Source organism: Pseudocercospora fijiensis (genome assembly GCF_000340215.1).
Source record: "Pseudocercospora fijiensis CIRAD86 unplaced genomic scaffold MYCFIscaffold_3, whole genome shotgun sequence".
NCBI lineage: Eukaryota > Fungi > Ascomycota > Dothideomycetes > Mycosphaerellales > Mycosphaerellaceae > Pseudocercospora > Pseudocercospora fijiensis.
In genome coordinates, this window is record NW_006921534.1 from 955,171 (window position 1) to 1,194,007 (window position 238,837).

A 238,837-nucleotide genomic window follows, 5' to 3' on the forward strand; every position below is an offset into this window, starting at 1 on the left:
ATAAATAACTGGCCGGCGGTCAATAGAACTAGAACTAGTAAACAATCGAGGACGAATTACGCTAGGAAGAGACCTAATACGAAGAATCTCTAGCGATAGCGGAGGCCGCTTAGTATAAACACCTCGCGTCGGCTAAGTAACGACGTTCTACTAAGCCTACTATCGTCGACCTAGGAGGCTAGTATCGCGCTAATAATCGCTATTACTTAGGGGACCTCGAGAATACGATTACTTAGGGTCTATTATCGTTACTATCTCTACCGATCCGTATACCTACGCCCGAATTGCCGGAATAGCTTCTTAATATTACGACTAGCCCTCGCGCGATTAAGGCGTCTCGGGAGGCTATATAAGCCCGTAAGGACTTTCGACGCTCTTATCTAAAGCTAACCCCCCTCGGTATCGACTATATATTTAGCCCGTTTTCCTCCTTACCTATAAGGGATATAGAATTAGTATACTAATTATTAGTCGATGCGGCTATATATAAGGGTAAAGAATATAAGCGTAAATACTAGTCTATAAGTATCGTTAAAGGCGTAAAGAAGCGATAGAAAGAGTAGCCTAATTAGCTTATAAAGGCAGGTACTATCGAGGCGAACAAATTGCGCCTATAAGTTACGTAATAAGACAAAGACCTAGTTAACAACGACCGCCGGAAGATGCTATAAGAGGTATAGAATATTATCGACAAGGCACGATTATATCGGCTTAAGTATAGCGAGGCCTTCCGTATCGTATTTAATAATAATAGCAAGACTAAATAGATAGACGTCGACCTTTAGTCTATCGATAAGCCGCTACGGCGTGTCTTTTACCTACGGCTTCTTACTACTAATAGTAACAATAGTAGTAATAACAATATCCTAAAGAAGACCGGCGATCTATATACGACTATTCTTAGCGATTATAGGCGCCGCGCTATACCGATATATCTAATAGCGGTCCGGTTACCTATAGCGAGAGTCTGCTAAGAACACTACTATTACCGAGTCGTACCTACGACTATAACGAAGGCGATATTATAGTATAGACCGTTAAGCCGAAGCGACAGCTAAATAGCCTATTCGGATAAGAACTTAATACTCGATTAGACTAGCTATAATAAGACAAGGCGCTACTAGATAAAGATACCGTCTATACTGTAATTTAGCCTTATTTAGTATCTCCTCGCCGCCGCTACGAGTCTATACAAAGCAAGCGCTATTTCTATAACGTTCTAAAGAAATCTAGCCGTTATAAAGGCGCGGTCTCTAGTAGCAAGAACAATCCCATTAAGCTAGAAGAGATAGAAGTAGATAGTAGATATAGCAGTTAGCTATTTACTTAATAAGAAGAGGTAGTAGCTATATAATAAATATATAGGCCGATATATAAAGTAAATAATTATATAGTAGACTCGAGGTTTGCTAAGAGGCTGGATTAAGGTCCTACGGTCCTAATTTGTTTACTAATATACCGCAAATCTACTTAGACCCCGTAGTAGTTTAGTTTGCAGACTACGAAACCGTCGAAACGTATATAGTACAGTTTCTTAGCGGCAAACTAGCTCCCTAGTTCCGGTTTGGTTTTTTCAAACTATATAGATTCCTAGTTAGAACTAGAGACTATATTAGTTATACTAGAAGTATACTCTTATTCGACTACCGGCTACGATTGCCGGCTATACTAGAGAATATATTAGTTTTAACTATTCTATAGGCGAGTTTTAGTGTTAATGTCTAATAGAGTGTTTCCTAAGGCTATAAGAAGATATCGGTTATTCCTATCGATCTTACACATCTTAACGTCTTCGGATAGCAGGTAAATTTGGAATAGACTATTATAGCTAGTAGGAATATTAAGAGTCTTATATACGTATCTAACAAGAGTAAAGCAGCTTAGCTAGATTTAATAAGATAGGAGTCTCCTAGCCTAGGATTGCTATAGATAATTATTTCACTACCGGCTACCATTACCGGCTATAAAAGTAACTAGGTTATATTTACTACGCTCGCAATTGCCTTAATAATAGCTATTAACGTTGCTATGTCGTAGTTGCCGTTACTAGGTCGTAGTTGCTATTACTAGGTCGTAGTGCTATTAATAGGTTGTAGTTACCGTTACTGGAGCGTAGCTGCCGTTACTAGGGCGTAGTTGCCGTTACCTAGGCGTAGTTGCCGTAGTTATAAAAGCTTACCTATATAACGTTACGTAGGCGGTAATAATTAGGGCATCGCGATATTGTTATACCTTTTAACTTCTTCTTCCTAGATACCTATACCTATAATAACTACTATACGCTACGCCCCTACTCTCTAACTCTTCCTTAAAATAGTAAGAGAGAAGCGCGCCGCGCGCTAAATAGAAGATAGAACCGAAGACCGCGAGTTTGTTTTACCTAAGCATCTAAAAGAAAAGTGTAAGACTAAAGAGATACACTTTATAAAGAAGAATTCTATACGAGATCGCGAGAGAAAGGAGAAAATAGAGAAAGATAAAAAATCGAAGAATAAGAGATAAAAAGGCGCGTAATAAGGTATTCTATCGATAGCTAGCGCCTATAGAAAAAGGTAAAGGTTAGAATATAGGACAACCTAGTAGAAGGCTAAGAGGAGGAAGGAATTGCGTCTAGTTTTTAAGCGTAACTTTCTACTAGCGTAAGCTAATATAGCCGGTAGCTATAGCCGCTATTTTTTTCTTTAAGACGTTAACTAATAGCATTTAGACCTATTGTAGCTATCTCTATCGATACGATCGATAGTAACGGAGATATTTAGGTAGCCGAGAATAATAATACTAGAGTTTAGAATACCGCGAGAGAGCTTAATACTACGAATAAAGGGACTAAAGAAATAAGGAGATACTAGACGTCGATTTAGTATTAGGTAGAGTCTTAGGGCCTAATACTATAGACGATAAGCGCTAGGAGTAGATCGAGTATAGTTAAAGAGACGAGGTACTAGTAAAGGGCTAAGGTATAAGTCCTATTAATCTAGAAAATTATCGTTAAAGCTACTATAAAAAGCTAGCGAGGATTAGAATCGAGACTAGTCGTCTCTATATCCTCGATATAGAGTAGAAATTTCTTTATTAGTATTAGAGCGATGCCTTTGCGTCTATAAAGGCAAAGTAGGTTACAATTAATATAATAGGGGCTAAGTATCTAGGGACGGCGGAGGAGTTACTAAAGGAGAAAGGGATATAGGTAAGTATTCTATACTCGGTATATATAGCCGGCGTTCGTAGCCGGTAGATACTAATAGTTAAATAAGAAGCGTTTCTCGAGGGGAGAGTGCTACTACTCTATAAAATCTTTACTAAGATAAAGAGGGCTTATATCCGGAATCTAAGCTACTATTAGGATAGGGTAGCGTTAGAATTCTCTAAATCTCTATATAAGCCTCCGAAGGATTACCTATTTTAGCGATACGGCTTTATCTCGACTACTCTGTAGGTACCCGACGAAGCTCGGGCGCTCTTTAAGGTTTTTACTAAGAAGCGGAAGGAGTTCGAGGACTAGGATTAGATAATAGAGCTATTAGTTAGTATTAGGTTTCGTAGTTAGACTCGGCCTAAGTATTTACTTATCGAGTGTCTTATACTAAAAGAGGATAGATTAAGACTATAAACGAGCTTAGATTCGTTAGGTATAGTAGCTCGGTTCCGTTAGTAAGAGAGAGCCGCTATATAGAAGGCAGAATTCTAGTAGTTAGGATAGCTAGGGTAGCTAGGAAAAGAATTCTAGTAGTTAGGCCCGCTAGGGTAGCTAGGAAACAAAAAAAAGGTAGCTAGCTAGCTATTATCTAGCTATTCCTAACGATACGATACTATAAAAGAAAGGGTGTTTCCCTATAGCTGCTAGTGTGTGTCTACTACTCCTTACTTTACTATATAAAACTTGAAAATATGCCGACCGAGATTGTGTATATACTAGGCGCTATACTAGGAAGGGTAACGACGGGACGATAGTCGAAATAGTCTAGTATACGAACGAGATTATAATAACGTTAAGTGGAAGTGTGATAGCAACTGTGTATTCGATAGATACGTAGAGAGGTAGAAGTTCTAAGTACGGAAGAGGGCTCTCGTAGCATACTAAGTCCGCTTTGTCGATGCCTTAGGCTCTAACTCTCTAACCACTCCCCTAACTACAAGTCGCAGAGCCTGCGATATAGTGTCGCTATTGCCTTGTCCAATATCCTACCCGTTATAACGGTAGATTATATAAAAGAAGATTATTTATATGCTAATTAGTCCCTAGGGTGTTATACAAATTAGTCTCTTACGCTAGTAACATACTAGTTACTATGTCTAATCTGTATCTCTAACTATAACTCTAAGTCAATCTATATGTCTATGCTCTTATATTGATGCTTAGTAAGCGAGTGTAGGTAATGAGTTGCGGAGCGCGTAAAGTTATACGCTAGGAAGGTCGGTTGATATAGGTAATAGGTAACTATTACGGAGGTCTCGGAGGTATCGCTCGATCGTTAGTTACTAAGTGTTATTACGTAGGTTAAATCGGTAATATGCTTCTACCTTCTTCGTAACCTTCTTTAGATATAGCGTACGCGGCTACGGAAGCCCTTCTAGTATATCGATCTGCTGTTTTGCTAGATATCTACTTCTAGGCGTAAACTTTTGCAAATGCTCGCGATAGTATAGGCCCTATAGTAACTTAGTTCTATTAATAGTCTGTAGCTCGAAAGCATTGTCTATATTATCGCTTGATTGTTTAATACGGAAGAGGCTAGTCTATAATAGTTACTAACTCTTCTAACGGATTAACTAATTCTTAAGAAGGACGAGATTACTAGGTCCAATTATAGGGTGTGTGTTTATTAACCGATAAAGGCGCCTAATGCGCTTAGCTAATGCCGCCTTACTACGGCGGCGCACCTCCGAGTGCACGCGATGCCGGGTTGTAAGATATTCTAGTATATTAAACAAGCTAGTATATAAGACCTTTAGCTATTAACTCGTAGTAGTAGCATTAACGTCGATCTCCGGTTTAGTGTTAATTAGGTCGACTATTACTATATTCGCTTCTTCGACGCCCTCTAGGGCGTTAATTAATTCCTGCCTCCTTACCGATAGATATAGGTTAGCTTTGTCGCCGAGTTCTTCCGGTCGGAGGCCTAATTTAATCTCCGTAGGTAAATATCCGATGCTTTCGATGTGCCTATAGTTAGCGTGCCTTACTGCCTTAATAGTATTAGCAACCTACCCTCCTAGCTATTTAATCGGGTAGCTATTTGGGTCTATTAAGTAGCTACTGTTATTGCGCTTAAGTAATCGACGGATAACTCGATTCAATATCTCTATAGAGCTAGTTAGTCGCTTGCTTCTAGTTAGTCCTAGTATAGCGTAGATGCCTCGGTTCTATCGAAGGTGCTTAGTTACTATTGCAAACTTAGTACCGGGGTTATAAAATGCTGCTATAGGGTCCGTAGAGGCATTAAAGACCTTATCTAGTGCCGTATATACGGTCTCGGTCTCCTTGTCCTCTAATGGCTTTACCTTACTAAAGCGTAAGAAGACATTAGCGACTATAAGCAAATATCGATAGGGCTTCCTACTAACTCTAGTCCGCTTAGGTAGAAACGGGCCTATTAGGTCAATTTCGACAACTTTACTAGGGTGCAATGCGTAGAAGACCTTATATAGGTATGTCGGGTTTGCTAGTCTCTAGAGTGCGTAGTAAAAGCAGCCTTTAACGTATTTGATAATATCGCTATATATGCCTAGCTAAAATACTCGGTTAATAAGCTTCTAGTAAACGATGCGTTCGTTAAAGTGTCCTGCTTTATTATGTAGTTTCTATAGCAATAGCACAATCTCGTATAGTAACAAGTAGGGCACTAGGATCCGTCGCTTATTGATCCGATCCGTAATAATATATCTCTATAGGATGCTAGTTGCTATATTATACCGATAGCTAGCAGCAATAGTCTTAAAGCTCCTATATACAGCCTTAGTCTAGGTTTGAGGGATCTGCTAATACTTGTAGTATCTTACAATGTCGCCGTACTATCGCTTAGTAAGCGCCAAGTCCTTATCTAATAGCTTCCCTAGTATAATATTCGGTGCCTTATAACAAGGGTGTTCGTAGTAAGGGTTATAGTATATCTAGCTCGGATCGCCGCTCTTATAGATACAAAGAATCTTATATCCGATCTCTAGGCAATCTAGGATAGGTATCTTTATTGTTGCCTCTTTAGTCGGTTGCTTAGGTTTACTAAAGGGTATCTATAGCAACGGCTCTTCGACGGTAATATTATCGATCGGTAGTGCTCTTATTTCCTCCTCTTACTCCTTCCTTAATCTATCCCTTACCCGTATAAGTACCTTACCGAGTAGGTTTAGGCCCTAATATTCCCTTATCCTATTAGCTTTATAACCCTTAAAGCTAATACCCTATATCCGATTAGTTAGTAATGCCTTAACAAGTTTACGATCGCTAGTGCTAAGAAGAGATTCTAATAATATAGGGTTTGCTTTAAACTTTAGGTAGTTGCCTTACTTAGCAATGTCTTCCCTCTGCTCGTTCTATAGGTTCGGCTATTAACGGAGGCTACGCACTAAGCGGCTATGTAACTTCTGTTTAGTAGGGTTATTAGTGTCTATAATCTTAGCGGCAGTCTCGAAGTCCTAGTAAATCTCCGCTTTCCGCATTATTATAAACTGTTTAGCGGTGTTAAATGTAAGGTTCTCGTATTCGAGGCCGTAGTAAAGCTAGTGCTATTAAGAAAGGAAACTATATGGTTGTGATTGCCGCTAGAAGTATATAGGTCCTAGCTACTAGTCGATAGCGTTACCGTAGGTGTCGCACTTGCTACCTTTAATGCGGGTATTGCAGGTCCTACATATTACGACTACTCGTGTGTTATTAGTGTTAGTCTCTTCGTATGCGGTATTGTTCTTGCTTACTAATTCAATGCTGCTAAGCACATATCTCTCGTACCTCTCCCCGCCGCCGAAAAGTTTATTTAACGTCTCGTTAAAGCCTCCCTTACTATCCTTCTATATCTATAAGTTATTATTGTTGTATGCGTCTAATTCCTTCCTTAGCTCGGTAGTTTTAGCGTTAAGGTCCTACTTATTATTATCCTCGAAGATCGTACGAGATAAGGCGTCTACTGCTACGTTACGGGGGCCTTCGATATATTTAATACGAATATTATATTGCCGAAGGGTGTCTTGCTAGCGTGCGTAGATGCCGTCTGCCTAAGCGTTAATAAAGCTAGTAATGGGTTTATAGTCCGTATAGACGACGGAGGTAACGGGTCCCTAGAATATATACGTATATTTGCCTATAAAGTGTACGATTAACTTTAGCTCTCGCTTATAGGTACCGTAGTTTCGTTCTGTCTTGCTAAAGAGGTAGGCATTATAAAGGATAGGCACCTATTTGTTAGTCGTCTTGCTATTATAAGTTACCTCCTACCTCTATCGGATAAAGCAACCGGCTCCCTTAGCCGAAGCATCCGAATACATCTCGTATAGCAATATCGGGTCGTGTCTATACTATTCTACTATAGATGCTACCTGTTTCTTTACAAGGTTAAAGCTTAGCTAAGCGGCTTTATTCTATTGCTAATCTTCTAAGGTATCGCTTATTAGTCGCCGGATAGGTATTATTACCTCGCCTATATTCTTAATATACTCGCGTGCGGTATTAACGATGCCGTTAAATCTTCGTACGTTATAGGCGTTCTATAGTACCGGCTAGTCGAGGATCTTCTATACCCTCGCTAGCTTTAATGCTTTCCTTCTATCCGACTTGTATATATTACCGAGCATCTCTAGTTTATTAAAGCTAATATAGACCTTACGGAATAATAGCTTTATCTTCGCGAATACTAAGCGTAGGAAGAGGTAATCTCGAATAAAGGGCTACTAAGTGCTCTAGTCTCGGTGCGTAGGTAAGATATCGTCGATATAGACGGTTATATAAGGTAGTTGTTATTCCTAGTCTAACCCTACTATCGTATCGACGGCGATAAGCGAGGGTTCCGGTTCTAGTAGAGGTATTATTCTAAAGGCTACGTTACTATACTTATTTATAGTAAAGCTCGAAGACCTAGCGCCTATTAGTATACGGGTAGGTTGTAGTTGTCCGATCGTAGGCATATAGAATGCTAGTAGGTGCCTATTAGCGGGGTAAATCGATATCGTCTAGTATACGTCCTTTATATTAAACTTCGAGAAGTATCTATAAGTCGGGTTGCTAAGGAATTCTTAGCTCTTCTTTATTAACTGCATCTACTTACTGCTTTCTTGCTCCTATATATAATAGTAGTTAAACGTAAGGCGTAGGCGTAGTTTGCTAGGCTCTATAACGATAACGCAGTTAGTATTCTATTTGCTAATCTTACTATTAGCTATAACTATACTTTCGAAGAGGCCGTTCTCGAGACCTTCCGTAGCGTACTTAATTAGCTACTATTCCTTGTCTACGCTTATTCGCTTCGGCTTAGCGCGGAAGACTTATATACCCTCCTTTAAGATCGTACGATATTATATTAGGTCCGTAGTAGGTCCGAGATCTCTTTATCCGAGTACTTCTAGGTTACGATAGGTCTATAGAACCTAAAGAACTTCTAGTATATCTAAGTTAGGTATTAAGGGACCGAGCTTAATCTCCTTAGTAGCAATCTACTCCTTTAACTCGGCTAGGCCCTTATTTATATTAATCTCTCGGCGTTCGACTCGGCGAGTAACGGGATATTTCTAGGTAGAAGTCTCGGCGCCGATACTATTACTTTAGACTATATAGCTATCGATCGTTTCTACTAGTTAGTATTAGAAGTAGAAGTGCTCGGTACCGTAGCGGCAAGTTACCTCGGAGATGTTATAGTATCGCTTAGGGTAAGGGTTAGGGTTGTCGCTTACGTAATCGCCCTTTGCCTCCGAAACCTTATATACTCTAAATAGTCTAATTCTTCGAGAAGTGCCCTTATTCACCTTAGGGTAAAACCCTAACCCTAACCCTAACCCTAACTCTAATCCTAGTGTTTCTATAAAGCTCTCCTTCTATCGTAGTTCGGCGCTATTAATGTCGACGCTATAGTTAGTATTTATATTAGTACTAAGCCTTTTCTCGTTATACTAAGGACTTAGTAAAAAGCCTAGCCCTTCCTACTAGTTACCTTTATATTACTAAGATCTATCTCTTCTAAGTTACGGTTTAGCTCTTCTATATCTATATCGTTATCTTCTTCCTCCTTATTACTACTACGCTCTTCTATTTCCTTTACTTCCTCTAGACTTATTAAGTCCTAAATATCTATTATAAACTTTAGTAGATCGCTATACTTCGGTATTATTTCGATATAGACGACTTACTCCCTAATACTAGTATCTCTAACTTCTATAGCTCGGTCCTTAATACGTAATACGGCGTCGACCTAGTCTAAGAATGCTAATCTAAGAATAAGTAAGAGGTTGCTACGTTCCTTAGGGTAATAGATAGCCTATATATCTCTCCGGATGCCTCTAATATCGACGTAAAAGGTCGAGAAGTAGGTAATACTAACTAAGCTACTATTAGCGACCTTTATATTAAGTAATAGAAAGCTAAGGAGTTTAACCGAGTAGAGCCTTAGCTTTATACCTTTACGGAGATATAGGTAGATAACGTTCAAATCTAATCCTTAGTCTATAATATACTAGGTACGAGGGACCTATACCTCTCTCCCTCTCTCGGTATTATAGATCTTAATCGGCAATATATATGCTTTAGTCTTCAAATCTTGCTAACGCTAGCTGCTAATGCTTGCCTATACCTATACGGTAATACTATTGCTATTACCGCTAACTGTAGTACTTAAGCTAAGATAATACTCCTTTATTATTTCCTCGGTAGTAACTATAGGTATTCCTTTACCGAAGCCGGTAGCGGCTATAGTCGATAATTAGACGGCCTTTATTACCTCTATTATAACTGTTTCCAGTAGCACTATCTCGCATAGCTCTATTACTATAATGCTGTCGCTCTCGGCTAATTCTATCCTCTCTAGTATATCTTCCTCCTCTTCGGTTACTCTCTTCGCCTTACGCTTACCTGCCTTACGGAAGCGTAGTTACGAGAACAGGTGCTTATACCAGTTGCGGAAGAACGGAGACTATTATATAAGCTATAAGATTAGCAAGCGAATCTCGAGGTTGCTAAGTACCTTCTTTATATCGATCGGTAGCTTATTAAAGAGGCTATTAATAGGCTTTATAGGCTTAGCGCCTTTATCGACTTTTAAGGTACGTACCTTTATCGGCTTAATAACGCGTACTATTAGAATGTTTAGTATATCGGTGTCTCCGTTGCCCTCCTCGTTATAGTAGACCCGCTTGTTTATATAGCGTACTAGCTTAGTAGGCTTACTATTGCCCTAGCCCTTAGCTTTATTAGTGTCTATATCCTAGCTCTAGTCCTTCTTACTAATCGTAATAGCGGTAAGCAATTCTTTAGGTGTCTTCGTACTAGCCTAACTTATAGAAACCTTAATATAGTAGGTATCCGCTAATATAGGGTTGCTATTTCGTGCGTCGTTTAATAGTCGATCGCTAGGTAGTAGAGGCCTAGGAGGAGGTATTCTATTATATTCTCGATTGCCGCTATAGCCTCCGCGGCCTCCCCCGTATAACCTATAACCTCCTCGATTGTTACCGTAGCTACTACCGTATCTACCTCGATTGCCTTTACCTCGATTAGTACCTAGGTTCTTAGTAAAGAAGTCCTCTCGCTATTCCTATATAAGATATATAAGGAACCTGCTCTCCTATAGTATTAACCGCTAATCTTCCGCGTAGACATTGTTACGCTTAAGGTGTCCGCGCTAGCCGTACCCGTAGTAAAGTAGATTGTTAAACTTATATCGGTACTAGATTATACCGTTAATATAGCCGTTCTATAATCGGGTTAGGTCGATATCTCTATTACGCTTACGGCTGCGGCGGACTGCCGTATAATAGTACTCTAGTATTAGGTTGTTCTTACTATATCTAGGTCCGGCATTGTTGCGTAGTATACGCGGCTAAAAGCCTTAGCGCTACTAAGGGGGTCCTTGCTAATAACCTGCTTGCTAAGCTAGTAGCTGTATTACTAGCGGGCCTTAGTTTCTCGGTAGTGCGTATAGCGTACGTTACTACGGCGGTATCGGTAATAGCGAGGTATAATAATAGTAGCCGTTGCTATACTAGTATAAATAGCTCTGCTAGTCTTTAGAATCTAGTAGAGTTGACTATACTACGTTAGTGTCGGCATTATAAGACTCTATAGCATCTTAGTACTTCTTTAAACGTTAATTGAGCTTATATAGTAACTGCTTGCCGACCGACTAATACGTAGCAGCCTCCTTTAGCACTTCTATATACTTATACTCTCTCTACTCCTTCTTAGCCTTCTCCTTATCCTTAATAAGGCATTAAGCCGCCTCCGCCTCCGTTAATATTGCCTTTAGGGTAGACTGCTTCTTGCGCTATATCTCGGCACGGAGCTTCTTGTCCGCGAGGCTATTAACGAACCCCTTAATAGCAATAGTAAGAATAGTGCGCTTAGCACTAGTAGCGGTGTTATTATCTTTGCCGTTTGCCTAGCGGAGTAGGACTGTATAGCGATAATAATATTCTCTTGAATCCTTATCTTTCTTCTATACTACTTCCGTAAGTGCTTCGATAGTCTCGATAGAGTTATTAGCTAATAATGCTGTATTTGACCATTTCGTAAAGAACCTGTCTTTAATAGTCTATATAGTAATCGCTATAGCGTTGTTAACGTAAGGTCTCTATACTAAGTCTTTCAATTCCGTATTTACCTAGCGTACTACCTTACCCTTTATCTATATATTAAAGTCCTTATACTACCGAACTAGGTCGGCTCTACTATTGACTTAATCCTATTGCCGCTTAAAACGGTCCTACTAACGCTCGGCATTACCCTTAACTTCTTCGCTAACAAACATACTAACTAGCTCTAAGTTAGCTACGCCGGTCGCTATACTAGGTGCTAGTAGTAGGGGAACTAGTAGACTTCCTAGTAGTAGTGTTAGTAAGCGTAACGATAATGTTAATAATCCTAATAAAGGAGGAGGCCTGTTGCCTTGCTTCTAGGGGGAATTGGGTAGCGAATACGGCGGTGTATATGTCTTAGTATTAGCGTAAGACCTAGAAGAACGCCGAGAGCCGCTTCTAGAAGAGGGATAAGACCGTAGTAATTGCGGAGGACCCCTTTTACCCTATAGCTCTTTATACTAGTGTAATAGGGATTTTCTAGTACCTACGAGTTCCCCGAATGCTCCCTTTAGGTATCCTATATTGCTCTCCGAGAGGGACCTTTGCCTCGCTAGTCGCTGTCGTCTCTAGAACTCCTACTCCTACTTCTTCTTATCGCAACTGTATAGGTACTTGTAGTAATTTCGTACTGTTCTATAGACCTATCGAAACTTGATATGCCCTACACTACGAGATTAGCGATATAGATTAAGCCCTAGGAGAATTCTATTAATCTCCTCGTCGCTATAAATCTACTCCTTTCCGCCGGCTTGTTTCTATAGTAATAGGGAGCTTGCTAAGGTTCCGGATGAGGCCTTTAATGCTCTTAATACTAGGCTTTACCGATAGATAGTCCGCTTAATGTCCTCTTCGTCCTAGTCTCTCTTACTACTCGTTCGATAAGGTATTTCCGTAGGGTTGCCCTAACTATAAAATCCTTTGAAATTAGCAATCTTCTTAGCTAGTTCCGGGCTCTTAAGATCCTAACTAGTACGCTTCTTCCGTACGACCTTCTACATGCCTCTAATATAGTTCTACCTATTCCTACCTTCCTCGGGTATATGTAACCTGCTTAAGCCTCCTATCGGAGCGGGTAGCTCTCGATGTATCGGGCTCTTCGGTATACCGCTACTAAATACGGGTAGGCTCGGTAGGTGATTTCCGCTTACGTAAAGCCGCTATCTACGCTAATACAGGGCTTCCTATATGTCTCGTGCTTCCGGTAGGGGAAATTCTAACATATGCGTATGCTATTAATGCTGTATTCGTATCCTCTGTAAATAATACTATAGGGCGATGCGTACGCCCGGTCGATACTATTACTATAAGATGCTAATACTAGATAATATTCAATATGCTGTTACTATTAATGCTGTTACTAATGCTATAAATGCTGTATTCTAATGCCGTATTCTAATACTGTATCGTCTCGCTTTCTCGCTTAAACTGTATATACTAAACGCCTATCGCTATGCCTTAAAACTGCCTAGATATGTCGCTGTCGCTGCACCTGCTATTCTATGCCGATAACTATTGCACTTTTAGGCCCCTTGCTGCTCGCTAGTAGAAGTGTGATAGCAACTGTGTATTCGATAGATACGTAGAGAGGTAGAAGTTCTAAGTACGGAAGAGGGCTCTCGTAGTATGCTAAGTCCGCTTTGTCGATGCCTTAGGCTCTAACTCTCTAACCCGTTAAGAGGAGGCTATATACTCGCCTTCGAGCCTATTAAGCACTAGACGACGATTAGGGCTAGATTTATTCTCTCTAAATCCTAGTAGTAGGAATTCGTTATAGAGTACTACTATCTAGTCCTTACCTTTATAGAGTCTAAGTAGAAGGTTATTCGGAGATATAAGAATATCGACTATTAACCCGTATATCTTCGAAAAGGCTAGCTAGGCGTATCTTTATAAACCCGAGTATACCGAGCAGTTTAGTTAATAGGTCTATAAGATATAGTTTACTTTATACTTACGTTCGAAGGAGTATAAACTACGGAAGTACTCGATACGATAGGGTAGTAAAGAGCGAATAGACATGTTCTAGAAGTTTTTTATAAAGGGGGGCATTATACTATTATACGACTTCTCGACTTAATAATTAACTAGCAATTATCTATAACTTCTAAGGTTTAATCTTAAAATACCCGAAACTAGGGGATAGGAATTTATCGCCTACTAACTATCTCTATTCTAAACGGTATTAGGAATCTTAAGGGGAGATAAGGGTTAATATAGATATAGCGTTCTAGACAGAGGTACGTCTTCTAAAATACTAGCTATAGTCGCCGGCTATCGCTATAGGCTACTTTAATAAACCCTATAGATCTAGCTAATTATTATAGGCTACGCTAAAGGAAGCTTAAAGATTAAAGGCTACCGATTTCTCCCCCGAAGACTTTAAGTAACTAGCAAACGAAATACTAGCTATAAACGGACTTTCGGAAGACTTCTACGAAAGGGAGTCTATAGAGAAGATATACCTATATCTTATAAATTAATCCCCCCCCCCTGCCTATTTCTCGGCGCGACTACCTAGTATACTATATTCGAAAATAATAAAAAGGCTAAGTTAGACGATATTCGGGAGATCCTCCGTAATACTCGCCGAGTAGCTATAACTATCGATAGCTAGTTAAGCCGGGCTATAAAAGCCTCCTTCCTCTTAATTATACTATACTTTATTAATTCGGATTAGAAACTCTCGGAACTTATAATCGGATTCCCTAAAATTATAGGTTCCTATCCTAGTAAAGATATAGCGAAGCTTATCTATACGGTAATAGATAGGGTTAGCGTAACTACGAAACTAATCCCGATTACTATAGATAATACTAGAAATAATCGAATATTATATAAGGCGTTATATATACTATATACTTATATTGGTCTTTAAAATTACTAATACTATCGATAGGGTCGAGTACGTAGACGAGATTATAAGATCTATAATCTAGCTTAATCTTCTAAATATTAAGCTCGCTACGATTCCGAATATATACGATAATAAAGATAAAGAGGAGCCTAGTAATAGCCCTAGCCCTATTAAATCGAGGCCGACGTCGTTAGCGGTTATATCCCTATAGAAGTTTCCCTACTTCGCTTATATAGTTTAAATCGCGATCCGACCCCTCTTTAAGACGCTTAAAATTGCATTATTAAACGACGACTAATAGGAGATCCTAGATAAGGATAAAGTAAAGTCGAAAGTCGAGAAACTCGTTATAGTAATAAGACGAGATAAGGTAGAGAGCCTCGCTCTCGTTTTATATAAGGTATAACTTTTGTCTATAGCTAGTAACTATAGCCGGCACCTATAGCCGGTAATCTAGTATAGTTCTAGCCCTTCTTTTCTAGCTTCGTCGTCTAGTAATATATACGAACTCGAGCTTATAGAGATATAACCGATTCGAGGCTATTTAAAAGAACCTTATCGAGCGCCCTAAAACTAATACCTAGAATATCGTATAGAATAAGCGATAGTAAAAGCGGCCTCTATAGCGCCTACTCCGTTTTACCTAAGACGTAAAGACCTAGTTCGATTCGACTTTCTCTATAGTTACGAAAGGATATACTTTACGTACTACGCTCGAGATCTATTAGAATTCCGAGGGTATTACTTAGCTCGGGCTTACCGCCGCTAAATAGCGCTAAGTAGAGTATCTCGTAGTCTAAATTAGTGAGTCTTACGCGAAGATTACTACTACGATTAGAAGAACCCGAGGACCGACGATCTACCTTATCTTTACGTACTATAACTAGCTCTTTAACGAGCTTAACGAAACCGTACCTAAGCTAGCTAAGAAGAGCGTCCCCTAAAAAGTAGCTATAACAAAAGCTTTAGACACTTCCTATACTAAGTTATATAAATATTATAGTACTACCTTCTAGTCGTTTAGGAATATCTATAGCGTTACGTACTTGCTAAACCTAGTAGAAAAGGATATATACTAGTAGAAGCTAGAATAGAAGGGGGACGAGGAATAGCCTAGGTATTACTAGACTATTCTAGAAAAGATATTCTATAAGCGTCGGCAAGAAACTAGTCTAAATATAGGTCTAAGCAGATCAACCTAAGAAGTAAATTTCAGGTAGCTCTAGGGCACTTCGAAGGTTCCGTACGACCCTGCAAAGTGCCCTAGAACTACGTAAATTAGTATACAAATTGGGGTACTGCAAACCCCCCCTATACAACCTAATTACCTCGGATTTCTAACGTTCCGAACAGCCGTATTCGCTTAAAAACGACTAAGTCTACGCCTACACTTAGGCATACTACTGCACTCGCTTAGAAGCGATAGTGTCCTCTTAAATACGTTATTTTAGTAGCAATCTTAGTATAGGAGACGGCTTACGAGAGGATTAATCCGTACTAGGCGGTAAGTGAAGTGCAACTATATATAATCTTCTATAGGCGCGTTTCGAAGGCGATACTACGTTATTAAGTAAAGGCTTCTAACGACGATAAGGCTTATAAGAGCCACCTAATAGCTATAGTAGATCGAGTGAAGTGTCCTTATTAGCATATAATAGCAATAGCGATAAATATTGAGCTAAATGCCTTAATGCCTCGTCGTTATCGTATTAGACACTTTTGCTAGCGTCGTTTAATAAAGATAGCGGTAATCGACTTAACTTAGTTAGAGCCGGAGTTAAGTAAAGAAGCAGTGCTAAGTTAGATAGGCCTTCGAAGAAGTCCTTACTATTACTCTTGTACGGCGCGTCTTCGTTACTATCGATAGCAATAATGCCGTTACTATTAGGTAGACCGTAGACCGTTAAGGCATAGCCGTCGACAATAATGCGAGGCCTATATAGTAGGGCCCTTAATAGCTCTAAGTTAGTTATAGAGGCAGCTAATAAGGGTAGAGTTAGCAATAGAGCCGTACGGAAGATAGGTTATCGTAACGGCTTATCGTCGACCTGTCGCTACTTAGCTTTACGACGAGGTGTCAATTTGGCCTGCTTAGCGCTATTGTTAAGCTACTGTTGTATATCGGCCTTTATAGCGGTCTAGTTGCTAGTTATATAGTTAGTAACCTACTATAGAAGGGCCTTATATTGCTAAGCGTCGGTAAGGCCGGAATACTACGAGTCGTAGAAGCGGAAGAAGGACTATATAACTACCTCTTATATAGAATAGAAGTAGTCCTTTACCTAGCGCTTCCGAGACACTCCTAGAGCCTTATAAACGTTAACAACCTATACTAACTAATCATCTTTAATAATAAGCTTAGTGTTATACTATTTAGGGTAGACGAGGTTACTATTTAGTCCTTAGAAGCGACTAATATAGAGCCTGCAACGGTATAGAGTAAGGCGACTATTCCCTTGCTTATAAAAGCGCTAGATATGCTTGCAAGGTAGGTAATAGCTGTACTAGAAGTAGTAGAAGCACTTAGTGTATACATCGTCGTATAGAGCCGGCAGAGCTATCCTCTAGGTAGGCTTATAGTTGTTAATATCGTTATAGCACTATATAAGCTTATCTACTATCTTCTTCTATACTAAGAGAGGTAATTGTCGAAAAGCTAGAGTCTGTTCTTCTCGCTATATTAGAAGCTACCTATTCTTATTAACTACGCTATTTTAACGGACGCGCTCGCGGATATAGTTATTAAGCTAAACTAGGTATAGTACCGTACCTATAATAGTTAGTTGTTGTTATATAAAGAAGCTACACTTCATCGGCGACTCTATATAACCGAGCTCGATAAGCGCGTAGGCTATATAATACTAGAGAATAGTAGCGAACAATTAGAGACGAAGGGAAGACAGTTAAGAAGGAAGGGAGGACGAATAGAAAGCACTATATACTAGGGCAGAGGAGGTGCTAAAGGCGGAAGATAGAAGAACCCCTAAGAGGGCATATAGGATAATAATCTTAGAACTCCTTAGAGGACTAAAAGCAATCTATAACTAGGCAAGCTACGTAATTACAAAGGTAGCTAATACAGTCGTAGCAAAGATTACGAAGAAACAATAGGAGATAAGCCTAAACTACCGCACCTAGGTAGCAGTAGCTAGTTAGGAGGCGCTAAAACCCCCGAGGACAGTAGTTAGAGTCTATATTACGGACCTACAGGAGCAAAAGGAAATCTAAGGACTTATAGGGAAAGAGATTGTAGAAAGAATTATAGTTAAAGAAGTAATTAGGGCTAGGAACGAAGGTAAAGGGGTAATTAAGCTGTTTATAGTATAAGAGCAGGACAAAAAGAAGCTAGAAACACAAAAAGAATAGACAACTAAGATAGGGAAAACAGTAAAGGTCTCCTAACAGCAATTTATAATTATAGCCTATAGTATAACAAAAAGCTTTAAGGAAGAATAGGATGTTAAGAGCCTATAGAGACAAAACTAAGCTATATGCCTAGGCCTAAAGATTACAAAAATAGCATAGATCAAAAGGAAAATTAAAGAGACTAAGAAGCAGTCTTCCCTAATTATCTAGGTAGGGAGTGTAGAGCAAGCTAATATAGTGCTAGACTAGGGGTTGTTCTAGGACTTTAAAAGATTAGAAACAGAGATATATAGAAGCAACTATAGGATAATGCAGTACTTCAAATATTAATACTATAGACACTTAGCAGCTAAGTGCATAAAGACAACTAACACCTACTCCTATTATATAGGGGATTACTAGGTTAAAGAATGCAAAGCATATAAGGGAGAGGCAAGATATATATACTGCACTAAAAGACACCCCTCTTAGGCGAAGGAATACTTAGTAAGAATATAGGCAGCTAGGAAGGCAAAGGAAGCTAGAATCAATATACTAAAAAGATATATAACAAGCTAGGGCAGCTAGGTATAGAAGCAACCTAGCTAAGTGCTACAAAAGAGGTCTAGACAAGATAATAGGTTTATATTTAGGGCCTTACTAGCATAAGAGAGTTACTAGCAACTAGGGAGACTAAGATACCTTAACATTATAGGAAAGGAAGTAGGGCAGACAAAGCTTAGTCAAATATTGGTCTAAAGTAAGGGAAGACTAAAGGAAAACTTATAGGGGAATAATATAGATAAAACCTAATAAACATTGCAACATTACTAAACATTATATAGTACAATATTAATAAGAGCAAAGACAAGGTATAGAGGAGCTTCCTTTAAGTACTAAACCTAAAAGAACATTACATTATCGCAATCTAAGAGCCCTAGCTTAACCTATATACAAAGAGACTAGCAACAGTCAAAGACCTAAGATACTACCTAATTATCTATAACTAGGGAGCCCTAAGGACATACATCTACATTAGTAAGGAGATAGATATAGAAACCTAGCAGGCTATACTATAGGAGGATAGGGACCTAACATTAGTTTAAGTAGAGACATCCTAAGGTACACTCTAAGTCTACTATATATACAACCTACTACTAGACTTAAGAAGCAGTACCTAACTAAAAACCCTAGAAAGACTACCTAGAGTTATCTAGGGGAACACCTACTAAATCCTACTTAGGGATTTCAATCTCTACTACCCCCTCTAGGGCTTAGACTTTACCCTAGCTTACTACTTCCTAGTAGGAAGACTAATTAACATATTAGAGAGGGAAGGAATAGAAATTGTTACCCTAAAGGGACTAATTACTTAGGAGGCAAGAGGAAGCAGTAGTACACTAGACCTATACTTTATATTACATTAGATTAGGAATAGGATTATAAGATACAGGGTCAACTAGGAGCTAGAAGAATTATTAGACTACTTCCCGGTACAGATTGAGCTAAATATCTAAGCTAATTAGGAAAGGGAACTAGAGGAGAAGCTTAACTAGAAAGGTACCTAATAGGATAGGATTAGGGAGGAACTAGAAAGGGACCTAAAACTAGAGGAACTCTTTACAAAGCACCTACTAAGGCTAGAGGATATTGACAAGGCAGTAGAAGAACTAATAGGAATCCTAAAATAGGTAGCTAGAAAGCATACCCTAGCAAAGAAACATTTACTATACTAGCAACTATACTAGACTAGTAAGTATATAAGGAAGGTTAAAGTAGTAAGGAAGGCTAGGAGGCAGTAGATACAAACCTATACCTAGGAAGCATAGGACAACTATAACAAAGCCTACTAAGAAAAGAAGATCTAGATTAAGAAGGATAAGATATAAGAATAGAGATCTATAATAGGAATAATTATAAAGAAACTAGAGGAGATATAGAGGATAGCTAAATAGGTAAGGAGACCTAAACAGGATAAAGACATGCTACTACAATTCCCGGATATTATAGACTAACAAGGACAAATGCAGACTACAATAGAAGGGAAAGTAAGAGCCCTAGGCTAACACTTCTTCTATAGAAAAGTATAAGCAGACCTATTAGACATAAAGGAGAAAGAATAAGAGACTCTACTGCTAGGCATACTAAGAGATACCTAGGTTAAACCCGAAACTATTAAAAGGATCCTAAAGAAAATTCTAAGCAATAAGGCACTAGGAGAAGACAAGATCTATAACAAACTTCTAAAAGCATATAGGAAGGGGCTAGCCCTAGTACTAGCTAATATCTTTTTACAAAGCCTAGCACTAGGACACTACCTAAGGCTATTTAGGAAGTCCCTAACAGTAGTACTAAGGAAGCCCTAGAAGGAAGACTATATATAGCTTAAGGCCTACAGACTAATAGCCCTACTTAATACAATAGGTAAGGTGCTAGAAAAAATTATCGCTAAAAGGCTAATAACCTTTGCCGAGGAAAGGAACATCCTTCCTAAAGGCTAGATAGGAGGAAGAAAGAAGAGGTCAACACTAATAGCTATAGAACTAATTACAGAACAGATTAAGTATATCTAGCACTATAGTTAAAACTAGGTAGCAACCCTCCTTTCCCTTAACATCTTAGGAGCCTTTAATAATGTCTCCTATAAAAGGCTCCTATATATACTTAAATAGAAGGCTATACTAAACTAGATAGTCCAATTTATCTAGTCCTTCCTATAGGAAAGGTTAATACAGCTTATTCTAGGCAAATTCAAATTAGACCTAATGCTAACTAAAAAGGGAATCCCCTAAGGATTAATACTCTCCCTAATCCTCTTCCTTATCTTTATAGTAGACCTACTCCTACTCCTAGAATCAAGAAACACATTAGCATTAGGGTTTATAGATGATACAAACATCCTAGCCTAGTCTAAGACAATAGAAACCAACTGTAAGATCCTAGAAGAGAAGCACTAGGAGTATAAAAAATAGGTAAGGAGATATAGAGCAAAATTCGCCCTAGAGAAATACTAGCTTATCTATTTTAGCAAGGCTAAATCAACCTATAATATAAAGCAATCAATCACTATCTAAGGCTTTAAAACCTAACTATTAGTAGAGCTTAGGGTACTAGGGATCTAGCTAGACCTAAAACTAAATTAGGGACTACAAGTAAAGAAGGCAAAGTAGAGGGCAGATACTAATATACAATCTATTAATAGGCTTATAGCCTCTATATAGGGGGCTATATTCGAGAAAGCCAAAGTCATATACAAAGCAATTGTTAAGCTAGTAATGCTATATAGAGCATAGATATAGATAGCCTAGGAGAAAACACTAAAGAGGATTAAGCAACTAGTTAGCAGGTCCTAAACCTAAGGCCTAAAGAAAATCCTAGGAGCATACAAAACTATACCTACAAGGGTAGTAGAAATAGAATTAGGGATCCTACTAGTTAAACAATAATTCAAGGGACTAAGATACTAATATATAGCAAAGACAATAGAATACCTAGCCTAATAGACTATCTAAAAGGCACTAGACAAGATAAAAGCCTAGTATATTAGGACTAGGAGGCGAGACAGACTACAAATAACTCCCTAGAAAGTTAAAGACCTAGAGCAATATAGAGTCTTAATAAGAGAAATACTAGAAAAGGAGCTTTAGGGACTAAATATAAGGCTAAAGGAAGATAAGCTAAAGGGGGAGAAACAAAGCCTAGTAGAATTAATTGCTAGACACCTATAGGAGCAGGAATAGAATAAAACACAAGTCAGACTAGGAACCCTAAAGGCACTAATCAAATTTAGTTAATATAACTACTAGCTCTACAAGGACCTAAACAGGGCCGAAGCAAGCCTAGCTATCTAAATTAGATCTAAATACATTAGACTTAGATCTTACCTATTTAGAAGAAACGTCCTAGGAATTAAAAGTAGGGCTTACTAATATAGCTACCAATCTCAGAACCCTAAGTATATACTACTAGTCTACCCTTAATAGTTAGAAGGTAGAAGTAATTAGAGACTAAAAGCAATAGAAAGGGAATACGACAAGCTAATCTAGAGCAAAGAAGACCTAAAGAGGATAGTAAAGTAGATCCTTAAACAGGGATTTATATAACAATTCGTACTAGCAAGGGAAACTAAGGAATAGATAAGAAGGAGGGAAGAAGAGGGGGAAAGAAGGGTAGGGCAGCAGGCAAGGTAGTTAGAGGGTAATAACTATAACACTAGTACACCCTAGAGGAAGGAAAACAAGGAAACGAGGAAGATTAACACTTGTAAATAGGACAGGAAGGAGGTTTTTACTAACTAAGTTGGTTTCCTACCTAAAACAATACATAGAAACAGACCTATATAGGCTAAAAGGCACTACAACAGGCAAATGAAATATCTATCTATCTATCTATATAAAGAAGCTATAAAGTCGTAGAAGAGTAAGAAGATTACTAAGCGTAGCCGTAACCGAGAATTTCGGCCGTTCTAAGAACTATAGGGAGAACGGCTTTTATATAAAATTCCGCTAGCACTATAAGAAGGGGACGAATACGTACCTCGCAAGCTCTATTTACGTATCTAACGCTTATCTCGGCGCTTTAGGTGTATATAATATCCCTCTAGTAGGTTAGTTGTGCGAACCGCTATTAAAAGCGGGTCTCCGAGCCGTACCTAAGTCGCCTATCGATCGCTCTCGGAAGCCTTCTAGTTAGTCCGTAAATAGGCTAATTTCTCGCTCGAATAGACAGTATTATAGCTCTTTAGGTCGGCCTCTATAATAGTAACAAAGTGCTAGCATTCTTCTTAGTCTCTAGCAATAAATAGTGCTTTGTTTATTGCCTTAAAGGTAACTAGAAAGCGCTTAAAGTGCTTCTCGAGGGTCTTAACGAGGTATCGTTAGTAGAGGCGTTAAACGATACTATAGTTAGATAGGGCTTAAACAACCCCTAGTTACTTACTCGCTAAGTCGTTAGTAATTAACTATAGGGGTATCCATTCCGACTACTCGGTCTAGTTTAAACAATCTTAATCTTTAGCTTTAGAAGACATGCCGTTGTTGAAGTAATAGTGCTTCCTATAACCGTCGTATTCGCTAACTTTGTAATACTAGTCGAATTTAGCTATTTCTCGAAGCCTAGAGATAGCTATTTTAATTAGGTATACCTATTCGCAATCTATAAGGAAATAAGCCGCTAGCAACTACTCGAGATAATTATTGCGTACGTAGATTATCGACAATAGCTATTTAAGCTTGTTTATACAGTAGGTTAAGTCTAGTAAGAATAAAGAACTATAGTTGCGAAGGGCTCGGAGTTGCTAGTCCGCTACCTAAATAAGGCCTCTATATAGCTTTCTATCGCTTCTACGAGACTTAATTATCTCGATATAACCTCTTCTACTACTAAATTTAGCTTTTAAGTACTCGTACGCCTGCTTTAGTTGCTTACTAACTACTAATCTAGTACCCTCTCTTCGCTTGTTACTTAGTCGTTTAAGGGCATCTCGATTCTCGCTACTAATACGGTCTTGAGTAATATTAACGGCTCTAGCATTATACTAAATTTAGCGCTGTTTAGGCCTTCTCATTTCATTAACTAACTAAGCGATAGTTGCTAGAAATTAGTTAGTATTACTAAGCGTGTAAAGTGCTAAGAACTCACTTACCGGCTCGAGAATTAATTAGATCCTTCTATACGGCCTTTACGCTATTATTAACCTTTAAACTATCGACAAACTCGAGACTATACGAGTAACACTAACTAAGCGGCTTTAGAAGCACGTAAACCGGCCTTATAACCGTTATATTCGTAGGTAGAGCCTTCGGTACGCAATTGTCGAGATGCTCGCCTAATTCGATATTAGGTCGCTTCTCGTAGATCTTAACAATCGTTAATTTCGCTATATAGTCGTATTCTAGCAGTGTATGCGCGACACGCTTCCGCCGCGCCTTCCTACGTTGCTTACTAATAATGATGCCCTCCGAAATGCGATCTACGCGGTTATAGTCTATATAGCCCTTGTAGATGCGATATTCGAGGCCGAGTCGTCGATAATATCGCCCTTCCGAGTTAATAGATAGCTTCTTCGGTCGGTTCTTATAGTACTATACATTCGATACGAAATAGCGATATTCGTCGTATTCGAAGCCTTCTATTCGCATACCCTTACTACCGGCAGGGTAGAAGAATAGGCGCCTTCGATTATATATATTTAGTAGAAACGGGCTCTTAAACTATAACATTTAGTATTATATCGACCTTACGAGCGACATGTGTATATACCGGCCGCTCTACCTCGAGCTTAGTAAGCAACGCTTCTGCATCCTTAGAAGGGAGGTGTTTCTTATATATCGTAAAGAGCGTAGGATTTAGCGACAGTAAGGTCGAAATAAGCGTAATACGTAACTACGAGGAAGAGATAGAATAGGTCGATAAACAAGAGGTAGAAATAGCCTCTAGATAAGGTCTAGTTTAGCTTTATTCTAACTCCTTATTTACAGGCCTATACTATACGATTACAAGGCTTTGAATCGGCTCGAGATTGGACCTCTTAGCGGTCTATATATAGCCTGTAAACAACTATAGAAGTAGTTAAGCGGCCTTGCAAACCTAGCCGCTATAGCGGCGCGATCTATACCCTTATATAGGTTGATATACTTACACCTCTAAATATAGCTCGTATAAAGAAAAAGAAGGCTAAGAAGGCTCCGATATCCCACCTATTTTATAGGTAGGAAGTAGAGGTAGAAGAGGAAGTAACTACTAAAGTAAATAAAGAAGAGTTCGATCTCTATTAGCGTATAAGTAAGTACTAAACCCGTAGGCTCGGAAAGGGGGCTAATAATCTCTAGATCTTACCGGTCTTCTAGACGAATTCGGAGACGATATTCTCGCTATATAGTAGCAGTTAGAGCCTAAGTTTCTAACGATAGCGACGGTCGCTCGGGACGTCCTCGCTATCCCGAGCGTAGGTGTAGGCTATAAGAGGTCTTTTAGTATCGCTCGTTACTAGGGCCGCTTTAATCGAATATACTCGCCTACTATCTTCGAATCTATTATAGTATTCCGATACTATCTCCTCTACTAGAGTTACTAAGGTAGAATACTAAAGATTATACTAAAGGACTTAATCGAGGAATTATAAAACCTTAAGATTAAAGAAACCTAATAGCGTAAAGAGAATACGAAATTTAGTCTAAGCGAAACCCTTATTAGCGATAATAAAAAGGAGGAGGGCGGAGGTAGAAGGCGATACTAGATCGAGAAGCGGAAGTATATATAGGCTTAAAGTAGCTTTAAGGAGACGAAGCGTTTACGTAGAAGTTAATATAGCCGGTATATATCCCTAATATATTTCGAATTCCTAAATAGACTATTTGCTATAGTTACGAAGCGCTTACGTAGAAGGTAATATAGCCGGCGTATATAGCCGGTATATATCCCTAATATATTTTGAATCCCTAAATAGACTAGTTACTATAGCAACCTACCCCGTTTACCTACTAACTATTTCTATATCTCTATTCGCTCTTCCTCTCCTTCTTCCCTTTCCCTATATTCTAAAAGACAAATATACCTTAAGGATTCGGCTCTTCGGGCCTTACTAACTCGGCCGCCTCCCCTTCTTCTAGCGACTATCCTAATTACGAATCTAACGACGACCTACTAAGACGGTTTAATAGAAGACTATTTAATCTAGAAGGTAAGAACTATAAATATCTCTTTACGATTATAGGCTTAATAATTTTCTAGGACTTAGCGATATACCCTCGTCGCCCGAATACATATAAAGAGACCTTTAGAGCCTAGAATAGGGCAAAGGTAAAGCAAGCTAAATATAGAAAGACCGTAGCAAGAACGAGATATCGGAAGAGTAAGACTATCCGTAGTATATATAAAGGAAGGGGGTTCCTCGGAAAATAGTACTAAAGAGTAAGAAGGCTTTAAGCAGATAGGAGAAGGCTAAAGCGGCTAAAAAGAGTAGACAGACGAAGACTATCGCGAGGAAAAGTTATTCTTCTATAAAAAAAGGGTAAAAGATAGGTCTCGACGATAAAGAAGCGGCGCTTTAAACCGGGTACTATTACCCTTCGCTAGATCCGGCTATTCTAAGATAAAAGAGGGACCGAGCTTTTAATCTCTAAGACTCTCTTTTAGCGACTCGTCTAAGAAATTATATTAGATTTTTAGTCTATTATACGATTTACGGCTAAGGCGATTAGTACTCTTAAGAAAGCTACGGAGGCATTTCTCGTAACCGAGTTTAAGCTTTCTAACCTCTTTACTATCTATACGAAGCGGGTTACTCTTTAATATAAAGATATATAGCTTCTAGCTAAATTTTAGCGTCGGTTTATAGCGGATAAATTAGAATTCAAATTTAGTCGTTAGATTAACCTAGGAGGAGGCCTATTTTCGTATCCTTTTACCGGCTATAGGTACCGGCTATACTTCTAATTTTATCTCCGCGCTATATCTAAGTCTAAGGTACGAAGTAGAAACCTAGCGCCTTATATTTACTCGGTTCTTACGGAGACGAGCGATATTTAGACTAGTTTCTTTATATATCCCGACTTAGTATATAGTAAGCGAAAGGGCGATAGAGCGTTTATAATATATCTCTTTTTAAATCTAAAACACAAAGGTCCTAAGGAGCCTTAGTACCCTAACTATAAAGAGATTCTTTAGTATTAGTACTTTAATCCTCTATACTACGAGGTAGATAGTAAGCCTACGAGAGAGAAACTTTAACGAGAGATTCTCTATAGTACGTAGCGCTATTATATAGCTATAGATACGCACTAAGTCCGGTAACTCGAAGAAGAATTAAGATATCCTAGCTTTACTCGATAGCATTTATAGTTTAACTACGCTAAGAACTAGAAGTAGATATAACTAAAGAAGAGGAGATCGTCGTACGGTTATCGCTCGCCGCTACTCGTATAGCTAGGGCGACCGAGGAGGAGATCGATAGTATATTAGTAGAGTCGAGGTCTTATAAGCCAAGTACGATATAATATAGGGTCTTAGTCGTTTAGAGTAACGTACTATATAAATAACTAGGCGTACTACTATTATTTACTTACGACCTATATCCTAGGATACTCTTCTTATACTTTTTATATACTTTTCTAATACCTTACCTATAAGTGCTCCGTAATAACCGAGTAAATATAAGCTATAGGACTTCCGCTCGGTACCTCAGGTATCGAGATAGGGCGGAGTTAAATATAGAGTTATAGCCGGCACTTGTAGCCGGTATATAGAGACGGTAGTAGGCCCCTTCCTACTAAATAGCTAGCTTGTTTAGTATAGCCTACCGTAGTATAGATATTTATTATATTTCCTAGTAATAGGCCTAGGTTACTTATAAGATTACTATAGCTATTACCTCTAGCTAGGTCTTAACTCTTTATAGATAGTTAGATAGTATATAGTAGTATTATAGTAACTACGGTAGAAGGTATCTAGGTAGAATTTTATAAGTTCTTCTTATAAAGCGAGTCGCTGTTTTACTATCCGGCGGATAAGTATTTAGACTTCTAGACGAGGAAGATAGTTCGGAATCTAATCGAATTACTAAAGAATATCTATAATCTAGTAGGATACTTCTATTACGCCGACTATTTATTAAAAGGAGGCTTTCGCTATATTACTATACCGGCTATAAGTACTAGCTATATATTGAAGTTTGCCGTACCTGCCTTTTTAGCTATACCTACCCTTTTTGGCCGTACCTGCCTTCTTTACTTGCTCTAACGTTACTATAATATAGGCTTACGCGACGCTTACTCTATTACCTAGCGATACCGCGATACTTTCTCTCTCGCTATATATAACCTTTATATCGATACCTATACCTCTACGCTCTATATCTACTTACCCCGCTATACCCTCGCTCCGCGCGCGCCTTCGTATATCTTCGTAACGCACTCTTTTATTAATTCGACGACTTTTAGAATACCGAGTCTACTTAACTAAGTTACGACGTCTCGTAAGAAGGGACCTAGTACTTCTACGGGTCGTAATAAGACCGGACGTACTAGAAAGAGTATAGTATATCTATATAAGAAGGCTACTACTACTATCGCTAGCTCTAGTACTAGAAAGCGCGTCGCGGGCAAGGCTCTGCGTAAGACAACGACTAGCGCTTCTACGACTAGTAGCAATAAACGTACGAAGCGTCGATAGCGCCTAGGAAGTAAGTCTTATCTATAGCCGGCAGCGTAGCCGGCATTCTTACTTCTTTTTACTAATCCTTCTTTAGCCGTAGCCCTTCGTAAGATTCGGAGGTATTAGAGTATTAGTAAACTCCTAATCCGCAAAGCTCCTTTCTAACAACTATTCGCGAAATTGCCTAGTATAATATATTAGACTATCGCTTCTAAGTCTCTATAATAGAAGCCCTTTAGGAGGCTATAGAAGCCTACCTAGTTCGTATCTTCGAATATATGTTTCTCTTCTACCTCTTTTTAAACTATACTAATACTATTTTAGCTATTAACCTTATAGCTATCTACGCGAAGTGCGTTACGATTATAGATAAGGATTTTAAAGCCCTCTAATAGATTCTTAAATGCTAGAATACCTATATTCGAGATAGTAGTAGATAGGATAGATATTCTAGTAGAAAGGATGTTCTTAGTATTATCTATAAGCGTTTCTATATACGAAATACGCCGCTATTATACGGCGCTAGTATAGTCTATAATTATTTCAATTAATCTAGACCCCCCTAAATTAAATTAGATTGCTAGGACCCCTAGATTAGATTGAATTAGATTGCTTTAATAGGGGCTAGATTAGATTAGATTAAATTGCTAAATTAGTAGGGCAAGGCGAGATTAGATTAGATTGAATTGCTAAGCCTACCTTATTTAGCCCTTTAGCCCCTAGATTGAATTAGATTGCTTTAAAAAGGGCTAGATTGAATTAGATTATAAAGCTTTAGAAAGGGGCTAGATTGAATTAAATTAGATTGCTTAGTTAGTAGGAATAAGCCGGATTGAATTAGATTGAATTGCTAAGCCAATCTGGATTGCAATCCTGGATTGATTATAGACTATACTATACGGCGCTATATAGCGCGCTCTAAATGCTCTCTGAGTATATATATATAATATAGTATACTTTATTAGCCGTACGGAATAGAAGTCTTCCAAAATTCCGTTAGTACTAAGGAGTAAAAATGCCGGCTACGCTACTAGCTATATTACCGGGTCTTACGAAGAACTAAAAGAAGATAGACATTCTAGTTGTTTTGTATTAGTTTGGATTTTTATAAAAAGAAAATAGGGGAAAAGGAGGAAGGTTAAAGAACCTAATACTAGTATTTATAGGAATTATCCCTAATCTCTAGACTATATTATATACCTACCTTCGCAACTCTACCTAATACTCCCTCTAAATATCCTTATACTCTCCCTACTAGAAATTCAACTAGGTACCTAGACCTATAGTAGCCTCTATATCTTTTACTATCTTCTACAAGTTAAAGGACTCCTTAATAGTAGCCTCTACCTCCTTATATAATACGAAATTACTTCCTACCCTACCCTTTATATCTACTAAATAACCTAGAGTTCTAAGGAACGAACTAGTATTCGGCCTTAGTATAGCGAGTAACTAGTAGAAGGTAGTATAGAGCTACTTTATAGCTCTTTTATATACTATACCGATACTAAGGGAGGAGCTATCCTAGTACTTAATATTAGAGAATAGTTTAGTAGGAAAGTGTTAGAACTTCTTAAGGAGGGCTTCGAGGGAAATCGATAAGTTCTACCTAGATCTAGATAAAGACATTCTACTAAGCAGTTAGGGAATTAAATAGGGAGCGAAAAGATGAAATTTATACCTAACAAGTGCAGTTTCTAAATTATACTATAATAGCTTATATATATATATACTTTTAATTAGTTCGTACCCTTAGCTAATTGTCTATAGATTTAGGGTAATATAAGTACCTTCCTATAACTAAAAAATGCCGGCTACGCAGCCGGCTATACTTATTAAAATCGGAAGACCTAATTAAGCGACGGTATAGCGAGACGTATATACTATTAGAATTATACGCAAATTGCGCAATCGATTGCGTAATACTAATAAAGCCGCTATTACTCGAATAAGCAATAAACGTAGGTCTAGCGCTAAAGAGTCGATTTAACGATAGTAATAGAAGGCTCTAGAATATTTAACTGCTAAATTCGGCCTATATAGCCCTAATCTAACTAGATAAGCTTAGGCAGTCTATTTAGTAAGCGACAAGAAGGACAAAAAGGGTACCTTCGAATCTAGTTATCTATAGGCTTCCGACTAGCTATTATAGCTTCTTCGTAATTATAGTGGCTTGTTCTTACTAGACTCTATATTTAGCACTACTAAGCCTCTCTAGCTATTGTTTATAGTCTACGCCCGCAATTAGTACCTAGAGTAGCTTCTAGCTAAGCTAGCTGTATACTTCTATCTTATAAGTAGGCGTACCTTGTTAAGGCGGTAATAAGAGCCCTTCGTTTAATGGCTAGAACTCAGTTTAACTAACTTCTAGGTCAAAATCCGCTCTTATAGTAGCGACGGTAGAAGGCAATACTTCTACTAGCGAATATATATAAGCAAAGGACCTAACGACCTCTTTAGGTAGTCTAACTAGATACTACTTTAGTCTATTATAGACGACTCGGCTAGTAAGTGACGTGCTATTAACTAAGCACTTATCGATTGCTATGTTTAATAGCGGCTTTGCTAACGCTGCGTTATTAAGACCTTTAGGCGGCGGTTTAAGAAGCAACTATAGGTCCTTAAGGCTATATCTATCTAATACTATGTTTATTACAAGAGACTAAGGCGAGTGTTAGCAATTTATTAAGCGCCCGGCGAGTAATCTAGGGGCTTAGAAAGCAGTTAAGAAGCTAGAATACCTCTATAACAACTAGCCGGCTTTATAGAGCGATTAATAGGCGACTTAGGCAACCCTCGCAAATCCCCTTTTAATAGCTATTTAAATAACGTTACTACTAGAGGGCTATTACGTATACCTAAAGGGCCGAGATAAGCGTTAGATAGGCTAATAGAGCTTAAGAGGCATATATTCTTCCTATTCTTTTAGTATAGTCGGAACTCTATATAAAAATATATTTTTTAGTACGGCCGTATTCTTTAGAACGGCTTCGAGATTTATCGACTATCTTCCTTCTATATTCTTTCTACTAATAGCTATACTATTTACTAACTAATTCTAGGCTTAGTAATATACCTAGTCTACCTTAATAATTATACCTACGAGCGCGCGGTTTAAAATAGCTAAATCGACGGTTAGAGCTAGCGTCCGCTTTAGAAGCAAGAACACTATCTATTCCTTAGAATAGCCGATAAGCTTATATAGGCTTATAAGGACCGCGATAGTAGCAAGCCTATATAGCGGATATACCTACCTACTACAGACGACACTGCCGACACCAAACGCTTCTACCACTTCTAGCACAGCTATTACCTTTCTTATAAGTATATATAGCGCTTCTATATCGATAGAACAAGCCGTCTAGCTCCTTAGCGCTATAGGCTCTATATTAGTCCCTTCTAAGGACCTAATAGCAACCTTATCTAGCTAGACTAGTACAATAGCAAGCTAATTCTTAACTATAACGACGACAACTGTCGATCTACTACTAGATAGCTTCTTAACCTTAATAAAGGACCTAGTATCTATAGGCTCCGTATAGTAGGGGAATACTTATATTCTATATAGGAAGGGATTATATAAGCCTTCTTCCGCTTCTATAATAGCTAGGCTTCTAAGCTAAACGATAAACAGTAGCATAGAGCCTTGATTTAGCAGGTAACACACGACGGCAATATAGCTTAATTAGTAATATATATTTGTATATAGGAATATCTTAGTAAGGACGCTCCGTAGGCCTAGTTAATACCTCGTCGTAAAGCTAAGTAGCGCTTAGTAGTCGACGATAGGCTATTATAATAACTAGACTTTAAACAACCGCTAGTACTACCAACTCTAGTACCTTTAATTCTAGTACCTTTAGCCGTTAACGAGGCTCCGTAGCGGCTGTTTGCTATCGTTAGTAGTAGTACCCTACCTATCTACGGTCTATTTAACAAGTGTAATATTATTAATAACGTTGAATTTACTCTAGTTATTATAGATCGCAATAACGACGCCGATATAAACCTCTCCGACCTAACTAATAGTAATGCGCCTTATATAAGGGCCGAGGAGTTCTTCTAAAGCCTATCCGATATAGACCTTCTATAATCTATACTACTTAAAGCTAGTCGACTCGAGAGAAGTCGATTGCCGCTATCTTTACTAAAAGGCGCTAGCAAAAGCAATTAGTATAGTAACGACGAGGTATTAAGGCATTAATCCTTACTAGACGACTTGCTATTACTAAGTAAGCTATTTCTACTACGCTAACCTCTCCCTTCTATAGAGCTACTCCCTTCTTTAGCACTATCTATAGCTTAGCATTTATTACCTATATAGTTACCTAGTAAAGACACTTCAATTATTCTACTCTAGCTAGTAGGTAGCTCCTATAAACCTCCTATAATACCTTCGAAACGCGCTCGTAGAAGGTTATATTATACTACTTCTACCGTACTAGATAGATTTATCCTCTCGTAAGCTATCTCTAAATACTAATTAGACTACTAAAACGACGGTTCTAAGGAGAGGTTGTCGCTTCTAAGCGGTAGCAATAGTAGTAGGAAGGCATAGGCGTAGACTTAGTCGTTTTCGAGCGATTTCGGGTATGCGGAACGGTAGAAATCCGAGGTAATTAGGTTCTATAAGGGGTGTTTATAGTACCCTGGTTTGTATACTAGTTTACGTAGTTTTAGGGCACTTTATAGGAGCGTATAGAACCTCCGAGGTATACTAAAGCCTTTTTGAATTTAACTTCTTAGTTAGTATACGTAGAGTTATCTATAGGATCGCTAGGATAAGGAGGAGTACTAGGATCGATAGGATTAATAGGATCGCTTAGATTGTTCGGGATCGCTTATTAAAAGTTAGTATACTATTATATACTAAAAAAGAGTTTTTTTCTCTAATATTACTAAGCCGTAAAACTTCTAGATAAAAAGATATAAAAGAAAGAAAAGTAGCTCTTTTAGAACTTCTACTTATAGTCTATCTTTTTTTTCTAACAGGCCTATACAGCCCAGCAATACAGTAGAAAATCACTCTATTTTTAGTATATTATTAGAAAAAATATAAAATTTCTACGTCTCCTAAGAAACTAAATCTAGGAAAAACAAGTAGGCAATATAGTATTCTAGCTTTTCCTAAGGTATATATTACTGTTTTTAGAAATCGAGAAAATAAAATCTAAAGTTCTGCCTACTAGTAAAACTAGTGGAAATCTTTACGTCTATATACCTACTAGCTATTCTGTAATCTAGGAGAGAATCTCGAGCGTGCTTGTTTTATAAATATCCTAAAATACCCGTAGTATCCCAGTAGTAGTATAGTGTTCGAACTCTAGGTCGAGCGTCCTTTACATTCCTAGGAATTTTAGATAGCCCCGTACTTCCCCGAATTTTAGGACGAGCCGTCCGGTAATCTATCGGTCGCTATCGGTAAGATCGTCCTTTTCGTAACGTTATTTATTAGTATTAAGTAGGAAGTAGTAGATATGTAAGGTTGAAATAGATAGCTAGAGCTTAGTTTATAAGCTAGATCTCTATTAGGATATAGTTTAATAAGTCTCGCTAATAGTATCCCTAAAATAATTAAATTAATGTTTAAAAATTCTTAGTTATCGCTAATTAAGCAGAGCTAATACTAGCTCATACTAGCTTATACTAGCTAATATCTAGATTAGATATACTAGATTCGCGCTAGATTTATACTAGATCTATACTAGATTTCTAACTAGGAAGATACTAGGCCTAAATAGTAGCTATTCTTTCTATCTACTTACTAACTATTTACAAATCCGAGCTATATATAATTATTTTTCATTGTTAAACTCTTTATCCTTTAATGGAATAAATATATCGTTAGAGAATGGTTATTAAATCAGATCTATATTAGTATAGAAAATCTATGTCTACTAATATTATTATATATAAGCAATAGATAACCGACATTCCCCGTATCTCTAGATATTATCTGAGATAAGATAAACCTACCTATAGATAGATATAGAGATAGTAAACTCTTAAGGCGCCCTTTATATATTAGGAGTTTATATATCGGTCCGAATCGTTCGAGTAGGTTCGTAAACCGATCGGTAGAATCCTTCGTTATCGACGGTATATCGAATAGGTCGATAGAATCGCTTATTATTAGGATTTATAGAAGATATAGATAGCTAAAGATATTCATCTATAGGTATCTATTATCTCTAGTTTCTAAGTAGCTAGAAGTTCCGCGGACGTATAACTATTTCGAGTATATAATATATAGTAGAGGGGAAGGCGTAGGAAGTATTAGAAGTTTTAGTAGTCGTAGTAGAATAGATATTAGTTAAATCACTTATCTACCTAGACAGCGATATCCGCCGCTCTATTATATTTAGCTACTAACGTCTTAGAATATTCTACGTACGCGTAATAGCCTACGTATACTCGAACTTTAGCGGCTTTATTACAAGCGAAGCTTACCTTATAATAATAATAAGCTATATAGTAGCTAATCCTCTATCTAGCTATACGTAACCGTTAAGCTAATCCTAAGCATTAGAAATTCTATTCTCTAAGTAGGTAACTTCTAGAAGGTATTAATATCGAAGCCTAAGAGTAGACCTCGACGTTATATCTTTAAAGAAGGGAATACTAAGCTAGATATAAGACAATACGGCGATATAGTAATAGGGCGATACGACGATAGAAGCGCGATACGATAACAGAATTGCGATACTACGATACGACGGCGATAGGCGATACGACTATACGACGACGAAAGTGCGATACGACGACTTAATAATACGATAATACGACGACATAGCGATACGATATAACCTAAGACGCGTTTAAATACATTTAGGCTTAGTATAAGGCGAAAGCTTCGCTCGCACTCCTCTAGGTACGCGCTAGCCGCCTAGAAGTATATATTATTCCCCTATCTATCTCTCTCTATCGTAGCCTATACCTAATCGGTTTTAATCTCTCCGGGTCCTTTCTCCTGCTCCTTTTAATTCTTACTTAAATTGCCCTTAGTACTACCGCTATATATAATAGCTCCCGTCCTTAGATAACGCTAATATCCTTCTTATACTCGTTGCTCCGGTATATCTTCGCCGCTAATCTAGTAGCTCGTTCTTCGGCGCTAGACTTAGGTATTATCCCGACTACTTTATCGTTAAAGCAATATGCCTCTTCGCTACAGATCGGGTCGTTACCGACTAAGAGATCCTTCTCTAATATTCTTAAAGGTATACGATAGACGTACTTAATAAAGCAGTGCACTAGCGACGTCTATGCTAAGTTCTAGCCGATAACAAAAAGACTACTAACAATCTATAGCTATACTTGCCTACTATTGCTATCCTTCGCGCCGCCGGGATTAGCTAGACTAAAAGTAGCGTAACTATCTTTGTCCGCGAAGAGGCCGACTAGAAAGCTACTAAGAAAGCCTATAACTATATACGTATACGTAATACTAAGAGCATTGTTAATATAGTAGGTAAAGAGTTGCTATTTCTTTCCTATTAAGTTTATACTAAGCTACGGTATAGATCTTAAGCAAAGACTAAAGATAATAGCTCCCTATCCTATTATAACGCTAGCGCCTAGTATAATAGCTACTAATCTAGTAATTATTCTATTTACTATACTAATAATAGAGGGTTTGCGAGAAGAGATAGTATTATATAGTATCTAGGTTAATATAGATATAGCGGTATAAACGTTCGTATTAAGTACCGCCGTACCTAAATCGGGCGAAGTAGTATACGGGTCGCTACTACTAAAGCCGTTCTAGCCGATCTAGAGCATAGTAGCGCTAACTGTTATTAGTAGGATATTGTTCGGCTAAAAGTATCTTCGGTCGCTCTCTAAGCGAGGCCTAAGCCTAAGTAATCTACTACTACTACCTTCTATAGTAGAGATACCTTCTATAGAACTATCTATAGCTCTATATTCTTTACCTATATAGTCGCGTATATAACGATAGTATAATAGGAAGGCCTTAAGGCATTAGAGTATACTAGAGTCTATCTAGATAGACTCGCGAAGATCTAGGATACTACTAAGAGGTATAAAGGGGGTAGAAGTCCCTAGCTTCTATTACCTAGCTCCTCTAGCCTAAGAAAGCTCTAACCCGCCCTAAGAGGGAGCTAGGCTAGGGTAGGCATTTGATTAGAAAAAGAGAAATACTAGATATAAGAGAATACAAACTCTTTAATCTAAGAAATAAAGGCCGCTACCTCTTACCCTAAGGGCCTAGCTAATAAATAGGTAGCACTCCTCTCCTATCTCCTCTAGAGATATATAACTATAATCCTCTACTACTAATAGAACGCGACAATAGCATATCTAATTAAGGACCTTAGCGACTACCGATAAAAACAAAAACCTTCCTATAGGGGCTAGTAGCTAGTATCTTAGGTATAGATTGCCCTTTAGGGTAGCTGCCTCCCCTCCCCCCTAGCCTAGGATTGCTATAGATAGTTATTTAACTGCCGGCTACTATTACCGGCTACTATTGCTAGCTATTATAGTAATTAGGTTATATTTACCCCGCTTGCGGTTGCTTTAATAATAGCTATTTACGTTGCTAGGTCGCAGTTGCTGTTACTAGGGCGTAGTTGCTATTACCGGGCGTAGTTACTATTACTAGGGCGTAGTTGCTATTACTAGGGCGTAGTTACTATTACTAGGGCGTAGTTTATTAAAGCTTACCTATATAACGTTACGTAGGCGGCAACAATTAGGGCTTCGCGATATTCTTATACCTTTTAACTTCTTCTTCCTCTGTACCTATACCTATAATAACTACTATATACTAAGACCCTACCCCCGCCCCCCTCTTCCTTAAAGTAGTAAGAGAGAAGCGCGCCGCGCGCTAAATAGAAGATATAGCTAAAGACCGCGAGTTTGTTTTATCTAAGTATCTAAGAAAAAGGCGTAAGACTAAAGAGGAGTACTCTACGAAGATAAAATTCTATATAAGACCGCGAGAGAAAGGAGAAAATAGACGAGAATAAGGGATTAAAGAATAAGAGAAAGAAGGCGCGAAATAAGGCATTCTATCGATAGCTAGCCTCTATAGGAAAAGGCAAAGGTTAGAATAGGAAGATAACCTAAAAGAAGGCTTAGAAATTACGTCTAGTTTTCGAGCGTAACGTTCTACTAGCGTAAGTTAATATAGCCGGTAGCTATAGCCGGTAGCTATAGCTAGCATCTTTTTCTTTAAAACGTTAGCTAATAGTATTTAGACCTGTTACCGCTACCTCCGTATCGATAGTGACAAAGATATTTAGATAGCTAAGAACAATAATACTAGAGTTTAGAATACCGCGAAAGAGCTTAATACTCCGAATAAAGGGACTAAAAAATAAGGAGATACTGTACGTCGATCTAGTAATAGGTATAGTCTTAGGGCCTAACGCTATAGACGATAAGCGCTAGAAGTAGATCGAGTATAGTTAAAGAGACGAGGTACTAGTAAAGGTCTAAGATGTAAGTCCTATTAATCTAGAAAATTATTATTAAAGCTACTACTAAAAGCTAGCGAGAATTGGAATTAAGACTAGTAGTCGTTATATCCTCGATATAGAGTAGTAATTTCTTTATTAGTATTCGAGTAATACCTTTACGTCTATAAAGGCAAAGTAGGTTACGATTAATATAATAGAGGCAAGGTATCTAGGGGCGGCGGAGGAGTTACTAAAGGTAAAAGGGGTATAAGTAAGTATTCTATAGCCGGTAGATATAGCCGGTAGATACTAATAGTTAAATAGAAAGCGATTTCCGCGGATAGAGTACTACTACTATATAAAATCTTTACTTAGGTAGAGAGGGCTTATATCCGGAATCTAAGCTGCTAGTAGGATATTTTAGTATTAGAATTCTCTAAATCTCGATATAAGCCTCCGAATAATTACCTGTTTTAGCGATACGGCTTTATCTCGACTACTCCGTAGATACCCGACGAAGCTTAGGCGCTCTTTACGGTCTTTACTAAAAAGCGGAGGGAGTTCGAGGACTAGGATTAGTTAATAGAGCTATTAGTTAGTATTAGGTTTCGTAGTTAGATTCGGCGTAAGTATTTGCTTATCGAGTGTCTTATACCGGAAGAGGATAGATTAAGACTAGAAATAAGCTTAGATTCGTTAAGTATAGTAGCTCGGTGCCGTTAGTAGGAGAGAGCGGCCGTATAGAAGGCAAAATTCGGGTAGATAGGATAGCTAGGGTAGCTAGAAAAACACTTCTAGTAGTTAGGCTATCCGGGGTTGCGTTAGTTACTCTACCCCTCGCCCCTAGCTCCGGGATTTAAGCTATACGTAAAATCGCGATTTGTTAGTAGGCTATACGTAAAACTCGATACTACGGTATATTATAGAGTATATAAGCCGGGAAATTGATAGTAAGTGCGATTACGGTTAAGAAGAAGGCATATTGCGACCGTGTATATCAAATTAGACTATATAGACCTACTGTTGCTACGCTATTAACGACCTTCGCGTATACGCCGCGCTAACTATATAATCGACTACTTTACAAGTCGGTCTATATGTCCTTGTTTCTACCTCTTGTTAGCTGCTACAGCTACTGTATTAAGTGTCTTCTTCTAGCTTAATAGGGTTGTCCTTATAGCTAGCGACCTCGCCTCGATAACGGCTAGTTTTCTTCGGAGGCTCGTAGAAATAGCGCTTCCGCTATACCGACTCGTAACGACGGCGAGGATGTACTAAATAAGGCTAAAGTGTAGTGTATACGGTATCTTTATTAAGCAGCGCCTCCTTTTGTTATAACTAGTCGAGTCGAGTATTAGGCTCTTACGCGAATAGGCCGTTTAATCGTCGCTTAGTCTTAACGTTAGTCTACGTTAGAAGGTCGCCTTCGTCGTAATTGCAAGTACGGCTCGGTAGAGACAGTATTATTATCGGACTCTAGGTATAGGTAATGTCGCCGCCCTTACTCGTCTTAGAATAGCGCCTGTAATCGCTAATAATGTTAGCGTACGGATTACTAGTCTTCTTTAAGAAGGTGTTATCGGAAGTAAGAAGGCGCTTATCGAAGACACGTTATAGTAGCTTATCGATAGATTGCAATTTAACGTCTAACTACTTAGTCTTGCTATTGTTATTAAAGACAATACGGAAGGCCTTACTATACTTTAATCGATAGGTACGCGCCTTATTATAGGCCCCCTTAGCCTCGCGGAGCATCTTCTAGTATCTATTATTAGCTATATCCTTATCTTGCTAAGTAAGTTGTAAGCGCAATTTATTAGCCTCAATAGCACCTACTCGAATAAGCCGATTAGGCTGTTCCTTCTACCGCTTCTTTGCTCGTTTAACAACGCTCGTAGACTAGTATTTACGCTTATATTCTTCACCCTTATAGATAGCCGCGTTAACTAATATATTATACGCCTCTTCTACTTGTTTTGTAGGTAACGAGGAAAACGGGTTGAATAATAGTAATATACCCTACGGGGCTATCTTTAGATAAGAACGTCGGAAGGCCTTGCGAGCTTCTATAGCACTACGAGACGCCTTAATCGTACGAGGGCTAGTCGTAGTATTAAGGAGCTATTGCGGCAATTCGGGGGTCGGTGTTCGCTAAGGCGGCAGAGGCGGTAATAATAGCAGACCTTAAGCAATTACGTTCTCGAGATCCCTAATATAGTAGCGACGGTTAGCGAGACACTAGCCTTCCGGATCGATAATAGTAGGCTTAGTAGAACGTTCTTCCTCGACCGACGCGATATACTCCTACTAAGCCGCCTCCGCTATTGCCAGTAATTCCTTATACCGGGCTTCCTCCTGTACTAATTCGCCCTTAATTACTTGCTAGTTCTAGTTATAGCTAGCAGCTCTACACTAATCTCGAATACACTTATAAGGAACCTCCCTATCGAGTAGGAATATGCTAGTCTTCCGGAATGCCGACCTTATATTATAGGAGGCAAATGTTTTAGCCCGAACAGCTAAGAGGGCCTCGACAAACTCAGGTATGCCAAATTCACTAACTCTACGGTATGTAGCCTCTAATACCGCTTGCCTATACCTCAACTTATATACCTAGAATAGGATAACATCTAAAGGCTATATAAAGTATAAAGTATATAGTTGTAGGCCCTATAATTAGATCCTATATCGCTTTATAAAGGCCGCAAACTCCTTAAAGTAATAGGAGCTATAATTGTCGCATAGGAGCACCCTCTATTCTTCTAGATCTTTAGGCCTTATCTTCCGCTTAAACTAGCGGATATAGTGCATTACAGTGTCGTTAGTTATGTATCTAGACTCGTTAATAGTCATTAAGAAGTTGTCCTTGCCTAAGAATAAGGGTGTAGTATAGCTAGCGAGCGAGTAACGTTATTGCCTTAGGCAGTTGGCTTAACTTACCTTCCTTTAGTACCTACCGCTCTTAGACTATTACGCCCTTAATAATCAACTAGTAGTCTATTACCTCGCCGAATGCGTTAACGGTCTCGACGATAGTTACGTACGTACGGTTGCTATTATACTCGGTCTAGGCGCGCCGCTTCGTATCTATTGTAACGATATACTCGTTGCCGCTAATTCTAACTCGGAAGCTAGTCTCGTCGAAATTCTACAGGTTACGCGGCCTTATATTTAGTCGCCTTATTATAGCCTTAAAGCGGTTAAACTAGCTCCTTATCGTAGAAGGGTCGTAGGCCTCTTTGCGCTATACCTCGATAGGTTTAGACTTTACTTTGCTAAGTCTATAGCGCCTGAGAAAGCGGTCCGCCCAATCTACGCTAAATGGTAGTATTGTATCCCTTAATACCCCTTCCGGTAGCAGGCTTACTAGTATCTCTATCGCTACTATAGCGATTAACGCTACCGGCAAGAATATACCTATTACGTCCCTCTCTCGATAATAATCCGCTAGAGCTAGCTCTTAAGACTTATCTAGCTTAGTGTTCGTTATAGGACGATTAAACAGCGATCTACGGCCTCTTAACCGCTAGTAAATACGAGAATATAGGCCGCTTGCTTTCTCCTTCTTACAAAGCGCTCGAATGCTAACCTTATTGTCCGATTTAGCCTCTAACTCGCGGTACCTCGAAACGACTCGATCTACTACCTTCTCTGCCCTCTCTGCCTTAGTTAACCGCTTACCGCGCACCCTCTTCGTATTTTTCGCCTTCTTACGCCCTATACCGAGATTTCTATACGATCTGTATAGTAGAACAGAAGAATATAAGGAATACGCGCTTAGAATGAGGTAGACGCGCCTACTAAGGATTATATAAGGAAATAGCGACAGTAAGGTCTACAGCTACTACACACTCGGATAACGTTACTAATATAATATTTAGACTCGCGGTTTAATACTCTATACACCTAGATATTAGTATAGGACTAGAACATCGACCGTATCGAGTTTTACGTATAGCCTACTAAGAAAACGCGATTTTACGTATAGCTCGAAACCCCGCGGTAGCGGGTATAAAGTAACTAACGAAACCCCGGATAGTAGGGATAGCTAGGAAACAAATAGAAAGGTAGCTAGCTAGTTACTATCTAGCTATTCCTAACGATACGATACTATAAAGTAAAGAGTGTTTCTATAGCTACTAGTATATATCTACTACTTCTAACCTCTCTATACAAAACTTTAAAATATACCGACCGAGATTATATATTTACTAAGTATACTAGGCGCTATACTAGGAAGGGTAACGATAAGACGATAGCTAAAATAGTCTAGTATATAAACTAGATTACGACGACGTCGAGACGAGGCTATATACTCGCCTTCGAGCCTATCGAGTACTAGACGACAATTAGGGCTAGATTTATCCTCTCCGAATCCTAGTAGTAGCAATTCGTTATAGGGTATAACTACCTAGTTCTTACCTTTACGGAGTCTAAGTAGAAGGTTATTCGGAGATATAAGAATATCGAGTATTAACCTAGATATCTTCGAAAAGGCTAGCTAGGGGTATCTTTAGAAACCCGAGTATACCGAGTAGTTTAATTAATAGGTCTATAAGATATAGTTTACTTTATACTTTCGTTCGAAGGAGTATAAACTACGGAAGTACTCGATACGATAGGGTAGTAAGGAGCGAATAGACATATTATAGAAGTCTTTTACAAAGGGGGATATTATACTATTATACGACTTCTCGACTTAAAGGTTAACTAGCAATTGTCTATAACTTCTAAGGTTTACTCTTAAAATACCTAAAACTAGGGGATAGGAATTTATCGCCTACTAGCTATCTTTTTCTAAACGGTATCGGGGATATTAAGGGGAGATAAGGGTTAATAGAGATATAGCGTTCTAGATAGAGGTACGTTTTCTAAAATGCCGGCTATAGCTACCGGCTATAGCTGCCGGCTATAGCTATAGGCGACTTTAATTAACCCTATAGATATAGCTTTTTATTATAGGCTACGCTAAAGGAAGGTTAAGGATTAAAGGCTACCCGATTCTCTCCCGAAGACTTTAAGTAACTACTAAGCGAAATACTAGCTATAAACGGACTTTCGGAAGACTTCTACGAAAGGGAATCTATAGAGAAGAGATACCTATATCTTATAAATTAATCCCCCCCCCTGCCTATTTCTCGGCGCGACTACCTAGTATACTATATTCGAAAATAATAAAAAGGCTAAGTTAGACGATATTCGGGAGATCCTCCGTAATACTCGCCGAGTAGCTATAACTATCGATAGCTAGTTAAGCCGGGCTATAAAAGCCTCCTTCCTCTTAATTATACTATACTTTATTAATTCGGATTAGAAACTCTCGGAACTTATAATCGGATTCCCTAAAATTATAGGTTCCTATCCTAGTAAAGATATAGCGAAGCTTATCTATACGGTAATAGATAGGGTTAGCGTAACTACGAAACTAATCCCGATTACTATAGATAATACTAGAAATAATCGAATATTATATAAGGCGTTATATATACTATATACTTATATTGGTCTTTAAAATTACTAATACTATCGATAGGGTCGAGTACGTAGACGAGATTATAAGGTCTATAATCTAGCTTAATCTTCTAAATATTTAGCTCCCTACAATTCCGGATACATACGATAATAAAGATAAAAAGGAGCCTAGATTTAGTAATAGCCCTAGCCGTATTAAATAGGAATCGACGTTGCCGGTTATATCCCTAAAGAAGTTTCCCTACCTTGCTTATATAGTTTAAATCGCGATCCGAGCCTACTTTAAGACGCTTAGAATTATACTATCGAATAACGACTAATAGAAGATCCTAGATAAGAATAAAGTAAAGTCGAAAGTCGAGAGACTCGTTATAGTAATAAGACTAGATAAGGTAGAGAGCCTCGCTTTCCTTTTATATAAGGTATAGCTTTTATCTATATCCGGTACCTATAGCCGGCACCTATAGCCGGCATCTATAGCCGGCAACCTAGTATAGTTCTAACTCTTTTTCTCTAGCTTCGTCGTCTAGCAATATATACTAACTCTAGCTTATAGAAATATAACCGATTCGAGGCTATTTAAGAGAACCTTATCGAGCGCCCTAAAGCTAATGCCTAGAATATCGTATAGAATAAGGGATAGCAAAAGCGGCCTCCTTAGCACCTACTACGTTTTACCTAAGACGTAAAGATCTGTTTCGATTCGACTTTCTATATAATTACGAGGGGATATACTTTACGTACCGCTCTCGAGATCTATTAGAATTCCGAGGGTATTAAGTAGCTTAGGCTTACCGCCGCTAAATAGCGCTAAGTAGAGTATCTCGTAGTCTAAATTATTAATTATTACGCGAAGATTACTATTACGATTAGAAGAACCCGAGAACCGACGATATACCTTATCTTTACGTACTATAACTAGCTCTTTAACGAGCTTAACGAAACCGTAGCTACGCTAGCTAAGAAGAGCGTCTCCTAGAAAGTAGCTATAACGAAAGCTATAGATACCTCCTATACTAAGTTATATAAATATTATAGTACTACCTTCGAGTCGTTCGGGAATCTCTATAGCGTTACGTACTTACTAAACCTAGTAGAAAAGGATATATACTAGTAGAAGCAGGAGTATAAGGGGGACGAGGAATAGCCTAAGCATTACTAGACTATTCTAGAAAAGATATTCTATAAGCGTCGGAAAGAAACTAGTCTAAATATAGCTCGTATAAAGAAAAAGAAGGCTAAGAAGGCTCCGATATCCTACCTATTTTATAGATAGAAAGTAGAGACAAAGGAGGAAGTAACTACTAAAGTAAATAAAGAAGAGTTTAATCTCTATTAGCGCGTAAGTATATACTAAACTTATAGGCTCGGAAAGAGTGCTAATAATCTCTAGATCTTACTAGTCTTTTAAATAAATTCGGAGACGATATTCTCGCTATATAGTAGCGGTTAGAGCCTACGTTTCTAACGATAGCTTCGGTCGCCTAGGACGTCCTCGCTATTCTAAGCGTAGGTATTAGCTATAAGAGGTCTTTTAGTATCGCTCGTTACTAGAGCCGCTTTAATCGAATATACTCGCCTACTACCTTCGAATCTATTATAGTACTCCGATACTACCTCCTCTACTAGAGTCGCTAAAGTAAGATACTAGAGATTATATAAAAGGACTTAATCGAGGAATTAGAAAACCTTAAGATCGAAGAAGCCTAGTAGCGCGAAGAGAATACAAAATTTAGTCTAAGCGAAACCCTTATTAGCGATAAAAAAGAGAAGGAGGGGGGAGGTAGAGGGTAATACCGGGTTAAGAAGCGGAAGCGTATATAGGCTTAGAGTAGCTTTAAGGAGACGAAGCGTTTATATAGAAGGTACTATAGCCGGCGTATATAGCCGGTATATATTCCTAATATATTTCGAATTCCTAAATAGACTAGTTGCTATAGCAAACTAACCCGCTTACCTACTAACTATTTCTAAATCTCTATTCGCTCTTCTTCTCCTTCTTCTCCTTCTCTATATTCTAAAAGATAAATGTACCTTACGGATTTAGCTCTTTAGGCCTTACTAAGTCGGCTACCTCCCCTTCTTACAGCGACTATCCTAATTACGAATCTAATAAAGACCTACTAAGACAGTTTTATAGAAGACTATTTAATCTAGAAGGTAAGAAGTATAAATATCTCTTTACAATTATTGGCTAGTCTTACTAGTAATATGCCCTCGTCGCCCGAACGCGTATAAAGATATATTTAGACTTTAGAATAGGGTAAAGGTAAAGCAAGCTAAGTATAGGAAGACTATAGCGAGAACGAGATATCGGAAGAGGAGGACTATCCGTAGTATATATAAAGGAGTAGGGTTCCTCGGAGAATAGTACTAGGAAATAAGAAGACTTTAGATAGATAGGAGAAGGCTAAAGCGGCTAAGAAAATAGTCGGACGAGGACTATTACGAAGAAAAGCTATTCTTCTATAAAAAAAGGGTAAAAGCTAGGTCTCGATAATAAAGAAGCGGCGATTTTAACCGGATACTATTATCCTTTACGAGATCCGGCTATTCTAAGATAGAAGAGGGACCGAGCTTTTAATCCCTAAGACTCCCTTCTAGCGACTCGTTTAAGAAATTATATTAGATTTTAGGTCTAGTCTACGATTTACGGCTAAGGCGTTTAGTACTCTTTAGGAAGCTACGGAAGTATTTCTTGTAACCGAGTATAAGCTTTCTAACCTCCTTACTATATATATAAATCGGGTTACTCTTTAAAGTAAGCTTCTAGCTAAGATTCTACGTCGGTTTCTAGCGGATTAATTAGGATTTATATTTAGTCGTAAGATTAACCTAGAAGGCGGCCTACTTTCGTTTCCTTTTACTAGCTATAGATACCGGCTATACTTCTAATTTCATCTCCGCGCTATACCTAAATCTAATATACGAAGTAGAAACCTAGCGCCTTATATTTACTCGGTTCTTACGAAGACGAGCTATATTTAGACTACTTTCTTTATATATCCTAGCTTTACTCGATAGTATTCGTAGTTTTACTATACTAAGAAGTAGAAGTAGATATAACTAAAGAAGAAGAGAGATCGACGTACGACTTAGATATTATCGCTTACCGCTATTCGTATAGCTAGAGCGACCGAGGAGGAGATCGATAGTATATTACTAGAGTCGAGCGACGACTCTACCTACGAGTCTAACGAAGAAGGACGTATAGCGAGTATAAGAGCTATAAAGAATCCTCGCCCTAAGATACTATCTCTACTTCTTCGCTATACTTGCCCGATCGTATATAATATAGTCTTATAAGCGAAGTACGAGACGGTATAGGCTCTTAGCTATAGGGTTTCTACTCGGTACCTTATCTACTCGGTACCTTAGCCTTTAAGATAGGGCGGAGTTAGAATTTAGAGCCTAGAGGTATACCGTATAGCTAGCACTCGTAGCCGGTATATAGAGACGTTAGTAGGCCTCTTCCTACTAAACAGCTAGCCCGTTTAGTATAGGCTACCGTAGTATAGATGTTTATTCTATTTCCTAGTAATAGGCTTAGGTTACTTATAAGATTACTATAGCTAGTACCCCTAGCCGGGTCTTTATAGATAGTTAGATAGTATATAGTAGTATTAATACTATTATAGCAATAACGGCGGAAGCTATCTAGGTAGAATTTCCTAAATTCTTCTTATAAAGCGAGTTGCCCTTTTACTACCTAGCGGATAAGTATTTCGACTTCTAGACGAGGAAGATAGTTTAGAATCTAATCGAATTACTAAAGAATATCTATACTATAGTAGGATACTATTATTACGCTAACTATATACTAAAAGGAGGCTTTCGCTATATTACTATACTAGCTATAGGTGCCGGCAATATTTTAAAGTTTGTAGTACCTGCCTTCTTTAGCCGTACCTGCCTTCTTTAGCCGTACCTACCTTTTTTAGCCGTATCTATCTTCTTTGCTTACTCTAAAGTTACTATAATATAGGCTTACGCGACGCTTACTCTATTATCTAGTAATACTACGATACTATTCTTCTCGCTATATATAACCTTTATATCGATACCTATACCTCTACGTTCTATATCTACTACCTCTACTATATCTTCGCTCCGCGCGCGTCTTCTTATACCGTCGTAACGTACTCTTTTATTAATTCGACGACTTTTATAATAGCGAGTCTACTCTACTAAGTTACGATACCTCGTAAGAAGGGACCTACTACTACTACGGATTATAATAAGACCGGACCTACTAGAAAGATTATAGTATATCTACGTAAGAAGGCTACTACTACTATCGCTACCGCTAGTACTAGAAAGCCCGTTATAGGTAAGGCTCCGTATAAGACGACGACTAGCGCTTCTACTACTAGTAGCAATAATCGTAGCAAGCGTCGATAGCGCCTAGGAAGTAAGTTTTATCTATAGCCGGCAGCGTAGCTAGTAGCGTAGCCGGTAGCGTAGCCGGTAGCGTAGCCGGTAGCGTAGCCGGCATTTTTACTCCTTTTTACTAATCCTTCTTTAGCCGTAGCCGTTCGTAAGATTCGGAGGTATTAGAACTTAGAAGGATAGTAAACTCTTTATCGCTAAAGCTCCTTTTAATCGACTTATTCGCGAAATTGCCCTAGGTAGTATAATAGACTATCGCTTTCAAGCCTCCGTACTCGAAGCCCTTTAGGAGGCTATAGAAGCCTACCTAGTTCGTATCTTCGAATATATGTTTCTCTTCTACCTCTTTTTAAACTATACTAATACTATTTTAGCTATTAACCTTATAGCTATCTACGCGAAGCGCGTTACGATTATAGATAAGGATTTTAAAGCCCTTAATTAGATTCTTAAGGGCTAGAATATCTATATTCGAGATAGTAGTAGGTAGGATAGATATTCTTAGTATCCTCTATAAGCCTTTCTATATACAAAACATGCCGCTATTATATAGCGCTATATAGCGCGCTCTAAATACTCTCTAAGTATATATATATAGTATAGTATACTTTATTAGCCGTACGGAATTAAAGTCTTCGAAAATTCTATTATTACTAGTCTTATAAAGGCCTTGCTTTAAGTTACGTATATATTCCTCCTATACTTCTAAGAAAACGATAAATTCTATAGTTCGAACCTGCTACTCCTATAGTTACTTAGCAAACTAACCTAAAATAAACTAGAATCTCGGCTTAGCAAACTAAACTAAACTAACCTAGACTACTACGGAGTCTAGGAATTAGTACGTTTATAATTATATAATTAACTTAGTTAAGTAGGCCGTATAGAAGGCCTAATTTAGTAATTAGTACGGTTAAATTAGTAGTTTCTTAGCGTATAGGTTTTACCTTAGTAGGACCCTTGTTTTAGTACGAATTTTAAGCCGTATTACTAAATCAATTAACTATTGGCTATAGCCTATAAAGGGTAGACCGAATCCTATATAATAGGTAGTAGGTAAGTAGGTAGATAGTATAAATAAAAGCGTATAGTATTCGATAAGGTCTATAAAGTAGGAAGAGGAAGGTTAGGAAGTTACACTAACGCTAAGCGCTAAGCCCTGCCTAAGGCACTAAGACCCTAGCTTTACTTAGCCGGTTATATAACTATTATATACCCTCTAATACCTAGCGTCTTCTAGGTTTCTTATATAGGGATATATAACGCTATCTTAGATAGCCCACCGATAATTACAATAATACTACTATAAATAGAGTCCTTATATTTCGCTAGTAGTAGCTTAGTAATAAAATCTAAGCTAATCTCTAATTAGATCTTTAAGAGTATATATTGTGGTACCTACCTAGAGTATATCGACAAGTCCTATAAGCTAGCCGCTATACTATAAAGTAATATCGGATTTAAGTTACCTTAGCGGTAGAGGCCCCTAGCGAAGTAGGTTGCCTAGTTAGCCGCCTATTTAGCCGTATAACGTAATATCTTAGGAACTCCCGCGGAGGCCGTATATAGTAGAACAATACGTTATACCTTAATATACGAACGACGGGACTATACTAAACGACGCGTACGCGTATACGAACGATAGTAAGTAAGATATATAGAGTCGTAGGATAGATCTAAGTAGTAGGAAGGAGCCGGAAGACTAGGAAGAGATAGGAGAAATATGTTTGCTTAAGAGTAGTTAAACGAGTTCGCGCTCGCGCGCTTTATATAATAGCTAGGAAATAAGATTACTACGAGATAATAGATAATCGAGATATACGAGCTCGCGCTCGACGTATAAGGAAGGACCTAAAAGCAGAGGTTTACTAAGAAGTAAGCAAGTGGGATATATATACCTACGCTTACGCGACGGACGCGCTAGACGCCTATAGGGCGGAATACTTAGGAAGGGGCTCTCTCTCTAAGGTACCCTTCTTTCCTTTCTTCTTAGTTCGTCTTTTATAGATAGTAGCTATATTAATTTAGTATTCCCTTTAGTTCTATTTAAAGTTTGGTATATATTCTTACTACTTAGCCTCTAACCCTTATATTACGAACTGCTATAAAAAACGCCTCCGCTACGATAGATACTCCCGACGAGTAGATTTAAAATATAAGACCTAACGATATACCTAAATTTTTAAGCTTAGTATAGAAAGAGATCCCCGCTATACGCGAGTAACTAGATTACGCCTATACTACCGACCCGGAACTACTCGCTAACCTACTTAAAGCTTATAAAGACGCTACTCGCTTCCTCTCGGTCTCTCGTACTAGCCTTAGTACTACTCTTAACGACGCGAGTACCTCTATCGTAGAAAAAGAAGACGAGGTCGGCCGCCTTTAGTACTAGTAAGCTAGGATATCTCGCTCTAATCTCCCGCCTTCTCTCTACTAGCGAGTACTAAGATCTCCTTAGGCGTAGATTCCCTTAATCCGAGTCTACTAGTTACCACAGCCCGGGCGTAAGTAATATAAAGTGCCTATAGTATTGCTTCGCTATCTATAAGCGCTAATTTTCGCTAGAGAATTAGTAATAGTTAGTTTACTACTTTATTTTCGGTCTAGTAATCCTATCTTCTTAACGGACCGTCGGCGGGATTATTCTTCCTAGCCTAGTAGTAAATTTTGAACTTAAAACCTCTAAGGAATATAGCCTATCGTACTTAACGAGGGTTTAGCTATTAGACCGTTTAGATAGTTTTAAGGTTGTTATAGTTAGTATAGACCTAGACGGGCTTTACTAGGCTACTAAAGCAATAACGCTAAGTCCTAAAGTAATAGATAATTGCTAGGAGCTCTTAGTTATATATTTAGTAGTTCCGTTCCGCCTCGATTATCTTCCTCGAAGTAAACGCTACCGAATACTAAATACTATTATCTTAGAGCTAGGAAACAATACCTAATATCCTAAAATCCTAGGCGTCGGTCTCTCGGTAGAGATCCTTTAACAGGTCGAAGTGTTATAGTACTAGCGTAGTCGTAAATCGTTTCTTTAGTAACTCGAAAGCGTCCTACTATCGGTCTCCCTATACCTATAGTATATCCTTTTTAGGAGGTCGGTAATAGGAGCTACTACCTTCTAATACCTATCGATAAAGCGCTAAGAGAAGTTAGTAAATCCTAGAAAGGACTATATTTCCTAGATCGACTTAGGGACTAGCTATTCCGTAATAGTTGCGACCTTTTCTAGGATAGTAGCTATCTCCTATCGGTTTACTCGGAAGCCTAGGAACGTAACCTTAGTAGCGGCGAAAGTATACTTCTTAATACTATAGTATAAGTCGGCGTCCTATAGGCGGTTAAGGACTCTACGTACGGTAGCCTAATAATCTTCTAGGCTATCGCTATCGCTATAGATTAGAATATCGTCTAGGTATACTACGTATATATTATCTAGTAGGCTAGCTAAAGTACGATTTATATACGCTTAGAACGTAGCTAGTACGTTAGCTAGGCTAAAAAGTACTAGTATAATACGATATTTAAAGTGCCTATACCGCGTATAGAACGTAGTCTTCTATTCGTTACCTTCTCGAATATAGATATAGTAGTACGCATTCTTTAGGTCTAACGTAGTAAAGTACTTAGCTCTAACTAGTCGGTCTAAAGTCTCGTCGATTAGAGAAAGTAGGGTTCTATCTTTAATTATAATAGAGTTTAGCGCCCTATAGCTAGTATAGAGGCGTAGGCCCCTATCTTTCTTTAGTATAAATAGAAACGGAGCGCCGGCGGGGCTTATACTATATACGATACGCCTAGTTTTAAGCTACTTAGCTAGATACTCTCTAAGAACTTCTAGCTCTTAAAGAGAGAGGGTATATAGTAGTCCGTAGGGGGGTTCTTTCTCTTTAACTAACTTAATCGTATAATTAGTTTCTCTAAACGAAGGGAGGATACTTCTAGAGTCTTTATCGAATATATCTCGATACGATTCGAGTACGCTAGGTAGGGTTAGCTACGTACCTACTATAATATTAAGGATTCGGAACGCAGGTATACCGCTATTCGCTCCTAGTCCTAGCTAATCTATATAGCAGTTAACTACTCCTTTTTAAATTTTTTCTCTCCCTCTTTAGGCGCTTAAGCGATATACGCTTAATCTATTACGCTATAAAGCCCTATATCTAAGTCTCCGGCCTATTCTAAATATCGATACTAGTAGACTATAAGGTATACCTTCCGAGTAGGATTTCGATCCCGCTCTAGCTATACGAGGACCTTATAGGTTCTCGTTTAACCCTTACTATCGGTTATACTAAGTTCTAGCTTATATATATTGTAGTAGGATTTCTCCTAATCCTTTAATTATTAGAGGTATAGAAGGTCTATATTAGTACGAGGCAAGTCCTACTCTATTACTAGTCGCTACTATAGGAGAGTTACCTAGATCCTAATATTAAGAGTAATATCGATCTATTAGCGGTCTCCTTATAGAGTACGTATCTCGCTAACTATTTCGATTACTTTCTCTAATTATACTAGAATAGGCCCTACTACTTTTAAAGATACTATAATAAAGCCTATACTTTTCCCGAGCGACTAGGAGATTACCTATTAGGGTTGCCCTTCTTTTCTTTATCTTTCTTAGGATAGTCGGGTTAGATATATCCTACTTTATTATAGTAGTAGTATCGGAGCTCCTTATCCTTACCGTTAGCCGCTAGGGCTTAAGGCTTTCTATCTCTAGATCGATCCCTACTTCTATCTTTATCTTTTTCTTTATCTCTATCTTCTCTCCTTAGCTTAGATTTCTCTTTTAGCTTAGACCTTCCCCGATTAGGATTCGCCGGCACTAATACTATACGAGAACGCTAAGGCTTCCTATCCTTCGTAGTAAGGTTCTTTTTAAGCGTAATCGCTAGTTAGTATAGCTCCTTATAGTCCTTTAGAACTACGTTACAATCCGTAACTACGATATAGAGTTCGAGCCGTAAGTAGGAGAAATAATAGAAAAGGAGTTAGTTAGGGATATAGAGTTTAATCTATTTCCCTAGGATCTCTATATAGAGGAGGAAGTTCCTAGAACTCTAGTCCTCTCGCTATTTAGTCTTAGTATACTTCTTATATATATCGAGTATATAGGCGATTAGGTTATCTAATTCGTCTAGTTACTAGTTAGTAAACTATCGCTAGGTATAGTACTCCCGTAGGAGCTCCGGTAGCTTCTCGTTATAGAGCTACTACTTCTACTATAATTCCCTTAAAGTTTCTTTAAGGAACTATATAGCGTAGGTAATCTTAGACTAATCGGAATCGTAGGTATATAGTGCCTAGAGAAGAGCGATTTCGTACGCCACATACTCGCGATATTCCTTTAGGCTCTTACCTTTATATATCGGAGCGTACTTAATAGTTCTCTTAGGAGGTAGTCTATAATCGGTTAAGGAGGCTATTCGCTTACGGCTATCTATACAGTATCCGCCGGCGGTATTCTATAATAGTAGGAAACGCTACGAAGATAGAATAGCTTCGGATTCCTAGATTCTGAACCTCGAGGAATTGCTCTAGCGGCCTATTTCCTTAGTAAGCTTATCGCTATCTGTCTTAAAGCGAGTAAGCTTCTACCTTAGGAGTACGCGCTATTTTGCCTTTACTTCTATAAACTTAGTAGCTAGCTATTTGTCGTCGTCGTCGTCGCTTTCTTCTTTATCTAGTAAGATAGAAGTATCTCTAACAAAGTAGTCTTCTTCGAGTTCTTTAATTCTAGGTATCCCTTTAGAAAGGGCTCTACTTATAGTAATATCCTATAGTTCCCTATTACGAAGTTAGTCTATAGGCGTTTCTTCGCTATCGCTTAGTACTTCTAAGAGTAGAGTCGATATTTCCGAATCGATATTAGGGCTCGCGGATAGTATACTACTATTACTTAGCTATTAGATTATAGATACTTATATAAGCTAATCTCTTTAGAGATATATCGAACCGCTACCTTTTATAGAAAGATATAAAGATTACTATATTAGGATATCGTTAGAAGTAAGGGTATATAAGACGAGTATTAGGTTATATAGTAATATAATAGCCTTTATTTATATATAAGAATAATCTTAGAGAATTATAGAAAGGAGAGAGCGTAGGTACTATTTTATCCCTATTAATAGGGATAAGCGACGTAGCCTTTTTAGGTATATACGACGTAGTCCCTACCGATATAGCGACGTAGCCTACTAGCGGTCCGCTATCGGACCCCGGTCGGTCGGTAAAAGCCTAGCTTATCGTAATTCCTATCGTAGTAGGCCGACGCTATTAGTCTACTACCGAGATTCTTATACTTACGGATTTAAAGTATAATATAACTAGCGGAGGACAACTCTTTAGATTCGAATATATAGTACTATAGTATATCGTAGACTATATCCGCCTTTTAGAAAGAAAATAAAGGAGGTATATTAGAAGATATTTAGGTTATAAGATATATCTAGATTACGCCTAGGTCGAGCTAGCCCGACCTATAGCTAAAACTAGCTAGTACCTAGTAGCTAGCCCTCCTATATAGGAATAGTACTATACTACTATCGAATTAAATAGCTAATACTTAGAGCTTCTAGAGCCGCTAATTCTTAATAAGCTTATCTACTTTAGTACTCGAGTTAGAAGTATTATTATTACTAGATAGAAGCGATCCGGATACTATTTATATAAGGTTTTAAATAAAAGGGTAACTTATAGTTTTTAATCGTATATTATTAAAGATATAGTTATTACTATATAAAGAGTTGTCTCTATTAGAGCCTTACCTAGGTACGATTCTAATATAACTTTAGCGAAAAATGCGTTGTTATTATACTATAGATATATAACTAGTAGCGTATAAGGCTTAATCTATAGGATTTGTAATATTTGTCCTTAGGCCCTTTATAGAAGACTTCTTCTAGCCGCTAAGCTATAAAGAGAATAAAAGTAATAATAACCTATAGTATAAAAAGCGCGTATATAGCGGAAGAAGTTACTACAAAGAGCCTAAGAAGGAGGTAGAGTAATATATAGCCTTTATAGTACCAAAGTTCCAGGTCGAGCTAGAGACGCTCTAGGAGCTCTATTTATTCTAGCTTCGGGTCGAGAGTAATGTGCGCAGCCATTAGGGCCGCAGGGCAAGCGGAAGGGATCACTCTTCTCAATTCTGGGCAGTTTTATCTGGACTCTGATCAAGGAGATGAATATCCGATCCAGGTCTCGTGGGCACTGCATTAGGAGGATGTGCATACAACCGAGCGTAGCGCAGCGCCAATAATGCGAGTTTCCAGCCAGTTCTTGCCTCCCATGTGGCATGCTCATGTGGCTCTTGCAGATATATTGTGGATGGCAATGCTCTTTTTTGGACCGTCACCGAGGTTGCTTGGCGTCGCTCAGCGGCTTCACACTTCACCAGAGGAGGTGTGGTGGTCGCTGTCGGATATCGTTTGAAGCAAGGCAGACTGTACGATGCCCAGGGACGAAGTCTTGATCTGACGCCGCCAAGCGCAACACCAATCGAATGTTATGGTGGCGCAGATCTCTTTCTGGACTCTATGAAAGAGCGAGTCAAACCCACAGTGAGGTCGAGATCAGCGCTGGAGCGGACGTAGAGGCGAATGCAAGGCCTGGATTTTGCAAGCTCGTGACATCTGCTGCGAGAACGACCCAGCTGTAAGAAAGTCCGCCAAAGCCGACTGGGTGGAAGACCTGCGACCACGGCACGGTTGGTTCAGTTCATGCTCTCCAAACGTGCGATTGACCAGCGACGGAACCATCCGACCTGGAACAGCAACCAAGCTTGTGGTGATCGGAACGCATGCTGGTCGTTGTTGGGCTATACCGCAGGCTATGCGAAAAGTGAGCATTGCAGCGTCGCAAACGTGGCGTGCAGTGCGTCGTTAGCGTGCTCCTTATCAATTTAATCTAATCAGATCAGAGCCCTGCTCGTGTCTCCATCCGTGGCGGCTTGTGCCTGACCCTCGCCAATACATGTCTTGAGCACACTGCACACCGCACCACTCTCAATAAATGGGGAGTTCTCCGATACTCTCCGCGACCAAATGTCCCGCGCGATCGTGTCGGGGAAGCCTGTTGTATTCCACAACCTGATGGCATTCCACGATTCTAGCTGTGAGCCAGGGCAGGGCAGGGCTGGGCAGAACACATACCAAGGCTTCACGCCAAGAGACAGATCAATCAGAGCCGAGCGGCCATGCGTCCGGCAGCACCATACGCTGCTCGCCAAACGGGCGAGGATCACCAAAAGTTCACGTCCGCGATGGGTTCGAATTCTCAGTCTTGCCACTGCGCCCACAGTTATGATAGATGCTTCTGGTCTGGACGGCCCGGCTTACGTGGTTGCTGCGCGAGAGAGTAATTCAGCAGCGCATAGAGCCATATCACTTTTCTTGCCGAGGAGATGAAGTCCCTCGATACAGTAACGCAGCCGCTCTCTGGTCTTCGCAGAAGCCACCGCATCCATATCGGCGACTTCATAGACTTCAGAACGCAGTCGGTTGGCCAGGATGGCGCCAGCATACCCATACGCTCGTACGAGTACAACGGTCCATGGCTCGGTGAGTAGTGCGGCCTTGTTTACTGCAGAGTGGAAATCAGGTGACTGCGAGAAGGCCAAAGGCTCTTCGACGCTGCCACTACAGCAGCAACGGCCCAGTTCGGATATTGCGGCGACAGCTGTCTCTCGCAGCGGGCCAGTGAAGTGGATTTCTTGTCTCAAGTGACGATGCGTAGGCATTGTCATGTCAGCATTGTCGAGAGTATCGATGAGGTCCAGTAACATCAGCACAGCCAAATTCCAGTGACCACAGAGGAGAGTATACCATGACTGGATTCGTGCGGGTAAGTCCTCGTGGTTGCCTATGCAATCATCGATGAAAAGTGCATATGTACTATTCCAGTGATTGTACACCTCCATAGCTGCTTCAAGCGACTCTTCAATTTCCTGCGCTGGCGCACGCTGGTAAAACAAGCTTTGCAAATGGCCGAGGCGTCGATACAATAGCACTTTCACAGGCGCAGCATCGGCTAGACAGGAAGCAGCATCGACGTATTCGCAAGGCCAGCGAGCTGTCGTCTTGCGAACATCTCCTACGTACGATTGCTCTCGCAAGAAGTAATCGCCCCAAACGTCCGCATCATCAGAAGTGCTTGCAGAACTTTGCACGGGGTGAGTATCAACAGCTGCGAGCTTCCTCTCGGAACGGCTTACGCTCGTATCGGCATCGCTAATGGTGAAGGATCTGCGGTTCATAGCAGCACTGAGAGTGTCGAACATCACCGCAAGCCAATAAAGCAGGCCGAAAGTTTCCATGTGGTCTGCTGAGAGACCACGCGGCGCCTTTGCCCCATAGACGCCCGGATGTCGTGATCCTTGGAGCCGTCTTTGATGGTCATGGAGCTTGCGCAGAGCAATATCAAGAGTAACAGTGGGGCCATCGATGTCTAGGACGTTGAACAATGACGCAAGCTCATCTTGCTCAGCAGAATCGAGATCTAGCAGAACTTCGGTACTATCAATAGGCCGCTGCGTGAGGGAGAATATAATGCCTGCGAATATGGCTTGGAAGGAGTTGTTGTCGGAAGCAGCGCGCAGTGCTCGGTTGGCCTGGTGCCAAAGATCTTTCTGCGTGTCACGACCAAAACTTTCTTCTTCGAGGAAATGTATCGGGGACGTATGGGTTCCGTGGGCATTGCTAATGTCGCAAGGCGATGTACTGGAGGCGAATCGTTCGGGTTGGTCGTAACGCTGGCCCGTCTGTGCCCATTGCGCAGCAAACGCTAACACTACCATGTTCAGCACCTTGGAGCCTTCCTTGTGATCCAACTTTGACAGCAGGCCTGCCTTGCTGTACTCATTATCCAGAGAACAGACTCGCTTGACCATTCTACTTGCCCATCGGGAGCCCCATGCATCTTTGCTATCGAAGGTGGAGAAGCTGTAAGGACAGTTTCTCTCGGTCAGCCAACAGCTCAAGGCGCCCTCTAGAGAGTCATGGTAGATCTTGAGGAGACTCTGGTTGATGTGCAGCCGATTATAGTCGTCGGCTAAGAATTGTGCACTGAATGGCGAGGGCGGTCGAATGAATGTGTCTCGAATGGACCAGGATTTCCTTTCCAGTTGCTCTTTCTCCGATACAGAGCTTCGGGTGATTGTCGGGGTCAATGGCAGATTCGGGCTCGAGCTTGCACACAGGCCGAAATCAATGCCACTGACAGAGCATTCTGCATCCGCTTTCTGCTCGCTCGCCTGATTTAGGTTCCCGTCGAGGGTCGAACAGGCAAGTATCACGGACTCAGTTGGCGAAAAGAGGCTACGGTCGATCTCGGTTGATGGTCGGGCACATTCTTCAGGTATAGCAGAGTTGTTGGCGCTCGGGATGGAGAGCTCGCAAAGTCTCTCGCGGTCGATGGCTGTACGGCTATGTAAAACTTGCGGGCAATAGCCCTCTGGCGACGCTGACCACAGGGTGTCATTGCTCGAGCACAGGTGTGTGGTGGCGATATGGTCGCGTGGTCTAGCAGAAGACTTCCGCCGCTGGCGATTCGCAGAACGCGCGGGCGGGTTCTGCTCTCGCGCCTTTATCCACTCCACCGTACAGGATTTCTTCCACTTCTTGCAGTTCGAGCATGGCGGCGGAGGAGATGGGTCGCCCGGCTTGTACCGCACATCGCATCGACGTTTGCCCGAGCGGCAGTGATCGCAACTTCGGTTCTGGCGCCGCTTGGAGGGCGCATGGTCGTGGTCGTGGTCGTGGTCATTCTCCCTCGATTCATCCCCAGAGGGCATGCTGTGCTTCGCCTGGCGCGACTCGGGCGGCTGAGTAGGGCAGGCAGAGCAAGACTATGTTAGTCATTCATATGACACTGGCACTTTTGTCCGCGTTCCTTCGATGATGCTCGCGCATGACATGAGCCTTGCCGGTGGCGTGTGAGTCGCAATCGCAACATTCTGCCAGCAACGGACATTTTCAACATCAGCCCAGCGCAGCGCACACGGCAGAGTACGTAGATGTCAGATGCATTGCCTGCGCCGCCCTGGCCATTGCGGGGAAGTGGGGACGGCCTTGCCCACACAGCCGGTGGGACGTCCCGATTGGGATATCACGCACAGCGCAGTGGATTACTTACGTAATACGGCATTGCCGGCGGTTAAATTAGCTTTGTTGATTGCCTATATTCTGTCTATTCTCTCGTCTAAAATATAGTATAAAAAATTCTTTAAGATAAGAAGTTACGCGCCTATTATATAACTAAGCTAACGCGTTATATACCCCCTTAGCTTATATAAAAAGGGGTTTACGTTCTATTTTAGGCAAGGTAATTAATACGTTTTTATATAAAGATAAAAGAAAAATTAATCTTTTTAACTTCTTATATAGTACTTTATTAAACTAGCAAAAAATTAGTTTAAATCTATACTATATATAAGAGAGTCTTATTTTATACCCCGAGTATCCTAAAGGATATCGTTATATAATCTAGACTACGTATATACCTTTATATACGGTCCCTATTACTAGGAACTATTTTCTTCCTATATAGTTAAAGTATTATAAGGAAGTAGTATATAGGGAGTATTAATACGAGTAAATAGTAGTCTTAGTATTTAACAATATCGCCTAAGGAACGAGCGATTCTCGAGATAGGAATAGGCGCCTTATCCTATAGTACTAAGAGTTAGGTAACTCGGGGTTACTAGCGAGGCACCTCTAGGGTGCCTTATAGGTACCTAGTAAGGGTCTCGGCGGTATAGAAGGGTATTTTCTTATAGTATCCCCCCCCCTTAATAGCCTATCCTTAGGTTATATGTTTTTCCCGCGCCGCTACCTCCTCTACTACTTACGCTTTCCCGCGCTACTACTAGGTTAGTATAGCGATACGCGGTCTAGTAGTAGAAATATTGCTACGGAACGTCGATAGTAGGATAGAGGCATCTCTAAGGTGCCTCTATATAGGGCTTACGCCCTAAGAAGAGTAGGGCGCTAGGGAGTAGTCCTATATAGACCTTCGCCCTACTTCTAATAGAAACCTCTAGTATCGACGGCAAGCGCTAAACGACTAAAGAGCTATTCGCTAAGGCGTAGTCGTTACCGTATATATAGGTATCCACTCGGCGGTTATACTTATTAGGCTTAGCCTTAGAACGTACTATATGTTCCTATTACCTTTAAGGTAGAGTTATAGTACCTTTGCGGTACTTACTCCTTTACTTAGGGAACTTTTATATATAGGGTTTGTTTGCTACTAGGAATTAGATAATCGCGTATTTTTCTTCTACTTTCTCCTTCTCCTAATTTCGCCCTCGATATCTACTAAATACTATAGTTTCCCTAGGAAATATAAAGAGTACTTATACGCTAAAGCGTAGAAGTAGTCGAGGTCGGTACGCTTAGTTTTTACTAGGAATAACGATTAATAAGGGTATGTTTATTACGCCGACCCTTTACGTTACCTGCGTTATATACGCTTTACTCGCGACCTCTTAGAGTTACCGCCGAGGTGCCTATAAGGTACTAGAAGCGTCTATATACGAAGTAAGTATAGGTCGCTAGGGTTAAAAGCGCGCGTTTCGTTAAACAACCTTCTTCTTCTTTTTATTAATACTAACTAGTATTAGATCGCCCGCTCGATACTGCTCCGCTCCGATATACTTCTCCTAGTCCCTTAAATACTAAGGCTAATACCTTTTAAGCACTACTATTACCGCTATTATTATAAGAGCTAACTCTCGCCGACCCTTTTATTATAGCTTTAGGTTCCGGTAGTAGTAGCGGTTACAACTTTACTCCTATTAATTAAAGCGGTAGCGGTATGCCGCGTAGTGCTTCGGACAACTCGTTTACGTACGCTTAGAAGACCTTAGGTCGTAGCAGCCCCTTAGAGCACTATAACGATAGCCGCCTCTATATCGATAGCGAGGCTAATACCCCTTCTAAGGACGTCCTATTTAACTTCTATAGAGTAAGTCCGGTTCTCGAACCTCGCTTAGAGCTTTGTACTAGCTACGCTATCTGCCTCGAGTACGTCCGTAGGAGCTAGAATATCGGTACGAATAAGATAACTATCGGTAAGCAGCGCTCTGTACTAGATAGCTACGAATTTAAGGAAGATATAAAGTGCGGCCGATATAGACCTATATAGGGTTAGGGTTGCAAGCCTATAAGTATTACCTACGAGGCGCCTTAGAGGTACCCGCTAATCCGCTATATAGATCCCTCCTATAATATAGCGTATAGCTAATTTTCTCGAGTACCTCCGTCGCCGCGCTAAGGTAAGCATTAATAACTACGGCGCTCTTTATTAAGACACCCTTCGCCGTAAGGCGGATTAGCGCAACTACGCTAATAAGATATAGGCAGGCTATAACCGTATCCGCCTTCGCCTAAAGAACGACAATCTCCTTAACCGCGAACCCTCTAGCTAGGATTAGTCGAATTACGATAACTAGCTAAAGGCTAACTATTAGGCGGCTTAGAAGGCTTTCTCGAAGGGTCGCTTAGTCGATCTAACCGCCGAGGGTTAGAATATAACTATCGATAGGGAGATAGAGTAGTAGTACTTTAAGGCGATTAGTAAGGAGTATCTTAGTACGAAGTTTTAGCGTCTAATCTTCCTTAGCCGTAAAGTCCGCTAAGGGATTTTCGAGAGGCATCGGAGGTACCTATAAGGGGCCTAGGTTAAGCGGCTAGGGTATAGAGTATTGTTTTTATAAATTTTCGAGCGAGAATATACGCGACTCGAGAATACCTTAAGTATGCTTAGCGTATAGGTAGAGATAGGAAGGTTCTACGAACGGGTATACTTTTAATACTATTATCCTAAATAAGAAGAGGATACTTTAGATAGCTAGGAAATTAATAACAGTCGCCCGGTAATATTAATAACTTCTATAAAGTTTATCTACTAGTACTATCTTAATTTGCCCTTAGTCGGAGACTAGGCCGACGAGAAGAAGATACTTTAGTCGTCGGTAGGGTTTTACGAGCCCTCTTAGAGGGCCTCCGAGGTACCTCTATAGTGCTTTAGGTACCGGCGGCGTTTTTAATCTTCTCCTTATACTCTACGAGTGGATTTAGAGAATAAGCTAACTACTCTTCTGTTATCTAATCGTCCTATTTAGGTAAATACCCCTTCTATCTAACCCTAAACTTCTTATTCTTTCCTCTTCCTTTATAAGCGACGATCTCCTCGACCTTATATTCTTCCTCCGATCTATCCTCTTTAATATCGTCGATAGGGGGTAGCTAGTAGCCTTTACGAGCGTTATATCCTTCTAATAGCGATATATAGAATACCGGGTATAAGCGCTTTATCGACGGGGGTAGGTTAAGCTTATAAGCCTAGCTTCCGAAGCGCTCTATAATAGTAAAAGGTCTAAGATATTTATTATCGAGCTTGCGGTAAGGACGCTTCGCACGAATGTTCTTTGCCGATAATAGGACTTAATTACCGATAGCGAAGTACTTGTCCTTCGTTACTCTATCGTAGTAGCGTTATTATAGCTCCTAAGTATACTAGAGCGAGGAGCGAGCTTCTTCGAAGTCTTTTAGTCTATCGGATAGAAACGTATACGCTTCTTCCGCGAGCTTCTTAGTCCTTAGCGGTACTAGCGAGATACTATCGAGGTACTCTAGAGGTAGGTGCTCCCTACTCGATGCGATCTTAATACTATTAGGAAGGTTCGGTTTAATACCGAAGGCAACCTTAATTAGAGATTTGCTACTAAGTCTATTATACGGCTTACTATTATAAGCAAACGTAGCAGTATATAGTAACCGAGCCTAATCGTCTTAGTCCTAATTACAGTAGATACGAAGATAGTTCTTAAGCTGCTAGTTTATACGCTTAGTCTAACTATCGGTCTAAGGATAAAAAGCAGTACTAAGACAGCGTTTAATAGCGAGATAGTAATAGAAAGCACTCTAGTAAGCACTAGTAAAGATTAATCCCCGATTAGAAACTAACTTATTAGGAGCTCCGGTATTATAGACAACCTTATTAAAGAAAAGCTCTACTAGTATAACCGCGTTAATATCCTTTATAATAGGGAAGTAACATACTATTTTAGAAAATCGATCGATAATAACTAAGACGGAATTATATATACGACCTCTAAACCTAATAGAAGGCGGCAACCTAGTAATAAAGTCTATAGAGAGGTACCTCTAGGGTACCTTAGGGACCTCTAGTAGGCGTAGCCGACTATAAGGCTTATAGTATTTAGTTTTCGTTCTTTAATAGATATCGCATTAGGAGACGTATTCGGATACTTCTTTAGTAATCCTAGGCTAATAGTACTTAGTAGCGATAATGTATTAAGTTTATACGGTACTATAGTACCCGGCGATAGGATTATTGTAATTCCGTCGAAGGATCTCTTACTTAAGAGGTATAAAGCTAGGAATATATACTTTTCCGTCGTAACGAAGAAAGTTATTATTATCGAATTCCTAGTATCCTTCTAGCCGAGGGCGCTAAGGTGCCTTTAAGGTACCTAGGAGGGGCTCTATTAGTGCCTTATCCGTACCGCTTCCGGCCGCCTACGTAGCTCCGGTTCGGATGTCTTCTACAAAAGCGTCCTTTTACTAAGCTTCCCGAATAAGGTCTATAAGGGACGCCGGTAGCTCGATAGCGTACGCCGTTTTACTATCTGCTACCGTAGCAATAAGATAGCGAGATATTAAGAGGTTACGGTTCTTAGTACTAGCCGTCGGTCCTACCCTAGTAAGGTATAGTCCGACGACATTGTCGAAAGCGTAGTTATCTAAGTCCTCGTTCTCTTCTTAGAGGTAGAGGCTTGCTATCGTTAAATGATCTATTTAACTACCCTCGGGCGAGTCCGTAGGAGAGGACTATTCTACCGATACGGTCGCGAGGGGCCCGCAAAGTGCCTCTACGGTAGGCCGCGGGTCCTAGGTAACTTCTAACTAACGCTTAAGGCTAGGTAAGAGGTCCCTTAGCTCTCTACGTTTAGTATTATCCTTAAACCTATCGAAGTAGTTAGGACGGCGGGAGAGACCGTCCGATAGATTAGATATTCCCTTCTTATACTCGATCGTAAAGTTATAAGCAGTAAGGCGTTTAGCAATACGGGCTTAATAGCTATTAAGCTCCTAAGTCGTTATAAAGTACTTTAGGTTATAATAGTCCGTTATAACTCTAATCGGATACGCTACTCCTTTAAGGTAGTATCGCTAGACTTTAAAGTATTCGGAAATCGCTATTAATTCTTTATCTAGTATACTATAACGGATCTACGCGCCTATAAAACTCTTAGAGTAGTAGGCAACAGGGTGCTAGTAGTACTAATAAGGTGCCTCCGAGGTACCTAGTTAGAGGAGGATGCTAGTATAGGCCGTATCTAAGGCATTAGTAATAACTATAATCGGTAAAGTAGGGTCGAAGTATCGTAAGATAGGAGCTTCTTAGAAGGCCTACTTTAGAGTACGAAACGATTCTTCGGCATCTTCTATCTATTACTATAGCCTTCTAATAACCTTCTTCTTCCCCTTCCCTTTCTCTTCTAACTTCCCGCTAGCTAACAACTTATTTAATAGGCGGGCGATACGTAAATATCCCTATATAAAACGTCGATAGAAGTTAGCGAAACCTAAGAAGACTTAAACGTCTCTATAACTGCGAGGTATAGGCTAATCTTAGATAGCCTTTACCCGCTTTTTATCTATAACGATACCCTCCGGAGTAACAACAAACCCTAAGAATTCTATATACTTAGTATAGAATTCGCACTTAGAAGGCTTAGTATACAGCTTCTATTAACGTAGTCTTTTAAGGACTATCCGGACATGCTTATTATACTCTTTAGGGTTCTTAGAATAGATTAAGATATCGTCTAAGTAGACTACGCAGATACGATTAACTAGTCCTATAAGGGCTTAATTAATATATAATTAGAAAGTAGCAGGGGTATTAGCTAGGCTAAACGGTATAACGAGATACTCGAATAGTCTATAACGAGTCTTAAAAGCCGTCTTCTATTTATCTCCTTCGCGAATACGAAGACGATAATAGGTATCTTTAAGGTCCAATTTAGAGAAGATCTTAGCCTTGCTAAGCCGATCGAGAAGCTTACTAATAAGTAGCAACGGATAGCGGTCCTTAATAGTAATCTTATTAAGGCTACAATAGTCGATATATAGACGAACACTACTATCCTTCTTAGGGACAAAGAGGATAGGTATACCGTATAGGGACTTGCTAGGCCGGATCTAGCCTTTAGCTAGAGCCTAATCGATATATTCGCGGAGTGTCTTTAATTCGTCCTATAAGAGGTTATAAATAGGAAGTTATAGAGGAACTTTACCTACTTCTAGTTTAATAGTATAGTCGTACTAAGAATGCTAAGGAATAATGCTAGCAAGGTCGGTATTAAAGACATTAACGTAGTCTTTAAATACTTCGGGTACTTCTTAATAAACTTCGGTAGCAGCGATAATAGTATACTAATAGATAGAGCCGGGAAGCGAAGCTAATTTAGGGTAAGGGTCGCAAAGGGTTTTAAACCTAGAATAAGTAATAAGTGCCCCGATCTACTAACGATCTTATTAACTGTAATCGATAGTAGTAGGATCGCGGTTACCTCCTCCTTAGGTAGAGAGGGTTGTAAGAGCCTCTACTACCGGGGTATAGAGGTAGTCTAGAGGTACCTCCGAGGCACTAGCGACGTTAGGATTGTTACCTAGTAGTTCTTCGTTAGTAGTTTCGGGTCTAACAATATACCGGCTATCTTTAAGCTAGAAGGCAGCCGATCCGTTAACGATTGCTATAAGAATGCGACGGATAGGATTATTTGTAAGGACCTCGTAGGAGTCTCCGAGGGGCTTATTAGGCGCCTTAAAGTAGTCCTCTAGGTCTCCGGTAATCGGGTTCTAGATAAAGGTTCCCTTTTAGAAAGAGATAAGAGGATTAGTATCGGCGAGCTAGTCCTATCCTAAAACTATATCGTATCCGGTAAAGGTCCTAGCCTAAAAGGTTTAAGGGATAGTACGCTCGGTACCCGTCTTATCCTTTACTATCGGAGAGAGGGAGTAAGCCTTATAGATTATTATACGATTGTTATCGAGGAAAGTAACTTTCGGAGGGACTAGATCTAGCGGTACTAGGTCTAGGACTTTCGCTATATACTAAGAGATAAGGTTAATTTAGGCACTATAATCGATTAGTGCCTTAAGGGTACGCGTAAGGCCCTTATAAGGCACCTTAACGTCGACGATAATACGTCGTTCTCTTCCTCTAGTATTAGGCCCTAGTCGTAGTAAGGAAAGGGAAGCGACTAGGGCTTCGTGTTTTCCGAACCGGTAGAGGCTTAGCTATCTCCGGCGGAGGAATTAAAGGTTAGGTTTGCTAATCCGCCCTAGGCTTAGCCTCGGCTATAGTTTCTAAACTAACCCCGACCGCTACCTCTACCCCTAGGGCCCCTTAGAGGTGCCTATAAGGTACTAGGAGGGGTATCGGTTCTAGAACTAGATACTTGCTTAGAAGACCCGCCGGAATTGCGAGTATTCTTAGCGGTATCTTTCTTCTTTATAGACTCCGAGTCTTCGATACGGTATACCTCGTTAAAGAGATTATTAACGGTCTAAAACGAAATTAGCTTATTAATGCGGATAATCTCTGCTTAGATATCCTTTAGAAGCTTAGTATAATAGAAGTCGATACGTATAGTTTTATACGATCTATCTTTAGGAAAACTATACTCGATTTAGCTTTCGACCTTCTTTATATAGGCGTAGAACTTTATTACTAGTTGATTAGCGTAGTATATAGTACCCTAGTAGGATATAGCATTCTCGGCTCGCTATATAGCCGGAGGCCTAATAGTGTCTTTAATAAGTTCTTTGCACTCGGACTATTTAAACTTAGTATAGTTATCTATATACGATTAGATACGCCGTTTAACGGTAGCAGTAATCTCTACTAGTTTGACCTTGCTAGTCGCCTATAGAGTGCGTCTAGTACTGTCTCGATCGGTGTAATTTATATAGAAGAAGCGGGCCTCGCATACTTAGGCCTACTTAAGAAAAGCTTAGTTGTTTATAGTAAGAAGCTCGGGAGGATCTTTCTTAAAGAGCTTAATTAAGGGGTCTCTTAGAGGCCCTAGAGGTACCTACGAGGCGCCGGTAGGACTTGCGGTCTCGTCGACGGTCTCTACCCTCTTCCTTTTAATAGCAATCTTGCTCTTAAAGGAGGTAAGGAGATCTATAAGGGTTTTACGCTTCTAAACGTAAGCGTCGAAGGCTTAGCCTTCTAATTCCTCTAGTAGTAAGGCATCGAGGGTATTAATAAGTCGAGAAACTCGATTAATATTATTCTTTACCGTCTACTAGGTATTAGCCTAAGGGTTTAGGTCCTAATCCTCTTCTTTAGGACCGGATTCCGCACGGCTACTTATACGGGAGCTACGAGGTCCCTTTACGGTACTTGTAGTATCGTCCGGAGTAGTATCGTTATCTTCTTTGTTATCGTCCTAAAGTTAGTCTCTAGGTCCGGTAGGGAATGTTTGTTCTTCTACTAGAGGGTTAATATTAGGACCTTTTCCCTTAGATAACGATATACCGGTTCCGCCGGCGGCCCTACCGCTTCCTTTAAGAGGCATAGTACTAATAAGTAGGTAGTACTACGTTAGGAGTAGGTACGCTAGTTAGAGGTGCTTTCGGGTAGCTTAGAGGCACTTCGAAGGGGCCTAGTAGGTGCCGACGACGTAGGTACTACTACTTAGAGGTCGTACTTAGTACGGCTATACTCCTAAGGAGAATTCGGAGGCGATATTCTATAAGGAAGCAGTATATAGGGAGTATTAATACGAGTAAACAGTAGTCTTAGCATTTAACGATATCGCCTAAGGAACGAGCGATTCTCGAGGTAGGAATAGGCGCCTTATCCTATAGTGCTAAGAGTTAGGTAACTCGGGGTTACCGGCGAGGCACCTCTAGGGTGCCTTACAGGTGCCTAGCAAGGGTCTCGGCGGTATAGAAGGGTATTCCCTTACAAGTATAGACCGGCAACTAGAGCCTTATTTAAGAACTCGTACCGTTTAGTAAAGTTAGTTCAATTAAAGTGAACTAGGCCGTCTGTGTTACACTATCGGTTACTATATTAATCGTATAGATATCGTCTAATTAATTAGATAAAGGGTTAAGTAAATATATATTAGTTAAATAGATTTAACGAATTAGGATAGGTAACTTAACTAAGAACGCTACCCTTAGACAAGACTACTACACTATTATTATTAGCACTAGTACGAGCGCCGCAGGCTTATTAGTTAGTAGGAGTAACGCTCGAAGTAATAATATAGGCGATAATAACGTATTAGAAGGTAAGGTTAAATCCTTTATCCTAATTAGTCGTCGCTATTATATTAGACACTTTTGTTAGCGCTAATCGATAAAGTTATACCTAATCGACTTAGTTATAATTAGTAGAAGGGGGGCGGCTACTAAATATTATATAGAGTTGTCTTAATATTACTAAAGAGGAAGAGGTTATTAGAGGAAGAGTTGCTTCCTTATATACCCTTAGAACTATACACTTTAATTAGTTATTAGGTTAGGTATTAGTTTAGTTAGTCTTAGCTATTTAATAAACCGCTTCTAGTTCTGCGGGCTATAGAGCTTAGTTAGTCTATCTACTAGCATGTCCTATATAGCTAGGTATTTATATTAAATCCTTCTAGCCTTATATTCTTGCCTTAGCTAGCACTAGTAAATATCTATATAGCGGAGCTTCGTGTCTAGTTTGCTAGTATTAGCCTTAATAATGCGGATAGTCTATATATTATTATATTATAGTATAGGAAGGCTATCTAAGGTAAGGCTAATATTATTAAAGAAGCGCTTCTACTAGATTAATTCTAAGCCTATATATAAGGCGGCTAGCAGTTTAGCCTTAGTCGTGGATTTAGTAATAGTAGACTATTATACTAATTTCTAATCGATTAGCCTATTAAATAGTCTAAATATCTATCCTTCTAATAACTAGACCCCGTAGTGGTTCGGGTTGGTTTGGTTTGGTTTGCTAAGCCGAAACTCTAGTTTAGTTTGGGTTGGTTTGCTAAGCAACCATATAAGTAGCTAGTTCGAACTATATAATTTATCGGTTTTTAAGAAGTGTACGAATGTATACGTAGCTTCAAGCAAGCCCTTTATAAGACTCAGCAGTATAGCCGGCAGCGTGGCCGGCATTTTTAGTCCTTAGTACTTATAGAATTTTCGAATCCTACTTAGGCTACGTAGTTGTATAAAGGTACTTATATAACCTTAAATCCATAGATAATCAGCTAAGGGCACTAACCAATCAAAAGCATATATATATACATATAAGGCATTATAGTTTAGTTCGGAAACTGTACTCCTTAGGTATGAATTTTATCCTTTCGTTTACGGTTCAATTCCCTAACTGCTTAGCAGAATGTCTTTATCTAGATCTAGGCAGAACTTATCGATTTCCCTAGAAGTCCTCCTCCTTAAGAAGTTTATACACTTTCCTACCGAACTATTCGATAATATTAAGTACTAGGATAGCTCCTCCCTCGGTATCGGCATAGTATATAAAAGAGCTATAAGGCAGCTCTATAGAACGTTCCACTAGTCACTCGCTATACTAAGGCCGAATGCTAGTTCGTTCCTTAGAACTCTTAGTTATTTAGGAGATATAAAGGGTAGGGCAGGTAGTAACTTCGTATTATATAAGGAGGTAGAGGCTGCTATAGAAGAGGCCTTCAACCTATAGAAGATAGTAAAAGATATAGAGGCAGCTGCAGGTCTAGGTACCTAGTTGAATTTTCAGTAGGTAGAGTATAAGGATATTTAGAGGGAGTATTAGGTAGAGTTGCGAAGGCAGGTATATAATATGCTCTAGAAAACAGGGATAGTGCCTATAACTATAACTATTAGGCTCTTCAACCTTCCTTATTTTTCCCTGTTTTCTTTTTATAAAAATCTAAACTAATACAAATCAACCGGAATGTCTATCTTCTTTTAGTTCTTTAAAAAACCTAGCAGCGTAGCTAGTAGCGTAGCCGGCAGCGTAGCCGGCAGCGTAGCCGGCCTTTTTACTACTTAGTACTAACGGGATTTTGGGAGACTTCCATTCCGTACGGCCAATAAAGTATACTATACTATGTATATATACTTAGAGAGTATTTAGAGCGCGGTATATAGCGCCGTATAATAGCGGCTCATTTCGCATATAGAAAAGCTTGCAGATAACACTACGAACATCCTTTCTACTAGAACATCTATCCTACCTAGCACCGTCTCGAATATAGACATTCTAGCCTTTTAGAATCTAATCGAGTGCTTTGAAATCCTTATCTATAATCGTTATACGCTTCGCGTAGATAGCTATAAGGTTAACCGCTAAAATAGTATTAGTATAGTCCGAAAAGAGGTAGAAGAGAAACATACATTCGAAGATACGAACTAGGTAGGCTTCTATAGCCTCTTAAAGGGCGCCTATCGCGGAGGCTTAGAAGCGAAGGTCCGTTCTATAATCCTAGGCAATTTCGCGAATAAGTCGTTAGAAAGGAGCTTTGCGGATTAGGAGCTAAGAACTCTTCTAATACTGCCGAATCTTACGGAGGGCTACGGCTAAAGAAGGATTAGTAAAAAGATAGTAAGAATGCCGGCTACGCTGCCGGCTACGCTACCGGCTACGCTGCCGGCTACGCTGCCGGCTATAAATAGGACTTACTTCCTAGGCGCTATCGACGCTTCGCACGATTGCTACTAGTAGTAGAAGCGCTAGTTGTCGTCTTGCGTAGAGCCTTGCCCGCCGTTGTCTTACGCGGAGCCTTACTCGCGACGCCCTTTCTAGTACCGGAGCTAGCGGTAGTAGTAGTAGCCCTCTTACGTTAATATACTATACTCGTTCTACTATTTCCGGTCTTATTGCGACCCGTAGAAGTACTAGGTCCCTTCTTACGAGGCGTCGTAACTTAGTTAAGTAGACTCGCTATTATAAAAGTCGTCGAATTGAGGAAAAAAGTGCGTTACGAAGGTATACGAAGGCGCGCGCGGAGCGAGGGTGTTACGGAGGTAGTAGATATAGAGCGTAGAGGTATAGGTATCGATGCGAAGGTTGAATATAGCGGTAGTATCGCGGTATCGCTAGGTAATAGAGTAAGCTTCGCGCAAGCCTATATTATAGTAACGTTAGAGCAAGGAAAGAAGGCAGGTACGGCTAAAAAAGGTAGGCACGGCTAAAAAAGGCAGGTACGGGAGACTTTGAAATATAGCCGGCATATATAGCCGGTATAGTAATAGGCGAAAGCCTCCTTTTAATGAATAGCCGGCGTAATAATAGTATCTTACTATAGTATAGATATTCTTTAGTAATGCCTTTACTAGCTATAGTAATCTTATAAGTAACCTAGGCCTATTACTAGTAAATATAAGAAATATTAGGTAGGCTATACTAAACAAGCTAGTCATTTAGTAGGAAAAGGCCTACTACCGTCTCTATATACCGGCTACGAGTGCCGGCTATCGCTCTAAATTCAACTCCGCCCTATCTCGGAGGCTAAGGTACCGAGCGGAAACCCTATAGCTTATATTCACTCGGTTATCGCGGAGCGCTTATAGGTAAGGTATTAGAAAAGAGTATAAAAAGTACGAGAAGAGTATCCTAGGATATAGGTCGTAAGTGAATAAGAGTAGTACGCCTAGTTATTTATATAGTACGTTACTCTATACGACTAAGAGCCTATATTATCTTATGCTTCGCTTATAAGACCTCGACTCTACTAGTATACTATCGATCTCTTCCTCGGTCGCTAATACGCTATCTTAATTCTTCTTCGAGTTGCCGGACTTAGTACGTATCTATAGCTATACAATAGCGCTACGCATTATAGAGAATTTCTCGTTAAAGTTTCTCTCTCGTAGGCTTACTATCTGCCTCGTAGTATAGAGGATTAAAGTGCTAATGCTAAAGAATCTCCTTATAGTTAGGATGCTAGGGCTCCTTAGGACCTTTGTGTTTTAGGTCTAAATAGAGACGTATTATAAACGTTCTATCGCCCTTTCGATTACTACCCGCTAGGTCGCGATATACGAAGAAACTAATCTGAATATAGCTCGTCTCTATAATAGCCGGGTAAATATAGAGCGCTAGGTTTCTACTTCGTACCTTAGATTTAGGGACGGCGCGGAGATAAAATCAGAAATGTAGCCGGTACCTATAGCCGGCAAAAGGATACGAAAATAGGCCTCCTCCTAGGTTAATCTAACGACTAAATACAATTTCTAACTAATCCGCTATAAACCGACGCCGAATTTTAGCTAGAAGCTATATATCTTTATTTTAAAGAGTAACCCGCTTCGCATAGATAGTAAGGAGGTTTAAAAGCTTAAGCTCGGTTACGAGAAATGCCTCCGTAGCTTCCTAAAGAGCACTAATCGCCTTAGCCGTAAATCGTATACTAAACCGAAAATCTAATGTAATTTCTCGGACGAGTCGCTAGAAGGGAGTCTTAGGGATTAAAAGCTCGGTCCCTCTTTTATTTTAGAAAAGCCGGATCTAGCGAAGGGCAATAGTACCTAGTTTAAAGCGCCGCTTCTTTGTCGTCGAGTCCTGCCTTATTCCCTTTCTTTTAATAGAAAGATAACTTTTCTTCGCGATAGTCTTCGTCCGCCTACTCTTTTTAGCCTTCTCCTATCTACCTATAGCCTTCTTATTTTTCGGTACTGTTTTCCGAGGAACCCCCTTCCTTCGTATATACTACGGAGAGCCTTGCTCTTCCGATATCTCGTTCTCGCTACGGTCTCCCTATACTTAGCTTGCTTTACCCTTGCCCTTTAGCCTCTAAAGATATTTATCTACGCGTTTAGGCGACGAGGGCATATCGGTAGGACCTAGAAAATTAATAAGTATATAATCGTAAGGAGACATTAATGCTTCTTACCTTCTAGAACAAATAGTCTTCTATTAAACCGCCTTATTAGGTTATCGTTAGATTCGAATAAAGGATAGTAGCTTAAGGAAGGGGAGGTAGCCGGCTTAGGAAGGCCCGAAGAGCCGAATCCTTAAGGCATATTTGTCTTTAAGAATATAGGGAAAGGGAAGAAGGAGAGGAAGAGCGAATAGAGAATTAGAAATAGTCCGTAGGTAAGCGGGGTCGGTTGCTATAGCAACTAGTCTGTTTAGGTCCTAGGAATTCGAAACATATTTCGGACATATGCCGGCTATATACGCCGGCTATATTACCTTATACGTAAACGCTTCGTCTCCTTAAAGCTGCTCTAAGCCTATATACGTTTCCGCTTCTCGACCTAGTATCGCCTTCTGCCTCCGCCCTCCTCCTCTTCGTTATCGCTAATTAGGGTTTCGCTTAGACTAAATTTCGCATTCTCTTCGCGCTCCTAGGTTTCTTCGATCTTAAGGTTTTCTAATTCCTCGATTAACTCCTTTAGTATAATCTTTAGTAACCTGCCTTAGCGATTCTAGTAGAGGAGATAGTATCGGAATACTATAATAGATTCGAAGATAGTAGGCGAGTATATTCGATTAAAGCGGCCCTAGTAACGAGCGATACTAAAAGACCTCTTATAGCCTATGCCTACGCTCGGGATAGCGAGGACGTCCCGAGCGACCGACGCTATCGTTAGAAACTTAGGCTCTAACCGCTACTATATAGCGAGAATATCGTCTCCGAATTCGTCTAGAAGACCGGAAAGATCTAGAGATTATTAGCCCTCTTTCCGAGCCTACGGGTTTATACTTACTCGCGCGCCGATAGAGATCGAACTCTTCTTTATTTACTTTAGTAGTTACTTCCTCTTCTACCTCTACTTCCTACCTACGAAACAGGTATAATATCGGAGCCTTCTAAACCTTCTTTTTCTTTATAGGAGCTGCATTTAGACTAGTTTCTTTCCGACGCTTATAGAACATCTTTTCTAGAACAGTCTAGTAATGCTTCGGCTATACCTCGTCCGCCTTCTATTCCGGCCTCTACTAGTATATATCCTTTTCTACCGGGTTAAGCAAGTACGCAACGCTATAGATATCCCCGAACGAGGTAAAGGTAGCACTATAATATTTATACAACTTAGTATAGGAGGTGTCTATAGCTTTCGTTATAGCTACTTTCTAGGGAACGCTCTTCTTAGCTAGCTTAGCTACGGTTTCCTCGAGCTCGTTAAAGAGCTAGTTGTAGTACGTAAAGATAAGGTAGATCGTCGGTCCTCGGGTTCTTCTAATCGTAGTAGTAACCTTCGCGTAATGCTTACTAATATCGACGAGATACTCTACTTAGCGCTATTCGGCGGCGGTAAGGCCGAGCTACTTAATACCCTCGGAACTCTAATAGATCTCGAGAGCGGTACGTAAAGTACATCCCCTCGTAACTATATAGAAAGTCGAATCGAACCGGGTCTTAACGTCTTAGGTAAAACGGAGTAGGCGCTAAGGAGGCCGCTTTTACTATCGCTTATTCTATGCGATATTCTAGGCATCGGTTTTAGGGCGCTCGATTAGGTTCTTTTAAATAGCCTCGAATCGGTTATATCTCTATAAGCTCGAGTTCGTATATATTACTAGACGACGAAGCTAGAGAAAAAGAGTTAGAACTATACTAGGTTACCGGCTATAGGTGCCGGCTACGGACAAAAGTTATACCTTATATAAAACGAGAGCGAGGCTCTCTGCCTTATCCCGTCTTATTGCTATAATAAGTTTCTCGACTTTCGACTTTGCTTTATCCTTATCTAGGATCTTCTATTAGTCGTCGTTTAATAGTGCAATTTTAAGCGTCTTAAAGAGGGCTCGGATCGCGATTTGAACTATATAAGCGAGGTAGGGAAACTTCTATAGGGATGTAACTAGCAACGACGTCGGCTCCGATTCGTTAGGGCTAGGGCTATTAATAGGCTCCTCTTTATCGTTATTATCGTACGTATTATCGTACGTATCCGGAATCGTAGCGAGCTTAATATTCGGAAGATTAAGCTAGATTGTAGACCTTATAATCTCCTCTACGCACTCGACCCTATCGATATAATTAGTAATTTCAAAGATATATACGAGTGAATTGTATATACAACGCCTTATATAATGTTCGATTATTACTAGCGTTATCCGTAGTAATCGAGATCAGTTTCGTTATTACGCTAACCCTGTCTATTGCCGTATAGACAAGCTTCGCTATATCCTTACTAGTATAGGAACCTAGAATTTTAGGGAATCCGATTATAAGTTCCTAGAGTTTCTAATCCGAATTAATAAAGTATAGCATAATCGAGAGGAAGGAGGCTCTTATAGTCCGGCTTAACTAGCTATCGATAGTAATAGCTACTCGGCGAGTATTACGGAGGATCTCCCGAATGTCGTCTAACGCAGCCTCTTTGTTCTTTTCGAATATAATACGCTAGGTTGTCGCGCCGAGAAATAGGGGAGGGTAGTTTGTAAGACATAGGTATATCTTCTATATAGACTCCCTTTCGTAGAAGTCTTCCGGAAGACCGTTTATAGCTAGCATTTCGTTTGCTAGTTGCTTAAAGTCTTCGGGGGAGAAATCGGTAGCCTTTAATCCTAGAGCTTCCTTAAGCGTAGCCTATAATAATTAGCTAGACCTCTACGGTTGATTTAAGTAGCCGGAATCTATAGCCGGAATCTGTAGCCGGAATCTGTAGCCGGAATCTGTAGCCGGCAGCTATAGCCGGTAGCTGTAGCCGGTAGCTATAGCCGGCATTTTAGAAGACGTACCTCTTTCTAGAACGCTGTATCTATATTAACTCTCCTCTCTCCTTAAGATTCCCGATACCGTTTAGAATAGAGATAGTTCGTAGGCGATAAGTTCCTATCCCCTAGTTTCGGGTATTTTAAGATTAAACCGTAGAAGTTGCAGACAATTACTAGTTAACCTTTAAGTCGAGAAGTCGTATAACGGTACAATGCCCCCTCTATAAAGAACTTCTAGAATATATCCGTTCGCTCCTTACTCCCCTATCGCATCGAGTACTTCCGGAGTTTACACTCCTTCGAACGTAAGTATAAAGGGAACTATATCTTATAGACCTATTAATTGAACTGCTCTATATACTCGGGTTTCTAAAGATACGCCTAGCTAGCCTTTTCGAAGATTTCCGGGTTAATACTCGATATTCTTATATCTCCGAACAACCTTCTACTTAGACTCCGTAAAGGTAAGGACTAGGTAGTAGTACCCTATAATGAATTCCTACTACTAGGATTCGGAGAGGATAAATCTAGCCCTAATCGTCGTCTAGGACTCGATAGGCTCGAAGGTAAGTATGCGACCTCTTCTCGACGCTATCGCAATCTCGCTCGTATACTAGACTGTTTCGACTATCGTCTCGTTATTACCCTTCCTAGTATAGCGCCTAGTGTATATACAATGTCGGTCGGTATGTTTTAAGGTTTCGTACGGTAAGGTAAGGACTTAGGAGTAGTAGATATATACTAGTAGCTATAGGGAAACACCCTTTCTTTTATAGTATCGTATCGTTAGGAACAGCTAGGTAGTAAATAGCTAGCTACCTTTTTTTTTGTTTCCTAGCTACCTAACTACTAGATTTTTTTTCCTAGCTACCCTAGCTAGCCTAACTACTAGAATTTCTTTCCTAGCTACCCTAACTACCTAAATTTTGCCTTCTATACGGCGGCTCTCTCCTACTAACGGAACCGAGCTACTATACCTAACGAATCTAAGCTCGTTTTTAGTCTTAATCTATCCTCTTTCGGTATAAGACACTCGATAAGCAAATGCTTAGGCCGAGTCTAACTACGAAACCTAAGACTAACTAATAGCTCTATTAACTAATCCTAATCCTCGAACTCCTTCCGCTTCTTAGTAAAGACCTTAAAGAGCGCTCGAGCTTCTTCGGGTACCTACGGAGTAGTCGAGATAAAGCCGTATCGCTGAAATAGGTAATCCTTCGGAGGCTTATATAGAGATTTAGAGAATTCTAACGCTAACCTATCCTACTAGTAGCTTAGATTCCGGATATAAGCCCTCTCTGCCTTAGTAAAGATTTTATATAGTAGTAGCACTCTGCCTTCGAGAAACGCTTTCTATTTAACTGTTAGTATCTGCCGGCTACGAACGCCGGCTATATATACCGAGTATAGAATAATTACCTGTACCCCTTCCTCCTATAGTAACACTTCTGCCGTCCCTAGATACCTAGCCCTAATCGCATTAATCGCAAGCTACTTTGCCTTTATAGACGTAAAGGCTTCGCTCTAATACTAATAAAGAAACTTCTACTCTATATCGAGGATATAAAGACGACTAGTCTCGATTCCAATCCTTGCTAGCTTTTCGTAGTAGCTTTAACTATGATTTTCTAGATTGATAGGACTTATGCCTTAGCCCTTTACTAGTATCTCGTCTCTTTAACTATACTCGATCCACTCCTAGCGCTTATCGTCTATAGCGTTACGCCCTAAGACTGTACCTATTACTAGATCGACGTATAGTATCTCCTCGCTTTTTTTAGTTCCTTTATTCGTAGTATTAAGCTCTATCGCGGCATCCTAAACTCTAGTATTGTTATTCTCGGCTATCTAAACATCTCCGTTACTATCGGTCGTATCGATAGAGGTAGCGGCTACAGATCTAAATGCTATTAGTTAACGTATTAAAGAAAAATATGCCAGCTACAGCTGCCGGCTACGGCTGCCGGCTATAGCTACTAGCTACGGCCGCTAGCTAGATTAACTTACGCTACTAGAACTTTACGCTCGAAAACTAGCCGCAATTCTTTCCTCCTCTTAGCCTTCTCTTAGGTTGTCTTCTTATTCTAACCTTCACTTTTTTCTATAGGCGCTAGCTATCGATAGAATGCCTTATTCCGCGCCTTTCTTCTCTTATCCTTAGCTCTTTTATCCTTATCTATCTTGTCCTTTCTCTCGCGGTCTCGTACGGAATTCTTCTTCGTAGAGTACTCCTCTTTAGTCTTGCGCTTTTTAGTTAGACGCTTAGGTAAAACAAACTCGCGGTCTTTAGTTCTATCTTCTATTTAGCGCGCGGCGCGCTTCTCTCTTGCTATTATAAGGGAAAGGGGCGGGGGCGTAGCGTATAGTAGTTGTTGTCGGTATAGGTATAGAGGAAGAAGTTGAAAGTATAAGAATATCGCGAAGCCCTAATTGTTGCCGCCTACGTAACGTTATATAGGTAAGCTTTCGTAACTACGGCAACTACGCCCCGGTAATAGCAACTACGCCCTAGCAACGGCAACTACGCCCTAGCAACGGCAACTACGCCCTAGCAACGGTAATAAAGCGTAGTAAATACAACCTAGTAACTATTATAGCCGGCAATCGTAGCCGGCAGTCGAATAAGAGTGTCCTTGTAGTAAAACTACGCCCTAGCAACGGCAACTACGCCCTAGCAACGGCAAAAGAGCGTAGTAAATGTAATAGAGTTACTATTATAGCCGGCAATCGTAGCCGGCAGTCGAATAAGAGTGTCCTTATAGTAAAACCAATACAGTCTCTAGTTCAAACTAGGAATCTATATAGTTCGAAAAAACCAAACCGGAACTAGGGAGCTAGTTCGCCGCTAAGAAACCAAACTATATACGTTTAGTAGTTCGGAAACCGAACCACTACGGGGTCTACTAATAACTGTCTTATACCCTTATAGTTACTATAGGAGGCGTTAGAAGCTCCGTAGAATTCATAAAGCTATTAGCTTAAATAAGTAGTAATTGCTAGTCTATTAGCGTTGCTGCGTTATATTCTAAGCATAGGTGCCTTATCTAAAGCAGGTATTTAATATACTAATTAGCAGCGGCTATGTCTTCTTGTCGTAGATTCTAAAGGGCTTTTAATAGTATAGAAACTGCTTTAGCTATATCCGGCCGGGTTTAAACCGCTACAAAGTTAAGTAAACCTATACAGCTCTAGTAGGCTAGGATTGCTGCTAAATTCAGGTATAGTTTGCTAGCTTTATTAGGTATTAGCTTCTTATATAGCTTATATCTAGTTAGTAGTAGTAACTCTGCTCGCCTACTAGCTTCTAGATCGATTCTATAGCGCTAACCTATTAGCTTAGTATACGCCTTTTGTAATAACTATAGTTTCCTATTCTGCCTATTACGTATAACTTTAATACCGAGAAACTATAAGAGCTTGCCTAGGCTACTAATTTTATATTCCTTTATTAGTTTCTACTTAAGGTCTGTTGCTTTTTGCTTATACTAGCGGTAATATCATAATACTATATCGTCTACGTAGAAGAAGATAAATACTTGTTTGTCTAGGTCGGTATATAGGCAGTCTATATTATCTACTAGTTGTATATAGAGCTTGCTTTCGAGGGTGGTAGTAAGGTAATTGTACTATAGCCTTAGTAATTCCTAAAGCCTATATAGTGCCTATAATAGTCGTAGTACCTTTCCCCTACGTTTAAAGCCTTCTAGTAGCTTTAAATATAGCGTATAAGGCAGACTAGTATTAAGGAAGGCATTAATAGCGTCTATTTGTTCTACTTCTAGGTCGAAACCCGTAGTAATAGCTATTAGAATACGGAAAACCCTTGCTGCTAGTATAGAAGTATATATATCTAAGTATATATTCTTCTATAGATCCCCTCTTATATATAGTCTAGCTTTAAACTTTACTAAACGGCCCTATATATTATATTTGTACTTAAATACCTATATAAGCGGCAGTAGGTGTAGTTATTCTAGTATATATCTTATATTTTCCTATTTAAACGTGCTAGTTATTAATGCCTTGTTAAATTCTACTCTTGCGGCGTATATCTAATACTCTTTAAATTAGCTCTTTAGTACCTATCGCTAGTTACGTAGCTCTTTTAGCAAGTCTAATACTTTCGGTATAAGGGTTAGATCGTTTTTATTATAAGAAAGAGGTAGTAGATCGCTATCGACTTAATTACTATCGGCGCTATTACTATTGCTATATATTAATCTAGCTTCGTATTCTATAGCTATATATAGATTATTAAATTGTAGGAGGTTTCTTACTTAATCTCGGTTACTAACGTAGTAACGGCCGGCTCGGTAGATAGCCGCTACTCTCTATCGTTTATACAGGTTACTAACTCGATAGTTCGGACCTCCTATATTTAGTAAGTAACGATGAGATATATTAGCTACTTTAGTTAGTATTAGCAATTTAGCAAGCTCTATACGTAGTAAATTTATATCTATATTATCTATATAACCTAGTACGTCTATATTGTTAGTAGGGGTATAAGTACTAGCATCGTTCTTAGGTTGTTAAGGTTGCTAGTTAATAGTTAGTTCTACTAATCTATCTAGTATATTATTACGCGGCTCTAGCGCCTCGCGTAGATTAATTAGAAAGTCTTGTTTCTATAGCTATGTTAGGGCTAAAGAGGCTATAGGTAATTAGTATGTAACTAGACCGAGTAAAGCTAGGGTCTTAGTGCCTTAGGCAGGGCTTAGCGCTTAGCGTTAGGCTAACTAGCCTACCTTCCCCCTTCTCCTCCTAGATCTTTATCGAATACTACTTATACCTACTACTACCCTATCTACCTGCTAATATAACCCTTCTTATATAGTATTCGATCTACCCTTTAAGGGTAGTAGCTAGATAGTCCTTATTTTAAGCTTTTAGCGGTATAGCTACGAAAACTATCGATTTAACTATATTACGCCTAAAGAACGGGACCTATACGTACTATTCTACTAAAACAACCGTACTAATTATTAAGCAGGGCCTTCTATACGGCCTATTACACTAAGTTAATCGTACTAAGCCGATACCTACTAATTCCGCTATATCTGTACTATAAGGGGCTGTAATACATTATTAGTACTACCCCCTATTCGTTACGAAAACTTTTTTACCGATCGCGACGATCCTATCGATAGGATCGCTTAGGATCCTTAGGATCCTTAGGATCCTTAGGATCGCACGTCAAAGATCTTGTCTAACAGGATCGCCGCGATCTAGAAATTCCGACTACTCGCGATCCTATCCGACAGGATCCTCGCGATCGCGAATTTCGGGACGGCCCGTCCCGAAATTCGAGGGCAAGGAACGCAAAGGACGCGGGGCAAGTTAGAGCCCGACTGCTACTACTCCGTATACTACTACTACGAGGAGGTATTTCGGGGTATTGCGTACTAATATAGGTCAAATTTAGCGGTTTCGCAGGTTTTTTTTATAAATAAATTTTTTTCGTTGAGGTTTCGTTAAATGCAGCCGATATTTCGTTAAGGTTTCTTTCAAAAGCCGACGCTTAATAAGCAGAACTTTGAAAAAAAGTACACTCGAAACACTCGAGATTCTTTTCTAGATTCTAGGATAATTACTAGGTATTAAGACTTCAAAATTTATAATACTCTTATTAGTAGGTAGAACTTTAAGTTCTATTTTTTAAATTTCTAGAAATAGTAAAGTATAACTTAGAAAAGCCAAAATACTATATTGCTTATTTCTGTTCCCTAGCTTTAGTTTCGTAGAAAAACTATAAATTTTATATTTTTTTAAAATAATATACTAAAAATAGAGTACCTTTTTACTATATTACTAAGCTATAAACCTACTAGAAAAAAAGATAAATTAGAAGCAAAATGTCTAGAAAAGCGATTTTCTTTCCTTTATATCTTTTTATCTAGAAGGTTTACGGCTTAGTAATATATGACAAAAATGTTCTATTTTGAGTGTAGTATTAGGCAAAAGTCTAACTTTTATAAGTTACCTATTTATCGTTCTAGGATAGCTTAGGATCGCTCGGGATCGCTCGGGATCGCTCGGGATCGCTCGCGATCGCTAGGATCGATAGGATCGTCGCGATCGGAAAAGAAGTTTTCGTGACGTTATAATAGCCGGCTTATTACGAAGCAATAACAACCGCGGCGCCGCTAGCAGCGCTAGTAACGATAACGCTAGTAGCACAGTGCCTACTAAAGTGCCTACTAAAGTGCCTACTAAAGTACCTACTAAAGAACCTACTACTAGGCCTGCCGAAGAACCTATAGTCCTAGGTAATAATCTAGAATTGCCTGTTAACGACATTCTTAACAATATTATTAATCGACGATATAGCTAACTAGCCTTTAGCCCCTAGCTAGTAGCGAGACTCTAAGAAGCTACCTAGAATAGGCTCGCTACTCTACGCTAAGAACAATAGCTAAAGGATAATCTCCTCGAGATTCGCCGCCTATAGGAGTCCCTAGCAACTAATACTAAGCTAATAGCAGGGCCTTCCTTACTAACTATTTAAAAGAAGGATACTAAACTTAAGGATTGCACCGTGTTTAACGGCTCTAGCCGTAAGCAGTACAATAATTATATACGCGATTATAAGCTTAACTAGCGAAACGCACTAAGGGCTCTTCCGGACGATTACTCGCTAGTCGTCTATGCTATACAATACATTAATAGAGACCTAAAACGTACCTAGGATAATCATTTTAATTCCCTTAATAACTAGGCCGCTATTTAGTAGCAGACCTATAAAACTATTATACTAGACACCCTTAGAAACCCTATACTAAGGCAATAACACGCTTAGGACTAGTACCTTCGAGCTAAGTAAAAGACTAATTAATTAGCTCGCTTATTTAAGGCCTATTTAAAGACCCTCGAAGACGACCTTCCGGCTAAGACTAATTCTATATAGATCTCGGAAATACGCCTAAAACTAAGATAGGAATTAGTCCTTAAATTAGACCGCCGCCGTATATTCGAATAGGCTAATCTAACGCGTATTTAATTCATAGTCGAAGTAGAAACAGCCGAACGGGCTATTTAGCTCTAATAACGACTAGAATCGAGGATCCGACTAGCTAGTACTAACCGCGGCAACCGTAGTACCCGCGGAGGAAACTAAGGTTCCTACTAAAACAATAGTACTAATAATAGGAACAGTAACAATAACCGTAGAAGAGGCCGTAGCCGGCGACTATATAGAGGAGGCCGTAATAGAGGCCGTAGAAGGGGCTCGTATCCCTATAGTGCTAACCGCTCTACTAACAATAATAGTAGCTATAGCAATCTCCCTACTAGATTGAAATGCTTTAACTATAATAGTACTAGCTATCTACTAGGCTAATGCGACAAACCTAAGGATTAGGCCCGAATTGACCGTACTACCGCCGAGTACCGAAAGCACCTTTTAGTAGCTAACGCTACCCCTATAGGCTAACCTTCGAAAAAAGAATAAGCGCCGCACTAACTATTAGCCTTATACGGCGTAAAACTATCGACATTGTACTAGCTATTATACGTACCTACCTCGGATAGGATACGTATAGAGCTAACTATAAGACTAAGGTTATACTAGATCTAGGAAATTCAGTTAGTGCCCTTATTAGCTATCGCCTAGCTAAGCAATTAGACCTTCGACAATTAAATAGGGCTAACCTACTAACCCTTGCTTAGTTTAATAATGCTCGGCACTTAACCTATAGGGCCTACTATATTCCTATAGTCCTAAAAGACGACCTCGGCAATAAGCGCTTATTAGACTTTACTGCCTACGTAGTAGATATAGACAACCTATATAGAGGAGCTACTATTGTTATTAGTAACCCTGTTCTTAAGCACTACGCCGTAGCTATAGACCTAGGTAGCTAATAGTAGCGATTTAGAATCGCTAGGAAAGAGGATATTAAATACATTAATACTAGCGAGTGCCCTAACGATATTAGGGTCCTATTTATTAGCAACCTAATACTAGCCTCCGCCTTAGCCGATCCGACTACTAATCTTCTTAGTAGAGATAACGATAAACCTATGCCCCCTAATAGCATAGACCCTAATTAACTTACTCGCATACTACAGCCTATTTAAGAGACCTATACCAATATATTTAAACACTACCTAGTATCGACATTGCCTATATTTAAAGAGACGGACTATAAGATCGATATTATATAGGGTAAGGAGGTTCCTTTTAGGCCCCTCTATAACCTTAGTAAACGAGAGCTTACTATATTGCGTAAGTACCTAGACAAGAACCTAGCTAATAGTCGAATTTAGTATAGTAATAGCCCTACTAGCACGCCTATCCTCTTTGTACTAAAGAAGGATAGTAGCCTACGCCTATATATCGACTATCGTAGGCTTAATACTATTACTATTAAAGAACGCTATCTACTTCCGCTTATTAATAAGACCCTCGATCGCCTTTCTAGCGCCTATTTCTATACTATATCAGACATTAAGAAGGCGTACTATCGTATCTGTATTCGTAAGGGCGATAAATAGAAAACAGCCTTCTATACTCGCTATAGCTATTTCGAGTACTTAGTTATACCCTTTAGGCTAGCTAATACCCCTACTATATTCTAGTCCTATATCAATCGGGCCCTATTAGGCCTATTAGACTACCTCTATATAGTCTACCTAGACGATATCCTAGTCTATATATACTTACCTAACATTGCGGAATATTAGGCCGCTATACGTAAGGTGCTTAACCGCCTACGAGCCTATAGCTTATATTGCAAGCCTTCTAAATGCACCTTCGCTACTAAGGAGGTAGCCTTCCTCGGCTTTATTATATTAACTAATAGTATTAAGGCTAATCCTAATCGGATTAAAACTATTACTAAATAGCCTATTCCTACGTTAATTAAGGAGCTATAGTCGTTCCTCGGCTTCGCTAATTTCTATCGTCGCTTTATTAAGGGCTATTTACGGCACATAATGCCTCTAACTAAGCTTACTAAAACCAAGGCTAATCTATCTAGAGAGTTTAAATAGACTAACAAAGCACAAGCCGCTTTTAACGGTTTAAAGCAGCGCTTTACTAAAGTCCCCTTATTATACTATTTCGTACTAAGTAAGCAGATCCGTATTAAGACTAACGCTTTACAGTTCGCTATATTAGCTATTATATTACAACAGGCTAATAACAATTACTAGCACCTAATCGCCTTCTTTTTACAAAAGATAATCGATATAGAACGTCGGTACGAGACCTACGAGTAAGAGCTCTTAGCAATCGTAGAAGCCTTTAAGTACTAGCGCTATTATCTCGATAGTGCTTAGCACCCTATTTAGGTCTATACGGACTATAACAACCTCCGTAGAATTACGAAGGTTACTAGGGTTATAGGTCGATAGGCTAGATAGGCCGTCTACTTCGCTAGGTTCGATTTTAATATATTATATCGGCTAGGCGTAAGTAACCCTACTAATAGCCTATCGAGGCGACCTAATTAGAATAGCGAGACCTAGTATATTAATTCTTTGTTTCTAATCCTATAGTATAAGATTGCTATAGCCCGTATTATTAATAAGCAAGCGTAGGATAAGCGGCTTACCGGACTCCGCGACGGCTTAAAGTATATTAATACTCTTACTATATTAATAGTACGTATTAAGGATACAGATAGGAGAAGTTATAATAACTCCCTAGTCGATATCGCTATATATAGTAACAGCGATTAAAGTACTACTATAGTTAATCCGGCTACTAGTGCTATTAGATATATATAATGCGTACCTCGTTTAATAGCGAGGGTGCTATTAAATAACCTTGCAAATAGAGATAGTTAATCGTTTATAGATAAGCTATTACATATTTAGCAGAGGGACGCCTTTACTACTAAACGTATCGATAAGCTTATAAGTAGGCGAAAGACTCGATCTAGTAAGAGTAACAATTAGTCGATCGACAATAAGGGTTACTTAAAGTTTAAGGGTAGATACTATATCCCCGCTAAACAATCGATTAGACAAGAGCTTCTTAAGCGACACTATAATAGTAAGCTTGCCGGTTACTATAGTATAGAGAGGTCGTACGAGCTACTATCGCGTATATACTACTAGCTAAATAGTAAGCGGGATATAAAGGACTATATAGACACGTATGCCGTATATTAACGTATTAAGGTACTAAAGCATTAGCCTTTTAGCGAGTTGTCCTTATTACTAATCCCTTATAAGCTATTTATAGAGCTTATAATAGACTTTATTATAGGTCTTCCTCCTACTAAGCGAAGAGGAAGCAAAGATATCTTTAACGCTATCCTAGTCGTCGTAGACTAGTTTACTAAGGGCGCTCGATACATCCCGGCGCGAAAAGATTAGACTGCTATTAATATAGTAGAAGCGCTATAGAACAATATCTTCTATACCTATTAGGGGACCCCTAAAGGGATAGTCTCTAACCGAGGCTCGACATTTACATCCTATTATTAGAGTGAGATATGCCTATAGCTAAGACTTAAGTATCGGCTATCTATAGCCTTCTATCTATAAATAGATAGCTAAACCGAGAGGCAAAATGCTACCCTATAGTAGTACCTGCGTAGTTATATTAACGAGAACCCTAACGACTAGGTCAACCTCCTACAACTAGCTAAATTCGTACACAATAACAGTGTCTACCCACTAACTAAGATTTTACTATATATAGCTATAATAGGCTAGAACGCTGCCCTACTACAAGATCTATTTACCTCGCTCGAGGCCGAGCGTAAGAAAAGGGAAGCGCGTTAAGTACTAATACCTAAGACACTAGCGGCTATTAAGAGGGTTCAAAAGATACGGGAAATTTACGCTAAGTTAGCTAACAAACTAGCAAAGGCCTAGGCCTATTAGAAGGCCTATTACGACAAACACTATACGCTAATAACCTTTAAGCAAGGCGATATAGTTATACTTAGTACGAAGAACCTCCGTATTCGCAAACACCTATCCCCTAATAGCAAAACAAGGCCTAAGCTCGCACTAAGATATATTAGCCTATTCCGTATTCGAGAAGTTAAGGGCTCTTCTGTATAGGCCTATTAGTTGTAGCTTCTACCTTATTACACTATCTATAATACCTTCTATATATCCCTCCTTAAACTATACTATTAGCACGAAGACGATAAAGCGCCTACTAAGTTAGAAGAAGTCTTAGCCGATAGTAAAGAGCTATAGTCTATAGAGCGTATACTAAAGCATCGGACTAGGAAGGGCAAGAAGGAGTACCTATTAAGACAGTAGGGCTATTTACTAGAATAGGACTCGTAGGAAGCTAAAGACTCCTTCAAGGATATAGCTAAGTTGTTAGACGAATATTAGACTAGTATAAAGAATAAGAAGAAGGCTAAGGGCCTATAATATCGCCTAGGAATAATACTACCCCCGGGACACTATTAAGCTAACTAATTAGAGGCAAGCAATTGTTAGTAAAGGATAATAAGACTATACTACGATAACGAACGCGCAACGAGTACTAACGAGCGCACTATAACTATTAACTAATCGCCTGCTCTTTTAAGGATTCTACCTCTTTACTAATACGCCCTATAAGGCCCTCCCCTTAGTATTTAGGTCCCCCTCTTATTCCTTTATTCTACTAAGGCCTCGAGGCCTAGGCGATCGGTAGAGGCGGCGCGCGCGTAGGCGAATAGTATTAGCGCTAAAAGGCGGCGCAGCTATATTAGTAACGGTATTATAGAGTATATTATAGGTCGAAGAAGGAAATCGGAAGCAAGGTAAAGTTAGCGCTAAGATAACTAGCGCTACTATTATTAATATTACCTACTCGCTACTATTACTAACCTTACTTATTATCGCTACTATACCTACAAAAACAACCTTACCTATACTATAGCCTAAGGCTAAACGTACTACGCTAACTAGGTTAAAAGGTTGAACCGTTCGAAGGACTTAGAGACTAAAAAGGTTAAGCGACTAATAGACTAACTAAGGGCAAAACTATAGAGCTAAGCTAGCTAGGGTCGATCTTGCGGATAATAGGTTACTCCTCGATCTTTCCGACCCTTTAAGCGAGGCGAACCTTAACTATTGCACTTGTAATGGCCTTTACTTATAGAAACTAGACGAACTGTGTTTTTTAAAAAGATAAGATAAGATTAACAATTAAAGGCTGCTAAACCTAACTAATTAGGGCTAGCGAAACTACAAACAATAATAGTCCTCGTAATAATAAGAACAAACCCTCGGAAGCGGACAACCCTCGGAAGCGGACATTGCTAGGTCTTTTAAGAGTAGACGTAAAGAACTCGGTACGATATTACTTAGAGCGGAGGCAGTGCTGCAATACCCCGTACGTCTACCTATTATAGTAGGGAAGACGCGCTTATATTATAATTAGTCGAAGGCCCTTAATTCTTATAGCTATATATCCCTTTACTTTATTATATACAAGGATAGCGCAGTTAGAGTTAGACATTATATTAGAAGGTAAGGTTTAATATAGTTACATAATTAGGTAGTTAAGTATTTAATTTAGCGCGGGCTAAGCAGCTTATTAGACTTGCTAAGTTAGCGGCAATAGAGGTTAAGATTAGAATATAGACAGGCTACGAGGGCGCGGCCTTTAGAAGGGAAGCGTATGTTAGGGCTAAAGAGGCTATACGTAATTAGTATATAACTAGACCGAGTAAAGCTAGGGTCTTAGTGCCTTAGGCAGGGCTTAGCGCTTAGCGTTAGGCTAACTAGCCTGCCTTCCCCCTTCTCCTTCTAGATCTTTATTAAATACTACTTGTACCTACTACTACCCTATCTACCTACTAACATAACCCTTCTTACAAGCTAAGGCTCTAGAAGTAGCCTTTTCGGCACTCGTATAAGCTGTAGCTCGTTTAGTAGTAATTTTTAAGGTAGTTCTTGTCTAATAGGCTTATCTGCTAGCCTTATAGGGTTAGCTATTATAAGTCGACTAGGTCCTCTTAGTATATCTACCCCCTTAGCTCTAAACCTAATAAGGTCTAGAGGTATATCGTATACTTCTCGAAGCTCGTTAAATTAATGCTCCGAGGCGGGTAGTTATAGCTCTTTAAGATTACTATATTCTTCTATAAGCTCTTAGTTAGTTATAATAATACCTAGGTTATTATTATATCTATTATAGAACTTGGTTTCGTTAAATATAACGTCTCTTATACGTAGTGCGGTTATTCGTAAGGGCACCTACATCCTATAGATAGAGTATCCTTTATATCTATATAGGTATCTAATATAGGTACGTAAGGCTACTTTTATATTATTTAGTAGTATAGCCTTCCTTTTACTATTAGTTATCTCTATGCCGTAGATTACTAGATATGCCCTTGCTCTAGATTAGTAGATGTGAGCTGCATTCGGCTTGTGTCTAGTGCTAATCTTGTATAGTATACGTATTAGTAGGTCGATAGTGCGTAATCTTAGTAACCTATTAGCTAGGAAGGTTGCTATATAAACTGCTTCTAGCTATAGGTTATATAGAAATCTAGCATAGATTATTAAAGCTCGAGCTACCTTAATAATAGTACGGCCTACTCGCTTAGCTAGGTCCTATTCTAATATATATAGGGCTATTAGCCTCTATATAGTATAATTATTACGTAGGTAGGATCGAAACCGAAGGCCTAAGATGCCTCCTTTATTATTAGATAACAAACAGATAATATCTCTACTAATGCTACGTACGAAGGTAGCTAACTAGTTCTAGTACTAAAGGAGGATTAACTCCTAGCGATTACTAATTGTCTATATAAAGTAAAGTCTAGTATTTAGATTATATATATAAAAAATGTACTAATTACTATAATAGGCTAGATCTAGCTATATTAGGTCGGCTACAATGTATCTATATAGAGTTAGTATCGACATATTATAGTACCTAGGTCTCCTAGAGATAAGCCTCTTGCCCTTTGCTTATATATATATAGGTTAAAGTAGTGTTCTTAGTACCTTATTATTATATATATAATCTCTTTTTATTCTATTAACCCTATTAACTAGCTCTTCTGCTCTCTTAGCGCCTAGATATCTAAACACCTTATATATTTGCTTAAGTATAAGCTTTCTTAGTAGCAATAGGCGTACGGAGCGACGGGATATTACGTAGGCCGATAGTATTATTAATAACTAAGACAGTTAGAATAGGTATAGATATAGCCTACTATTATCTCCTATTAGCTATTCGAGAGGAGGTTTACTATCTACTTTATAGGTAATATCGAAATAGGGCATATAGTTATTAGGCCTAATAAGAGGGACTAGTAGTTTCCCTTATAGGTTATAAAGAACATTATTAAGCTTATTATACTTAAACCTATAGTAATAGAAAATTGCCGTACTAATAATATTAGTATAGAAGTTAGGGATATAGAGGCATTCCTTTAGTTTAATAGTTAGGGGTTTGTTAGTTACTAACTTAATAGTAAAGAATGCCCTTCCGATAGCGATAACTTTGTTATATCTAGTACCTATTGCAATAGTAGCTCGCGGTAGAATAAACATTGTCTAAAGATTAAAGCGACTAGAGTAGTTAATAATATTATAGTTAGATCTACTATTATATATTAGGCTAACAAAGGGGTTCTATTTCTTGCCCCTTATAGCTATTAGTAGATAGGTAGTTAGTATAAGGGTAACTAAGGCGAAGGCTAATAGGTCTAGAGTATCGGGTTTAAAGAAGCAGGCTAGTAAGACTTTGTCTAGTCTATTGCCTATTCTAGTATTATTTCTATTATTAGAAGATAACCTATAGTATTGCTATACAATCTTAATAGCTAGTAAGTCCTTAAAGAACTTAGCCTATCTTAAGTAGAACCCTTTATTCTTATATAGGTAGCCCTTAAAGTACTTTAGCTTTCCTTTCTACTTATTGTCCTTATTTTTCTCTTTAACCTATTCTCGTAGGCGATAGTTTACTACGGTACATTTGCCCCGGTTCTTATATGCCTTCTTCTTACCTACGCTAGTAAGCTTAGTATATGTCTTTAGTATACGGTTGCTACTATTACTACGGCCCTTATTTATATGTAAGAAGGGTACGTTAGCAGGTAGATAGGGTAGTAGTAAATTAGTGTAGTATTCGATAGAGAACTAGGAGGAGAAGGAGGAAGGCAGGCTAGTTAGCCTAACGCTAAGCGCTAAGCCCTGCCTAAGGCACTAAGACCCTAGCTTTACTCGGCCTAATTATATGCCAATTACGTGTAGCCTCTTTAGCCCTAATACACGCTTCCCTTCTAAAGGCCGCGCCCTCGTAGCCTATCTATATTCCAATCTCGACCTCTATTGCTACTAACTTAGCAAGTCTAATAAGCCGCTTAGCCGCGCTAAATTAAACACTTAACTACCTAATTATATAACTATATCAAATCTTACCTCTAACACAATACAATATACAACTCTAACTACGCTATCCCTATATATAATAAACTATAAAGTGATATATATCTATAAGAGTTAAGGACTATCGACTAATTATAATACGAGCGCGTCTTCCCTACTACAATAGGTAGACGTACGAGGTATTGCAGTACTGCCTCCGTTCTAAGTAATATCGTACGAGTTCTTTGCGTCTACTCTAACAGACCTAGAAATGTCCGCTTCGAGGGTTTGTCCGCTTCCGAGGGTTGTTCTTATTGTTACGAGGACTATTATTTACTATCGTAGTTTTACTAGCCTAAATTAGTTAGGTTTAGCAGCCTTTAAGTGTTAACTAATTATATCTTTTTAAAAAACTCAGTTCTTCTAGTTTCTATAGGTAAAGGCTATTATAAGTATAGTAGTAGAGGTTCGCCTCGCTTAAAGGATCGGAAAGATCGAGGAGTAACCTATTGTCCGCAAGATCGACCCTAGCTAGCTTAGCTCTATAGTTTTACCCTTAGTCGGTTAGTCTATTAAGCTACTTAATCTTTTAAGCCTTAATATTCTAACTTAGCCTTAAAGTTTTAATTGAAGTTTTGGTTAAACCTTTAATATAGCTATCCCTTTAACTTAACCGATATAGTACGCTCTAGCTTGTAGTATAGGTAAGGTTGTGTCTATAGGCGCAGTAGCAATAGCAAGTAGTGTTAACAATAGTGGCGAGTAGGTAATGTTAACAATAGCGGCGCTAGTCGTCTTAGCGCTAACTTTACCTTGCTTCTAATCTTCTTCTTTAACTAATAACACACTCCGTAATACCGTTACTAATATAGTCGCGCCGGCCGCGCCGTCGTTATTATTATTATTACCCTCTACGCGTACGCGCCGTCCTCGCCGATTACCTAGGCATCGAGGTCTCGATAGAATAAGGGGTTAAGAGGGGGACCTAAACACCGAGAGAAGGGCTAAGAGAAGGGCCTTATTACGTACGCTAGTAAAGGGGTAGATCCCTTAAAAGAGTAGGCGATTAGTTAACAGTTATAGCGCGCTTGTTAACACTCGGTGCGCGTTTACTATAGTAGTATAGTCTTATTGTCCTTTGTTGCTAATAATTGCTTGCTTCTAATTAGTTAGCTAATAGCACCCCGGGGGTAGTATTAATCCTAGGCCTTAATAGTAACATTATAAGCTTTTAGCCTTCTTCTTATTCTTTACGCTAGTCTAATACTTATCTAATAACTCGGTTATGTCTTTAAAGGAGTCTTCGGCTTCCTATAAGTCCTATTCTAGTAAATAGCCTTGCTATCTTAATAGGTACTCCTTCTTGCCTTTCCTAGTCCGGTACTATAGGATACGTTCTATAGACTATAGTTCTTTACTATTAGCTAAGACTTCTTCTAACTTAGTAGGCGCTTTATCGCCTTCGCGCTAGTAGTATAGTTTAAGGAGGGAGATATAGAAGGTGTTATAGATAGTATAATAAGGTAGAAGCTATAGCTAGTAGGCCTATGCGGAGGAGCCTTTAACTTCTCGAATGCGGAATAGGCTAATGTATCTTAGTACGAGCTTAGGCCTTGTTTTGCTATTAGGTAATAGATGTTTACGGATACGGAGGTTCTTAGTGCTCAGTATAACTATATCGCCTTACTTAAAGGTTATTAGCGTATAGTATTTGTTATAGTAGGCCTTCTAATAGGCCTAGGCCTTTGCTAGTTTGTTAGCTATCTTAGCGTAAATTTCTCGTATCTTTTGAACCCTCTTAATAGCCGCTAGTGTTTTAGGGGTTAGTACTTAATACGCTTCCCTTTCCTTACGCTCGGCCTCGAGCGATAGAGGGTCTTATAGCATAGCAGCGTTCTAGCCTATTATAGCTATATATAGTAACACCTTAGTTAATAAATAGACACTATTATTGTATACGAATTCAGCTAGTTATAGGAGGTTGACCTAGTCGTTAGGATTCTCGTTAATATAGCCGCGTAGGTACTGCTATAAGGTAGCATTCTGCCTCTCTGTTTGACCGTTAGTCTATAGATAGAAGGCTGTTAATAGCCGATGCTTTAGTCTCAGCTATAGGCATATTTCGCTCTAATAATAAGATATAAATATTAAGCCTCAGTTAGAGACTATCCCCTTAGGGGTCCCCTAATAGGTATAGAAGATGTTGTTCTATAGCGCTTCTGCTATATTAATAGTAGTCTAGTCTTTCCGAGCTAGAATGTAACGAGTACCTTTAGTAAACCGATCTACTATAACAAGGATAGCATCGAAGATATCCTTGCTGCCCCTACGTTTAGTAGGTAGAAGGCCTATAATAAAGTCTATTATAAGCTCTACAAATAGCTTGTAAGGGATTAGTAATAAGGACAACTCGCTAAAAGGCTAATGCTTTAGTGCCTTAATACGTTAATACACGGCATACGTATTTACGTAGTCCTTTATATCCCGCTTACTATTTAGCTAGTAGTATATGCGCGATAGTAGCTCGTGCGACCTCTCTATACTATAGTAACCGGCAAGCTTACTATTATAGTATCGCTTAAGAAGCTCTTATCTAATCGATTGTTTAGCGGGGACATAGTATCTGCCCTTAAACTTTAAGTGACCCTTGTTATCGATCGACTAGTTACTCTTACTAGATCGAGTCGTTCGCCTACTTACAAGCTTGTCGATACGTTTAGTAGCAAAGGCGTCCCTCTGCTAAGCACGTAATAGCTTATCTATAAACGATTAACTATCCCTATTTGTAAGGTTATTTAATAGCACCCTCGCTATTAAACGAGGTACGTATTATATGCATCTAATAGTACTAGCAGCCGGATTAACTATATTAGTGCTTTAATCGCTATTACTATATATAGCGATATCGACTAGGGAGTTATTATAACTTCTCCTATCTGTGTCCTTAGCCCTTGCCTTAATACGTACTATTAATATAGTAAGAGTATTAATATACTTTAAGCCGTCGCGGAGTCCGGTAAGCCGCTTATCCTACGCGTACTTATTAATAATACGGGCTATAGCAATCTTATACTGCAGGGTTAGAAACAAAGAATTGATATGTTAGGTTTCGCTATCGTAATTAGGTCGCCTCGATAGGCTATCGGTAGGGTTACTTACGCCTAGCCGGTATAATACATTAAAATCAAACCTAGCGAGGTAGACGGCCTATCTAGCCTATCGACCTATAACCCTAGTAACCTTAGTAATGCTACGGAGGTTGTTATAGTCTATATAGACCTATATCGTATATTAAGCCCTATTAAGGTAGTGCCTCTAATACTTAAAGGCTTCGATAATAGCTAGGAGCTCTTACTCGTAGGTCTCGTAGCGACGCTCTATATCGATTATTTTTCGTAAGAAGAAGGCAATTGGGTGCTAATAGTAGTCCTTGCCCGACTGCTAAGACATAATAGCTAAAACAGCAAACTGTAAAGCGTTAGTCTTAATGCGGATTAGTTTGCTTAGTACGAAATAGTGCAGTAGGGGGACTTTAGTAAAGCGTTGCTTTAAACCGTTAAAAGCGGCTTGTGCTCTATTAGTCTATTTGAACTCTCTAGTCGGGTTAGCCTTAGTTTTAGTAAGTTTAGTTAGTAGCATTACGTGCCTCGAATAGCTCTTAATAAAGCGACGATAGAAATTAGCGAAGCCGAGGAACGACTATAGCTCCTTAATTAACGTAGGAACAGGCCATTTAGTAATAGTTTTAATCCGATTAGGATTAGCCTTAATACCCTTAGTTAATATAAGGAAGCCGAGGAATAATACCTCTTTAGCAGCAAAGGTGTATTTAGAAGGCTTACAATACAAGCTATAGGCTCGTAGGCGATCGAGTACCTTACGGACTGTAGCCTAGTGCTCCGTAATGTTAGGGGAGTATATGTAAACTAGGATATTATCTAGGTAAACTATATAGAGGTAGTCTAATAGGCCTAAAAGGGCCCGATTAATATAGGACTAGAATATTATAGGGGCATTAGCTAAGCCGAATAGTATAACTAAGTACTCGAAATAGCTATAGCGAGTGCGGAAGGCTGTCTTCTATTTATCGCCCTTACGAATACAGATGCGGTAATAGGCGTCCTTAATATCTAATATAGTGTAGTAGTAGGTACTAGAAAGGCGATCGAGGGTCTTATTAATAAAAGGAAGTAGACAGCGGTCTTTAATAGTAATAGTATTAAGCCTACGATAATCGACATATAGGCGTAGGCTACTATCCTTCTTTAGTACGAATAGGATAGGGGCGCTAGCAGGGCTGTTACTATACCGTATCCAGCTATTAGCTAGGTTTTCCTCTAGATACTTACGTAATATAGCAAGCTCTCGTTCGCTAAGGTTGTAGAGGGGGCTAAAAGGAACCTCTTTGCCCTCTATAATATTAATCTTATAATCCGTCTCTTTAAATATAGGCAATGTCGATGCTAAGTAGTGTTTAAATATATTAATGTAGGTCTCTCGAACAGGCTCTAGTATACGCTCGAGCTAATTAGGGTCTATGCTATTAGGGGGCACAGGTTTATCGTTATTACTACCGAGTAGGTCGGCAGTTAGATTAGCTAAGGCGGGTGTTAAGTTGCTAATAAACAGGACCCTAATATCGTTAGGGCACTCGCTAATATTAATGTATTTAATGTCCTCTTTCTTAGCGATTCTAAATCGCTACTGTTAAAGGCCTAGGTCTATAACTATAGCGTAGTACTTAAGAACAGGGTTGCTAATAATAATATCGGAGGGGAGGCTGTCTATATCTACCGTATAGGTAGTAAAGTCTAGTAGGCGTTTATTTCCGAGGTCGTCCTTTAGAACTGTAGGAATGTAGTAGGCCCTATAGGTTAAGTGCCGAGCGTTATTAAACTAAGCAAGGGTTAGTAGGTTAGTCCTAGGCAATTGTCGAAGGTCTAATTACTTAGCTAGGCGATAGCTAATAAGGGCGCTAACTGAATTTCCTAGATCTAGTATAGCCTTAGTCTTATAGTTGGTTCTATGCGTGTCCGATACGAGATAGGTACGTATAATAGCTAGTACAATGTCGATAGTCTTACGCCGCACAAGGCTAATAGTTAGTGCGGCGCTTATTCCTTTTTCGAAGGTTAGCCTATAGGGGTAGCGTTAGCTACTAAGAGGTGCTTTCGGTACTTAGCGGTAGCACGGTCGACTCGGGCCTAGTCTCGAGGTCTATTATATTAGCCTAGTAAATGAGTAGTGCTATTATAATTGAAGCACTTGTATCTAGTTAGGGCACTACTAGGTCTGCTCGAATTAGTACTAGAATTAGATAAACGATTAGGGGTATATAGAAATAAGCCCCTTCCTTATCCTCTTCCTCGCTAGGGGTTTCTACCGCGGTATCGGCCCCTGCCCCTTCTACGTTAGTCGTTACTATTTCTATTGTTAGCAGTGTTAGTTTAGGGAGTACCTCCTTAGTTTCTACCGCGGCTACGGTTAGTAGATAGTCGTATCTTAGATTCTAACCGTTGCTATAGCTATACTATACGCTCCGCAGTTTCCACTTCGATTATAAATTAAATTCGTATAAGATTAGCCTATTCGAATATACGGCGGCAGTCTAATTTAAGGACAAGCTCCTACCTTAGTTTAGGGCGTATTTCGGAGATCTATATAGAGTCGGTTTTAGCCGGAAGGTTATCTTCGAGGGTCTTTAAATAGGCTTTAAATAAGCGAGCCGATTAATTAGTCTTCTGTTTAGCTCGAAGGTACTAGTCCTAAGTATATTGTTGCCTTAGTATAGGGTTTCTAAGGGTGTTTAGTATAACGGTCTTGTAGTCTTGCTATTAAATAGCGGTCTAGTCGTAAAGGGAATTAAAATAGTTATCCTATATACGCTTTAGGTCGCTATTAATGTACTATATAGCGTATACGACTAAGGAATAGTCGTCTAGTAGCGCTCTTAGTGCGTTACGCTAGTTAAGCTTATAGTTACGAATATAGTCGTTATACTGCTTTCGGCTAGAGCTATTAAATACGGTATAGTCCTTAAGCTTAGCATCCTTCTTTTAAATTAGGACTAATAGTAAGGAAGGCCCTATTGTCGGCTTAGTGTTAGTTATTAGGGCTTCCTATAGGCGGCGAATCTCGAGGAGATTATCCTTTAGCTATTATTCTTAACGTAGGGCAGTAAGCCTGTTTTAAGTAGCTTCTTAAAGTCTCGCTACTAGCTAGGGCCTAAAGGCTAGCTAGCTATATCGTCGATTGACAATATTATTAAGTATATCGTTAATAGGCAACTCTAGGTCGTTACCTAGAACTATAGGTTCTTCGGCAGGCCTAGTAGTAGGTTCTTTAGCAGGTAGCACTTTAGTAGGTGCTTTAGTAGGCACTTTAGTAGGTACTGTGCTACTAGCGTTATCGTTGCTAGCGCTGCTAGCGGTAGCACGGTTATTGTTTCGTAATAAACCGGCTATTATAGGGGGCGGCACTAATAATATATTATTAGCCCCTAAGATGCGGATATAGCGGAATTAGTAGATATCGGCCTAGTATGCTTAACTTAGTGTAATAGGCCGTATAGAAGGCCTTGCTTAATAATTAGTACGGTTGTTTCGATAGAATAGTACGTATAGGTCCCGTTCTTCGGGCGCAATATAGTTAGATTAGTCTTGTTCGTAGCTATACCGCTAAAAGCTTGAAATAAGGACTATCTAGCTACTACCCTTAAAGGGTAGATCGAATACTATATAAGAAGGGTACGTTAGCAGGTAGATAGGGTAGTAGTAAATTAGTATAGTATTCGATAGAGAACTAGGAGGAGAAGGAGGAAGGTAGGCTAGTTAGCCTAACGCTAAGCGCTAAGCCCTGCCTAAGGCACTAAGACCCTAGCTTTACTCGGCCTAATTACATACTAATTACGTGTAGCCTCTTTAGCCCTAACATTATATTAGGCTTATTATTATCGGTATCGCCTATAGCTTATAGAGCGGTATTAGCACTAGCTTTACCTATTTCTTCGTAGATAATACTAAAAGATAGACCCTTCTTTATAGAAGTACCTAGTATATTGCGGGCATAGTCGCGTACTATACTAATTAGTTAATAGAAGTTATTAACTATTAGCCCTACCTAGTATATTATATAGAGCCCTTTGCTATAGGTCTTATCTATATTTGTAACTATAGTATATAGGTAGGTTACTAGGTTATTAAATTCCGGGTATTATATACGCTTTATAGTCTTATACAGGTTAAGCTATTCCTCGTACTAGCACTCGGGGTCCTTTACCTACTTAGAATTTATAAGGCGGTATAGCTCCTTACTAAGAGCAGTTCTTTACTATTAAGTATTAGGTATAAGCTTATCTTTTAATCGAGTTAGGATAAGCCGTATAGTTAGTGCTATATTGTCTATATCAGAATTAGCAATCTCTAAGTAATAGCGGATATCTATAGTTATAGCTAGATATTCGATTGTCTTATTACGTACTATTCTAAAGCGTTTAAATTCCGTCTTCCTTATATTAAAGTGTTCCTTAGTAAGCTTTGTACCGGCCTAATATAGGGGGTTAGTTATAAGTTACTATATATCGAATTCCGGGAGAAGGGGTTATATAAGTTTAGTAGGCTCGGTCGAGTACGGATTAGTAAAGACCTAGGTCTTATATCTAGTTAGGTACGTCTTAGTTTACTTAAACTATCGATCCTATTCGTTAGGTCTACGAAGGATAATAAGCTTGCTACTACTAGGGCGACTAGCTAATAAGAGAGCTATTATTAAGGATATATTAACTTTAAAGCGATTATAGAGGCTTATAGAAGCTTAAATAGTTGTTTTCGTAGTACCGTTAAGACTATCGATTATTAAAGATCTCGTAGAATGAAAATTCTTTCCTACTATAGAAGTCTCTAATACCGCGGATTAAATCCGGGCTTATAACTATTATATATAGCGTAGTAGATTACTTATATAATACTATATTACTAGCGGTTAAATTAGCTTTGTTAATTGCCTATATTCTATCTATTCTCTCGTCTAAAATACAGTGTAAAAAATTCTTTAAGCCAAGAAGTTACGTACCTGTCATGTGACTGAGCTAACGCGTCACATAGGATTAGGACCTCTCTAGCTTTCGGCGCGTCGCTGCCAAGCGAAACTCTGCCTCACCCAACTTCCTCCTTCCTCCTTTCCTCCTTCCTCCTTCCTCCTTCCTCCTGGCTTCTACCCGCTGTGACATCACTTCAGATTGGCGCCCTACACAGCATTGATGGAAGAGACACACACTTCGCCGTCAGAGCTCTCGACAGTCACGGCCCTGGAGCCCCATTAGACCGGGTCATTCTGGCCACCTTCCCACCCTGCATATCGCGACCGGAGTTCTGAGCCCAATATTGACCTCAACATTGCAGGCCGTACAGCGCAGCATTACGCCTCAGGAGCCAGCTGGGCCTTGACGACATGATACGACGCACTCTGTGATGGCCATTGAGGCGCACACTGGAAGTTGCCTGCTAACATCTTGTATGCTGAGGGCTGAGTTCTTGACGACCTTGCAAATGCCAAATTCTCCACGACCTGAGCGCTGTCGATTCTCCTCTCGTCGACCAATCCCATGCCAAAATCGTGCTTGAATCGCTGTTTCGTCTCTGGGCCCTATTCGACTTCGGCGAAATTCGGCACGTACGGCGGGATGCTCTCTCGCCTTTGGAGCCTCAGTCTGTAGCAGCCGGAATGGAGACATCTGATCATGGTGCGAATTCCACGGCTCTTAGGCGTCTGCAGGAAGAGAATCGCCTGCCTGGGACACTGTGATGCAATGAGCTGATTTCTTGCAGATGTGGCAATGCTTCACGAATGCTCCGTTACGTCGTGCTCTTTTCTTCAATGTGTCTTCGAGTCCCTCTCAGCTACCCTCTCAGACACTCTCATCACTTCCATCCACCCGTCTGTATGTATTGTCGAAGATGGCGGAGACCAAGTCCCTTGGAGCCCCGTAGGGGACCAGCATCCTATGTGCTTGGTCCCAACTCCTGGCAAGCGGCTAGCACATGGGCTTTGTCTAGATACCGCCTCTGTTCCGCATGCCCATGACACGTGAGTCCAAAGTACTCCTGTTCGATCGTAGGTCCATAGATGCGGTTCCCAATTTGTGTGCGGTTTGCGTATGCATGCGGAGCCGATCAATGCCGAATCCCTGCCGCTTGTCATAAGCAACACATATTGTCGACCTACCATCAAGAGGGGTAAGCTAGCTACACCATTTGAGCGGTTAAAGAGGAGATCTCTGAGCCGAATCAGGCATTCGCTGATACCAGAAACGCTTTCACACCACTCACCAGGCATGCGACCTTTCACCCCTCCATGCACGCGGCACCGCACCGAACCCGCATTATGGACTTCGCAAGCCATTTTCCAGTGCATAAAGAACACGTCTTCTCGAGGAGCCAGATTAGCTGCCTGTACACAACCACATGAGCAGCTCTACTCCAGCAATTCGAGCAAAAGACAACGCAACAACCATGGGTACTCCGGGCAGCATCACCAACCCGAAGCTCAAGACTCAGCTTTGGGAATATGGCAAGCGTAGAAGAACAGATGGGCCGTATGCAGACAACCTGGAAGTCGATGCCCTTGTCGTCGGAGGTGGCTTTGGAGGTGTCTTCTGCTTTCACTCTTTACGCCAAGCAGGTCTGAACACGGTGTGTTCATGATGAGCGATATCATTGAGAACTTACTGACACCTGTAGGCAATCTACGAAGCTGGCACGGATCTTGGAGGAACATGGCGATGGAATTGCTATCGTCAGTGGATATCACCATGCTTATCACCCATATCAGACTGATAAGAATCCAGCTGGAGCCATGGTCGACTCTGAAGTTCCCGAGTACCAACTCTCAATTCCTGAAACATGGAAGACGTACGTGCTCGGGTTCCAGGCATGTAGAGAGAGCTCTTGCTAAGTTTCCCAGATACAACTGGCCAAATAATTATCCAACGTATCGAGAGCTCAGAGACTACTTCGACCATTGCGACAAAGTCCTGGATATCAAGAGTCACACTGCGTTCGACAGTGTGGTTGTTGGTGCTGAGTTCGACACCGAAGCAGGCAAATGGCATGTCAAGACTGCAGATGGCAGGACTGCGAAGACCAAGTACCTTGTCATTGCCGCCGGATTTGCGGCAAAGCGATACGTTCCCGATTGGCCAGGCCTCGAAAAGTTCAAGGGTTTCGTGTCTCATTCGTCGTTCTGGCCCGACGATGAAATCGATGTCAAAGGGAAGCGTTGTGCAATTATTGGGACAGGTATGGAGTGTCGGCCCACGTCTCTCTCACGTCACTGACTCACGTTCTTCCCACCAGGCGCCTCTGGCGTGCAAATTACTCAAGCATGGGGCCCGACCGCTGGCCAGTTGAAGGTGTTCCAGCGCACACCTAACCTGACTGTACCAATGCGTCTCCGAAACCTTACAGTCGACGAGCAAACTGAAGGCAAGAAATGGTACCCAGAACTGTTCGACCTACGTACGTCCCACTCTTCATCAAAATACTTCGTGAACTTCACTCACATGATCAGGCGAGCGATGCTTCGGCGGCTTCCTTTACGACTTCTCCGAGAAAATGACCTTCGAAGACAGCCCGGAAGAACGCGAAGCCTTCTTCGAGAAACTTTGGTCCGATGGCGGTTTCCGTTACTGGCTGGGCAACTACAAAGATTACCTCTTTAACGCCAAAGCCAATCGTGCAGTTTACGACTTCTGGCAGAAGAAGCAGGCCCTTCGACTGAAAGATGCACGCAAGCGCGACATTCTCGTACCAAAGGAGCCACCGCATCCATGGGGAGTCAAACGTCCATGCCTTGAATATGGATATTTGGAGCAATTCAACCGAGACAATGTCGATGTTGTTGACATCCGCCACAACCCCATCCAGGAGTTCAATGAGAACGGTATCAAGCTTTCCGATGGTACTCAGCATGACTTCGATGTCATATGCATTGCTACTGGCTTCGATGTTGTCACCGGTGGCATGACTGCTATGGGTCTCAAAGCTCTCAATGGCGAGCAATTGGAGAAACAATGGAAGAAGGCGGCTTACACCTACCTCGGCACCACTGTGGCTGGATATCCCAATATGTTCCATCTATATGGACCACGTAAGTCGGATCACTCTCCTACGGGGTTTGTGCATACTAACACCATCCGCAGAGGGTCCAACTCTCCTTTCCAATGGTCCAACTTCAGTCGAAATCCAAGGCCGCTGGATCACCGACGCAATCAAACTTTGCGAGCGTAATAACATCAAATACATCAACCCAACCGATGCTGCCAGCAAGGACTGGAAGCGCAAGATCAATGCTTTGAGTGACAGATCTCTGTTCCCAACGACGAAATCGACGTGAGTTCAGTCAAACGTGGCATCGATACAAAACATGACTGACACATATCACAGATACATGGGCGGCAGCTTGCCTGGCAAAGCCTTCGAACATACTTGCTATGCCGGCGGCATGTACAACTATGCTCAGGAGATCAGAAGTGTCTTGCCACATTTCGAAGGATTTGAAGTCGTCAAGAATTGAACACATGGGCAATCGCTCTCCAATTGAAACGTCGTCTAGCTCATTACGATAGCTCGTTTGATTTCGCCGTGCAGCCAAGGCTTACTTCTCCTTCTTCGCTTCTTTAGTCTCCTCCGCCTTACCATCATTCTCGGCTTTCTTGGCTTCGGCCTTGTCATCCTCCTTGCCTCTCAGTGGGATATCAGCCTTCTCCTCGGCCTTTGATCCCTCCGTTTCTTCTTTCTTCTCTGCATCTACATATTAGTCAGCTGTCACATGCCTCAACACTCTGCATCAGAAACACTCGCCAGGCTCCAGCCTATTCTCCATAGATGCGTCTACCCCGTCATCGCCCTTTTCAACAGTATCCTCCACCTTGCCACCCTCTTCGTTCTTGCCGCACGAACAGGCGCGATCTGTCGCGCCATCGAGCTTCTCGCCTTTCTTCGAAACGATGACAGTCTTATCTGCTTCGTCATCATCGGCCGCATATTCAGCATGCTTAGCTTTCTCCTCGTTCTTCACTATCATAGAGTTTGAATAATGATTATTCAGTATTCAGTGTATTCAGTATTCAATCTGAATATGAATTTGAATATGGATCTACTAAATACGACTGAATATCAAGTATTTACTAGGCAATACGTCGGCGCATATAGATCCTATATAGATATCCGAATTTGTAGTGTTTTAGGCTCTTTCTTTATACAATACACTTTCGAGGATAGGCGGCAAACGCGTAGAAGTAATCGAGGTAGAAGAAGGTTAATATTGTTGTAAGAATAGTAGTGCTAAGTCGTACGCAGTTATTAGACTCCGAGTCTAAAGGCTCGTTGTCGCTAATATTGCCGCCGCTACTAATAACACTACTGCCGCTAGTAGTCGAGCCTATTGTCAAGACTGAGCCTAAAATCAAGCGTAACTATACACTAGAAGAAGAGCCTATTGCTAAGAGGCTTCGGTAGAACCCTAGGAAGACGTTAAAGGCACTACAGTAGCTCGAAGACTAGTCCGCCAAGATAAGGGCTTCCGAGAAGGCTATTAAAGGCCTTAGCAAGGCTTATCGAGACCTTAGCAAAGAATACTAGGCTATTAAGCACCGACTGATCGTAAAGAACGCTAAGCTCGATATCTACGCGAAGAAGGCGAGCGCTTTCGAGGAGTATATTCGAAAGGAGGGTAACTATATACTAGTGTATCTAGTAGACTATCGGTACGAGGTATGTCGTAATCGGATTCGAATAGTAGAAGAGAGGGCGAGGCACTTTAGGCATACGGATCCGTATAGTTGTAACCTATATATACTGCGTAGCGGCGAGGATTGTAAGTTTAAGGAAGAGCTCGCTACGTAGCGCGCTCGTAATGCCTTAGCGGTAATAGCGGTGAAGAAGGAGTGTATTAGTAGTATTGTTGTAAAGGAAGAAGATAGATTATAGAAGGTGTTAGTTGCTTCCGTAGTGCCGTATATACTATTGCTACTTGTTTAGGGTCCTATTGCGTTATATAAGGCTTAACGTAGCCTAATTATCGTATCCGGAAAGTATAACCGAGAGCGGTCCGTTAACGGGCCTTTCCGGCCGTATAGCTTTAGTAAACTCAAATTCTTTAAATCTACACTAATAATTATACCTCGACGACAAACTCCGCTATAGTTAACCTCCGTACTATCTATAAATTGATATAGAAAGCGCAGGAAAATTTGCTAAATAGCTAAGCATCGCAACGGGAAAACAACGAGCCTCGAAAGCGGAAGTATAGTAATAGCGCTAGCGATAAAAGCGACAGCGACCTTAGCGAAGTGCTAAATCCGACCCTAATCGCTATATTATCTACTAACTCGCAATCGACTCAATCTACGCAACAATTAATAGTACCTATACTACGAGTTCTTATACCCCTACCGGCGCCTAGTATAAAGAGAAAGAAGCAGAAAGAGCCAGATCCGGAGGTAGTACAATACCTAAGAAGGCCGTACGAATAGGAAGACCTACAAATAGACGACTATAGATATATAATTTGGTACTGCAAGTTTGAGCTATACTATAAGGTTGTAGGCGAGCTAGATTTAGGACAATAGTACGGTGTTATAAGCAATTGCGACTATTACCTATAGCGTAGACACACTCTGCCTGTTAGCAAGTATAAGGATAAGGACAAGGACAAGAACCGCTATTAAGGCGATATTCGGGTAGTAATAGCTTCTTAGGCTTTACGGAAGGTATTAATAGAAGAGACGAGGGCTCGCAATATCCTATATAACGCTACTAGAACACAGCAATATCGTAACGCACTCGCCGCCTTCTCCTCTAAGTACTATATCGCCTTTAACGCCTTAGTTTCTACCGCCTTCTATAGGATAATACTAGCTGTTAACCCCGAGGCTTCTTACGTCCTTCTATACGCTAAGTCCGCTCTACGGTCTCGAGTCTTCCGTAACTTCTATAATATGCGCGATTAAGTAATAGAGATAATAGCTACTACTATTAGCTCGATTCACTTCTATATAGATACGTAGAAGTCGCAGTATAGCTATAAGTACTTCTAAGCTATTAACTGCTAGTTTGTCGATAAGAATAGCCGATTACAATAAGTACTTCTCGACCTGCCGGTTGTCGTTATACGCTATACTAGTGCTAAGCTCGCATAACTGCTTATTGACGTCTTTAAGTAGTACAATATTGTCAATAATATTAGCTAGATTACAAGCGACAACGTTACCTCTAACGATACCTTAATACGTAAGATTGAGCGCTTCCTTTACTCTTAAGGCGTTATCGGCTAGACTAAGAAGTCGCGGAGGCTTCGCTATATTAAATACATTATTAACCTCGCAATATAAGCCTTTATATTCTTAGAGTCTATAGAGTCCGCTAAGATGGCATTTAAGAAGGCGAAGAATAACGAGCGTGCCTTTATTGAATAGTAAACAGCCGCTTACAATGCCGCCGAAGGTACTGCCGATACGATATCTATCTCCGCTTAGCTAGATATTGACGTTGCCTCGTTTGCTAAACAAGAAGCCCTTTAGAAGCTATATAACCTGTTACTCCGTCTACGAGACGACGTTCTATAGGCTACATTTAAATTCCTCGCTAGGTCCGCCGTTACTGCCGCCGTGCTAAAGACGCCTAGTAAGACTCGCTAGAATGGTTAGCTATTGCTTATAGAAGAAGCTATTGCGGCAAAGCTAATACTGCAATTGCTATTCGAGCGAGAGCCTTTACTATAAAACATAGCGCTTTCCGACTCGGACTAGATAGTTATTAAATATACGCGTAACTTCCTTTATCCCTTTAAGGAGGTTACTATACGGTTATAGGGCTATCGCTATACACTAGACAGCTTCTAAGAAGCTATAAAATACTTTGTTAACTATTACGAGAAGTCGCTTTAGTACTATTAATATAGGCCGGCTATTACAAAGTTAATCCTTGTCTCTTAGCTCCTATTTAACAAATACTATCGACTTATTAACGAGTCTAGAGCCTACGTTGTAGCACTATTGCTATACCCTTCAAAGCGACTTACCTAGCTTAAGAAGCGCTGGACTAGTAACAAGAAGGCGGACTAGTTACAGCTAGCACTCGAACGAGCGAGGTCGCTATAGTAAGAATATAAGGACAAGTTCAACTACTCGTTAGCTTAGTAACAAGCGCTAACCGCAGTTATAGAGCTTACTAGCTTCGAGTCGTAGCAACAAGAAGCTAACGTTGTTAATGCTATAACTAACGAGTTTAATAGCTTTATATATGCCGCCGCTAGTCTACTGCCTATCGAGAACAATAGACGGTTAAGTCTACTAGACTAGTAGCTATTGCTAGCATAGCGGCAAGCCTAGCCTTTACTCTCTCGACTAGCAATTAACGTATTGTCCGCGTTTGCTATATCCGCTAAGAGTAAGCGTACCTTTAGCTTCGCAAGGCGTACGATTATATAGGACCGAAGCCAACTCGATAGTAAGACAGTGCGAGTACTTAAGCCTTCTAAGCAGTAGTAGAAGGCTAGCATTGTAGAGCTACTGTCTAGTTTAGTAGACGACGATAAGCCGGAAGACTTAACCGATACGCAGTACTATATAGTAGGCGCCTTACAGTAATACCGATAGTATTATTATTACAGTATCTATAGCAAAAGTATATATATAATAGATTGATAGACACTACCCTCGTAATAAGGTAGAAGGCGACAATCTTTAGCAATATAGTGTAGTAAACAGTACGTTAACTAGCTATAGTTAAAGACTAAGGTTCAATTCCTTATATTGCCCTTTTCTTTTGCTATTCTACTGCTATTTTTTTGCTATTCACCTTCCTTTTGCTAATTATATACAAATTGACCTCCGCGGAAGACTGAATATTGAATATTTACCTAAATATAGGCCGTTGCTATATTTAGAATATTAAATATAGGCGCTACTAACTGAATAATCATTATTCAAACTCTATATTCACTATAGAATCATACTCGAGAGCCTTCTTATCGAGCTTTAGATCCTTAGTCTTAAGCTTCGAGTACGAGGGTTCCTAGTTCTCTTACTTGCTACCGTAGTCCTCTTTTTTATATGTAGACTTATCTAAAGCAGGTTTATAACGGTTGATATTGAAAGCGTTAAGGTTCTTTTCCGTAAGAATAGGCATTTCTCTTCTTGCTTGCAGTAAGTTAGAAGGTGTTTGTAAGAATTGTTCAGTTCGATATTGTAGTAAGGATTGTGCTATCGTGCCAAGTACCCTAGAGAGCTGTTTCATTCTTCTTATACCGTTCCTTCTATCGGCATCATTTCCGGACATGTTCGCTACTGCCTTAATGTTCTTAGTCTTTGCTATACGATGTGTAGTAGACAGATTAAGAAGAAATGGTTTCGCAATAGGTTTACTTACATGCTAAAACTTGAAACGTTTTAGTACACAGGACCAATTCCTCTACGTTCGTTAGGGACTTTCTATGAAATCGAAGGGGAAGTGTATTCTAATCCTGCTAATTTGGTATGGTCGATGCGCAAGCTTAGGCGCTAAGATCTGTTAAGTTATATGTCTCGTTCGAGGACATCCTAGCCTGCTAGCGTTAATGCTCTACTAGAAAACTATCATTCGAGCAATAAGATTGTTTTTATTTCAGCAGCTAACTACATAGCAGCTAGCTACTACCTTGTCTGCTATTTATCAACTGCTATAGAGGAGTTACCCGGTACCGGCAGCTCGTTAAGGGAGTCGAACCCTTCTACTATCGCTCCCCTATATACTGTCTTCCGTCGATAGTAATTAGCACCGCACCTACTTAATTTAAGGGAAGAGCGTACGAGGACTGGAATACTACGCTACCTTAATCCTATATAATCCTTTCTAAATCTAACAACACTAAAGCCTAGAAGGGCCCTCTAGTAACATGCACCTACTAAAGGATCCGAGGCTCCCGTCGGATCCTAACCTGCTTCGGTTCCTACCCCTAGAGTTGCTTAAAGGTCTTCGCGTTATACTTCTTTCCTATATACTTGTTAGTTAAGTAGGCTATCCGATTAACGTAGACCTGTTTCCTAATCAATGTCCTAAAAAACTTAACTGCCGTATCGATGCGCTAATAGTTAACCGGCTTAGCAAAGGAGTGTAATAGGTAACACTTCTACAAACCCTATACTAGAGCCTAGCTTAGTACGAGCTAGCGCCTTTTATCCAATCTACGGAGGTTTAGTAAAAAGGCGGTTAAGACTACTAGCCCGTCTAACGTCCTTACCTCTAGAACTTAAACCGAGGAGACTCTGTACTATATTAAGTAGAACTCCTCCTAAACCGCCTTAGAGACCTTATAGTCTAGCTAAATATAGTTTAGGGAGAGATCCCTCCCGTCTACCGGGCACATCTGCTATGCCGGTTCGATCTAGGTAAGCTAAGAGCCTAATTAGACTTTTCTATATACGATCCGCTAGAGCAGGGTACCTGCCTTTAGCGTGCCGTATAGGAGGCGGAGTGATTTCTAGAGGTCCCCTAGGTCCATTTCACATCCCGTTATTGACTTATATACCTAGAGATACCTCTAGGTTAGCCTATTAAAGCTATATCCCTTTAGGCGCCTCGCAACGAAAGTCCTATACGCCGTAGCGAAGCCGACTTTGCTAAGCTTAGCCGGGTCGCTATAGGTTCTAAACTTGTATTCGTAACGAGGCCGAGATCTCTAAGGTCTATCCCTCTTATTAAGTAAGGCCCGCTAGTCCGTCGGCAGGGCTTCAATCAAGCCCCTAATAGCCTTACGGGCCCTATTAATATTACTTCTGCTAACAATTGTAGTAGGAATATTAGGGGCTCTTTTATTAGGGTCCTATACGTCCCCTAATAGTCGAGCCCCTATATTCTAGAGCAGCTTCTATCCCTTGCTATTCTACCGTCTTGCCCCCGCCCCTAGTCCCGGAGAGATTAGGGGGTAGTAGAACAATGCGGTAGATAGTATATTATTGCGAGTCTTCGGCGGGTCTATTACGATAATATAGTCCTCCTTAGTGAAGTTATAGAGTGAACTCTACCTTCTCTAGAGGTAACCTACCGAACCTAGAACCGCCTAAACTCGCGAAGAGAAGGCCTAGATCTAGGGGTTAGTAACTGCATTATTAATAGACTAGGTACTAGCGCATCCTACTAGTACCTCGTTCGCTAGAGAGGCCTATACTAGACTAGGTCTAGCAGTAGCTCGCATTATAGCAGCAGTGATACTACTATTAATAATAGAGTTAATATCTATATAGCCTAAGCCGCCTTCCTTTCTCGCGTAGTAGGCTTTTAGGTTAGTAATCGTATATCTCCGGCTATCCTATACTAGGCGATAGTACTCCTTTTCTAACGCCTTTCTCGTCGATATAGGGACTTTAAGGAACCTTATCGCGTATCGGGGCAAGGACATTATTAGGGCATTCGCTACTAACACTCTCCCTTTTAAAGATAGGTAATATTTCAACTATTAGGAGGCTACCGTTTCGAACTTGTCCTGGATTTTTACCTAGAAGTCCCTTAATTATATATCGATGTCTATCCCTACTAGGATCCCTAAGTATTTATAGGGGTGCTCCGGAGAGACTACCTAGACACTAGGTAAAGCCAATAGTTAGATATTGCCGACATAGAGGATGTATAATTTATCCTAGTTAACCTTTGCACCTAATGCTGCGGAGTATATATTAAGCGCTTTTATTAGGGCGTTTGCCTCCAATTGATTACGTAGAACTACCGCCGTATTATCTACATACATTATTAGCTTAATAACCTGTTCTTTCGTAAAGACCCTAGAAATCTCTAGGTCCCTTAGGATAAGTTAGGCTAATCCCTTAATAGCTGCGATATAGAGAGGACAACTTATAGGATTACCTTAGCGAACGCTATAGTGAACCTAAATCGAATCTCTAAGGAAGCCGTTTAAGTAAACCCGAGTACGTGCATTAGAGTACAATAGCTTAATCTACCTAATAAACTGGTCTAGGAAGCCGAGTTTGCTTAATACCGCCTAAAGGAAAGTATAGCTAACTCTGTCGTAGGCTTTCTCCTAATCTAGGAAGAGGATAGCGATAGGCTCTTTATTAATCGGGGGTCTGTTGCCTCGAGGTCGGTATCGGTCGATTAGGAACTAAACTGTCCTAATATTGTCGTTAATCAAGCGCCCTAGTAAAAAGGCACTTTAATAGGGGCCGATAACATCCTTTAATACGTATACTATCCTTTATATAAGAACCTTAGTAAAGATCTTATAATCAACGTTTATTATAGACAGCGGTCGGTAATTCTTTAGCTCCTTAGGAGAGCCCTTTTCCTTATAGAGAAGGGTGAGGATACCGTCTGTCTATCCCTCTAGGAGCTCGTTCCTAACTATTATTTGCTTACTAACCTTAGCGATCCGGTAGGCAATTAGTAGCGGTTCTTGTTCTACTTTCCTATTAGTCCTAATTCGTACGGTACTCGGTTCTACGCGGATAAGAGCTTTGTAATACTTAGTAGGTAAGCTATTAAACCCCGGCGACCTCCCTACGGCCGCTCTTTTAAGCGATAACTAAACCTTATCTACGTAGTTAAGGTCGATATAGTCCTCTGCCGATTTCGTACTAATCCTTTTGTCTAAACAGTTCAAGATCCTATCGCGGGCCTACCTAGCCGATAGCTTTTTAGTATACAACTCCTTATAAAACTGTCCGGCAATAGCTAAGAGTTCCTTAGGTTTAGTTCGAACTATACCTTTATTGTCTAATAGGCTAGAGATATAGGTGTACGTTATTGCCTTGTATAAAGAGAAGAACTACTTAGTAGGCCGCTCTCCTAACAGCAAGTGCTTAGCTAGGGCGCAGTAAGAGTAGTTCTTAAATTGCTACTTAGCGAGGTGACTTTCCTTTACCTCTATAGCCTCGATCCTAAGCTCTAGGTCTCGATCTACTACTTTAGACCTTCGCTTACTTATTAAAGTCGAGCGCTGCCTCGTCAAATTCCTAGAGAGCTTGCGTAATCGCTTATACCGCTCCTCTATTATTAGGCGAAGGCAGGCTTGAATGCCCGCTTTATACTTAGGCTATTCACTAATGAGGTCCTTATAGGGTAATAGGACAAGAGCTTAGTAATAGCTAGCTGCTACCTATCTTTTGTCTAGTATTGATAGGTATAACCGCTATCTTCCTAGTCTACGTTTATTAGATTCAGGCCGTCCAATTTCAATAGATACCGCCTTATAGTCGGAAATCCCGCTATTTGATAGTATTCGCTATTAAGCTATCCTACTAAACTAGTTAGCCCGTACGTAAATACGGTCAATCCTCGATATCCCGGAGGACAGAACAAAGTACGTAAATTTAATGCGGTTAGGATAGAGCTCTCTCTATCTATTAATAAAGTTAGTATTATTAGATCGTAGTTTACCTATGAATTGCTTTATAGCTAAGACTACCGAAACCCGACTAGGAGCCCCGCTCCTTCTGTTAATGCCTAGGGAGCACTAGTTCTAGTCCCCTCTAACTATGTTACAGTTAATAGGTTCTACTAACTTACTTAATCTTATCGACGCTTAGTTAAAGTACTCAAGCCTCGGTCCAATGTTCGCTAGGGCGTATATATAGGAGATAGTGAATACGACCTCTTTGTAGATCAACCTATAAACTAAAAGCCTCCTATCTAGGTCCGCGTAAAGGGGTGAGCCTTTAGCAAACGCAGTAGTAAAGCTATTGACTAGGATGCCTACGCCTCCTCTATCCGCAACCGACGGGTTGTTAAGGAAGAGGATGCCTAGGAATATTAACTTATAATACAAAGACATTTTATTACTTAGGCGCGTATCCTAAAGCAATATAACATCAAACTAGCGGCTTCTTATAAACTTATAGACCGTACGAAATCTAGCGGGATTGCGTACCGAGTTAATATTTAAAGAGCAAATACGTATATTAAGTCCCTTTATAACTTAGGTCTAAAAGGCAGCATCGACTCGACCCCCTGTTTATTCGTAAGAATAACTGTTTCCACCTCTAGATAGGCTAGGGTAGGGTAAGCCTTATTACAAATATTATAGGACTAGTCAAGCTTTGCCGCTACAAAGAGAGCTATAAATGGTTTAGTGTGTCCTAGGTTAGCCTTCCCTAGGGGGATCTCAACCTGTTAGATACTACAAACCCTATTAAAACAAAGAACGAATTGGCCTATATAGGCACTAAAGCCGACTTACTAACCTAACTAAAAGGAGATATCCTTTAGACGCTCTTTAAGGCTAGCAATTGCAGTAGCAATTAGGTAACCACTCGAGGGCGGGGCGTTCTTATAGTAGAATACCCTAGGTCCGCTAGTCCGAAATAGACTAACCTCTATCCGATAACTATTATAGTTAAAGTCTTTCCCTAACGCTCTCCGGGCGTCCTCAATTCGGTATAAACCGACAACAAAGCCCCCTGCCTAGTGTACCGCTTCCTCGATCCTACCGACTAGTACTATGCTAGATCGAAAAGCCGCCTTAATAAAAGGGTATAATCGTTTAGGCGGGTCGTCCGACAAAGTGGACGGCTACCTAATAAATAGGTGCCTTCTATTAGCGTACTAATAAGCCGTATTATCTAAAAGACTACTCGAAACGTTCTTCGCCCTAATAGACGTTTTAGTAAGAGTAGCCTTTAGCTTATAAATGGCCGGTGTTAGTCGGGCCGTAGTAGAGCTAGCGGCCCTAGAGGAGCTCGATCCTAAGACAGACGTCTCTAACAAGGACTGCGTAACGTCCTTAACATTTAAAGAGCGACCGCGGCTCTCGGATTAGGCCTTTTAGGGCCTATCCTTCGGTGCTTTGCTCTTCTTCCTCGGTACTTCTACTTAAGGGGAGCCTACTATTAAAGGCGTAGTTCCCCTCTTTCGTCTAATTAGTAACAGCTTAAAAGTAGAAGCGTTAGGGGTTGACGGGCGCGGTATCGGTTAGGTAGTAGCTTAATTATTAACCTCTATTTTACTAGAGATTAATTTACTACTAGGGCAATCGGCCGGGAGGTGCTCAAGGCTCGTATACCTATTGCGTCTATATAGCCGAGTTAGAGCCTTACTATTAGAGCCCTCGGCAGCAATAGTTTCAGCTCTCTTAGCCTTATTAGCCTCCCGCTTCTCCTTCTTCTTACTCTTCCGTTCCTTCTTTGCGGTACGTTAGTCCTCGACCTTTTTAGGCTTATCGGCCTAATCCCCTAGATCTTAGCGCGCTATCCTTAGAAAACTTGCTACGAAGGCATTAGTCTCTAACTGTTTACTCGGACTTAGAGTAGCGTCTAAGTCGTTTGCGGACTTACTATTACTAGTAGTATCTAGCTAATTCTCGCGTAAGCGTCTACTAGCTTCCTTAGACAGACTAGTAACTAATAAATTCGATAAAGATTGTTAAATACTCGAAGGCGGGCGTAAAGTGTAGCTAAGGCTAGGTCTTGCGTTACGAGAGTGTTCTATTATCTTTATTAATACAACTTTAGAGGCTTTTAGGCGATTCTACCGTCGCTAAGGGGCACTGCTAACCCCTATTTCGGTACCCCTTTCGGACGCCCTTAAAAATCTCTTTACTAGGCCCCTCCCGTTACAGCCGGTATAGCCGCTACCGCCGCTATACCCGCACCGCGGAGGAGGAGAGAAGGGAAGGAGAGTAGGCCTTAAAGGGCCTCTAGACGCTCCTAAGGGCTCTAGTCTAGTAGGCTTCCGTCGGGGGGTTTATATATAAAGAGCCATTTAGCTAGCGTATTATCCGACCCTCTTAGACAGGCCTAGAGGTTGTAAGAAGGTCCGCTATGTATCCCTTAGGTTCTCCGCGCAAAGGCGCTCTTCGTAAAACCGATTATAATAGCAGTATATAGCCTGCTATTGTCCTCTCGGCGCCACTAAATAGTGAAGAATTACTAAAGGTGCCTACCGAAGGGAGAAAACTATTATTCGCAATCTAGTATAGAGAATCGACAACATTTAGAGTTGTCGCACTGTGTTAATATAGATTGAGGCGCTGTTACTATTTCAACCTCTAAACTTACTTGTTTAATAAGATGCATTGTCTAAGTTATTTAAAGCTATCATTTTCCGCCGACTCCTAGTTTAGCGACAAGACTATTAAGCATCTGTCGCTCCTCTATAAGGTATTTCTAAAACTTCTAGGGAAAGCCTTAGATCGTCTCCTAGGCTTCGCTAATCTCCTCTTAGCTACATTCTTGCTAGCTTATCCTAAAGGCAGCCCGAATCAACAGCCTATGTATAGACATAGCCTAAGGAGAGTGTAACCCTATAATATAATCGTTTCCAAGCCGCCCTATAACTTCTAACGCTATAGCTTTAGCTTCTTGGAACTCTCCCTTTATAACGAGAACTTAGGCAAGACTATGTTCGGCTATAAGAAGCTTAGAACCATTTGGGCTATTATTGGTTATGAATCTTAGCAAACTCTCGTATTAAGCTTTATATTCTAGTCTATTACTGTACTAGGTTTTGCAGAATACGTAAGAATGCCAAGACTTTAGCGGAGCCGTATACCGCAATTTAGCTACCTCTTGTTATATCGTATTATCGCTACTTTAATAGTATAGCGCTATTGTAGGTGTTGTTTGTAATACCTAAGAAGTCGAAGAAAGTGCCGCTAAAGAAGCCTAAGAGGCGTAACGGCAATAGTACTAAAATGCCTATAGATACTGTCTCTAAAGCGACCTAGCTCTTTAGAGGCAATTTCACTATAAAAGATATCTACGACAAGACTAGAGTCGCTATTTCGACGTTATATCGGTAGCGCGTAAATATAGACCTGTTTAACGAGTATTATTATCCGATTCGAGGTAGGGCGGGTACGCCGAAGGCTCTAAAGCTTAAGATACGAGAGGTAAGGGATTTTGCTAGTTTTAAACTAAACTAAACTAACTGCTATAGTAGTTAGAAGAATACCTCGGAGACCGACCGGAAGCGTACCTAGAAGAAATGTATCTCGAGTTGTTTAACTAGTTTAGTGTCTAAGTCTACCCCTTAACGGTCTACTATACCCTTACCGGCGTTATAGGCTAGTCTCGAAAGCAGTCGCGCAAAGCAGCCGCTAAAAGGAATACGAGGAATAGGGCGGTATAGAGTAAGAAGATAAAGAGTTAGCCTATCGAGAAGTTAGTATTCTTAGATAAGACAGCCTTAAATAAGAAGATAGCGCACCGGAAATATAGATAGTCGCCGCTTAGTATAGATTGTTGCGATATATAGTATACGCAGCGATAGAAGCGCCTCTCGGTCCTACCGGCTCTTACTATTAATAGATACCTACCCTACACTCTTTGCGTAGAAGGCGGCGTTAATTAGGTCACCTTCGACAACTAGCTCGAGATACAGGTTTTACCGCTTCTTAAAGGCCTTAAGATAATCTTTGTTATAGATAACTGTTTAATCTACTATAGCGATAAAGTCGAGAGTATTATTACGTTAGCAGGCTACTAACTCGAATACTTGCCGCTATATTCGCTAGATTTGAACCCGATAGAACAGACCTTTAATATCCTTAAAATATAGATAAAAAAGAATAAGAGTCGCATAAGTAAGTACGCTAATTTTGCCGACTTCTTATACTAGGCCTTAGACTATGTCGTAGGCGTAGATATAAGGAAACTGTTCAAATATAGCGGATACGACGTTAATAGCTTATAGCTTAATAAGATGGTATACGGCTTTAATACTCTGCTAGTCTAGCACTACAATACGTATATTTTATACTACTAAAATTAGCAAGCTCCTTCTTAATATATATCTAAAGCTCCGTATAAAGTTTTATATATATCTATAGCGATATAGTTGTATAAGAATGTAGGAGAGGCTGCTAATAGTATAGCGGTAACTCCCGCTTTTTTATGTAAAGCGCGTAACGAGGATTCGAAGCAAACAACGACGATTATAGTATAGCTAGCGGAGAGATATTAAGGCTATTCAGTTATTAGTTTGCTAGTCAACTACTAGTTAATCTCGATAAACAAGCACGCCCGGTACTCCGTTATTAATATTATTATTAGCTACTCTTACTAGCTGCTCCTCTTAGCTAACTTCTGCTTCTGAAAGCGCTTTAGGCTATTTCTAATAGACCTATAGTCGCCTTTAAAGAAGCCTAACTCCTTCTAATTCTTTATCGATAGTATATAGATCTAATTATAATTATATCGCTCTTTTATAAAGTAATCTTCTATCTTTATAAGCTGCTTACGATCTTCCTCTTCTAGCTATTCTAGCTGCTTTTCTACCTACTTAAAGAACTATCTAAGAAGGCTTCTTAGCGGTGTTCCGAGTATTATAGTAACCCTTATAGGAGGTAGAGATTCTTACTAAGAACGAGGTACTTCTTCGACAATAGGAGAGGTTAACTTATTAGCTAAGCTAGTAGCTAGAGTCTAGGCTGTCTCGAGAAGCTTTAAGTAATTAATAGCGGCCTATTAGATAGAAGCTAGTATAGAGCGAGAACGATAAGGAGTCTAGTCCGGCGGCTAGAGTATTTAAGGCTCCTTCTTCTGTTTCTTTATATTGTCGTTATAGACCTTTATCTAATTAAGAGCGGCCTTTAATAGTGTCTTAGAGTTAACGCTAGGCTGTCCGCTATTCTAAGCAGAAGACTATAAGCTAAAGGAGGCATTCGAGAGCTATAAGTAATGCCGAGGGATATTTAGAAGATTAGGAGGAAGATAGTACTATTTCCCTTTATTATTATAGCCGCTAAGAGAGTATATATTATCCGCTTTAATCTCGTAGGCTCGATTACCGAAGTTGCGGCGCTTAGTAATAAAGGCTTTACTATCGATAAGTTATTAGTCGTTTAGCTTCAATTTACTAACCTTCGGAGCGGCGGTAGGTACGTCTTTCGCGGTAGTAAGAAACTCTATATTAATACGGACCTTGTCCTTACTTTTACGGTATAATTCTAATCCCTCCGAGAGCGCTTTTATATAGTCTTTACCTTCTTCGAAGTCTTACCTAAACTCGTCCTTTAAAGCGACCTTCGCTACTATAATAACGATAAAGTAACGACCGACGAATAGGCCTTGCTTTCTTATAGTATCGACGGCTTAGCGATAGGCCTTATCGCTATATTTACAACTCTAGCCGGTGCGGTCGAAATTCTTTACTAAGACGATATTCTTACTAGTAAGAAGCTTCTAGGTTTGTTTATACGAGAAGACGTCGCGTAAGTCGCTAGAATTAGTCTTAATATCGTCCTCGTCTATCTAGACTCTATTAATTAGTCGCTACGCTAACTCTTTTATAGGTGCGTTACCGAGTCGCGTTAACTCGCCTTCTTCGACTTATCTACCTATATTCTTACCTTCTATAGCCGTCGAGGCGTCCTTATTCTCCTTCTCCTACTACGTAAACCGACGGTACGCTTTAGTATTATTTGCTTAATAACTTATTAACTCTCGAAGCGCCTACGCCTTCGTCTTCTTCGTCTTCTTCGCATTTCTACCCTTTTTCGCGTTTCTACCGTTCTTCGCGTTTCTAGCCTTCTCCGCCGCGTTACTAGTACTACTAATATTACTACTATCCTTTTTCGGCGACTCGCGCCTTATAATAGCCTCCTTATACGCTAGTAGGTCCTTCGAAACTAGCTTCTACGACCGAGTCTTACGCGCCGGCGGTTAGTAGTCCGGTATAGCGAAATACTACTTTAAGAGGTAGCTAGTAGCGTAGAAGGCGATAACACTCGCTAATTCGGGTAGTAACTAGATAATAAGAGACATACTAGCTTATAGCGGTATAGGGATACTATTTAGATCCTATAAGAGCAAAAGAGGAGCAATCTACCTAGTAAACTATATAGACACGTGCTCCGGTTACGCTTTCCTTGGCATTCTCACGTATTCTGCAAAACCCAGTAAGGTGTTAGTGAATTGTCGAGATGCCGTGCATGCACCTTGCCCATAATTTGTATTCTGGTTCTGACAACGTTGTGGTAGAATTTGAGCGAGGTAGCTTGTCTTGTAGGATCTCAAGGAGAAGCAAGAGCTTTTCATCATGAGGTAAGCCTTGGAATGGCTCGAGTCTTGCTTCTTCGATCGTTGCACGCTCAGAGCCAGGGAAGGCTTGTGCAAATCCACGAGCTATCTTCTTCCATTCGACGTCTGTCCAGAAGGGCGTTGATAGGTGGTTAAAGTCCCACGGAAATTTCTGGTCTGCTAACGTGTTGATTCGATTAGTTGCTTAGGATTATATAGGCTTATTCTGATCCTTTTTTTTCAACGAGCGTGTGAGTTACGAGCGCAGCCCAAATTGTGAGGCAGAGATTTATAGATACTACTAGGCCGCAGATATTTCATTACTAGGCATATACAGGCAAGCTGTAAGCTTTTTATAAACTCTTCATCCTAGCCTTGTCGCCGCGCAATGGATTGGCACCTTCTCGTAGTGCGCGGTGTAATCAGTGACTCCTGAAGTCTGAGATTCGGCCTCGCATGCGCGATGTTGCTGCAATCAAACGTCACAGGCGGCGAATTCAGCTGTCACCATACTCCGAAGGGCTTGTCATCCAAACGTAGGACTGGGAAAACGTCGACTCGGATGCGCGAAAAGAAAATTCACCTCGAGGCCGCAGAGTGCGACATCGTCAGCTCATACAGTACCTAGTCAAAGCTACCCCAAAACGAAGACTGCGTTTTGATTGACATGTGTATAGTGGCCATTCCCAAGCCAGGACCACTTCCTCGAGTCCCTTGAGTGCAGTTGTATACATGTGGTCACGTCCTTCTGTTCTGCGCTAGAACGTGTTGGATTCTGCGGCTTTTCAACCTTATCTGCTTGATCTCTGTGCAGAGTTCTACTCTTCGTCTTCACCCTCATCCTCACCCTTGGAAGCGAGGAACTTCCTCCTGGCTTCCTCCTCATTCTCAGATTCAACTGCCTGCTGCTCACGCAGCTGACGAACCCGGTCGGCTGGGCCTGGAAGACGTCCAACACGGTCAGATACCTGACCACGACCAATCAAGGAAACCACGATAGAGGCGCCAACAATGAAGGTAAGGACGAAGCGGTAGACGCCGTACCAGCCCGGTGCCCAACCCTTCTTCGATGCGCGCGAGTCGGTGTAGTAGAGGAAATTGAAGATGAGGAACTGGGAGATCAGAGCGTACTCGACGGGCAGGAGGATAGTCGGCCAGGCAAGCGCTGTAGAGATGACACCTAGATACCGCTACGATTAGGGAGATAAATATATAGGGGAATATATAGTAGACTTACCAATGGCATAGCGCGGGTAGCCCTGTTCACCACCGTACTTGGCCCATTCGAGACCCCAGTGGATGGCGCCAAGGAAAGATATGATCTGAGAAAAGGGTTAGGAGAGAAGCATGATGGGTGTTGTGCGTATAGCTATGCTCACAGTAGCGCCGTAGCCGACCTGCAGAGGCTCGAGGATCTGGAGAACAAGCTCGGCAGTCTTTTCAGTCATCAAGTAGCCTCCATTGTGGATTTCCCATGCGCTGTAGACGGTAGCAGCCGATGTCGCGGCATATGGAAGTACACCAGCCAAGCCGATGTAGTATGCCTGGCGAGGTACTTCCTCCAGGTTGAAGGTATCACGGATGGTTTGCTGTGATCTCGTCAACGCCCGCTCTCACCATACGCGTCTGTGCTTGTCGTGTCTATGCATACCATATCAGATCTAACGCCGGCCATCATGTCTGCGTCCTTCTCAACTTCCTCGGCGCCAATCTCGCCACGAATCGGGTGCGTCGAAGAGGCGCTACTAACGAGCTCTGGATGCGGCGTGATCGTGTTTCCACGGATGGCAGCTTCATGTTTCCTATCAACTGCATCGTACTGGCCTGGTTTTCGCTCGTCGGCAAACCGCGCGACCAGCATTTGTGATGCCAATGGCTTGGCGAGAGCGGACAACTGCGGTCGACGAGCGACGGTGCATAGTTGTGACTTGCATTGTGCGTGGATGGGCGAATTCACGGCGCGGAAAGCGGGTTGAAAGGAGGCATTGAGGGAGCGCAAAGCGGTGCGCGACGCACCGGAGCGGAACATTGTGGCCAGTGGAGAGCTGGGATGGTGGTGGCGGTGAGATCAACGTGTTCAGTGGGCGGTCGAGACAGGATCAGGTGGGGTGGAGTGGAGAGTGTCAGTGGCAGTGGCAGTGGCAGTGGTGGTGTCTTCACTTTGCTTCGCAGCTCGGAACCATGAAGCAAAACGCCAAGCTTTGACGCCAGAGCTCGAGCTCCGAACCCAGGTCAGAACTCAATTCATTTGCACACAAGTTGACTGCACGACTCTGGTATCATTATCTGTGCATATCTGACTTACATGCTGTAGTAAGCTGGGAGTGCTGTAGACAACTATCCTGGAGTCGCGGACAATCGCTCCTCCGAAAGAAAATCCTTTTTCGAGCCTCGCTCCCATGTCTGGAAATCTCGTGCTGTGCTCCGATTCCACAACTCCATCTAATTCCGCTTGGCCCGTCCTATTACGCCTGATGATTTAGCAAAGCCTCAGTCCATAGCGCTCGTCATAGCAATAGTGCAGCAATACTTGCGCTTTCGTCTGTCGAAGTTACTGGAACGCTGGTCAGCACTCCTGGCTGATGCTGTTTCATGATGACATGCTCGACCGGCCACTCCACCCAATGCTTCCAAACCTCGTCCAGATCGCCAATCACGTCCGTCAACACCCTCGCCGCCCATCCTTGAATCCACCACCTGTCGTCCAGAACGTTGAGGAGAACGCAGTAGTAGGCAAGTATGATCAGTGCTTGAGGCACTTTTCTTTTGATCAGACCAGCAAAAGTGGTGGAGTCCTGCTTCGGAAAGCACAGAATGTTGGCAACACTGCATCCACCCTGCGTCTGAAGGACCGTCTGATAGATCTGCTTCAATTCGGCCAGCACTATGGCACAGCTTCGCCTTTCCTCGTAAATCATGGCCTCTACGCCTAGCATGAAGTCAAGGTGGCCAAGGCCGAAGTCCATGCCATCTGGCAATGGATCGTACCTTGAACGCCTTTTGTCAGCTTCACATTCATATGATTGAGCATTCACAAACTCACCCGCTCATGCTGGCAGTTACCGCCTCCTGGAATCCTCTGCTAAGAATGGGCGCCAACGGGCCTTGTGCAACCCAGTACCAGGTGTCACTGACGATCGCATCGATGCCCTTTACAAGCATGAAGAGCTCGACAATTGCATCCATGGGAGGTATGCTAGGTGGTACAGCATATGCAAATAGTGCGACAAGCCAAGTGAAGGCGAATTTTGCGTTTGCGTTTTCTGCTGTAGCTGGAGCTCCTCGATCCTGCCTGTACAGGACTAGAGCCTTGTCAAGATGATCCACTGCAGCAGCTTGTAAGTATCCTGCATTTGGGGGCTCCAAAGTCGCTTTGTGCAGTGCCGAGAAGCCAAGCAGGCCGTGCATCACATAGTCGTGAGAGAAGGCAACCTTTGGTATCTCGTGCCGCCATACTCGCATGATGTACTCTACGTCGTGGTCCTCGGTCATCACGTACTTAGCGTGCAACATATAGTGATGCATCAGCTGCAAATCCAGTTGCCAGATTGAGTCCTGGTTCATAGGTCGATCGATCTGACCCGTCAGAATTGCGAAGGGATTCGGGGACGCTGGGCTGTGAGCGACAGAGGCTGTCGAGCTTGATCCCGCGGCGTCTATGGTGGTTGCTGCCGGTATAGCATTTGGCGATCTCGATGTCGTCGAATTTCTGCGCGCTTTGGCATCTTCTCGCGGCACAAACGGCCCGCCTGCCAGTGAGCAAGCGACGCCATGTCGGACGCAATTTGAACAGGGAGCTTCTTCGTTGCACTGAGAAAGATGTCAGGACTCATGGTCTCTAATATTTGGAGAGGTGGCGCTGAACGAAGTATCTAGCAATGCAAAGCTCGTTATTTCACGCCTGTGGTTGCAATTCTTGCAAGCAACCGGGAGGATGCATTATATTGCCATGCCGTTCAACACCACGGCGCCTCTCCTTTGGTGGATAAAGCACAACACACGGAACTCTCGGGCCACGTACCTTCACGTGTCTTCGTTTACACTGCGCGCAACCTTTTCTGGACTTCTTATGGCCGACGCGTGGTGCTCTGCTCACAGATGCATCCATCAGTTTCCAAGATGACCAAGATGGAGGTGCCTGAGTTGACAACATCGATGTCCAAGTAACGATGCAGAACACGAGAGTCTCATACTTCCCGACGGCGGACCCATTCAATTCCGAATGTTCAGCAGTAATAACGGCAGGTGTAGGAGACTTGGTGACTGCTGCCTGGGACGCGTTGTTCACGTCGTGCGTAACGGGCATTCCAGGCGAAGCATTCGAGCCTATTGCCGTTGTGGGATGGTTGCTGAAATCATGTCATGAATGGTGGCTATGAGTCGACAGAGAGAAGAAATTAGAACAGGTTGCGTCACACCTGGGACCAGTGCCTGGATTCCCTATGGCCACTGCAGCACGAGGACATGTACAGCTGGAGGTATCGCAGCGCAGGGCAGTGTCAATCGGGCCGCTTGGCTTGTACCAGTGAGGCTCATCTTGAAGCTGAAGCGAAGGGCTGGAGGAGGACGCGAATGCGAGCACGATGCAGTCGGCTAGACTGATCTTTTCTTGGCACACATCCCTGCAGGTCGGACTTCAAATGCTTGAAACACCGATGGGCGGCTTCTTGCTGCCCTGGGTGCCATCGCAACACCGCGCACACTATTCTCTGCGATATAGACGAGTTCCGCTCCCCATCAAAATCGCCCCAGTGCTCGTGAACATCACCAGAACGCTCGTGCCGATCATACCCAGTCGCTGAATCCTTCATTTCGGCCCGGTGCAGCTTGTTCCAATCCTGCTCACACCTCCATCCGACCTGCAGTCCACGGCAATCATATTGCTCCTGAACTTCTTCATTTTTGGCCGCTTGGGGTGTCTATCACCGGGCACGATAGGAATGCGGCCAAAACATCATTGCCGGCGCACATACTGAAAACATCGACCACCCGGACGAATGGCTGTTCCGCCCGAATACGTACAGAACACCGGTGACCGTGGCGAAGCACAGCAATATCGCAAGCTCTTCTGATCATCATCATCTAGGCCACCTGCACCGTGTCTTCGACCTGACAGCTGAAGGGACGAAAAAGTCCTTGACTGAAATGGACACACAGTGAGTGTATCACGAGCAGCCACGTGGTCACAGTGGCTTGTCAGTACCAAAATCGTGCTTGTGACTGGCCTTAGTATGACTTACGGCGAGACCGAAACAACTCGTAGGTGCTGCATGGCTTCTCGACAACATGCCACACCCGAGCAGCATTCCTGCTGAATCGTCACATACTCCGGTTCTCGGCAGCTGCAAGCCACGAGCGCGCAAAGGTGCTGTAGCGAGGCCCTGCAGCGGCCAAGACTTGATTTTGTGACCATAGCTAACAGAACGAGCATCTCTGCTCTGCCTTGACCTAAGGTGGGGTGATGTCTTTGCACGGTAGCACATCTACACCTATTCGTGGACGCTATGCTCTTCTCAGTATGTGCGATGGGACACTTCTAAAACGCTACATCCAGAATTTGCGCACTTTGGCACATCGCAAAGGCTAGTGTTCACCGGAATCGGAATGGCGAACATCTCAAGATTTTTGCTTGGCATTTGTCGCCATTCACCAAGCTCTTCCACAAGCCAGGAGGGAATGAATTGAAACATCTTTCCCCACACTTCATAGGGCTTGATACACATGCCGCACACGGCAGGAGGCCGTTTGCCTTTCCAGGTCGCAGATCATTCAGCAGAGTCTCCGATGATGTCGTGTGATCCTCGAGAATATGCACCAGAAGGTCCCCACGTTGCATATGCTCGCGCCGCCGCAGATACTCAGTCATGGACAGCAGGCACATGGATCCTTTACACTGCGCCTCGTGTCACGAAACCATCCTTGCCGACCTGCCGGAGGCTTAGTACGCGACCAGTCAGCACGCCTTCAGGCAGCTATATGACAGCCAGGATCCGTTCGCATGGTCAGACAACATGCGAGCCCTTCAGCAGCTAGGATCTCACTTCATGCGGGTGACGGACGCTGTGACACTCTCGCCTCGACTGTAACCACCTTGTTCAGCCCTTGCTCTGACTTCGCCATGCGACCTCTCCAATGTACCAGTTTCAACACATATCGTCATACATGCAGCCACATCATTGATGAAGCTGAGCACTACTCCATTGCCTCGGTAGCTGTGAAAGATGCAGAATCGTATGATTTGGGATCTGGCTTAAGTCTCAGGACAGCAACTGCTCTACTGGACCTTCTTCACTCAGGCTCCAATACTTCTCATGTGAGCGCCTGGTGATTCGAATCCCCTGGCTGCGCATTGGCGGTCCGATTGACTCCCTGAATCTTTCAAGCCGGCTAGGGATGACACATGGCGGCGGCGCAGCAAGCCTTGGCTGCCCACGAGTAGCCTAGGACTGGATATCACGCAGTCAGACATTACAGCAGCCGATGTTTCCTTGCGGTTGGCGGGAGTCAATGGCAGGCGTAGCGCAAGAGTGGGCATCTTCAAAGCACCATTCCTCATCAGATAGCCGACACGGCCGATACGAGTAATCATCTACATGCCATCTCCAGTAGTGTGCTGGAGCCTCAACTCATGGTGTAGCGGATGAGGAAGCGTTTCATTTAGTGTTCAAAAGGTTTCAGGGCCGCGAGAGTACAATTCAGCGCTTCCGGGCCAGAATTGGAGAGTAACAGCTGCTGACGTTTCACAGTCGTGATTGAGCGAAGGCTCCTACTCGGAGAAAGAAGTTGTTGGACTTGTTCGTCAGCGAAACCAAACCCCATCTGAGCCCTGGTCAAGAATTGTTATTGAAAGAGGTAGCTTCGCCTATGAGCAAACGACTTACGGGCCTTGGGCCTTGTGCATCAATGTCCTCTCAGCCTTCGCCATTGCCGACAGTCATCCCTGATATATACGCTCCGGTTCGAAATAGGTGACGATGTGGGCACTGTACTAGTGCAGTCCTCTGCATCACTATCATCAATCCAGGCGACTATTCTCTAAACGATGAGTGACACCACGTCAAGGCAACAGCCGAATTACCCAAATACTTAGAACGGCTGTCCATGTTCATTCACGAGAATTGGTGAGATTTATTCGACAGCTCGCTGAATCAATAATTCCCAAGTTCTGCAAGTATCGCACAGAGCGCAAGGAGTCAGCTTCCCACTGGTCTTCCGAGCAATCTCGCGGGTGAAGATGCGCCAAGCAGCAATTATACTCCTCTTCGTCTATCTGACGCAAGTCATGTCACTTTTGATACAGGATAGCCGGCAATACAGCAAAGCTGCCAGAGATGTTGTCACTCTCGAATCACGAACCGAATGCGACTGTTGCAGAGCACGAGGTTATGGTGTTGTGGGTACTGCTGGCACCGTGATGCTGCAGGAAATGGATATGTGCGTCAATCGACGTCGTGCAGCCATCATGGCATCAACGATTGTATTTGATAGTGCTCGGCTTGTGTCGAGAACGGTGCCAAAAGTCGAAGGTGTGCGGCTGTTGGTCGGCAATGCTGGCGAAACAACACATCAACACAAAAGCCTTTTAGGCTAAAGCCAAGCATCGAGCGGTTGTTCGCGATTGAACTCATTGTAGTTCGGCGCGGCATTGCATATCATTCAGCCCAGGTGGTTGGAGATAGATCTGCTGTCATTAACAAATATCGGTATCGGTATGGGTGGCAGCATACAGGATGGAGAGTGAGTGAGCTGCATCCAATCGTGGTGACTGTGATGAGGCATCAGTCGTCGTCGGAAGCGGAAGCGGGATTAGGACTAGCCCCTCTCAGTATGTAGTGCCGACGAGCCTTAATTCTAGGCTTTCTCATTGCTGCCAAGTCAACTCTCAGCCCCTCCCTCTCAACAGTGCCGACGAGCCTTATTAGGCTTCGCTTCGCTTCCTCCCACTGTGTCCACACACCGACTCTCACCCGCCCAACGACACTGTCGCACAGTCTGGCCTGGGTTTTGACAGTCACGGGCTACGACGACGACGAAGACGACGACCATCGCCGCTTCCGCATCCGAAGGCACGCCGCTGGCCTCCTCTCACCGAATCCTCGCGCATCAAAGAACACCGACCAAGCGAGCGCCACGAGGCGACGACGAGACAAAGAAGGATCGTATCAAAGCGACAATCGGATTCCATATCACCACCACATCAAACCGAGCGTCGAATCTGCTCGGTGCCGCTGCCGCTGCCGCTGCCGCTGCCACACGAACGTCCGCCATCCGCCATGTCGAGTTACAACGCCCGTCGCGCGCCCAATGTGTCGCAGTATGTCGCAGGCCTGAACCAGCCTGCGCCTGCCCCGGAAATCCCACAATTCGACGACTTCGACCCTCCCTTTGACACTCTAGCCAACCTCGAATTCTTCGATTTGGACGCCGCTGCTGCCTTCCCCAATCCAGACCCTACTTTCCCACACGATGCACACCTTGATGCCAAGAATGGTATGTTCGCTAGCTTAATAATCGAAGCGTCATGGTCCTGTTCGGTGGAATTTGTGTACTGACAATGCCACTTCGACAGGCCCGCAGCAATTCAATGCCTTCAACGACTTCCAGGCCTTCGCCGCCACTACACAAGCCTCGCCTTCCTCGGCCTTGCCGTCGCCGCCTTCGCTGCAAGGAAACTACCCTCCGCAGCCCCAATACCAGCACAACTCGCCTGTGACCGGCGACAAGCGAAGAGCATCTGCCGCTGCCCTTCCCACCGCCGCTGACCTGGAGGAAGCATCTCGTATGGCTGCCGAAGAGGACAAGCGCCGGAGGAACACTGCCGCCTCTGCTCGATTCCGTGTCAAGAAGAAGCAGCGCGAGCAGGCCCTTGAGAAGCAGACCAAGGAGATGACCGACAAGGTCAACGCCCTCGAGTCCAAGGTTCAACAGCTCGAGATGGAGAACAAGTGGCTGAAGGAGCTAATCACTGAGAAGAGCGATATAAAGATCCTAGAAGCCAAGCTGGAGCAAAGACACACTGAGAACAAGGACGCTGCCTCCCGGAGTACTGAGAGCCACACTGACGGTGTAGGCACAAAGGACGCCAAGACGGAGGAAGCGTAGAGCTGACATCTCGAGCAAAAGTATTTTATGCTTCACGTGATTCTAGATTGGGCGTTTCATCATATGCTACCGCGCTAGTTTGTCTTTGGCACAACACCTTGGCACTTTCCTACATACAAAAATGTTGTGGACGCGGATTCACTCAGGCTGTTGAGGTCTAATTATACCCCAGCCTTCCGACATTAAATTCTGAATACAGATGAATGCAAGCAAGCTTCTGCCAAATGATCTTTCTTCTCATCCCTTGCTGGCTGTCTTGGCCTTGATCTGCCTGCTAACGTGTCACAGGATATGACCTTGACCTGTCATTGCCTAAAAATGCCTTCGTCGCTACCAGCATTATGGCGCATGAAAGCCTACTCGAGTTGTACGGACATACTTGGCCAGGCAGTAACACCAATGGCCTTGATCATTGATGGCGGTGTCATGGAGTTACTGGCCTGTACATTCACTGTGAAATGGAATTCGGCAGTCCTGACTTCTACGAGTGCACCAGTTGGCTCGCCTGCTTGACAACTGTACCTTCCAGCTATGGAAAGCCAGGACATCTTCCCTAACGCGGGATGGAACCTCAAGAGCCCATCCAAGGCGGTGCATGCGGTTGCCATGATTATGTGCCTCCTGGCCAACACAATCCTTTCGAGCATGGCGTCAGACCTCTTCAGGTGGAAGATTTTCAAGGACCTGCACCAGAGAGCTCAGCTGGACGTGCGAGGCGGCAGCATGAGATGGTCATTGCAAAAGAGGTCGAGGCCCGGAATGCTGCAGTCAAAAAAGAGCAGGCAGCTAGAAGTGCTGATGCGGCGAAGCAGACACGACTGTTGGAGGTAGAGGAGAAGGGTGGCAGAGGGCTTCGATTACTGGCAGAGGCACTGGAAGGTGAAAGTCGAAGGTCAATCATGTGCCACAGTCTAAGGAATTTGAATAGGGCTGATGTCTTGCTAATAGCGCTATCTTCACTTGCGGAGGACGGATCCCGATTGTGACAAGCCCGCATACGACTGAGACTGGCAACCTCACACCAAAGACTGATGCCAACGTACAAGCACAGAGAGTTATGACCAGGCCAGTCACCATACGATGGGGTGGCGACGGGCTCGAACGACTTCTCAGACTGCCAGTGCAGAACTTTTCCGACCAACACGCACTTGGAGCTCTACTTGCCGCATGCGCGCCTGTCACATTCGGCCGTGGCGGCGAGGATGCCTTTGACGAGTCCTACCGAAAGGCAGGAGCGCTGCCTACGAGCGATTTCATGGCCGACTTCTGTCCTTACGAGACGGGCATCGTGGACGCTGTCGTTCAGCTCCTTCTTCCAACCATCACCAACAGCTCTTCTCCAGGCAACAAGCACGCGCTGAAACGAGGTCTGCGGGCAGAACACTACCAACTCAATGTTTATAGTGGACCAAGTGGGCTATTCAAGGCGCAAGTCAGTCCATTCGAAAGCCATGAAGATGCCATGCTGGAGCTGACTTTAGCCGCAGGTCGACACGCCTCGAAGCGAAACACAGGTCGGGAGTCTGGTAGTCTGCCTGCCTGTAGCCTTCAGAGGTGGAGAGCTTGCTGTTCGTCATCAAGGGCATGAGATTTTGCACGATTGGTCCTCAAACGCTGCCGACACACAAAACTCAATCCAATGGGCAGCGTTCTACAGCGACTGCGAGCATGAAGTCTTGGAAGTCACGCACGGTCATCGCGTCACACTCACCTACAACCTCTTCCTTGCGTCGGGTACTGGACTTCTTGGCGAGAAACCACTCAATCTAGAGCCAAAGCGGCTGCCACTCTTCCGTCAGCTGCAGAACACCCTGCGAAGCCCAGACTTCATGCCTATTGGCGGCTACATCGGGATTCATCTCACACATAGCTACCCACACACGAACGAGAAGCTCTATGGACTAGTGCCCAAAATGCTCAACGGCGTCGACATGGCAGTATACCAATCATGGATCACCTCCAACCTGTCGTTTGTCCTAGTCCCCGTCTCTACCACACTTAATCAGCACGCCTGTACAGTTTTTCTCCCGATTTCTTACGATAACAAATTCCTCCCTACTGACATTCAATTTCGCCTTCACTCTCCACGCCATCCGGCAAATCTTCGTCCAAATATCTTCGGTTCCACTCTCATTGCCAATCGCAAACTCAGGATCTCGTAGCTGAGCCAACGCCAACTCCCTCGCAATCCCATCAGCATCCAGAACCCTGGTTCTCTCGGTCATTGCAATGGCTCGCAGCACCGAAGCATCACTCAACATGCCCAGAAATGACGACGTAGATGGCAGATCCGGCGAGAGAATACTATCAATCAGCCATTCCCAAACCGAGTCATGCGATGCAGGCGAGCATGAGAGATGAGGTGATGACGGGATATAAGTGTCATTACCCAGCAGCGTTGCGAGGATTGGAGATGAAGGGCTGTATAATTGTGGAGTTCCGAGGAAAGATGAGATTGCGGTAGTAATGGATTTGATATCTTCCAATATTTCCGCTTGAGAGACACAGCCTAATGGAGGTCGATGCGAAGTGATCGGTTGCGGAACTGGAGGTGGACTGAGCGATGGCGTTGGAAGACTACACGGGAATCGTGGATGATTTTGGACATTCTCCATCCTGGGCGATTTGGTTGGTAGTTCGTTGTCCTGGATTGCTTCAAGCGTGTTTCTCGTTTCGATCTGGAGAACAACAATTCTGGATGCTTCATGTTCCCTTTTGATGCGCTTTTCGGAATTTGCGTTCTCGTGATCGTGTAGTGGCCGTTTCTTTGACGCTCGTTCAGGACCTTCAGTTGGCTGAGAGAGATAAGGCCCGAAAGGTCGCGTCTGGACTGCACTGTCACGGGAAGCGATTTGATGCTCAGCCAGAGCCGCCGATGCCAATGTAGAACCGTGCCATGCCTCCTCCTTGCTTACATGGCCATCGGTAGGTTCCATTGCGGATACTGGTACCATCACATTTGCGGCACTGCTCTTACCCGCGGTGGTCGTGGTTGATCCAGATGCACCGTCAGCATTCTTCTGAACAATAGCCCGAAGTTTGACCAAATACGTCTCCTTCAACATATCACTACCGATGGTAAAGAAGTGATTCAAAGCATCCTGGCTCTCCTTCTTGTCACTTCCACCGGGACCGTATTGCGCCTTCTTGTTCCCGCGAAGAGTGTAGCGGACCACTTCCCGAAGCGACTTGAAAGTGTGCAGTCCTCCTTGCCCAGATTTTGATCGATTCTTCAATTGAGTGGCAGCGATGAGCTGTTGGCAGAAATCATCTTGTGCTGCTTGGTCCGGATAGCTTTTGCCCGCTTCCAGGTTTTGGTCGAGTTGTTCGAGAAGGGCGTGCATCGCCAGTGGGTCGGTTGCCATGATTATGACTATGATCGATGTCGATTGTGTGATGCAGGAGGTGGGCATTCTGCAGGATGATGGTAATCTTATGTTCACCAAGTTTGTTGAGATGTCTTGTTCGATGCCATCTGAGACCCATCCTGCTGATTCCATTATCCTCATGAATTGTCTCATACCCTTTGTCTCAACATACGGGATGCACGCGAGTCTCAGCTTGTAAGCAGGTCGACCTGTGGTGCGCTTGTCAACCGCGGACCACGATCATCTTTATGCTTGTCGCTTTGCAGCATGCTATGCAAGAAAACTATCTCAATCTCTGCCATCCCGTTCCAGTCGGCGGTTTCAGCTCGCAGTCGTCGTTCCCACCTCAGCTTTAACCACTGCTTCTTCAGCGTCGGTACGTGGCCTACAGATGCCTGGCATTGTGGTGATGCCGACAAGGTCTCTTTCCTTGCTAAATGCAGTCTTGTAGAGGATTTCTGGGCCTTCGCTGGTTGAAGGCTGAAATGCGCTGGTTGATGGTTCGCCGCTGTCGCCAGGAGCTCTCTCAAAGCGACTCGGATGCTACTGTGAATCAGAATATGCGTTATATCCAATGGGCGGGAGAATAAATCACTTGTTAGAGTGCTGGACAATGTTGGTAGGTCTCAGAGAAAGTCCTTGGGCTTGGCGCGGCCAGCCATCTTCTCCATTCATGCTCGTCGTTCCAGTCTAGATTCTGTCACCTTTTTCTTCCCGATGTGCATCAAGCACTGCTACACGTCTCGACCATACGCCGTCTGAGGCTCAAGCACTTGATACTTCACCTCACCGTCCGTTGTCGATACCGTCCCATGCATTCTACCAGGGCCACGAGCACCCTCGCATCGTTTACAAGAACGTTTACAAGCAGATTCACAATGGAACAGCATAGCATGAAAACGGCTGGCGTGCTTTCGAGACCGACATGCTTAAGGAGAAGGTCGTGGAGAATATCGGATGCTCTTATAACTACTTGCGTCCTTGTCTTCAGCACACGCAATGTCCAATCGACCCCAGTGTTTCAATCGTAACCCCACAAACTCCCTCCCTCCAGGGTCACCAGCGAGGCTGACACATCACAAGAGTATTGGATACCGATTGCAGACAGTAGTACGGAGGATATCACTGATGAGAAATGCTGTGCTTCTTCTTGAGCGTTCCGTCCTGAGATGATCGCCTTTGCTCCAATGCTACCATTAGTAATACTAAGTCTGCTCTTTCTTCACAATTCCGTAGCTCACTCTGGACACAGCCTGAAAGAAGAGCTCGCCCAACGCGGACAATGGCTGAAAACGCGGCCTCGAAAGCATAGACACTTGCGCTGAACAGCTCCAAAAACGTGGACTCCTTGACGATGCTACAACGAGACGGGCAGAGTTACTGCAAAGAGCTCGGCTAAAGCGAGGCATAGCGGAAGGACAACTCGCGCGCAGGGACTTCAAGTAATACGACTTCTCGCATGCCTCGAAGCAAAAGGTATCGCCTAAGACGGATGCCCGCACACTCTTCGCTCAATCCTCGAATTGCGTCCTCACGCCCGAGATCGATGTTCTTGGACACTACATTGCAGATGGCCTGATGCGATCTGTGATCCACGAGAACCAACCCGGCATACCTCTACACATGGATGTTCAAGTCATCAATACCCGCACCTGCAAACCTATGCCAGGTGTCTACCTCGATATCTACCAATGCAACTCTACCGGCGTCTACTCAGGTGTGGTAGCAGAAGGCAATGGCAACGGCCTCACAGATCCATTTAATATCCGCTCCAATCACGGGCGAGGTGTTCAGAGAACAGATGCCAACGGCGTAGCTCAATTCGAGTCAATATTTCCAGGACACTACTACGGCGTTGCAAACCACCTCCATGTGCTTACCTATAAAGGTCTGCCGAAAGGCCCGGCGCCAGACGCTCAAGGAAGGCAGTTCGTGGAGGCTACGCATAATGGAAGAATCTTCTTCGATCAGTCTTTGATCTCAAGAGTTGAAGCTTTGTCTCCGTATAACAGGAATCGACAACCTCTTGCTCTAAATCATGACGATCAGGCTGTGACCCTGGAAGCCTCCAAGACGGATCCTTTTGCGAGGTATGCTATGGTTGGAGATAAACTGGAAGATGGCATTGTCGCTTGGACAAGTGTTGGTGTCGATCCGAATGCTCTACACCCGTTGGCATACTTGAATGAGGGCCATGATGGCAATGGAGGATGAAACAAAGCACATGAGCCTGGCATGATGTAGATATTGCGAATTTATGATTATGATTGTCAATATATGCATCACATGCACTCCGTGCTCAGACACTTCACTTGACAGCAGGATTGCGATAGACCAAAATCAAAAGTTGTATATCAAGTCAACCATATAAACGCTGTACACAAAGCACCACCCTACCTCCTTCCCAGGCTCTTCGTATGCAGACTTCTACCTTCTACCTTCTACCTTCCTTTACCTAACCTACGTATAATTAGCGTCGATCGGTACTTTCGGATATTCTATATACTTGATGTGTGTGTAGTGTCTCTATTACGTGTATAATGCCTAAGGCTAAAACTACACACTTTATCTTCGGCTTTCTATAGAATTAGCCTATTCTAAATATATTATAGTTTTATATCTTAAGTAGCTATAAGCCCCCTACGTTTCTAATACGTAATTTAATACTTCTAATAGTTAATCCGACTACTACGTAGCTAGCGCTCGTTACTAAAAATTACGCTAATACTATTATCGTCGCCGCCGCCGCTCTTAAGTATTCTAGTAGGTACTAGTCTAACTCGAGTTAGTTACTATAATATTAGTATTAGCTATCTACTATACTAGAATAATAGTATCGGCTGTCCGCTATACGAATACAATATAGGCGCGCCTATCGGCGGCCTCTTAAGACAAGTCTATAGTCTCTTTTATCGCTACTACTATCTATAATAGCTCCCCCTATAACTTCTAACGCTTATAAGTTATATAAGTAACATTCCTAAGCTAAAGAATAAGGAGAACTATTTAGTATAGGCCTATACCGCTAAGAGTACTCTTAAAGGTATCTAGGTATATCGCTATATCTAAGGGACCCGTCTAAAGCCTAAAATTAAGATATTATCGTCTAAGACCTAGGAAGAATTCGAAGACCGCTAGGATAAATAGGAGGCAAAGGACTAGTTAGCGCGTACGTAGATATTCGCTAACTATATATTAGAGATCTAGTAGTCGTTACTTAGACTCGATACCTCTAAGATAGTATAGGAGTACCTATATAAGAAATATACTAGTAAAGGTAGGTCTACTAGATCTATACTCTTCTAGGACTATATTGCCCTTTGCTATAATAGTAAGGATATCGAGAAGTTCTATAATAGGTATAAGAAGAAGCTCGGTACCTTAGGGGATAGTAAATTAGCTATTAGCTAGTATTAAGCTATTTATATGTTTATTATATAGATCGCTCTATTCTACGAGGCTTTCGTATAGACACGCCGTAAGTACTATAAACGCGCGCCTTGGAATATACGATTAGCGATAGTATTCCTGATTATATTACTAGCGCGCCGTTACTTAATAAGAATATAGCTTAATTAAATTACTAGTAGGCCTAATATAATAGCTTCTTCGGTCTTTAGCGCTAGCTACTATACTAAGGCAGTAATAGTAATAACAGTAGTAGTTAAGGTAACTCGAACTATAGCGGTCGTAGTAGCTACGGAAATAATAATAGTTAAGGCCGTAGTAGAAACAACTAGAATAGTTAGAATAGTTACTAATCTAACTATAAGAAGTGCGCCTATTACTAATTTATTCGGGAACGTATCCTTCTAACTACTACTATAACAAATACTCTTACCTAAAGGAGGAAGACTAACTACGCTATAAGTAGTAGAAGGCTACTATAAGAAGAAGAGGGAATAGTAATAGTAGTAGCGTAGACTAACTACCTAGCAACAATACTAGCTGCTGTAGTTATATATATAAGGCCTATTTGCTAAGAATATACCGCCCTTACTTTATAATAATCTACGTCTAGATTAAGCACCGCCGCCTAGTTCTAGTAGTAACTATAGCTTTACTATAACGGTTACTATTAGCGACTATACTAGGCATACGGTTACGGTATAGAGGTATCGTAACGATTATATTATACAAAGTTAATACATTCTCTATAGTACTACGAGGTAGGCTATCTGTATAATATACCTACCCTTAGGGGCAATAGCGACCGTAGCGGTCTATAGTAAACGCTACCTACTATCGTATATATAGATAGATAGATATTTCATTTGCCTGTTGTAGTGCCTTTCGGCCTATGTAGGTCTGTTTCTATGTATTGTTTTAGGTAGGAAACCAACTTAGTTGGTAAAAACCTCCCTCCTGTCCTATTTATAAGTGTTAATCTTCCTCGTTTCCTTGTTTTCCTTCCTCTAGGTTATACTAGTATTATAGTTGTTACCCTCTAACTACCTTGCCTACTACCCTACCCTTCTTTCCCCCTCTTCTTCCCTCCTTCTTATCTACTCCTTAGTTTCCCTTACTAGTGCGAATTGTTGTACAAATCCCTATTTAATAATCTACTTTACTATTCTCTTTAGGTCTTCTTTGCTCTAGATTAGTTTATCGTATTCCCTTTCTATTACTTTTAGTCTCTAATCGCTTCTACCTTCTAACTATTAAGGGCAGACTAGCAGTATATACTTAGGGTTCTAAGATTAGTAGCTATATTAGTAAGCTCTGCTTTCAATTCCTAGGACGTTTCTTCTAAATAGGTAAGATCTAAGTCTAATATATTTAGATCTAATTTAGATAGCTAGGCTTGCCTCGGCCCTATTTAGGTCCTTATAGAGCTAGTAGTTGTATTGACCAAATTTGATTAGTGCCTTTAGGGTTCCTAGTCTAACTTGTGTTTTATTCTATTCCTACTCCTATAGGTATCTAGTAATTGATTCTACTAGGCTTTGTTTCTCTCCCTTTAGCTTATCTTCCTTTAGCCTTATATTTAGTCCCTAAAGCTCTTTCTCTAGCATTTCTCTTATTAAGACTCTATATTGCTCTAGGTCTTTGACTTTTTAGGGAGTTATTTATAGTCTGTCTCGCCTCCTAGTCCTAATGCACTAGGCTTTTATCTTGTCTAGTGCCTTTTAGATAGTCTGTTAGGCTAGGTATTCTATTGTCTTTGCTATATATTAGTATCTTAGTCCCTTAAAGTATTGTTTAACTAGTAGGATCCCTAATTCTATTTCTACTACCCTTGTTAGTATAGTTTTGTATGCTCCTAGGATTTTCTTTAGGCTTTAGGTTTAGGACCTGCTAACTAGTTGCTCAATCCTCTTTAGTGTTTTCTCTTAGGCTGTCTATATCTATGCTCTATATAGTATTGCTAGCTTAATAATTGCTTTGTATATAACTTTAGCTCTCTCGAATATAGCCCCCTATATAGAGGCTATAAGCCTATTAATAGATTGTATATTAGTATCTGCCCTCTACTTTGCCTTCTTTACTTATAGTCCCTAATTCAGTTTTAGATCTAGCTAGATCCCTAGTACCCTAAGCTCTACTAATAGTTAGGTTTCAAAGCCTTAGATAGTAATTGATTGCTTTATATTGTAGGTTGATTTAGCCTTACTAAAGTGGATAAGCTAGTACTTTTCTAGGGCGAATTTTGCTCTATGCCTCCTTACCTATTTTTTATACTCCTAGTGCTTCTCTTCTAGGATCTTGTAGTTGGTTTCTGTTGTCTTAGACTAGGCTAGGATGTTTATATCATCTATAAACCCTAATGCTAATATATTCTTTAATTTTAGGAGTAGGAGTAGGTCTACTATAAAGATAAGGAAGAGGATTAGGGAGAGTATTAATCCTTAGGGGATTCCCTTTTTAGTTAGTATTAGGTCTAATTTGAATTTGCCTAGAATGAGCTGTATTAATCTTTCCTATAGGAAGGACTAGATAAATTGGACTATCTAGTTTAGTATAGCTTTCTATTTAAGTATATATAGGAGCCTTTTATAGGAGATATTGTTAAAGGCTCCTAAGATATTAAGGGAGAGGAGGGTTGCTACCTAGTTTTAACTATAGTACTAGATATACTTAATCTGTTCTATAATTAGTTCTATAGCTATTAGTATTGACCTCTTCTTTCTTCCTCCTATCTAGCCTTTAGGAAGGATATTCCTTTCTTTAGCAAAGGTTATTAGCCTTTTAGCGATAATTTTTTCTAGTACCTTGCCTATTATATTAAGTAGGGCTATTAGTCTATAGGCCTTGAGCTATGTATAGTCTTCCTTCTAGGGCTTCCTTAGCACTACTATTAGGGACTTCCTAAATAGTCTTAGGTAGTGTCCTAGTGCTAGGCTTTATAAAAAGATATTGGCTAGTGCTAGGGCTAGCCCCTTCCTATATGCTTTTAGAAGTTTGTTATAGATCTTGTCTTCTCCTAGTGCCTTGTTGCCTAGAATTTTCTTTAGGATTATTTCAATGGTTTCGGGTTTAACCTAGGTGTCTCTTAATGTACCTAGCGGTAGAGTCTCTTATTCTTTCTCCTTTATGTCTAATAGGTCTGCTTGTACTTTTCTATAGAAGAAGTGTTAGCCTAAGGCTCTTGCTTTCCCTTCTATTATAGTCTACATTTATCCTTATTAGTCTATAATGTCCGGGAATTATAGTAGTATATCCTTATCCTATTTAGGTCTCCTTACCTATTTAGCTATCCTCTATATCTCCTCTAGTTTCTTTATAATTATTCCTATTGTAGATCTCTATTCTTATATCTTGTCTTTCTTAATCTAGATCTTCTTTTCTTAGCAGGCTTTATTATAGTTGTCCTATGCTTCCTAGGTATAGGTTTGTGTCTACTGCCTCTTAGCCTTCCTTACTACTTTAACCTTCCTTATATACTTATTAGTCTAGTATAGTTGCTAGTATAGTAAATGTTTCTTTGCTAGGGTATGCTTTCTAGCTACCTGTTTTAGGATTCCTATTAGTTCTTCTACTACCTTATCAATATCCTCTAGCCTTAGTAGGTGCTTTGTTAAGAGTTCCTCTAGTTTTAGGTCCCTTTCTAGTTCCTCCCTAATCCTGCCCTATTAGGCACCTTTCTAGTTAAGCTTCTCCTCTAGTTCCCTTTCCTAATTAGCTTAGACATTTAGCTTAATCTATACCGGGAAGTAGTCTAATAATTCTTCTAGTTCCTAGTTGACCCTGTATCTTATAATCCTGTCCCTAATCTAATGTAATATAAAGTATAGGTCTAGTGTGCTACTGCTTCCTCTTACTTCCTAAGTAATTAGTCCCTTTAGGGTAACAATTTCTATTCCTTCCCTCTCTAATATGTCAATTAGTCTTCCTACTAAGAAGCAGTAAGCTAGGGTAAAGTCTAAGCCCTAGAGGGGGTAGTAGAGGTTGAAATCCCTAAGTAGGATTTAGTAGGTATTCCCCTAGATAACTCTAGGTAGTCTTTCTAGGGTTTTCAGTTAGGTACTGCTTCTTAAGTCTAGTAGTAGGTTGTATATATAGTAGACTTAGAGTATACCTTAGGATGTCTCTACTTAAACTAATATTAGGTCCCTATCCTCCTATAGTATAGCCTACTAGGTTTCTATATCTATCTCTTTACTAATATAGATGTATATCCTTAGGGCTCCCTAGTTATAGATAATTGGGTAGTATCTCAGGTCTTTGACTATTGCTAGTCTCTTTATATATAGGTTGAGCTAGGGCTCTTAGACTGCAACAATATAATATTCTTTTGGGTTTAGTGCTTAAAGGAAGCTCCTCTATACCTTGTCTTTGCTCTTATTAACATTGTACTACATAATATTTAGTAATATTGTAATGTTTATTAGGTTTTATCTATATTATTTCCCTATAAGTTTTCCTTTAGTCTTCCCTTACTTTAGACTAACATTTAACTAAGCTTTATCTGCCCTGCTTCCTTTCCTATAATATTAAGGTATCTTAGTCTCCCTAGTTGCTAGTAACTCTCTTATGCTAGTAAGGCCCTAAATATAAACCTATTATCTTGTCTAGACCTCTTTTATAGCACTTAGCTAGGTTGCTTCTGCACCTAGCTACCTTAGCTTATTGTGTATCTTTTTAGTGTATTAATTCTGGCTTCCTTTGCCTTCCTAGCTACCTATATTTTTACTAGGCATTCCTTCGCCTAAGAGGGGTGTCTTTTAGTATAGTATATACATCTTGCTTCTCCCTTATATACTTTGCATTCTTTAACCTAGTAATCCCCTATATAATAGGAGTAGGTATTAGTTGTCTTTATACACTTAGCTGCTAAGTGTCTATAGTATTGATATTTGAAGCACTGCATTATCCTATAGTTGCTTCTATATATCTCTATTTCTAATCTTTTAAAGTCCTAGAACAACCCCTAGTCTAGTACTATATTAGCTTACTCTATACTCCCTACTTAGATAATTAGGGAAGACTGCTTCTTAGTCTCTTCGATTTTCCTTTTAATCTATGCTACTTTTGTAATCTTTAGGCCTAGGCATATAGCTTAGTTTTGTCTCTATAGGCTCTTAATATCCTGTTCTTCCTTAAAGCTTCTTATTATACTATAGGCTATAATTATAAATTGCTATTAAGAGACCCTCGCTGTTTTCCCTATCTTAGTTGTCTATTCTTTTTATGTTTCTAGCTTCTTTTTGTCCTACTCTTGTACTATAAACAGCTTGATTACCCCTTTACCTTCGTTCCTAGCCCTAATTACCTCTTTAACTGCAATTCTTTCTATAATCTCTTTCTCTATAAGTCTTTAGATTTCCTTTTACTCCTATAGGTCCGTAATATAGACTCTAACTACTGTCCTCGGGGGTTTTAGCGCCTCCTAACTAGCTACTACTGCTTAGATGCGGTAGTTTAGGCTTATCTCCTATTGTTTCTTCGTAATCTTTGCTACGACTGTATTAGCTACCTTTGTAATTACGTAGCTTGCCTAGTTATAGATTGCTTTCAGTCCTCTAAGGAGTTCTAAGATTATTATCCTATATGCCCTCTTAGGGGTTCTTCTATCTTCCGCCTTTAGCACCTCCTCTACCCTAGTATATAGTGCTTTCTATTCGTCCTCCCTTCCTTCTTAACTATCTTCCCTTCGTCTCTAATTGTTCGCTACCATTTTTTCCTATCGTATATATAAGGTATCGTATTATTAGCTAGTAACCGGCCCTATATATACGGGCTAGGGTTTAAGCCTATAAAAGAGGCCTCCTTCTATATAGTAGATAGATTATTAACCTCGTATAGCATAATGTTTATATTACACTTCTATAGTACCTATATTATAGGGCTCTAGTTACTAGCCTAAGCGACTTGTTTGTTATCCTATCTTGCTAAACATAGCTGCCTATATTGTTATAGGTTATATTACCCTCGGTTGCCTATACTACTGCTACTACTAGTAGTAGTAGTAGTAGTAGTAGTAGTAGTAGTAGTATTAGTTTCCGTCCTTTAGTATTATAATAGACTAGGTATCTATAGCCCTTACTACTACTATCTATACTACTAACTAGGTTATAGACTCTAGTACTAGTATATATATAGTTAATAACCCTACCCTACTTCTTAAATATAAGGGATATAATATTCCTATCTAATTTAGAGGTAAACTAATACTAAGCGCGCTACTTTAGTTAGCGTACGAGACGACGTACTAGCTACTTATACTCTAGCTTACTAGGTAACGCGTTTACCTCTTCTAGCGACAAATAGTTAGTATATATAGCGATAGTAAGGTTAAAATAAGCGCGATACGTAAGTTATAACTATAAGAAAGAGGTAGAATAGGTCGATAGGTAGGATATAGAAATAGCCGCTAGATAAGGTCGAGTTTAGCTCTATCGTTTATAGGCCTATACTATACGACTATAAGGCTTTAAACTAGCTCGAAATTGAACCTCTTAGCGGTCTATATATAGCCTACAAACAACTACAGAAGTAGACAAGCCGCCGCTATAAACCTAGCCGCCGTAACAGTTTGCTACCCTCGCATTCTTAGTTAGTATACATAGACCTAGTTTGCCACTTGTCCCGTCTGACAATGCTAAACAACTTTTCGGCAATGAAGATGGAAAGCTTCGATAAGCATTAGCAGAGCCTAAACTGCGATTCGGGTATCTCTATGTATAACAAAGCGTGCATACCAGCGCCAGAAGGTCCGTATCTTACTGAGCCCGCGCGCAAGGCTTGTAGTCCTCATCGTCTGCATCGTCCGTCACAACAACGTCGCCATCGACATCACCATGCTCACGGGAGAACTCCGAGAAGCTACCATTCCAGATCTCGCCCCGAACATCCCATTCATCTTTACCGGCCTTGATTCTCCAGTTGATGGTCATATCCGTCTCGTCCTCGTACCGAATCGTGACATCAGCATCGAAATGATAAAGCATGTTGCCTTCATCATCGGCCACCAGATCGCATTCGGAGTTGGCAAGACGATTTCCATCCAAGACACCCGTCACAGTGACCCACTCATGGACGCCATCTCGAAGGTCATTCTTGCCCCAAGGTAGACCAGCATCATGCGTCTTAACTAGGGCAGATTCGTGATCTCTGAAGCTACCGGCTCTGGGGTCAAGGTAGACGAGCGTGGCCGTGACCTTCAGGTCCGTCGGGCTGGTACGATACAGAAGAGTCTGCGACTTGCTGGTGGGATTCGGGGACAGGAGATCTTGGTTGTCAAGGATGATGACCAATCGATCAATCACCATATCAACGTCCTCGCTGTCGCCATACGGGCATCGCTTGACTCTGGACCGCACGGGAATCATTTTGCCGTGCTTCTTGCGAAAGCAGTCAGGATGATCATCCTGATCAGCCACTTCGTCTCGAATGAGTGCATAGGAGTACACGAACGGCAATCTCTGATTGGCGATCGCATCGTATCGAGATGACAAAGCGCCTTCAGCAACAGCGGTAGCCCTGTCGTGTGGATCAGAAAAATGCAATCGCTGCGCCATGGTGACTGACTTACTCGACATTGTCCGATTCCACCACGACGGTCTCGTTCTCCTTGTTATATCGTTCAAACATTGCCTTTCTCACGAACTCGCTTTTGCCAAAGCCGCCAGCGATCAAGATCAGCTTTGGGGCCGGCTTCCCAGCAATTAGAGAGTCAATTGCGGCCATGATGGCTTTAATTGGTTCAACATGAGCAGCTTCAACGTCCTCTCTAGATTCGAATATGCGTCAGAACTGCTGCACAATCGAGGACAATACCAGTCACATACCTCTTCAGATTGCCGTCGTATAGGCGATCGCATTCCCCGTCCTTGTAGACGCAGATCGGGGTGACTCGAGCGACACCTTGTTTGTTGACCTTGGCGCCCTCTATTTGTCGAAGGAAGTGCCATCGAAAGGCCTCTGGGCTCATTTTGCCTTTGAGATTCTCATCGTACTTGCTGCCGTCCTCACGGACATTAAGTCTCTCATAGACGGCTTCATTGACCCAGTGAGACCCACAGAGAGCTCCATTTGCTTTTCCGACAGCGTCAAGCGGCGTGCCCACCCCCAAGTCATCCTTCAGCTGATACAGAACAAAGTCACCAGTGCCACAGCCCAGGTCAGCGACGAGAATGTAGTCCCCCTTCTTTGGAACTGTCGGGAGGTTTGCGAGAACGGTCTTGTCGAGAAAGTCGGCGATAGCGCACTGTGGCTCTGATGCAGGCACAACGATGTTGGCTCCTGCAGAGTGGACGGCGCGGAGCACTCGGGCACGAGCTTTTGGTGACCATAGCTGAGGCATACTAACGCGCGCGCGCTTAGGCATACGCTTCAGCTCCTCCAATCTGAAGCTTTGACCCAACTCAGTATGAGGGAGCCGCTCAACTGCGAGGTCGAACACCGCTTTGCAGTAGTCGGAGATGGCCTGCATGTTCGTCAGAATGTATAAAACTCAGAACATGCGCATCAAACTACCTCGTCCAGTGTCTTCCCAGCTTCTCTCAACTTTCGCTTGACTGCTTTTACAGCACGACCGTTCTCGTCCCAATACTTCTCGTAATACCCAAGCTTCGCGCACTGAATGATGTGCTCCGCCGGAATGTGCCTGGAATCACTGCTTGGCAATGTTGCTCTCTCCTCGAGGTCGGCGCCGATAACGAACTCGCCGTTGTAGTAGGCGAAGCATGATGGAATGTCGGGGCTTTGTCCAAGATATCTGATTTAGAGTAACGGAGTCAGGGATGCATCGCAGGGCAGAAACGTTGCAAATAGATAGAGTTGTCGGGGTGTATGTGAGAAGCCGAAGAAATGATATGATTGCAAATCTGATACCGGAAGTGATGAAGTTTCAGGCATATCATCGTGTTGTGGAGTTGTTGACGCGTAGGTGAAGCGTGTCTTCGAGAAGCGCGCCTCATGCGGTGATGGCTCGGAGATGGAGGGTACTTACATGACCTTCTTCCTGGAGACGATTTGCTCGGCTCGGTTGTCGACGGAGTACGCAAGCTTGGTCGACGATGTCCCCAAGTCCACGCCGAATAGAAGGCGGAACTTGGGTGGGTCTGCCATGGTGGTGAGGTGGAGGTGCTGAGGTGATCGCAGACGTCGAGGGAGGATTTGCTGCCATCTCAACTAGCCTCTCCCGGAAGGATGTAGCCGAGACCGAGAAATTTCTTGTTGACTGTTGACAAGCGCGTGTAGGCTTGGCGCTCGCGAGAGGTGAAGTCTGCACGCGCCAAGACAAAACAACTTCGTCCTTGACCTCCACATCAAATTTCCAGAACCCTCGATTCCCTTCAGTGACTGCATCTACCAGGTCGAAACCTCACCCAAGAAAGTTCCATCGACCGTCAGTCCAATACCATCAGCGAGAACATCGAAAATGCCAGCAGACGCGCAGACTACCGTGAGCCCACGCGCCACCTCGAGAATGCTGTATCAGGCGATTGATGAGTGCCGTGGAGAGCATCTTACTCGTGAGAGTCAGGAGCATTTCCTGAACGCACTCATCTTCAAGCATCAGCTGCAATTTGATGCAAAACATCTGCGACGTCACATTGCACTCAGGTCCAGGCTGAAGAAGAATCCCAGTCACACCGTCAACGAGTTCTGGCGCCTCGGCTCCGACTTCTTTACAGAGCAGCACCTGCGTGATATTGGATACCGCCGGCAGACCACATCTGGCACAGAGCCATCCACCCACACGACGAACACCGAGATTGACGATTCGCAAGGTTCGCACGTTACGCAATCCAAGAGTCGCTCGCCACCCGTAATTGCCGGCACCAAGCGTGGCGTAGAGGAGGCACTAGAACTCTCATCCGACGAGGAGATGGAGGTCGCTCATCGCCCAACGAAAGCCAAGAAGACAGATGGCGCAGGAAGCAAAATCTTAGCTGCCGCGCCTGCTCCGAAGTCAAAGAAGCGAGCTCTTGACCAGCGCGAGGTACCAAGCAGCAGTGACCAGGAGCTAGACCGGGACTCGAAACGTCGAAAAGTTGATGCAGATATCAACGCAAGTCTGCGACCATCCAAGCCAAATCAGGAGGCTCCAATCATCACAGGTAGCAAGGAGACCGCGACTGCGGCAGCCTCAGCTAGTGGGGACACGCAGCAGAACGCTACGAAGGAAGCGCCCACAGTGGCCGAACTGGCACAAGCGGCAGACGCCATTAGAAATGGTTCGAGAAAGCCGCGCTGGGACGACTGGCGTTTAGATCGTGCTTTCCAGCCAATCCAGGATACCAGAGCGAGCTTCTGCGAGGCTCAGAAACAGAAGCTTGGGGAGTGGGACGCTGTGGACACTGAGAGACCACTTTTCCCTCCTGAGCTGCCACTGCCAGGAGACCTTAACGATAGAGCAAGAATGGAGATATACAACCGCGTTCTCGGGAACATCGACAGCAACATGAAAAGCGCATGGTGGCAAACGATGTGCTTGTTCGTTAATTTCACCGAGAACAATAATCTGGAGAAACGTGGCCCAGCTCAGCTCGTCCAGGATGCTTCGCCAGAGCTGAGCGCATTGTACGAGAGAGTCTTCGCCACTAAAGAGTGGTTTAGCAGCTTCACTAGGCGCGTGAACCAGGACAAAGCGTGGGGCCTCGAAGCGGAAGACGTCTTCACCAGCATGGTGGCTGCCGCGGTATACAAGGATGTCTTCACTGCCAAGCAGCCATGGGAAGTGGGCGACAGTATCAAGGACGCGCTTGGAGACAAGTACAAGTTCCTCGAGGAGACCATCAAGGACGAAGGTCACAGGTTGGACATACTGCTCAAGGTGTGCTCGTACAAGGTCGTCAACGACAAGAAATTTCAAGAGACCGCAATAGCAGAGCACGCAAGATTCCTTGCAGCCAAGCTTCTGACAACTCTGACGCCTCATCTCCTGCTGTTCCGCAACACACAGAAGCCTCCCAAGCCCGATGAAAACCCACATTATCGACCGGATTTACAGCCGCGTCTAGGTTCAGTGTTGCTCGAGATGCTGGAGGAACTCTATCATGAGTGCTTGGTCTCGAAGGGCAAAATGGAGTCGTATTGGGAAGCTCGCTATGAATATTTGTGGCCCGACGCCAACACCGTGATGGACCGAAAGGCGTGTATTTCAATGAACCAATCCAATGACGAGAAAAAGATCATGTTGACCTATTGGCCTGCTGTCCGCTGCAGCAAAACTGGATATGACGGAGTGGAGGAAGTCTGGTTCGCGTCCAGGGCAAGAGTACGAGCATGCCCAAGCTTGGAGTAGCGAACAAGTGTGATGCGAAGAGATATCCGGGCTGTTCACAGACATTATTGCCGCTTGGCAATGCATTCAAGGGAATGGTGCGAAGGCGACCTTGCGAAGCAGCAATGGAGATTTGAGGGTTGAATGCGACGAACGCTTTGAAGGCTGGTCTCTGGCGTTATGGTTATTTGGGTTCTGGATTATTTGGCGTTTGGAAAATATTGGCTTCGCAGGATAGAGCGCAGGCCAGCGGTCATTATGCACACTGCTCTCCACTTTTTACTCGCCGCCTTTGGTGGTTTGAGTCGGTGGATAGAGGGTGAGCAGGTGACTTCTCGCTTGAAGGAAAGAGGGATACCAGCGCCGTAGCACTCTCCAAGCTTTGTACTCGCCGCTTTCGGTCGGTTTGAGTTGGCTAGAAGAGGCCTCGGCCCTTGGCTAGGCCCCTAGCTCATGCTGGGTGAGTTGGCGGTGCAAGGTGAGTGGATCTGTTGGCAATGCCTCGACTCCTGGCTCAGGCTGGTTGAGTTGGCAATTGACGATAGTATGCTTTCTCAGCAATGCTTGGACTCCTGGCTGAGGCTGGTTGAGTTGGCAATGGAAGACGGTATCCCCTCTTATCAACGCTTTGACTCCTGGCTCAGGCTGGTCGCGTTGGCAAAGACTAGCGATCAGCTTGACGGTACAACCGCTTGTATATAATCTGCATTCCTTTTCTTTCTTCGGGCGTGATGGGTGCGTCCACAGGCATTCAATCTCATCGTCTTCTGGGTCTCAGCTCTTCCCTGTAGCAACGCAAGTCCCTCTGTCTTTCTCCCGAGGCTGTGATGCCGACATACAGCCCGCGTCGACAGTCCGCCTTGTCTCACGTCCATAGCACTCTCCGTCCGTGCCAAAGGGATGCATCTCAGCCCTCTCTTTGGGTATGGACCTGCCGAGTCCGATCGAAAGCATTTCTCGTCCTGTATGGGGCCCAATCGAAGCAACGATCAGTCCGGCGATGTGGTAGCGCGTGAATACAGCGGGTTGTGAAAGCTGAGGGGGAGGCGGAGAGGAAATCGCGAGATTGGCCCGTGCGCACGCGTTCTCGACTGCAGGCGCATGCCGATGCAATACATTCCCTTCCCTTCCCGGTCAACGACACCTGGTCCCAGCCTGACACGCTCGTTAGATCAGGCTGTGCTGTCGAGGACGGGAGCTCAAGTGCTGCGGGAGCAATGCTGCGCGACAAGGAACTCGGCGCCCCCCTTCTGACTCCACAGAATGCTGTGATCTGCTTTGGCTGAATCCTGCACCCACCACCGATCATGCCCGGCATACCAGGCAAAAAGCTCGGTCAGAAAGTCGACATTGACTTCACTCTGCGGAAGGTCTTTGGCAGAAACTCGTTCAGGTAGGCACAGACTCGTGCTCCGGTCATGCCTACATCAATCTGACCACGGACAGACCAGTGCAACGAGACGTGGTAACAGCAGCACTCGATGGCCACGATGTCTTCCTTCAAGCGGCCACTGGGTTCGGTAAAAGTCTGTGCTTTCAACTACCCGCAGTCGTGGACTTCGGAATCACCATTGTCATATCGCCGCTACTTGCCCTCATGAACAATCAGATGGCTGGCCTGCGAGCAGCTAACATCAAAGTCGAAACCATCAACAGCACCACCGCTTTCTCCAAAAAGACAGAGATCCTCAATGACCTCAAAAGCGGTCACCCTCATACTCGTCTGCTTTATGTCACTCCCGAATACTGCCAGTTGGACCACTTCCGGAATCACCTCCGCATTGTCTACCAGCAGCAGGAGCTAGCAAGAATCGCAGTCGACGAGGCTCATTGTATCTCGGAATGGGGTCATGACTTTCGACCCAGCTTCAAGGAGCTGAATTGGTTCAAGAAAGAATTCCCAGACATCCCGATGATCTGCTGTACAGCTACTGCCACTCAAGCGGTTCGAGAAGATGTCATTAGCACTCTTGCCCTCAATCCCACCAAGTTGAAGACATTCACCATGACCACAAGTCGCCCGAACCTTCATTACGAGATTCGTTTCACGAGTGATGACCAGGATCGCTACGACAACTTGCTTGCCTGGATTCGCGCCACACATGCGCGTCGAGCTAACAACCCGACTCGCTCGCAAGAGCTTAAAAAACGTGGTGAGCGATCGACAAACGTTCCTGGAATCATATATACCTGGTATCGAAAGGACACCGAGGCATTGGCAACCCGCTTGCAAGCGGACGGAATTGGTGCGAAGCCTTACCACGCCGGCCTTTCAGTGGAGCAGAAAGACGATCATCTTACAGGTTGGGTCAAGAACAGAGAGGGCTACGATATCATCGTCGCCACCACAGCGTTCGGTATGGGCATCGACAAGGACAATGTCCGTTTTGTAGTTCATTGGCAAATCCCGAAATCCTTCGAGGGATACTACCAGGAAGCTGGCCGAGCTGGAAGAGATGGGAAGGCCTCGATGTGTATCTTGTACTACAGTCGCGAGGATCGAGATCGTGCTGCGAACATGATGCAGCGAGAGATTCAGAAACTCAGTAATGCTCGCAACAGCAATGTGAAGGCCAACTATAACCGAGGCAAGAGCTTGCAAGCGCTGATTGGATTCTGCGAAAGTGTAAGCAAATGCAGGCACAAGATGATTGCGAGCTACTTTGGCGAGCAGGAGACGCCTCCTTGCGACTGGGCTTGCGATTGGCATAAGGATTCAAAGGGCCTGGCGAAGAGGAAGGATGAGGACCTGGCAAGCGAAGAGTGGGTAGCCACGCAGAATCAGATGGGAACGTATAGTAACGACTATTATGAATGAAGGCAAAGTGGTGTCGGTCATTGGCTCCGGCTACTTATTTGAAGCTTAAAGTACAAATGGTCGTCCTACTTGTAAGCAGCGACAAGATCCATAGCAAAGTTCAAGGCTCTCGATTCGAAGAGGATAAGGGCTCGACGGGATCTCGACGCGGCAAGCAAGATCCACGGGGTAAGCACCGACCTTTGTGCAGCAGTCCTCACTTACTTTCGGTATTAGGTATGCTTTTGTCCCTCTGCGAAAACCTCGATCTATCTTCTTTTCGACCACGACTCTTCAAGTTCGTCCAGGATAAGGCCCGAATTGCGCGAGCGCATCGCAAAGTGAGTGCTTTTTCACAATACCACCCAAACATCGGACGCGTGCTGAAGTTTCGCTTGTTTTCAAGATACTATTTTCGCAAGTTCGGTCACAAAGAGCTGACCTTCCCAGTCCCGCTTCCATTGCCGCGCTCTTGTCTGCTGCTCGCCCGCGAAGTTCTGCCACTGTTCTATTCAAGATGCAGATTCAGAATTGCCTTTGCGATCCCCGAGTATCTGGCGTATCCCTCACGATATCTCTGACTGCATCAGCACTATTCAGCCGAGCCACGTTGCTTGCATCAGAAGCCCTGCGCTTGCCGAGCGAGACTTGATGAGCGGACGGCTGACAGGTGGATTTCGTGTCGAGATCTCGTTGACAGCTGATGGCCAGCATAGGAGTAGTGTGTCCCGGCGTCTACCGCATGATGACTCCGACAAGGAGCTCTGTAATGCGGGCGTCGATAAGATGACGACCCAGATTAGCAGACGGCCAGGCTCGATCAAGATGCGCGTTGGCGATGTCCAGAGCGTGGCGAATGCTATTCAGAGGTCTGGTCGTTGGCGCAGATAAGGGCCGGCCTGGATATTGATCTCGGTCCACGGAGCCTGTCGACATTCTTTTGAAGGCCTCGGTTCCAGTGATGCGTGCGCGTTGAAGACTTCTGCGGATATAGCATGTTGGCAGTGTAGGCAGGAGCTACTGACCAAGGCTAAGGATCTGAATAAGCTGAACTTGCGCGGGATCTACCTCATCAGAGCAGTCCTGGAGAATAACGGTTACTGTGAGCCATAAAATTTGGGCTGGATTCCATGGCCTCGCTGCCCTCGCTGCCCAGTCTACCATATCAATGCCGCAGAGTGGGCAAGGTCAGCATCCAGAGACACCACTCGCGACTTGCAGGTATCCTCACATGCATCTGAAGCAACCTCACTTCCCCTCAAATATTGTCTCCACTTTTCCACTTCAATGCTTCAACGTTACTTGTGTAACTCAGCTCACATGGCGCTTTGACTTCGCACATATTTCCAGTTCATGCAAAAAGTTCTTATTCAACCTTTAACTCTTAAAAACACCACAAAATTACCAAAGCCGCTTCGCTCAACCTGACTTTCCCCAACCACGCCCTTCAGTCCGCCATGGCCACCCCCGATACAGATGTCGGCGAGTATGATCAGTACTGGCGACTCGCCTCGTACCAGAAGTGGACCAAGGCCACGCTGTTGGGCGCTCTCCAGTCCAGCGGCATCGTCGTCTCGAGGAGCCTTACCAGACACGCGCTCATCGGCATCAAGCATCGACTCGATCGTGCCATGGTCTACTACGGAGACCAGCGGATCTCGACGGACGAGCTCCGGAAGTTCGTGAGAGACCGCGGACTGTCTCTGCCGACACCTGCAACTCGCAAAGCACTTGTCAATGTTCTCGTGGCCGCAGATGAAACCCGAACTTTCGACCGCTTCCAGGACTTGCCACCAGAGCTTCGCGAGGACATCTACAAGCTCTATTTCGATGCGTTCCCGGAGAAGCTCATTTGTCCAACGCAGCCTCCACTGACACGAACCAACAGGCTCATTCGCGAAGAGGCTTTACCCATCTTCTACAAGTCGATTAGATTCCAGCTCGCTTTTTTCTACGGCCAGAGCCAGAGCACGTCTGACGAGACAATCAACAAGGGCACTCTCCGTCCAGACTTTCCGACTACTGCATTTCTGCATCAACTTTCCGCAAGACCAGATCAAATCCTGCGAAAAGTCGTCATCGACATCGGTGTTGCGTCCATCGAAGGCTTCCGTTTCCTCGACTCGAGCGTTCTGATCTCCGCGGAGTTGACTGTCAAGCCCAAGAAAGGCCAGATCGACAAGGATATCTCGCGCATGGGAAGGAAGCCAAAGAAGGGCAAGGAGTTGGTGGCTAATGTTCGCAGCGAGCTGAAGAGAAGCTTGAGAGGCTGCTCAAAGAGGGCCAAGGAGATGCTCAAACTCAAGGATATCTATGCTGCGCGTCGGGCGGCAGAGAATGGCTTCTTGTAGGTTCGATTTTGCCATACGATGCAATCAGCGCTGACAGAGACTAGTGCCACGTACCAGAAAATGGGAGAATGGAAGTAGAGGACGTCGGGCACGACTGCGCGGGGACCTATATTTGCTGCTGTTCTTTGCCTCGATACATGACTGACAGTCAAGATGCCAGATGGAAGCATACCGCAGTTCCGAGGCCTTTCGTTGCTACAAGCGTGCGGGAAAGCTGGATTCGCCAACGGAAGGGAGTCGCACGTCTTCCTGTATACATACTAGGATAATGTTCTAACGGGCAGATACGATAACCCTACCATCCGAGAATAATATCCTTGGCCAACATCTTCCAAGTTCCACCCGTACCGCAATTGCATTCGTCTTACAATTGCCGCATCTGGAACTCCCTCAAACATACATATACTATAAAAGCTTCTGGCGCAGACGAAAATGTGACTTCCATTATACAGTACGAACCACAATGAAGCTCCTCACCTTCGCCGCAACTTTCCTCCTTACGCGGGCGGCACCAACTCAAACCGAATCAAAATTCCCCTTCCACACCACTGACTTCCCACCGCAGCTCCCTTACTACTTTTGCTACACTCATGACGCCACCGGGTCCGAGGAGCAGAGAAGTGTGTCGAATCTATCCTGATACCAAGGACTGGTTGCAGCAAGTTGGAGGCGAGAATATCAAGTACTTACGCAATATCCGCCTCCATGTCCTGCTTGCCAGCATGATATACACGAGATATCAGGACGCGAGCACATGCTTCGCATACGATATCGGGATTGACGCGCTTGCAGTAAGAAGCGGCCGGCGCTCACTTCTGTTGAGTGGGGCGAATGGGGATGGCCAACGTCGTTCTACAGTTGTATGATGAAGCCCGCACAGGTGTTGAAACATCCAGGTTGCCGTTGTCAATGCACCTTTCCAGTGTGCTGCTGTAGGTGAGACGGTAGGCCTGGATCAGAACAATGGCAATTCAGCTGCAAGATCACATGATGTCAGTAAGGGGAGAAAGATGTCGTACCGCGTAGTCTATTTCGACGATCATATCCAAGGATATTCTCTTCACAAGCCCGGGCCGATGCGTGGTGCCCTTCACGAGCAGGCCTAGACCCCCGCCACAGCTCCGCGTGTTCCTCGCGCCAGCAGGGAAGAGCATCAGAGTTTGGTGAAGGCGGCATCTTGCATTACGGTATTCTTGGCGGCAATCTGATGAGAGCAGCAGCGGAGTGACGGAGTCGATGATGAATAGGGATGTTGGAATACACACTTCCGGAAATGCAGCCTTTGTACATAGTGTAATACACCTGAGTATACCCGTATACACAGATGGCCTTATAACTTATTAGGCAAAGCGTGACTGAGTATATACCAAAGAGGAAGGTTAGGGTTACTAAGGCTACAGACTGCTATATAGCACGATTAGCTAAATGTCCGCGATTCCTTCGACCTAAGAGCCTCTCGTTAATTCTCGAATAGCCGATACTTCTACCTGCTAAGTCTATACATTATTATCTAGACCTAGAGTATATAGTAGCTCCTATAAGGCAGTATTAAACCTAGCAGTATTGTTAGCCTCCTATGCCTCCTATATAGCAATAGCTATTATAGAAGTAAATGCCTCTCGTAGTAGGTCTTATAGTGTGTCGTAGTCTCGTAGAAGTCGTCGTTGTCGTTACCGCCGGCATTAAGTCTATACTTAATCCGCAGGTTCTAATAGCAATAGACTAGTATCTCTATATACTCGTAAGATAGGCAGTTATAGCGAAGGTTATAGATAAAGCTATAAGCTAACTAGTTGCGCTTAGCAGTACCGGTTATTAGACAGATTAATAGAGCTAGTATATATAACTCGGCGAGTTTAGGATACTCGCTTTTAATAAGGTTATACTACTATTGTAACGAGCTTATATTCTTTGCCGCCTACTAGACGATATTGTTACTAAACAAGCCGCTACGGTTGTATAGAGTATAGAGATTAGCAAGCAATAAGGCCGCTCTGTCTTTAACCTCGGCGGTAGACTCTAGTACGTGTTTAAAGCTAGGTCGGCGGCTGTTGCGGCCTTGTAGAGTGCACTATTTAGTAAGGTATCTAGTAAGTCTATAGACCTCGTCGTTACTAGCTAGAATAGCCTATTTATCCGGATCTTGTCGCTCTCGAGCATTAGCGAGGTACGCTATAAGCATTAGGGGATAATATAGCTCGTCGTATCGAATACTAATTATTTCGGTAATAGTATTTATTAGAATAAAGTCGTTAATAAAGGACTAGTTCTAAAGCTATCTGTAATTCGAGTATACGTACGAGAGTAATAGTTTGTCGGTTTCGAGGGCAATAGTAACCTTAAGGAAGGGCTCTATTAGTTTAATATATCTACGAGTTATTAGCAATAGCCCGCTTTACTACTTTAGTAGCTATAGAATATATGCTCGTCTAAGCGCTTCTAGAAGCTATTGTTCTTAGTAAGGTAGCAAATATGCTCCTAAGCAGCGCGCTGCTTACTGCTTAAGCCTAACAATAGGAGGTATTCTTGCATACGAAGTTCTTATATCTAGAAGCGGTTCTCGAAGACTGCCCGAGTATAGTATAGCTAACCTTGCTAGCGAGTGTTTCTAGGGCTTTGAAACCGCCGCACTTTGCTATTGCTAAGTTATAGGAGCAGTTCAAATAGAAGATAGGTATTCTTAAAGTAGTTTAAGACCGCTAGAATCTTAGTGTAGAACGAGTCTACGGTAGTGTAATTATAAATGTCGTTTATAAGCAATTTAGTAGTATAGGAACAGCAACCTAAGGTAACGAGGCGGGGCATCTCGGCTTGAACCTAATCTAATAGTTAGCTACTCGATAAGCAACGATAAGACGGCCTATATATAGAAAGTGCCGCCGCTCGTCTACTTCTAATTTTCAAACTTACTAACCTCGAGGCCTTCGCTATAACATTCGTATTATTAGCAACTAACGCAATAACCTTATCCTTCTATAGCGCTATTAATCGCTTTAGGCCTTTAGCGTGATTTTCTACTATACTACGATTAGCACTAGTTAGCTTACAACCGACGAAAAACGCTACCTAAGGCGTAATAGTAAGATAATTAGTATTCGACCTTCTAGCGGTGTCCTTCTAACTATTACTCGCATATGTAATACGAGAGCTCTTCGATATCTCTACATTTATCTCCGCCTACAGCCGCTTATAAATTCGAGGGAGATACTTATATCGAATTTGCTAGCGAAAAGGTAGTATAAAAGCAGGACGAAGAACCTTTAGCTATTCCTTAAATTAGGGGTTATTAGTAATAGATAACTCCTTGCTAGAGGCTAATACCTACTTAGTTAGCTTCTTACAAGCAGTATCGTACTTAGCCGGAGACATATAGTCGATATAGCTATTGCCGCCGATAAGAATAGTTTGCTTTGCCTTAATAACTTAAGCGCTTCGAGGCACTTTATATTCGCTACTCTTAGCTAGGCTAATATCCTCGTCGATAGGTACCTTCTTAGGCTAATACTCCTCCTAGTGTTCCTTAGGGAGAACACGGTATATAGACAGATAATTAACTACCCGCCCTTTAGCACTCGAAACCTATATATTACCGCAAAAGTTGCACTCAACCCTTAGGTAGTTCTTGCTATTAAGCTAGGTACGAGTTACTAATAGCTAGTATGGATCCTCTATCCGTTTCCGCTTATTTAGTATAGAGGTACCTAGTAAGAGGCGTTGTTAACTAGAAGACAAGTTGTCGGACATAGTAGTAGCAGTGTTTAGCTTAGTAAAAGAGATAGAATCTAATAGGTAAGGTAATGTCGATTAATAGGGACAAAGAGCTGAATTCTACTGCAAAATAGTCTATTATATCCCCTACAAACAAGGCCTCTATACCGCTTAAATTCCGCTCGAGATACTGCTAGAAACGCAGTCCTTCCTTAAAAATTTTTTCATACTAGCTATAGTATTCTAGCTGTATATATAGTGTTCCCTTTAATTACAATCTATCGCATTCTATACGCGATTATATATACAAACGCAGACCTAACGCGACAAGACACGAATTCTAGCGATAAGAATGTAATACTTCTAAGGGCGTATATATCTAGTCGACTAATAGGCGGTAATAGCGGCTGAAGCTATCTACTTAGCCTAGCAGCTAGCAGCGGCTCTAACACCTATTAGTACCGATAACTATTAATAATAGGGCCTTTTGCAGGTACATACTAGCTAAATTTCCCACCCCTGCGTATATAGTGTATTATAGAGTGTGTATACTATATACAGATCTGTGCACTCTATCCCTAATAATAAAGTGTAGTAATTGCGACAGACAAGGATTAGCTAGGAGCGGTGCAAGCGATATTGCCGATATTAGACGGATTTCGCTATACTTTTAACTACCGCTCTAAGCACCGCTCCGTAGCTCGATTAGGCCGCTAAGCGCTAATATAGGCTTAGTTATCCGTCTCTTCCGCTGCACTGTATTTTCGTATAGATATCGCGTTTTTAGTAGTCGCGTACGACGCGCTATATAGCAAAATAGCGAGGTCGATAGGGAGGGCGGTAGTAAGGTCGCGGTTGCTAGTAGTTGTCGCTATAATCGTCTTAATAGTATATACGAAGCGTAGAGACCTTAATTTCCGCTCTCGTCTAACTATTCCGTATACTATTAAAACGTAGTATTTAAACGACTATATAAATATAAAGGTCGAAGATAAGTATAGGTACGTCGCTTCTTAGTAGATTAGTATATATAGAGGTTATTATAGATAGTAAAGGGCCTATTAGAAGTGTCGCTGCACCTTACTATCGCTGCTTAGCTAATCGCCGCGGAGACAGGTTTAGCAAGGCAGAGATTCGCTTCCTATCGACTATATTGCGTTTTAATAATATTATATAGTCTAATCGGTATTCCTACGACCTAATACTAGCCTTCTATATTATATGTCGCCGCCTATCGTATCCGTATCGCTAGAAGGACCTATATAACTATTTCGGGCGCCCTAAATGCTTCTTATCTACTATCTTCTTAGATGTAATCTTCTATATAGAGAACGAGTTTAGGGACCTCGTACGCTAGCATCTACGACTAAGACGATACTATAATTTACGGCAATTCGCAAGGAGTGTTAAAAGAGCTAGATACCCTAGCAATTTTTAGGGATTTATTAATAGCACCTTCCGTAGTACTATAAGGCCCCTTCGATCGACTTATAACTAACGAATCTACTATATAGGACATAAGAAGAAGCACGGCTATAAGTTCTAAGGCATTATTATACTAGACGGTATGCTGTCGTCTCTTATTAGCCTATTCGAAGGCAGATACAACGACTAGTCTATCTAGCAAGAATCTCGTGTTCCTAAGCGAATTCGACGGTTAATAGACAATCGTCGAATGCTATATCTATATAGTAATCTAGCGTACTACTGTATATATAGAGTTATCTATCTATAGCCTAGTAAACCTCTTCTACCTCTAAAGCAGGCATTTAATACTCGCATATCTCGAGCAAGAATAGAGATAGAATACGCCTTTAGAAAGACACTACAATTATAGGGATATCTAGGCCTAACTAAGCAACAATATATTAGCAACTAACCTGTCTCGTCTTATTATCTAATAGCGACTTTGCTTACAAACCTCTATACTTGCTTACGAGGCGGCAATTAATACAATGCGCGCTTTAATATAAGACTACCCTCTACTACGGAATACCTCTATTTATATAGCAATGCGCCTATCCTAGACGAGCCTATCTATCTATAGCGAATATATATACGAAAGCGAAGACCTAGACGGGCGGTTAGCATTTAACAATAGACTATATAGTTTAAGACAAGAGATTCTCGGAGGTCCGCGGACCTCCGCGGAGGTAAGCTTTATATTAGCCGAAATGTATATATACGCTAAGCTATATCCTTTACTACTACATTTTACTATAACGCAGTACCGGCACCTATATATAACTATACGAGCGCTTTATCGTCTATATCGTATCTATAATATACTTTTTGCGCGACTTAATATAACTAAATTTAACTATTTTATAGCTATATAGCGAAAGCGACAACTACGCTATTTTATTAACCCTTAAACTACGACAAATCTACGCTCGGATCGAATGGATCTATACCCGCTGCTATATATTCCTGCAGCTCTGCTTTACTATAGTTGTTTCTAATTAAATCCGTATACGGTAAATCGACCTCTATATCCTCGGTTGCCGCCGGAGTGCTTTGCTATACTAAATTTGCCTAGTTAGAGCGCTGTTCTTAGCCGCTAGTAATGCTCTTTAAGAGCGATAGAATAGTGTCGTTTTAGGCCTTTAGCGCGCTAACATTAGTCTTTAGCCTCTTTAGCTTACGGTCGTTCTTCTTGTTTACTTTACTACTACCTAGCGTCCGTACTAATGCTACTATACTAGCCTCTATAGTTAGAGGTTCTTTAGCTAACTCCTTCCTTGTTTTCCGCTTCTTGCTGCTACCTCTAGACGACTAAGTTAGCCGTAGTGTTGCCGAAGAACGAGTAGCGGAAGAACGAGTCTTATTTGGATTATATATCGCCTCTTCGTTAAAGTCGGCTTTAGAGTACACTATCTCTAGTAGATTATACTTATCGCGCTCTATAGACTCGTCGTTAGTCCTATCTTCTTCTTTACCTTTATAAGCATTAGATTCACTACTACTACTAGACTCTAGATTAGGTAACGGCTGCTTCTTCTTGCCCTTAGCTTTACGAGCCTTAGTAAGGTTTAAGCGCACTCGCTAAGCGTCTAGAGCCTCGTCTTCCTTCTTCTTCTTCTTATCTCTTACCTTCTATTTAGCTATCTCCTTCTTATTAAGAAGCGCCGCTTTAATAGCCTTTAAACGGTCGGTGTATTTATTATTAAACTTAGTGCCTAAGTCTATATAGGTCCCTCCTTGCTTAGGGTCGGTCTACTAGTCGTATACCTTAATTATAGCATCTAGAGTACAGTTAAGACTTCCGTACGTATAGCCTGTCTCTCTTGCGAAGGCAATACTAATAGTATCCTATATCTTTAGCTATCTAAGCATTGTTATATACTTATAGACGATCTTGCTAAGCGTTACTTTGTCCGCTATAGTAAGGCCTCGTCGAATTTGGCCTATAGTAACTACCTTATTATCCTTACTAACAACCTCTTTATCCTTTACTAGCTAAGCTTTAACCCTTGCTATTCTACGTACGCCTTTACTTAGATTAGCGCGACTTAGAGGCGCTATTCTACCGCGGAGGTACGACAGGTACTAAGTAATAGGTATAGGCGTTATAGATTTAGTCCTTAGTCGAGGTATTAGCGTACGCTTAGTCGACTAAGCAACGAGTCGTCTATTCTCGTTATATAATAGTAGATTGCCTATTATAGCATTAAATATATAGAAGACTAGACTAGGCGTTGCCTCCGCTTACTAGTAAAGCGACTATGTACGTAAAAGCGGTCTAGGGGTTAGTGTTAGAGTCTATAGATAGTACGTAGTCGTCGTCGTTATAGAAGCGACTAATTAAGCCCTACTAAAGCTATTGTTAAAGGATATCTTTGCTAGCAAAGCTTATATTAACGATTCTATAGGAAATGTACTAGGTACGCGACGCGTAGAGCGTAGTTAGGTCTAGCGGCTCCTTCTACTAAGCTAAGCCGCTTTTATTTACTTAGCTTCTATATTAGGCTATAGAGCGACCGCTCTATAGCTGGAGCGGTCGCTCTAAAGGCCTGTGCTTAAGCATATGCCACCTGTCTATTCTACCAATTAGAAGGCCTCGAGCGGTGTTGGAGCGGTGGTCAAAAGTGTGGCGAAATCCATCTATTGTGAAGTGCTGTGACTCTGTGAGCATAGTGCACCGCGTGGTCGTGGGAGTCGCCGAAATTTCGGCAGAAGCATCCAGCCTGCCCTGCTCTCTCACAGCAGCCAAGACTTCCTCTTTCTGTGAGGCTCTCGCGGTCGATCTTAATAATAAGCCTTCGATAGGGAAGTGGAGCAATATCTGACAACATCCAACACTCGCATCCTACGCCAATACTCGCTCACTCTCATCCAACACCAACACTCGCATCCAACAATACACTCTACTGTCCGACCCTGGCTCGACGGTCCAAGTTTCGCCTTCAAGTATCGATAGCCATACTCGGCCTCTTCTTTCCTCACCGGTTACATGCCTAGAAAATATTTTAAGACGACACGGAATTGGAACTCGAATCTTTACGAAAATCAACTCGGAGACTCTAAACGAATTTGACACGACTTGGGAGAGTCTCGCGACAAATTCTCAAAGACGCATCCCGCAGTTGTCTTTGCGGCCGTTATCCCAACAGCGTATGCCCATTTTGTGTTAAGGTATACAGCGACAATGGATGCCCACACCCAAGTAGGCGTTTCCAACTGTGGAACCGAAAAGCCAGGCTGGTCGAGTACATGTTACAGCGTTTCTCCAAGCGGACAATCGATCGATGTACACTTCGATAGTCAAAGATGCATCCACAAAATCTTCACAATCGACGGACGGTTGTCAGATCCTACTGTGAGCGACTGCACGACAGTAGGGCCCATTAATTCGTACGTAATTATTTGTGGGAAGTGACGAGCAAGGAATCACGTTGTATGTAGTGTCAAGGTCCACAATGCTGCATCCATGTGTCCAAGAACAGTCGAATCTCTTCCGAATTTGATGAGAACGCACAAAGACGGGCGATGCGATACAGAGATACAGAAGCAAGGTATCATAACGGTGGTGCAGAGATAGATGTATGACTATGAGGTCGATATGCACTGAATTTTGGAGCTGCGAAGCCACCCGAGATTAGTTCTAGTGGCGCACAGGGGAGGTGATGCTCACAATTACAGTGTTGTCCCGCCGTTCGGAAACGTCTTAGCATGCTCTGGAGGCAGCGAAAGATACAGTACCAGCGGCGTGGGGCACCGAGGAGCGTCGTCCATTCTGATTCGAGGCCACCGTCAGTTGTCAGTAGAGTACGTGGACTGCAGTGGTGGCAGAATGTGGGTAGTGTTCATCAGCCAATAATGGTCGATGTGGGTAGAGCCGTCGAGCCGTTGCTAGGAGCTTCGTTTCGGGAGGCGCGCTAAAAGGCCTGAGCGTGGGCAGAAAGATTGCGCGGCCAGTGCGTCCGGCCAGCACCAGCACCAGCACCAGCACCTCCTGATCCCACCCGTTCTTACTTCTCTTTCCACACAGAAGCCACTACCACCACCACCACCACCACCTCATCACGCGCCTTCTCTCGCTTCGCCGCCGCTGTTGTCGTGCTCTTCCGCCATCTTCTTGTCACTCGCTCATCAGACGCTCACAGTCACCACCTTTATTGGCTTGGGCGAACTGTTTACATTGACTAATCCGATTCTCAACGCCTTTCACCACCAGCAGATTTAAGGTCCAAGGTGAGTAGAACCGCATCATCAATCTGATCATTGCCCGCCGCAGCATCGCCAGTCCCTCCAGCCTGCGCGCCACGCCAGCACCTCCACCTCACGCACAACCACTACAGCCTTCATCTGGACCCGTGCGCACACCACCAACCCGGCGCTGACCACTCCTCAACAGTTATCCGCTCGCGGGAGAAAAAGAAGATACAATGGCTGGCCTCAGGTACCTTGTGCCGGCTTTGGCCGTCGCAGGACGCGCAGTCGGTGAGTCGACCTCGCGAGACACATGTCAATGGCAGTCAATGGCTAACACAGCTCAGCACAATGCGGCTCCGGCGGTACCACCACCATTCAGAGCAACGCCGACGCGTCCGGCCTCTCTGGCTGCACCACATTCTCCGGCAGCATCGCCATTGCCACCGGCACTACAGACAACATCCAGATCAGCGGAATCCGAAGAATCACTGGCAGCTTGACCGCCAACAACGTGACACAGATGACCTCCTTCTCGGCGACTGACTTGGAAGAGATCGGCGACACTTTCCACTTGGAGAGCTTGACTATCCTCTCCACCCTCAGCTTCCCATCTCTTGTCAAGGTTGATACCATCGACTGGACCGCGCTGCCCGCCCTCCAGGGACTTTCCTTCACCAAGGGTGTCCAGGAGGTTAACGAGCTCACCATCGACAACACTCAGCTCAACTCGTTGAACGGCATCAACCTCCAGGTTGCAGAAACCATCTCCGTGACCAACAACCCATACCTTTCATCTGCTAGCATGCAACTCGGCAACGTCACCCAGGCTCTCACTTTCGGTGCCAACAGCAAGGACCTCCAGCTCGAATTCCCCAACCTCAAGTGGGCTTACAACATGACCTTCCGAAACTGCTCCAAGGTCTTTATCCCGTCCCTCTCCTCGATCAACGGCTCGCTAGGTTTCTACTCCAACAGCTTCGAGAGCCTCTCCGCACCAAACCTCACTAACGTTGGCGGCTCGCTCTCCTTTGTGAGCAACGAGCAGCTCACTAACATCAGCATGCCGGAACTCACAACTGTTGGTGGTGGCTTCCAGGTCGCCAACAACACCAAGCTTTCCGACATTGATGGCTTCCCAGTCCTTGCCACCGTTGGCGGTGCCCTTGACTTCAACGGTGCTTTCTCCAAGTAAGGAATATCGCCATTCTGATTTTGCCGCAGTGTGCTAACGTACGTTATCCAGGGTCTCGCTTCCGAAACTTGGCGACGTCCGTGGTGCCTTCAACCTCCAGTCCACCGAGAACCTCGACAATGTTTGCAACCACTTCCAGGGGCTTGCAGGCTCCAACAACGTCATCAAGGGCCAATACACTTGCAGCGGCGAGCAGTCCCACCCAGGTGGTGCTGGCACTCTCCCAGACGGCACCAACTCTGGATCCGGAAGCGGCAGCTCCTCGAGCGCAGCCGTCCCAATGCTCATTCCAGGTGCTACTGGTGTGCTCGGTGTTGTGGCTGCCATCTTCGGTCTGCTTTAAATTTGGACAACTTGAGAGTAGCATCAAAAGGCTTTCTATTTCAGCTTGGCGGAGGCGTTATAGCGTGGTCTGCTCCCGACTTGGGTGGGCGCTTGAACAGCTCGGCATGCATTGCATAGACTAATCGTAGCACTCCTGCACTCAAAACGAACATCCCGTACACTCCTTTTCTCACGACCCCGATGGCAGTTCTTGAAGCGAGCATATTGTTCCACGGAACACGAGAGGCGAGCAATGCATGTATGGACTGGCACTCCTTTCTGAGCAAGGCGATGGACTTGCTGTGTGGTATTGATGGGGACACGGATGGGTCTTACAAGATCGTAATTGAGGAGGTGTACACGGTGGCCAGCTAGCCACATTACCAGATAGCTTGCAGTTGGTTGGAATGACTGCACACGACGGAGCACCACTAGTTGTGTCTAGACGGCCATGACAAGGATTAGATTAATATTGACGCTTTCTTATACACACTCTTGCCTCCGCCTTCTCTTGGTGGTGTTTCTGATTGACCCCCAATTCGCCCCCGGGCTCTTGGAAACGCCGTCTATCCTCCGTACAGCTGTCGTGCTCCGCCATCATTGAAGGATAGACGCGTCCTTGCACAGCAGTCGGTTCTACGGTGCACCACCGCGGTGATGTTGGTGCCGATTAACGCGACGATTTACACTTTTTGGTCCCTGCGCTCACTGGGCTTGCTTTGACAAGATGCATGCACCTCACCTCACTTCTTGAATCCTGCCTTCACCTGCACCTCGACGACACCAAAATATCATTTTCATCTCAACGCCAGAGTCTGAGGCTCGGGTGTAACGACGGCTCACCGAGCAACGCCGCCGAGTCGAGATTGGATACCCGGTTCGCAAGCAGGTGCGCAAGCTCATCGTGGCCTGATCATCATCAGAGAGCGAACAACGCATGAGCTCTGCCCTGCCCTGCCCTGCCCCGCCCCGCCCCGCCCCTTGCATGTGCCGTGCTGAAGCCGCGCGGGTCGAAGAGTTTTCCGCCGCCGCCGCCGGGAATGGCGCAAGTCTCCACCGTACACCCTTGGCGCTCATGCATTGGTCGACATCTGCAGAACATATGTCACATTCTGGCAGCCTCTTGCATGAGCATCGCTTTACCTGCTGCTTGACATTGCGCTACACTCACCTCCAGTGCACCCGATGATCTTGCGTTGCATATTGACGCGCGGGTCTGCATCGAGAAGCGCTGAGCCGCCCACAGGCCTGTCAATGCGTTACTATGCACTGCCTTTCAAGCGAGCATCCTCACGTCGCACACCATGGTCTCACGACGCGCTCTTGTACCCGGTCTTGCTCCAATTATGCTTGTCTTACGCCGCCAAGACCCTTCGATCGATCCTCGTGTCCGCCTAGCCAGCCAGGGTCGTACTGAGATCGGAGGCCCTTTTCATCTGCATTTCTACCCAACCTCCAGGAGCACAGCGTGGAGACGAGAGTCGACAGGTAACACCAGAAAACCTTCCGCTCTGCCGCGTTCCTGGCAACATCGACGACCCTCGATGCAGTATGCACGCACTCCAAGCACTGCCGCTTCCGGCGCCTGATGTCGCTAGGAACTGAGGGTCCGCTTGTGACTATGCATCGCGCCTTTTGATGCCAGCCTTAACCCGGATCCTGGCGTGAACGAACGGGCAGGTGCAGACTCAAAGAGGGCTGAGGAAGTCGACGGATGGCCATAAGTGGCCTTCCTATTCATGAACTCCTGAGGACTTTGACGTCTCTTTATGCATTGACGTGCAGTCGCACAACTCTGCTCGCCCAGCTTTGCGCAGCAACTAAAACGCCGAACCTCTCCATACGAATTTGCGGTCAGCGTTGTGCACGGACTGAGGTGCCCGGAACTCTCAACGACAATCGGCATTCTGTACTGAGCATGAAGACCCGCAGTTGATCATCCAAGCCAATCGTCACATCACCGACAGCAGATCTACCTAGTCGCGGGCCGTGGCTAGCTTCCGGAACAGCAGAGCTGGCATTGCGTATTAAGCAAGGTATAGCCACTGTGGCCAATCGTACCGCCATCCGGAATCCAGCCTGAGGTCGAGGCCTCACTCTCTTCCATCTGAAAACGTCGACATAGCATGCACGACCTTGCCGCTGTATCCTTGTATCACAGCACCGCGTCTGATACTTAGCGTCCGGGCCGTCAGCAATGATGATCCACTCCAAGGACTCGTCGAGTCGTCGACAGCTGTCTCCCGGGCCGGACATGCTAATAACATGATGGGCGATGAGAGATTTGCATGGGTGCAGAGAAGTTAAATACCATGCTGCTCTCGTCGACTTACTTCTCATTCGCCATCTTTTGATCAGAGTTCGGTCTTGCATCGCTGCTTTTTGGTGGTTGTTTTTGTCTTTGCCTGGCGGTCCTTATTTGCACTCTGTATCTCGACCAGGCGGTGAACCTTTGCCATCCCTTTGCTCGCAGCCTACCGACCCGCACCACCACCACCACCACAATGTTCTCCCAACAGGAACAGAGGTGAGCGGCCTTCGTGCGATCCCCGAAATTGTCATTCTAACTAAGCCACAGGATATCCCTGCCATCCATCAGTCAGCTGTTCCCATGCTCGAACGACAAGTATGGGTGTCCACAGTCGTTCCCGCAGCCTGAGCTCCAACAGCACGAGCAAGTCTGTCGATTTGCCGACTCGAGACATGGCTTCCATGCTCTCAACGGATATAGCGGTCCAGTGCTTCATCGCCTCAATACCCATTTGCCTTCATCGTCTTCGTCGGTAGCCTCGGACTCTAGCTCTGATCGAGACTCTATGTGCTTTTCACCCAATAGCAGCCGAGCATCGTCCGTCAACCGAACACTTTATGAGAGACGAGACTCTAGAGTCTCCAACTCCGCTCGTGTTGTCAAACGCTCGATCCAACGAAGGCCGTCCCCTCCAATTACTAGCGGCATCCAGCAAAAGTCTAAAAACAAGAAGACGGCAAAAGAGCAGAAAAACCGTCATAACCAGGCGACTGTTCTTACCAGGATCGAGGACATTATGCAGTTCTACTTCGGCTTCGACCGCAACGAACAGAGCGGTGGTAACGGCAACGGCGCCGGTCTCAGCGCTAACAAGATCAATGTCCAGCGCGGCTCATGCGCTCTCCTTTACTACTTGCTTCATAAAGACCGCTGCGGAGCTATAAGGAACGGCAGACTAGCTCAGTGGGAAGCGAATATGCACCAGATCGCTCAGAACGCGATCGACGAGACGGCACCTCCTTTCGCAGGCGGCTTCCTAGAGTCTTCCGAGCCACCTTGCACGCACGCCGACACGAAATCAAAGGAGTGCGAGATCCACCGCCACCCCGACTGGATAGTCTGCAGGAAACGTCACGCCGAGGCCACTTTCCAACACAACGAGGCAGCATACCTCAGGGAGATCGGCATTACCAAAGAAATGGCGCTTTTCGGAGCTTCGGCCGGCGGGTCGAGACATGCTTAGACTAATCACTTCATCGCTTTTTCCTTCACGTTTTGCAGGAGGTACAGTGTCCCGGGCGGTTTAGCAAGCGTTGTGTTTTCGATCGATTTTTGGGAGGTGATGCCAAGCACTTGATTAGCATTTCGGTTTTTTGGGATTCGGATATTGAGCAACTACTGTATCATAGAAAAAAGGATGGATGGTTTGGACATGGGAACATATTTGTAACGACCGTGATGAACGATGGACACGAGCTTTGTGTGATATTATCATACTGCTACTACTACTACTACTGGCTACCTACACTTGAGCTTGAAAAAGCTCAAAGAAACAGAAATGAAGAAAAGCGTGAAATCAGAGGCTTGGTATTTGGTACAATGTCGCTCGCTGCTTGCATTTTCTCTGCTTGACGTTTCGCTCATCATGATTTCATCCTGTCATCTCGACCGATCAAGTCCGTTCAGCTCGTTGAGGTCCGTGTCCGATCGTGCACTGAAATTTAGGGCTGGGCTGGGCTGGGCGCGCTTCGGCAAGCTGGGATGTTTACAAGCGTACAGTACAGTATATGCGATAGATGTTTTCGGGAATGAGCATGTTTTGAAGACACTTTCTGCAACGGATGTTATTCCCCGTCCATGCCCATGTGCCCGAGCATGCTTCTGGAAGATGCAGCTCATGCTACCGATGTGATGGATCGGATTTTGGAGGAAAGGGGTGTGAGGATCTGAGGCATGGTTTTCAAGAATGTATGTATGTAGTTTGGGTATTTGCGGCGGATGCAGTTCCCCGATCGTGCGCTCGCGCTCGCGCTCATTGTTTCAGGTCGTTGTCGTTGCGAGTTCATGCTGGAGATCATATTGGGAAGGTCGGCATACGGACAGCGACAATGTCATCGTCCGCTTCGCTTGGCTGCTAACGCAACAAGACAGAAGAGGTCAAGTTCAATATGATGGCTTGGGGTTCAAATATTGCTCAAGGTATGGCTGTGGGCACCCATCTGGTTCCGAAGAGGTGTACACTGTATGAGCTGGCGATCTCTCGATGGTCAATTGTCGTCTAGAATCCTAGATGTGACGTTGGAAGTGGAAGTCTGGGCGGACGTCTGCATGGTCACTCTGGTTGGCGACGGGGTTCGTGCTGCTCACGTCTCCCCAATCGGGACTCATGTCAGGCTCGTTATGACAGTACCGGCTGCGTGTGATGAACTGGAGGTGAGGCCAACGGCTTCGTGGCAGAGAAGCCGGCGCTGTACTGTACATACAGTATGCGAGACAGCTGGAGATATGCTCCACTTCATCATGCATCCCGAGCATGAGCGATGATGAACGTGTTCACGCAAGTTTGTGATAAAAGATGAGGTGGCTTTGGACTCTTCCCAGAGGAACTGGGCATTGATTCTAGCTTGTCTCCCGCTGCTATTTTGACAGCCTTGGCCGTGCTTCGTTGACGGCGTGCACTGCAGGCGCAAAAGCTACGTCGCTGCGGGTAGAGTGCCTATGAGTGCATTGCGGTAGCGGTATGGCGGAGCGGGAGACATGTTGCGCAAAATCGTGAGGACCAGCATAGTGGGTGGCGACTTGGCGGCAAGGCCATACAATGTGGTGCGCCAGTGTACCAGCGCGAAAGTAATCATGATGAGGTGGTTTTGGTTAGAATTATACAGTTGAAAATTCTCGGTAACCGTGGTTGCGGACAGGCGTGACAGTTCTCGCCGTTGCACGGCAGGGGATGATGGAGCCCTGAAAGTCTTGGCACGCCTTCCTCTGAATCTCTCTCTGGAGTGTTGAGGAAGGTGGAACATCTCCGAGAGCTTTGTGGTAGCAGGGTAGCAACAAGACCACCGCTCCACCCATTCGCTCGCTACCACCCCATACGCATTACCCTCCCACCGCCACCGCCAGCGCACACCACCACCACCCGCACCCGCACCCGCACCTTCGACGTCGCCAGTGTCGCGACGCGCGATTGGCAAGCTGTATCGCTTGCAGCCCATACGGCATATTCACCCACCGTGGATCCCCCTGCTGTTCGCCAGAGAAGCAGCAGCGTGCGTGGAGCACAGCCGCCGTCTGGCGTCGCTGGACGACTGCTGCCAAAGCCCAAAATGCTCCTCCCCAAGGGCAGCGGCATCACATGGAAGAGCGCTCGCGCTCGACTACCCCCCAGCCGCGCCATCTGGAATTTCCTGGTCCGCACGCGATTTCTCTTATTCGTTGCCATAGCCGGCATAATATTATTAATATGGAATGGCACAAGAGGGCTGAATAGCGAATGGCAAAGGTACGATGGATACTTCAAGCCACCTCGCTGGCCTTGACATGCTCTGGGCATGGCCATGGGCATGGGCAGTCACGGCTAACCGCCATACAGATTCTACTGCTTTGGGCCTGCGAAATCGCCTATGCACATGTCCGCGAATGAGCAGGCACAATGGGCAGCACATCTTCAGACACCTGTCATCTTCAACCACCACGAACCCATTGAGGTCAATAGCTCCTCCATAAAACACGTTGACCTCAACCCGATTCACTCGACTCCCAAGGCCGTCGCCAACGAAGAGAGGGTTCTCATTCTCACACCGCTTCGAAATGCCGCGCCATACATTGAGCAGCATTTTGACCTGCTCTCGCAACTCACCTATCCGCACCGACTGATCGATCTCGCCTTCTTGGTCGGAGATAGCGATGATGACACCCTGGCGGTACTCTCAATGGAGCTGGACAGGATACAGTCGCGGACCGACAACATCCCCTTCAACAGCGCCCTGATTGTGGAGAAAGATTTTGGAGTGACGGTTGGTCAGAATGTGGAGGACAGACATGGCTTCGCTGCTCAGGGACCACGAAGAAAAGCCATGGGCAAGGCAAGAAATTACCTGCTATATTCTGCGCTCAAACCAGAGCATAGCTGGGTATACTGGCGAGATGTCGACATCAAGGACAGCCCCAGTAAGATTATTGAGGACTTTGTCGCACATGATCGCGATGTGCTCGTACCCAGTGAGTATAAGCTGGGAAGACTTGTTGCAGGACAGCACACTGACCGCCAGCAGACGTCTGGTTCCATCGATATGTTGACGGACACGACATAGAAGGTCGTTTCGACTACAATTCATGGCAAGAGTCGGAACAAGGGCTCAAGCTCGCAGCATCGCTGAGCAAGGATGTCGTCCTTGCTGAAGGTATGTGGTCAAAAAGTCTCTCCTTGTCACGTGATGTCTTACTGAGTCCCAATGCAGGCTACAAGGAGTACAACACAGGTCGCAAATACATGGCGCGCATGGGTGATTGGCGGGACAACAAGGACGTCGAGATCCCGCTTGATGGAATTGGTGGAGTCAACATCATTGTGAAAGCGGATGTCCACAGAGCAGGTGAGCAGGCTGATGGGAAGCAAGCAATGCGGAATCCACAGATACTAACTTTCTCAGGCATCAACTTCCCATGCTATGCCTTCGAGAACCAAGCCGAAACAGAAGGCTTCGCGAAGATGGCCAAGCGTGCAGGGTACGGAGTTTATGGTTTACCGAACTATGTCGTTTGGCATATCGATACAGAAGAGAAGCCCGGTAATGGTTAAAAATTCAGATGAGAAGTCTCAAGACTTGAAGAAGAGAATGAAAGCAGACCTTGTACATGGATATACCACGTCATTGTGTCAGTTATTTAGCGGAACCCAATTCATTGTCAGCCGGAATAGTCGCTTGGCTGGCTATGGCTGTTATGGTTGTGACCTCTCTGCCATGGATGCGTCAGAGGCACTACTAGGTACAGCGTCTTCTATTACTGTCACGTTGTCGGAGCGACTGTGGCAGTGACCTGTGCGAGTTTACACGCCAGTACGAACTTCTATTTCCTTCTACGTTGCCTTCTGCTTTGGCTGTACGATCTGCCATGGCGTGGCTTGGATGGTCCTTCAAGTTTGAAGAAAACAGTCCCTGCAATCGTAGAAGACACTGATCATGACTTGTATCGCATTACTGTACCAACGTCAGACCAAGATTTCAGCATTGACAATGAATGATGCGGAGAGGGAGAAACAGCAGCCAGAACACCCAACACAGTCATACAATATGATCATTCCCTCTGTCAGGAAAACACAAAGCCATGCTTTGACGGTGGCCCGGGTCGGCCACGATGTCTCTGGTCCGGTGTTCTTGTTCCAGCCAGCAACTGGGGTCGTGAATAGATCTCCAAGGAAGCAGGATGCCGAATGGACGTGGAAACTTGGTACAGTACGCCATACTTGGCCGAGCCTTGAAAGTTGCGACCATCATGCCGTTGATGATACCGCCAGACAATTGATGTACCACTTTTAACGTCAAACAGGCTGGGCCATTCTGCAAGCGCGCCCAAGATCTGGAAAGGTGGTGTCGATGTGCTGACCGCCCAATGGTATGCCTACAATTTATATCGCGCAGCGCCTTGACCTCCAGAACTACTTCTGGCCTCTCTACCTTCAACATCAGTGACCTTGCCCTTCTTGCCAATGACCTTGACATTGCCACGCTTGAGATCTCCAACAATGTTCTCCTTGTCCTTCTTGGCCTTCGCAGCCCTGCTCTCATTTGCAGGCTTGGCTTCAGCATTACCATTACTCTTCCTGATCCTCTCCTTCTCACGTCTGCGTCTTCGCTTGCGTTCTTCACGGGACATCTCTTCACGCGCGGAGGGAAGGCCACTCTTGCCAGCAACTTCCTCCTTTCCGCTTGCCGCTTCACCGGCTTTGTAGATTTCTTGAGGTGCGAGCTGAGAAGCACCGGCGACCTCACCACCAGCGCTGGGCCGAGCGTCTTCCATGGTGATAGCAGGAGCATCAACTCTGATGTCCATTTGCGGAGCTGCTTGCTTCGGCCTAAAATTCCAAGATGATAAGCTGTCGAGCTGAGCAGAGACTTCTTTCCAAAGGCGTTCGATTTCTTTCTGCTCTTTTTCGAGCTTCTCATCCTGAACGTCGACGTAATTTGGATCTGTGCGCTTTGAATATTCTTCCTCATACTCTTCCGCAAGACCCTTCTTGCTCTTGGTATCGTCGAGCTCAAAGTCAAGCTTGCCACGCCTGGTGCCGCTTCCTGTCGCGAGGTCATCAGGTCGCCGCCTGACAAGGTCTTGAAAGTCGAATGCAAGGATGCGTCGCTTGATTAGTTCCTCGATGCTCTCGCTGACCTCTGCTGTAATGACTGGCACTGGCTTTCCTGCTCGTTCGAAGTCGAGATCCTCTTCCAGCAAGGCATTGGTAGGTCGATCTGCTGCGCGAGCCTCGCCAGATAGTTGCCAGTCTCGTTTCGCTACGTTCGCAGCTTCAAGCTTGCGAATCTCTTCTGCAATTTGTGCTTTTCGACGCTCGTGCGCTGATCTCCTCGATCGAGGATCTGCAGGGTCGAGCTGCTCCTGATCATCCTCCTCTTCTGCTTCAGACTCATCCTCGAAAAGATCGAATTTGACTTTGTCCATGGCTCGCTCAATGTCATCATCGTCTTCTTCTGGCTCTTTCTTGCTCGAGGCAGCGTCTGGGAAATTGTGAGGGTTGGGTCGGCCTTTTCTGTTCTTCCTCTTCTTCTGTGCAGGCGGAGCAAAGAAATCCTTGTACATGATGTCGTTGGCATTGCCCATGTCGCCCAAGCCATCCATAGCGCCACCTTCGAACTCTTCGTGCTCATCTTCGCTCTCAGCATCTGGATCACCAAAGGTCGGTCCGTCCTCTCCGTCGACCTCAGACTCAGCGCCATCTGCTTGATCGGCTGCCCCTGCCGCTGCTTGGACACCTGGATCGGCATCCCAATCGATTTCTTCTTCGTCACTTGCAGCCCCATCGTCCTCGCCCCGCGTGTCTTGCTGTTCCAGAAACTCAGACTGTCGATTAAAGTCGTCTATGGAGAAGAAGCCGTCGTTCAGTCCAAATCTGTCCTGCACCAGTTCAGCGGGCTCATCGTCAGCGCTTGCCCCGTCGTCCTCATCATCTTGCATGTCGTCAAAGTCGTCGTGCATGTCTTCTATATTGTCGAGGTCGAGCGCGCCTTCCTCCTCATCCTCATCTTCCGACGTGTGATACTCCTCCTCGCCATCGTCTACGCCTTCTATCTCGTAATCGACGCCCTCTTCTCCGAGATCCTCCTCATCGTCATCGCTGTCCTCAAATCCCACAGCTTTACCATTCTTTCTTGGCTGTGCAAAGTCTTTCTGCACTTTCAACTGCTCATACTGCTGCTCAGCCTCATGTCTGGCAGCCTCAATTACTCTCCGCGCCTGCTCCCAGACTTGATCGACTCCGAAGCCATCTGTGTGAATTTGCTTGAGGCGCAAGATTTCCTCGTCACCGCCTTCGCCGCGCTTTCGCTTCTTTCGACTCGCCTTGAGTCTCTGCTGCTGCTCTTCGCTGACATCCTGGGCAAGCGGGTCGAGGATGTGCTTGAGGTATGCGACAGCATCTGTATAGAGTGGCAGGCTCGGCTGGAGGAAATCGTGTGGCGCCTTCTCCAGGGTTGGCAGGAAGGTCGTCGAGATCGGCGCCATACTGTTGACTCTCTGACTATTCTACAGTTCTCGCGAGCAAGTCCTTCACCCCACTGTCGCTGCCAAAAGATCGACTTGGAGAAATTCTATGCATATCAGGAATTAGGGTTGACGCTAGTCTCGATATAGGGTAGCCACGGCTTTGGTTCCGCCGTCCATCTGCTCGCTGAGCCTCGCTCCTTCCTCCCTCTCCCCTCCCTCTTTCACGCGCAGCACACAGCACAAGCAGTATTCCGCGTGGTAGAGGCTTCCAGCTTCCCCTATCGCGGAATGACTTGGAGCTACTTCCTGGTAATGCCTTCCTTCTGACTGGAATCACAGTGCAGTGTCATCATCACCATACACAATGACACAATGATAAAAGCCCACACCAGAGTCTCAGGTCTGATGGCATCACATGTGTCCATATCAGCAGCAAGAAATCTGCCTGTGAGATGCAAATGAATGGCGGAGCTCGCCGGCCTGGTCGGCCTCTTGCCCGTATCAAACTCTAAAGAGACGCGAGATAGCATGTCCGGCACGTAAGTACAATTCGCACGCTCCTCACGGACATTGAACCTGTATGCTATCGGAATGCAGAAACCACGATGCTGTATACTCAGGCCACAATCATCACCCTCGATCCAACAAGGACGATTATCACCGATGGGGCCATCCTGATCCAAGACACCACGATAGCTGCCATTGGCAAGACATCAGACCTGGCCTCATCTCATCCCAATGAAGAGATTGTGCCTCTCCCTGGGCGCATCATAATTCCTGGCCTAATCAATTCACACATGCATACTGCGCAGACAATGCTACGCGGATGTGCTGATGACCTGGAGCTTGTCTCCTGGTTGTGTGAACGCATTTGGCCACTCCAAGGAAACTTCACAGCAGAAGATGGGCATGCAGCGGCGAGACTTAGTATCGCGGAAATGCTGAAATCTGGCACAACGTGCTTCCTCGAAAGCATGTTCGCGGATCGCTACGGTTTTGATGGGCTCGCCAAAGCTGTAGAGCAGAGCGGCATCAGAGGATGCTTAGGCAGAATCGTAATGGATCAAGGTCGTTACGCGGGTGACGATGACCGCTGGGCCATGCATCCAGGTCTTGTGGAGGACAGAGAAATGAGTCTTCTTGGCGCCGTGGCCATGCACGAGAAATGGAACGGAAAAGCAGATGGCAGGATCAAAGTCTGGTTTGGAGCACGCACGCCGGGAGGGTAAGTACAGGATTGTAGTCCCATCATCTTGTTGTCGACTGATCACACACACTCCACAGGGTTTCCGAGGCACTTTACAAGGAGATGACTACCATCTCAAAAGCGAAGAGTATACCAATCACGATGCATTGTGCTGAAGCGCCTGCCGACAAGATATTCTTCGAAGGCCAAGGTCACACTGCGATGTCCTATTGCGACTCTGTCAACCTTCTCGGTCCGCAGACTGTCCTCGTTCACATGGTTCATCTGGAAGACAGCGATATCGCCAAACTCGCGGAGACCGGAACGCACATCGTGCATTGTCCTAGCAGCAACAGCAAGCTCGCTTCAGGATTTTGCCGCGTCCCGGAACTATTGTCCGCAGGCGTCAACGTGACATTAGGCACAGATGGTGCACCTTGCAACAATACCTGCGATATGCTGCAAGAAATGCGACTTGCTGGCATACTGCACAAAGTCACACACATGGACCCAACCCTAGTCTCCGCTGAGACTGTGCTTGAGGCCGCGACCATCAACGGCGCACAGGCCTTGGGGCTTGCGAACGAGATTGGAAGTCTCGAGGTCGGCAAGAAAGCAGATTTTGTCGTTCTCGACATGAGAGCCGTCCATCTGCAGCCATGGTTCAACCCGGTAAGTGCTGTAGTGTACTCAGCGACTGGCAGAGATGTGGAAAGAGTCGTGGTGAATGGGAAGGAAGTTGTCAACAATAGGCAACTTTTGACCATGAACGAAGTCGAAGTCTGGAAAGAGGCAGAGTGGAGGTCGAAAGAGATTGTTAGAAGAGCAGGCTTACAATCAGCAATTGGAGCTAGGTGGCCAGTGCTGTAGTGTTGTCTACGTCCACGGACTTGGCGAAATGCAGATGTTTCAGCTCCAGACTTGGAAGACAAGCTTCAAGATTGTGTGAAGGGGCATGGACGCGCAGTATCCAAAGTGATCCGGACACTGGCGAGGACGTGTCTGCTTGGAGGACAGCTGCTCTGCGATATCAAACCCCCTTCGGCCACTTCCAATTTATTACCCTTGCTCTGCTGATGGAATGGTTTAGCTACATTGACGTTTGTCTTGGCGATCGGATTGATGCATGAAATTAAGCTTGCAGCGATTCCAATGTAAGCACCTTGTTATGGGCAAATGCTTCACACCCTGCCCTCAAGTACTGCTGTAGATCATTGCAGCTTCCTGACCATCCGCATAAATCTCAAGCACAGGTTGAAGCTGCACCATTCCGCGGTTCTCAGAAATGCCAAGGCGCTCGGTTTGACAGCTCTGCACAGCCTCCATTCCGTGGCCCTGGGCATCCGTCATGATCAACACCATCACGGCCGAAAGCAGCAACAAGTGTGCCTCAGATTATGGGACGTCGTAGCAACGCCACTTTGTTAAGGCTCGAGATCCTTCAGCTGCGCCTGTGTCTGGCGTGATTCCTCCGCTTTACCTGAGAAAATGTAGCAGTCACCGCACAACAATTTCCCTTCTTCCAATCTCGACTTTCTGACCTGGTAGTCATTAGCACTCCTTGAATCACGACGCACCGGGCGAAGCGAGGGGCCTCGTATTCTTACATCATGGCTCTCGGTTCCTGGCAATCCAAGCAGACAACCGCCAGCTGGCAAGACACTGCGAGGCCAATTACATTCCTCCTAGTCATCCTTTGCGCGACTATCATCGCTTTGATTGTAACAATCGCCGTAAATGTTACAGTTGCGAATGCGCCAGACAATGACCTCGGATACGGGTGAGCAGGACGATTCTCAAGGTGTGTCCCATTGACGTGGTTAGCTGACACATCCACGCAGATTCGGCTGGGTGCTCATGATGCCAGTTCCTGCTATCGCTTTCGTCTGGACTATCATCGACATCCTCGTCTGCCGCTTTTGGAATTTGCATTCGATCTACTCTCTCGTCTCGGCAATTCTCCTCGCAATCGGATATGTCATTGTAGGAGTCTTTACTGCGCTGTTCTACAAGTATGTGTCTCAAAAGGTGCATCTTGAAAAAAAAAAACTAACATGTATACTCAGCTGGAATGATGAGGGTGCATGGGTGCCGAGCATTTTCTTCTTCATCAATGCCATTATGTGAGTGAGCTACTTGAGGTATCTTAAAGAAGGTCAGAGCTGACATTCTGGATCTAGTCACACAATATTCATGGGCTTTGCGGCGCGTGCAATCCATATTAATGACAAGAACGAGAAGGCCAAAAAGCTCGATGTTCGCATGTCAGACCTGCAGAAGGCATGAAGTCTGACTATTTGCGAAAGACACTTGAACAGGATCAGCCACGCCCGAGAAATGACCATATTCGGAAACAGACACAGGGCTGGATGGTACTAATGAGGCAGGTAATGTATAATGATTCAATTGAGATGTCTCATGAAAACCCACATCCTACTGACTCGTCGTTTTGAGCGAACGTGTACGATTTGCGGATTCGCTTTGCCACTTTGATAGTCTGCTTTGTGTGCATCGAGGAGACATCCTGTGACCCGGCTTGGAGCATTCTAATGTCCCCAAAACGCCTATTTCTGTTATTACTGACGCCGACCATGAAGAGTTCTGGGAAGATGGCTGCAGAGAATCAGCCTCGCAATGCTCAAGCACTTTGGCGAATCCTCAATCACGAGCTATGCGCCTTTGCTTCACTTTTCTACTCTGCAAGCTACTAACTATACCAACCATGATCGACCTACCATTCATTCTGCCAAGACGCCTTTGAATGGCTGAGAGGTTGGTGGAGGTCTGAGTAAGGATGATTTCAAGGCATTCTCCATCGCCCGACCTTTCAATATCTGTGTGCCGCGTTCTATCCCAGCCTCTTCGTACGGAAAGGGAATCGGAATCGACTGCTAAAGGTCTTGACACTTGTGCTATGCTCATTTCGTAACAACTTTCCACCATCCCCGCCGACCGAACATTTCTGCAATGGCCGTGTTGCTTGCCAGTGCACAATGTTGAAAGCGTTTATCTTGCCGTCATCCCTCCAACAAGATCAATGGCCGAGGCACTGTAATGTCATCAGACGTCGCCTTCACAAAGTATTGTGAAGTTCAGGTCTCGGAGATTTCAATAACAGTGACGAAATCTAAGCGTCGTAATAAGGTCAAATACGCACAATTTTGGCGACGATGTCATCCAATCACCTTCCTCATTGGTCTAGGTTGGTAGCCCAACAATCGCATGCCATGCACCATCGCTAACAACATGCAGTGGCTATGATTTCCGTGCGTTTAAGCTTGAAGTGGTTTGAACTGGCCTATTACTGACATTCATCCAGGCTTGTCATACTCCAGTGTTACGAGCGCGGGGTGAGTACCTGTCAGCTCTATACGCATTGCGCATAGGTCTTTGCAGCTTCTAACAGCCGTTTCAGAGACCAGGGTTGTACGTATTAAGCCACGCACAAATATCTGCACAATCATTCTGATGAGTAACAGCGATTCCCTGATGGGGAGATACCTTTACACTTTTTGCTCGTCGTTGTCGACTTTGAACATTTTTAAAGAAGGGCAGCTCTTGTAACATGGTCCAGGAATTAGGACCTGCGCCCCTAATCCGTGTCTACCGGATCCCAGTCTGAAAAGTGGTCAGTCGAGAAACTTAATGGTTCGTTTAGGGCGGGCGGGAAGCTGTACCGGTTACAAGATACTCGTCCAAGTCGTCCATCTTCTTCATGTCGGCCTCTTCGATCTTGAAGTGGCCGATACTGGCGTTCTCCACGATACGCTCCTTGCGAACACTCTTAGGCAGCGGCACGAAGCCATGTTGCAGTGACCACCGAACAAGAAGCTGACCCGAAGTACAGCTGTATTTCTTGGCAAGCTCAACAATGGTCGGATGCTTCATGCGGAGTGCCCTGGCCAGCGGCGCATACGCCTCTACCACAATGTCATTCTTGAGGCAATGCTCGGTGAGTGCCATTCGTGTATTGAAGGGGTGGACTTCGATTTGGTTTACAGCGGGCTTGATTTTTGGCTTGCTCGCAAGCAACTCGTCGATGTGTTTGTTTCCAAAGTTCGACACGCCACCAATCCTCACCTCTCCCGCCTCAATGGCATCTTCAACGGCTCTCCAGCTGGCGAGCCGAGCCTGCTTACCACCGTAGGGCGAATGCAGCAGAAACAGATCGATATACCCCAATCCGCATTCTGTCACGCTTTTTGTGATGCTCTTCCTTGCTCTTTCGTAATCGGAATTGCTAGCAAGCTTGCTTGTATAGTGGATGTCCTCGCGCTTGACTTCTGGGTGTGTCTTGAGATACTCTGATATGCTGTTGCCGACATCGCGCTCGTTTCGGTACATTTGAGCACTATCAAATGCTCTATATCCGGCATCGAGAGCACTCGTGACAGCCTTCGAAGCTTCCGATCCAGACATCAGGTAGACACCTAGTTGGATGCGTGGCATAGACGCGCCATTATTGAGTTTGACACGCGAGGCGAGTGAGAACGATTCGTCTGCCATCTTCCTCATTGCTGCAGACATATGCAGACATACGAGAGTTGCGGAGAAAGCTGCAAGGCAGAACAGGAACAAGTAGTACCTCTGAGAACCTGTAACGAAGAGATGGGTCGTCTTCTCCTTGCCATGACGTTGTGCCTAGCCCTTCGGCGTAATGATGCCGATGGTTCTCGGGCCATGCATCTGAAGAAGGATGATATGAATGGCCTGGTGAGGTGAGATATCGTATCTTCGCGATCCTCATTGTTACTCCCATCGAACCCGCGTGTTCACTGCTGCAACGCCCGAAAGACCTCGGGATCAGTGAGACGTGATGCGATAATAATAATAATGAGGCGAGGCGTATACGTAGGAGCCTCGGCCACTCACTACCCGACCATTGGCACGCCTCGCGACGCAGGGTGCGAGCTTTCTGCAGGCAAAATGCTGGCTGGGCGTGGCGATTTGAGAGCCTCACGCGGTCGAGGTCCATTTAGCTCTCCTTCCTCCCATATCATCCCTACTGCTTCGCAAAGACGAGGCGGTGGTGCTCACGTTGTCGAGGGTACCGCCGTCATGATCTCATATTCAAGTCGCAGGGGATAAGGCGCCGACGGGGTAGCGTTTCTGATATATCTTTTTCTGACCGCGGCGATGGCTGACCGTTCTTCTCCACCCAATAATGACCTACACGACTCTGCCGCTGTGTACTAGTCAACGCCTCGAACGCCTTCCCGCTGCCTAGATTCAGTAAGGCGGTGTAGTTCAATGGACAGAATGGATCCTTCAGTCCCTCATCAGCAATACTTCGACTTCAAGCCTAGCGCGTACTCAGATGCTTCGGGCGGGAGATCTAGCAGGTCGAACGCAGGCTCTAGCAGAGGAGCATTTGCAGGTGTAGAAAGGTTTGACAGTGGTATGGAGGATCAGCCTATGTCTGGACTTGGTGACCCCGGCTTCGACATCTTGGAGTGGCACCCAGCCTTCCAGTCGTGTCAGCGATACTTTCTCGATCATGCGCAGTACGAAGCGGGCACATTAGCTGTTTGTGCACTGGTCAACATTCGACTCCCTCACCAATGGCTAACAACACCTATCACTGCATCACAGCCGCCAGGCTCATCACATTCGCAGAGTGGAGTTGGCGGCAGCACAGCTTTCAACTTTACTGCCTACTCACGCGGCAGTGGCATGAACTCGCCCAGATCGAATCGAAACTCACAAGCACCGACCTTCGTATCGCCCGTGCCATATATTCGACGACTAGTGGTGACCGGCTTCGACAAGCCTCCCATCCTACACGGTTTCTTCGGCGATGACTACGAGCGAGGTATCATGCCTCACGTCGAATGCGAGCGGCGTAACTACCTCTTCGCAGCGAAGCATGGCGGTTGGCGCAGCTGCAAGAAACAGTACGACGTCGGAAGTGGCCACGGCGGCGACGAAAGCGTGCCCTTCATGAAGCCATTGGGTGAGGCAAAGCAGCAAGAACTCACAGGGGCAGAGAAGGCATGGAGTGACTGGCTGGCTATGGAAGATTGGATGGTCGGGTAAGTAATGTTCGAGGGAGACATACAACGCAGATGTGCCATACTTTGCCTCGCTTTATTGCACCAGACCAGAGCACGAATGTAAGCTAACATTCGGGCAGGCCTCGTGCGCCTGAGGACGAAGGTGGTGTCGGCACAAGACAAGGACATCGCAGGTCTGCATCGCGTAGAGGCATGTCAGATGGCCTGCCAGATGGGTACGATGGGTACGATCGCATCCACGCTATGGTTTGACAGCCTCACTGATCCTGCATAGTGTTCCGGATGGGCACAACTCGCGATAGGAACGCGAGCGTCTCCCACTGAACGTGGCCCAAAGACGTTCTCGCTCGCCTCAACGGGAGTCTTTACAACACGCACGGAGTGGGAAGGCGCGCTTTGCGAGAGATGATTGAACAGCCGCAATTGGCTGCGGAATACCAAGAACCATCCATACCTATGGATACACAAGAGAGATTTTGCTGAGTATGCACCACCAAAGCAGAGCAGTAGCACGACATCGGTGAGCTACGATGTTGCAGGAGCAGGGGCAAATCTGTTTGCTTGCTGGATCTATTGTCTCTTGACAGCCAACACGAAATGGTCGTTGTCACTTTGACGTCTCCACAGATTTATGAGCACACCTCTGCCGCTGCTAAGAGCTCTTGCATAGAGATGAATCTTTGCTGGAGTTCCGCATATCAAGACGCATTTCTCACCCGGACAGACAGACCATCGTCGTTCTCACTGCGGATCGCATAGACGTCGGCAGGACCTGCAAGCAGTGTAGGCTCTCGAAATTGACTCTGCTTCGTAATCGATCGCGCCGTCGAACTCGAGATCCACGAAGTTATCCGCGAGGCGAGGATGTCGAGCTTGAATTTGGATGTTTTGACGCTGCAAAGAGCTGCTTATCTTATTGCTGTTAAGAAACGCGATTCTGAACCAGCTGCAAAATTGCATTGTGCCGTGCCGATAAGAATCTGCAATCTATTTTGGATGTGAAGATCGAGTTGTCAATCGGAGTGGACGCACTTGCTCATATCCAGCCATCGGCTATCTCGGCAAGCCGAACGTCTGCCGTCCGAGTCCTGTCCGGCAAGAATCATCCATTCTGGAAGTGACCCAGTCCACACAACATCGAGACACACCAAACTCGCCAATATGGCAACCTCGGCGAAAGATCGAGTCTTCCGGACTCCTGAACTCCTCGAAGCCATCCTGCTGCAGGATGTGCCCATGCTGCAGCTCTTCGTCATTCAGCGCACCTGCCGCGCCTTCCTGGAAACCATCAACGCCTCCATTCTGCTTAAACGCGCCATGTGCCTCGAGCCGCTTCTAGGCTACGCAGAGAACGTTTGCAACTATCGGCAGAACATCAACCCTCTATTGCCGACAGTGCTCTTCGTGCCAAACGACAGCACGGACGGCGACGGCGTGCTCTTCTCGGCTGCGTGGCAGCGCAACAGCATCGATATAAGATCACACCTCGACTTCCACATTGTTTCAGAGGGAACCCTTCCACAGCCATATGAAATGCAGCGCCAGCGTTTGGACGATGTATCACAGTCTTGGCATCGAATGCTGGTATTTCGCCAACCCGATACTCAAACAGACTTGTTTCGGACCCTTCGCACAAAGCCCCGGCCTGTGAAGAGTAGATCTCAACGCGAACTTCACTGGGACGCCTTTTTCAAGCCCGACATCACCATGGGTGACCTGTACACTGGAATGATGTTGGCATACAGAAGATTCCTGAAGGCCAGAGCTAAGGGCAAGAAGAGGGCGAGCGACTACATTCTGGAACATGGCGGAAAGATGGACAACATCATGGAATTGGCTTCCGATGCTGAGGATGATTGAGAAAATGGATGTCCGAGGTAGAGGTTTGCGGCACACTGTGGGCTTTGCCAAAGACACCATAGCTGGTGTAGAGGTTGTCGAGAGCGTGCTGTCGAGAGCGTGTCGTCGAGAGCGTGTAAGACAGCAGTAGATACGTTGACAGCGCAACACAAACAATTTGCAAGACGCGGTCTTGCTCGCACTTACTGGGTTCGAAGCACTGACCGGCATGTTCGAGCTCCCTCAACAGTACTTTGGGAAACCATTTCAAGTCAACGACCTTGCACCTCACGCCCGCATCATTGAAACAAAGCTCGACTTCCGGCACCTCATCGAACTTAAACTTGAGCGAGCATCAAATGTATGCAGTATGGCCGCTACTCAGTCAACAACTGCAAGCTTAACGTAAGCAGCTCTACACAATAAATAGCTTTCAGCGCTGACAAGATCTATCACAGGCCCGTCGCGCCACCCAGCCCTGCGGGAGGCCAGGTGTTCAACACCACCGAACTGCTCGAGGGGATCATGCTCAATCTCTCCTTTCTTGACCTCTTCGTAATCCAGCGCACAAATAATAACATCCGCGACACAAGCCATGGATCGACCAAACTGAAGCAGCGCATGTTCCTCGAGTCGCCACCGGCCGAGAAGCTGAACGGCAAAGTTCTGGTCAACCCGCTGGTGGAACGTCACAGCTTCACCCTGTCTCGAATTGTCGCGAAGTACAAGCAATCGGACTTGCAACACCGCTCATGGCACGTCGAGCCGTACAGCCTTCGCGAACCGCAGCGAGAAGTCCAGAAAAACAACATGTACTTCACATCCCCAGGAGCGCTCCAGACTGGGAACAACAACATCAGAGTAGTAGTGAAGCGTAGCGGATCAGAGAAGTTAGATGAGAGGAAAGATTTACAGCTACCGCTACCAGTCGTCAAGCATGATAACTACAGCTCGTGGCGTCGCATGCACATAACACTGCCACCGAACGTCATGTTCTCGACCGACCTTCTTTGGGAGCGAAAGCGGTTCGTCAGTTGCAGAGCGCGGCCCTATCGGCCAACGGTTTATCACCGAGTGCATCTTAACACTCCAAGACTGGGAGACGTGATCGATGTTCTTGATGGGGACTACAAGCGGTCACCACCAGAGACATGATGGACGAGCCAGATTTGCTATGCATGCAACATGAGCATCAATGGCGTTCGGCATATGAACTGGCTTTCATGCATGACGTGCTGTATCAAGTCGAAGGGCACTTGAAAATGCTGGCCTCTCTCGAATGGCAAGCAGACAAAGCTCACATGCAAACCCTACAGTGAATCAAGCCCATTTCAAGGTCACATCAACTATTCTTTCTTCTCTTTGCTCGTCCTTACTCACGCACTTTTCTTTCCTCACTAGCACAACACGGCAGACTCTTCGAAGAAGGCCGAACTCGTGGAATATGCCACACTCTATCGCCAGCCGAAGGATGTCGAAGAACTTACATCGCGCAAGCGCCAAAGTGTTCGCTTCACCGAAACTTTTAGAGCAGATTCTCCTCGAAGTGCCCATGTTCCAACTTTGCCTATTGCAAAGGACATGCATTCAATTTTACCATGTCATCAAGGATTCTTCAAGTCTGCAACAGGCCATGTTCCTTCTGGTGAAGCCAGATGCATCAAGCAGCCCCTTCGAGTCGAGAGCAATCATCAACCCTCTGCTGTCCCAGATTATCATCGCACCAAGCGAGGTCTTCGACCAGGCCGATGGCCTCTACTTCAGTCAAGCCTCTCTAACCCACGGCGATGTTCAAAACAAGACCCTCGACCTCTTCATTTGCTCAGAAACCAAGGCATGGAAACCGTGGTTGCGCCGACTCAGTAGCGCATCACTGGACGTCTCTTGGAAACGAATGCTGATCTCGCAACCACCGCCATCAAACTTCTCCACCAAGCTCCATGCTCAGCCGCGCTTTTCCAAAGAAAAGAAGAAGAAAGTCGAGGTGAGCTTCACAACAACTCATGGCAGGTATCTTGGCAACGGCTGCACTCTAGGCGAGGTGTTCAATAAGCTGGATCAAAGCTATGGGAAGTTTTTGGATAAGTGTAAGAGAAACAAACAGGTCAATCGAAGGGATCTGAGGATGGGAAGAAAGGGAGCGGGCAAGAATTGGAATTGGACTGCGGATCATGTGGATGTCTTTCCGGGGACTGGGAGGGTGAGAGGGAGTGCGGTTATCGATCGAAGTGAGTTTGCGCCGCTCGCGAAGGAGATGTTGAGAATGGATTGATTCGAGGGTGATGAGTCCGAGCTGCTGAAGCGGCGAGTGTGAGTAGTGAGCGATGAGTATGGATCTCCCACTTTTTCCAAGCTCACATGAAAGGAACGCACGGACACTCGGAAGTTCTTGCCGTGTCACGCAGCTTGCGTGTAATTGCAACGTCTCTGCATGTCAACTCCGCTTCCATCTATCTGCAACAAATTTCCAGCGACACAAACGTGCGCAGCATCCGAATCACCCACAGTCACGATTTCTATCATGGCGCCTTTGACAGCGGCATGTGGCGTAGAGAGCGAAGAGTATGAATATGGGCCACGTATCGCCTCTCTGCCGAACCATGCACTGACTGAGACAGAAATGAGACATCCTCCAAGGCATACCACAAAGTCGTCCACACCACCGAGGTGCTCGAGCAGATCCTGCTGAACCTGGACTGCATCACTCTGTACGGAATTCAGCGTGTCTGCAGAGCATTCCGAAGCACGAGCCAAGGATCGAAGAAACTCAGGCAAGAAATGTTCTTGGAAGCAGAAACGGAGCAGAAAGCAGGAGACAGCGGCAAAGCCATCAATATCAATCCGCTCATCGTGCGAGGCGTCCTTACTCCAACGAGAGCTCTTCACGTCGGAGGCCAGGTCGATGGAATTCAATTCGGCTACTGGGATCGACATGAGGAGGCATATCCTATCCTCATGATGTATCTGGTTTCGGAGGAGTCAAACTGGGATATGCGTATGGACCATGTCTCCAATTCCCCAGAAGCATCATGGCGGCGCATGTTCATCTCACAGCCGCCGCGCTCCAACTTCCGTACAGATTTGACGGCGAATGCGACATATTGGGCATCTCGCGAGTTGGGACTTCAATTGTGGGAGAGGACTTCTCAGCTGCATCCTGGACGGAGTCTGGGAGCAGTCTTCGCCGTTGTGGATAGGGAGTACGAAGAATTTCTGCCTGTCTTGGAAGACATCAGGGACGCGCAGAAGAAGGCCGGAAGTTCTTGAGGTCGAAATCGCTCTTGTGAGCATCGATCGAGATGTGCGCGTCGAGAATTCAGGATATCATGCGGTCTCTGGTCACGCCTTTGCTAAGTAGAGAACAAAAGGGTGAAGTCGAAATGATCCGGAGGCGGTATTGGATGAGCTGCACAGGCAAGATGCGTACATGAGGGCGGCTTGAGAGGGAGGAATGACCTTTACCAATGCTGCAAAACAATTCTCTCCGTCGAAGACCAGCTTCACAAGTAGTTATTGGTCCGGGTGGTATGAATTAGGAGCCCTGGGAATGAACAATTGCAATCGCTGAGGCAATGGAACCTGATGGAGCGCGTGGCAGCAAGGTCCTCGTTTTGAAAATCTTCGTCGACTGACGAGTCTATGAAGGTGCATAAGGAACAGGAGGTGAAGTACATGTACGTTGTAGTAGTTGTAGTAGGGCGCGACTATTCGAGAATCCAGTCCGGCCACATGGGAATCCATGTGTCCGATCGCGGAGGAGGCCTAAGGCAAATTTGTTAGTTATCGTCGCTCTATAATAGCTATATTATTAAGCCCTTCTACGTATTTATAAGCTAAGTATAATGCCGCTATTACCGCCGCTACGCCTATTTAATTAGAGAGTAATATATATAAATTTTAGTATAGTCTATAATTAATCTAGGATTGCAATCTAGATTAGCTTAGCAATTCAATTTAATCTAATCTGGCTTATTCCTGCTGACTAAGCAATCTAATTCAATTCAAGCTAGCCCCTTTCTAAAGTAATCTAACTTAATCTAGCCCTTTTTAAAGCAATCTAATTTAATCTAGGGGCTAAAGGGCTAAATTAGGTAGGCTTAGCAATTCAATCTAATCTAATCTCGCCTAATCCTACTAATTTAGCAATTTAATCTAATTTAATCTAGCCCCTATTAAAGCAATCTAATTTAATCTAATCTAGGGGTCCTAGCAATCTAATTCAATTTAGGGGGGTCTAGATTAATTGGATTAATTATAGACTATACTATATATAATCCGAAGCGCTTCTAGTTATAAAGAATACGTAGTAAGAGGCTACGGCAAGAGCGAGAGCCGTAGCTAGGCAACCTCGGAGGCCTTAAATTATAGGTTAAGTAGATATATAGACCGAAGGACTAGCTAGCGTACTAATACTAGGACTCGGAGGGTATCGACCGTTACTAGTAGTATTTAAAGCAATTCCTCTTAAACTTCTAGGAAGATATAGTAGAAAGCGAGCGGACGTACGAGTAGCGCTATACTAGTAAGTTATTAGTATAAGGCTAGATACGATAGTCTTAATCCCTCTACCTAGTTAGCTAGTAAGCTAGATAGCACCTTTAGCTGGCAGGAGATCTGTGATCTCTCTAGAACGCATCCCTTGATTGACAGCTCGCGTGAAGGATTTAGTACATGAAGCAGAAAGACCTATGGCTCAGTGGTTAGCGCCTACCATGCACACTCGAAGCAGGCGATGGCAACTGGGCTGTGAGCCATTGCTCTGAGTGGACGAGTGGTTTCTGAGATGCCGGGGGCGATTGTCAATTTTTGCTTTTTTGGCTTCTGGAGCAACTTCGATAACGTATCTATGTATGGCTCGGTGATATAGAATGATACCGCTGCGATCGTGGTGATGGGCATAGGAGTCTAGTTCTAGCTTTCGCTTCATTCCGATCAAAGTGTCTCAGACGGACAACAGGACGGAGCGAGTGCGCTGGAAGGTGGTGACTCAGGAAATCCTGCTCCGCTGTGCCAGCTGCGTCGTTCATCGACTGTGTCCGGGATGGTCAGCAAGTAGAGCGTGTCTACGGTCCGCAAAGTCACAACCTCAGCCATATCCAAGTTCCCTCAAAAGCTGCCCTTAAAGCGCCTCGCCAACGGGACAAAGACACTTCTGCTCAGTCCTGGCAGCCTTCTCATCCGTATCCTCTCCCGCGATCTCTATCTCCTCGCTCCCCAACACTCGACATTCCGGGCAAAGCCACAGATTGCCAACATCATCCAGCATCTCCACCAGACCATCCTTCTCGGTCTGCAAGCCTACGCACCAGCGATGCCAAGTCCCAACCCTACACCTCTCGTTATCGCAGGTGATAGCGCCTCCCATGATCAGCTTCTTGCAGCGACAGTAGAGGCCACCTTTCTGCCAAGGCTCGTACTCCGCGGCTTTGTACACCAGGTGATCGGGAGGAGTCACTTGTAGACCGATTGCGCGCAGCTCGGAGATTGTGCGGAATTTGAGGATGAATGTCTTGGACGCAGCTTGCTCGGAGTCTTTGTTATCGATGAGTGCAAGGAAGGGTGGTTTGATTCCGTCCTCTGATGGTTCGTACCAGAGGCTCCACTCTTCAGTCCTCCGCAGTTGGCTGATACAAACTGTAACATCTCTCGGCAAGACGAACTTGTGATCGCCCTCATCTTTGAAACTTGATGGTGTCTCCAGTCCTGCCGGGACTGTATGACTTCCCAGGGTGATGTCAAGCGGCTGAAGAGTGTCGATGCTGGCAGGGCGCTCTGCTGTGATCTGCTCGTCTCTTGAGACTTGGATGAGGAGGGCATCGCATCCGATATCAGCAGGACGCGTGCAGAGCACTCGGATCGCGAACGGTGCTTTCGAGTCGAGCGGCATCTGGATGTATTCTGAACGCGCAGTGGCTGATGTATGTTTTGGGTCTGGAAAGCCGGTGTGTGCATGGTTGTCGCAGAGGACTTCGACGGACAACGTATCCATGGTATCTATTCTATAGCGTGCGCGACACTGGAGATCTTCATAACGAAGAATTGGAGTGTAGGTGCGAGAGCTTGGCTTTTTTTGTATTTGCCCGCGGTCCACAAAATAGTCTAGAGAGGACGAGCGGCTTCCGCACGGATCGCGGAGTGGACTTTGAAGGGCTGCACATGCTTATGACGGCGAATGTTTGCTATACGCCGAATGGCCTGTGCGTGCGCTGATCAAACAAAGTCGAACGTGTCTCCAGCCCCAGCTAGCATGCTCTTCACCCTCTCGCTGCCCACAACTCGTTCGAGGCGCAGGCCATCCCATTTGCTGAAAATCGCTCGGACGTTCGCTTCGGCAGCCTCGATTTTCCCTTCGCTGATGCTTGTGCCTAGGTAACCCTCGACCAGCTCCTGGTAAAATATGGGGTTGTCCGGCATGCCATACATGATCACCCGCTTCACGTCTCTGATCTTAAGCCGGAAGAAATGATGTGCTCGCTGCGTGTATAGCAGTATGCTGTGCTTTCCATTTGAGAAGCGAGATCTTGCTCGTCGCTGGTCTGAAACCTCGCTGTAATCGTGTATGGTGCCGAAGGATGTTTCTTCCGTAAGCGTAGAGCCGGCGAAGAAATTGCGTATGCGCAAGAAGTCGAAGTAGGAAGGAATGAATATTAGTGTCCCTTGCGCACCGGTGCGAAGAAGCCTGGGCAGAATGGCAGTGGTAAAGTATTTGAATCTCGCTTCAGGATCATCTCCTGGAGATGAGGAGTCGAAGCGAGAGAAGGTCTGCTTAATACCCAGGCCGGAGGCTTCCGTGATTGCACCTGCGTACATAGGTGTAAGCTTGACCTTGCCTGCGACATTCAGCATGTGCGCGCTCCACAATCTATTCATCTCTGGAGTAATATAGGCCGAAAATAGAATGGTTTGCCGCAGGTGCTTGGCATGCCCATCGAGATACCAAGGGCGGACACGAGAAAAGTCGCAGTCATGAGCTTGCCTCAGCTCTAGGTTGAGGTGGTTGAACACCACTTGCAAGTTATCCCAGTTCTGCATATACATCCCATCTGCTTGATCTGCTATCAAGATTTCGATCGATGATAGAAAATCATGATCTTGCTTCTTTTTGTCTTCATTTTCGATGATCCTTCGCAGTCCCAGTGGTGAAGCGAGAATGATGTCGCTGTTATAGAAGCCCGAGTAGAATTTAAGAGTCTTTCTTGTGAATTTGAGCGCCGTGAGGAAGCTGTTGTCGTTGTTGCCACCAAATAGCTCGCGATAGTCTTCAGGCATCGTCTGACGGTCATCCAAAGGATCTCTGAACGCATCATCAAACCGCTTTCTATGCTCTTGTTGTTCTGGCTTGAAGACTTCGACAATAGCATCTGCGTAGTTTGCAGCCATTTGGCGCGTTTCGGTGAGGATGAGGATTTTCGGTCGCACGAATCCCTGGTCCTGGGCATTGACTTCAGCGGAGTCGGCATGACTGAGTCGCTCATTGTTCTTGAGCACTCTATCGCGTCCCTTGAGGACATGATTTACAGCATGGAGGGCCGAAAGATTCCGGAGCGATGGTGCATTCTGTGGCGTGCGACCACTCGCGAGGACATCCTGATACGCAAAGACATACGGAGCCAAGGTTTGCGCCGCCTCGCTCTCGAAGTCGGAATGGGATATGTTCTTGGCAAGGCGCTCTTTCAGATGAAGTTTCTTGGGTCCAGACAGTTTGGGTCTGAGAAGGGATCGCTCTTTCGCGGCTTCCGGGACAGAGATGACTAGATTCGTCTGCCTACCCACTGCCTGCTTCTCATTGCTCCACTTGCCCCCTTGTATGGATGCGAGACGTCGCGATAGTTCACCGTCGTCTGGATTCGCAAAATGCAGTTCGTATGGATCGTCCTGGCCGTCGTCATCGTTGGAGTCAGGAGCGGCTTCCTCATCATCGCTCTCGTCGTCTCCTAAGCTGTCCTGCTCAGATTGTTCGTTCTCGACTATCTCTTCATCCGATTGAAGTTCATCGACGTTCTGTACCTCATTCCGATCTTCCTGGACATGCTCAATCTTTCGCCGCTTCGCCTTCCGCTCACCAGTCTCTTCCGGTTTGTGGAAGGACTGCAGAAGAGCATTGTACGCCTTCACAGTCGGCTTGACCACTTCCACTTGTTCATCTTCATCATCGAGTTCCTCTTGCTCAGACTCCGACTCGTCTTGGGCAACTTGCGGCTGTTCATCATCTGATTCCACTTCTCTCACGCGCTGACTATCAAACTTGCGATACCCATTCTTCGTCTTGATACCGCTTCTGGCGAGCTTGCCACTGTTCTGCGCACCGCCCCTGCTTCCACCTCTTGCGCCGCGACCTCCTCTGCTTCCGCCCCTGCCTCGTCCTCCGCGACCGCGAAACGGAGCCATTATAGCGTTATAGCATGTCGAAACTTTTTCTTGAACCCTTGACTTTCACAAGCCAAAAAGCTATCGATTAGAGTTGGCAGGGATCAGTCCCCACCTGCCCAAATTTCGCGCCAAGACTTATATCGCATCGCGAGTCTTTCGATCCCGCGCCAGGAACAAGTCCAAGTCGACGACCGCGAATCTGAGCCCGGCGCCCGCCCTCCCTTTTTTCTCACCACCGACAACCGCGAACATGGGCGACAACTTCCTCCACCTCGCGCGTCCGCTGGCCCCAGCCGCAGTGAGCAACGCTCCACCGTCCACAGCGCCAGTGACTGTGACCGTGCAGCCACAAGCCATTTTCAGCATTCTCGACCACGCATCGCGGAGACCCGCAGACCAAGAGCGCGTAATTGGAACATTGCTGGGAGTGCGCAGCGAAGATGGCACCGAAGTCGAGATTCGAAACTGCTATGCAGTCCCACACACAGAAACCGATGAGCAAGTGGAAGTAGACATGGACTACCAGAAGCAAATGCTCGCGCTGCACCTGAAGGCCAACCCGAAGGAAGTACTCATAGGATGGTACGCAACCAGCAGCGAGCTCAACACCTTCTCCGCTCTCATTCAGAATTTCTACGGCCAACAAGGAGATGGCACGTTCCCACACCCAGCAGTCCACTTGACTGTGAGCACAGTTGCTGGCCAAGATATCAAGGCAGACACATACATCAGTGCACCAATCGGTGTTACCGCAGAGAGAGCGGCAGACTCATGTCTCTTCATCCCAGTTCCACATGACATCAAATACGGCGAAGCAGAAAAGTCAGGATTGGAATTGATTGCAGGCGCACAGGATCATGAGGACAGGTCGCAGTTGCTGCAAACCGACATTGAGACCTTGGAGCGCGCGATCGAGCAGGTGCTGGAGATGCTGAACCGGGTATCAAATTACGTTAACAACGTGCTGGATGAGGAGGCAGAACCTTCTTCAGCGCTGGGTCAGTTCCTGATGAACACACTTTCCCTCGCGCCCAAGGTCGAGGCGGAGGACATTGAGAAGGACTTGTACGTGACTATTCCCATGAACCGAATGAGCTTGAGACTGACTTCATTCCAGCAACAATCACATCCAAGACGTGCTCCTCGTTTCGTACCTCGCCAACACTATCCGCACCCAAATCGACCTTTCAAACCGCCTCGCAACAGCCACACTCAACCTCGGAGACCCATCAGGAGAAAAGAAGCAAGATCGAAAAGCTGGCCAGAGAGGCCAGCGCGAGCAACAGTAGGACGTTGCCCATCAGCCCTCTGGCAGCTGCTTGCCGAGTGGGCTGTGACTTGAAGTTCGAAAAAGTGTGTTTGATAGATTCCACAGCGTAGTGGCACTTGCATGAAATGGCTCCTAGTCGGGGACGCCTTGATCCGATGACCAAACATATGCACTCTTCTCAAGAATGTCCTGGCCCTTTAGATTCCACGATGGACTGAGTAAGAAAGCAGCCGGATGAATGAATTCGCCGAAAGCAAGGCTCCCGGGAGATCTTCGCCAACCTCTCTGCAGTTCCCTGAGTTTGAAAGTGTGCACCACCGAACCGGGTCTTTTGTTTCCTGACAAGGCTTTGAGCTGCCCCCAGTGCCTCTTTGCTCATAGTATATGCCTTTTCCATCCAAGATACGGCGGCAAGACAATCGAAAAGGCGTCTTGGCATTCTCAGCCTTGCGGCAAAGCATAGTAAGACGCCTGCTTCGAGTTGGGCTTCGTCCGAGTGACTCGAGACTGTGAGCATAGTGCCAGCACGCCTGCATGAGCCATTAAATTTGTATACAAAAATCAAGACGTCAACATCGATAATGAGTTCCATAAAGACAGTGAGAATAAACCCAAAACGCCTCACAGACCCATCCGCATTCCAATCACGTCCGAGGACATGGAAACCAGCATTCAATCTCCTGCCGAGGACCACTCTCTCCATCCTCAATTTCCGGCACAGTACAATAAGCCCCTTCCGCAGGAACATCATCAGGATACGCCTTGCTAACCGCATCATCACTACCAGTACTAAAAGTAGTAAAAGGGAAAGACACAGCATAATTCTCACCAACACCATAATAAACAAGATTAGCGCTGCCGCGTCCAGTTCCCATTTCACCCAACCGGACGATTGAGGTATCTTTCACGTATCCGCTTCCAGGGATCTGCAGAGCCTGTTGATCTTCCGTCAGTTGTGCAGAAGCATGGCCTCTCTGCTCGCCTGCGTTGTCGTATGTCCAGGCTTCGTAACTGTCGCCTGCGGTTCGGAGGATTTTGAGACGGCATTGGAGGATGTCTTCGAAGTCGTTGTCGTCGTCGATGTTTGCGAAAGAGGCGTAGCGGTTGTCGGTTTCTGGTTGGTAGGGGAAGTGGATTGGGCCCCCTGTTGTTTGGCCTCCGTAGGAAGATAGGAAGAATTGGTTCCCTGTTGGATTGATTAGTTTTGGAATGCTGCTAGACAGCTCGAAATGGTCGGCTTACAGATATCTGCGGTGCCTGGGTTTGGGGCGTCGAGGCAGAAGCCTAGTTTGCTGAGATGCATATGAGCTTACGATGAAGGTTGCAAAGGTTTCCATGATACGGCGTACCTTGTATCTGCTCCGTCATAGTTAAAAGCGATCTGATATGTGTCTCCATCATTCAGTGGTCCATCACCGACTCTGCCTGCCAGTCCGGTGCCAACACCACGTTCAAAATTTGAAAGCTGACTGCCAGCAGCTGCATGGAAAAAGTGAGCATAACGTTGATTCACTTCACTTTGAGACGACATACCTGAGTTTTGATTAGCGTCGATACATCGAAGACTATTGCGAACGGTTCCAGCCTTCCAGTCGTCTTGTTTCATCGATGCCATAGGGAATTCGTCGCAGTTGTAGTTATCTCCAAGGAAATCGTGCCATCTCTGGCTGAACGGCATTTTGTTGCAGACGCTACCATCTCTTGACCGGCAGCCAGAGTGAATGCGATTCTTGTTGTTGTCTGTGTTGGAATCGTAGGTTGCTACAAAGTCTGGCTTGACGAAGTTCATGTAGTAGCAAGCATTGTTACAGGCTTCCTCAATGGACCTTCCACGAGTTTGGGAGCCTTGTGTGGGAGGCGTACCACCGCAGAACATTGTCCATCTGCCTCGGTCACTACGCTTGATGATTCGGTCATGCTGGATATCGTGAGATCCCAAATTTGTGGTGTCTCGGGGCACGACTGTAGCGCCAGTTGTGCAAGCGTAGGCTAGGCCAAGGGCGAGTAGAGGAGTGAGAGTAATCATATCGCCAGGGAACGAGCTGCGCTGATGAGTTTGTGAATGAGAACCATTGAACGGTCAATCAAGATCGTCTTTATACAGCTACACCTGTGCCTACAACCAAGATGCTCAGCTCGAGGCCGCTCATACTTGAGACACCTCTTGCCATTCCCATCGAAGAACAGCTGAACACAGCCATGTGTCGCCATCGCACCGCATGTGGGAGCCAGAAGCCAGAAGCCAAGAAGCAGGCCGTTGATGTTTTCAGTCAATTGGTCAAGCAATCGTGCTTTTGCTGCGCTCGCCAAAACTCTCTGGAAACGGAATGATATTCTCGTTCGTACTCGCGTTCGGCATGCGATGGAACAGGATCGCCCAGCGTTCGATATTGCTTTCGTGTTTGTTGAGATTCAAAGACGAGCAGCTCCGGCCGTGAAACGAATGCAAACTTCCTGAGGCAAGAATTTCTGCCCCAGCTTTGCTTCCACTTTCCATCAGCCATTTCGTCACAGAGCGACTTGAAGTTGCACAAGGAGCTCAGCTGAAGATAAATAGCCCCAGATCCTACCTCTGCACTGCCCATTAACCTTGCGATATCTCTGAAATAGCTGAGACATCCTCCCGTCAGCGTGAGCATAGCCCATCGATTCTTCAACTAGACACCAAACCGACAAATTCATCACTTCAACAATCTCAGAAATGGCCCCCAAAGGAGTTTCGCCGCCCTTTGCACTCTTCGCTGTTGTCAACCTGGAAAAACAGGTAATCAACAAAATCCTCCAAAAAGCCAAGTCAGCTACGAGTGTCAATGATCTCTGGCTCGTATCAAGCTCTGATTACTCCGACACACCACAAAAAGTCCCCAAAAAAGTCAACACCGGAACAGACCCTCCCATCCCCTCAACCTTCCAATCCCCCTTCATAAACCACAAACTCTCGGATTTGGTCCAATGGCTTCGCTCCAAACCAAAAAATGTCGACTTAGACGAGCACTATTTCGTGATCCTGGACGCAAAAGCTGAAGGGCCGGGGGAGGAGAGTGTGGTGGTTTGTAAGATTGGGGATATTGAGTTAAAGGGGGATGGGGTGAGTTGTTTTCGGATGGAGGCTGGGTTGGCTAGTGCTTTTTTGTCGGGGATGGAGTATGGGGAGTGGGAGGAGATGAGGGAGGGGACGCGTAAGAGGGAGTTTGCGGAGATTGAGTATGGGGATTGTGGGGAGTTGTGAAGTTGAGCTGTTTTGAGTGTATATATCATGCAGAAGCCTGGATGCAATGTCGATATCAAGCTACCGTAAAGCCAGTATGGGATTTCGATTCGCGGGTTGTGGCATGTGGTGCTTCATGGCGGAGTGTGAGGTGACCGAATACTCATGATTGGGATAGGTATGAGTACTACTTCTCCACTCATCGGAGCCATTCTCAAAGCTTGATGCCCAACGACTTCCTCCCTAGCTCTACCCCCACTCAGCCGCTCGATGGCTCCCTCAGCCTGATCCTTCCACGTCCTCACCACTCAGACGAGCGGCCCGAGGTAGCGACTGTAGTGGATGACATCCTAGTTATGATGCACTATGGAGACGAAGGCTTGTGTTTCATCTGGATTCCCAAGGGAAGAGAACACTTTCTCTTCCTCGGATAATGCATACCTGTTCAAACAATAGGCAGCGTGGAGAGGCCTCACGAGCGTCCAGTTGAAAGAATCTTTGAATTCCTGGATGGAGGCTGCAGGTTTGTATAAAGTCTTTGCTTGTCTGGCAGAAACAGCATGAAGGTCGGGTGTTTTTATTTTCAAAGTTCTCTTCGTGTGATACTTATTGATATTCAGCAGCCAAGTCAGAGGCAAGGCGATGCCACACGGAACCCGTTAGACTATTTTAGCTCTCTTCATCGTACGCTCACTGTGCTCCATACGTATGCGCTAGAAAAGTTTCGAATCTTTCCATGTTGCGATGCATCTCAGGTGACTGCGATTGCTGCATTAGCGAAGGCGGAATTCAGGATTCGCAGAACTTTGCCGCTTTCTGCTTCTCCTCTGCATTCAAGTGGCTGAGTAGTTTAGCACTGGTGGAAATGTCATCGTCGAGCTTTTGAATGCGTTTCCAGCATTTCCCAAGCCGAGATGGGCCCGAGTTGACTATGTCCTTGACCTTCGTCAATACGAGTGCAGCACCTTCTACGTCGCACAGGCACAGCTTCACTTGCACATCAGTCATGCAAGCTATGGCCCGCGTCTCGGCTCGCAACAATAAAGGTATCGGAATATTCGCATCTCCGGGGTCAAGTCTTGTCAATTCTTCTTGAGACAGCGAGGGCTTCTCCACTCTGGCTCCCACTGCTGGACTGATCTCGGCCATTGCGCGCCTGGCCACAAAGCTGGCTTCTGAGTTGGGCCCATACATCACATCATAGGTTTCGACGACATCTGTGATGAGTTCGAGCGCCTCCCGACCGCGTCGTGTCAGTGCATAGATGTTGGCGAACCTTTGTTTCCTCAGAAGCGTGTCCGGATGGTAGGAGCCAAGGACTTCTTTGCTAAAGTGAAGCGCACGCTCGAGCCATCGTACGGCGGGTTTCCAGTCGCCTTCACCTCGTTCTTGCAACGCGACGCTGTCTAAAACGCGCGACTGTGCGTGCAAAATGTCAAGTTGTAGGTTTGAATTGCTCTCATACCTCGCAGCCTGGCAAGTTCGATACAAAGAAGAGTAAATGCATTCAGAGTGCCCAGAGCTGCTGCGATGCTCATGGAAGGCAAGTGTCATCCCGAGCTCTTTCGCGATTCTGCTTGTGTGCCCTCTAGACACAAGTCCATCTCCAGCGGCCGACGGAAGGTCAAGTTAATGTGCGTGCGATGCTTGGGTTGCTCGAGATGGCTTTGTCGACAGAATTGGCGGGCTTCGCTGTTATTGTATCATCAATATCGGTATCACCAATGTCAACTGCTCGGTGTACGTAGGCTGTGATGCCGCCTGATAGTCTCCCCCTCCCCCTGCTCCCACCCTCTCCCCTCCCCTCCCCCCCGTGCCTCCGATGCCTCGCGCAGTGCCAGTTCTGGTGAGAGCGCATGGAGGTGTTGTTGATGTTTGAGTGAGGTTGGAGCGCCAAGCAATGCGGGACCGACATCGGCGTATAGAAATATTGTAGCAGCTGAAAATGTATACCGCAGTCTTCTGTGTGTGCCGATGGCTCGTCTTGTTAAGCCGATGCGCCGGCGAATGAACGGAAGGGTAGGAGACAAGCGAAGTACACTAATCAATCGTCAATCGTCTCCTCACCGGCTGACCAGCAGCCATTTTCTTCCATCTCCTCCATCTCCTCCATCTCCTCCATCTCCTCCATCTCCTCCATCTCCTCCATCTCCTCCATCTCCTCTGCTCGGTAATGACTCCCGCCTAACAGACTCACCGACCACTTCCCGCGCGCCGCACAATGCAGCTGCCATGGGCGAACAACGAGAAGACATGGCCAGCACAACGGCATGCAGGATGCCCTCAACACGACGACGACGACGACGACCTGGAAGTGCCATGTCCGCCGCATACGACGGAGCGCAAACTGGTGACGCGCATCGACTTCCACGTCGTCCCGTTTCTGTGCATCCTGTACTTGCTCGCCTTCCTGGACCGAGTCAACATCGCCAACGCCAACGTCTTCGGCCTGAGCAAGGAGCTTGGCCTGCAGGGCGATGAGTACAACACCGCGCTCGTCATCTTCTTCGTGCCCTACGTGCTGTTCGAAATCCCATCCAATATCCTGCTCAAGAAGTTCAAGCCGCATGTGTGGTTGAGTCTGAACATGTTCTTGTTCGGCTTCGTGACAATCATGCAGGGCATTGTCACCAGCTACTCCGCCCTGCTCACCACCAGATTCTTTCTCGGTGTCTTCGAGACTGGCATGTTCCCGGGATGCTTCTACCTCATCGGAATGTGGTATCGGCGGTCTGAGGCCCAGAAACGATACAGCTTCTTCTTTTCCAGCACCACGCTAGCAGGCGCCTTTGGTGGTTTGCTCGCTGCTGCAATCGGCAAGATGGACGGCGTTTCAGGTAGCTCACCCTAGCTCCAACGATGCGCCCGCGCTGACTCTTCTCAGGCTACGCAGGATGGAGATGGATCTTCATCCTCGAAGGAGCACTCACCGTCGCCGTGTCCTTCATTTTCTTCTTCCTTCTCCCAAGCTTTCCAGAGCAGGCCAAGTGGCTGGGCGACGACGAGAAGGCTTATGTTGCAGCCAGGCTGCGCAAGGATCAAGGCCAATCTGCCCTCGAGCGATCCATCACCGCCAAAGATGTCGCGAACGTCTTCAAAGATTACAAAGTCATCGTTGCTGGCTTCATGTACTTCGGCTTGATCGTTCCGGCCTATGGCTATGCCTACTTCGCACCCGGCATCATCCAAAGCTACGGATACACTCCCATTCAGACACAGCTGCACTCCGTGCCTCCTTGGGCAGCAGCCTTTGGCTTCGCAATGCTCATGGCCACTATCTCCGATGCAGCCAAACATCGCTTCGGCTTCGCTGTCTTCAGCATATGTATTTCCATCGCTGGTTTCGCGACTCTCATCACAGTACATGACAACCGCCATGTGCAATACGGAGCACTATTCCTGGTGACCATGGGTACATATACCGCCATGCCTATCATTGTATGTTGGTTCAACATGAACCTCGGAGGCCACCATCGTCGTTCTGTGGGCTCTGCATGGCAAGTCGGATTCGGAAACATCGGAGGTATCATTGCAGTGTTCGCATTTTTGAAGAAGGACGCACCCAAGTACACCCCGGGATACTCGATCTGCATTGCATTCACCATCTTGAGCATTTTAGCGTGCATTATTTACGGAGCAGGATGCTACCTGGCCAACAAGAAGCGAGACAAACAAGCGATCGATCTCAGCCTGACGGAGCACGAGAAGACGGAGCTTGGCGACATGAATCCCACGTATAGGTATCTGCTGTAGATGGGAAACGAATGCAAGGTTTATGCGAGTGGACTTACTCAATCCAAGGACTCAAGTCTTGTTTCCAAGTCCCTCAAGCAATTATACTAATCGTCAGAAGAAGAACACTTTCTACATTGCGGTGCTGACTGTCTAGATTTTTTCTGAACGATCGTCCACGGCAGCTCACATCGGCGCCCGGTGACACAACTTGAGACATTGATTCTCCTTCAGCCCAGGAGAAGCTGACAACGAAGCACTCATAGAGAACTTCGAACTCCAACCTTCCCAGCTCATGCTACAAACAGCCATGCCTCGAGTTCTAGACACACCCATCACCCTCCCCCAACTCTTCTCCTACGTAGCCTCTTCGCCACCCTACCACGACATCAACCACACCACATCTCCATTCCCCGACCTCGCCGACTTCCTCCAACACGAGCTAAAATCCGCCCTCTACTACGGAACCTCCACCTTCCGCGCCCTGAAAACAGAGCTCGAGGAAACCCTCATCTCAGCCCTCCAAGAACCTAATCACCACGACCACGTAAGCCAAACCATCCCTCACGAAAATCAAAAAAAAAAAATCTCCTCTCGCTAACTCCTTTAGGCCGAAACCGTCACCCTCCTGAAGCAAATCGAAATGGGTCCGATCGCGGAAGTCGATCCGAGATATTATGGATATGTTGTTACGAAGAGCAAGTATGCTGGGGATTTGTGGTATGAGAATTGTATTTTGGGGTTGGCGAGGGGGATTAAGAGGTTGAAGGGGGAGTTGAAGAGGTTTGAGCGAGAGAGCAAGGGGAGTAGGGGTGGGGAGAATGATGATTGGTTTGTGGTTGAGAAGGAGCGGGATGGGGAGGGGAGGGAGGAGGGAGGAGGAGGAGGGGGTGAGCAGGATTCGCGACTATCATGGCTGGCCTCGTACACATCAAATTTGCAGTAGAGCCGGTCGATGCGTGAGATCAAGCCTGCTGGGAGATCTGATCTAGCATAGCTTCTTCTTAACCCATTCAATAGCACCAGGAGTCTCTTCCCACGCCTCATACAGGTACTGCAGCTTCAGCTGCATTTCCTCCTTGGAACCCATCGAGTAGGATGCGGGTCTTGCTGTCAAAGCAGACCCAGGATTTACAATAGCCGGCCAGAAATGCTTGTTGTTCTCCTTAGCCGCCTGGAACAACACATCGAGCTGACCTTCGAGCTTGTGGATGTATGGCTTCAAGCTGACTCCATTGCGAATGTCGGACATCAAAGCTTCATTCTTCGAAATGATATTGGAAGCCATCTGCTCGCGGACCAGGTCAAGAATCTCCTGGGGCAGTTTCTCCCCAACCGGACTGCGGCGCTCCAGCTCCTGGATATCGAAGAGGAGGCGTAGTTTAATAAGTGTCATGGAAGCGATGACTTCAATGCCAGCGTACGTGTGATGCATGTTCTCATGGAGTTCCTCCAGCACGTTCTCGTCCTTTAAGTCAAGGTACGGTAGGCTCATGTCACCCCAATCATAGTCAGGCTCCTCGCCAGTGGTGCAGTACCACTTGAGGAAGTCGTAGGCCTGCTGGTCTTTGCCGAGCCGGATCATGAGGGCTGGAACCATATCACGCACACCCATGTTGTCGCCGCGACAAAGGCGCAAGCAATCGTTGGCCTGTCACAAATGTCAGTTTCTTGGCTGTGCATCAATGTCGCTTCCAAGTCAAGTCGCCCACCTGATCAAGTGCCGCTTGGACTGCCTCTTTGGTCTTGACTTTCCTAAGCCCATCCAGGTACCCGTACTTCGCTCGCATGTAGCTTCGGGTCTCAATGATGCCCCAGAAATGGCCAACGTCGGTTTCGAATGGATCGCCATTTCGGAATGGATCTGGCTGGTCCGGTTCCTGGCGCAATTTGCGTTCTTCTCGGTCCATAGCCGACCGAGCTTTCTTGACCGTTACACATTGCACCTTGTGTCTAGGCCAGTCTTCGGTCTGATGTTCTTTTGAGCAGTATCTCACGACCTTGCAGCCAGCACAGGAGTTGCCTGTGCACATGGCTTCACAATACGAACATTGTGAATCGAGCAGCTTTGGAGTTGCCATTGCCATCGCGGAAAATGTTGGATGCGTGATTGTAGGATGCGAAGAGAGAGAGAGAGAGAGCTTGGAAGGTTAGAATAAAGTTTGGACTGTGAGAGCAGACGAACGCGTTCCAGGCAGTCGCGACGCGTTTTTACGTATATATCACGCGCCACCCTGCAAAAGTCGAAGAATGCGACAGATCACAGTGCTATTTTTGATTATCGAAGTGGAGAACGCTTGCGGACGCCGGACACTGCGGCTGTTCAAGTCTGCATTTAAAAAAACATTGGTTTGAGCGACACGAATTCCCAATAAGTCATGGCATTAAGATACTATTTTGGGACCGAAATTGAGACTTTCAATCGTTCAATGCCATCGCTGCTTGTCAGATCGACTATGCTGCGATGAATGATGAAAGGCTTCTTGTATACATGTATGAAGGTTGGTGTTTTGAAAGAATAGAAAGGGATGTTGTAAACAGGGAAGGAAGGAACGTAGGCGAAAGAGTGGTCATTTGGTTTGAGAGACAGCTTCGAATACTTACTGTTCAGCGAATGGTATCAACAAGATTCTTCGACGAGAGAAGTCAGCGTAGACACGTCGACAGTCTTACCAAAGGAAGACTTCCTGTCTGACTGCGGCAAGTTCGATGGCGTTTATCTCTCGATCGACTCCCGCTGCAAGGTCGCCGAGAAGTTTCTTGACCCAGCATAGATGTTGAATACTGAATAGTCAGTATTCAGAGGCTATATTCAGTGAATATGAATATGGCTTTTGGTGTATTCAGGTGAATAGTCGATATTCAGAGTGTGTTTACTTTGGCGTCGGTGGATCGGTGGATTGTAGATACCGTAGATTAATCTACCGGTACGTTATTTTCCAATCCACCTCTTTTTAAGGTAAATAATCCGGTGGATTAGAAAGACCGTGTATCGGAAGTGGCCGCCTTAGTAATGCGTATCTATCTCGTGTTCGACGTGCCGTAATTAGGCGCTAAATGAAGGTCGTTATTATATAGCAATTGCTCGAGAATAATAGCGCCGAAGAAGGCTATAACAACCGCTTCGAAGAAGACAATAACAACGCCTTCTAAGCGGAAGGCGGCGGTTACTAAGACGCCTGCAAAGAAGAGAAAGTTAGTACTAAAGGACTCGAATAAGGACAAGGATATAGGCAGCGAATTTCTAGAGGTTATACGCTAGCAACCGGAGTATAAGGTATATTTCTTAAAGGAGGTAAAGAAGCTAAAGGATAAGCAACTATTAAACTATAGCAATAGCTTCTATCTTAAATACTACCGTAGAATTGCGGCGTAAATAAGTATAAACTTTAAGCTCTATTTTAAGTAGGAAGGCTCGAAGGCTCGGTAGCGGACGTTTAAAGAGAAGTATTATCCGTATACTACTTATTTGAAGTATATAAGCGGCTAGAATAGACATCTACCGAAGCCTAGTAATAAAGAGGTTATAAATAAGCACTTCTAGAAGCATCTAGAGTATAAGCAATAGCGCGACGAGGTACCGGAGTATGCGGAAGAGCTCTTTAAGATTATTAAGCTTAATATTGCGAGCGGCTACGAGGCAGGTGTCGGCGCTAACCTAGCGTTAGACAGTAATAAGGATATAGCGGCAGACGACGATAGCGAAGGTAAGGAAATAGAGGCGGCGGAAGAGGGTAAAGGTAACGAAGTGCCGCTACTAGAAGGTATAATAGAGGCCGATCGAGCAGCGCTCCTTAAAGCCGATATTAACGGTGAATTAGACCTATCTATAATATTAGAAATAGAAGTCTAGGTGCTTGTTGCTACGCGCTATACGAAGGCTAATATTGCGAAGAAGGCAGCGGCGAAGAAATAGGCGGAGTTAGATATAGCTAGAAAGGGTAAGAAGGATAAAGACGCCCTACTTACTATTATTAAGAAGAGCCAGATTCTACTGCAATAGACCTTCTCTGCCTTCCTAAAGGCTTCTCGTAACGACGCTAAAGCAGCTCGAGAAGACGCTATTACTAAGCGAGAGCGAGAGCGCGAAGAGCGTACTACCGAGAAGGTAGAGGCTAAGAAGAAGCGTATCGAATACAGGTACGATATTAATGCTAGAGACGTTACTAATCGCCTTATAGATAAGGATATTCTATAGGGCGTTAGTAAGGCAGACCGCGCTCTTCTTGCAATAGAAGTAGGCAAGCCTAATATAGGGCATATCGCTATTATAAGGAAGTAGGTGCGTAATAAGAAGAAAAGGGAGCATTTAGATTAGTATTTCCGCTAGGTGCTATAGGATATTAAACCTAGACCGCAGCTAATTCCTAGTATAAATAACTACTATTATACTAAGTATCCGTCGCCGTCGAGCTTTTATATTCCGTATAGATACGGTCGGCAGTAGCTAGTAGTATTATTATAGAAGGGATAGATTATAATCGCGGAAGAAACATGTTTTAAGCCTATCGAGGCCCGGTTTTCGGTAGAGAGTTCTATAGGTTAGGATGCTTTTTCGTCGGAAATGTAGCTTAGGGTCTATACTATTAATTTATATAAAGGTGTTGTTACTTTTTGCTAGCAAAATCGTCGTTACGTGCGGGGTCTACATTTGTAGCGAAAGGATATCCTAACGACTCGAACTTCAATTCCAGCCTTATAATGCTAAGAATCTAGATAGCTAGACGCACTCGAATATCGAAGGAGAATAAGTAAAGCGCTAGCAATAGTTAAATATGTCGGTTTAAACCGAAAAGCAACGAATACGAACAAATCTTACTAAGTTCCTTATACAATTCGATTCCTGCCTATTCGCTACTATATTAGTAAACTATTCTACGACTTCTGCGATTCTCTATAATTAAAACTCGGCCTCCTAAACCTCCCTCTCGTCCAAACTATAGTCTTCTAGGTATTGCCCGTAATCGTCCTATATATTCTGCGCAAAGGCTTTACGATAGCGCTAATGTAGATCCTTATTGTCGGCGGTAACGCCTGCCAATTCGTCGTCCTTATTAACCTCCGAAGGGTAGACTATAGTAACTTTAGGCTTACTAGATAAAGGCTGTTATCTATAGCGAAGGATGAAGTTATAGAGTACGAAGCAGGATATAATAAACCTAGACTGCGAGCGCATCGAATACCGCTCGTAAGGGCCTTATTTAATAATATAGAAGCGCTTCTATATTATACTAAACAATCGCTTAACTACATTGCGAAGCTAAGCGTAACGGAGGTTATATAGCTCTTCCTTATTAACTAGACGCCTACTAGCAGCGGCCTGTTCTCGAAGGTAGTATCTAGTCCTTTTATATAGTACGAGAAGCCTCTTATCCTTGAAGGAATAGCCGCTATCTGCTAAGTACTTCTTGCTAGCAGGAACGATAAAGTCCTTCGAATACGCCTTCTTTAATACCTAACTATTATTTCTAGCGCCCTCGTAACCGACAAGAGTATAATAGACTACTATATCTAAGCTATAAGCCGCTATTATATTCTATGCGATATAGTTCTTCCTATAGCGATAAGGGCCTTGCTAAGACTATAGTACACTTACCGGAATAAGGGTGCTATCTATCGCTCCTACAACGTCCGCGAAGTACTTAAATTTGCTAGCATCGCGGCTACTAATTAGCTTCTTATAAGGCGACAGGTCGTCCGGCAGTCGTACGTATTCGTCGGTAAGGTAACAGAGCGCAATACTAACTTCTTTTAACACCCGATTGAACGTCCGTATCGAGTGCTAATAGAGCCTTCTTAGGTCCAATATCGAGCGGTTATAGTATACGAAGTCTATATAAATTATTACCTTCTTAGCGACCGTTATATCGTTCTTCCTTCTACGACATCGAACAAGCGCCTTCTCGTCTAATTCTTTAATCAAACTCTTTAGCACCGGCTGCCTTAAACCTGTTATATCATAACTCTCCTTCGGCGGACTATATAGCACTCGAAACACCTTATATCGACCCTTCTTCGCCTACGTAAGCGTCTATACTACGCCCGCTAGTTTATACCATTTCCTACGCTATTTCCGCCGCAGAAGGGCAACGAGTGTCGAATTCTAGTAGCTAGCTATTATACAAAGCAACATACCGATCCGTTAATTACGCGCCCTCGAAGAATCTATAGCAATAGTAAGAGATAGTAATAATAATAAGAATATAGGCAAAGAGATAGTATTTCTAGGCAAGGAACGCGTATAGCGCGAATCTACCGAAAACGCGGTTTGAAAGTGCGTTTTCGGTAGACGTATACACCTACTGAATATAGCATACCGCGCTCGGACGGCGCTATAGTAATTAATTACAATCTACCGACAGTATCCACCGGAAAACAAGGTAAACAAAGAGGTGGAATAGGTAGTAGATTGTAACCGGTAGAAAATCCGGTGGATTGCGCTATATAACTAAATCTACCGGCACTAAGGTAAACACACTCTCAGTCTTCCGCGGAGGTAGATAGATAGATTAATAGCTACTTCTACGTCGTTGTCGCTATCTATTGAGACTAATTAATACTATTATTATAGATACTATTATTGTAGATACTATTGTTGTAGATACTGTAATAATAATACTATCGATATATTACTACAAGGCGCCTACTATATAGTACTACGTATCTAATAAGTCTTCCGCCTTATCTTCTTTAATAGCACTATTATCTATTACTAGTAATATAATACTAGCCTTCTACTATTGTTTAGAAGGCTCTATTATACGCACTGTCTTACTATCTAGTTAGCTTCGGTCCTATAGAATAGTACGCCTTACTATACTAAAGGTACGCTCGCTCTCGGCGGATATAGCGAAGGCGGATAAGACGTCGATAGCAAGCCGCGATAATAAAGGCTACGCCTGTCGCTAAGCTAGTTATAGCTACTATTGTAATAGACCTATTCGGACGTCGTTGCTACTGCTATTTTAGATAATAGGCAATAGATACGGAGCGGTATAGACGAAGCTATTAAACTCGTTCTTAACCGTATCGATAACCTCCGCGGCTAATTGCTACGACTCGAAGCTAGTAAGGTCTATAACCGCTATAGTAGTAGTTAGTTTTGCTAAGGGCTCGTACCTGTCCTTATATTCTTACTATAATACCCTCGCTCTTGCTATTACTAGCTCTAACTAGTTAGTATTCTTTACTCTAGTCTAGCGCTTCTAAAGCTAGGCAAGTCGCTTTAAAGGGTATAGCAATAGGGCCGCTACGTACGTACCGGATTTATCGATAAGTTAGTAGTACTTATTAAATAGGTGCTAAGAGACAATAATAGACTTCGTAATAGCAGGTCTATACTTATATAGCTCGAGAGACTTCTCGTAATAGTTAACGAGGTATTCTATAGCTTCTTAGAAGCTATCTAGTATATAGTTATAGCTCTATAGGCGTATTGTAACCTCCTTAAATAGATATAGGAAGTTGCGAGCGTACTTAATTACTATCTAGTCGGTTGTAGTTAGTTCTACGTCTTATAGTAAAGGCTCTCGTACGAATAGAAGGTCTAGTATTGGCTTAGCTTTAATAGCCTCTTCTATAAGCAAGAGCTAGCTATTCTACTAAGTCTTACTAGGTATCTTTAGCACCGCTGCTATAGTAGCGGCTCTAGCTAAGAACTTGAATATAGCCTATATAATATCGTCTTAGAGGCGGAGTAATAGGTTGTATAGCTTCTATATAGTCTCTTGCTTAGTAAACGAGGCTATATTAATATTAAGCTATATAGAGACGGAGATATTGTCGTTACTAGCAGTAGCGGCATTGTAAGCAGCTGTCTATTGCTTAATAAAGGTACGCTCGTTGTTCTTTGCCTTCTCGAAGGCTATCTCCGCCGACTCTTAAGACTCCGAGAATATAAAGGCTTATATAGCGAGGTTAATAATATATCTAATATAGCGAAGCCGGCGTATCTTCTCGTACTACTAAGTAATACCTTCGGAGCGTAGAAAGCGCTCAATCTTACGCATTAACGTATTATTAGACGTAACGTTGTCGCTTATAATCTAGCTAATATTGTTAACAATATTAAACTGCTTAAAGGCTTTAATAAGAAGCTATATAAGCTCGGCTCTAGTATAGCATATAATAACGATAGGAAGGTCGAGAAGTACTTATTATAGCTTGCTATCCTTATCGACGAATTGGCAGTTAATAGCTTAATAGTACTTATAGCTATATTGCGACTTCTAGGTGTCTATATAAAGGTAAATATAGCTAATAGCTATAGAGAGGTATTTTACTACTTAATAGCGCATATAATAGAAGAGGCGGAAGACTCGTAAGCGGAGCGAAGTATACGACTATAGGAAGACTCGTAAAGCCTATAGATTAACGGCTAATATAATATTATAGAAACTAGCGGAAACTAGCTTATTAAAGGCTATACTCTGCTCGGAGGCGAAGGCAGCGAGAGCGTTACGATATTACTGTGTTTTAGCTACGTTACGTAGGATTGAGAGTGCGTATTCCTCTTAAGAAGATGCCTTAGTAAGTACTTAAATTGCTATACTATCGCGAATATCGGCTTACTTCTGTCTCGGCGGCTCCTTGCCTTTGTATTTGTTAGTATATAAGCTATACCTTCTTATTAAATAATAGTCCGCATTGCTTATCGTACTATACTATAGACCTAAGTCTAGCTCGAAGGCTGTTTTGTAGCAATCCTCGAATATATAGTACTATACCTTGTATCTATAGTTATCTATATACTCTACCTCCTACGGATAAGGTTCTCTTATATATACTAGTATTTTAGGATCCGCCGCTTTCTGTCTTGTCTTCTTGCTTCTAGGTGCCGATAATAGCTTTAGTACTCGTAGTAAAGAAGGTGTCGAATGTTGTATAGACTCAGTCGACTGCGTATTAGTAGAGGGTATTTCGACTAGTGTCGGATTTAGGACCGCTTCGAGGTCGCTATCGCTTTTATAGCTAGCGCTATCGCTACGCTTACGTTTTTGAGGTAGGTCGTTTTCCCGTTACGAAGCCTAGCTATTTAGCAAATTTTCTTATGCTTTATATATTAATTTATAAATAGTACGGAGGTTAACTATAGCGGTGTTTATCGTCGAGGTATAGTTGTTAGTATAGATTTAAGAATTTTGAGTTTACTAAAGCTATGCGGCCGGAAAGGCCCGCTAGCGGACCGCTCTCGGTTATACTCTCCGGATACGATTATTAGGCTACGTTAAGCCTTATATAACGCTATAGGACCCTAGATAAGCAGCAATAGCATATACGGAAGCTACTAATACCTTCTATATTCTATCTTCTTTATTTATAACACTACTACTACTACTAATATACTCCTTTGCTATCGCTATTGCCGCTAAAGCGTTACGAGCGCGCTACGTAGCGAGCTCTTTCTTTAGCTTATATTCCTTACCGCTATATAGTATATATAGGTTACAACTATACGGATCCGCGAATCTGAAGTGCCTCGCCTTCTCTTCTACCCTACGAATACGGTCGAGACATACCTCGCAACGACAGTCCCTCGGATATACTAGTATATAGTTGCCCTTCTTCCGAATATACTCGTCGAAAGCCTCTACCTTCTTTAGATAAATATCGAGCTTAGTATTCTTCGCAATTATCCTATATTCTACGGCCTTATATCCCTTCCTAATCTCCTAGCGTTGTTCTAGCAACCGCTCTATTACCTTATACTAAGTGTTTATCTCGGCTCGCTATTTCTCGAGCTACTCTATCGCCTTCGACGTCTTCCTCGGATTCTTACGAAGCCTCTTCGTAATAGGCTCTTTATCTTCTTTAACTAGTAACGGTTTACGCTTAATAGTAGGCTCGGTCTTAATAATAGGCTCTTAAGTTGTTAGTAGCGGCAGTATTAGTAGCGGCAATATTAGCGACGATATTAGCTTAGGTTTAGACTCCGAGTCTAATAGCTAATTACGAGTTAGCACTACTACTACTAGAATAACTAGTATTATTACTTATCTACCTCGATTACTTCTACGCGCTTCGTACCTATTATTGTCTAAAGAAAGAGCTTAAAATACTACAAAATTGAAAATCTATATAGGATCTATATACGCCGACGTATAGCCTGCCTAAATATAAATATACCTACTATTCAGTCCACCTATATTCAAGATCATATTCAATTGAATATAAATATATATTCAAACTGAATATTCACAATTCAACATCTATGTAACCTAGCCGTAGGCCCATAGGCTTTTGACGCCATAAAAGAGAGTATCAGTCTTAGGATGCCAAACAATAGGATCGACTGGTATAGCAGGAATCTCCGGCACACCGAGGACCTCGTAGAGTCGCTGGTCGTGGAACTTGCAGCCTTGGAACAAGTACGAGGGCTTCTCGGGACCTTTGAAAGCACGGGGGTCGAATGCTTGTCCATCTTCAGCGATTTGCCGGTGGAAGTCCGTCGACAATGCGATCGTAGTACTCGGCCATGGTTTCCTGAGTGATGCCGTACTTGTCGATGCCGCCGTTGGGCCAATCTATGAACGACTTCTTGGTCCACGGAAGCCATCGTATCTTGTTATCGTACTTGGCGCGCCAGATTTTAGCCCAAAACGGAGTATTCTCTATCAAATCATGTTTATGAGCGTGCAAGTTGCCAAGGCAAAGAGTGAAGTGGAACAGGTTTTCGTAATCGAATTCGTCCCACTCGCGAGCATACAGGAAAAGCTGAACGACTACCTCTGGGTCGGATAAATCTTCTATCACGTTGGCGCTGCCGCGAACCCGATAGAGTTGTGCGAACAGAGAGAGAAGATCTGCCTTGTCAGGATCGAAAGTGAACATCGCCGCATGGTGTGCGTGGACAGCCATTAAGGCTTCCGAGGTTGGATGACAAGTGAGTCATATATTGAACCTGATTTCCAGCGCAGCATCTAATAGCGCGTTGCCTAGATTCAAGCGTTTGCTGCTTTGGTCTAGAGGTATGATTCTTGCTTAGGGCTACAGTTCACTATATGTACATACTCAGTCACGCTCCAAAATTCGAAAAATCTTTCTAACAAGCAATCAATAGGCAAGAGGTCCCAGGTTCGAACCCTGGAAGCAGCCTGTCTTTTGCTCATCGCATTTTGATGTTGGTGGATTTTTTTTGGCCAGTTTGACTTGATGCTAGACTGCACGATCCAACCCAACGTACTCTGCAGTGCCGAGGACAGTATATGCTAGTTGCTCCCAAAGTTGAAGATGTTTGACGATGGACTCTAATGTAGGAAGTGTATTATTTCGCGTGTACCCACTTTCAAGATCATGTATGAACACATCATGTGTCAGTGGGCAACTTCAGTAGTGTCATGGGCGGAGCTACCTCGTTTTACATGAATCTCATCTCCAGCAGGTGAAGAACGGGCGGAGTTGGATGTGTGCTTTGGAAGACGCGAGGTGGATGTGGTTGACGGTTGAAAGCGTTCGTAATTTCCGATAGGACCGGGATGGCAGGCCGTTTGCAGCGTGCATCTCCGCCGGTCGCTTTATTAAGGCAAATTCAAAAGTGGAGCGTGCCAGACGCGTAGCACGGCGGCAGAAGAAAGAGGAATTGCATATTGATGTCCACGGCGAGGATTGTCCAAGTTTCGAAGTGGTACACTTGCGCAAGATGAGCAAAAGGTCATCAAAGCGAGCGACGAATGGTTTCGTGTTTCGTGCAGGCGGGAAGAGTGCATGTCTTGCATGTGCCGTGAGTGACAGTGATTGGCCAGCGAAGGATGCATCAAGCGGGCAACGGGTTCCTGCAGCACGGCCAACATCACGTATCCGCAGCTGAATTGGAGGCAAACGCCGCTCACTCCGTGAGCAGTCTACACCTATCTACAAAACTAGCCCTAGAACCAATACCTATCTGCAAAATGCCTACAGATCGTGCAGGCAGTTATTTTATATAGTTATCTTAGTATCTGCCCGATTCTAGGTCATTCTAACGGTGCTAGAGCGTTCTATAATTGTATATAGTAAGGGTGTTGTTATATAGTAGTATAAAGTCGCTTTTAGGTCGGCTTTATAGCCTACCGAGTCGACCCTTTACCCTATATTTATAAGACAACCACATATCGTATGCATATAATTTTTATATTATATAAAAGCCCGGAGTAAGTAGATTGAGACTATATATCGTATATATCTATATAGTGTTAATATAGCTAGTGTTTAGTAGATGCGTAGAAAGTCGGTATATACGGCTTTAGCGGGCGTAGCAGGCATAAATCTACTACTTTCTACTTCCTATACTAATACGAGAGATTAGCTCGTTCTAGTAGTATATCTATATATTAAGAAGCATTAAATAACGTAGTTATAAGGCCTATTAATCATTATCTAATACTTCCGGTAGCTCCGTATCCTCCTCGAGTAATAGATCTAGTACCTAACCTAACCCTATCTCCCCTTCTATCTCGTATAGCTGCGACTAAGAGCTAAGACCTATAGACTGTATATACAACACCTTATTGTCGCTGTTAGACTCTTCTTTAACAAGGTCTTCGGCCGTGCGTTGCCTCTGTATCTCCTTAGCAAGCAAGGTAAGGTCCTTTAGCCTTATTCTTAATAGAAATAAGGACCTATAGTGCTACGAGTCTAATAAGTCTTCCTTATTAGACAGCGCTCGGTCGTCTACTTCTATACTAATTAGCGAGTTGTTATTCTCGAAGAAGGACAACTACTAGCTATAGCGACAACTTCTATTAAAAGTGGCTTCTTCTATACCCTTATCCTTTGCAGATAACTAAGCCTAATTGCTATCTTCTAGTAATACTCGTTAGTCTAATAGCAACGTATCTACTAGTCTAAACCGAGCGGCCTTCTTCCGGCGTAGTAGCTTCGAAGGTATAGCAGTAGCGAAGTAAGGATATAGATTACTAATAGACTCGTTGCTACCTATTAAATTAGCTAATTTAAATACTTTCAATAGAGCCTTGTCTTCTAAGTTGTTAGGTAAATAGCGGCTAGCACTAGCGCTATATTTGACTAGCCTTAACTCGCGCCTCTTAGGTTAGAAGACCTTCTTAATCGGACCTTGTTTACAATAACTAGTAAGCGGTCCGGTCTTATAGATACTACCTAGAAGCAACGGTAGAAATGGCTTAAGTAGTAACTATAAGGTACGCCTAAGAAGGGGCTTCTTCTTATCCTTATTGCGGCCTCTTCTAGTTACTATAGTGCCGATTGTCTTCCGCTAGCGCTTATAATAGACCTTCTACTGCTTCCTTGTCTTCGCCGCCTTGCTATTAACTAACTTCTAAGCCTTCTTAATAGCTGATAACTCGCGGTAAGCTATCCGCGACTAGACCTTATAAGTATAGGCTATTCTAATCTTCTACTGTTTGCCGGTATTAGCTTTCCGTACCTTGCGTACCTTAGCAGCTATCTCTATCTCTAAGAGGTCGTAAAGGGCTTATACTCTAGTATTAGCATAGAATAGCACCGAAGACGTTACGCCTTCGAGAAGACCTTGTATTAGTAACGATAGCGGTCTATGCCTGTTTAATTGCTCGTTAAGTACGTTAACCTGTCGCTTTATAGTACGGATAGTTAAGGCTAGATTAAATAGGCTTATATCTACTAGAGGCGGCAAATCTAGTAGGTGTAAGACCTCGAACAGCTTACCTGTTTCGTAGGCCTCGCAGAGCCTATCTAGGTCCTGCACTAAGAGGTCCGCCTTCTCGTTAATTTTACGCTTTATATAGGCGACTATATACGTGCCGTACTCGTCTCGGAGGAAGTCGAGCGCTCGTTAAGCGCTTATAGGGGCAATTCTAGTCTTCCGGAAGGCCGAGCGAATGTTGTCGCTTTTAAAGGTCTTCCGCCGGATAGTATTAATAGCGTCTATAAACTAAGTTACCCTAAATTCGCCTATACCGAGCCTAGTATATTGTATTACTGCCTAGCGGTAGTAGTGCTTATAGACCTAGAATAAGACTATATCTAGTAGCTATAGGAAGTGTAAGGTATATAGTAGAAGGGTAAAGATTAGAATGCGGTGTTTCCGAGCGAAGTTAATAAACTTAAAGAACTCGTAGCTTCTAAAGTTGTCTATTATTAGAAGCCGATATTAGCCTTTATTAGTAGGCCTTATTAACCTCTCGAAGTGCTTAATCTAGTAGAAGGCAAACTCGTCGTTTAAATAGCTACTATCTGTTATACTAACAAGATAGTATACTAGCAACTTATTAAACTAGTGTTTAAGAAGGACCTTGCCTTGTACTAGCAGCATTGGCTTAATAAAGGCTCCGTAGGCATTTACTGCTTCTACCGAGGTTATATGCTTCCTATTAGTATTAGTTGCCGCCTATAACCGCCTCTTTAGATTTATTGTAACTACCTATTCGGCGCCTCTAATGCTAATCCGGAAACCTGTCTTATCTATATTCTAGTAGTTCTTAAGGCTAATCTTATAGACCTATATTAACTCGTATAGCTTATTAAACTACGAGCCGATAAACTAAGGGTCGTATACTTCCTTCCTTACTAACTCGATAGGCTTCCTTTTAATCTCTTTAATATTATACTTCTTTATCTACCTTTTATACTACTTACTACTTAATAGTACTAGTATTTTACCTTCCGGAAGTAACCGCTTTAATATTAACTTAGCCGTAGCGCGAATAAGTAACGTTAGTAGCGACAGGTCTATTAATTCTCGAGATCTATAGTACTCGATAAAGGCGATAGATTAGGCTTCGGAGAGGCGAGAATGCGACGATTTACGGTCGGTACGGCTCGTATTGCTATTATATCGTCGATATAATCGATAATAGATATCGTTATAGTAGTGTTCGTTATACTATCGTCGTAGGTTAACTAGGCGGTAGTATGTGTATTCAAACTCGCGAATTGCCGCTATCTAAGTAGCTACTCGAGTATCTTTAGTAAGGTTTATAGCTATAGATTTATAGACGGCCTTCCGTACGTATTTCTTCGACTTCCGCTTTCCTAATAGTATTGTAATAGTATTAAATAATTAAATAAAATGGTCTATATATGCTATTGCAGATAGGTGTTGGTTGCCAAGGCTATTTTGCAGATAGGTGTGGACCGCTTACGAAGTAAGCGGCGTATGACTCCACCAAGCCGCGGATAGATGGCGCATCGCCTCGCACAGAACAGCGGTGCGGTGCGGTGCGGTACAGCCACGGCCGCTGCCAGATGCCGAGCAGGCCAGCGACAGCGACAAGTCAAGTCGTGCACTGCTGGCATGAGGCATGGCGGTCGACAGCGGGCGGGCGGGCGGTGGCGGTGAGGCGTGCTGGGTGAGGCAGAGGCACATGGTAGGTGTAGTAGATTGGATGAATGAGTGTGAGATGAAGAGACCAGGATTGCTCATGACATGCATGCATCATGCATGCAAGGCCCACAAACCCTGATTCAGAATCGCAGTCTGTAAGTTGCGCGGCGAGGCGAGGCGCCGCTAGCGAGCCACGGGAGCCGCCATTCCCCTTTCCTCTGTCGTGCCTTTCACGTCGCATGCTGGCCGCTGCGGAGTCTCGAGTCTCGACGTCCCCTTCTGCATTCCTTTGCACGCATGGCCCTCACCACCACGACACTCGTTCAATAGCACCGCCAACACACCACACCCCTCACCGCAGTCATTCATTCACGACACTGTACATATCGACGACGCTCACTCAACCACGCCCACGCCCACGCCCGCGCCCACGCCTACGCCTACGCCTACGCCCTCCTGAAACGAAAACACTAATTATCGCCCATCGCAAACCTGAAGCACGCCGGAAACAACATCTCCTACGCGATCGACGTCACTATTAGCCCTCCAAAACATACTCCTTCACCACCGACACCTCGCATATACCGCCCGACACATTGTCAACACACCAGCTGCATCCACCGCGCGGCTTCGCTGCCGAGGGGGTGGTGAGGGAACATGTTACTACCATTTGCGCAAGCCGACCACATGGGCGAGCAGAGCGACAGTCTGAAGCGCGCACTTGACAATGGCGCCTACGGACTGTGGGAAGTCACGAGAACTTTGGTGCAGCGCGACTCTTCGTCATCCGACAGCTCAAGTAGCACGTGCAAGCCCGGCAATGACAGCAACAAGTGCGTGACTCCTGCATCGGTGCAGAACACGCAAAACATAGCCATTATCCTTGGTGTCGTGTGAGTATACGCCACGAGGGAATCCCGCTCAATATCTGCTAATCACACCCTTTCAGCATCCCATTATCATGTGCCATCGCAGTCTTGATCTTCTTGCACCGCAGGCTGCGGAGAAAGCAAAAGCATGAAGACATTCACGACCCGCACAAGTCTCTCGACTTCGGCATGGAAGGCATCGAACCCACCATCTCGAAAAACTCAAAGAAGTCCAGAAAGGGCCCAGAGATGAGTGCCGTCAACCTCAACGGACGACCTTCGCGGCGCGGACAGGGTCTGTCCATGGACATGGGCATGAGCATCGGCAGTCCCTATATGCTTCCACCAGCTCTCCAAGGCTCTCACGAATCCATACACAGCATGTCGAGGATGCGTGACGAACATGACCCTTATCGTCCTGTGACACTCATGCGCCCATCGACAGACGACGGTAGCATTCACAGATTTGGCCGCTTGAATGACGACAAAGGCTCGATATACTCTGCTACAACCAGTCATTATTCAGCAATGCCTGATCGCGACCGTGCCGGTCTGCTGGCGAATGCTCGACCGATGTCCCAATCCTTTGGCAAGCGCACCGACTCCTTCCGCACCGACGCAACCTCTCCTTCAGATACCGCATCGCCATCCGAGTTTCCTCTCCGACAACTGCACAGCGCCCGGCAACCCAGTCTACCGCCCGCTCGCAAGTCCAGCCTGGACAAGCCCTTACCAGAAATCAACGAGAAGGACACTTCGCCTTCGGCCCCGCTAGCGATGCCTGCCATGCTCGAGCCAGCGGCTAAGGAGCTGCCTTCTCCTCCACCGAGAACTACCTCCTCGACCACGAACTCATCATTACTGCCACCTCGAGGCGACTCTATGCTGACCACCTCCGCAACTTCTTCTATGCCTAGCCGACCCGAATCAAGCAACTACGGCGACGACGAACCTGGCATGCCATCTCACCTTACTGTCACCATCCACGAGCCCATCGACTCACACTACGACATTGATCCCGCCATGATCTACACGCGCTATTCTGACGAGGTCGTCGCTCCTTCCCCAGAACCTGACCACGTCTTGGCACCGAAGCCAATGCCAGCTCAGAGGCTTTCCGTTATGGGCCTGCGACCCCTGCCGAAAGAATTGCCAGACGACACTCCTGAGGTCCGAGCGAACAGAATTCGTTCATTCTACAAGGAGTACTTCGATGACAGCAAGCAAAACCCGACTTCAATGATCGCACCACAAGGCGCCTACTACGAAGACGACGACTACGGCGGCGTCCTCGACGGCGTCATCTACGATCCTGATCAAGGCGGTTTCTTTGTACCAGGTGCTAAGCCTTGGGCACAAGGACCTGCTCGGCGAGCGATGACTCCACCGCCTCGCTCCAGACCGAGAGTCAGCGGCAATTCCACGCTCAACTTCCACGACAGACACGCATCTACCCTGTCTGGTGGTCGACCACGAGGCCGCTCTGTGCCAAAGAAGAAGTTGCCGCCGCCAGCAGCGCTCCACAGCTTGCCAACACCTCACAAGCTCAGAGAAGAAGATGTGGTATACAGCCCCATCGACTTTGCTCCTCCCAGCTCATTCCGTGAGTTTCAGAACGGCAGACGACCAGATTCGCCTCTCGGGGTAGCAAGACCTTACAGCCCCAGTGTGCGAGCTTTCACACCACTGGCATCATCTTTCGAGAACTTGGCGGTGCTTCCATCGCCACACGATCTTAGGAAGTCGGGTACATTCACAGCTTTGGACTTTGCACCACCATCTAAGCTCCGGGACCCAATGTTGTCACCAAACGACGCGGGCAGCATTCGCAGCGGTCGCAGTGCAAGATCTGGCATTTCGGCGATGCAGTCACATGCTGTGCGAGAAGGTGCCTACCGCGTGTCTCGCATTCCCAAGGAGATGGTCACTACCAAGGAAGATTTGGCTGCACAGCTCAGGCCGAAGATGAGTATGACAACACCGGCATAGACGGTCTCATTTACGACAACTAACGACCTCAATTTTCATCGGACTCGGGCGCATCGTGACGACCACCAGCCCCGCGTAGTGCACGCGGAAATGGCTGCCTATTTTGATTCTGACACTGTTCCAATACTAGATATTCCTCACCGGCCGGCAGAACTGCACATACACTCGGCTACCAGTATCTGGAAATACATCTAACATTCATTGCGTTCTCGTCCCTCCTTCAACAACAGATTTGATCACAGCACAATTGGCATTTTGAAACGGCAGTGAGGGTGTGAAGGGTAGCATGGTCATTTGATCATCTTTAGGAGATGGATCTTGGCATGCATGTGGAAATGGGCGGCGTCGAACTATAGAAAGGGATCTGTAATGTTTGAGGAAAATCTCTGTAAACATAGACTTGAGAGCGTGGCGATGGCTCAAGTCTTGGTGAAGCACAAGCAGCTGGTGTGAGCGCCGCTGAAAAGTGTATATATTGCCACTACCAGGCACAAAAGCCATCGTCGAAATGAAAGAGTGGAAAACTTGACCATGTTGTGTCTTTGATGCAACGTGCACCTTCCACAGTCCAGATCAGGGACGATTATTTCGGAGAAAAGCGAATTACTACGTGAGGGACCATTGAGAACGACACGGCCGAACAGGAGCTGCTACTGCTACGAAGCATGTGAAGAGTGTTCGTCATCAAGACATTCACTTGCTGCATGTGAAGACTGACTATGACGTGTTCTCATATGCAAACGGAGCTCGTGTCACCTAGCAACGCAGGCAACTCCATCTCTTCTTCGCCACCCTTGGCCTTCTTTCGCCACCACAGACAGCATCACCACCACGGCGACAACCAAATAGGAACTGGACTGGGGCGCGCCGCGCGCTGGCTACGGATTAGATTACCAGAGTGTTGAGTCTGCGGCCGTTGGGTCACTATACGAACCAGAGCGCAAATCCACTATCTAGGCAGGTGCGACGTCGAGTCCACGGCTCCCGGTCTCGAAGTAATAAACAGCCTCTGCAATCCATTACGCTTTGCCTGGACCACCACGATGAACTCCCAAAGCGGATCCAGGGGAGCGCAGAGTGCAGGCCCAAATTTCTACGAATGGACACCGGTGAGCCAATACCATTCCATCGCGAACTGCAAAAAGATCCTCAGATCTCGGGGTATTCGAATACCAGGCATATCTCGTTTGAAGGATCGGAAGGAACTTAATGAGATGGTAAGACCTGAGGCAGCGGTGCCGCGTACTTGAATACTGTCTCAGCATTGCTGCGTGGAGTGAGTTCTGCTAACCCATTGCTTTTAGGTAGAACGCGCGAAACAAGGTGTGCTCTACGAATACTGCGGACACGCTGAGCTACTGAGATTCTGCAATCAACGAGGACTCTCGGTCAATTCCGCGTCTGCCAGCAAGCCCGAGCTGATTTCGACTCTGGAACACGCTGACGCGACGCCGACTTTTGAGAGGATGGCCGACTTGCCTCCTGAGATCAGGCTGATGATCTTCGACTTCCACTACGCACCTCTCGGAGATGATCCACGCAATCATAGAGACCTCAGGTGGAACTCGACTTCTCCCCCCATTCCACCTCCACTGCAACAAGCCTGCGTTCGACTGTGGCCCGCATGCGCAGAGCCATATTATCAAGAATGCGACCTCGTCGTTGAGGTGAATTGCATCTGGGACTCGGAGCCGATTCGCTTTTCTCTGTCCACGCAAGCTTTTCTGTCAGCGACAGTAGCGGGAGTTTTCAAATACATTCGTAGAGTCTTTATCGTCGCGCCGGCTTTAGCTGAGGAAGGGACAAGACTCAAGACGGCTTGGAGAATCGACCTCGATGAGACGGACCCGGATCAGAGGCTGGTTCAAGTCGGTTTGCCGTGGCACTACATGTATCAGAGTAGGATGCTCCAGGCCACATCAGAGGCTGTTTACAAAGCGCTTCAGGAGAAGGTATGTAAGGCAAGATCGTGTGGTAGAAGCATAAGCTAACGCGCGAGGATGAAAGGTTCTGGGTATTCAGAAGCGCGCTGGAAATAAGACGTTGTTGAAGACGGATGTGTTGGAGCTGAAAGAGGTCTTCGTTAAGCTTCTGGCCGATCACGGATCCCACGGAGTTGGACGATACTGGTGAAGCTTGGAAAGTTGCACACAACCGGCCATCTGTGCCATTACCACGAGCTGTCACATGAAGCGCACGGATTCGCACACGCATAACTGGACCTTGTAACAACTCTCAAACGGCACAACGGGATCGAAGTCTCACACGCCCTTTTGTGTCACTTGGAGACACTGCCTTTGATTCTCCTTCCTTCACAGCTTCCTTTGTCTTCTGGACCTAAAACATACCATACCATAAGAAACTCCATGCTGGACCGTCATGGTTCCAAGACCATATCAGATCTACCAATCACAAGAAGACCGCTACAGCTCTGGCAGCTATAGTGATTCCAGTGATTGATCTAATAACTACAACGGGTCCTACACTATCCAACATCTCTCCTTCACCACCAGCCGCTACTATGAACTCAACAAAAGTCCCACTTCCGATCCCCTCTCTACCTTCAAATCCAATCCGCCAAATCACCCTGCCAAGTCTATCAGCAGTCAGCGCGCGCCCTACGAGACGTCTATCATGCTCTGTCTGGCACTCAGAGTCCACCCAGATAGAGCTCCCGCTGCGCATCTCCGTGAGCTCCACACCTCACTCTTTCAGAAACTCTTCAATGCCTACGAAACCTTATCCAAGCACTTTGATAACGGTCAAGATCACATGAAGATGCTCCCCTCGCTCAGCCGAAATAGCTCGCAGTGCAATCGGAGCAAAACAACGCGGAAGATCAGCGCCAAGAACGAGAACCTCGCTACTAAGCGTATGGAGAAAGTTGCGGAATCGTTCAGAAAAGGCAAAGGCAAAGGAAATTGAAAGAGGTCGTCAATCAAACAAGATCAGGTGCTCTGGAAATATCGCGCTCAATGAGCCTTCTCGCAACACGGTTTTGGATTGCTCGATTCCCAGGCCGGGGGGGGGGGGGGGGGTGCGTTCCACCACAGATCTTCGCGGGATATGAAGTTGACCAAGCCGACGTCGATGTATATCAGACCACGCGTGTTGAGACTCAACATCACTGGCTGAGCTAGAGAAAAGTCAGGCTGTCGCGGAAGGCTCCTGAGGTACCGTATGAACTTTGGTAGATGCTGAGATAGTGGGGGAAGTGATTCAGGCAAATTTCTAGCCACCCACAGAAGTGATGGCAATGAGCCTGAGGTGTGAGCGCGGTGTTGCATCTGTAAGGATACGCAGCACTGCCGCCAGTAAATAAAGCGATAAAAAGCAACGTTTGAATTGGCGCTATCCGACGATCTAATTCTTTCTGTAGGTCTCTCGAGGGGGTATACGATATAGGTCGTCATCGTTGCCCGATTTTGACGTTCCCAGTTCAGGTATACATACATTCTACTCCGATAGAGTGCTACGGCGTACCTAGTATCCCGATGGGCCTACCACATAGCTCACAGACTTTTGAATACCGCAATACTACCTCTTTTTGGAGGGGCAATCCTTTGGCCCTATCTACCGTGTACATATTTACTAGGCTTTCCCTCCCTGCCCCCATGCACTGCTTTAAAGTGCCTATTGTAGCCGTATCCGAAAGTATCGCGTCGAAAGTCTCTAGGGTCGCTTGACGTCTCTAACTCTATCTCTAACTCCAACACTAACAACTTCCTCGAGCCTACTATGCGCCCTAGTAGGGGTGTCGTTAGCAACGTTGCTTACCCTTACGCCAACGTTTGCCAACGTTCGTAACAAAATAGCATAGATCCCTACTAGGTTAGAAGCAGAGATCCCGCCCGTTACTATGCAAAGCTCTCCTCTAGGCCTGTTGAAGCCTTGCGAACTCTGCGAAGGACGTATCGAGTATCCAAGGTGGCTTGTTAATAAGCAGAGAACTGAGAGGTCGGCACAGCCTTCAGTTGTTATCGAAATTGGCTATACCCTGTATACAAGGTTGTGCACTACGCATGAGATATTGGAATTGGCATCCAACATCTGACACCTGTCCTCCAAGGCTACTGTTGTACCGCAGGGGTTGGAGTACTATTTAATGGACTGTGAACCTCCTCTCGCTGCGTAGGTCATAGATCGAGTTGCTACCCAATATCACACCCAACATCACACTCAATATCACACCAAACATGAAGTCCTACTCCTTGTTGATGGTACTGATGTCTCCATACGTTCTCGGATGGGTACGTCCAAGCAAATCTAGAGAGTCCGACACAGGCCTGGATATTGACAGAATTCTAGTTCTGCCTTACGAGCGAAAGCGGACCTGGAGTATGTCATCCAGATAGAAGAGATGGCCGGGTCAAACCCAATTCAAACTCGTGTTCTGACGTATGAATCCCGGTCCCATTGACTTCAGTAACATAGCTGATAATGATAGCTCTTTCCGTGCACGCGCGACGGGAATGACTGCACTCCCAACATCAAGGAAAGTGGAACCAGAGCCGCGTGCGAATAGAGCTATGAATTTATGGCAATCCGCATTGTACGACATACTTCGAGGCCCTGGTAATTGCTGGATGGGCGTTGAAATGGGGCATCGAGCGGAGCGGCGCGGCGGCTAGAGGCCGGCTGGGAGAGAAGATGCTGCCATCAATGTGTATGCCTAGGATAGCTGATTTAACACTCATACTTGCTGTGCTTGCGAAACCGTTCACATGCCCATCCTTCCATGTCCTTCCCATTATCTTGTGCCACTTTGATCTCACAACCTTTTCAAGCACCCTTCGCACCTCAAAGATGTCCTTCGTCTTCAACTTCCACTTTTCTTCCCGTTGCGCGACTCGCTGGAAAATCTTGAATAATGCCACTTCTGCAGATCGCGGAACATAATCGGTGGGAGGTCGATTATAACCAGGCGAATTGCAAGTCACCTTCACCTGGGCATCTGATGCTTTGCCAGTGAAGACGATGCGAGCCTCGTAGTGTCCTCGTCTTTGACGCGGGAATTTGAAGATCCAGCTGCGAATATCGGCCAGGTTCTCAGGGGACAAAGTCTCGAGGAATAGCTGATTTGCGAATTTGTATCTATACACGAATCGACTACCACGTCCTCGACGAACTTCAAACTTCAGATCAATCATGAATGTGCATTTCTGATAGAAAATGGGAAGTAGCGCTGAGTTGCACGAAAGGTTACAAGGTAGAAGCCATAGAGTTCGCGCTAGCGGCCCGTTACAGGAACATGCCGCGGCCGAGGATCTTCCAGCTGCTTGAATCGCGACCGCGACCTCGAGAGCAGAGTAAATGACCAATTCTTGTCCCTCTCTACATCACTTTTCCGCGAAGCAACGCGCGGCTGGTCGGCATACCCTATTCTGGACCAGCGCGCATAATCAAAAACATCTTTCAGAATGGCGGAAGCCCCGAAAAAGGGTCGGCTGACCCTATACGAGGATCTGCTCAGCAAGGAGACCATCGCCGAGATGCAGGCCAAAGACGCGGCCAAACAAGCAGAAGCGGCGAAAAAGAAGAAAGACGGTAGAGTGTCATGGGATTGAGATTGTAGCGAATGCCGGATTGCTCACTTGAGATGTAAAAGCAACCAAGCCCATTTTCGTGCCAACGAGCTTGGGCAAGAAACCGAATCAGCCGAAGGCCAAAGCAAAGCCCAACTTCTCGTCTATGCATAAGCTGTCCTCCAGCACTTCTACTGTATCCGCGCCTGCGCCTGCGCCAGTAGAGAGTTCTCCGGATAAGGAAGCATCGTCCAGCACCGCGCAGCCAAAGCTGACACAGAAACGCGGCTTCAACGACTGGCTGGCGAATGACGACGAAGAGGACTTCTACCATGGCCGGTCAAGAGAGCGCGGAGGACGGAAGAAGAAAAAGAAGAAGCAGCAAGAGCAGAGACAGCAGACCTGGACATGGGACGATATCTACGATCCGACACTGCCTGTGCCTTTTCTGGACTACAAGCGGTCGGATGTCGAGTACGACATCAACGACGAGTGGAAGCGGAGACTTTACGACGCGAACAAGAGGGAGCTGCGCCGTCAAGGCAAAGATGTGAGACGCGCATCGAGTGAGGAGGATGCGTATCGTAAGTCTGGCATATCTCGAATAAGAGTGCGGCTGACAGAATTAGGACCTTCGATGAGCATGAATAGACAATTTGCTCCTCCTGGTGCTATGAGTTTCGCGCCACCTTCTGACCTCGACGACTCCCGCCCAGGCTCTTCAGATCCATACTCCGGGCCGTCATCTCCCGGTCGACGAAACGGCCGTGACTATGATGATCAGCCACGCGCATCATTCGCACCACCGCCGCCTCCTGCTGTGGATCTCAACCTGGACGAGTCTGCAGACGATGTGTATGCTCGGCGGATGGCGATGAGCGGAACAGGATCAAGTCAAGCTCAGCCGACTCCTACACCAGTTCGCGCTCCTCCACCTACCTTTGCGCCAACGAATGCATCACCGTCGATTCCGCCTTCGGTACCAAAGCAAGCTTCCTCGGTAGACGAGGAGAAGAAAGCCAAGATCGCTGCACAGATAGCAGCAATGAAGGCAAAGCTTGGCAAGCCTGCTACTCCGCTTACGGTACCACCTGCACAAGTTCCTGCAATGCTACCAGGGTTATCCGCGCCACAACAACTGGTACAAGAAGCGATCCAAAATCCTGCGCCATCTGTGGAGGATGCTGCAAGACTGCAAACCGGCCTACAGCAAGCTCAAGACACCACCCCTACTCCACCGCCTCCCTCAGATTCGGCCGCACCACCTGGCATTATTTCTGCCGCCCCAACGTTCAATCCTGAATACCTTGCCCGGAAAGCGGCTGGCGAAAGCATGACAACGGAAACTGTCGTAGAATCAGAACCCGAAGAACGATCTAGCAGACCAGGCCAATCCGGCTTCGCGGAGCGTCTCATGAAGAAGCTCGGGTGGGAGAAGGGCCAAGGACTTGGTGCAAGTGGTGACGGAATCACGACAGCCATCATTGCCAAAGCCGAAAAGCGCAAGAAGAAGTCAGATGCGGAAGGAGGTGGGTACGTTGTCCCCGCCAACATGGGCAAGATTGTCGGCGGCAAGAAGGCAAAGCCGAAGCCTGGCGCAGAGGACAGCACGCCTCAGCCTGATAGCTTACCCGACAAGATGACTGAGGTCATCAAGCTGGAAGGTATGCTCGAGAACATGGATGTCGATCACGAAATCGCCGAGAACAACCTAATGCAGGAGATCGGCGACGAAATGGGCGACCAGTACGGCAAAGTCGAACGACTTTTCATCTGGAGGAAACACGCCGGAGGTAATGATGACGTGTTTGTCAAATTCACGAGCCCTTTGAGCGCGGTAAGGTGCATGAAGGGTATGGACGGCACTGAATTTGCAGATAACCAGGTGGTCGCCAAGTTTTGGGACACTGAGAAGTTCGAGAACGGCGAGTATGACTAGGGCGTTGAGGAAAGCTGTACTGCCTCAACAAGTCTTTGGAACCCTCCCTCTGGCCATCATTGACAATGATCCAAGTTCTATGTTACCCAACCGATTGATTTCGCTCATGCTGTCATGCCCCTAACACCGCATCCCCAGGCCTCTCTCCTCAGTCCTGACACTCCTATTCCCATTCCATTCACTCCCCCCTCTCCTCGAGTATCTTCGCAAACCTCTCACAAACCCTCTTCACCGCCAAATTTCCATCCGCCCAAAACCTCACTCTTACAAATTTTCCACATCTGAATCCCTTGCCCTTCCCCTCTAAGAGTCTTTTGCTCCGTTCTAATCTCTTCTAACCACTGCAACCGAGGCTATCCACCCCCAACTTTCAAATTCTCAACAACCTCCAGCGAAGCCAAGAACTGAAAAAAGTTCCTTGGTGAAGCATGCCGGCCTGATGATTCTGGAGTTGTCGGCCATGCTTTTTGAGCTCAAAATTGTGCATGTTGAGAAAAGGTACTTGAGCCCTTTGGACTTTTCTGCTATTCGGAGGCGCTTCAGAGCGGCTTTCCTACACAGGAGGCAAATTTCAGGGTCTTGTTCTCAGAGACGACCCTGTGCGTAAAAGACGGTCGAGAATGGTTTGATGAAAATTTGAAAAAAAAATTTTATGAGAAAGATTCTGGCATGAACATTCTACCCTAGAGCTCCTGAGAATGTGGTAGCGAGCGCAGAAAATCAGGCTTAGTTGCAGCCTGAGTGCGCCAAGACTTTGACGACAAATCCACCACAAGCACAGCCTTAGATCTAGACATCGTCTCATTGTTTGTTGGTCATCTGACCAGCGCCTTCGACCTCTGAGAGCCGTTGGCCATCAACGCTTTGACCTGTAGTTCTAGTCAATGTGTGTCGATAAGCAAAGCGAATTCCAAAAGTAGACCCAGCAAAGACTTACCTCCATATCGTGCAACATATGTATTGGACCGCTGTCAAGAGCCGCATCCAGTTCTCCCTGCTGTATTTCGTATCTCGCTCTCACGAGATCGGACCCGTCGCGTTTTATCTTGTCACATCCAACCCTTGCTCCTCTCAGCCAAAATTTCTTGGCAAGTATCGGATGTTCTGTATCCAATCCCGCTTACCTATCAACCTTGCCAGGCTGTGACTTATCCCTGTTTCGGGTAAGACAGGCGAGATATCACACCTCAGCAATCCTTATGATATCATTAGTAGAAAGACCACAACCCTTCTCGTCTACCCAAATGTTTCTCCTGCAATCATGCTGCTACTCCTAGTATTGATCATCGACGCCTTCTTCTTATCCCTTTTCGGCTCCTCAACATTCACAGCAGCAATAATATTCATTTCCTTGCAGATTGGTGAAAGGATGTATTGGTGTAGGGAGTTCGAGAAGCTGAAAAAGGAGGAATATGAGGAGATCTTGAAAGGCAGCAGTCGTGAGAGGAAAGACAGTGGTTTCGCACATGAGAGGAAAGACTCATCTTCATCATGGTATGCAGATGGACAATGACGAAGGCAGGTAGTTGGTGAGCTTCGCTTCTCAGGATCATACACCGCAAGTAGAAGTGCTGATATCTTCTCAAGTACAACTGATGGCTTTCACCGATTGAGACTCAGCAACCCTTCAACATATTTCCTGGCATCGAACCCGATTCCGCCAGCAAGTGCAGCAGGACTCCATGCAGCACCGGTACCACCGGTACCGCCGGTATTCTCGTCACTAGTCGAAGTCGGACGCAGGGTCAGAGCATTCCACATGCTGCTTGCAGCTCTACTGCCGCTGCTGCTGCTTGCGACAGTCTTACTCTCTTTCGTGTCCGAAGCCTTGCGAACTAGGAAAGCAATGCGATTTGCAGGTTGAGGTTTTGCTGTGGCGGCGGTCGAAGGATGTTTAGTTGAAGGGGTTACTGTGTCATCTGAGTCGACGGGTTTGAGAGGGACTGGCGCAGGCTCGAAGTCGGCGGCAATGGGCTCGGAAGAATTATTGGGCTCATTCTGGGTCTCAGGTCTTGGGTCGGCTTCGGTCTCTTCGTGTACTGATGGAGCAAGCTTCATCCAGACTACCCACCAACCGCGACTCGTCTTGCTAGTACGCTCGTACTCGTGGGGATTGCGTCGAGTGCTTGACAGGGTGTTGAGGATTTGGCTGTGAACGTTGAGAGCTTCAATTCTGGTCCATGCGGACCAGCCTGGCAGACCAGTATCTTTCCGACCAGAGATGATCCCTTCCGCGGCTGGTGTTCCAGGATCAGGTATGTTGGGTATGCTTGTATGTACTGTCAGGAGTGCTGGGTCGTATATAAGGTCATATATCCGCGATGGCTCCTGGTCTTTCATGGCTTTGCCGCCACTTGTGATGCTTGCACTATCCGAGGAGGAAGCTTGGGCATCTTCAATCCGCTGCGCAACCCTGGCAACATTTGTAGACGTCAGAAGTGGCTTGTGTATAGGCATCAGGGTCTGGTGCAGGTCCTTGTAGAATCGTGCAATAGTCAATGATGGAGTCCGCTGCTCGAAAAGGAAGCAGTACATGAAAGGCCGGTGCACATAAACCAGAACTCGAAGTCGTCTCAAGTCCTCAGGATCGTCGCGGCCGGCGGAAAGCCCAGCTTCGCTCAATTTGTGCTGTAGAGGCGTGGGCTCATCGCCTGCGACAGGATTTAGCTCAACCTGCAATGTTCTTAGCACGTTCCGTGGACCTTCTGCGTCATCCTCAAGATCGTCAATATCTGTCTCATCATTCTTGGGTGCATGATCAAGATTGCCCTTGAGTCCGATGAGAAAATGTCCCTTTTCCTCCAGTCGCTTCTGGGTGGCAATCTTAGTCTGCAGCGCTTCGCCATCTGGGATAGGGTCCAAAGAGGCAGGCTTCGGTGGATCCGCATCGGCTCCATCTTGTTGAGCCATCGACTTTGGCTTAGCATTCCGACTCGCCTTGATCGTTTTCGAGCTGGAAGTTGAAGTTCTTCTTGGCCCTTCTGGTCGCCTTGGCACATTTGACTTAGCAAGCGTGCTGAGTCCAAAGGTCAAGTATTTCATGTACTGATCCGGAATGCCAAGAGTTGTGCTCGAGTCATCTGCATCAGTCTGGCTAGTGTATTCCGATTCTGTCTGAGCCTTCTTAGTGGCTTTATTTGTAGACTTCTCTGCTGCAGAGACTATCGGCGGAGGTATTCCAGGCGTGTCAGACGGCGGTGGACTCTCATCGACAGGGTATTGGTCTTTTGTAGCTTTCCCCCGCACCTCTGGTTCAGAAGTCTTGGGCACGAAATCTCTACTCTCGACGTTCTTTGGCAGTTTCGGCACACCATTCTTTGGCTCCTCTGGCTCTGCTTCTGATTCGAATACGGGCGGGGGATTTCGTTTCCTGCGTTTCCTTCGCTCTCGAAGCGGATTGTCGCGGACGCCGTAGGCGTACTCGCCATATGAGTATATTTGACGCATCCAGATTGACAAATTCCTGAGCGAGGGCTTGGTGATTGCACTGATACCCCCAAAGATGACTCCATCACTAGCAAGTGGAAGGTTCCCGCTGCCCATCCATGGTAACGCTTCGGCATCGGAGATATTGACGTTTTCTTTGGAAGGCGCAGTGTCTCCGAAACGTGACACGACGAGATCAACAAGCCCTTCTGTTCTGCGGGTCAAGTCTTCCAGGACATCGCGCTCGCCACTGCCCCATTCTTCCTCGCCAACGCCCATTCCAAGCTCGCCTCCGCTTGACAGCTTCAAGCCGCCAAATATGTCAGTCGCGGGATTGCCGTGTAGCAATACGTCCCATGTTCGCGAGAATCGAGACCAGAATCTGTCTAGGACCATGCAGAACTTGTCACGACGAAGGCGCATAAAGAGCTCAGTCATAGGCCCATGATGCAGGGTGAAGACGTAGTGCGCTTGCATCAGCTGCTGTATCAGGAGTGCAGGCGGACTCACTTCTCTCGAGGAGTATTCTATGGCAGGTTTGGAGCTGGATTTTCCTGCGCCTTTCTTAGAAGACTCAACGGGCGGCGACTGTGGAATGCCGGGTAGTTGGGTCAGATCAATAGACTAGACGCACATCAGTTTACCAGCGCAAATTGTCATTATTGGCCGCTACTATGCAGACCTACCGCCAGTATCCACCATCCCAGCTCCAGCTCGTGCAGGACTGTGCGCGTCTTTTCTGTATCAATGTGGTCGACAGGCTGGCCGTCAGAGAAGCTCCTGTCTGAGCTCTCAGCCACTGCTGTGTATCTTCTCTTGCTGAATTCCACCTACCGCGCGAAATTTACCATGCCCTGGGCAAGTCCTATACGCCGCAACTTCTGATTGTCCTCATCTCGGATGGCATCGCCGCCAGCTTTGTCATTGCGCGCATTCTTTCGTGCGGCCGCTCGGGCCTCGTGAGCAGCACGCGCATAGTAGAAAACGAGCTGCTCTTCAAAGGTATCATCGGTTGGGCCGAGCGATGGATTGTATATGGCCAAGTACGACAGTCGCGCCGGCACGACTTGACCTTGCCATTGCGGCGCGCTCATGTCATCGACATTCGGCGGCTACAGTGACAGTGCCAATGGACGGAATGGAAGTCTCCTAAAATCCCGTTAGTACTAAGGAGTAAAAAGGCCGGCTACGCTACCGGCTACGCTGCCGGCTACGCTGCTAGCTACGCTACTAGGTTTTTTAAAGAACTAAAAGAAGATAGATATTCCGGTTGATTTGTATTAGTTTAGATTTTTACAAAAAGAAAACAGGGAAAAATAAGGAAGGTTAAAGAGCCTAATAGTTATAGTTATAGGCACTATCCCTGTTTTCTAGAGCATATTATATACCTGCCTTCGTAACTCTACCTAATACTCCCTCTAAATATCCTTATACTCTACCTACTAGAAATTTAATAAGGTACCTAGACCTATAGCTACCTCTATATCTTTTACTATCTTCTATAGGTTAAAGGCCTCTTCTATAGTAGCCTCTACCTCCTTATATAATACGAAGTTACTACCTGCCCTACCCTTTATATCTCCTAAATAACTAAGAGTTCTAAGGAACGAACTAGTATTCGGCCTTAGTATAGCGAGTAACTAGTAGAACGTTCTATAGAGCTACCTTATAGCTCTTTTATATACTATACCGATACCGAGGGAGGAGCTATCCTAGTACTTAATATTATCGAATAGTTCGGTAGGAAAGTATATAAACTTCTTAAGGAGGAGGACTTCTAAGGAAATCGATAAGTTCTACCTAGATCTAGATAAAGACATTCTACTAAGTAGTTAGGGAATTGAACCGTAAACGAAAGGATGAAATTTATACCTAAGGAGTGCAGTTTCCGAACTAAACTATAATGCCTTATATATATGTATATGTGCTTTTAATTAGTTAGTGCCCTTAGCTAATTGTCTATAGATTTAAGGTTATATAAGTACCTTTATACAACTACGTAGCCTAAGTAGGATTCGAAAATTCTATAAGTACTAAGAACTAAAAATGCCGGCTACGCTGCCGGCTATACTGCTAAGTCTTATAAAGGGCTTGCTTGAAGCTACGTATACATTCGTATACTTCTTAAAAACCGATAAATTATATAGTTCGAACTAGCTACTTATATAGTTGCTTAGCAAACCAACCTAAACTAAACTAGAGTTTCGGCTTAGCAAACCAAACCAAACTAACCCGAACTACTATAGGGTCTACGTAAGACTATCGACATTGTGCTAGCTATAACACGCTCCTACCTTATATAGGACACGAAGGGCACTAACTATTAAACCAAGGTTATACTAGATCTAGGAAATTCAGTTAGTGCCCTTATTAGCTATCGCCTAGCTAAGTAACTAGACCTTCGACAACTGCCGAGGACTAACCTGCTAACCCTTGCTTAGTTTAATAACGCTCGGCACTTAACCTATAGGGCCTACTATATTCCTATAGTTCTAAAGGACGACCTCGGAAATAAACGCCTACTAGACTTTACTACCTACGTAGTAGATATAGACAACCTATATAGGGGAGCTACTATTGTTATTAGCAACCCTATTCTTAAGTACTACGCTATAGCTATAGACCTAGGCCTCTAGAAGTAGCGATTTAGAATCGCTAAGAAAGAGGATATTAAACACATTAATATTAGCGAGTGCCCTAACGATATTAGGGTCCTATTTATTAGCAACCTAATACCTGCCTTAGCTAATCCGACTGCCGACCTACTCGGTAGTAATAACGATAAACCTATGCCCCCTAATAGCATAGACCCTAATTAGCTCGAACGTATACTAGTGCCTATTCGAGAGACCTATACTAATATATTCAAACATTACCTAGCATCGACATTGCCTATATTTAAGGAGACGGATTATAAGATTAATATTATAGAGGGCAAAGAGGTTCCTTTTAGACTACTCTACAACCTTAGTAAGCGCGAGCTTGCTATATTGCGTAAGTACCTAGAAGAAAACCTAGCTAATAGCCGGATACGGTATAGTAACAGCCCTGCTAGTGTACTAATCCTATTTGTTCTAAAGAAGGATAGTAGCCTACGGTTATACGTTAATTACCGTAGACTTAATACTATTACTATTAAGGACCGCTATCTACTTCTGCTTATTAATAAGACCCTCGATCGCCTTTCTAGTACCTACTACTATACTATATTAGACATTAAGGATGCGTACTATCGTATCCGTATTCGTAAGGGTAACGAATAGAAAACAGCCTTCCGTACTCGCTATAGCTATTTCGAGTACTTAGTTATGCTATTTAGGCTAGCTAATGCCCCTACTACGTTCTAGTCCTATATTAATCGGGCCCTTTCGGGCCTATTAGACCACCTTTGTATAGTTTACCTAGATAACATCCTAGTTTATATATACTTACCTAACATTGCGGAGCACTAGGCTATAGTACGTAAGGTCCTCGACCGCCTACGAGCCTATAGACTATATTACAAGCCTTCTAAATGTACCTTCGCTACTAAGGAGGTAGCCTTCCTTAGTTTCATCGTATTAACTAATAGTGTTAAGGCTAATCCTAATCGGATTAAAACAATTACTAAATAGCCTATTCCTACGTCTATTAAAGAGCTTCAATTATTCCTCGGTTTTACTAACTTCTACCGCCGGTTTATTAAGGGCTATTCGAGGCACGTAATGCTATTAACTAAGCTTACTAAAACTAAGGCTAACCCGTCTAGAGAATTCAAATAGACCGACAAGACATAAGCCGCTTTTAACGGTCTAAAGTAACGCTTTACTAAAGTCCCCTTATTATACTATTTTGTACTAAGCAAGCAGATCCGTATTAAGACTAACGCTTTATAGTTCGCTATATCGGCTATTATATTACAGCAATTAGATAAGGACAATTACTAGCACCTAATTGCCTTCTTTTTACAGAAGATAATCGATATAGAGCGTCGATACGAGACCTACGAGTAAGAGCTCTTAGCAATCGTAGAAGCCTTTAAGCATTAGCGCTACTATCTTAATAGTGCTTAGCATACAATTTAGGTCTATACGGACTATAACAACCTCCGTAGAATTACAAAGGTTACTAGGGTTATAGGTCGATAGGCTAGATAGGCCGTCTACCTCGCCGGGTTCGATTTTAATATATTATATCGGCTAGGCGTAAGCAACCCTACTAATAGCCTATCGAGGCGGCCTAATTACGATAGCGAGACTTAGCAATCTATTAATTTATTGTTTCTAACCCTATAGTATAAGATTGCTATAGCCCGTATTATTAATAAGCAAGCGTAGGATAAGCGGACTTCCGGACCCCGCGGCGGCAATAAATACTATAGCGGAGTTATCGTTCTTCTAGTATACGTTAAAAGAAAGGACGTAGATTACTCGAGCTATAATAACTCGATTAAGGACATTGCTATCTATAGTAATAGTCTATATAGCGATAGTACTATAGAAGAGGTTATAGTAGTTCCGGCTACTAGTGCTATTAGATATATATAATACGTACCTCGTTCGATAGCGAGGGTGCTATTAAATAACCTTGCAAATAGGGATAGTTAATCGTTTATAGATAAGCTGTTACGTACTTAGTAGAGGGACGCCTTTGCTATCGAGCGTATTAATAGGCTTATAAGTAGGCGGGCGACTCGATCTAGTAAGAGTAATAATAATTAGTCGATCGACGATAAGGGTTACTTAAAGTTTAAGGGTAGATACTATATCCCCGCTAAACAATCGATTAGACAAGAGCTTTTAAAGAGGCACTATAATAGTAAGCTCGCTAGTTACTATAGTATAGAGAGGTCGTACGAGCTACTATCGCGTATATACTACTAGCTAAATAGTAAGCGGTATATAAAGGAGTATATATAGACCTATATAGTATACTAGCGAGTTAAGGCACCGAAGCACTTACCGTTCGGCGAGTTGTCTTCGCTCCCTATTCTAAAGAAGCTATTTGCTAAGCTAATAATAGACTTTATTCTAGGCCTTCTATCTGCTAAGCGTAGGGGTAGCAAGGATGTATATAATGCTATCCTTGTTATAGTAGATCGATTTACTAAAGGCGCTCGATATATCCCGGCGCGCAAGGATTAGACTACTATTTATATAGTAGAGGCGCTATAGACTAATATCTTCTATACCTATTAGGGAACCCCTAAGGGGATCGTCTCCGATCGTAGATCGATACTAATATCTTACTATTAGAGCGAGATTTGCTTGCAGCTAAGACTAAAGCATCGGCTATTAACAGCCTTCTATCTATAGACTAACGGTTAAATAGAGAGGCAGAATACTACCCTATAGCAGTACCTACGTAGTTACATTAATAAGAACCCCGAGGACTAGGTCAACCTCCTATAACTAGCTGAATTTGTATACAATAACAGTATCTACTTATCTACTAAGGTCTCCCCTTATTTTGCTATAATAGGCTAGAACGCTGCCCTACTATAAGATCTATTTACCTCGCTCGAGGCCGAGCGTAAGGAAAGGGAAGCGCGTTAAGTACTAGAAACACTAGCGGCAATAGAACGTGTCTAAAAGATGCGAGAAATCTATACTAAGATAGCCGAGAAGTTAATAAAGGCTTAAGAGTACTAAAAGACCTACTACGACAAGCACTATACGCTAATAACCTTTAAACAAGGCGATATAGTTATACTAAGCACTAAGAACCTCTATATCCGCAAACACCTATTACCTAATAGTAAAACAAGACCTAAGCTTGCACCGAGATACATTAGGCTATTCCGTATTCGAGAAGTGAAGGGCTCTTCCGTATAGGCCTATTAGTTATAGCTTCTACCCTATTATACTATCTATAATACCTTCTATGTATCCCTCCTTAAACTATACTACTAGCGCGAAGGCGATAAAGCGCCTGCTAAGTTAGAAGAAGTCTTAGCTAATAGTAAAGAACTGTAGTCTATAGAACGTATCCTAAAGTATCGGACTAGGAAAGGCAAGAAGGAGTACCTATTAAGATAGTAAAGGACGGAAACCAATACTACTACTACTACTAGCAGTAATAGTATAGGCTACCGAGGGTAACATAACCTATAGCAATATAGGCAGCTACGTTTAGCATAATAGGATAATAAGACGGTTGCTTAGGCTAGTAACTAGAGCCCTGCAATATAGGCATTATAGAAGTGTGATATAAACAATATACTATACGAGGTTAGTGCCCTATCTATAATATAGAAGGAGGCCTCTTATATAGGCTTAAAACTCAGCCTAGGTGTATAGGGCCGGTTACTAGCTAATATCCCTCCCTTTCTTCGTGTCTAACTAGACACGCTTTACATTGCGCTAAAAACAAACAGGTATGCAGTTGCCTTAGGCATCTTTAGCTAGGCCATTTTTTAGAAACTCCTAATAACACCCCCGGGGTAGCATTGTTCCTAGAATCTATTAACATACAAAAACAATCCTAAGCAATTAGTCTACTATGCCGACTTACTGCTGCTTTAACATACCGTAATCCTTACCGGTAATAACCTTATTAGCTAGGCGGTTCTCTAAAACTCCTCCGCAGGTATTAAAGCTATTAGTACTAAAGTACTCGGCCTCGTAGTAAGCTTAAGTAACGAGGAGGTTAGTAGCCTTCTCCTATATAGCGTTCTCCTACTCGCGTAGATAGCCCTTAAGCTCCTCCTTACTAAACTAGAGGATTTGTTTAACTTCGTTCTAAACAACGTAACTTAACTAAGGAATTCTACCGACTAGGGCATCGGAAATGCAACTAAGGCCTTCGACTAAGATAGCGGTAGGGAAGGCGAATAGTACGAAGGTATTAGAACCTAGAAGGGCGGTTAGATTGCGGTGCGCCTTAGCAACCTTAGAGACGGTTAAGTTGTCGTAGCCTTTAATCTTAGTGCCGTCGATAATACGAGAGTAGCCTAGGTCGATTAATATACGGTCGCTCTCGGGCTTTAGATTACTATACGGAAGGTATAGTATCTAAACAGAGACTTCGCATTCCTTTAGAGGGTTAAGGATCTACTAAGCTGCCTCGCCTTCGTTAGGCTAACTATCGAATATATAGCCGAGGTCGTCGTTAGTAAGGTGCTTGTTAGTAAGCTTGCCAATCTTGTTTAGTAGAACCAAGTTACGGCCTATAAGCTTCTTAACCTAGTTATCGAAGACCTCTAGTTTGTATATGCCCTCGACAACTATTAAATAGGAGGTCTTATCTTTAGATATAAGAGAAACCTTAATACGTAGATAGCTAGTACCCTTACTAGCTGCGAGCTTAACTATATCTTGTCCGAGACGAGAAGTCTCCTTAGTAGGGCAGTTCTTATAACCGCTATTACCTACCTTAAAGTACTTAGTAGGCTTAGGGACGGAGATAAGCTCGTATATATAATTAGGTCGAAGGGCAACGGCTAAGAGCTACAAGGCGGGATACTAACAGACGATTTAGTTGCTTACTCTATAGGTTTAAAGGGCATTACAGCCTTCCTACTTAGACTTAGGCAGTTTACGCATATGCTAAAAGAATATGCGAAACTCCTCCTATATTAGGTCGACGATAAGAGGAAGGTACGCTCCGCGAGGCGACTATATCTAACCGAAGACTCGAGAGAAGATAGCATTGCTAGTCTAACGAAAGCGGTCGAAGGAAGTGCCTTAGCCGAGAATACTAGTAATTAACTTATACCGACGCTTAGTTAGCGTAAGATCGCGAGTAATAGTGCTAGTAGGGTTGAATACGTAGAGTCCTAGGGAGGTCGGGGCGGTAGCAGGTCGTCTAGGAAACTAGTTAGTATAACTAGTCTTAAGGGTAGTAAAGGCATCCTAATTAGCAACCTTGCGACTAATCTTTAATAGGCGACCGACGAGGACACTCGCCTTAGCACTAGCATAGAGACTATAGATCTTAGCAGCCTTCTTAATATAGTTAGTATATATAGTAAACCGCTCTTTACCTAGCTTGCTAAGGTCGTCGAGCTACTAATAGATAGACAAGGCGGCAGGAGCTTTGCCTATATCGGCTTTAGGAACTATATCGATATTAGTAATAAGGTGCGTAATAGAGTCGCCCTTATAAGAACTACAGATGTTCTTAGTTAATAGGATCGGCGAGAGGCCTCTATCTCTACGCTCGCTAAAGGAGCCTTCGGAGGAGATATCTTCTAGTAGTATATCTAGTATATTAATATCCGAATTACTACGGTTAGTACTATAGTTAGTACTATAGTCGGTACTAGAAGGAGTGCTATACTTCTTAGTAGCCTTACGGAGGGCCTAGCGAGCATACAATGCCTTCTTACGCGCTGCCTCGGCCTTAGCGCGCTCGTCTTAAACTTCTTAAGGGACCTTACGGTTACGGGTCGAGCGACGATCTTTAGCCTATATTTCTATAGCGAGCGCAAGACTAGCAGCCGTATCGGCCTCTATTTCTAGGCGAAGAGCCTTACGTTTAAGGACATTAACGATAGGAGCCTCTTAACCTTTAATAATGAAACCTACACTATTAATACGATAGCCCTTCTCTTTTAGTAGATCCTTAGTTGTCTATACGTTAAGATCGACCTAGACAATCGCATCGTAGTGCTTCTTCTAGTAGGCTGTCGTAAAGTCGTTAAGCGCAAAGGACAAGTTAAGTAACTGCTTGCCTACCTTCTTGCTAGCGGTAGATACGCGATAGATTATAGTATAGGAGAGGTACTCGGCGCCTTAACGACGGACCTTATACTTATTAACGAACGAAGAGACCTACTTAGTACGCTCTTGTCTACCGTAGGCGAAGTTAATAAGGCTCTTAGGAAGACTGCTTAGTCCTCCCTAATGTTCGAAGGCCTAGTCGAGGGTCTTAAAGCGTAAACGAATCTAGGTACCGGCAGTCTCGAGGCTATAGACGATAGGAAAGGCTTATTTAATATCTATATCGTTAAGAACCTCGCGCTTAAAGATACGCTTACCGATAGACTAACGCAAGTTGTTTATACCGTACGTAACTAAGATAGTAGCCTTCTTAATATTCCTATCGATAACGCGTAGTAGGGTATAAGCGTTCTAGATCTTCTCTCGAGGATCTTTAAGGGCGGTAACGATCTAGAAGTAGTGCTCGAGGCTAGTTATAGCAGCTAAGGCGCTATCGGATAGGGCTTCGATCGGGACTAGGGCGGCTAGGCTTAGGTTAATAGGGGCAGGTAGGTCGTTACTACTACTAGCGCCTAGCGGATTCGGGGCGCCGGAAGACATAGTCGACCGAAGCAGAAGTAGGTTATAAACGAGTTTGTAAGTGTGTTCGTTACTTAACAATAATAATTAAAGGGTTTAGATAGAAGGGGGAGGGGGTAGTTAGGCGGTAGCGAGTTAGTTAGTAATCGAGTAGAAGAAGGAGCTTAGGAAGCTCGCTTTAAATATAGTGCGAAGGTAACGTAGTCCGTATATTCCGCGCTAGTAAAGCAAACGGATAACGGCTATATATAAAAGTAAAGCTATATATAAGACTTCTTTATTATTAGGGCAGGCTAAAGTTTAACAATCGACCTAGCTAATTGCTAGTAGCGACTATACGCCTTTATTAACCTTTAGCTATCGTAGATCCTCGCGTACTCGAAATGTAACTAGTTAGTTCGAGTCCTTAGCAGAAATCTATAGTAGTAAAGCTAGCGGGACTAATAATACCCCTAGGGTAGTATTAGCTTTTCTCTAGAGATGCTCGGTAACGAGGAGCAAGTCGCCTAGGCCTAGCGCAGCTAATTCGTCGGTATATTAGCCTATAGCACTGCCGTTATAGATGCAGCATTACCTTTTACATTAGTAAGTACGTAAAGGTAGTCTATACGTTTACCTTCTTCCTTCTTCTAAATACTAAGCTTAATAGCCTAAGGTCCCTATTCTTAGAGGCTATAGGCCTAGGTTGCTATATCTATCTAAGAGCTAGGAAGGGAGAGGGATCCTCCCTTTCTTAGTGTCCTATATAGCTAGTGCTAATTAGGGTAGGAACATCCTCTAGTAGAGTATCTTGTTGTTATTGTTACTTAAGGAAGGTTGCTAGAGTCTAGGAATCTAGAGGGAAGTAGTCCTAGAAGGGTAGAGGGGTTAGGTTCGGCTATCTTCCTAATACTACCCCCGGGGTATTATTAGGAAAACACGCCTCGTATAGTTCTATCTAAGGAAACAAGAGCGAAGGAATAAAGTTATAGCAACATTAATCGAAGGTAAAGGCAAAAGTAAAAGACAACAATAGGATAAACTAAAAGCAACAAACGAGAGTATAAACATTAGTAGGAATAGATAATAGGTAAGGACTAAAGGTATAGGGCGGCACTACATTAATAGCGCGGAGAACGATCGATAAGAGCAAGGAAACAACGTAGTAGAGGCAGGTAGAGGCAAGGAAGAGTAAGCAATTATTTAGTCTCGGGATCTAGCTATAATTCTAGGCGGTCTTCGTCGCTAGACTAGTCGAGGAGCTCCTCCTCGGAGTTAGAGTTAGATAACTAGAAGTCTAGTTCACTATCGGAATTAACATCGGAAATGCTCTACGCGTAATTAATACGTATATAACCCTCCCTTTGTTTATAAGTTATTCCTAATAGCTTACTAAGACGTATCTAGGGATGCGTATAGTTGTTAGATAGAACAGGATCTATAATCGCGGCAGGATCCTGCTCTCGATAGGTATCTAAGGTCGGTAGAGGGTCTATAGAGGCATTAACTTCCTCCTCGGTCGGGGGAGAGCGGGTAGGCTCTCTTAATTCGATAATCTTCTTTAGGTTAGCCCGGGGGTACGAGTGCTTTAAGGTAGCACTATTAAGTTCCTAAAGTCGGTACGTAGAACTATCGTAAAGGACCTCCTATACTCTATAAGGCCCTTTCTATTTAAAGGCTAGCTTATAGGAGTGACTATATTCTAACTCGGACCGGTATAGGAGAACTATATCGCTAACCTTTAGAGGCTCCTAATTAATAGCATTATAGTTATCAAAATACTGCTTAGCCTCTTTACAAAGGCGACGTTGCTAAGCAAGTCCCTCCTAAGAAGTAGTCGTTATATCCTTAAGAGCCTTAGCGCGTAGGGCAAGGAGATCTGCTCTAGTACGAACAGACCCCTAGTCGTAAACGCTATGCGTGCGGTAGGACAACTTAATAGGAAGAACGGCGTCCCTCCTAATTATAAGCTCTGCTAGCGTAAGTCTAGTCGTGTCGATAATAGTAGTTCGATCCGCCTAGAGAAGGGCTAGGACCCGGGTAGAGATAGGAACCGACCTGTCCCCTCTATTAGTTATCTTAGATAGGGCATCAATTAAAGACCGATAGCTACGTTTAATAATAGCATTCGACTAGGGATAGTATAGGGAGATGCGAACGTTTTTCGCCCTATACAAAATAAGTAGTACTTAAACTTCTTTAGCTATATTATTCGTAGCGTTGTCTAAGATAATCTCGTAAGGCGTTCCCTAGCGGCAAAACAGATCTTTAAATAGGAAGGTAGCTATATTACGAGCATTAATAGCGCCGCAGCCCTTATAGAAATAATAGGCCTCCGGCTATCGAGAAAGACCCTCTCGAATAATATATAAGCTATTATTACGACTAAGATAGACCCTATTACTATACTATCGCTCTCCAACTAATTAGGTAGTAGGAATACGTAGCTCTCCTAGACGCCGGTAGCTATTCCTAAAATTGCACTTAGGACAGCTCTTATAGTAGCGGGAGACGTTAGCCTATACGCCGTCCTACTAGTAGCGCCGACGAAGGATATCGAAGCTGCCCTCCGCCGCCTAGTAGCCGAGCTTATCGTAAACGGAACGAAGGATCTCTTGTCGGGCTGCTAGGTCGTTAATAATACGCTAGAGAGGTGTATTAACTATCGCTTGTCGCTAAAGGATTCGATCTTTAACTAGGAATCGTCGAGAATAGCGAATAACCCGACGGTATTAACTCTTTAATAGGCTAGGCGCTTTCTTCGTATAGGTTAGGAAGTAGGCGATATAATAGGAGTCGTCGGAGTAGACCCTATTAAGGATATTATCCCTCTCTAGTTTATCCGCCTCGGCTTTAGCCTAGTCGTTATCGTTAGTAGTAGGGCTCCCGTCGGGCTAGTTACTAGGTTAGTCGTCGGCAGCAGGCCTAGTAATCGCTAGTATAGCATTAATATAGAAGGCAGCGAAGAAAGTGCGGTTAATTACCGCATCGATATCCTCTTCTTCTATTATCTCGGCGATGTCCTCTTCTATAGCGGGCCTTCTAGAAAGGCTATCCGGTCTAGTGTGCTTCTTACTAGGAACGTAGAAGACGTCGAAATCAAACAAATAGATCTAGGCAACCTACCGAGCTATCGTAGAGTTTAGTAGGTCGGAGGCTATACGGTTAAGCTAATAGACTAGCGTCTAAGTATCGATTTCTAGACGAAAGAATATACTAAAGAGCTATAGCCGGAACTTCTTTAGAGCCTTATAGACTCTAAGGCATTCTCGCTTGCTAGCATCGTATCGGGCCTCGATCGGTTTCTATAGTCCGGAGTCGTACCTAATAGGATAACGTAAGGATAGCTCCTTACGGTTATACTACATTAGTATCTCGCTATAGCCTTCCCCGCTCGAGTCGATAGCAACAATTATTAAACCCGCACCCTCTAAGTAGTTAATAGACGTAAGTGTAGGTGCGCTAACGAGTGCCTTAGTTACCTTATCCTTAGCCGCTTAGTAAATAGGGGTCTATTCGAACTTAGTATCCTTTTTAAGCAAGGCGTATAAGGGCTTATATACTAATATAAAGTTCTCGACCTAGATACAGAAGTAGGAGACTACTCTAAGCTAGGTTCGGACATCCTTCTAATACGTAGGATCTAGCTAGGACACTATCTTTAGGACCCGTATATTATTAGGATAGCGGCCGTTTTTATCGGTTATAAACCCGACAATGTTTATTCGTTTGCATAGGAGCTAAAGCTTCTCCCTATATACCGTTAGATTAGCTCGCTCTAGGTCGTAGAGGACGCTATCGAGGTTCTAGATATGTTCGAGAAAAAACCTACGGATACTAGGCTCTACTTCTTTATTGTCGTACCTAGTTTTAGGGCCTTTAATACCGATGTCGTCGAGGAAAGGCATCGCTATATAGGAGATATAGGCCGCGAGGACTTGGTTTATAATACGAACGAACTAGGCTACTAAGTTAGTTGCCCCTTAGGGGAGGGTAGTTTGTCTATATAGCCTAAGAGGTATCTCGAAACTAGTAAGGTCGCGGCTATTAGGGTAAAGAGGAATCTAGTCGTAGCCCGAGAAAACGTTAACTAGTAAGGCTACAATATAGTTAGTAAAGGCTTCCGAGAATCTATTAGTCTCCGGAGGAAGGTTAGTATCTCTAATCGTAACTACGTTAAACTTTTGTATAGCGTTAATTAGGCGGTACTTCTTTAGTTCCCTAGGAGCTGTCTTCTTCTAAACTAGGAAGTATAGATTGCGATACGAGGCATAGGAAGGTTCTAAGGTGCTAGCCTTTATACGCTGTCGTATTATATCCTTAACTATACCTCGTAGGCTTAGGTTTAGCTTAAAACCTAGATAGGCCTAGGGCTTATATTCGATTGTTCGGATCTTCTACGGAGGGGCAATCTCCGGGTTGATTCTGCCTAGGTAAGTAAAA

The 238,837-nt window shown here is 44.2% G+C and overlaps 41 protein-coding genes across 41 annotated transcripts; 22 read left to right on the top strand and 19 right to left on the bottom strand.

Annotated features, from left to right (window-relative positions):
- Nucleotides 1–54,519: 54,519 nt before the first annotated feature.
- Nucleotides 54,520–55,311, top strand: MYCFIDRAFT_172953 (uncharacterized protein; the record flags this gene model as incomplete). Its single annotated transcript, XM_007926309.1, has 4 exons — nucleotides 54,520–54,629; nucleotides 54,672–54,716; nucleotides 54,743–54,974; nucleotides 55,003–55,311. The coding sequence occupies 4 exons, from the start codon at nucleotides 54,520–54,522 to the stop codon at nucleotides 55,309–55,311; spliced, it is 696 nt and encodes a 231-aa protein (XP_007924500.1).
- A 460-nt stretch (nucleotides 55,312–55,771) lies between these two features.
- On the bottom strand, nucleotides 55,772–58,156 carry MYCFIDRAFT_96039 (uncharacterized protein; the record flags this gene model as incomplete). The annotated part of the gene is made up of 2 exons (XM_007926310.1): nucleotides 55,772–57,078; nucleotides 57,145–58,156. Coding segments are annotated over 2 exons (2,319 nt in total), but the record flags the coding sequence as incomplete, so codon positions are not given.
- Nucleotides 58,157–99,894: 41,738 nt separating this feature from the next.
- On the top strand, nucleotides 99,895–102,071 carry MYCFIDRAFT_202808 (uncharacterized protein). Its single transcript, XM_007926311.1, has 8 exons — nucleotides 99,895–100,115; nucleotides 100,164–100,218; nucleotides 100,271–100,334; nucleotides 100,387–100,721; nucleotides 100,779–100,940; nucleotides 100,993–101,571; nucleotides 101,624–101,813; nucleotides 101,868–102,071. Exons 1-8 carry the CDS (start codon nucleotides 99,936–99,938, stop codon nucleotides 101,995–101,997), a joined length of 1,695 nt encoding a protein of 564 aa, XP_007924502.1. The 5' UTR covers nucleotides 99,895–99,935; the 3' UTR covers nucleotides 101,998–102,071.
- A 7-nt stretch (nucleotides 102,072–102,078) lies between these two features.
- On the bottom strand, nucleotides 102,079–102,507 carry MYCFIDRAFT_172957 (uncharacterized protein; the record flags this gene model as incomplete). The annotated part of the gene is made up of 3 exons (XM_007926312.1): nucleotides 102,079–102,230; nucleotides 102,265–102,295; nucleotides 102,319–102,507. The coding sequence occupies 3 exons, from the start codon at nucleotides 102,505–102,507 to the stop codon at nucleotides 102,079–102,081; spliced, it is 372 nt and encodes a 123-aa protein (XP_007924503.1).
- Nucleotides 102,508–118,023: 15,516 nt separating this feature from the next.
- On the bottom strand, nucleotides 118,024–119,123 carry MYCFIDRAFT_162768 (uncharacterized protein). The gene is made up of 4 exons (XM_007926313.1): nucleotides 119,082–119,123; nucleotides 118,810–119,019; nucleotides 118,668–118,752; nucleotides 118,024–118,610 (listed from the first exon to the last, which is right to left on the bottom strand). The coding sequence occupies exons 1-4, from the start codon at nucleotides 119,106–119,108 to the stop codon at nucleotides 118,249–118,251; spliced, it is 684 nt and encodes a 227-aa protein (XP_007924504.1). The 5' UTR covers nucleotides 119,109–119,123; the 3' UTR covers nucleotides 118,024–118,248.
- Nucleotides 119,124–119,691: 568 nt separating this feature from the next.
- Nucleotides 119,692–120,390, bottom strand: MYCFIDRAFT_210724 (uncharacterized protein). Its single transcript, XM_007926314.1, has one exon. It carries the CDS (start codon nucleotides 120,364–120,366, stop codon nucleotides 119,938–119,940), a length of 429 nt encoding a protein of 142 aa, XP_007924505.1. The 5' UTR covers nucleotides 120,367–120,390; the 3' UTR covers nucleotides 119,692–119,937.
- A 5,004-nt stretch (nucleotides 120,391–125,394) lies between these two features.
- MYCFIDRAFT_214535 (uncharacterized protein) lies at nucleotides 125,395–126,754 on the top strand. Its single transcript, XM_007926315.1, has 2 exons — nucleotides 125,395–125,920; nucleotides 126,000–126,754. The coding sequence occupies exons 1-2, from the start codon at nucleotides 125,704–125,706 to the stop codon at nucleotides 126,530–126,532; spliced, it is 750 nt and encodes a 249-aa protein (XP_007924506.1). The 5' UTR covers nucleotides 125,395–125,703; the 3' UTR covers nucleotides 126,533–126,754.
- A 715-nt stretch (nucleotides 126,755–127,469) lies between these two features.
- MYCFIDRAFT_135221 (uncharacterized protein) lies at nucleotides 127,470–128,694 on the top strand (the record flags this gene model as incomplete). The annotated part of the gene is made up of 2 exons (XM_007926316.1): nucleotides 127,470–127,964; nucleotides 128,020–128,694. Coding segments are annotated over 2 exons (1,170 nt in total), but the record flags the coding sequence as incomplete, so codon positions are not given.
- Nucleotides 128,695–128,725: 31 nt separating this feature from the next.
- Nucleotides 128,726–131,361, bottom strand: MYCFIDRAFT_172960 (uncharacterized protein; the record flags this gene model as incomplete). Its single annotated transcript, XM_007926317.1, has 10 exons — nucleotides 128,726–128,746; nucleotides 128,776–130,109; nucleotides 130,139–130,446; nucleotides 130,496–130,576; nucleotides 130,605–130,610; nucleotides 130,639–130,739; nucleotides 130,778–130,885; nucleotides 130,938–130,968; nucleotides 131,027–131,257; nucleotides 131,324–131,361. 10 exons carry the CDS (start codon nucleotides 131,359–131,361, stop codon nucleotides 128,726–128,728), a joined length of 2,259 nt encoding a protein of 752 aa, XP_007924508.1.
- Nucleotides 131,356–132,114, top strand: MYCFIDRAFT_135028 (uncharacterized protein; the record flags this gene model as incomplete). Its single annotated transcript, XM_007926318.1, has 1 exon — nucleotides 131,356–132,114. A coding segment is annotated over one exon (759 nt), but the record flags the coding sequence as incomplete, so codon positions are not given.
- A 7,180-nt stretch (nucleotides 132,115–139,294) lies between these two features.
- On the bottom strand, nucleotides 139,295–141,775 carry MYCFIDRAFT_195090 (uncharacterized protein; the record flags this gene model as incomplete). The annotated part of the gene is made up of 6 exons (XM_007926319.1): nucleotides 139,295–139,297; nucleotides 139,410–139,428; nucleotides 139,577–139,597; nucleotides 140,068–140,823; nucleotides 140,876–141,073; nucleotides 141,132–141,775. 6 exons carry the CDS (start codon nucleotides 141,773–141,775, stop codon nucleotides 139,295–139,297), a joined length of 1,641 nt encoding a protein of 546 aa, XP_007924510.1.
- Nucleotides 141,776–142,726: 951 nt separating this feature from the next.
- Nucleotides 142,727–144,595, top strand: MYCFIDRAFT_195091 (uncharacterized protein; the record flags this gene model as incomplete). Its single annotated transcript, XM_007926320.1, has 1 exon — nucleotides 142,727–144,595. The coding sequence occupies one exon, from the start codon at nucleotides 142,727–142,729 to the stop codon at nucleotides 144,593–144,595; it is 1,869 nt and encodes a 622-aa protein (XP_007924511.1).
- A 1,286-nt stretch (nucleotides 144,596–145,881) lies between these two features.
- Nucleotides 145,882–147,392, top strand: MYCFIDRAFT_134466 (uncharacterized protein; the record flags this gene model as incomplete). The annotated part of the gene is made up of 2 exons (XM_007926321.1): nucleotides 145,882–145,967; nucleotides 146,021–147,392. 2 exons carry the CDS (start codon nucleotides 145,882–145,884, stop codon nucleotides 147,390–147,392), a joined length of 1,458 nt encoding a protein of 485 aa, XP_007924512.1.
- Nucleotides 147,393–148,828: 1,436 nt separating this feature from the next.
- On the top strand, nucleotides 148,829–149,722 carry MYCFIDRAFT_195093 (uncharacterized protein; the record flags this gene model as incomplete). Its single annotated transcript, XM_007926322.1, has 1 exon — nucleotides 148,829–149,722. One exon carries the CDS (start codon nucleotides 148,829–148,831, stop codon nucleotides 149,720–149,722), a length of 894 nt encoding a protein of 297 aa, XP_007924513.1.
- A 7,693-nt stretch (nucleotides 149,723–157,415) lies between these two features.
- Nucleotides 157,416–158,054, bottom strand: MYCFIDRAFT_172965 (uncharacterized protein; the record flags this gene model as incomplete). Its single annotated transcript, XM_007926323.1, has 7 exons — nucleotides 157,416–157,443; nucleotides 157,465–157,715; nucleotides 157,752–157,777; nucleotides 157,810–157,866; nucleotides 157,912–157,928; nucleotides 157,971–157,983; nucleotides 158,006–158,054. 7 exons carry the CDS (start codon nucleotides 158,052–158,054, stop codon nucleotides 157,416–157,418), a joined length of 441 nt encoding a protein of 146 aa, XP_007924514.1.
- A 795-nt stretch (nucleotides 158,055–158,849) lies between these two features.
- On the top strand, nucleotides 158,850–161,092 carry MYCFIDRAFT_152188 (uncharacterized protein). Its single transcript, XM_007926324.1, has 4 exons — nucleotides 158,850–159,124; nucleotides 159,288–159,373; nucleotides 159,430–160,273; nucleotides 160,329–161,092. The coding sequence occupies exons 2-4, from the start codon at nucleotides 159,319–159,321 to the stop codon at nucleotides 160,618–160,620; spliced, it is 1,191 nt and encodes a 396-aa protein (XP_007924515.1). The 5' UTR covers nucleotides 158,850–159,124; nucleotides 159,288–159,318; the 3' UTR covers nucleotides 160,621–161,092.
- On the bottom strand, nucleotides 160,334–163,060 carry MYCFIDRAFT_207092 (uncharacterized protein; the record flags this gene model as incomplete). Its single annotated transcript, XM_007926325.1, has 19 exons — nucleotides 160,334–160,720; nucleotides 160,754–161,042; nucleotides 161,095–161,219; nucleotides 161,249–161,289; nucleotides 161,311–161,318; nucleotides 161,349–161,358; nucleotides 161,386–161,416; nucleotides 161,445–161,510; nucleotides 161,537–161,673; nucleotides 161,711–161,863; nucleotides 161,896–161,935; nucleotides 161,972–162,123; nucleotides 162,159–162,186; nucleotides 162,222–162,408; nucleotides 162,446–162,489; nucleotides 162,515–162,615; nucleotides 162,648–162,693; nucleotides 162,734–162,979; nucleotides 163,027–163,060. The coding sequence occupies 19 exons, from the start codon at nucleotides 163,058–163,060 to the stop codon at nucleotides 160,656–160,658; spliced, it is 1,803 nt and encodes a 600-aa protein (XP_007924516.1). The 3' UTR covers nucleotides 160,334–160,655.
- A 361-nt stretch (nucleotides 163,061–163,421) lies between these two features.
- MYCFIDRAFT_210727 (uncharacterized protein) lies at nucleotides 163,422–164,430 on the top strand. Its single transcript, XM_007926326.1, has one exon. The coding sequence runs from the start codon at nucleotides 163,649–163,651 to the stop codon at nucleotides 164,093–164,095; it is 447 nt and encodes a 148-aa protein (XP_007924517.1). The 5' UTR covers nucleotides 163,422–163,648; the 3' UTR covers nucleotides 164,096–164,430.
- Nucleotides 164,431–166,178: 1,748 nt separating this feature from the next.
- Nucleotides 166,179–167,653, top strand: MYCFIDRAFT_195096 (glycosyltransferase family 62 protein; the record flags this gene model as incomplete). The annotated part of the gene is made up of 5 exons (XM_007926327.1): nucleotides 166,179–166,354; nucleotides 166,445–167,073; nucleotides 167,127–167,255; nucleotides 167,313–167,447; nucleotides 167,505–167,653. 5 exons carry the CDS (start codon nucleotides 166,179–166,181, stop codon nucleotides 167,651–167,653), a joined length of 1,218 nt encoding a protein of 405 aa, XP_007924518.1.
- Nucleotides 167,654–168,474: 821 nt separating this feature from the next.
- MYCFIDRAFT_187139 (uncharacterized protein) lies at nucleotides 168,475–170,586 on the bottom strand (the record flags this gene model as incomplete). The annotated part of the gene is made up of 1 exon (XM_007926328.1): nucleotides 168,475–170,586. The coding sequence occupies one exon, from the start codon at nucleotides 170,584–170,586 to the stop codon at nucleotides 168,475–168,477; it is 2,112 nt and encodes a 703-aa protein (XP_007924519.1).
- Nucleotides 170,587–171,161: 575 nt separating this feature from the next.
- On the top strand, nucleotides 171,162–172,928 carry MYCFIDRAFT_162774 (uncharacterized protein). Its single transcript, XM_007926329.1, has 2 exons — nucleotides 171,162–171,793; nucleotides 171,853–172,928. Exons 1-2 carry the CDS (start codon nucleotides 171,174–171,176, stop codon nucleotides 172,622–172,624), a joined length of 1,392 nt encoding a protein of 463 aa, XP_007924520.1. The 5' UTR covers nucleotides 171,162–171,173; the 3' UTR covers nucleotides 172,625–172,928.
- A 436-nt stretch (nucleotides 172,929–173,364) lies between these two features.
- Nucleotides 173,365–174,040, top strand: MYCFIDRAFT_195099 (uncharacterized protein; the record flags this gene model as incomplete). The annotated part of the gene is made up of 4 exons (XM_007926330.1): nucleotides 173,365–173,534; nucleotides 173,596–173,766; nucleotides 173,821–173,877; nucleotides 173,935–174,040. 4 exons carry the CDS (start codon nucleotides 173,365–173,367, stop codon nucleotides 174,038–174,040), a joined length of 504 nt encoding a protein of 167 aa, XP_007924521.1.
- A 1,249-nt stretch (nucleotides 174,041–175,289) lies between these two features.
- Nucleotides 175,290–176,260, bottom strand: MYCFIDRAFT_152195 (uncharacterized protein; the record flags this gene model as incomplete). The annotated part of the gene is made up of 2 exons (XM_007926331.1): nucleotides 175,290–175,372; nucleotides 175,432–176,260. 2 exons carry the CDS (start codon nucleotides 176,258–176,260, stop codon nucleotides 175,347–175,349), a joined length of 855 nt encoding a protein of 284 aa, XP_007924522.1. The 3' UTR covers nucleotides 175,290–175,346.
- Nucleotides 176,261–177,169: 909 nt separating this feature from the next.
- Nucleotides 177,170–177,790, top strand: MYCFIDRAFT_134290 (uncharacterized protein; the record flags this gene model as incomplete). Its single annotated transcript, XM_007926332.1, has 1 exon — nucleotides 177,170–177,790. The coding sequence occupies one exon, from the start codon at nucleotides 177,170–177,172 to the stop codon at nucleotides 177,788–177,790; it is 621 nt and encodes a 206-aa protein (XP_007924523.1).
- A 2,342-nt stretch (nucleotides 177,791–180,132) lies between these two features.
- On the top strand, nucleotides 180,133–182,874 carry MYCFIDRAFT_195102 (uncharacterized protein; the record flags this gene model as incomplete). The annotated part of the gene is made up of 4 exons (XM_007926333.1): nucleotides 180,133–180,636; nucleotides 181,217–181,835; nucleotides 182,079–182,169; nucleotides 182,226–182,874. 4 exons carry the CDS (start codon nucleotides 180,133–180,135, stop codon nucleotides 182,872–182,874), a joined length of 1,863 nt encoding a protein of 620 aa, XP_007924524.1.
- Nucleotides 182,875–184,205: 1,331 nt separating this feature from the next.
- On the bottom strand, nucleotides 184,206–184,506 carry MYCFIDRAFT_172973 (uncharacterized protein; the record flags this gene model as incomplete). The annotated part of the gene is made up of 3 exons (XM_007926334.1): nucleotides 184,206–184,232; nucleotides 184,256–184,299; nucleotides 184,326–184,506. The coding sequence occupies 3 exons, from the start codon at nucleotides 184,504–184,506 to the stop codon at nucleotides 184,206–184,208; spliced, it is 252 nt and encodes an 83-aa protein (XP_007924525.1).
- A 220-nt stretch (nucleotides 184,507–184,726) lies between these two features.
- MYCFIDRAFT_195103 (uncharacterized protein) lies at nucleotides 184,727–185,596 on the bottom strand (the record flags this gene model as incomplete). Its single annotated transcript, XM_007926335.1, has 1 exon — nucleotides 184,727–185,596. One exon carries the CDS (start codon nucleotides 185,594–185,596, stop codon nucleotides 184,727–184,729), a length of 870 nt encoding a protein of 289 aa, XP_007924526.1.
- Nucleotides 185,597–185,817: 221 nt separating this feature from the next.
- Nucleotides 185,818–187,709, bottom strand: MYCFIDRAFT_195104 (uncharacterized protein; the record flags this gene model as incomplete). The annotated part of the gene is made up of 2 exons (XM_007926336.1): nucleotides 185,818–187,546; nucleotides 187,615–187,709. 2 exons carry the CDS (start codon nucleotides 187,707–187,709, stop codon nucleotides 185,818–185,820), a joined length of 1,824 nt encoding a protein of 607 aa, XP_007924527.1.
- A 518-nt stretch (nucleotides 187,710–188,227) lies between these two features.
- MYCFIDRAFT_135624 (uncharacterized protein) lies at nucleotides 188,228–189,266 on the top strand (the record flags this gene model as incomplete). Its single annotated transcript, XM_007926337.1, has 2 exons — nucleotides 188,228–189,042; nucleotides 189,095–189,266. 2 exons carry the CDS (start codon nucleotides 188,228–188,230, stop codon nucleotides 189,264–189,266), a joined length of 987 nt encoding a protein of 328 aa, XP_007924528.1.
- Nucleotides 189,267–189,688: 422 nt separating this feature from the next.
- MYCFIDRAFT_195106 (uncharacterized protein) lies at nucleotides 189,689–191,273 on the bottom strand (the record flags this gene model as incomplete). The annotated part of the gene is made up of 5 exons (XM_007926338.1): nucleotides 189,689–189,777; nucleotides 190,077–190,433; nucleotides 190,490–190,539; nucleotides 190,597–190,726; nucleotides 190,781–191,273. 5 exons carry the CDS (start codon nucleotides 191,271–191,273, stop codon nucleotides 189,689–189,691), a joined length of 1,119 nt encoding a protein of 372 aa, XP_007924529.1.
- A 270-nt stretch (nucleotides 191,274–191,543) lies between these two features.
- MYCFIDRAFT_214540 (uncharacterized protein) lies at nucleotides 191,544–194,240 on the top strand. The gene is made up of 3 exons (XM_007926339.1): nucleotides 191,544–192,300; nucleotides 192,912–192,978; nucleotides 193,076–194,240. The coding sequence occupies exons 1-3, from the start codon at nucleotides 191,949–191,951 to the stop codon at nucleotides 193,116–193,118; spliced, it is 462 nt and encodes a 153-aa protein (XP_007924530.1). The 5' UTR covers nucleotides 191,544–191,948; the 3' UTR covers nucleotides 193,119–194,240.
- Nucleotides 192,980–194,240, bottom strand: MYCFIDRAFT_210729 (uncharacterized protein). Its single transcript, XM_007926340.1, has one exon. It carries the CDS (start codon nucleotides 194,007–194,009, stop codon nucleotides 193,245–193,247), a length of 765 nt encoding a protein of 254 aa, XP_007924531.1. The 5' UTR covers nucleotides 194,010–194,240; the 3' UTR covers nucleotides 192,980–193,244.
- Nucleotides 194,241–194,676: 436 nt separating this feature from the next.
- MYCFIDRAFT_133760 (uncharacterized protein) lies at nucleotides 194,677–196,208 on the top strand (the record flags this gene model as incomplete). The annotated part of the gene is made up of 2 exons (XM_007926341.1): nucleotides 194,677–195,292; nucleotides 195,340–196,208. 2 exons carry the CDS (start codon nucleotides 194,677–194,679, stop codon nucleotides 196,206–196,208), a joined length of 1,485 nt encoding a protein of 494 aa, XP_007924532.1.
- A 973-nt stretch (nucleotides 196,209–197,181) lies between these two features.
- On the bottom strand, nucleotides 197,182–198,202 carry MYCFIDRAFT_119762 (uncharacterized protein; the record flags this gene model as incomplete). Its single annotated transcript, XM_007926342.1, has 2 exons — nucleotides 197,182–197,838; nucleotides 197,900–198,202. Coding segments are annotated over 2 exons (960 nt in total), but the record flags the coding sequence as incomplete, so codon positions are not given.
- Nucleotides 198,203–206,346: 8,144 nt separating this feature from the next.
- On the bottom strand, nucleotides 206,347–207,493 carry MYCFIDRAFT_172980 (uncharacterized protein; the record flags this gene model as incomplete). Its single annotated transcript, XM_007926343.1, has 9 exons — nucleotides 206,347–206,373; nucleotides 206,432–206,536; nucleotides 206,575–206,607; nucleotides 206,640–206,993; nucleotides 207,016–207,141; nucleotides 207,185–207,228; nucleotides 207,269–207,341; nucleotides 207,366–207,431; nucleotides 207,470–207,493. 9 exons carry the CDS (start codon nucleotides 207,491–207,493, stop codon nucleotides 206,347–206,349), a joined length of 852 nt encoding a protein of 283 aa, XP_007924534.1.
- A 30-nt stretch (nucleotides 207,494–207,523) lies between these two features.
- Nucleotides 207,524–214,832, top strand: MYCFIDRAFT_207095 (uncharacterized protein; the record flags this gene model as incomplete). The annotated part of the gene is made up of 14 exons (XM_007926344.1): nucleotides 207,524–207,567; nucleotides 207,605–207,627; nucleotides 207,655–207,680; nucleotides 207,727–207,886; nucleotides 207,912–208,018; nucleotides 208,056–208,088; nucleotides 211,234–211,249; nucleotides 211,273–211,395; nucleotides 211,422–211,493; nucleotides 211,523–211,597; nucleotides 211,624–211,977; nucleotides 212,058–212,093; nucleotides 212,126–212,339; nucleotides 212,396–214,832. 14 exons carry the CDS (start codon nucleotides 207,524–207,526, stop codon nucleotides 214,302–214,304), a joined length of 3,192 nt encoding a protein of 1,063 aa, XP_007924535.1. The 3' UTR covers nucleotides 214,305–214,832.
- Nucleotides 213,717–214,805, bottom strand: MYCFIDRAFT_207096 (uncharacterized protein; the record flags this gene model as incomplete). Its single annotated transcript, XM_007926345.1, has 5 exons — nucleotides 213,717–214,402; nucleotides 214,446–214,495; nucleotides 214,530–214,621; nucleotides 214,656–214,763; nucleotides 214,787–214,805. 5 exons carry the CDS (start codon nucleotides 214,803–214,805, stop codon nucleotides 214,333–214,335), a joined length of 339 nt encoding a protein of 112 aa, XP_007924536.1. The 3' UTR covers nucleotides 213,717–214,332.
- Nucleotides 214,833–214,835: 3 nt separating the features above from the next.
- MYCFIDRAFT_172983 (uncharacterized protein) lies at nucleotides 214,836–217,830 on the top strand (the record flags this gene model as incomplete). Its single annotated transcript, XM_007926346.1, has 21 exons — nucleotides 214,836–214,842; nucleotides 214,872–214,914; nucleotides 214,949–214,984; nucleotides 215,017–215,202; nucleotides 215,242–215,489; nucleotides 215,534–215,580; nucleotides 215,613–215,627; nucleotides 215,660–216,256; nucleotides 216,312–216,419; nucleotides 216,449–216,468; nucleotides 216,498–216,529; nucleotides 216,564–216,747; nucleotides 216,818–217,114; nucleotides 217,148–217,198; nucleotides 217,222–217,412; nucleotides 217,441–217,458; nucleotides 217,499–217,509; nucleotides 217,540–217,582; nucleotides 217,608–217,642; nucleotides 217,684–217,773; nucleotides 217,816–217,830. 21 exons carry the CDS (start codon nucleotides 214,836–214,838, stop codon nucleotides 217,828–217,830), a joined length of 2,274 nt encoding a protein of 757 aa, XP_007924537.1.
- Nucleotides 217,831–218,163: 333 nt separating this feature from the next.
- Nucleotides 218,164–218,945, top strand: MYCFIDRAFT_207097 (uncharacterized protein; the record flags this gene model as incomplete). The annotated part of the gene is made up of 5 exons (XM_007926347.1): nucleotides 218,164–218,231; nucleotides 218,272–218,303; nucleotides 218,332–218,393; nucleotides 218,447–218,611; nucleotides 218,660–218,945. 5 exons carry the CDS (start codon nucleotides 218,164–218,166, stop codon nucleotides 218,699–218,701), a joined length of 369 nt encoding a protein of 122 aa, XP_007924538.1. The 3' UTR covers nucleotides 218,702–218,945.
- A 2,163-nt stretch (nucleotides 218,946–221,108) lies between these two features.
- On the top strand, nucleotides 221,109–221,856 carry MYCFIDRAFT_202818 (uncharacterized protein). Its single transcript, XM_007926348.1, has one exon. The coding sequence runs from the start codon at nucleotides 221,163–221,165 to the stop codon at nucleotides 221,766–221,768; it is 606 nt and encodes a 201-aa protein (XP_007924539.1). The 5' UTR covers nucleotides 221,109–221,162; the 3' UTR covers nucleotides 221,769–221,856.
- Nucleotides 221,857–223,370: 1,514 nt separating this feature from the next.
- Nucleotides 223,371–226,261, bottom strand: MYCFIDRAFT_95901 (uncharacterized protein; the record flags this gene model as incomplete). Its single annotated transcript, XM_007926349.2, has 6 exons — nucleotides 223,371–223,721; nucleotides 223,809–224,614; nucleotides 224,702–225,029; nucleotides 225,120–225,818; nucleotides 225,881–225,974; nucleotides 226,029–226,261. Coding segments are annotated over 6 exons (2,511 nt in total), but the record flags the coding sequence as incomplete, so codon positions are not given.
- Between the last annotated feature and the right edge of the window lie 12,576 nt (nucleotides 226,262–238,837).

Coding starts and splice junctions, on each gene's coding strand:
- MYCFIDRAFT_202808 (XM_007926311.1), top strand. CDS start 99,936: ATGGGTACTCCGGGCAGCATCACCAACCCGAAGCTCAAGACTCAGCTT. Junction 100,722..100,778: donor TTGTGCAATTATTGGGACAG/GTATGGAGTGTC, acceptor TCTTCCCACCAG/GCGCCTCTGGCGTGCAAATT. Junction 101,814..101,867: donor TTCCCAACGACGAAATCGAC/GTGAGTTCAGTC, acceptor CACATATCACAG/ATACATGGGCGGCAGCTTGC.
- MYCFIDRAFT_162768 (XM_007926313.1), bottom strand. CDS start 119,108: ATGATGGCCGGCGTTAGATCTGATATG. Junction 119,020..119,081: donor CCGGCGTTAGATCTGATATG/GTATGCATAGAC, acceptor ACGAGATCACAG/CAAACCATCCGTGATACCTT. Junction 118,611..118,667: donor CTACCCGCGCTATGCCATTG/GTAAGTCTACTA, acceptor AGCGGTATCTAG/GTGTCATCTCTACAGCGCTT.
- MYCFIDRAFT_210724 (XM_007926314.1), bottom strand. CDS start 120,366: ATGCTAGGCGTAGAGGCCATGATTTACGAGGAAAGGCGAAGCTGTGCC.
- MYCFIDRAFT_214535 (XM_007926315.1), top strand. CDS start 125,704: ATGTCGAGTTACAACGCCCGTCGCGCGCCCAATGTGTCGCAGTATGTC. Junction 125,921..125,999: donor ACACCTTGATGCCAAGAATG/GTATGTTCGCTA, acceptor CCACTTCGACAG/GCCCGCAGCAATTCAATGCC.
- MYCFIDRAFT_152188 (XM_007926324.1), top strand. CDS start 159,319: ATGGCTGGCCTCAGGTACCTTGTGCCGGCTTTGGCCGTCGCAGGACGC. Junction 159,374..159,429: donor CGTCGCAGGACGCGCAGTCG/GTGAGTCGACCT, acceptor AACACAGCTCAG/CACAATGCGGCTCCGGCGGT. Junction 160,274..160,328: donor TTCAACGGTGCTTTCTCCAA/GTAAGGAATATC, acceptor TACGTTATCCAG/GGTCTCGCTTCCGAAACTTG.
- MYCFIDRAFT_210727 (XM_007926326.1), top strand. CDS start 163,649: ATGCAGTTCTACTTCGGCTTCGACCGCAACGAACAGAGCGGTGGTAAC.
- MYCFIDRAFT_162774 (XM_007926329.1), top strand. CDS start 171,174: ATGCTGTATACTCAGGCCACAATCATCACCCTCGATCCAACAAGGACG. Junction 171,794..171,852: donor GGAGCACGCACGCCGGGAGG/GTAAGTACAGGA, acceptor CACACTCCACAG/GGTTTCCGAGGCACTTTACA.
- MYCFIDRAFT_214540 (XM_007926339.1), top strand. CDS start 191,949: ATGGCCCCCAAAGGAGTTTCGCCGCCCTTTGCACTCTTCGCTGTTGTC. Junction 192,301..192,911: donor GGAGGAGAGTGTGGTGGTTT/GTAAGATTGGGG, acceptor TTCAAACAATAG/GCAGCGTGGAGAGGCCTCAC. Junction 192,979..193,075: donor TTCCTGGATGGAGGCTGCAG/GTTTGTATAAAG, acceptor ATTGATATTCAG/CAGCCAAGTCAGAGGCAAGG.
- MYCFIDRAFT_210729 (XM_007926340.1), bottom strand. CDS start 194,009: ATGACACTTGCCTTCCATGAGCATCGCAGCAGCTCTGGGCACTCTGAA.
- MYCFIDRAFT_202818 (XM_007926348.1), top strand. CDS start 221,163: ATGACAACGGAAACTGTCGTAGAATCAGAACCCGAAGAACGATCTAGC.